This window comes from Ciconia boyciana, chromosome 1 (assembly GCF_034638445.1).
Source record: "Ciconia boyciana chromosome 1, ASM3463844v1, whole genome shotgun sequence".
NCBI classification, from domain to species: Eukaryota; Metazoa; Chordata; class Aves; order Ciconiiformes; family Ciconiidae; genus Ciconia; species Ciconia boyciana.
The window spans coordinates 114,352,131-114,640,488 of record NC_132934.1 but is presented as its reverse complement, the minus strand read 5'-3'; the positions used below and the strand labels follow the sequence as shown (position 1 = coordinate 114,640,488).

General features: G+C 41.1%; 1 protein-coding gene and 1 long non-coding RNA gene across 5 annotated transcripts; one reads left to right on the top strand and one right to left on the bottom strand.

Moving 5' to 3' along the window:
• Positions 1 to 53,746: 53,746 nt before the first annotated feature.
• LOC140643222 (uncharacterized) lies at positions 53,747 to 57,259 on the bottom strand. The gene is made up of 3 exons (XR_012039540.1): positions 57,027 to 57,259; positions 55,784 to 56,037; positions 53,747 to 54,072 (listed from the first exon to the last, which is right to left on the bottom strand). It is a non-coding gene; the product is annotated as an uncharacterized lncRNA (long non-coding RNA).
• Positions 56,633 to 286,071, top strand: APP (amyloid beta precursor protein). 4 transcript variants are annotated; one of them, XM_072844699.1, is made up of 17 exons: positions 56,635 to 56,854; positions 103,765 to 103,932; positions 133,957 to 134,086; positions 168,005 to 168,117; positions 169,699 to 169,892; positions 188,354 to 188,556; positions 198,882 to 199,049; positions 213,480 to 213,613; positions 222,338 to 222,412; positions 223,525 to 223,683; positions 233,902 to 234,030; positions 236,178 to 236,277; positions 255,980 to 256,201; positions 263,103 to 263,156; positions 274,058 to 274,158; positions 277,151 to 277,297; positions 284,808 to 286,071. In XM_072844699.1, exons 1-17 carry the CDS (start codon positions 56,798 to 56,800, stop codon positions 284,907 to 284,909), a joined length of 2,256 nt encoding a protein of 751 aa, XP_072700800.1. In that variant the 5' UTR covers positions 56,635 to 56,797; the 3' UTR covers positions 284,910 to 286,071. The 4 variants fall into 4 exon arrangements, with proteins under 4 accessions (XP_072700823.1, XP_072700816.1, XP_072700807.1 ...); XM_072844715.1 differs by lacking the exon at positions 198,882 to 199,049 and having other exon boundaries at positions 56,634 to 56,854; XM_072844706.1 differs by lacking the exon at positions 263,103 to 263,156 and having other exon boundaries at positions 56,634 to 56,854.
• The last annotated feature ends 2,287 nt before the right edge of the window (positions 286,072 to 288,358 follow it).

Below are 288,358 nucleotides of genomic sequence, written 5' to 3'. Positions count from 1 at the left end.
CCTTCTCGTTCCCATACATCCCACACTCCCAGCAGCACTAAATGAAATATGAAAACTTGCCCCAGATGCCATTTAGTTATGCGCCAGGGGACACTCTCAAGCAGTCAAAATGGAGAGCAATTGCCTGATTACGCAGTAAAATCAGTTGATGATAAATCTTTCTTTCCTGCGGTTCCTTTCTTTCTATTAATGTCTCCTTCTCTCATTATTTTACCCTCATTTTCCTTTCCAAATATGTAACTGTTAATAGGATAGTTGAATGAATAGGAGACTCACCTAGGATGTACTTTCCTTTTGCTCATAACTCTGCTGCAGCTGTGATTTTCAACATCTAATCTTTGCTGTGCTTCAGTTCCCTGTCTGTAAGGTAGGGATGGCATTTCTCTGTATCAGAGGGGCACTGTAAAACAGAACCACTTAAAGTTGGCAAGTGGTTCAGGTATGGTTTTGGTGAGGCCATTAAAGAACTTCAATAGATTAAAGGAGTGGTGTGCCCCTGTCTGCTAGCCAAAAAGCTTTTAGGAGACTGCTGCTCACATCATCTATACTACCTGTAACAAGCAGGGAAATGGGGCTGTGGAGGTTTGTATGTGTGTGTGTGTGTATTCATGAAAGACAGACCATGCAGAGGTCTTTGCAAAGTAGAAAAGAGCTGTGTCTTTACCCACAACGCTGGATAGCCCTCTGTAGAAATCTGCCTGTGGGTACAGATGAAGACAGAATGATTCTGACAATTTTTAAAAATTGCTTTTGACAAAAAAATAATTGTGAATTCCCCAGCCCTGGCTTATGGATGGTGGGGGAGTTTTGCAGAGGAGATAACGTTCCCCAGCAGAACTGAACAGCACTCTGCAAGCTCCCTAGAAGCCCCCTTGAAGCCCCATCTTGCCTCAGGGTGCTCCCTCTAGGATGGACATTTCTTGCCCAAAGGCCAGGAGGGCCTGGGTCTAAAAAGGCTTGCCGAGGCTGCCCATGTAGAGAGTAAAATGAAAGACTTGAGTATCAGTGTTGGAAGAAATAACTGAGACTCCGCCCAGTGCAAAACTGAGTTGAACTGGTAGCCTAAGGAAACCCATCACCAGCAAGGCTGATTCACAGATCAGCTCCCAGGGCCAGGTAAGTCCCTGTGTGGTGAGTTGTCCCCTGCTTCACTTGAGATCAATGCGGTCCTGTGCCTCCTCAAAATGCCCTTCTCTGCTCCACACTTCTGACACACTGAACTGCACACACAAGCAGTTGTCCTTCTACGTTTGCAGTATGTTCTGCCTAAGCATCGTAGTGGCAACACCAGGGGGTTAATACTTCAGCCAATCCAGGAATAAATTACTGTTCAGGACTATAAAAAGGACAAACATAGGTGGTTTAACAAAAGATGGTACAGCTCTGTGGGCCTTTTGGGAGAACCACTTGGAGGGTAACCAGAGAGATCCTAGTTTTGTTTGACCTTAAGAGTCCTACTGGGGCAAATAGTTTCCTCCTTTCTTTAGTTCTATGTCATTGTTTTAATTTTCTTATTGTCCCTAATTTTCCTTCAGAACCAAAGCATTCTGCATAAATGATGCCAGGGCAAATAATAATAAAACTGTATTTTGTAGGGCACGCACCATAACGAGCTGGGGATTGCTCTGTAACTGTGTATTAGCACTGTAAAATGGTTTGCCACATGACTGTGTTGGCTTGAATCACTCAAAGAGTCTGAGGAAACAGGCAGGAAGGAGGAAAAAAGGCCCCTAGATTCAGGTTCAGTCTCCCTTTGAACCTGCAGGAACTCATTCCTTGATGGTCCAGAGAACAGAAGCAGGGAAGAATATGAGGGCTCTGACAGATGCTAAAAATTCATCTTCCCTCAAGGAAGGTGATCAGCTAAGGGACCAGACTGGTACATCACTTGATGATAAGCTTCTAAACGTAAGAGAGCGATTCATGTGGACGGTTTGTTCTCAAATCTTTTTGTGTATCAAAATCACAAAGTAGGGTTGATCCTACTTTTCAAAACAAGTCTTTGAGTTATACCACGACGTACATGGATTCTTGTAGGGAAGACCAGGATATGCCTGAACTCGCACAGATCCGCTGGATCAGCACAGTGAATACACACCACACTCGTGTCAAGAGCACGGTCAAAGTGGTAACAAGTGTGTGGTTGCTCCAGGAGCAGATCTCAGCAGTTTGGTGGAGAGGAGAGATCAGAGTGAGGTAACGCAGAGGAGGTGGAGTTCCATACACCCACAGCCATGCCACGTGGGTCACTTGGCTATGCAGGTTGGCATGACTCCTACAGGACCTCATTTTCAAGATGAATGTTCTCGACAAGAAATGTGAAATTTGTGGAAGGGAGGCAGAGCCGGTGTAACCAGCTGAAGTCTTAGAAAATATGAATGAATATTCATGCAAAAATGTTTTCATTGTTCGACTTGGCCAAAAACCTTGCTCTGACTTTGTTGTTCTCCTTGTTGAGAAAAATGGGTTTCAGTAAGCACAGCTTTTCAGACTACAGTTTCCTACATTTGTGTCATTCTTCGGACTCGTAATTACATATTGAAGAGACAAAGGAGACTTGGCAGACAGTCATACTCACAGCAGTCTAATGTCATACAGTTTCTCTGAAAGAAAAATGTTCTGAAACAGATGAGATAATGTACTTAACTTTGAAAAAAAAGCCACTAAGCACTCACTGGACAAATACTCTCGTAACATTTTATCATCAGTGCAAGAAAATCAACACTTCTAAAACATCTGACTGTGGCAATGGCAGCTGAAGGTCCGTGTTAACATTAGACCAGATATTTGCAGTGCAATGTTGAGTTTTCAAGGGCCACTATTTTTCTGTTTGTCTCCAACCAAATTAGGCTCAAAGCGGTGGGAGGCCAGCTTGCAGACGTCTCTTGAACAGTGTATTCCTTTTATGCAGTGATAAGTAAGAGGTTTTTTTCAGGTTCTCCTAGCTTTTGGTGAAAGGCCATCTTTTCTTCTCCCTCCTATTATGATTTTCAAAAGAATCTCCAATAAAACTGTACAGACAGAACTGCAATAATTATATCTGTCTTGGTAAAAATAAAGGGTTGCTGTCAGCCTTTCCCAGAAGAAGGGATAAACTCAGTGCTTTCATAGAAACTTTTGATTATTACGCATCTGTGTATCCCTGACCTCCCATTTGCCTTCAACTGAAGATTGTTGAGACTGAAAGAATGAATAAATAAACACAAAGTTTTAAAAAGTTTGCAACTACTTGAAAAGCTCCTGCCACAAGCATCCCCCAGCTAAAAACACTGCAACAGAAAAATTCTCTCTTATGGTCTATTCCATTTAATTGGCCTAATTCTGCACACAACTTAATCAAGGAGTGAATATCTCCAGAAGCTTAACTCTAAGTAAAACACAACTTACATTTGCATAGAACTTTCTTCCCTGGGATTCAACAAGTTTTCGTTCCTGCTAGTTTTATGGTTTTTCTCAGAACTGGTTTCCTTCAAAAGAAAAAACTGTGCTTCCTCATTCCTGACTGCAGGAACCAGAGTCAGACCTGCACAACCACGCACCGCTCAGCTGACGTCCATACAGCCAAATGCCTTCCCAGTACAGATCTGCCCTATCCTTTCCATGCTAAAGGCTACCTTCCAGGTAACACTAGGGAAGAAGCCAACTTCTTCCTCCTCTTTTAGATCCTCACTAACCTGAACATCATTTAATGGCTTATTTATATGTTTACTATATGCTGCATGAAAGTTAAACCACTAAAAACTCAGCTGAACAGGACATTGCTTACACTGAAGCTACTTTTGCAACTTTTTAATGACTATAAGATCAATTTCTTGTATTGGCAACATTAATTAATACCACTGCTGCCAATGGAAGTGGCTACAGTTAACAGTGTTCCCCCTGTTTTTTCTGATTATCAAACCTGAAAGTCTTTTATTTTTCTTTACATTACAGAAATTTCATGTCTGGACTTTCCGAAATTGCATCAAGCTGACCCCCGCACTATAACTTGCCAGTCTTTTCATGAAGAGAAGGTTGCTTCTTTGGGGAAACAGGGACAGCCATGGCTCTTGACCTCTCTACGGAAAGAAAGGCAGACAACAAGAGCCTAGTTCACACTAAACCAGAGACAAAAGCCAGGTCTCAGATTTATCTCTGTGGGTCCAGAGGACACAGACCTTGTCAGAACAACTCAGCAACCTTGACTCTGACAGTCTTCAATCTCTGTATGATGCCTCTGGTAGAGTTGACATACTGTCTGAGTTATTTTCTCATAAACCAAATCTAAATTTGAGCTTCTTATACCCTATCACTTAAACCGTCATCTGAAGAGAAGACAGCATTTGTGTGACTTCTATTCTGTGCCATAAATTAAAACAAGACAAAACTCAGTTTCCCATAGACAAAATGGCACACAGTATTTGTAGTACTCAGCAGTAAGGAAAACTTATTTCATCATTTTCTCCCGTCTTCTCTGATTCAGTAAATTCCATTTTGGAAGCTAATCATATTAAGTAGCTTAACTTATTATAGGCATGGTGGCGGGCAAGCACACATAAGTCCAATATCCAAATTATTCTCAGGGAGCCAATCCATTGTGTCAGCTACAGATCAAAGTGTCCATTTATATTCACAATGCTATATACAAAATGATTTCGTTTCAACATCTAATATTTTTTTAGCCATAAATGATTATGTGATAAACAAATCATTTGGAACCTAAAGGAGTGGTATCACTGTAAATATCTCTCCATGTCTCAACTTAATAAGAGATGTCAAAAATCTGAGAAGCTATGACCCAAAATGGTTCCCTCAGCTGCTCGAGAAAGAAAGAGGATACAGGATATCTTTACTACATTTTCAAAGGCACACATAAAGAGGGAACACTATTAGAAGTGATCCTGCTGTTCTCTGTCCTTCCTGAGAATTTGTACTCCAAACATAGGTATTTTTATATTCTTGTTTTATACTGTAAACCTTGTTTTAAATAAGCAGCCCAAGGAACCAAGAGCTCTTCTCGTGAGCCTTTGCTTTGTATTGTTTCTCTAAAATAAATAACTGGGCCTCTTTTCTGAATATTTCACATTTGTAGCAAAAGAAGGGCATCCTCTTCATGGGACACTGTGGAATTTACTGATGTTTTGGAAGTAAAGAAGGCAGAGATTCTGTGAAATCTAGGATAAAGTATTGTAAAATAACAGTGGCTCTTTCTTAGCCGTTTCTTGGTTAAATAAAACGTCAGCTGTGCTAAACACTTGCAGCACTTCTTTAGTCTAATAGTCAGCATTTGCCCCCAAATCCCAGTCTCAATGAGAAAAAGGTCAATCAGTAGGGCTCACCCATATGAAAATATTTTGTGGGCTTTGGTTAGTATCCTCGCGTTCACATATAGCAAGAGTTGAACATCCTTGGGATTACTAATGTTAAATAGGAGAAGCAGCTGTAGAAAGACTCATGGAAAGGCTTAAAACAACTCAAGGTGTTCTTGAGGTAGTAGCACTTCTAGAAAATATTGAAGAGAAACACGTGGGTCTTTCTTCAACCCAGTCACAGATTTCATTCAGAACTTCATTTACTTTATCTCATTTGTCATCTCTGAGCACAGGCAGTATCTGTGGTATTTTGCTGACTCCCCTTCAGTTATAGCCAATGCTGAATGTCTGAATACTGATGCAGATTTTGGGTAGCACCCGGCTGAGTCTCAGGGTGTGAAGAACCTCCTATTTCCCCAGCATACAGCTCTCTACCACTTGCACAATTGGATCCTCATCTTCCTCAGGAAAATCTCACTGCTCTGTTTCCAGATGCTCCTGCAATGGCTTCCTTGCTCCTGCTTCAGATGCCTGGCTCTCGTGGGGAGCAGCTCTGCCAGCACCAGGGCTCAACACCAGCAGTTTGGGTCCTCTTCACCTGCGCAGCCTTCCCTTCAATGTGGTGGCCCGAGGGGCACTGAGCTTCACGCCAGCCCCAGTGAACAGTGTGTCTGGTTGGAGGTTGTGTCCCTGAGGCTGCTATTAAAGCCACTCTGAAAAGGGAGGGCTGGCACCAGTGCTGCAGTCAGGAAGGATGCATCTACACAACTGGTTTAAAGGCTCCTGGACACTGGGACATGATCCCATACTGATTTTTTTGAACAGTTTTGGCGCAGGAGAACTAGTACATTGCCAAACAATTCCTGGGTACGACTACGGGAGTTAGTGTGGACCAGGGAGCCCATCGACAGCCTGCCCGCAGCCAGGCTATGCGAGGGAGCCAGGGGTCAGGGTGCTCCATGGGCTCAGGGTCCTCCGTAGCTCCTGCCCCAGAGCCAGGGGACAATCATGGATAGGTTTGATTTACTAGTATGCCTCCAAGCTATATACGTTGGTTTTGATTTCAAAAATTGCCATAGATTTTGGGTCTGTGGCAGATCCTTTCTCTGGTGTGTATATATATGCACTGAGCAAACAGGGATTTCTGTTTCTTTTCTTTCTTTGAAATTCTCCACAAAATTTGAGGTTTACATACACAGGGATGTATGATAACAAAAATATAATTTGATACTTGGTAGCAGAATAGTTGGTTCCTGCCTTTTTTTCAGGCCACTGTCAATTTGGCACCTTGTTTTTTTTTTTAAAAGGCCAATGAAATGGCCTTCATGCAGGCAGCAAGTCACTCTGATGCCATTAAAGTAAACAAGAAAACAAATAGTTTAGTCATGTTGCCTAAACTGTATTGACAAGAAGGGAAACCAGACCATAGAAGTGATTATGTGTATCAGATATGTGGCAGCCTATGCTGTCATTATTCTCTGACTTAAGTACTTTGCTAGAAAGAGGACAATACTGCCTATGGAAAAGAAGATTATCTGAAAAGGAAGTATGCCCTGCTTTTTGAGAGTCTGGGCTTTTTTCACTTAGGCTTTTTTCTTTTTTTTTTTTCTTGCTACTATCTTTAAGGTAGATAAATATGAAATTTACTGACCTTCATAGCAATGGCAAGTATTGGCACATCTGTTTTAAAATATGACTTGTTTAGGCTATCTGAGACTCTGAGCTCCTGAAGAAAGAACTACCCATTCCAGGATAGCTGTTAAGTTAGGTGAATCACCTGCTGAAGACACCTTGTTCTCTCTATTGCCTGCAGATGGATCCTAGATAAAATGTGTCTAAACACCTGGGGTGGGATTCAGTTGCTTAAATATCAGTCCTCATGTTATTTCAACTTCTTCAGGTTCCTTGAAAGGGTAGTGTGAGGCTGGTAGAGATGACCTAGGACTGGTGGATCCATACAGCTTCTGAAGTAGTAGGTAGGTTAGGCTGAGGGTACCCAAATGATACTGGATGTTTGTGGCTTTGTTACTGAATTACACCCAGAATGCCACAATTAGCAGAGGGGAGCATTCCCCTGGTTTCTCCCTGCATGCTATTGGGGAATATGCCTTGATAAGAGATCTGCAGCTTTTGAAATTTCAAGGGAAAGACAAGAAAAGCAATGTAAATCTCTCTTGGCTGTTTCAATGCAGAGAAAAGGCTTTCATTAACTATGTGACAAAAAATAAGCTTTAAGCCACAAAGAATTACGGCAACTTCAGGAATCATTCTTGGCATGCCCTGTAGCTCTGGGTAGCATCCATGGAGCTCTGCTACTGTGACAGCAAGGAAATCAGCTGGGGGTGGGGAGGCGGCAGCAGCGTCTGTATCTATAAATTGTGGTGGTTCTCTGGCACCACTGTAACTACAAGAACTCCAGACTGGTGAAGTTCTTGAGTTCCCGGTTCCTGTTTCAAGAAAGCAATAAATCATTTTTAAATCTCACCCTTTGCTGGAGTAGTGACACCAGTAGTATCCTGCTGATCAACACTTTTGTTTCTGGAATTCCTCCGCCATATACACTTTGACTGTGGTATCCATTAATATTTCTTATTTACACATTAGTATAGCAAGTCATTCATTTAGCTTTAGACCTGTAATTGCTTGCCAGGTTTTGTTTTCTGATACGTAACAGAATCTTTTTCCTGTCATGCCACAGAAACAAGACCTGCTTTGTGTGCGAGCATGTATTTACACACACATACGTGCATGTGAGCAAGCACGCACCTTTGTGTATGAGTGTGTAAAAATCCTATAGGGAGAATGGGGGGAAGGAGGAGAAGAAATGATTTCCTCATCACAGCAGCACATTAATTCAAGTGGACAGGAAAATCCCTACAGCTGGGAGGTGAGTCACTTGCAAGCACACTCCTCAGCCTGTAAGACCCAGAAGGTGATATGAAGTCTGCTCCCTCCCCAGCGTGCATGGGGAAGAAAAACTTCAAGGAATAGGAAAATTAAAGTTTTTTGTTGTCAGTGACATTTCCCATAACTTCTTTTTCATGCCTCTGCGTTTCTGATGTACACAATGCTAGTGATAAAAAGAGAGCAAACAAAATCGGAGGGAGGGATAACTGGAACAAATCCAGAAGCATGTCACAAAACAAGAGGCAGGAAGAGGTATGCTGGGAAAAGTCTTCCTCCCCCTCCTGCCTTAATTCTTCAGCTGCCTAGCATTGCCCCCAGATACCCTTAATACACTCACAGCTCGTTTTTCGTAAGTAAATGTCTACCATGCGGCAAAACTCTGAGCTTCAGTGCTGTGCCCGGTTTCAGACGGCCTCAGGGGCTGCGGCAGGGAGCTGTGTGCCTGAACAGGGATGAGTCCGCAGCCATTGCCAGCTTCTGCCTTATGGATCTCTGAAGTGCTGGGTAATTCGGCTCCCTCTCTGATAACCACATTTTGTTTGATATAACTTCTTAATTGTACCGTGAATATGTGAGGAAACTGCTCATCTGTTCAGAGTGTGGAGATTAAAACTGTCTCCGTTTTCTCTGCTGTTGTGTGGGTGTCGGTTCAACAACTAATATGAAGCAGCCAACTATCAACTGAGATGTCAAAAAAGGCAGTCATTACGGCGGCTGGAAAGGCTGCTATTGACTTTATTGCTGAAGGAAGTGTTTGCTTAGTCTGTGTCTGCAGGTAACAATGAATCTATTAAAATAAATTCTGGATTCATTTCCTGGCACTTCACATTTCTTGAATACCTAATCTCTCCCTACTAAATAGAATTGTTGTTCAGGTTTCAAGGATGAAACATGAATGGGTCTCCAAAGATAGATATTTTTAAATACTATGTTTATTAACAGTAGCAATGAGGGAACCCTTGCATCTTCCACTTATTCTTCTGATCAGCCAGGAGCTGGTGTAAAGACTTCAGACCTGCCGTGTTCCAGGAAGCCAGTTATTGCATGATGACTGCCGTTTTGGTGTTTCTGGTATGTATTAGATTAAGAGGAACAACCACTTCTTGGGTTTAATCCTTCAACCTCATCATTCTGGAGGCAATAGCATGTTAATTCCAGTAGAAAATGTGTGGATTATAATTTTATTCACCTGCTCAGTGGAGGAAAACCGGCTGTTCCACAGTGAGGCTTACCCATGAATAACAAAGAAAAGGGCAATACAATAACCGTCAGTGTATTTTGGGGCATTGCCTGGAAGGCAAATAGGACAAATTCTTGTGTCAGCTGGCATTCAGCGGCACCAATTTCATTAATGCTTACTGGTTAGTGTTTTGCATTTTATTTCATGTAAGAATGAGATCTAATACGATCAGTTAGGAGAAATACTAAGTATTTCATTAGAGATGCCAGATGTTCTCAGTATAAGTTATGTTATAACTAGCCAAACCTCTTACTGCTAAAACACCTCAAAAGTACCAGGCTGTGCTTGCTACAGTGCACTTTAAGACTGTATCTTTCCTCTCATTCTTGACAGACAGCTGTTTGTCCAGAGAGTTCTTCTAAGTGGCTACCGGAATACGTGAGTTTGGGATATAGCCTGTATTAATAGAAGGTAAATCTTTCAGAGACATGAAGTTCATACTGATTGAGTTTTCTGTACTGGTCGGGAATGAGTGGCTATTCCGGAAGAATGTGTGAGCAGCCAAGAGTATCCATCTTATTACTTTCAAAGCGTTGCCAGCGCCCTGAAGTGCAGAGGTGCAGGGCCACGGTCCTGCAGACTGCGGAGGAGGAGGCGGCCGCAGCAGTCTGGACAGAAGCACCCGACCCACTGGAGCCCTGCTACGAGCCATCCCTGCTGCTTGCTGGAGAAGCAGAAAGAAGTCTGACACGGGTCCTGCAGGGTTTTTCCTTTGGCTGCCTCCTCTGCCTCTCTGTCAGGGCTGCCGCTGGCCTCTGGCAGCAGCCCCGGCTGCCTGCTGCTCCCCTGCAGGTGGGGATTGCAGGAGACTGGCAAAATGGATGATCACTTACCTGGCTGTCTTGAACTGCTGGGGGATGCCCTCTGAGGTGCCTCTGCTGCTTTCTGGTGATCGTTTGGGGATGCTTTGTGGTTAAAGGTGGCCTTTTACTTCAGTTCCTTCTATGTTTACCATTTCACTGTGTTTCAGCCCTTGATAATGACTTGCCTGGGTACTAAACTGGCAGCAGAAGACTGCATTAGTCCAAATGTATTTCTTTCTAATCAGAAATCATCTTGAAGTGGGATCTGGTGCACAGACCATTAACCAGCTTTAATCACGAGGCCCAGTGCAGCCCCTTACTTGCTGTGGGTTGTTTCTTGTAGATAAAACACATAAGTCAGAGACTTCACTTTGAACGTGTCGTGGTTTAGCCCCAGCCGGGAACTGAGCCCCACATGGCCGCTCGCTCACTCTCCCCCAGTGGGATGGGGGAGAGAACCAGAAGAGTAAAAGTGAAAAAACTCGTGGGCTGAGATAAAGACAGTTTAATAAGTAAAGCAAAAGCCGTGCACGCAAGCAAAGCAAAGCAAGGAATTCATTCACTGCTTCCCATGGGCAGGCAGGTGTTCAGCCATCTCCAGGAAAGCAGGGCTCCATCATGTGTTAACGGTGACTTGGGACGACAAACGCCATCACTCCGAACGTTCCCCCCTTCCTTCTTCTTCCCCAGCTTTATATGCTGAGCATGACGGCACATGGTATGGAATAGCCCTTTGGTCAGTTTGGATCAACTGTCCTGGCCGTGTCCCCTCCCAGCTTCTTCTGCACCTGGCAGAGCATGGGAAGCTGAGAAGTCCTTGACTAGTGCAGCAACAACTAAAACATCTCTGTGTTATCAACACTGTTTTCAGTGCAAATCCAAAATACAGCTCCGTACCAGCCACTATAAAGAAAATTAACTCTGTCTCAGCTGAAACCGGGACAGAACAGTTACAATTAACAACTGTACATCTAAATATTATGTGGCTCAATGGAAGAGGCAAAGAAACTAGTGCAATGCAAATAACCATGGAGTACTTCAATAAATTGGAATAAAGTCTTTAAATACTGCCTACACACAGTGCTGATAATCATGGCTAGGTTTAAAAAGATGTGTATTGTGAGTCTCAATTCTATCCTAGAATAAAAACTAAGGATTTTTCTGCATAGCTGGAGGAAAAATCTGTTCTCTAAAAACAAATTTCCAACTTTACATCTTTGTGTTGAATAAGGGTATGGGATCACGAGGTTTTTTTTATTAGTAGTATTTTGTGAGTGTGTGGGTGGTTCTTTTCCTAGGCACTGGCTAAAGAAGTCTTGTCACATGGCTTTAGTTCTCACAGTGCATGCAAAGGGTGGTTTCAGGAAGACTTTCTAAATGTAAAGCTGGTACGATGTATTGATCAAACGTACTTCCTGACTTCTTGTCTTGGAAGTGAAAGAGAAGTAGCCAGTATGCTGGTTTGAGAGACTTAACTAGGAAATATTGTGAGCCATTATCTGTATACAGAGAAACAGGCCTTAATGAGACTTAAGCATCTACTCAAAGATGTTGGATGTTGACCTGCACTGTGGAAGGTTTCCCTAATTTTTTTCCCTCCAACCATCAAGACTTGAATCTGAACTTGAAGTTTGCACACTCACTCCAAATGAGGCTTTGGAAAAAGGAAATATTGGATTAAGCTGAAAGCACCATTAAATATGGAGGAAAACTTGGAATTGTAAGTGCCTGGAGGAAAGACCAACCCTTTCGTAGGATAGTCATTAAAGAAAATTACACGTTACATCCAAGATAAGAAATTACTCAAAATAATCTTAGAGGCTGGATCTTCTAGAAGCAGATTAAAAGCAGGAGTTTAATTTAGACAATGAGTCCATCTTGGAGGACATACATTTCTAGAGATAAATGTTTGCATTTGAATACTCCTGAGATCAAGCTTTGGCAACATTGTGATTGTCTCCCTTAACCGTGGCATAACTCTTCACTCAGGAATGAATGCTACTGGTTTATTTGCTGCCAAGCTTCCAGTTGCTGGAAAAGAGGTGGTGAGGTTTGCTATTGTAACGTCTGGATTCTGAGTTAAAGCATTCAGCAAACAGGGCAGAAATTGAGCATGGCATATGGGATGTTTATTTGACATACTATTGAGCTGTTACCCCAGGCTTTGACTGATGCTAGATGCTGTCTTCAGGAATGATAAAAGATGGCTAATTAATGGCTGATTTGCCTTCTCTTCCATTATGTGTACCACAGTGCTACATTAAATGTACTTCTATTTCATGTTAATTTGCATACAATAAGAATATCCACTTGGGATATTCTTATTGTATGCAAAAATTGGCTTCTGTCTCTCTACCACTATGACCTTTTCTTATTTTATTTTGACTTTCAACCTGTTTTGTGGGAGTTGATAGTAGTAGGAGCTTCTGTGACTTTGTGTTAATATATTTTTAACTAGAGGCAGATTAAAACTATGTTGATATGGTGGTACAGCTGTGCTCTGCAGTTCACCCTCAAGCCTTACTCCCCAAGCAAAATGGGGGGCTGGGGAGTTGGGGCAAGGTGAGGAAGCACAGAGGGGTGGTTCTTGTCCTCATGAACACACTAGACTCTTCTCAATGATCTACACTGAAGTCTAACACACGTGATGAACATGGGATGCAGGTGGGGTGTGCATCCAAACCTAGAGTTCAGCAGATGCTCCTGGTCCCTCCAACTTGGACGTAGTTCCAGCCGGCAGGGCCTGTAGATTGGTGGGTTCAGGGGGGTTCATGTGCATTTAAGTGTATTTAATACTGTTTTGAGACATTCTTCTCTTGAGATGCAGAATTATTTCCTCCCCACTGTCAGGTCAGCGTTACATGGTGTTCCACATGGACTGTGTGGGTGATGTTAAAAGGCACAAAAGACAGATAACGCACTTGGCGTTCTGTGAAAGTCGGAAACACCAAATAGCCAAACGTGGCCTGGAAGAAGACTGAGTGACAATTTCAAGCTAGAATAACTTGTTCATAATTGTCATTTTGACTTTATAAAGTGAATTGGTCAATCCTTGCTTCTTACCGTAGGTGTTTTTGGGCCCTCTACAAGCTCAGAGAAATTATTACATCTGTTTATATTATTCCATTTTAAGTTTACTTCACACCATATAGACAAGAAATTTAACTTAAAACGAAAGCCAGCTTGTACACTACAGTGTTTTCCTTTGGCAAGAAGCAAAATGGATTTGGTGGTAAATTTTACAAACGTGAAGTCGCATCATAACAAGAACAGAATATAGCATCACCCCAGACTTGGCAACAGCAGTGTCTTCTTGGAGAATGAAAAAGATACGATAGGTAGAACTGGGAAGATAAAAGCAGTTATAACTATGTTTGGGGTTTTATTTTACAGGCAGAGGAAGAGGCAGAGCTGCTGGTTTTAATTCATCCCTAAAAGACAAAATGTAGTAAATGTGAAATGGGGGTGGCTAGCAACTGTAAGGAGAATAATGCTTAACTATTGAAATACAGCAAGTATTGGGGGAAACCAGACTGAATCTTAGGAATAAATCCAGGACACCAATTTATTTTTATGATCTTCCAGAGGATCCTAAGCCAGTCCAGCTCTTAGTGATTTTTGCCCCACATCCAAATGAATTCCTCTGTGTGCGTCCAAGTCCTGCCAAGTGGAAATGCAGGATTGCTGGTAACAGCCTGTAAAGCTCCCCATCGCCTCCCTTTCATGGGCCACTTGAAATGTTGTGCTACATGTTTGCTGCTGTCCCTCTGGCTAATGCCATGAGGAGCAGCTCTAGTGAAATAGGCATAAACAACTACAAGTTGACTTTCAAGTGGCTGTCAGACACCTGGAGACCCACAGCTTCTGTTTAATGGAAGCGCAAAGCCAACTCTGCGACACCCTAAAGGCAGCCGGAGTTACAAATGTGACTGATGTAGCTATTCCATCGAGATACAAAACCACTGTATTCAGAGCCAGGCTTGCCCTCAAACTCACAGCAGAGCTCAGTGTTTCCGAGTTATAATTCAGAGGATTTAATCCTTCTGAAGGAATATTTGTATGATTGCAGAGAAGGGAACCTCTTACCTTCATTATAAGACGTTATAAATAGCTCCCCAGAAAAACGAACCTTTGCTACACCCGTGAAATCTAATAAATGTAATATTTTAGTCTTTTTGACACAGCACAACTTCAGCCACTGATTAGATCTGTGTCCTGCATATGCACGCGTAGAATGCAGTGACAGAGAGGGATATGCTGTCTCAGTTGAAATAATACCAAGTTTTCCTAACACAAAATTCTTTATTTTAAGCATAAGGTGCAATAAGCTTTTATTTGGCTTATCTTAATTGTTAAACCAAACAGATACAAAATGTGTGCCAATATGTTGCCTTATTCCTTTTTTATAAAAAGTCTCTTGGAACATTAATCTTCCCACTGACCATGTCGGCAGCTTTCCTCCTGAGCTCAGCAGGAAGGCGAGATGCCTGCTGAAGGCCTTGCAGGAACCCAAACTGCATGTTTTGAAAATGTCAGTTTTACTGAGGGCTTCCTCTCATGAATTCTCGTGAATAAAATGATCCTGGGGGAAAGGGGAAACACGGAGGGGCTGGAAAATAACAAAATCATAATGCAGCTTTTCCAGCAGTGCTCATAAAACTGAAGAGAGGAGGAAGCCTGTAAAACAACACCTAAAAGAAGTACTTAATTACTGTGTTAACCCTTCCTACACATTTTTTATATTAATCTATTGGATTTTTTCCCAAATACCATAATGTAAAAAGGCTCAGAATGCTAAACAGGCTTGCACAAGCTGATGTGATTTTTATATACCGCTTTATACCTGACATGTTGCACAGAAAACCTACTTTATAAATTCAAGGAAATGTTTTGCATTTAGTGTTTCTGATTTCTTGATACCTCTTTGCTGAGGAGCAAAGACTTTTCAAGCCATTATGTTGTTTAAAAAAAATCCACTTTAATTCAGAATGAGGGTGAATATACAGTCTTTTCACTAGTCTAGCTGGACTGGTTTCAAATCCTACTTTAATGTGATCCATGGCAATTTGCTCTCATAGCCTCAGATATCAGCTATTTCTAGAAGTGATCAGGCAAGAATGTTTTATTCCGGAAAGCATTGTACTTAATGGTCCAAAAATTGTTCCTTCAAATATGTATACTCAGCCTCTTAAAAGAGTATGTTAAAGGATGTAATGTAGCCATAATAGTGTTATTCTTTCTTGGTGTTTGTTTCTCTTGGCTTAATTATTAACTCTTGACAAGCTGCAACAAAGAAAAATCTGATCTGCATGGAATTAAGGTTGACACAAGCTGAGTACTGTTGCTGGGTACTTTTGAGGGAGGAAAAAGTCACGCTACCCATTTTCAACTTGCACAAAGTAACTTGCCACGCATGCATACCCTCTGTCCCATGACCAGGGCGTGCCTGAAAATACCAGTTTAGTTTCTCAGTGCGCTTGTGAGGTGGGGATTCTTGACAGCTTGTATTGAGGAAAGCTGAAGAACCAAGAGGATCTGTGACTTGATGTTCCTGGGAATCTGTACTAGTCAGCCATCAAAAGGAAGATACCCAGACTTGTAATCCTGTACCTTAAGAGAAACCTGACTGAACTTTTGTGAGTGTTACTTCAGTGACTGTGTGGCACTTCAGTAAAATATTTTTATCTTTCTGGCCAGTTCTGCAGGATGTTCTTATTTGTGTGAGGTTTTCATAGGACAGCCCTGTATTAATATGAGTATGGAGTTAAGCTGGCTCTGATGCTTTCCTAGTCTATACTAATGGGTGTACAAAGTGGGGGGAAACCCTGAGTGTCCCAAAAAACCCTCCTGCTCCATCCCAAAACTTTCACTGACTTTGCTGAAGTCAGATGTTTCACACAAAAATACTCTAGTTCCCCTACAGCTAGAGTAACAGCGTATCGTGCAAGGGTCATAAGGCTTCCAAACTCCATAGGCGTTCTAAGTAGCAATAATGATTAGATAATCTTGATTTACTATATTGTAAATCAGTATAGAATCCACAATATTGTGTGATATATCTGTGATATATAAATGCTTGGCCTATGTAGTTTTTCTGTTGCCATTATAACCAAGGAAACATTGCTCACATCTCTCTCTAATTCTGTAATTTCTCCCGTGCCTAAGAAACAGTAGTCATTGAATACTTGACTACAAATCATGCTATAATTTTGCAAGAAAACTTGACGGAGTAGCAGACTCACTCAAATTTTGAGAGATAGAGCTGTCTCTTGCAACAGTGAGCTCTTTGGAGCTGTTGGAAGGTTTACCTAAATGAAACCCAAGGTAAAACAGATTATTGAGGAATGCTACTTTCCGCTGGCAAGCAAAGCCGCTTCAGCATCTGGCCTGACAGAAGTAAGAAATGAGGAGAGAACCCTGAAAGCTTCAGAAAAGGAATTTCTGGTTGGGCTTTGGGGTGGGGGCTGGGGAGGAGAGCCCAAAGCACATCGTAGAGCTGACCTAGAACAGAAGTGTACTGTAGCAGTATGTAATCTCCACTCTGCTGATATACTGTCTTCTCTTACCTATAAATTATATCACTTGTCCTGAAAGACAAGGATGTGAACAGTGTCCCTGAAGTGCTGTCAGGGACAGCTAGAGGAAGCTCTAGCTTTCCCTTGCCCCTGCAGAGCCTTGGCTTCCTCTGACACCCAGATATCTGGAGACTGAATAACTTTGGCCAGTCTCCAGCTAGAATACCAAAATCCTTCACAGCTCTCACCTGCTGCTCAGAGCGACCTGCTGCACGGTCCATCAGTGTGTCTATAAGAGATTTTATGGCATTTTATGCACCATTTATTTCCTGACTAGATGTGCTCAGAGCTTCACTGTAACTCCCAAAGATGTTGCCACACAGCCAAATATAATATGAGGCCAGAAGAATGCTGATAGCTTGTCAAAAACAAGGGAGGACAGACTCCGTGAATTGCCGGAGGGAGAGCTCCTGGCTGCTGAGATGCATCTTCCTGAGGGGAACTTTGTCACAAGCTTCATCTGTGCTTCCTGGGAAATGCTCAGGTTGCACTTGCCCTGGGATATTGCTCCAGGATGTTGCTGGCTGTTGATGCCTGGTCTGCCACTGCCCTGCAGCAACCATGGTTAATCCATTGCTTGAAACTGGGGAGGAAAAGTCACTGGAGCCCACAAATACGGAGAACCCGCACGATCAGCCCCTCTGTTGGCTTTGGGAGCCTGGGTTTTTTATCTGCTGAGATAGTAGCTGATCTTTGACAGATGTACACTGGAAATGGAAGTATGATTAAGGAGACAGGATGTAGCCAGAGATGATAAAGGGCTTTATTTACTTCTCATCAGGTTTTATTTCATTAAGATTTTAATCTTCTCTTAAAAAAGATATATAAAAAAGGAGAACACCAGCCTATCCACAGCCTACAATTTTAAAAGGACTGTAAGGACTAACATTTTTTTTTCAGTGCTTTCCGTTGCTACCCTTCTGGTCTACTGCTCACCTTTTTCATGCTGAAATCTAGAGCAAAATTTCTAGGCAAAGTTGGTGATCATGTTTCCTTAAGTGTCCTTTGCTAATCAAAGGTAATTGGAAAGTTAGAAGGTTTCACTGATAATCAGTTAAATGCTTTTGCAGTCAGTTGGCATTTTGCAGACTCATTCTCATGAGGCTGAGGAACGCTCACTAAAAATGGAAATACCAGACGTTTTGCAAAGCTTATTTGTTCTTTTTTCTAAAAACAATTTATACTAATCCCAAGCAGAAAACCTAACTCTTATGCAGAAGGAAGGTAATTTATGTTGAACCTTTGATGTTCAGTAATCAGATTGTTGATATTTGATGATGGGATTATGTACCAAGGGTATTTCCAAGTTAGAGCAAGAAAATTTCAAGTGGTGAATTTCCTTTTCTTCCTTCAGCTAACACTTTTGTCATAGAAATTACTTCCAGTATATCTGGCTGCACAAAGGAACTACGACTGTTCCACAACTATTTTAGCCAATTATTTAAACCATGTAAGAAGCTTTTAATCAGAGTTTGCTAAAATAAACCAAAGAATTGCAAGGTTATGATGGCTGTACGTATTCTTGGCTTAACATACGTAGCTTTGAGAGATTTGTTTGGAGTTTGCCAATTTTTATTAAAACCACTGCTTTAATCATTTTGAAATTTAAAAAAATGGTAGCACTAGAAAAAAATTGAAAGATTAAAAGAGTGTTTTCTTACTGCATAAAGACCTAGCACGTGTTTTCAACTTGTAGAAAATAATTAGGGGGGGAAAAAAATCAAAAAACCTTTGCAACTTGCCTTTAAAACACCAAGCTGCTAAGATTCTCATTGGGATCAATGTTTCTGGGACAGCAAAACAGTGACACTGGCCTAAGGGAATATTTGACATCAGAGCCCACCTATGAAGAGGTAGTACACTTGGCTTCAGGATGTGAAAATCACCCTTACTTCATAGGTGAAACTGCTTGCTTGAATGAATTCAAGAAGTGAACTATTTTTCATTTTTTAATTCTATTCAGTGCTTGCAGACCTCAGGCTGCAGGGGATTGTTATTTGGTGCTTTAAACTTGAGCTGTGGAGGTTAGCTGCGACTGATCTCAAAACTTTCCCTTGTTTCCTGACTGACCAGACAATGCCATTTTGTTTCTTTTGCCAGCTGCTTGATAGTAATTCCTGTAATCACGACGAGGGTGCTGCTGCTGTGTTCCTGTTGGGGAGAGTGTTAGGAGTTAGGAATTATTTTAAAATTGCAAAATCACTTCCTTTGAACTCCCCCAGGTCTTGTTTCTGTGCAGGTTAGGTTGCTTTAAGACTTTTTGGTTCGGGTGCAAGTTTAAAATGTAAGCAGGGGTCTGATCACATTCAGATAAAGATCTTGGTATGTGTGCATGGGTGCCTGGAGAAATCCCCAGCTGTTCCAGGGAGCTGCTGTGGGGTTCTGGCAGGAGGCCTGGGCTGAGTGTCCCCCGCAGCCATGGTCCTCCCCTGCTGAGAAACCCCTGCTGCTCGAGTCTGGCTTTGAATTTTTGCAAGCATAACAGGCAATTTATTCATAACAAAACTGACTATTTTGCACTGTTTAGAGGAGATAAGTTAGGAGGAGAGAAACAGCAAAAAGTCACCCCTACGCACACTCTCAGACTTACCTAGTTTCTCAGGAGTTAAAGTCCGCCAGGAAAAGCTGGCAAACCTTTTCTGACACACCTCAGCAAAAATACTCTTCAGCAGAGTTTATGCTGGAAAGTGCCCGCAACTATTCCTGATACCGGGATTGCATTGACCAGATGAAATGCACCCCCAATCACCCGCTCTTACACGATGCAGTGAGGTGAAGACAGAGTGTCAAGCACAGGAGTTTACTCTTACAGCACAGTCATGAGTCTAACTCCAGAAACTCCCAGACGTGAATGTGATCCTCCATCATCTCAGGAACCAAGGATACCGAGCACTGAAGTCACAATAGTGTAACACGGACTATAAAAGCGCAACTTTCGGTGCCAAGTTTGTACTCTGAAACTTAGTAACTTGTTTCTGTCTTCTAAAAACAGGCTTTTGTTCTTCAAAAACTTTGATGTAAATAGTGGAAAATTGACACTATGCTCTTCTAACAGGTAAAGCACAAAGCACAATATATTGTATCTGTCAGCAAGCTTTGAGTATTTCTGTTTTACCACACAAAACAGTTGTCTCAACTTTTGTTGATCTTGGTGACCTTTGGTAGTATTTCTGCAAGTTGATATGTTTGGGAAACCATTTTGTGGGGCATGATATAGCTTAACACTACGAAGATTTTCTGCAAGTATATTTCACATTGACGTGGTTTTTAAGTCTTTATTGTGAAGTTGTTACTGGTTTACTGTTTTGGGCTGCTTTCAATAGCCCTGTGTTCTTTTAGAGTGAGCTCTCAATGGAATTGAAGAGCAAATAAAAATAAGTATCACACATCAGGCATTCTCATAAAACCACCCCAAACTTGTTCTGCCTGCTAACCAAACCAACCAAGGAGTGTCTCAATTACTTCCTCTTAATGCAGCAGATTTTCTTGTGAGCTTTGCCTACCTTATTCTCCCCTCACACAGTCATGGATTACCTAGATTTATTCCAAGCTGTATTGATTTGCGAAGTAAAGCAGTGGCCCGTCCACATTTGAACTGTCACCCCTTGAAAAACTGCTGTACCTGATAGAATGGCATCAGCGCTATGCGGGGGTGAGAAATTTAAAGAGGAAGGAAACAGCTATGAGAACAAAGCCTTACAAACTTGTTATATATAGTTACAGCTTCCAGTTTCATTAATATTGTTAGACATTGCTGACCTCCTCTATAGTCACCAGCTATTCAGCTGAGGAAGCTGGGCGTGCACAACAGCACAGCTGAGGTCAAATTGCAGGCTTATATTGGTGCAACCTCACTGACTTAACTGGATATGACTGAGAACAGCATGTGGCCCGCTAGATGCCTCAGAAGATAGGCCAGGCCCATTCTTTCAATGGATAATTGTAGACCTCTCCCTTCAGAAGCTGGTTGCAGGTTATAAACAGAGGAGAGAGAGAAACCTCTCTGTAGTAACAGTTCAGGGATGTGAAATCCGGAGGGGGACAGGACTCAGGCACACCCAGTGTTTCTGTTCTGATCTTTGCACCACCTTTGAAGGCTCTGAACTGCGAACAGGGCAACTTATATTGGGGCAGCAGGTGATGCATCTACCCTCACTGCATGGAGGCTGCGCTGGCCTGAAGCAGTTCCTGGGAAGGTTTTGTCTATATTTGTCAGGTTTTGTCATTTGAAGGTTTTGTCATCATGTTGCTATCTGCAGTCAAGAAAGCTCAGAGGCTTCATGAGCAACTGGTCCTTCCCTGTAGGAAGAAAAAGTGGAAACCTATAAGAGAAGGGTGTTGTCAGCAGTGGGGAGCACCCACGTCACCCACCATTGCAACATGAGATAGTCCCTACTTGCAAGGTAGGGCTGCCTTCTACTGTTCGTAGGTCTGGTGCTTAGCTCTGGATCCTACTCTGGAGAGTAAGTCCCTAAAATCTGTGGGTATGGACATAGATGCTGGGTTTAATCAACGATAGATGATTTAAAACAACAACAAAAAAGGCAATATAACCCAGTAGTCTGTTAGAGATTTCTCCTGCTATAGCTGAGATAATGGAATCGCTTGTGAAATAATGGAGTTATGACCTGAGTATTACAGTGCAGTGAAACTGGTGTTGGGTTAGAGTAAAAACCCAAGAATGTTGAAAAGCAGATATTTTTATACAGAAGTGTACAGGTACACAATGGAATATACAAAAGCTGTATGTGTGAATTTGTTTGCAGCACTGGACTGTTCATACACCTGCTTGGGTTCTCAGTTTAAGCTTTCCAACTTAAAGATACCACAGTGATTGTAAAAGACATGCTGTGTTTTGTATCATCATTTATGGTTGTGGATTTCCTTCCATCTCTAAACTGCAATCAAATGTTCCTATCATCCTGCAAATTAGCCTTTCTCTTTTAAACATCACATTTGCAACTCTATGTTCATATAATCCTGTAATTATGTAACTATTTTCATTTCAGCACTGATTCAGCAATGTACTTAAGCATATGAATAATCTCTCTGAACCCAATGGGACTCCTCACATGCTTAAAATTAGACATGGTTTAATTACTTTGCTAAATCAGCAGCTATACTGGTATACAGAAATGGGGATAAAAGAGGTGGCTTGCATCTACTGTAAACACCTTTATTGAACTGGACATTTCTAAACTCTAATTTTACCTTCCTACTTTAAATGTTTTCAGCTGAATCATAGTATTGGAAACACTATATGTGAGGTATTCAGATTGAATCACACCTTTTAAAACTACTTTTTTTTCCAGAGGCGAAGCAGTTTTGAGACTTAAGCTCTCCCTTGCTCTGTGTGCTGTCTTGAAGTTGACTGCCCTTTCAGGCTTGCCATTGCAACTGGTTGCAGACCAGCACCACAGAGGGCTTTTTTTTCCATAAAAAGTGGATTGCTGTGCTTATCAGGATTACCACATGATCTCATATTGCATAGGGATAGCTGAGATGGTGATAAACCATGATGCATGAACAGGAACTGGTAGTGGAGATGGGAAGACTTGGGGCCACCTCAGTCCGCTACACGACTGAAGAAAATATATGTATATATCTACATCTTGAGAAATCTCTACTGTGATCTTCTATCCTAAAATTGCACATCGTCTAGGACCTATAATGTTAACAGTTTTAACCAAAGCATATCCATGAGGTCTCTAACTTTTACTTTATGCTATATGAAGTAGGAAACTTGAAGCATAGCCACTGAGTTGGAATTATAGCTCTTCTATGTTCAGAAGAAATTGGACAGCAAGAAGTACTCTTGAAGAAAGTGAGAACATAAAAGAATGAAATGAAACATTGCAGACTGCCTTTTGTAGCAGAACATGAAAGTCTGTACCAAGTATCTCCAATTTTTATATTAGGAAACAGAGGCAAACAGACTAAGTTCTTCAGAGTTAAGTGCAAATGAATGACTTCGATGCGGCCCAATGTTGTGATAATTTTAAATTCTTCTTCTTACTGTCATAATGTCTTGTCCTACCATACAAGAGCTTTCAGAGAGCAATAGTATTACCCTGAGTCAAAACAGGACTGATAAGTTTGATATCTTTGGTACTTTCACAGTTATTATTTTACAAAAATATCAACACACAATCAAAATTTTCTGCAACAGGGCAGGCAAGAACAGCATTCTGTCCCAAAGTCAGAATTTAATCTTAGCACACAAAGAGTACCAAAAAAGTGTGAAAATGTGCTTAAAGGCTATTTTAGAGACACAGAATCCATACAACAGTTGTTAAAGTTCCTGTTTGTGGCTTAATATCCACTAATGGAGATGGACTTACCCGAAGCTGTGAATAATGAGAGGCTGCCCAGACAAACGTTTATGGAACAAGGTGGCAGCCTGCAGGGAGCCTGGCTCTCAATTAAAAGGCAGCGCACAGCCCCATAAAAAAGAAGACAAAAAGAGTAGAGGAGGGATATTTGTATTCCTTGGCTAGGAGATCTATTTGGAGATGTTCATGGAATGAATGGGAATGGACCCCTTATGAGGAAAAGAGGCTTTAGAAAGGATCAAACAAGAGGGGATTTGATCTATTTGTTTCACAGATTAGGTTCTGAAAAATAGATCAGTCTGTCAAGGAAAGGCCTGATTATTGGTTTCTAGTTGAAATTCTGTTTCATGCAGGTTTTAATGGTAGTGGCCTGGTGGTGGTAACACTGCTGCTAGCAAAATGATTAATGCCCTGGAAGGCATTACTGGAATAATTTGCCATCTTGCAGAGCTCAGTCCATAATTTTACCAAATGTTTTTTGCATCAAACCCTTACCTTCTGCCTGAACATATCTTCTAAGCATTTTATGTTGATTTACAGATTTGCTTGGAGAGAGAATAAATACCCTTCATCTAGTGAGATGCGCTTTTTTGCCTGAATTTCTGTAGTTCCAGCTATCGGACATCATATGAGTCAGTTAAATAGGTCTTTTTATATCTCATTCCACCGAACAGATCACTGAGGTACTATATATTATACAGAAAAACTGCTTTACCTTCTGATGTTCTCACAGCAGTCACCTCTGGCTCCAGAGCCAGGCTACTGTAGTACAGGGAATCCAATTAAACAGCCTCTGTATAAGAAAAACATAGTGATGATTAGCACTTCAGAATGTAATTTAGCTACCTAAAAGCAACCTAAAATTAACTACCTATTAGCACATAGCTATCTATGCAACCTAAAACTGGGATTATAAAGCTCCTGTTCCTATTTACCTATGCAGACTAGAAATGAATGCTGTTTTGCATCAAAAACTGAGTTTTGCAAGTGAGAGGAAGTAACACAGCTTTTTTAATTTTAATTTGGTCTTTGTTTTGTTGTCAAGCACTGAGACTGCAATGTCCCCACAACTTAGATACTGCCACAGTGAATTTCTAGGCATGTGGCCTCAGTAAAGTAGTGGTATATGCTGGCTTCTCACATGCTGCAATAGGAAGAGCTGGCTACCACAGGAAGGATCCAAAAACTATACAGCTCCTCAGTCTGTATTCTGTCTAAATGTAGTATTAAAGAAAATAATAAGGAAATTTGCAAATTCTGCCTCCCTTTAGGTCTGTGGAGTTTACTTGTGGCTCCATGTCTTTCTCCAGTTAGGACCGCAAGTCCAATACCTGTGTTTAATAGTAGTTTTCTTTGTTTCCTTGCAAGAGTAGATCAAAGGTTGTTTTCTCTTTAAAACCTTTTTTTTTTAGAAAATAACTGTTTTTGTGTATCTTGTTGCAAGTTTTAACTGGCGAGTGTGAAAAGTCTTTGGTAATGCACATTGAATGAACATGGGTCCTCCTCATGTTCTGTGAGATGACTATTTTGGACATATAGTTATTCATACTACTTGCTTTCTCAGATCTTTCATGGTTCCAGTAAAAGGGATAGGGATTATGGCTCCTTGTTCCTATGCTTCCTTCTTCATGGAATCCCTTGGGTGGAGAGGGCCTTCAGGAGGTCTCTGGTTCAACCTCTTGCCCAAAGCAGGACCAGCTCTCTGATCAGGCCAGGCTGCTCTCCACGCAGGTCTTGAAAATCCCCATGGAAGGAGGTTCCTTTTCCTTTCTTCTCCCATGGATGACAGCCGTTAATCTGGTGATCAGACCATTCTCTTGAAGTAAACAGGCTGAATGGGCCCTAACAGAATTGGAGGTTTGATATTCTATATAACCAAGGGTGGTAGCAGCATTACCTTTTCTACCAAGCCTGCAGCCACTACTACAGTCTCTTAACACATCCAGATCTGCCAGTTGTTGTCAGGTGCCTTCTGAGAGTGTCTACTGGAGTATGGGTTGCAGGAGGTGCAAGTAAGGATTGACTTTATGGTTGATTTAATGGCAGTAGATAAAATAACTTCTATTGATATTTAACTGTGTGTTTTTATTTACAAACATAGGGACGCATCTTCTCTGTAATGTACTCTTCCCTTCTTGTCAATGGTCTTCTCCTGTTTCAGCTCCTTGACGTTCTCAAAACATCCTTCAAAAATTGTACTCAAGTTACATTGTGGGCAAAACTCTTTATAGAAATTAAAGGACAAAAAGTTCATTAATATTGATGAATAATGAATCAGGATGTTGCCCTTAGATAAACCAGCTATAAACATTAATACAAGTGACCATTTAATGTAAACACAAGTATGATGTTCTAATTTATTTTCTGTTTCCTTCTGTTTGCTAATTCATTGATTTATTAAATTGCTTAACTGGAAAAAAGACTTTGCAAATAACAATTTCATTTGTTACACAAATGTTTAATATTAATAGTTTAGGAATTGAAGAGTGGAGGTCTGTTGGAATGATGCTACCACCTGTGCAACGTGATTTTCCCAGCTTGCCCTTATCTTCCATTGCTCAAGATTTGGATCAGCACAGGGCTCATGATAATCTCTGACTTGTGTGTACTCTGTCTGGGCAGGACAGGGATGAAACAGCTCAGAAGAGCCTCCTACCTACTGTGTGCCCTACCATCTATGTGAGTAACCAGTGTACTGAAGGAAGAAGAAAAAATACCTCAGGCCCCATCTTGCACTAGCAGACGGGTTGAGACATAATAGATTTGAGGACTGTATACATCAGAATCTTTGTTCCACTGAATTGTATAGTGCACAAGGTACAGAAATTTTATGCTTGGTGCAGCTGTTGGATTCTTACTAGTATTGCTCTGATTTCTCACTGCTTATTAAGAAATTATTCACACTTCTGATAAGCATCATACAATGATGAGTCATACAATAGCTTTTTTATGCTAGATCTTTCCAACATTCACAAAGCTGTTTGTTTTTGCTTTAAGAAAGGAAAGTGAGTCCGAGTAGGTGCTCAGCTCCTGCCTCTTCCTCTTTTACTTTTACTTAATTTTCTTACGACTTAAGTCTTCAGATGTTGGGCATAGAATTATTATGATGTAACTCATGACCAGTAACTCATGATCACATTACCGAAATGATTCATTATGGATTATAAACTTTGACAATAGGAGGGTGGCTTCTAGCTGAGTAGCTGCAGTGCAGCTAGACTCCAAGCAGCCACCTCTGTTTTGCTTTGCTCATGGAATACACTGGAGTGGAGAAGCTGCCTAATGAGAGCTCATCAAGGGTCCCATGGACGCAGGGTTTGTGAAGCGTAAGCAAGCAGGTTGTACCATGACCAGCTCCCAGAATTAATCTGTTTTCCTATTCATTCAATAAAAAAAGGAAAAAAGCTTTGCCCCACTCTTAACTTCTTCATTCTGTTCATTCTTTACTTAGGACAGTCTGCTTTTTCCTTCTGTGGAAAAAAAGAGACACCCCTAATATTTCTTCATAATTTCTGTTCAATTAACCACTCCATTCATGATATGACTCAACTGATCGCCATAAAGTTATATCATAATGCATTTGATCCAGTGAGTTTTAAAGCAGTAGACTGTTTTCTTATTTTTTCCTACATGCACTTGTTTGTTTATTTTTTTTCCATACAACTGGTGGTAACATTCCTATTTTATATTATAAATACATGAGTATTTGTCTTCATGGGCTTGAGGATGGTTTGTTTACCACATCCTAATAAAAAACCTGATTACCACGAGGCCCTGATTATAATCCACAGGCAGTACATTATCTTCAGTCTTCTGAATAAGAATTTTCTTAAATTTCACAATACTATTCAGGAAAAAAAGTAAATGTTACTTTCTTTTGTGTTTTGTCTTGTTAGCAGCCATTGTCCCTGCTCTGTGGCCAGTATAGTTTGCCTCTAGGGATTTATATGACATGGTTAAATCTGTTTTAACCGTTAGAGCCAAAAACTGCCTTAAAATCTTTTGTGAAAATAGTTTCCGGGGCCCAAATAAGTGTTTGGATTTGACAGTCCCCACACTGATATTCTCAGGGAAAGCTGACGAGTGCTTGCAACAGAAGCACCTGTGTGATGAGATGCCCCAAGTATTTATGTCATAAATGCTACAAAAAACCCTGGCGTTTTTCCAGAGGTAGTTTGGTAAAGATTTAATATCCTCAGTTTTGTTTTTATAAAACTTAGAAATCTACTTAAAAGGCACAATGGAGGATTCAGGAAGAAGCTTGTAAGCAAAATAGCCCTGAAACTTTTCTTGTTCTTATTTTGCTGTGGACACTTGTTCAGCACCATGTGAGATGATAAATGGAAAAGTGATGTTCTTGGGCTGTAGTCATAACAGGGAGGAGCTGAAAAAAGCTGCATAAAAAGAAGCATGGACAGCAGGTTGAGGGAGGTGACTCTCCCTCTCTGCTCTGCTCTTGTAAGACTCCCACCTGCAGTACTGCAGCTCTGGAGCCCCCAACATAAGAAGGACATGGACCTGTTGGAGCAGGTCCAGAGGAGGGCCATGAAGATGATCAGAAGGCTGGAACTTCCTATGAAGACAGGCTGAGGGGGTTGGGGTTGTTCAGCCTGGAGAAGAGAAGGCTCCGGGGACACCTTATTGTGTCCTGTCATAAAGGGGACTTGAAAGAAAGATGGAGAGAGACTTTCTACCAGGGCCTGTAGTGGTTACTTTTAAAGTAAACTAAAAGTTTTAAAATAAAAAAAGATAGTTTCAGATTAGATATAAGAAAGAAATTCTTTACTATGAGGGTGGTGAGACACTGGAACAGGTTGTCCCGAGTTGTGGATGCCCCATCCCTGGAAGTGTTCAAGGCCAGGTTGGATGGGGCTTTGAGGAGCATGCTCTAGTGGAAGGTGTCCCTGCCCATGGCAGGGGGATTGGACTAAATACCTTTAAAGGTCCTTTCCAACCCAAACCATTATAAGATTCTGTGGAAAGAGTAAATTATTGAATTTCATACTGCCTACAAGAGGAAGGAATGACTCATACAAATTCACTGGGATAAGAAATTAAGGAAAATGTGACTGTTGACTTTTGTTCTTATGTACTTTTTAATTCTTAACGTAAGAAAAACTTTTGCAAAATTCTATGCTAGTTAGCAGCTGCAAAATTTACCTTCCTACTTAAAATTTTGTTTTAATGAATTGAAGCCTGCCGTTACAACATTGTGGCTGCTGCCCAGGCCTTGTAAGTAACTTCCTATTTACTGTCAGCACTCCACCGAAGTTCAAAACTGCTGCCTTGTAGCATAGCTACAGGGGTTTGGGCTTTCAGACTAGGTATGCCATACATTTTCCATGAAAAATAATGGAAGATTAGTGTCTTTTGCCTAGAAAACTTCAGCCAGGACATTTATTTCATAGATGTACTCAGCAAAGCATTCTAGGCATGTAATCGTCTGAGATGTCTCATAGACAAGAGATAAGTGCTGTTACACGCAGGTGTGGTGCTAATATTGATGGGCAGATGCTAATTGCTTTGTGATTACTGGTAGCGTGATGTATACTTAGATACGCACCCAAAGAGCGGAAAGTGGGGAATGATGAATTTAGAAAGAAGTTTTGATAACATCTTTGCTGTTCTATTAAATTATTAAGGGCTGCCTGGGCTTGAGCACTCTGGGTGTCTATCACACAGCCTCCAGGAAGCACCAGCTGCACCCTGGCAAAGTGGTCTCAGGCCACCAGCCCTGCCCCAAAGCCCCCACAGTTACCTCCAGGCAGGCTCCCCCTGCCCGGAGCTACTGCTCTTGGGTTTTCATCTCCCTGCCAGCCTTGCTTCCCCGCCTGACTGTACCCCACTGCCCACCCACTGCAAACCTTTCCTCCCCTCCCTCCTCGCTTCTGAGCGGTGTGGGGGGGGTAGTGGTGCCCAGGACCACCGTGCTGTGGTATGTCCCCTGTGCGGGTGGCCACCTGTCATAAGTGGCTAGGATCCCCACAAAAAAGCAGATACTCAGTCCTTCAAAGCTGAGACACTCTGGCCTCTAAGCAGAGACCCAGGGCCTGGGGAGAGCCTTTGCCCAGGCTGTGGTCCCCAGGTGCTGGCTCATGGACCACTTAAAGCCTCATATCCCACTGGGATGGGTGTCAGAAACGATAAGAGGCAGGACCAGGAAAACCTCTCCTGAGGCTACCCCTGCAGTAAGTGCGGTCCCCCCTCCAGCGTGGGACAGCCCTGGGGTCGCTGGGACACACTGCCAGTGAGAGCGTTGAGGTCCCATATCTCCACCCAAGCAGGATGGCCACCTCTGCCGGTGCCGTGCTGTGGGATGGAGAGGAGACCCAGGCTGCCCGAGAGAAGCCTCGAGCTGCCACATATGTCCTCCACTGGCCCCAGATGGCAAGTCGGAACCAGGCGGTGCAGGCAGGAGTGCCCCAGAGAGGGATGCCCCAGAGAGGGATGTGCCCCAGAGAGGGATGTTCGGGAACAGGGCTGATGGAGCCACCCACCAGCCCTGCAGGCAGCGATCCTGTTCCCTATGCAGACTGTCTCCAGAAAGCCTTGCTGAGCTCCCCGGGGAAACTCCTGTCTGAATGGGAGTCCTGCAGCGAAAATGTCGTGAACCTCCTTAAAAAGTACGGTTCGTGTGAGAGACAACGAGTTTTGCTACATGAGCCCTTACTCCCCCCGCCCCTGGCAGGGGATCGCCATTCTTCCCACCTGCATACATTTGTGCTTTCTTTCCCCCGGCGCGAGTCTCGGCCTGGACAAGTCGGCCCCTTTGCACCGGCTGGCAGGCTGGCTGCCACACGGCCGCCACGCTCGCTATTTTTTTAACCAGTATTGGGAACACAAACTGAGGCATATGCTGCATGTGGTGTCTCCTGATCCTTAAGCTGATCTGTAGCCATAAAATCAGGGCATTTAGTATTTTTACTTCTGTATCGGAGCAAACCATGCTGAGTCCGCCAGTGAGGCCCCTCTTGGCACACTGCTTTTCAGGAGATGCTGGATATTTTCCAGTGAAGAATAAATCTGGTGAAATACCTGGGTTTTGTTAGCCCAAATGAGCTGTGTGTTATGGCCACATCAAAATAGTTTGCTCGGGGCAGGCAGGAGGAGGGAGGTGTACAAATGGAAAACGAAGGAACTAAATTCACAGACCTGAGGGGAATAGTGGTGTTGCCTTTCCCTCCGGTGCCTCAAATTTCCCTCTGAATGCTCTAACCCTGTGCTTCTGGGTAATACAGAGTCAGTGGTACCATCCCCAGCCGTCTGGGGATTCAAACAGAGTCAAGCGGCATGTTTTGAATGAAATTAAATGTACTGTGGAAGATTTTCATTCCTGTAAAGCAAAGATCTAAAGCTCTTACATTTTATCTGAATTATATGTGCATGCAACTTTTTGCTTCTCTCACCGTTGAACTGAAAATAAACCTAGCTTTTGCACATCTCTGTTACAGACCAAATAGAAGAGAGAGATGTTGCTAGAAAGGCCTTGGATCCTCAGACTTCTTTAGTATATGGTTTTATAATACCAGACTCATGGTCTGCCTCATCATGCAAATGTTTATGAAGTGCCTAATGTATATCTAAAACGGATAGCAGAGAGATGCAGTTGTTTGAGTATGACCTCATTAGGGCTTCTATAAATGTTTGACTCTGAGGAAATCTTGTTGAAAAGGGTTGCCTTTAAGCAGCATCCTAGTTGCCCTTCTGCATGTAAGAGAAATGAGGAAGAAGTTAATAGAAAAAAAGCCAAAAAAATTCTGGTACAAACACAGAGCTGTTGCGATCAGGATAAAAGCACTAAGAAGGCATTTTTGTGCTGAATTTTGTGAACTTTGTGCTAGAGCTTTCAGAAAATATAGTCCCTCTCTTGCTGATTAAGTTCTGTCCAAAAGGAAAGAGGATTTAGTCTGTTCTTTGTGAGATAAACTCAAAACGTTAGCCAGGTGTCCCATCAGTAAGGCTGGACGCAGACTGTGTACACTGGGCACCACACAGATGAGAGCAAATTTGCCCCTACTCTAGAAGCACGAAGATTTGGAGAAGATTTCAGTGTTAGCCTTCCCTGCTTCCATGAAAACAAGTGTAAGTGTATGTCTTTAATTTTCAAACTGCAGTTATAAAAATAAACAACCAAATTGTGGTAAAAGTGAATAACTTTAGAATATTATTGACATTCACACAAAAGCCTAAGCCAAATTTAGGAGCAAAAATTCTGCCATCCCATTTAAACACAGCATAAAATGTTCCTTTCCACTTAAATAAATGGTTATGATCATTGCAGGTGCTACCTGTTCCTAGGTATTGTGCCTTTCCTGAAATGCACCTCTCTAACCTAAACCTGAAGCTCTGGAGAGCAGGCAGCAGCAGGAGACCAAATGTTGAGTTTATTTATAAATACACACAAATGTGCTAGGACTGAACTGGCTGAAAATGTTGTTTCTCCATGTGAAACATCAAGGGAGAAAAGGTTGCTTTTCAAATTGATTTCTTTTCTCCTTTGGGATCATTCTAGCAAATTGTTTTCGGTTCGGGTGGAAAAATCCATCTGCCCATCATTCCAGTTGGTTTTAATTCCCCCATCACCTGCCGCTCGGAAAGCGGCAGATAGGGCAGGACTGGTGAGGAACGGGAAGTAGAGGGCAAGGAAAACACTGATTTTCTCCAATAGTACAATTGTTTCCCTAACTCTGTGCGTGTGTGTGGATGGTTGGTTTGGAAGGCACACCAGAGGGAAGATAAATCAATAAAAGCTGTTCTCACAAGTTTGAAATTAAACATTTATAAAGCACTGATAGAAAGCAGATTTTGTCTTTATATTTTTTCACTAACAAAAATTCAGTAGAAATTTTCATGAGAATTTTTGATGCTTACAACAAAAGTTTTTTGGTTTTTTTTTTTTTAATTTCTTTATGGTTCTAGATATTACTTTCAAAATTGACCAATTATTTTGATTGGGGAAAGATTTTGATGTGCCTTCAGAGTAACAGTTAAGAAATGATGAATTGCCATATGGTAAAGATCCAGATTTTTATTGCTGTCACAAGGCAGATAATTTGATGACTGATCTTTGTATAGGATAGAAAAACTAATGCAGTCAATATAGACTTTGAATGCATTTCCTTTAACATCTGTCAAATGCCAATTAAAATGTTTTCATTAATGCAGTAATAACTCTATTATGTAAACTGTATTAAGTCTACTTCTAATTAACTTAATTAAATATGTTCATTAACTAGAACTCTGAGGGGCTGTAGATGAGAAAAATACTGTTTGATAAGCTGTCCTTTGAGTCAATCAGCATTATTCCATTGGCAAAAGGTGTTGTAAACCAGCAAGAAACAAATGAATGTCTGAAAGCCAAAGGAATGGATGATGTTGTAATTACAGTTAATAAATCTGGACAAAAGGCCAGTTCCACAAGTGCCTGAGATCTCTACTATGGCTCACCCCTGCGAGGCATAACTTTAGGCAACCCTGCCACATGTCAGAATAACTTCCCTAAACCAGATCAAATTAAGAAGGCAGGGATGTGAGGATGACCCCACCTCTCAGGGTATGAGCTCCAAGCAGTGCAGGAGAGGATTTGTACCATGCATGTGTTTGGCCAGCAATAACTATTCTGAAGGGAGCATAAAGACCTGATGCTGAGCTTTCCTCTGGGCACTAAGGCCCCTGGTGTTACGCTGGTGCTCCGTAATGATGTGTGAGGTGGAGTCACAGAATCAGAGAATCACAGAATCATATAGGTTGGAAAAGACCTTTAAGATCATCAAGTCCAACCGTAAACCTAACACTACCAAGACCACCACTACACCATGTCCCTAAGCACCTCATCCAAACGTCTTTTAAATACCTCCAGGGATAGCGACTCAACCACTTCCCCAGGCAGCCTGTTCCAATGCTTGACAACCCTTTCAGTGAAGTAAAATTTCCTAATATCCAGTCTAGAACTCCCCGGAGCAACTTGAGGCCATTTCCTCTTGTCCTATCACTTGTTACCTGGGAGAAGAGACCAACCCCCACCTCTCTACAGCCTCCTTTCAGGGAGTTGTAGAGAGCAATAAGGTCTCCCTTCAGCCACCTTTTCTCCAGGCTAAACAACCCCAGTTCCCTCAGCCGCTCCTCACAAGGTTTGTGCTCTAGACCCTTCACCAGCTTCTTTGCCCTTCTCTGGACACGCTCCAGCACTTCCATGTCTCTCTTGTAGTGAGGGGCCCAAAACTGAACACAGTATTTGAGGTGCGGCCTCACCAGTGCCGAGTACAGGGGGACAATCACTTCCCTGGTCCTGCTGGCCACACTATTTCTGATACAAGCCAGGATGCTGTTGGCTTTCTTGGCCACCTGGGCACACTGCTGGCTCATATTCAGCCAGTTGTCAACCAACACCCTCAGGTCCTTTTCTGCTGGGCAGCTTTCCAGCCACTCTTCCCCAAGCCTGTAGCGTTGCATGGGGTTGTTGTGGCCCAAGTGCAGGACCTTGCACTTGGCCTTGTTGAACCCCATACAATTGGCCCCAGCCCATTGATCCAGCCTGTCCAGGTCCCTCTGCAGAGCCTTCCTACCCTCAAGCAGATCAACCCTCCCGCACAACTTGGTGTCATCTGCAAACTTACTGAGGGTGCACTCCATCCCCTCGTCCAGATCATTGATAAAGATATTAAACAGGACTGGCCCCAACACAGAGCCCTGGGGAACACCACTTGTGACCGGCCGCCAACTGGAGTAAACTCCATTCACCACCACTCTTTGGGCCCGACCATCCAGCCAGTTCTTTGCCCAGAGAAGAGTACACCCATCTGAGCCGTGAGCAGCCAGTTTTTCCAGGAGAATGCTGTGGCAAACACTGTCAAAGGCTTTACTGAAGTCTAGGTAGACTCAGGCTAGAATCACCTGACCTGGTGCTGAGCAAGAAAGCTGCAGGAGGGGGAGGATTAGTACCCCAAGCCCCGGAGAGGCAGGGCACCATGTTGTCCAACTTGCCCTTGCTCTCATCTCCCCAAGCCTGGTGTTTCTGTACTGTGCCACCTGAGCTTTGTTTCTGTTGCTCTTGGCACAGGAGCGTGCTAGTTAAGCACCTGTAGCTCTTACCTGATATCTGCATGCTGAGGGTTTCTGCAAACCAGCTATGCATGAGGGAGGAAGCGCTGATAAGAGAAGCGAAGGAAGAAAGGTGTGCTTCAGGGATGCTGCCTACTGAATATGCTAAGGAAGCATCCTAAATCAGACAGATGGATGTACAGCATAAATTGCTCTTGTCATCCAACGTGCTACTTACTGCCTCAAGGAGCAAGTTGCTTTTGTTTTGTTCCTGTTTTACAAAAAACATGGTGTTCAGTATGCCCAACTGAATTTGGGAGAATTTGGGCTAACTGTTGTTTTCTCAAAAAACCCTCCAATATTATTTATCGAAGTTGAAATATCACTCTTACTTTTGAGGAGAAATGGCTGAAGAATGTGCACCTGAATAGGGGATATTCTAAGGCTGCCTTAGCGAATATAAACAATGTCTTGAAGAAAGGAAGCCTATGCTGCTTGTTTTCAGGAAAGGTACTTTAAATGTATGGTAGATGGGTAATAGTACAGATACTTCGTGTAAGGAGATCTTGGACGGCTCATCAGTCGATTTAATTCAAAACAACTGTAGCATTTTCATTTTCTTCTGTTTATCCCAGCTGAAGACGAGGTCTCTTGACCTTGCTAAGTGGATACAAATATATGTTTGCACAGCAGCAATGCTTTAGATTTTATTTTGACAACAGAAGCTATAAGTCATATCAGCATCAGGATGAAACGTACCCTACTCAGGCTTGTTGATTTAAAAAACCCACTTCATTGGATACCAAAGTAAAAGATGAATCCTTGAGGCATCTGGTTACATATAAGAAAATAATGTCCTGTGGCTCAATTCCTTTAACTTTCAAATATGCACCCAGGTAAAAAGCATACCCAAATTTACTTACATCAGCTCTGCTGCTCTTGATGTTCTGACTGTAACACTGTATATGCGTTCTTTTAAATATTGTATCATCTCCCCTATTTAAAATTCAGCCTTGGGTTTGGATGCATATAGGTTGAAATTCACTTACATTTATGATACAGAAAACAGCTGTGGTAATGGATCTATTATAGTGTCTAAAGATAAACTGTACAGACAAGTGAGGAAGAGCATAGAAGATGAAGGGTTAAGTGATGATGTGAGCAGAAACCGAGCTCGAAATTGGAGCTGTTATAAATTGAGAAAACAACATAGCTCCAAGGTGTTTTATGACTTGAAAAGCTATTAATTCTTTACATAACATTACCATTAGTTACCTATGTAGGTTGTATTAAAATAAAGCCGAGAGTTAACTGAACCTTACATTTTATAGGTGCACTTTTAATTAAATTGTATGTTTTATCTGTAGTAATAAAATACAAGACTCATCTGAGTTAACACACAGTTTTACAATTTTAAGGTCTGAAACATCTCCAGCATCTCCATTCAGGGCTGTTTGGTATATGAGCCATAACATCCATTGGGGGAAAGTGCTAATCTCCGAACCTTTTCATTTGCAGATAGAAAGCTATCCTGCTCATCATGCTGATGCTGTATTAAGCAAGTAAATAAAACAGCTTCCTGTTCTGGAATGAAGTGAACCTACAAACTCAAAAGAAAATCCTCCTAATCATCATAGAGCACTCAGCTTTGCGTATGATTTAAATCTAAAAGCACCAACACAGGATAGTACTATAAAAATGTATTCAAGCCATGCTGAAGGACACGCAACTGCTTCCTGTGGATATTGGAGGATAGAGGAGGACACTTTTACATGAGGCAGTGTTATAGGAGAAACCCGTATTTAACCATCTGCAGTGTTCTTGCAATGTTTTGTTTCTAGCCTTTGTTGACTGAATAATCTTTCATATTCCCCACTATTACAACAGGCTTATAAGCACTTTATTTCAGGTATAACCCAGGAAAAGGCCTGAGTCAGTATGTCCTGCTACTTCAGTTTTGTCTACAGAAGAACTGAACTTGCTTGATGCATACTTCTAGACTATGATTTTGCAAACTGAATTTCCAGAACTTTAGGAGGAAAACCGATGGCCCCATCTGTCACTGCTCCCTTATCGTAGCGCAGTCACTTGTCCCTTACTCTTCTGGAAAACTAAAAAGGCTTCAATCCAGCTCCCACTCAAACCAGCGCAGAGCCACTCTCCAGGGGGTTGCTAATGAGGTTGTCTCCCTTTGGCAAAGCTCCGCGTTCAGCTCTGCAAGCAGTCTAGCGGCTTCACCGTGTTTAAAAGGAGGAGGCTGGGAAGCTGTGTGCAATGTCACTGCTATGTTCATCCCGCAAGCTGGAGGAGCCTGAGCTCAGCTGACACCTGCCAGGCCCTGTCTGCCATTCCTCTGGCTGCAGCTCAGACACAATGCCTGCTCCCATCTCCAAGAAAGGTTTAAAACTAGAACATCTGCTGGTGGGCAGTTATATTATGTGTAGGCCAGTGCTATGCCTCGTCTGTCCAGGCTGCACGACACAGACCTGGGATGCACCAAGCATAATGAAAGTCTCAGTTTTAAGAACGCGCTGGAGTTTGGCCTATTTTTGCTTGTGCATAAATGAGTCAGGACTTATGAATGGATTCAGATCACTGTCAGTCCATCCTGGCAGAAAACTCTATGTGATTAATCTCTTGAGCTCTGACAACAGAAACTGTATAAAACCCTTGAGGTAGAATCAGATACGGTTGAAAGTTATTTACCTTTGACTTAGCCAAACTTGTGTGAATAAAGAATGATCTGGACAAAACAGACCAAGAAACATTTCTGCTGAAATTGGGCACGAAATTTCTTTGCAGTACTTTAGTGTCCATGAAAACTTGGAGATTTTCATGTCCACTTCTGCTGTTGAGGTCCAAGATGATTTATAGGGACAAGTCATCCTAAACCAATTTATCTCATTTTCTCCACTGTATTTTGCTGTATTTTGGATGTTCTCTGAGCTGGGAGAGAAAGAAGGAAATAACTTTTTTTGGTTTTATTGCTATCTTACAATGAATTTTCCAGCTAGGATGGGTGTGCAGTGGATTCTCAGCACTCATATAGCTGCTGAGTTCCCCAGAAGCCAATGGAGCCAACAAAAACCTCTGCAGAAAGGAATCACTACCTGTACCCTGGAGATCATCCTTGACTAGTAATGGTAATGATTTGTGTTCATCAGAGGGCAGAACACATCTATCATACAGATAAACAATCTGTTCTTCTCTAAAACACTGCTTGTAGGTGTGAACAAGATTGTTGAAGATTCTGTGTTTTGGAAAGCTTGGGCAAGCATCTTGAGCTGAAGAATAAGCCTTAGTCCCTCAAATACAAGTTTCTGTTGCCTAAAAATGTTTACTGCATCGGTATGCAAAAATGTATAACACTGATTGATTGTAATATACAGTGGAAATGTAGCTTTTGATAATTCTTTCTAAGGTTATTAGCTTTGTGAATTCTTAGATAAACAAAACGGTAAGCTGACTCTTAAACAACTACCTTTTATTACCAAGCAATACTTTGCACAATCACTCCCAAGAGAAATAGTATTACACTGGTAACAGGAAACCATGCGTCATTTATGTTAAGGTTTGGTTCTTGACTATAAATTCTCTTTGAGCAAAGATAGTATTCTTTCATCTCTCTGTAATACCACCCTGGGTTTGAATTTGAGACTTTGGGTATTACAGTAATCTATGCCTGTAATAATGCATCGCATGCACATTTACTGGGCAAATTCACATCTGGGATTTGCACGTTGTTCTGTTTAGTTTACAGCCCAGAAGAAGAGAGGAAGCAAAGATTATTTGAAGAAGAAATATTTTGTTATCATGCCTGACCAGCCTGCCTACTCTCTGTGACGAGATCACTGGCTGCGTGATGAAAGGGAGAGCAGTGGGTGTTGTATACCTTGATTTTAGCGAGGCCTTTGACACCATTTCCTGCAGTATTCTTGCTGCCAAATTGGTGAGATCTGGATTGAATAAGTGGACAATAAGGTGGGTGGAAATTTGGCCGGACCGCTGGGCTCAAAGAGTGGTGATCAGCAGTACAAAGTCCAGCTGGCAGCTGATTACTAGTGGCATGCCTCAGGGATCAATACCACGGCCAAGACTGTTAATGGCCTTATTTACGGTGTCGACAATTCGACTGAGTGCGTGCTCAACGTGTCCCTTCCAGCGTAAATTATTCTATGGTTATTTTCATTCGGGGATTCACAAAATAGGTAGGGTTGAACATGAGCAGACGTAAGACACAGTGAATGTGCTAGCTCTCCTTGCTTGTAAGGAGCACTTATTTCAGAATAGCGCTTGACGGAGTGTAAATGTGGGTTCAGTAACATGCTGACTTCATCTGTACCATAGCATGAAGGAAGTGGTGTGAGAGCAGGCTCGAAAATTCTGTCATGAGTTGGTATTACTCCTGCCGGCTGAGTTACTACTCCTGGGACTGCCTCTTATGTGTAAAGAGAACCAGTAAATAATGGTATTTTCTCTTTAATCTGAAATGGTAAGAGCCGACAAGGTGGATAGCCTTAGTGTCGCTTCAGATGCCATTTTCCTGTGGTTCAACATCACCCCCAGAGCTCTGCATACTCTTTCACTGGCCAATGCATATTTCTCTAGGACCTGCCCCAAAACCTAGATCTGCCATTCTTTCTCAGGACAAAAGTGGTATAAATACCACTGTTGTGGGCACTTGCATGAGAAAAAAAAATTGCCCCATGGTAGGCAAGCAGTTTAGTATTTGCCTGGAGAAGAAAAACTTTCAATGTACAGGAGAGAAGAGGCAGCTGGTTTATGTTTTTAATGGTTTGAGGTTTGGAACATTTTATTGGTGGTTTTTGTGGACCTCTGTACCAAAATAGCTGTATTTTATCCTTGAAGCAACATGGGGGGGGGGGGGGGGGGGCAATATATGTTGGAGGGGGGGGAATTCCCTTGGCATTTTATCCATTGGCTAGTTATTTCTAGACACTTATTCCCACCTGCTGTTTTATAAACCTCAGATTTAAAGCACTTCAAATAGACCACAAGACACTCATGTTCCTATTTTGCTGTTCGTATCTTCTGTTTTCAGTGCGCCTGATTTATGTGATATGAGTCACCCCTGTCACTTTTACACTTCCTGACTACCAGCAGTTTGGGATGAGACCTTTTTTTTTTTCCTCTCAGCTGACATTTTCTTTGGGAGTAAGGGGCAGGGAAATATTTTAAAGTAAATTTAGTGTTTAAAAAGGTTGCCAAAATAGCATGGCAACTTCTCTCCTCAGTGAAATCTGAAAAGGCACTAATTTCATCCATTTCCTACTGGGGTTCTTCTATCCTGACCTGAAAGGAGTAAGAGGGATTTTCATTTTCCATACCATCTGGCTTTCTCCAGCCCACCTTTTCCTTGTCTTCTCCCTTCCAGGTTTTATTCCTGCTGTTTCTATTTTTCTATTTCTTACTCATTTCTTCCTCCCACCTATTCTGCCTCCCCCGTGTACCTTTCCCCCATCTGCATTCCATGCTCCATCTCAATTTCTCAACTTCCTTCTGCTTTCAACCTTCTACCTGCTCCTAATTCTTTTCTATCTTTCTTGGGAACAAGGATCTAAATTATATGCCAAGAGAAAGCTCATCTCATCATATTGTAGAACCATATTGTCCTTGATTGCTACAAGCAAAGAAACCCAATACTCAAGTGCTCTTCTCTTTCAGTTGGAATATTTTTTCCCCTAAATATCTTCTATATTTTTGGTTACATTTTTGGATGGAGGTAAGAAAATATATAATCAAGCAAATATAATCAACAATATAAAAAAATGTTACCACTACTATAAAAATGCTACTGCCCCAAATATACAAATCCACAGGGTCAAAACCTTGACTTCTTGTTCAGTTTTTCATGATCATTTTCAAGTAAAGCTGCTACTGAGATGAGCCTGGAACGCAAAACCCACAGCAAAGAACAGACACAATTCATCTTAAAACAGTGCAAGGCTGCCATATTTGTAAATCCTTATGACAGACAGTAAAATATACATTTTATCACTCCATATTTAGTCAGCCATTTTGTTTCATTTACAAAGACACAGTCCACAGCAAAGATGATTTTCCCTTGTGTGATGTCACAGAGCGAGCGCATTAAGCACAAACACTTAGCATCCACCTAAAGAAAATTACATCATAAGAAGTGTTGGTTTGCCACATCTGATAATGTCCAAGTCTTCTACAAGCTAGTTAAGTAATACATAGTGTTATCTCAGAGCAACACTTCTTTCTGTAAAAAGTAGTTGCATTATTATTTCCTTCCCCATTCCTATTTTAACATATATACATTTTTTAAAAGAGCAAGATTGGGGATTTCTTTTTTTCCTTAAGCCATGTTTTATATTCTCAGGTTGGCGTTGGTTTTTTTTTGAGTCATTTCTTCTTGTGCAGGCAGAAAATCAATAATCACCTTCAAAAAGAATGCATGTCAGAACCTGATAGAGTAAAATGTATCCCTGCCATGCATACGCCTTAGATAGACTCCACAACTCTACTACTGTCCCTTGTAACCTTAACAAAAAAAAAAAAAAAGAGAAAAAGAAGAGAAAGATTGAAATCCAGAGATTCTCACTCTGAATATTGGACTTCTAATGTACTTTGAAGTCAGCAATTCATTAAGTGTGCCATTCTGGTACTGGAACAACCTATAAAACATTTACATTCTCTAGAAGCATTTATCATGTACTGACAGGAACAATGAAATATGCCCATTTTTAGAATGCCCTAAAAGATCAGTTTCCACTTCAACACTCAACCACAGCAAAGTTTTACGGTACAGGTGGTGCTGCCTCAAGTAAGGACTTGCCAAATAGACAAAGATCTATGACTGGACTGGATAAAGGACCTTCCACGCACAACTTCCATTTGCCAGGATAGGAACTTCAGGTTTTCAGCTGGACTTCGCAATTGATGCTAAAGACTCTGCAGGATCATTTCAGTCATGTTGATGGTCTAAATAAATCCAATAACTAGATAAGCTATGCAACTTAAAACGTTTTTATCAGGAGAGAGTTCTTTATAAAAATTTCAAAAATGTTGTATCTGTTTTATTAACTGCAGGAGCTTAGGGGGACTTTTACTAAAACAGTTGTACTTTTACAAGCCTGGGGAAGGGAAGGGGCATTTAACTGCCTCTCCTCCAACATGCAGTCTTACTGAGCCCAGCAAAGCTCATTGTTTCATTGCTCAGAGATAGGTACCTACTTGTGAGCAGATGCTGTTCTTTTCAGGGGGTTTATTCAAATGCTTGGAGTTGTGCACTTCCTTAAATGCTTTCCTGAATCAAAACTCTGAGATGACATTCTTTTGGTTGACTCTGTCATTTCCTATTTAGCTGCACTCCTCCTCACAAAAATGATCAGATTTGCTCTCCAATGTCTCAGCAAGAAGTCAGAAATACCTCCACAAATCTTTGCATGCCAATACAAATGCCAAAAGTGGCAAAACAAAGGTACTCTGTAGCACTTTAGATTGGCATTTTCACTTTTATTGACAAAACCTCATTCTTTTCATCAACTGCATTTGTCCATTTTGATTTATTTTTATATGCACAGCTTTTAGCATCACAGCAAAATATTATTTACAAAGTCAGATCCAACTAACTGTAGATGAGAATATCTAGAAAGCAGGAGCACTGTTCAAAGCACTGATTTTAAAAGATTCATTAGTTGTGAAATATATGCATTCTTCTTGGGTTGTTTCTGTTTTTCTGTTCACTTCTGTTATTTAGCTCAACACAGCACTCACTTCACTGTGAACTCAGTCTGCCCTAAAGAAAAAAAACTCTGATTGCTCTAAATCATAATATCTCAGTAACAGTAAGAGATAATTTCTTCAGTTTGTTATGCCTGCAAAAATGTCTGGGCCAACAGGACTGCCAAGGCTCATAAAACTCTTGCGTCACTACCAATTTATTGGCATGAATCTATCATATCTTCCTTTGATGTTTACTGGCTCATGCCAACATTAACTTCCTTTGATTTTAACTCTCTGTGTGTGCTTGGGCATCTTTTGGTAGTGGATATTTTTGGTTTGTTATGTTTATGTCTTTTTTTTAAAGGAAATTAATGTACAAGATTGTCTTCAAATTTGGTGTCCTGAAAAAGGGAGGGTCTGCTCATGTTGATAAGCTCTTTTCTTTTTGAATGTTGAGATTAATGTGGACTTGAGCCTAAAAAGATACGCTCCAATATTTTCTTACTTGACAAATAAATTTTAAATGTCATTACTTCAGATAGTTCGGTTTTTTTCTTAAAAGGCGTCGAATCTCCTGCTATGATGAGACCCAGGTCTTTATAGTACAAAATGTAATCAGACACTTTCCATTATTATATTGTATGATAGCATGACTTCATTCCTAACACAATTTACTTAAATTGAACATTTTGGCAGATGTGTGCATGAGACTGGAGGAGCAGAACTTGTATTAAATCACATCCTGAAACAATAACAGATTGTGTTGTAGATCCAGCCATGCAGAAGTTTCCAGCTCTGCTCATAACTTTACCACACGTTATAGGAGACATTCGGAAAGTACACTCAGCAAAAGACTGAAAACCACTCTACAATATGGCCAGAAATGACACGCATAGATAAACAATTTGATTTGTCATGAAGAGGTTTACATAGCACTGCTACCTAGTCAACAGAGGTCAGTAAACCCATCTGCTTGTAGTGATTCCAGGGACACTGATGAGAGGAAACGAGTAATTCTTTAGTGAAAGACTCCTTTTTCTTCTACTCTGCTGGGCTCATATACTCTTTTCCTTAGGATAAGTGACAAACACAAAATGTGCTTCTTTCTGCAGGCTGCAAACTGTGCAGGCACTGTGGGGGTTTCAGGAATGATTTGTGTGTGTGAATGTGTTACTGGTTGCTACATAGTAATGAAGACAGGTCAAAGGAATTCTCCTAGCACTTGGAATAAAGTCTTATGAGTGACTGAGGAATCTCCATTAACAAATTCAGAGCAGCCTCTGAGATCTGTGTCTCCTGCCTAAACACAGGGGTACTCACATGGCAGAACGCTGCTGAGGATGAAGCAGGATTGTCAACCACAGACTTCAGTTCCAACCCCAAGGAGCACTGGGGTAACTTTTAAGATATGTTGGGTTGAGGGACAAATTCTAGAACTTGAGAAAATATTCTGTGGACAGTCAGAGTGACTAAAACCTGCATCAGTATTCACATTTCACCCTTGCACTTTCTTTTGCTTCTTCTAATTGGGCTTGTCTGTTCTAGGTCTAGCAGCTTTGACTAGACTAATTTCAACTTGAAGTAACTTTAGACTGATCATAGGGCAGAAATATTCCATGTGAAGCATTAGATGTGAGGCTTTCTGTACTTTGGTGGTAGAGATAAATTATTAGCACTAATCTGAAAGCATTATTGGTTCTCTACAGTATCTAAAAAATAAAGCAAAAAAACCCATGGCAAAACTAATTCCATTCTGCAGACCTTGATTTTGGAATAAGCTTCATTGATTTTCTCAGACCACAAATACAACCCAGTATGCTCAAAACATGGGATCATCAAGCTCTGAGTGCCATGGGAAGATGAGCTTATCTCGTATTCAGTACTATTTCTTGACTTCCTGATTTCTTTTCAAAGACCTGTTCAAAGAAAAGAAGAAAAAAAAAACAAAACGTAACACTGACGGTGCCACCTGGGTCAGCAAATCAATAAAGGATGTACTTAAATTCTATTGACTTAAATCTGAATTGGGTAATATCACAAAGTACACCAAAGATTTCAAACCTGTGACCAGAAAAAACTCTTAAAACATGCCAGACTTTAATGACTTTGAATAATCTTGTGTTTAAATGTGTGTTTGAATACTCATGAAGTCAGAGATTACACAGGGCAAAAAACAACCCCAAGTAAAATCAGAAAATGTCTTACCAAAATTGGAACAGGAATTTGCATTCCAAATATAAACAGAGAAAATATGACTTTTCTAAGTACGTAATTGTTGACCTGCAACATGTAACAAAATAGCTGCAAAAGCAATGGGCAATAACAACTACCATCCTGCTTTGGGTAGAACAGAAACCCAGTTTGACCTCCCACGTGTTGAATGTCACTGAGTAGCTTTGATTTTTTTCTTCTACCATTGAGCTCCAATGAAAACTTAAGGATAGACTCTTAGTCTCTGGGCTTCTCTCTCATTTGCAAAAGACAAACTTAAACAGGTACTTCTTGTTGGGAAAAAAAAAACAAAACCCAACAAAAAAACCCTGAAGCAATACTTAAATGTAAAGTTATGACTGAAAAAAAGTAAAGGATGAAGAAAATAAATAGAAAAGGTGTTATTCCCTCTATTGCCTGGTGTATTTTAAGCTTAAGGACCAGAAATCAGGAGACTGTGACTGTACTTGGCTTTTGTAATTCAGGTGTTACTGAGAATATTTCCTAGGGCCATCTTGCACTGACTTTGGAGTCTTTGGCATGGAGTCTACAGCTTTGCCTACTCGGAATTTGAAAGCAAGAGAAATCAGTATTGGTTGCAGAGCTGCAGCAACCAGCCCCGTTCCCTAGACAAGAGGGAGAAAAAGATTCATCTCCCTCAGACACAGCTTCTTCTTACTGCTTCCCGAGAGCAACCTTGCCTAGGAACTCCTTCCCGCACCACACCGCTGTTCAGAACTGAGCCTTCAAGACTTCAAGAGCTAAATTTGCAGCTGGTAAGGCTCCTGCCAATATACATCAGCTTGTCCTCTAGCCCACTAGATCTCTTGTCTGTAGTGGTACACAACAGAGCAAGAACCCAAGATGACCTTACAATCAGTAAAGCCCTCTGGAAGCGCAGTGAGGTCACAAAGACCTAAGGGGACCAAATCTTAGAGAACTTAAAATGCCAAAAAGTGGTATTACCACATCTGACCGTGACCTTTGCTAGCTTCTGCAGTAGTCAGGCCTTGAGCCAACAAAGTGCTCATATAGCTGTTTAACTTCAAGCATACAAGCAGCCACAGCGCAGTCAGTAGGATTATTTTTATGTTAAATATTGACTACAGTAACTGTTTTCCTGGCTCAGAGCCAACAGACGTTTGTTTGTCACAAAGGGCTATTCCTTTAAGGAAAGCAACTCCATTTATCAGCAAAAGAAAAAGGTCACTTTGGGAAGAAGGTCACTTTGGGAAAATGGGAAAATTTCTACCTGAATGTAGAAAAGGGTGGTTTTGACTACCTTGCCTGATACAATAATTTCTTTTAGGATGGGTTGGCTACCAGGAACTAACTTATAGATGGCTCTGTTAGAGTCCTCATCTGCCCACTGGAAGTGTGAAATGCCATTACTAAAGAGCCAGTGGTGTCTAATGACTTCAGGAATCCTGAGGCTGTGTCACCTGGGGCAGTGGAGCTGTTTTCGATCCATTCCTGCCATAAATTGAGGGCAAAAAGTGTTAAAGTTTGTCTGGGTATTTCTTGTGTTCTAGTTTTCTAGTGTAGTAACCTATATTTAACTTTAACTTTTAAAATTGAAAGCCTGATCTTTTCAGTTCCTATTTCTACTAACAGTCCCTATTCATTTAAATAAATATACAGATGGAAAGCTATTTTCAGAAGTGCTCAGCATTGGCTTATATTCTGTGGAAGTCAGCAGTAAAACTCCTACTGATTTTTACTTGGGAGTAGAACTATGTCAACTCTGAACAGTTTTGAAAAGCACAACTTAAGCATCATTTTCACTAAATTCTGCCCAGGTATAACCATGAAGAAATTAAATCCAAACATTTAATTAAATATGTCACCGTATTTCCAGTCCACATTTTCTCCTTAATACGGGTGCCTTGCCTTCACAGGCAGACATACCACAGAATAAGTCAAATACTTCCTATGGATACTGCTGCTTAATTCAAGCTGCTGTTATGACATGTTATGTAGCTCACAAAGTTTACCTGAAACATGTTTGAAATATACCAGACATTTGCATCCTTGCAGCTACACATAATTCCTTTCCTTTTTCTTTTTTGAATGCAGACATCTGAAGGAATCTAGGTAATTTATATTTAAGCTGAGCAATATACCATTAACATCCGACTAAAGACAGTAGATGATGCAGTTTTGCAAGAACAGAAAAAAGCATCCTTAATCATTGCAATTCCCATTTATACCTTTATATCTATATTCATAGGTATAGCTATGCACATGGACATATGTATTTTGAGAATTTCAGCACACTGATTTTTAATGCCTCTTTTCCACTAGATTCAGGATGTTTCCTGAAGAATGAGGCTGTGGTTCCATGATAATTAAAGCCTACATAGGTTGTAGGCTGCATGACTGCACAAACAAATCTTACCAAAAAATGTGTGCTTCAGCCAAATCAGTTCCGACTGGACTCATTACCTACGTACTGGTGCTGGAGTAAGACAGAAGGTGGAAAAGCCTGGCTGAAGGCAGGGGCATGGGTGACCCTCACACAGGTTGGTTTAAATGGCTGTGGAATGGCACCAGACCATCTTCAGTATTTCTTGAGGTGAACTGGAGACTGTAGGATTGTTCCCTTCAAATTCTGTCTGGTGTCTGCTAGTTAATAGAAAGGCTTTTGTTGATCACAATGAGACCTGGATCAGCCCGCAAGCATGTAATAAGAACAGTAAATGTCCTGCTTTCTTCAGCATTTTTCATAAGATTGAGTGATCAGTGATGGTTCAGCCAGTTTTGAATGTTACCAGTGCTGCTGCAATGCTAATGCGTTGCTTCCACCAGCATCTGCTTCCACCAGATGTTTTCCTCATCTAGATGTATAGTTACATCAATAACTACCTTAACAGATATAGAGTTATAAAATACACCATAGAGAGTCTATCATATTGTATATATATTTATATAAGTGTATAGGATATATATTTTTTAATATAGTTATATATATATAAATAATTTCTGGGTATAGATGTTTAAGTGCCAGGAGGAGGGGGAAGGAATAGTTACTTCCACAGTGTGACAGTAAGAGCTGTACTACATTTGGTGTAAAAAGCATAAGAAGCCAAATGGAACGGCTTAGAAATCAGACCCACTAATGTGGATTTATCTGCTTAATTTCCTGCAAAATTTTTCTTCCTTTGAGACTTTAGAGGCTGAACATCAGTATTTATATCTATTTATTATTTTCAATATATTTAGGTTTATAGCCATGGTTTAGTAGATATACTGTATGGCTATTATGATAGAAATATCTGCCCATTATGTTTTGAGACACTGCTAATTCCAGTAGAACTTTTCATGAACTTTCTCTGCTGTAAGAATTTCTCCTTCTGTCTCTGACAACTGAATTTGTATGAGGTTGCCCGAACGTATTATGTTCAAAATTCAGAGCAAATGACAGATATATTTGCCACCTCAGCTGTGCTGTACAACCCCCTGCCACCTCTTCAAAAATGTGGGTTTGTTTTTTTAATTTGAAAAACAATCGAGGTTCCATTTGGGGCAATGAATCCATAAGTAAAATATGTCTGGGGACGTATCTGAAATAACGTCAGTGATTTCAGAGTCATTTCTCACATTTTCAAAAGTAACTTTAAATGAAATTAAGTCAACTTCAAACAAATCGCTTTTGAAAATAGGACTTAGTGCGCTTTAACTGGATATTAGCTTTTACAGCTTGATCTGATTCCCTCTATGATTATGTAGTGCGGTAGTTCACTGTACACTGAACCGAGAGTTAGTTCCCGGGGAGCTCGCTCTTTTGTGTACAAAGATAGGCTTTCGTATGCAGGTGTCGGAATCTGTTCTCTCCACTGCACTGTGTTGATATTTTGAAAAAAACAGCTGGCTCTTCAAATGTCTAACATGACACTGATCCTCTTTAACTCCACGTATTTCCACGCTAATATAAAAGCAGCCACATCACTTTCAACGCTTCACTAGTAGCTCATTAAAAAAATGCAAAGAATAATGTCAGCATCTCTGTTACGATGAATATTTTGACGTTCACACCTCTGCCGAAGGGTGCCTGAACGAACACGCTGCGTGAGCCGCGCAGGTGCTGGGTGCCTGGGACCCAGCCCCAGCCCGAAGGCAGGGCAGGGGCAGCCCTGCAGCCCTCCGGCCCCGTCGGGTGCTGAGGCGGAAGGCACAGTGAGCACAAGCCCTCCGCGCCCGGCGTGAGCGGGTTACGACGCAGGATCTATGTGTTAACAGCTGATGAGAGGAGCCTTGCTTTAGCTTGCTGGTAGGCAAAGTCTAGTTTTATAGCCTGTTTCAATGGAACCAGCATTGTCTGTACCAGTGGGCGCCCTGCACAAATCCTGCTATGGGGGAAGGAAATTTCACCTCCTCTCCTACTCTCAATATGTTTTTGTGTCTCTGCTATAAGTCAGGGAAATATATGTCCATTTTTTTGTGTGTGTAAAGGAATAAGGCAGATGTATGCCAAATTGACTTGAACAAATATTTTTAAATCCTTTTGCTGAAAGAAATTGCAAGGTGATTACAAAGCACAGAGGATCTAAGGATGGCATTATTCTTGTATATAGAACAGTCTGCGGTTCTTCATTGCAATCCCCCCCCACCTTCTGCAACACAAAACCATCCATTACAAAACTCCTGCAGTCACTGATTTATGTGCTTGTGATCAAACTTTCCTGCTTCTAATACTGTGAGCATTTTATAAAAGATGGTTGCAATTCCTAGATGGACTGAGCTTGTCTGTTCCTGTGCTGTTGTGCAGCTGCTTTATTATGCTCCTGGCCTCTCATCAGTGATTTCAGTCTTACTATGAGACTCTACAGAAATTAATCTCTTGGAAGAGTTAATTTATATTTTGATGATCACCTAATCTGCATAGCTGCACTGTCACTATGCTTTGTGATAATAGTCCGTGATACCAAAATCCTGATAGCTACCCTACAGCCATTTTTGAGGCCACCTGAGATGATACCGGTCCGTGTCCCCAAACAATATCAACAGTCTTACCAAGCAATCTGATCTGTACTTTCTCATGTGTGCATATTAGCCTAAACTTATTATTTTGAGCCCCAGCTAATATATGAGAAGATGCTTCACGTTCCACAGTTGCATGTGAAATTCTGAGGAGGGCACCAAGTCAGCTCGCCTGGCAAATGTGAATTACAGCTGCGGGGAGGGTCCATAACAGGACTCAGTAAAGGATGTAATATTTTGAAGCTTCCTCCTCTTCCCCCTTGTTACATTTTATTCTGCAAAACAAATTTACTTCTGGATGATAAGCATAGGAGGCATTAGCAATCTCTGCACACATTAAAAAATAGGAAGCCAACAAGAAGCAGTACTTTTAATTTAAAACAAATATGTGTCCGTTATTTTCAGGTCTACCACTTGGCTTGAACTGCAGATCTTGAGGAAAGGACTACCAGAGTTTGGTAACAGGAATGAAGGGAGATTTCTTTTTTTTTCCCACTTTTTTTCCACTTTAATAACAATCTTGCATATATAGGCGCTGCACAGGCTACTCCATGACGCTCTTTCACAGTCTCCTGATATGAATTTACAAATGGTGAGCTAAGAGAGTTACAGAGGCACACTTTAGCCTCTGCCTCCCACTCCTCCCACCACAGATGCTGCTGCAGTGTGGCACTGGGAATGCAAACGTACCGGCGCTGTGGAGGGTGACTGCAATTGTCAGAGCGAAAGCCCCAGTCGCTTACAGAGTGAGTGTCTGGGGCTACAGCAGCGTCACCGTTGTTTATAGCTCCCATTTCCATCCCTATAACTGGAGCCACAGCCTTTCAGGTAATGCTTTTAGTCTTTCAAATGACTGTATAGGGAGTGAAGAGACAGAAACCTGTGGCACCTACACACCCGGCTGCTGCTGACGCCATTGCACCTGTGTAACGGTTTCGTGGACTGGGTGCTTTTTGTCCACATTTGAAGTGCAGGCTTATGGCTCGAGAGACTTCCTTGTCGCCTGCTGAATATTGCTGGAGTTGTGTTCCAGCTGAATTTGTCATTTTATAACGTGAAGGCCTCAGACTTCACTTCCTCTGAACAGTCTCTCTTGACTGCTTCAGATTTTCACAGCCTTCAGAAAAGCTACTATATGTTTTCTCCAGGGACAGTTAAGAAAAGGCTAAATTATGTGGTGAGTTAAGCCTCCTATAAGCAAGTTGCGGAATGGGGGTGCTTTTGTTAAAGTTTCCTGACAAATAGCTGTTAAGTATTAAGTGGCGTCTGCTACTGTTCTTAAATTTATTGGTTTTCATTTCACTATTGCAAACTAGCTGGGAGTTTCAAAATCGAGTCGAGCATTGTATTTCTAGCAACAGGTGGCAGGATGGGTCTTTGAGCATCCCAACCTGCTGTGTTAGCAATTAAGCAGGCATTTCAGGATCTGAGACACTATGCTGAAAGAATCAAAATAACAATGTATTTTCTCATTCTGTACAAATGTCTTCAGTTAACTGAACTCAGAATCTAAGATATATTTTATGTATATATATACATACATATACCATCTGCTAAATTTCCTGTTTCTATTTTTTATTTCCGCTCCAAGACAGTGTTGAAACAAAGCACCATGTCTAACTTTGTACAGACAGCTCCTTTTGCCCAGCTAACGACCTCTTTCTTATCTTGGGGTCCATTCAGACATCCATGGAAGGCTTGTGTGGCCTGGAAAAAAGTGGAAGCCGATTCAAAAATACCAAGATTTTTGTTTAATAACTTCACTACCTCCAAGTACAGTTGGTTGATTTATCAGCAGCACCCTTCTCTCATGTACAAAGTCTGTAAGGGAAATAAGGTGTGTATTAATATGTTCAATCTCATACTATGGAAGAGGAGGTGAGAGCAACAACCAACAACCAACACCCTCTCAAAGGCTGAGAGGAGTGTTTGGGGATTCCTGGTCTTTGGGGAGGGCTGGACAGATGTCAGACAGCAGGACAGCTCTAGGCAAAGCTACAGAAGAGCTAAATCCCATGGAGGGGAACCTGATGTGGACAAAGCTCGAGAGCTGTGTCTGTAGAGAGAGGGGCAAAGCATCGGGGAAACACAGGACGGCATAAAAATAAAAAAGTAAACCCTTGAGAGAAAAAAAAATTACTTAATGACTTTTGAATAGTGCTAAAAAAGCTTACTAGTGCACTCAGAGACTGAGAGACATCAAAGACATCCTGTTAGTTGCCTCTGTTCTTGTTACATATTAATGATTTGGGATATTCACACCACAAACTGCAATGTTGTTTTATCTGGGAGGACAATCATAGCAGACCAAGCTGCTGAAAAGAGGCCAAGAGGACCTTAACCATCTCATCTGGTGGCCTTCATAACATGCAAAAAGCACATCATAACTTTCAGTTACAGGGGTGCAAATAGCGAAATGTCATTTGCATAGTTGCTCTGGAGTTCCTGTGGAGTTAGATGCTCTCAAGGGTTTACTTTAATCATTCGGAAATGCTGATTGTTCTCTGAGCAACGGCCAAACATGACTTGCCTGAAAAGAAATTGGCCTGTTGTACTGTAGGGTGACATTTTTATTTGTTGGGAGAAGCGTGTCAGTATTGAGATGTTTGCATATAGGATGGTGAGGAAAAACAACACCAGAAAGTCTGCACCTGCAATACTTTACTACTAAATTGACCACATGAGGCATGAGGCCAAAAATATCTAGGAAGATTCAGCGCACGCAGTAGAAAAAAAAAAAGAATAAATGTTAAACCCTGATTCTGCTAGGAATATTTGCATTACGAGGTAATTGGGTAAACAGAATCAGGGATACAGAATCAAATTAAGAAACAGCCATCCTGAAGATCTCCTCTCTACTGACACCACCAGAAAGCAACAACAGCTTCTGTCAGCAAAGGGAGAAGCCATAATAACACCGTATTTGTTTGGTACAGAGTGATGTCCATGTATGTTCACACCCTAATCACTGGAGCAATTACTGTTGTTCGCATCTCCATTTCATTTCCTTGGCTGACTGCTCCTGGGATTTTGGACTGTGATTTCGTTATTTGCTTGGCTCTGCCATTTGTGTTGTGTACCTGCTCCAGTAAGTATCATCAACTCTTAATACTCCTGTGCTATGCAGAACAAATCATTTGCATTTGAGTAGGTCGCTATGGCTACTGGCTACCTAACTGTGTACTGCATCTGTAAAAAGCCAAAAATTGAAGGTGCTTTGCAGAATTCAGACAAGGATCAACTGTTCACTATTTGAAATCATATCTGCACCCATTGTTGTTGCTACCAGCACGTACTTGTGTAGAGTTGATTAGGTACAATCTCTCTCTTCCTATTTTGGATTAATATTTAGAAAGTCTCTTTCTCAGGGCTGCAGGCTGACTCCAAAGGAAAAAAAAAATGTCTCTAGAGGACACTTGCATGACAGTGAGCAGATTAATTATACCTGCAGTGGTTCAAGGTGTAGCATAAAACCTAAAGGTTTTCCATTAAAATTAATTCTGTGCTATTTGAAAATACAAATTCCTGCTGGAGTTGTCTGAAATAAATCTGGTAATTTATGCTGTAGTAGTTTTCAAAGTACAGAAAAACTCCTTAACTGGGACTAACACAGAAGGTGCCAGCTCAGTAGGATCCAGGTCTTTAGCTTGCAGAGGTTCATTCAGAAATACTAACCTTAGTGATTCTGTTCCCTACATGAATCACAAAGGCAGGGAAACAGCATTATCCCCAGTAAAGAAAATGGTGAACGCTGAAACGAAAAGACTCCAGAAGGAGACAGTGAGTCAGCATCAAAGTCTGGACCAAAACTCAAGTTTGCCAACTTGGAGCCCTCTCCTCAGAGTTGAGAACAAATGGAGAAATCGTCTCCGTGAAAGCACTGGCTGTAGCATTGTACTGAAAGAATCTGCCTGAGGAATCATCCCTAATATGAATAAAATACAATTGACAATTGCACTAATAACAATAATTTTGTTGGTGTCAATGAAATAAGCTTCCACGATCAGAAATTCAGTGAACATCGGTAAATTGCATGTGTTCTGTAAAACCACTTGCACATATTCGGAGACACCTGGCAACACCGTAATTGCGTCCATGCCACAGGCTGCCTGTTCCCCCTTCAGAAACGATGTACGAGTCCTCCTGTTACAAGTCTCTGCTGAGAGATCCATGGGACCATCAAAGGGAAGTTTATTGCTTAAAATTAATCAAAGAATGTTCCAAGGGTTGCTATACTGCCTTTGTTTCCCCCAGCAAACACCTTAAATTAGCTATTAATCTGGGATAGGGACTGGAGAATTTCAAAATTTCCCTCTCTCCTCTTCATCAAAAGAACAGACTGTTTTCCAGGAAAAAACATACATCTGACCCGACCATGTGCCACTTTGGTAAGCATGGCGGCAAAACATAGGTGGGGTGAAATAGCCCACCTATTAGCCCACCTAAATAGTTATTTACCACTGAATTTCATTATGTTATGAAGCAGGCTGAGGTGTTTTATTGCCTGTTGTAGAATAATACCAGCATTTGTGGATAAGGTCCACTTGCTTCATGAGTGTTCAATGAGAAATTGTATGGCTGAACAATGTTTCCATGTATGCAATATATTAAAACAAAAAGGCTGTAAAATAATATTAGACATTGTTTGCACACAAAGATACACAGGTAGAGCACAGAAGTGGCCAAAAAATGAAACCTGACATGCATGCTTGATCAGCACTTTGAAAGTTATCACATTAAGACTGAATAACAAAGCTCAGCAATTAAAGGGAAAATCATATCTGAACATAGTTTGTGATTATTTGCTCAAAGCATTTTATTAGATTCGAATGTAAGCCCTATCATTTTGTGATCCAACCTGCGCTGCTTTCTTCTTCAGGAAGACGATTTCCATTGTTCGCTCTGTTGTGAGGTGGTAGTGGTCTTCGTCATACTCCAGGTATGACAGCTTCCAAGGTCTGCTAAGACTGAATTTCTATACTAAGACGACAGGTAGAGAAAGCAGGGAAAAAAGTATATCAGACCTTCTATACAGATCCTGAAAGAAGTCAGAGAGTGGAAAATAGGACACAATCCCTGGGTTTTTTTCCTATCAGCAGGTCATCTCCAAATTTTGTAGACCTCCCAAACAGCTTTCAAAAGAATCTTTAGTTATGACCTTTCGGCGTGGCTAACTTCATGAAATCTTAGCAAATATTGTCACTGTTTTTTGGATATTGTCACTGTTTTTTACTGGCTGTGAATGAAAACACCTATCCCATAGAGGTCTTCCTATACCTTTGACTTTTCCCCACCTTTTCACTTGAGCCTTCCCTGCTCTCCCCCCAAGGTGCACAATCCCACAGGTCTGCCCCACTCCTAGCCACAGGCAAAAGGGACCTCCGACCTGCCTGCCTGCCCACAGTGAGGAAGGAAGTGTGCTTGGCTCATCCAGAGAAGCAGCAGTTGAAATACTGTTTGATTTTAGCACTAGGAAGAAGTGATTACAAAGAACGACCAAGCCAACTTATAATAAAAGGGCTACATGAATCTATTCTGGTCTTCCATCCATCCCATCTGGAAGCCTAATTTTTTTTTTTTTTTTTCAGAACTTGCAAAGAGCTTCCTTCTGATTGCCTCCATTGTTTCTGCAAAGAATTGTTTTTGAATGACCTCCATCAGCTTTAGCAGGATGTTGCTTATTTGCAACCACGGTGCTGCCTTTCCAATGGCTGAGTTTAGAAGCCAACTGGTTACAAACATTTGCACAGCAAATCCTTCCCTAACCCCTGAAAGCCATGTGATCATTATCCTAACAAGCAGATAAAAGTATTAAATTATTATAGCTAAGCCTGCCATTGTTGCTGTTTAACTCATTTTAATTCACAGGTTGTGTTCTGTCATGGGTGTGTGTTTCTTAAAAGCACCTACTAACTGCACTTGTTGGATATACTTCACATCTGTATGTTCGGGGTGGGGGGGAGGAGGCAGGGGCCTCATCTGTTATCAGCCTGACAGAGATCTCTCAAATTCAGTAAGTGTGACTCAAGCAATTCCCCAAAGCCTTCACACATCACCAGTTCATTCATTTGTGTAAGAAGATTCATGTTTGCATGAGACCGGTCTTCTAACTCTAGGGCCTGGCCGTGGGGATGTAACGCGCCAAGGTCTAAGGCACTAAGGTCTCTCACTGCGCATTACTGCAGCCCAGTTTGCTCTCGCCCGGCAAGCATCCCTCTGCACGCTTTGGCCAGGAGTCTCAGTGGATTTCAGTTCTGAGTTCAACAGAAGATGAGGGTGAGAGCAGCAGTGAGGACAATGCAGCTCAGGCGCTCGTTACCCAGCTGTACGCTGGGGAGACATCCACCACCTGCCCCTTACGTGGCCTGGCTGCAGGTCCCGTTACAGGGTGGCTCTGGTAGCTGCCGTCTTGGGAGCCTTGGTGGGAGTGTAGACGCTGCCACGGAGTCCACAGGTCAGAGGCAGAATGGGTCAGGCTGTGTCGCGCTGAATTTCAGCTACGGTAGCAGCTGTTTCAACACAAAACTCTGCTAATAGTCATTTTTAGCTCTCCTTACAGGTTTACTATACCAATTATTACAATGCTACTGAGAAGACGAGAAAGTAAGTTTGCTTTGTCCTCCTGATTACAAGCTATTTGACAAAGCCCTACATTTTAATTTGGTTTCTTCCTTGTTCAACTGTCACAAACCTCAGCTCTGCCGATGTTCCTGCGTGCCTTCATTATCAACAGCACTCCCACAAATTTCGCATTGATCTTGCAATTAGCAGTGGGCAAAGGAGCACTGTGGAGGCCACAGCTGTCTCCCCAGGCTGATCAGCAGCAGGCTTAGGCTTCGCCAGTGTGCACTGGCGTGTCAGGTACAGCCCTGGGCGTAACGGCAGCTGTGCTTACTCATCGTCTCCACCGGGACAGTAACTGAAGGTCTCAGGTTGGTGTGCAACCTAGCCAGAAAAGGCAGAATTTGTTAAATAGCCTCTAAATCACATACATGTTTGGGTTTGGGGTATTTTTGTGAACACCCTGCGGCGATGGGGGTTGCATTTCCATACACAACTCTTCAGAGGGGCGATGGCGCGTCGAGGCCTCGGGGCTCCTGCAGCGGCGGGGCAGGCAGGCAGGGCGCTGTGGTGGCTTTGGAAGCCGTGGAAACGGTTATCGATGGTGCCCAAGCGGCCGAGGAGACGGCTGCTGCAGCTGCGAACCACCCGTACGAGGGCAACCCCCTCACCGGTTTAAGGCTCGCCTGGGACCCGGCCCGAGGCCGCGCCGGGCCCGGGCCTGAGGAGCCGCCTCGCAGCTCGGGCCTAACCCCGCGGCGGCCGGGCCCGGCGGGGTGCGGTGCGGTGGGCAGCGAGGAGAAGGGGCGGTCCGGGCCGCCACGACCGCGGCAGGCGGCGAGCCGCGCCCGGGCCGCCGGCGCTGAGGGCCGCCCGCCGGCGCTGCACCGCCCGGACGCCGCCGCTAGGGGTCTCCGTGGGGCGGGGAGGGCCGGGCCGGGCCGGGCCGCACCGCCCGCTCGGGGGCGGGCCGGGCCATCAGCTGACCGGCCCCGCCGCGGCGCTCGGCTGGTGCCGCCGCAGCTCAGTCGCTCTTCCCGGCAGCGGCGCGGCCCCGCGGATTTACAGCCGGACCCCGCCGCGTCTCGCCGGCCTCCCTCCTTCCCTTCCTTCCTTCCTCCCTCCCCCCCTCCCGGCCGCCGCGATGCTGCCCCACTTAGCCCTCTTGCTGCTGGCCTCCGGCGCCGCTCGGGCTCTCGAGGTAAGCGGGGCAGGGGGCGGCCGGGCGGGGGCTTCCCCGCCGCCCTCCTCCGCTTCCCCGAGGCTTTGTCTGCCCGCAGCCGCCCCTGCGGCCTGGGCTAGCCCCCGGCGGGGCGGGGCGGGCGGGGGTCGCCGGCGCCCGTCACGCAGCCGGGCGGCGGGGGGCTCCTTACCCGGCTGCCGTCGCCCTCCTGCCGCCGAACAATAGGGCCGCTCCCGCCGAGCGGGGCGGCGAGCCGGGGGGTGGCGGAAGCGGCGGGGAGGAAGAGGGGCTGGGAGCCGCCGGGGCGGGCGCCCCCCGCCCCCGCCACGCGTGTCCGCGGCGGGCGGCTGGGGTCGTCCCTGCCGCCGGGGCCGGCTGCCTTCGCTGATCCGGCTGCCGCCGCCGGGGCGCTTCCCCGTTAACTTCGGCCGCCGCCCGCGGAGCTGTCTGGCGCGGGGGGGCGGCGGCGGGGGTCCGCGGGGAGGGGCGGCGGCGCCGCCAGCCGGCGAGCAGGGCAGGGCGGGGGAGGGCCGAGCGCGTCCCGCGGAGGCGCCGGCTCCGCCGCGGGGGTTTCTCCGCCGGGGGCCGAGGAAGGGAAACTTTCCCTGCGCGGGGGCGCGCTGCGGGCGGGCAGCGGGGGGCCCGGCGGCAGCCCCCCGCGGGGGGGGGGCTGGGGGCGCGGGGCCGGGCTGCGGGTACCGCCGCCCCCGGCGGGGGTGCAGCCGGGGGAGGGCAGGGCAGCGCAGCGCCTCCCCCATCGCGCACCCACACGCAGGTGTGTGGGGCGGCGGTGGGGAGCTCCCCGCGGGCTGGCGCAGCGGCCCTGCGGGGGCGGGAAGGCGGCGCCCGCGGGGGTGCGTGGGGAGGGGGCAGTGGCCAGGGCCGTGCCGTGTGTCCCCCCCCGCGGGCGGGCCGGTGCCGAGCGGCGCGGAGGCGCGAGAAGATGGCGCCTCTGCAGTGCAGCAGAGAGGCGCCGCCGTGCGCGCTGCGGCCGCCAGCAGCCCGCGCCCCTCCGCGGCCGCCCCTGCCCTCCCCTCCCCTCCCCTCCCCGGGGCGGCTCCGCCCGCCCCGGCCTGGCCGCACCCTCCGCCGGGCCCCCCGGGTGGGGCTGGGGCTGGGGGTGTGAGCGGTCCCCCGCACCCTCCTCCGGACGGGGGTGGGAGCGCACCGCGGCTCCTGCCGGGATCGGGGGGGAGCCGGCAGGACCCCGGCGGGGCTTCGCAAGCCCGGACCTCAAAGGAGGAGCCGACAAGGCAGGGTGTTAGTGCTCCCCCCCCCCAGAAAAAAGGTGTGGGAGGGGAGCGTTATCTTCTGGTCTCCTTTGGTCCTTGGTTGCCAGACCTCGGCCTTGAGACCTCAGTTTCTGTTCTTCTCTAGTATTACCCCCTCCCCCCCTTCTGCCAGTGGGGGCTCACGGGTGGGTGGGTGTGAGGTGAATGCCAACATTTAGCCTAAAAGCAGAGCCTGAGCTTGGCGCTCCCCCTTGGGCAGGGGGAAGCAGACCTGCGGCTCAGGTGCCCTTCCCAGGAGGGACCCGGTACCAGGCGGCTGAGAGGAGACGAGAGGAGGTAGTTCTCCATCCCTGACGCCGAGGCTGCTAGCCACAGGCTCTCGCTTCCAGGCGTGATGCTGCCAGTGTTGAGCAGGGTATATCAAGCCAAGCAGTGGTAGAGATGCTCAGAGGTTTAAAGCTTCCAGTTACAAAACTCGTTTGGGTTTTATCAGCTTGATGTGACCATTTACTGTCTGAATGCAATAGACAGAAATCCATGCCTTGGGTGCATAGCTGAAATAAATATGAGGTTTTACGATTGAGATGGTGCTTCAGTATAGACCACAGAGGGATGGGTATTTCTGTTGGGTCCCGGTAGCCCTGGCCTTACAGATGAGTGTGTAGGTATTGCCACTGTAAAGGTGCTTGCAAGAAAGGGGGCTTGGATTTTGCACCAAAACCATTCGGGGGACAGTCTGTATTTGGAGACCTCTGCAGTGGTGTCTGCCTTAGTGATATCCAGAATTTTCAGAGACATCCTTTGCCTCGAAACGTTTGCTTAAATGGGCACTGATGTTTCTGCAGAAGCTTTCAATCTCGTTCTGTCGTTCGATATGAACACTTGAGGCTTTGCATTTATCCTTTTTTTAAATGTTTGATAGTGGGGTAGTTTTTAACGTGATCAGGCATTTGTCAGTCTTGATACTCTCAGGTTGATGTTTTGAACAAGTGACTGCTTTTATAATACTAAAATATTTCATAATAGGAGTTGCATGTGTGCATTTACCACACTTGAACTATGTTCATATGCTAAAGTGTGAAATTCTGATGTTTAAATTAGATTCTCTTTAGATCTCTTTCCTGAAATGAAACATTTTTCCTGCCATTTTAACAAATTCTTTCTGGAAAGCAGCAAAGAACCTGTACTTTGCTTTCACAGGGAATAGTAAAAGGAAGAAGGAAAGCAGGAACAAAAATTCTTTCTATATTACACATGAAGAATTTCTTTCTAAAATTACAGGTAGATTAATATTATGTAGCTTTAAAGGAAATATTCCTTAATGATGCTCCGGTCGTGTCGTGGTTGCTTAGCATGTTGGTTATGCCATTCATGTGAATCATACTTACTGGGATTAGGAAATCCGTTGGCTAAGAGCTCTCATAATTTGCGAAACTCTCATATTCTTCAGTAGCTATTTTTCCATTTAATCCCTTTCCATTAATTGTCTGATTTCAGTAGATAAATGCAACAGACAGTAGCTATCCTTGTGAATTTGCGTGACTGTTCCCAGTTTATAAATCAAGATTTCTTCTAAGTAGCGTGCTGAGGTTCTCGGGATTTCTGCCGTGCCTGTTCTGCTTGCTGCTCTAGCTCCATGTGTATGAGTGAGAGACTTATACCAGCCAACTGAAATCAAGTTGTTAAGACATTGATAGCATACAAGCTGACCCTCAGAAAGTTAGATGACAAAAAGTATATTGCCTGACAGCTTTTTGTAAAACTAGGTAATGTAGTGCTTTATAGGTTATTATTTTTGTTCTTTTTTTTTAAATCAAGACCCAAAATATTTGTTTGTTCATTGCGTAGTTTTCAAGCAGACCTTTAGAAATGACTTTGCGATGTGGGAATGGGAAGGAAGCCTTTCCTTGGCTTTCATTACAGACTTTTGGTTCCCCTTCCCGTCGGTTCTGTTCCCAAATCTCCCTGACAAAGGTCTGGCGTTTGTTGAAGCAACTCTTTTGCACTTCCTATTTAAAATGCTTCTGTGTTGGGGGTGGGCAGCTGCGTGGGTGAGCGGGGCAGGGCAGGCGCTGTGGGTTCTGGTGTGCCACCAGGATCCTTGGCAGTCAGGTGGACAAGTTAGAAGAGTAAAAAAGGAGCTTCTCCCTTGCTCCCTCATTTGTCTTTTGTTTGATTAATGAGCAACAGACAATTGTGAGACTCACATTCTCTTCAGACGCGTTTCCTGGGAAAAATTGTGATCAGCTGGTGTGCTTCTTCACAAAACGTGTATGAAAACATGAGGGAACTGACAAGATTCTGATGTTTGTTAATTTTTTTTTCCATGAGCACTTTGTGTGACAGATCAAGTGATCTTTCATAAGCAGTTTTAGTTGATCAGTGTTGAATTGTATGGCAAACCTACAAGAAGTATAGATCATCTTTGGCTTTTCATGATTTCTCTTTGCATGTGTGTGTTAAACTATAAAAGATAATAAACAGTTCGGTTTGTAAGTTGTATGAAGAAAAGGTATGATGATTTCTTTTAATTGGCAGTCCTTTTCCAATACAAAGCTTAGCAAAATAGCTTAAGAGCATGGTAACTTCATGTAACTGCTTGATGAATTGGCAGCTGTTTTTCTGGGCAGAATAATTTTTTTTTGGTGACTCAGTAAAATAATTATAATTAACACAAGCTGCTGGGTGTGGAGACTTGGTCAAGAAATTAGTAGACAGGATCCCTCAGGAGGTCTCTGGTCTACCCCCCTGCCCAAAGCAGGGCCAGCTCTGGGATCAGACCAGGCTGCTCAGGGCTTTCTGCAGTTGGGTCTTGAAAATGGAGCTCCAAGGACAGAGCTTGTGCAACCTCACTGGGCGGCCTGCTCCATCTACAGTTTGGTTGGTTCACCTCTGGCTTGAAACACGTCTCCAAGCTGTTACTTGTTTATTTTTAAGGTAGTATCTCTAGGCTCGATTTACATCCTTAATCCTGAATACTCTGAATGAGTGTCGTTTTGACATCTGTCACATCTTCAAAAAAATGTGTATATTAATCAGGAGTTGAAAAAATGGTATTTGGGTTTAATAAAAAAATATTAATGTCTGTCAAATGTCCATGTATATGTATACACATGTATGCGTACACATAATGCATTAAAATCACTTAATGTGTCAATACAATGTATGCAAATATATATTGAAATCTCCAATATATTTGCATATTTTGTGTATGACATTAAAATCGCCATATGCGTACATCTGTGTATATATATTATATTAGTGTTTAGGCTGTATTAAACCAGTAGTCACTTACATACCTCCTGATATCGAGGCAATGAAGAGATGGAGTTCTAGACTGCTGCTTATAAAAATACAATTGGTTTTTTATATGGTAATAAGTTCATTGAAGTTGTTAGGTGAGCTGTCTGGTGTGGTTTTAACACGTAAGTCTAGAGCTGTGTGTTATTGGATTTAAATTCGGGGGATTATGAAAAAATCCCGTGGTGTAAGAAGATTAAAAGTAAAGCAAATTGAAAAAATACCGAACGACTTTCTGTAAGCTTGGTTAACTGTTAGAGCATGCTCTTGTGATGAGAGTTTACAACAGTTGCTGCGAGGCTGAGGATTGCCAAGAGCAATGTTGATAACAAGCTTGAGCCTGGAATAATTCAGAGACAAAGGACTCCTCTTAAGAGAAGTCAAAACGTTTGCTCTGACCTTTTTTTTTTCCTTTTTGTTTAAAACTGAATGCAGTTGGTCTGATGAGCCCTTGTTCTCACAACTTGATCTGGAGTCTGCCTTCCTTCCCTGACTCTACGTCAGATATACCTGCAGTTGGGGTATTGAAAACACCCCATCTATACTTTTGGTGACACTAAACCAGCTGAGAATATCAGCCAGTAATGGCTGGTGTGTGGTTTTGCATCGTCAGCCCTAAATAAGTCACTTTTCTGCCCTTGATTGTAATGTGAGATTGGTTCTGAAGCCTGGGTATTTGTCTCCTTTTTTTTTCATTTTGATAAAAAAACCTTTGGAGAGCTACCTGATTATTAAATCTTCTTGTGCTCTGCTGTAGATTCCAGAAGCTCTGGAGATGCCTCCAGTTACCAAAAATACCTATCTTTCCTTGTGAGAATTTGGTCATATAACAAAAAATAAATGGGGATAATGGCCTCTGCTCAAGGGGATCAATTTGAATGACAGCCAATTAGTATGTGTGTATACATATGAGTGTTTATTAAAAAAACCAACACCACACCTGAAGCTCCTTGCTATATGGAGGATATAGGGTTGTTTTGGTGTTGCACTTTGTGGCAGAATGAATACTTGGCAATGATTCAATTAATTACAAATCAAAATTTCACATGATGGAAGTACAGGTAAGGGGCAATACACTCTACAGTGTGTAATTAATGCCAGTATCTTGCAGTGGTTCATAAAATGGGCTTTCCAGATGACAAACACATCTTGGTGTGTGAATGTAAAGATATTAAAATAAGTGATGCTTTTTCAAAGGTTGGAAAGCCTTAAACTAGCTACTGACGGTAAGGACACTGCTATTACACAATTGTGTGTTGCAGGTTTCTTGCCCTGCATTGATTAATAGAAACAGGAGAGTGTGATAGATATGGGTATTGCTGGCTTCTTTACTTTAGCTTCCACTGTAATAGCTTTATAAACACTATGACTTCCTCAGCTGAGAAGCAGGACTTCTGGCTTGCCGTGTTTTCTTGATGGTCCAGCAAGTTCAGGAGAACTTGATCTTCTCTTAAGGACTTGATATTAAAGGATAAGAGTAGATTGCAGCGATTTATAAGGCTTTCCAAAAGAAGCAAACCTTCTGGTCAACTGATGGCATTCCATGGACTGTGGGACAGCCAAGCTTTAAACAGAGGAGTGTGTGAGCCAGTGTGCTTTGTGGTTTTAGAATCCGGCTGCTCTTTTCAGGCGGTAGTTAAACACTGCTGTTTGGCTGGCAACCAACCTAGCTCAGGAGCTGGCTGCTGAAAGCTGCTCTTCCTGCTTCCACCAGTGGCCACTACCACTCTGTAAGCTCAGCCTTTTCAGCTCTCTTTGACCCCTTTCTAGGCTGCTTTTACGATACTGTGCTGTATTGAAAGAAATGAGCTGTGCCTTTTTTGATGGGTGTCATCTTCTGGCAGATGCTTCAGAGACGTGTGTCAGAAAGTAGCCACAAGCAGTCGAACTGGCCCAGCTAAAAGAGCAGGCAGCTTCCTTGGGGAAGAGCACCAACCTCTGAAACCACATTTGCTGAAGTTGATGTAATAGCATTTAATTAAGGTGTTAGTCCCTTTGCCTCCCTCTGGTGACCTGCAGCAGAGCATGAACAGTCTTTTCACACCTGACCCCTCTTTGCTTCCCGATTGTTAAAAGTTAATGTCAAGTCACTGTGAAAGGCAAAAATCCCCAAGGAGCTGCATTCAGGGGTGGATAACTCCATTTAGTTCCCACTGACCCATTTAGAGTTAATCCAGATAAGAATTCCCTGTTCACCCTTTCCTTAGAGCAGAGCTTGCCTATTCAACCACAGCAGACAACGTATGACAGGAATGGGGCAAAACTGGTTGTACCTGTTAGTAAAAGCATTTAAAAAATTGCTCCTTTTCAGAGCAGGCTACCAATGTGATCCAGTTTGGCAGTTTGTATGACTTATGTAATTTCTGTTCAGAATTGCAATTAGTAAAACAAAGCGCATGCCTAATAGGAGTTCAAGGTGGGGGCAGGGGGGAGGGTGAGCAAAACCCTGTCTTGTTTGGGAACTGTATTAATTTTGGACTTTGAGTTTTTGAAACTATGAAACAGGAGTTTACACATACACAGCTCAGATTTAGGTAATACAGTTATTTGGTGCTAATAGATTAGAAATAATACCATTAATTATTATTTTTTTATGGTGAAGGTAAGAATCGCCTCCTCATCCGCCTCCAAAATTTAGAAATAGTATCCAATGGACACACATAGAAAAAAATAGAGATGGGGCAGGATTTTGGAGTTATTTCCAATTTCCTTGTCATGCTATTGTGTCGCCTTCGTGCCTGCAGCAGACCTTCTCTTATGTTATCAGCACATTTTTAAAGTAGAGATTGCTCATTCTGAAGCTCTGACCCTGTAAAATCAATTTGTCTCTAAATTATGGGCTCTGCAAAGGGCTGATTTTCACCTGCTTTGTCAGATACCATGATACAGTTTTGAGACAAACAGCTAACTTGAGTTCTTCTTTCTGTGCTTAGTTATGTAAATTTATTTGTAACTGGAGTTTTGGATTTGAAATATGGAGTACTGAGCTGATACAGTAGTTTTATTGCATTCTGCTTTCTCATCATTTGAGAGGTAACTTGAAAAACTGCATTTGTTCCCTGTGTCTCACCTGAAAACATAGGGAGATAGATTTTGTTGTTGTGTTATTGTTAAAGGTTTGATTCTGTTGTAGTTAATTTTTGAAGATCCTCATAAACTGAGTCATGGCTTCTAGGTGTTTCTTTTTTTTTTTGCTTGGGAAAAAAGCTCTTTTTAATACACATCCCATATAATGCCTGTGCATTTGTTTATGTAAACAGTGAAAAACAGTATTATCTAGGAGAAAGTAAACTGAGGAAGAGAAGAAAATTGTTAATGCAGCAAAAAGGCAGTGGCTTTACAATGCCATTAGTTATTTTGGGTATTTTTCTTTTTTTCTTTATAGGTGTTATAAATTTAAATGTACTAAATGTTGATTGATCGTAGTTTAATTGTTGAGTACTTAGACTTACACATAAATTAGGGGGCTTTGTACATGCATAGCATTAGTAAGCATCTAGACCTGTAACAGGTGTTAAGCTGTTGGGTTGTTTTGAAGCTTGTTTGATATGCTTCTACAGCTCTGCTACGTGTGCCTCATCTGTCCTCTGCCCAGTTCTCTTAAGTATGAAGTGGAATAAAATTGCTGTTAATGATGCATCTTTCAGCATCCTGATTTTGTCGCTGTTCCCTTTTGCCAGTTCTGTCTTAGATTCCATTAAGTCTTAGAAGGATAATATTGATCTTAAGTTGTTTAACAACAAACTTTTTAAACTGAGAATTTTGGAACTCCAACTTCTCCTTCTCTGTGTTGCTTAGCTCCTAAACTTCATTGCAAACAACTTGATTGTGGGAGCTTGTCTGTAATCCTACTGTCCAGAAGAATATGACTTATCATGATAATGTCAGCTTTACATTATTAAAAAAAAAAGGGGGCAAAACAAAAAAACCCCACAAACTTAGAATTTATTATTTAAATGTTATGCAAGAGAGTAAGAAGGGGAATTGAAAAGACTAAAAAGTCAAAGAGCAAATAAGGGACCTGTAATACATGTGAGTGTTTGAGAGAGTTTTGAGGACTTCTGGAGGTCCCCAAAGGGACCTGGACACTGGCAGTCTCTTTCACTTTTGTTTAGAATCCTAGAATAGTTTGGGTTGGAAGGGACTATTAAAGGTCATCTAGTCCAACCCCCCTGCAATGAGCAGGGACATCTTCAACTACATCAGGTTGCTCAGACCCCCATGCAGCCTGACCTTGAATGTGTCCAGGGACATCTACCACCTCTCTGGGCAACCTGTTCCAGTGTTTCACCACTCTCATTGTAAAAAATGTCTTCCTTATATCTAGTCTGAATCTACCCTCTTTTAGTTTAAAACCATTACCCCTCGTCCTATCACAACAGGCCCTGCTAAAAAGTTTGTCCCCATCTTTCTTATAAGACCCCTTGAAGTACTGAAAGGCTGCAATAAGGTCTCCCCAGAGCCTTCTCTTCTCCAGACTGAACAACCCCAACTCTCTCAACCTTTCTCTGTAGGAGAGGTGTTCCATCCCTCTAATCATTTTAGTGGCCCTCCTCTGGATCCACTCCAACAGGTCCATGTCTTTCCTGTGCCGAGGGCTCCAGAGCTGGATGGGGTACTGCAGGTGAGGTCTCACCAGAGTGGAGCAGAGGGGCAGAATCACCTCCCTTGACCTGCTGGCCACGCTTCTTTTGATGTAGCCCAGGATACCGTTGGCCCTCTGGGCTGTGAGCACACATTGCCTGCTCACGTCCAGCTTTTCATCCAACAGTACCCCCAAGTCCTTCTCCTCAGGGCTGCTCTCAATCCCTTCATCTCCCAGCCTATTGATACTGTGGGCTACCCCAAGCCAGGTGCAGGACCTTGCACTTGGCTTTGTTGAACTTCATGAGGTTCACATGGGCCCACTTCCAAGCTTGTCCAGGTCCCTCTGAATGGCATCCTGTCCCTCAGGCGTGTCAACTGCACCACTCAGCTTAGTGTTGCCTGCAAACTTGCTGAGGGTGCACTTGATCCCACTGTCTATGTCATTGATGAAGATATTAAACAGTACTGGTCCCGGTATGGATGCCTGAGGGACACCACATGTCACCAATCTCCATCTGGACATTGAGCTGTTGACCACTACCCTCTGGATGCGACCATCCAACCAATTCCTCATCCACCGAACAGTCCACCCATCAAGTCTGTATCTGTCCAATTTAGAGAGAAGGACGTTGTGGGGGACTGTGTCAAAGGCCTTACAGAAGTCCAGATAGATGACATCCGTAGTTCTTCCCTTGTCCACTGATGTAGTCCCTCCATCATAGAAGGCCACTAGGTTGGTCAGGCAGGACTTGCCCTTGGTGAAGGCATGCTGGCTGTCTTGAATCACCTCCCTGTCCTCCATGTGCCTTAGCATAGCTTCTAGGAGGGTCTGTTCCATGATCTTCCCAGGCACAGAGGTGAAGCTGACAGGTTGGCAGTTCCAAGGGTCCTCCTTTCTACCCTTTTTCAAAATGGGTGCAATGTTTCCCTTTTTCCAGTCACTTGGGACTTCGCCTGACTGCCATGGCTTTTCAAATATCATAAAGAGTGGCTTGGCAGCTACATCAGCCAGTTCCCTCAGGACTCTGGGATGCATCTCATCAGGTCCCATAGACTTATATATGTTCAGGTTCCTCAGGTGCTCACGAACCTGATCTGCTCTTACAGTGGGAGGGACTTGCCTCCCCCAGTCCCCATCTTGCAGTCCATCCACTCGAGAGGTGTGGGAAGAGAGATTGCCAGTGAAGACTGAGGCAAAAAAGTTGTTGAGTACCTCAGCCTTCTCCTCATCCATTGTTACCAGTTTGCCAGTCTTGCTCATAAGAGGGGTATACTTTCTTTGACCTTCCTTTTCTGGCTGATGTACGTGTAGAAGCCCTTCTTGTTATTCTTTGCATCCCTTGCCAAGTTCAGCTCCAGCTGTGCCTTGGCCTTCCTGACCCCATCCCTACACAACTGGGCAGCGTCCCTATAATCTTCCCAGGTTACCTGTCCCTGCTTCCACTGCCTGTGCACTTCCTTCTTGCCCTTCAGTTTGACCAGCAGGTCTCAACTCATCCATGCCAGTCTCTGGCCTTCCTTGCCTGATTTCTTACACCTGGGGACTGAGAGCTCTTGCGCTCTATGGAAAGTGTCCTTGAAGATCTGCCAGCTCTGTTATGCTCCCTTGTCCCTGAGGGCAGTTTCCCAGGGGGTCCTGCTGACTGACTCCTGGAAGTTTGCTTTCCTAAAATTCAGAGTTAGATTTGTTTCTACTTTGACATTGTCCTTTGGGTTCTCATAGTGGTATAATACAGTTGTGGGGAATTTTTTTCTTTTTCCTGCTAGCCTTAACACCTGAAAAGCCAGTTTCTCCTTTTCCATGTGCAGAGTGTTCTTCATAATCGTGATGCCATCTCTGAGCTGTTGATGGGAAGTGTTTCACCTTTCACTGCTAGGCTGTCAGGCCTGTTTGAATCCAGGCTGAGGCGACGTCTCTGATAAAAATCCGCACGTGCCTTGTTCGGCAAGGTGAATGCCTTGGTGAACAGCCAAGGTGAGATGGGTTGACAGGAGAGGGGTAGTTGCCCGCGATGGGCAGTTCTTGTTGCGCAGTCGTGGAGGGCAGGTTATGGTATCGATCTGTGGTGGCACTGTGCACAGAGCTGCTGGCTCGCCATGGCCAACAGGCTTCGTGAAGTCCCTGCTCTGATTATGGGGAGGCTTTCCTTTGGGCAGAGGTTCTAACACCTTTCTAAGGGTGTTTGCAAGAAAATCCTCTGAACAGCTGAGCTTGGAGAGAAAATATAATCTTTGATAAACAGTAGGGTAAAATTAAATCAAAGCATTTTACTTTGAAATTGCAGTCTAAACTATTTCTGAAAATGTAGTTAAATGAGACTTAGGATTTGTCAAAGAGCTTTAGATTAATTTATAGCTACCATACAAATTCTAAACTACTAAGTTCCTGTTTAAATGTAACAGAACTTGTGCGGGCAATGGGCAAAAATGCTGAAGGTCAAGACCCAGGCTCTCAAAATTGAGGCTGAGGAATGTTGCTTGGCTCATCTGAACCGTCCCCTTTCATTTGAGTGGGGCTGCACATGCTTGCATATAAGTGTTTGTAATGTGTTTTAAGGAAATTGTATCTCTTAACTGATAAGAGGAAGAAAGCTTTAATTAATCTGTCACTTAAAAGAAAACTTCTGAGTAAGGAAAGGCTGTTATATACTCCTTTAGAAGCAGAAAGACAAAATGTGACTTACACAGTGCTGTTGACTTGTGAGACTTGACAGTAGCAGGTAGGAGGCTGAGTTTTCTGTTTTTGCTGTAAAACTGGTGTTTGACACTGAGGCTGGTAATTAAGTGGGCTCCTCATTTTAAAGAGGGATGTTGAAGCCTGGAGCCCCTATGGAGAATGGGCTATGGGAAGGATTAGTGTTGGGTGAAGCCAGGGGTGCCCACCTTGTGCTCCACAGGGCTCCCCCCTGCCCCAGGCTCCTCCTCTGCCAGAGCTCCTGCCCCCTCGCCACCCCGCGACTGAACAGAGGGGCTTTGCTGCACGGCGAGTTTAGGTAAACTCTGCGTGGATTTGAGGTTACCTTGTTGTGTGCTAGGTGTGGTTTTGAGGAACTGAGCCCATCTGCTCTGAGAATGGCTCAGGGAAGAGAGGGTCGGGACAGGAATTAGTGTCTCTGATAGATAGAGATAATTTAAAAAAAAAAAAAGTTTTTTAATTCCAGCTCTGGAGGTAAAACCAGATGAGAAAAGCAATCTGTATTTTATCAAAAGGAAGACTGAACAGCCTAGAAGGAAGGCTGTTCAGCCTAGTCAGGAAGACTGAACAACTTAGTTGCCTCCACAAAGAGGAAATACCAGGCAAGGAAAGGCAAGCCAAGTACTGCTGTCTGGAAGGCATTCAGATAGGAAACTGGGGACATGTTTTTGTGACAGTATGGGCTCAGGGCAAACTGAGAAGAGAAAATACTTTTTGCCTTCTGATGTGAAGACTGTGCTACTAATTTTCCAAAGAGGTAAATACAAGATGTTGGGCTCCATCATGGTAAACACAAGAAATGTAGTAGCCTGTGATGTGCAGGAGGTCAGATCAGATGTTCTCTGTTCAAATCGTGGGATTTAAATTCTGTACCCATGGGGAACTCCCCGTGCCTTTAAACACACACCCTGAGGGGAATACAGTGGTGTCTGGTCATACAAGATTTTGTAGACAATAACACTACAAATACACTGTAAGTTACTTCCTTGTTGATTTTAGGACATGAGTTTTGGTGTTATCAAAACATAATTAAGCCTTAAACTTCATTTATTTATTTTTTTGAAACCTGTTGTGAGTTAGCATTTTCTGTGACAAACTGCTTAGTATGGTTTGGGATTTCACAGATAAAAATGCATTAATATTTGCAGAACTATTCAAGGCAACAGTTGGAAAGTGTCTGTTCCCAGTGTTAAATTGCAATAAAAAAGGAGTGATAAGTTTTCTGAACCCTTTAAAAGGTTTAGTTTTTTTATCAGTCTTGCTGACACAAAAGACTCTGGAGCTGGACACCAGCAGGCTGGGCTGGTTGAGCGTATTTCCCGTCCTGCTGGGTAGTGCCAAACAAGTTGGGGTTGTATCTGCTTACAGTTGTCTTTGCTCCATGCATTCAACCCAGCCCCGTGGCTCTCCAAAACAGAAATTTTAAAGAAAGAAAGAAGCAGTTTTTAAGGAGTTGGCTCGAGTCGTAAATGGCCTTAACAGATAAGGAGTACTTATGCATTTTCAAGTGTTCTCATTTTTTAAATGGCTGAGGCTGCAAAAGAAAAATCCTTGGGAGGATGATCACTAAATAATGTCTCTTAGGAGTGATAGCTCCCTAGCGTTTCTGTAACAGCTGAGGCTGGTTTAAAAGGCCACGTGAGCCTTTGGGGAATGCTGCATTTAAGCTGGAGTGCAGACTTTGTTTATGTCCATTACTTACTGCTTTTTAATTACAGGGAATAATTTGGGTAAGGAAAATATTTGAAATTTGAGGAACTGGGCACATCAGAATTCTCCAAGTTAAATTTCAGTATGGTACCCTTGCCTCAGCTGCCAGCAGCTCTCCCTGGAATTAGGCTTCTGGCAAGGTATGAGCTTGTCCAGGGAGGTGAACGAAAACTGAATTAATTGTGAGTCTCTTTGCTTATCTCACTGCTCCAACAGGGTATAATTTGTTTTGTCTGTAATGTGCTTGTCTGAAGTCTTAAGATTTTCTTTGATTTCTTGCCTTTACATTGCCCTTTGCAAAAGTGTGGGTGGGGAGACCTCTTGGGTTCTCCCTCCCCTTGCCAAGCACTTTGGTTCTGGTGCTGTTCCTCTGCAGCTTTCCTGCCGGCCAGCCGATGCGTGGTGTCGGGAGCCGTCCCTCCGGGGCTTGAGGAGCTTTTGGGTGTCTTCCACACAAATGAAAGTTCCTGTTCTTATTTACTGTGCAGTCAATAAACTCTTTTGTAATTCTTGTTAGATTTGTCTTCGGGTCAGTGCTGTCTCTGTCAGGTCTTTTATGGTATTCAGCTGCTTTTGTCTTGCTCTAACAGTTTCAATTCTTGTTTCAGGAGAATCAATGCAGTATAAGGTTCACCTAAAAAAAAAACAAAAACAAAAAACAAACAAACAAAAAAAAACAAACCAAAAAAAGGCAAAACCACCCCAAAGAAACACCGTCACCCCCCAATTCTCACTGTAGCTGTCTTTGAGAAGCATGTGGTGTCACTGGCTTCCTAATTCAAAGACTGCTTTTAATCATGTCAGCAGCCAAATTGCTGGTCTGCCTGAAGGTGATCTGCAAGGGCAGAAAACCAAGACGACCTTTTATGCTGCTCTGTGGTGTATGTTGTAAAAACCAGACTGAATGATTTTCTCGAGTTGATGGGAAGAGGCAATAAACAACTTAATGAGTGTTTTTGGAAAACCAGTGAATCTCTCGCAAGAATCAAGTGGAAGACTAGGGAGAAAGCCTTACAATTACTAATTAATCTTTGGGTGGTTTAGCACTTCCTAATTAAAATGCCTATAGATTTTGGGTAACGCATGCCTTGAAGATTCAACCTTCTACTGCTTTGTTTGAATTAACAGTATGTGTCGTAAGATACCAACTCGTCTTGCTAAACCAGGTGGTATAGAAATCGAGAACTGAGGGGTTTGGTTTTTTTGAGTCAAAGTGTTCAGAAAAGAAAGGAGGAGTATTTTCAGCCAACCGTTCCCCTGACTTCAATTATGTGTCATAAAAAAGCACATAAAAATTCCTTTGGGAAGTGTCTCTGTGTTTTCAGTCCTATTTAGTCAAATCACTTATGGCATCTAAATTGGTACAATGTCGAGAACATTGAAGATTTTCAGTTGTGTGCGCCATGTCCCTCTTGTCGTTCTGCTTGTGCTTTGAAAGGAGAAAACATATCTGGGGCGAGAACAGCATGCAGGTTGTGGGTAGCCTGCCTGCCCTGTTGGGATGTGGCTCTTTAAGAGATGCTTTGCTATGTATGATTTTTACCTTTTCCTTTAGGAAACTGTGGAGGGCACAGCTTTCTGAAGAACTTCCTTCAAAATAATGTTTATTGTTTCTAGAAATGTTACTTGGGAGACTTTGTTTAAATTGGAGGTGGGGAAGGGGTGGGTGTCACTAGTTGCAAGTTTAGGATTCTGGCTACAACGTTATGTCTTTCAGAGAGGGTTTATCTCTGTAGTCAGTAAAGCTGAGTATCAAGAACAGAAGATACCAAGAATGTAGAAGTGAAATAGGGGTTGAGCACCTACAGAGTTAAACTGGAACTTTGTATGTCTTTTTAAACATATTTGTACAAATCTGTGCTAGTGGTTTGTTTTAGTCCGCTTAGAAACTCCCCCCCCATCTGTTTCTCTCAGACCTGAAACGATACTTTCAGGTAAAAGTATCATTTCTTAATTAAGAAACGTAATTTCTTAATTCACATAAAAGTTTCTTAATTAAGAAAAACAACCACCACAACCAAACCAAATCATGAATTTTTGGTTTGGTCGGGTTCTTTTTGGGTGAGGTTTTTTTGTTGGTTGTTTGCTTGTTTTGGTTGTTTTTTATTGTGTTGGGGTGTGTGTGTGTGTGTTGTTTTGTTTTTTTTTATTTTTGGTTGGGTTTTTTTTTGGTTACCCAACCCTTAGTAGCTCCCTCTCTGATGTACTTTAAAAATATTCTTGAAACTTCCCAGACTGATTCTCCCATCTTTGTCGGATCACGTGTATTGTATTAAAAAGTGTTTCCAGTGCCCAGGATAGTAAATGTTGTTGGTCGTCTTGTTTTCGGTCTTAGCCAGGTTTATGTGCAGTACGTGGTGTTAGTTATGTGCAATGCCTAGATTTCGTTTAAGTTTGCAAGCTAGATTCCCCTGTAAGTAACAATAATGGGCAAGTAGCTTGTAAACCAACAGTTGACAACTTAATTGTGTGAGTTTCAATATACCTTTTTTTTAAAAAACAACAAACCAAGAAATGAAAAGGATATAATGGCTTTGTTTTCAAAAGCAGCACTCTGGTTATGAATTTGTGTTTGCAGAACAGAGAAAATAATGCAGTTCTACAGGTTGCATTGTTTTGATTCAGTGTTCAGAAATGCTTATCATAATTGCTGGATCGTTGGCACTTGCAACAGGCAGCTGGGATTTTTTGAGAAATTGCTCGCTTACAGCATACCACAGGAGTGTTGGAAAAAACAAATTTTGTTTAGACATAGCTAAAAATGCAATATTAACAAAGGAGAGCTTGTCATTTGGAATAAGAATGCTTCATCTCAGTGAGGCTCTACTGTTCCCTCAATCTTCAGTAAATTTTTAATTTGTAGTTGATTTCCATCCTAATGCAAGGGGTGTTACAACTTGTGTGAGGAAATAGGCTGGTTTAATTTTGTAGGCATGGGTATAGATACTGCATTTTTTTATACGCACAGGTTTATTTCTTTTTATTAAAAACATATGCTTTTATGTAATGGTGGTTGTTACTGGTTTGGTAGGGTGTTGGTGTTTGTTTGGTTTTTTTTTTCCCCAGGTGGGTTGTTAGATCCATGTACATAAATTCTTAACACCTTCCCCCCACTGACATGTTTAGTAGCTGGAGTTATCTTCAGAACAAATTCTGAGTTAGAGAATGGGTTTGGTTGCCTGAAACTGTTTGAAATATGTAGCCCAGTTGTACTTGAAGGTACACATACAACAAATATTTTGTTAATGCTGGGTTAGCGGACACACCCATGCCTCAGCGTGGATTTCTCTCTCTTCCCAGTTAATGATGGGAGGAGATGGGAAAAATGTATTAAAATTACATGCTTTGCTCGCAATAATTATTGCTAGGAAAGGTGATGCTCAGTTAAGTGCCTACGTTGGCTTTGGTGCTGGAAAGTCTTACTAACGTGTGTTCGGTCTGCTTGGCGTGTCCTCCGCACTGTCACTGCTACGCCTGCCACCTCTGCTTCTTGGTCCCTGCCTCCCTTCTTCAGTCATCATCCTTGAAGCTGCGGTGTGAGCCATGGGTTTCTGCTATGTGCCACGACTGTCTTCCAGAAGTGCCTCTCTTGAGCCCTCTGCAGGGATGGCATTTCTGCCATCCTGCTTTAATTTTTGGTTTGTGATAGCGTGTGGGTGTACTTGACTTGGATTGCTGTTTTCTCTTCTCTGTGTGCGAGCACACACAGTTCCCACACAGATAATTTTTCTGAGGTGTCAGAAGGAAACAATTTTCTCTCAATGAAGCTTAGCTCTTAAGATGATGTTCTTCTGAAGTGGGGGGGAGCGAGTGTCTACTGATTCCCTTCTCCCGGGGAAGTGATGCCGGACCAAAGAGTAGGCTCTGGCTCTGGGAGCTACAGTTCCCCTACTAGCCGCATCCTTTTGTCAGCTTTGCCCTTTAGGAAGCGGGGCACTCCCGATAGTTGTGAACAGTTATGGTTTTGAGGGAGACTCCTCCCACCCCCCCAACAGACAGTAGTTCTGAATGAGTTTGTACTACAAGACAGTGGTTGTCAGTTTCCCAGCAGGTCTGATAGGTCTGTGGACTATTTCTAATAACTTTGCAAAAGTAAGTGAAGAAAAAAGACCAGCTTCCATAAGCCTAGCTCTTTTGGATTAGGATGTGCATTTTGTGCACCTATTTTTAGAGCCTCTTGGGAGGTGGAAGCAATCGTGCTGAGCCTTGTCTGGCTACATGGCACATGGTACTATCAGTTGATAAACCCCATTGAAAAGGCATGTTAAGCTTTGAAGAGGAAAATATCAGTGAGCCTAAAGGATGGAGTAGGTTTGTGTTGTGGGGTGGGTTGGTGCAGCGCTTTGGTTTCAAGAAACTTAGCGAGTCTGATGATTTTGGTCTTCCCTTTTGATTAAAGTTGGTGGCTGTATCCTGTGCCTATATTAGCATTTATGTTCAAATCACAAGCGTGTGCGAGAAGGTGCTGAAGGGCTGACTTGCTGGGCTCAGCGCTGTGCTGCAGTGTGGCCTTGGGGTGCACAAGGCTGGCTTCTTCCATGGTGGAACCCAACCAGAAGATGTTCTCCAGGAACACACCTGAAACGTGCTGGCCCCTCGCGCACACCCATGCCACATAACTGGACTAGGTGTGATTGGAAGTGAAATGCACTGAGGACTGGTGGAAACATGGCCGTTCTGCTCTGCAGATCCTCTCTGCATCTAATCTAGTTGTAGCCGCAGAGGCGGCAGGAGGGACAGTGTCTTCCAGCCGTGACAACTTGTAGGGACACTCAGTTTGTCTAAGGTAGCATAGTCACTGAACCATAGTCAGAAATGTAACAGTGCATGCTAAAAGAAAAATGTGAGTATCAAACTACTTTGGAAACGTCTTTGTGACTGGTTGGTGTAATGCAAGGAGTTGCTGCCTCTCCTGTCTCCCAGTGTCACCTGCCTAATAAAGGCACTGGGGCCACCGTGTCTGTGGCCAGAAGCTGTGGTTACACACCACTGTCCTTCTGTTAAGGCTCCAAATGAAGGGGATGGGGGATGTGGTCTTAAATAGTGTTTGCAAAGTTCAGCTTGAAGATAATGGTTTTTTTGCACCTCTCCCCTTTTTCTAGGGGCAAAAAATGGTATGTGGCCATTTGGGAAAGACTGATTAAAGCAATCCGTATCTCTTACAAAGCACTTGGTGACTCCTTCCTGTAATCTGCAAGCACATTCCTCTGAGGGCACGGTCACATCCGCTGTTGGGAATGGATCGGCACTGCGGAAATGTGCTGAGTGGGCATGCGGCTGGGACCCAGGCTCCTCAAGCATCCCTCTCTAACCTCAAGGGGTTTGTTGTTGTGTTTGTCGTTTAAAGGAGCAGTGCAAGAGCAAGAAGCAGTTTCCTGCTTCTTTTGGAGTAGCTGTTTCTTTCTCTTTTGGCCGCAAAGTGGATGTTTTAAGAATATTTTGATGTGGTTTGTATGTTGTGTTTGGATGTAGGCTAAACTTGGTGCCTAACCTGTACACATGCATGTGTTTTTGTTTGTTTTTTTCCTAAGTGCTGACTATTCGGAATCTCTAATGAAATTCAGAGAAATTATTACGCACTCAAAATATAGAGGCTAGCTTCAGGTTTTCTTGGTTTGTGTTGTTTTTTTTTTTTTTTCCTTCTTCTTTTTAAATCCTTGCCAAGTTATCTCCTGTGCTATCTATTTGGTGAAGATGTTAACAGCTTCATAGATGTGAAAATAAGACGACACTTGCTAAAAGAGGTAATGACGGTAGGGTGGAAATATAAAGCCTATTGTAGGTGAAATCCAAACAGTGTGAAATGGCACTGCGGCTGTTGGGGTTGCAAACAGGGTTTGTGCTTGTGTGTTGATGTGTATGCATACTTAAGATAACTAATGCTAATTATGGCTAGCTGTAGAGTGCCTATCTGAGGAGAGAGTCAGATGGACAGGGCCCATTAGTATTTCTGAATTTGTATTTGCTCGCTTGAGTGGAAAATGTAAGCTTGGGGTTATCTTACCTGCCCGCCCCCCTTAACAAATAGTGCATTGAATTAATGCTGCTAATATTATCCTAAAGTTTACCTCTGGAGTAATAAAATCAAAGGTAGAGTGTAGCAGCTCAGATAATACTGAGATGTGACTTTTTTTGCTCTGATAATTTGTGTCTGCACAAGGAAATGTAATGTCAGCTCCATGGCATCAGGCAAAATCATAAGAAGAGTGGCTATGCATCTGTAGGGTTGAACGCTCCAGCTCTCAGTGGGAAACCCAACAAGCAAAAGTATCTCTAGAAAACGAAAATGTAACCCAATTAGAAAAATAAATAAAACCCACCCTGACCTTTTTTTTTATAGGTCTGTAAAGGTTTCCAAGAGTGCATCTGTATTTTCGTGCTCTTTTGCTGAAAGTTGTGATGCTGTTAAATTACGTTACTATCCAATACTATGTCGTCTTCACTGAGCACCTGAATTAATTTTCAGCTTTCATCTTTTACTTCTTCCTAAGAACAGCACAGTTGGGTTTAGCAGCACAGCTCAGATGTTACGTTTGAGTTGAGGTACCTCTTAATTCTTTTTATTAAAATTATGATTAAATTAATTTATGTTCAGATACTCACGTGGCTTGCAGAAAAGTTGGTGATGCTCTAGCATAATGTATTTTTCAGAATTTTTAGCAAACTAATTAAAATGCTACTTATCTGTTCTTGTGGTAAGTTTCCAGCTGTCATTTAATTTTTTTTTTTTTAGATTTGCTTAATACATAAAACTAAGAAGGAATGTAGCTATCATAGTTTCTGTAATTTCAAAAACTTCTAATGAGCAACTTGCTCGTGTCCCTTTATGGAAGTATTTTGTAGCGTTGCATACAAATTTTACAGTCAAAGGTCTTAAAAGGAGAGGCTTAGACAGAACTGCAGTGTCCTCCTTCAGCAACTGTTGTAGGTATTTCCCAACATGATGCTTGGAAGCACAAAAATGATCAAGGTACTCAATACAAGAAGAGTAGTCAGTTATTGTCATCCAGGTGATAGTGTCAGTTTGATGTTTCACTGGTAAATATGCTAATTTTTTCTTAATCACCTAGAGAGCTTCACTTTTTAGTCTGCTAGGAATAAGGTATAAATATGCATTATGTGGGATCTGTTCTCTTGATGCAGAATATTTCTCTGCTAATTATGTATCAGGTGTACCAATGGTAGATACTTAAAACAGTGAAGTTAAACAAGTGCCAATTGCAAATCTAGTCTTGCAGATGGAATAAGCGACCAAGTATAATTACAGAATATACTGCGCTGACTATGCGTTGCATATCTTGAAGCTGAATGTACTGTGAATGTGTATGGCATGCACATGTCTCTAGCCACGGTAGCACTGATTTCCAGTGTGTCTTCCTCGGTCATTGTTATTGCTGGAAGAGATGTTCTGTCTTACCTGTAACTGCAAATAAATTGGGCTGACAGAGATGCCGCTAGGCTGGGCTCTGCTGTGTGTCAGGGCCTTAGAAACAAGAAAAGATTGGAGCTGTAAGAGTATGAAGAGGAACAGCTGTATATGGCAGCTCGCATCTGAGTGGCAGGCTTTTCTTTTGCAGAAAGCAAGCAGTGTTTTCAGAAGTGTAATAAACCTTAATGGATACAGTAATATTCTCATCAAAGCATTACTTTTACTCATGGTTTTTAGATGTTTGCTGGAGTTGGGGTTGCAGTGTGTTAGGTTGGCAGCGGAGGGGAAATGCGTGGAGGTGGCTGACAAAAAGCAAATGTTGAGTTGCCATTCTTGAATACGGATGAGATGAAAAGTCAAATGTTCTGCTTGTCTTGGAGGGAGATGTCTTAACGCTTTAACACTGAAAACTAGGCTGCTGGCTTTGGTCAGAAATTGGTTCTCTAGAGGGTGATCTTTGGTCTCTGCAAATTCGGGGAAGCAGAAATTTTGCAAACCAAGTTCATGTAATTGCTGTTATATGAATAGCGTGAAGTTATTAAGGTTTGATATTGATAGGCAGTGGTGCATTATAGAATCATAGAATTGTTTAGGTTGGAAAAGACCTTTAAGATCAAGTCCAGCTGTTAACCTAGCACTGCCGAGTCCACCACTAAACCACGTCCCTAAGCACCTCATCCAAACGTCTTTTAAATACCTCCAGGGAAGGCGACTCAACCACTTCCCCAGGCAGCCTGTTCCAATGCTTGACAACCCTTTCAGTGAAGTAAAACTTCCTTATATCCAGTCTAAACCTCCCCTGGTGCAACTTGAGGCCATTTCCTCTTGTTGTGTGGCTGTTACCTGGGAGAAGAGACCAACTCCCACCTCGCTACAGCCTCCTTTCAGGTAGTTGTAGAGAGCGATAAGGTCTCCCCTCAGCCTCCTTTTCTCCAGGCTAAACAACCCCAGTTCCCTCAGCCGCTCTTCACAAGGTTTGTGCTCTAGACCCTTCACCAGCTTCCTTGCCCTTCTCTGGACACGCTCCAGCACCTCCATGTCTCTCTTGTAGTGAGGGGCCCAAAACTGAACACAGTATTTGAGGTGCGGCCTCACCAGTGCCGAGTACAGGGGCATGATCACTTCCCTAGTCCTGCTGGCCACGCTATTTCTGATGCAAGCCAGGATGCCATTGGCCTTCTTGGCTACCTGGGCACAGTGCTGGCTCATATTCAGGTGGCTATCGACCAACACCCCCAGGTCCTTTTCTGCTGGGCAGCTTTCCAGCCACTCTTCCCCAAGCCCATAGCATTGCATGGGGTTGTTGTGGCCCAAGTGCAGGACCTTGCACTTGGCCTTGTTGAACCGCATACAATTTGGCCCCAGCCCACTGATCCAGCCTGTCCAAGTCCCTCTGCACAGCCTTCCTACCCTCAAGCAGATCAATACTCCCACACAACTTGGTGTTGTCTGCAAACTTGCTGAGGGTGCACGTGATCCCCTTGTCCAGATCATTGATAAAGATATTAAACAGAACTGGGAATTGCAGGAATTATTGCAGGGATGAAGAGACTGAGACAAGGGCTTTATGCAGTGGTCATGATCAGTTTATATGTAAGTTTCTGCCACTGTCCATCTTCCCCAATTAGATTTGAATAGCTTAGTGAAACCTAGGTGGAGGTTGTTTGTGATTCAGGATACAGAAAAACCAGATCTGAAATTTGATGATGTAGAGGAAATGTTTGACTTGATAGCTGGACTCCTACATCTAAATATACTGAAATCTCAGCACTCTGTCTAACATGAAAATGCTTCCTATTTATATTTCATTTTGAGCTTTAATGCGTCACACGACTATTTGCTTGCAACTTAAGCACTTGTGATTTATTGAGGGTATTGCTCCGTATTTTACGATGACGTCAAGTGAGGCAAAGAGCATCAGTCACGCGCTCCGATGGATACAGGCCTGGTGGCAGAGCAGAGTGCGTGGGTCTGAGGCAGTTCCAGCCTGTCTGGTGTGCACATGCCGCTTCGGAGCGCTCTCCTGCTCGAGGAGTGAAGAGCATCATATGCAAGCATCATATACTACCCCATCAGGGATAGTAGAGACCACAGATGGCTAGTTTTGGTGGTGTGGGATAAATAAGCATGTCAGCTTTGAAGGCAAGGGTGAGTCCTGCCAGCCTGGGAGTCATCCTTCTTTCCTGCATTTCTACTGTGCCAAGTTCATCCTGAAACAGGAGGAAACTGCCCTGAAGATAAACGTAGCATTGTTGCATGTAAGGTTATATGCTGTGCTTAAGCTTGGGAGTTTTGGGGTCCTGTGGGATGTAGTAATTGTGCAAGAAATACTCAAGGTAGTTTAAGTCTTGAGGTTTTAACTAGCCAACGCTTGTACAGCAGGCATTAATAGTAGTTTTTATTCCTTTTCCATCACTGAAGCTAAAATGGGTATAAATGAGAAGTACTAGGAGCTGCTTGAAGTTTTCTATCTACTGGGTACTCAAAATGATTCTGTTCCTAGAGGTGTATGCTGTTTTGTATGGCTGCTTGGCACTTATGGATCGTCCTTCTCGGAAGAACATTATTATTGCTGCTGTACCCTTAAGTTTTCTGTTGCTTTGTGATAAAAATAAAATGTTGGAATCGTGTTTATAGTCAGGAGTAGTAATAAAAAGAGCAGCCAAAATCAGGCTTTTTTCTGTCACTGACTTCACTTTCAATGCTGTAGCTATAAAAAAAACCCCAAAGTAGTTGTTTCCAGTTGTCATTTTTAGGGCAGTAGTTAGTGTTGCATCTGGACAAGAGGCTGAAGAGGTTTCTTGTTTACTGTACTGTGAATTTCCATGTGTGCCTGCTAATGGTTCCCACAGAAGTGCCTGCTAATGTCACCATTATACATTCCCCTGTACTCTAGGAAGGAAAACTGGAAAAATGTTCCGGTGAGAAGTGAGCCTTAAGTCAATGTGAAAGACTGAGTGGCTTTAGTCTCTGTTTCCTTGCTGTAAGAGGATCCTTTTTTATAAGCACTTACAGTTTATACCAGTGTGTTAAGTGATGATACCACAGCCAGTTATTTGTATCCCTGTCCTAAAGCCTGTCCTTAGATTAATTCAGTGGATTTAGTTGGTTTCCCACACATTCCCTTTTCTATAGCAGTGTAAGTGTAGAGTCTGCATGCTAATCAACGCTGTGTAAAACACCCAGTTTTTTGAATGCCTTGTGTGTTTGCTGAAACACATTGAAACCTCAGGTGGTACTACACAGGATTACTGCCAAAAAAATTTCTGGTGCAAATGGAAATCTCAGGACAGGAAACTTCATTATGATGGCTGCTTGGAGATGGACTCAGGCTCCTTTTGGTCCGGTTGCGGGGTGGCCAGGTAAGCCCGAGTTTGCTGCCAGGGTGCCGCCAGTGCAGTTAGCAGCTGATGCAGCCTGGAGCTTGCACAGCACTATGCTTGCGGTGCGGCAACCCTGGGACGAGCCCCTGGCCAGATCCTGGGGCGCCAGGCAGGGTGGTATGGTGTAATAAAGGGACACAGGTTTGCTTGCTTCGTTGCCTCAGGTTTGGCTTCAGTTTTCAGATTCCTAATTATTTCAAGGTTGTGTTTTCACTGTGTGAGGCATACTTGTTTTTTCTTCTGCGTATTGTCCTCGCTGCAAGTTGGTGTTAATTAGGCCATCGCTATATGTTGTTTTTGCTGACAGGTGGGTTTTGCACAGACTCTTGCAGCATGTTGCGGTGCTTTGGCTGCTCCGACTCATGTACTGCCAGGTTGGGCTCGGGTGCTTGTGGATGCCTCTTAATCAATTTGGCCTCGGTGTGACCGGATCAAATGTTGCTCTGTGTGATCTTGTTACGTTTGCATCCTGTAGCTTACGCCGAGTGTTTTGATGCCTGCCTGACAGCAGACAAGTTTATTTTCTGCTTTTTGTAATTTGTTTGTGATAAACTGAATGGAAAATTAGAAAATGGAATAACATTTCTGTAAAAAAAAAAAAAAAAAATTAAAAAGATCTGTGTGATCTGTGTGTACGTGTATTGTACGGTAGCTCAAAATCGGTTGTCTCAGCCCTTCACCCTGCTGATGGAAGAAGAGCAGGCTTCTGCTGGAGTGGTGGCCGAGTTCAGCACCATCCTGATTTTAAGAAGCTAGCAGTCCCTAGGATTGTCTAATAGTCAGCATTGTTCTTCAAAACAAGAAGTCAACAGAAAGTCCGACTGGAGTCGGTCTGCCTTGAGATGAGCGTTTTGGTTTTTAAGCGGTTTCTGTAGCTTCAGTGGGAGCTGGTTTTGTGGGGAAGCACTGTGCCGCTCTGGGGAAGCAAGGGATGCTCCTCACTAGTGTGTTCATCTGGGCCGGCAAGGAGCGTTTCACACTTCACCTGTGGGTTTGTGTGGGACACTATATCCTGACTTTACTGTTTTGTTGGTGGGAAAATAATTCCGCCTTTTACTCTCTAACTCGCATCCTTGGCAAAATGGCTAGAGGTCTGTATTCCCCAGTGGATTTAGCTGGTGTATGAGATGGAGCTGTCATTGCTGTACAATATAGCAGTCTTGTTTGTGCAGGAAAAATAAAAGGTTTTATTTTTTCTTCCTTTTCGTCTACTTCTTCTCTCTTCCTCCCCTCTTCCCTGCCCAAAGCTGAGAGATGGCTATTCTGGACAGCCTGTGTACTGATTCTAGTATTGCCTTTGATTCTTCAAGTTTGTTATTATTAAAAGTAACTAACTTTCTTAGATCAGCTAAGTGGGATGTGGAGGGAGACTATAGATCCAAGAAAACAAATAAGTATTTTGAATAAAATATTTTGTGTGGGTGTTTTGTAGAGCTGTTTTATGTGTGATGTGTTTTTTCTTACAACTGTAAAGCAAGGATTTAATTGCTGGCAATTTCAAACTGGGTTTGGTTTCATGGCCTCAATGAGTTTGTGAAAATGAGATGCTCAGTTTGGGAAGGAAATTATTTTGGTTAATTGTATTAAGGTCAGCTTTGATAGTTGAATTAATGGAGAAACATGTCAGTATTGATGAAAATGTGATGTTCCTTTCTGATCTCTTCATTGTGAAGGTTTATTTGGAAAAAAAAAAAAATTGAATGGAAGATAAATGAACCATTTTTGCTATGGAGTCCAATTATAGTTCCTGAAACTGGCTCTTGACAGCTGACTTCATTCTGGGTCTTGCATTTATTTTTTTATTCCTCAAAGCTTGGTAGACATTTAAATTGATACTGTCTTTGTGTTTGCTCTGCCTCAGTATGCTTGTCCATAACAAATGGTTTCCAAAACTGAATGCAGTATTTTGGATTGACTAGTAGCCAATGCTTTCTGTGGGGCTTTAATCTTGTTTCCACCTTTCAAGAGTCAACAGAACTGCCTGGGTAAGGCTTGAAGATGGAGTGGGCTAAAAGGGGAAAAAAGTGGTAGTCCTTTCCCTTCCCCTTCCCTTCTCTTCCTCTGGTGTCCCCTCAGTGTCATCCCCCTCTTCCAGGTTTGCTCTCTGAGAAGAGCCTAAATTGGTTTATTCTGAAGGGACCTGTTGTTGTAGGGAGTATTTTTGTTACAGCCAGTCCCATTTTACTAATGGCAAGAAAAGAAATGTCCTGTTGTGGTAGAATGCTCTGCCTTCTGTCCATTGTAAACTGTCCTGCGCAAAGAGCGAGGAAGAACTTCTTACCTTTCCTTCGCACACATGCATTTTTTTGTATGATAATGTAGTAAACAAATTGCATGTGCAGGTTCAGAATGAAAACATCAGCCATGTAACACTGATCCCTTCCAAGAGTAAATGCTTGGGTTTATTTGTATTGTGCTGGAGACCTGGGATTCGTGAAAGACTGAATGGCAGCTGGGACAATGCAGGTTTTGTAGCCATGTACTGTTTTCAGTAGAATAAAGAATGAGGGAAGGGGTGCTCGAATGGTGGTCTAAAGAAGCTATTTGGTAAACAAAATTGATTTGGGGTGTTTGCTTTTATAATAGTTTGCTGTTAACTCTCAAGTGTGCTTCACATCAAATTTTAGAAGTAGTAAATTGCATCATAACTTTGATTTAATGTACTTGCTGTACTGTGAAATAACGCTTGAGAATTAATGCAGTCTGTCTGTGTAGCTGCATCCCCAAGGCATGCCCCTCCTTGGGAGGGAGGGTGGGGTGAGCTCTGCACGGCCATGCTCCCTGCGGGCTGCGGACAGTGTGTCCTCATGGTGCCGGCCTCTGCAATGGCCCTGACACTTTGTGCTATCTGGAGTTTTAAAAACGACTACTTAATTTTTCTAGTAAAATATAATGTTGTTTTGGGGGAGTGGGAAGGACATCCTTTTGGGGATTCTTACCGTAGGAACACTGCTAGGTCTGTCCACCTTCCAGCTCTGACCCGGATTTTCAGCATACTTTGGTAAAACACAAGCACAGAAAGTATGATCTAAACTCCTGTAGGTCTTTAATTCAGTCTTCTCTTCAATGGCAGTGGTGGCTTTTCAATGGTTCAGAAGGTTGTTTGAACATCTCTTACTAAAGCTTCTTCCGTTTCCCTTGATGCAGAAGTACTTTGCCAGTGACCTGAATGGTCCTGAACCTAGAAGAGAAACTCAGTGGTGGTTTTGTCCCTCCCTTACAGTCTGAAAACATCTTCATGTTGCTGTTCCTGTACCTTGTTATTTCACACAAGCCCTAGTGCAGGAGATCAAACAGTTTTTTAGTGCTTCAAATGTTGCTGTATGTATAATGATACTCATACATTGTAAGATCGTTGCAATGGATTTATGGTGTCTGTTTATTCAGGCTAATTGCTTTTGACAGACTTTAATGAAAAGTTTTGACTCAAGAGTGGGTAGATGTGTGTTTGGACAGCTTGTATCTTAGAAATGAGAAAATTGCCTGAGCTAGAGACAGAATGTAGTATCTGTCTGAAGAAGGGAGTTTTTCAAGTCCTGTGAAAACAGGCCAGAAAGGCCTGGTGACACGACCACCCTTGCAAACATCAGAAAAAAGGGTATAAAATCCCGTACTTGTTTGAAAAGGCTAAGAACTGGTGGCTTGACATTTAAAACAAATCTGCATTTAATTTATTCTGCTATACAGTGTGGGAAGAAATGTGTGTTGTGGATTCTAAACTTGTCAGGCAAACACATTCTGAAGATTTACCAAGATGGTGAAAGGCATGAATATGGAATCCAATTCACTATGAATGTGTAAGGACACACCTGGTGAAAACAATAACTCTGTTTTTTCTATTAAAAACTGAGAAATTGTTGTAGAAGGACTAAAATTCTCACAGTAGTTCACATTTGGAAATCAATAAGGTGAACAGATGTTTGCCAAGGTTAAGAGATGGTGAGGGGAGGAAAAATCCCTATGTGATAATTTACCAATACTTAATGCTCTTTGGAGCTTGGGATGAGCTCATTGCTGTACTTTACTTCTGAAATGCAATAAATGTGTTTTATTGTGATTTGACACAACTGAGTTCACTTTTCAAAAATTTTTGATTATGTTGATGTGAATTAAAGCACTTGAGTAATGTCTGTATCATGTGATGAATTACTTTACTTTGTATGCTTTTCACGTTTGAAAAGAATAGGATGTTTTATGTAAAAGTATATATTTTTTTAGGGGAAGTAAGTAAGGCTCTGCAGGTGCCTGCAGTAGGCACTGAGCCTTCCCTAAGGAAGAGGTCAGAACATGAGACCAAGTGACTGTCTGCTTGAGGCAGTGTGGTCCGCAGTGAGTGCCTCTAGAGCAAAGGAAATGATCATTCTTACAGCTTGTCTGAAATATTGGTAGCCCTTGGCTGTTATCGTTATCACTCTTAACCTTATTTTGTTAATTTAGATTTGATGCTTATTTTCTGCCTTTATGCAACAAAAGAAAATAAAAGTATATCTGAAACTAAGTATGTGTTCTTCTGATACTCTTGGTTATCTTGAAACAGCTTCAGCTCTGCTCATGGTTGTACCAATGCAAGTAAAAAACAATGCTGATGTTAACCGATTATATTCTCTATTATGTTAGCAGAGGGAAGAACCACATCATGTACACGGCTGACCCCAGAGGGTGAGGATGAAAAATAACGTGACCGTGTCAGGAAAAGGGAAAACTGTGCTGTTGGTTGGAATGAGTTGAGGGACTCTTAAAAATGATTGAATTTTCAAAGTAATGTGGTTGTGGGTGACTTGCCAGTATAGAGCTATACCATCAATAAAGGCCCATTGGTATGCATGTACATACTGGGAATGTAATACTAGGAATTGGTTTATTTTCAATAAACCCTCAGTTTTGGGTCCTGCATTGTGCGTGGTACCTCATCACTGCGGACTAAATGTGATGAAGAACGCTTAGCTTGGCTAAGCCTAGGCTGGGTGCAAGTAAGGGAGCTGCTGTGTCCCCTCCTGAGTGTTGCCAGAGCTTCTGGAGGCAGACACGGTGCTGCTGCTGCACTGTTTTGAGCTGAACCCTCCTGACTTCTCAGCAAGTGCTGGGAAGCCGTGCTTGCCTTCCTGAGCTCATGGGCAGGAAGGGGACATCTGGGGGAAGGCTGCTTGCTTATAGCTCACTGTCAAGCTTGTCTCTTGCTGGAAGGTGGTAATTACCACCTGGAAGGAGAAGGACCCTAAGCTCCAGTGCAAGTCTCTGACCTTTTCAGCTAGCTTGGGTTGAAAGCACTAAGCAATTCTTGGTGACTTTCTGTATGAAGGTAGTGCTTGAGGTGGTTCCAAGACTGACATTAAACTGGAGACTTACTTGCTTGGACATTTCAGCTCTGTGATGCACTTTCAGGTCATCTTTCCCCTTGGCATTTTCAAGGAATTCTGCCTAAGTTGTTGCGGCTGGTATTCAGAGCTGCTGCTTTCAGCAACTGAACATGGCTGGAAATGGGAAGGAGAACATGAAGGGAGTCTTCTGAAGGTGGGAAAATAAGAAGGCAGTTGTAGGCTGCTCTAGAATATCTTAGCTTGTACACGGAATAAGAGCAGGATTTTAAGGTAATACCTGATGTCAGCTGTATTTTGTGCTGTATTTTTAGTGGTACAGTTTCTTTCAACCTCTCAGCATAACAAGTAAAGTGAAACCTAGTTGTATAAGACACATCAGATTCAAAGGTTTCTTGCCCTGGGATTGAGAGTGTGAAAATGAATGTGTACAACTTTCTGAGAGCACATTCTTCAGAAGGGAAAAATCATGCAGAGAAAAGGCTGTGTTGCAGCTTGGGGCAGCTGTTTTGTCAATGTAGGTCATAAGCAATTTTTAATCTCTGCAAATAAATCTGTGAGGAGAACTGGAGGAGAAATAATCTGTTATTTGTTGCTGCTCTGTAGTGTTTGGATCATGGATAGCTTGTGTAGAGCTTGTGCTCTACATCCACTACTCTGGTCAAATTCCCAATGAGGGGTCAGCATCCCTGCGTAGAGTCCATAGGCATTGCATCTAATTAAATAAAATAAACGTTATTTCTGCTTTCACTGCACATTGTAACCTAGCTAGTCTTAAATAAGAGTTGACAGCCGTCGTGCTTGTTTCTCTATTAGTGAGAAGAAACAAGGTTTCCTGTACTTCCCTTACGAGGCATCATTAGTGTTCAGTGGGACTTTCTGTAGTAGAGCTCCAGGCTCTGGAGTAACCAAGTACAGATTCCCCCCCCCCCACCCCCGAGGTTGCAGAATGTGTGACATCTTTCACAGTATAACTGGTTTTTATTACAACTCGATAAAACAACAAGCGGGAGGTGGGAAGGTATTGTTTCTTTGTGATGATAGTTATCAGGATGCTACAGCTGACGAGTTTTGAAAAGCAAGATGTTGTACTAATCTTCCAGATTACTCATTTAAAAGACAAAGAAAAAATCTCCACAAGTAAGCCACTGTTTGAAGGATTTATGTGTTCAAAATAGAAATAATATAATGGAGGTATTGAAAAATGAGTGTTTTTTGTCTTGAAGTATGTGGTTCCAACATGATTAAAGAAACTGGAGATTTTTTTTTTTCCCCCCCTTGAGAGGGCTGATGCTTTGTTTTTTTTCTACTTAATGATCTGTGGTGATTTTAGTCTACTTACTGGTAAGGAAACAGCACTTCATCTTTATTATGTCTTCTCATTTGGATCAGTTCTGTCATATCTGATAACAATAGTTACCAATGAATAATCTCATTTATCTGTGTCATTTGAAGATCTGAAAGTGCCTCAAAGTTAATCTTAACCTCTTTCATAAAAGTCTGTTAAATTCAATTAGTGTGAATTTGAAATAGTCTTTAAGGATGCTCCTTTTGAACACAATACTACTCATGAGCCTTCAAATCAAATGCATGTGAGCATCTCTCTGCTGTTCCCACTGTTGTCAAGACTGAGAGCAGCTGCTGTTAGTGAGTGGACCTAGCAGAGGACTCTTGGAGTCCTTAGTATAGTTAAAAAACCAGAAACCCCCACTCTGCATTTTGGCTTCTAGTTCACCTCTTCAATCAGTTACTTTCTCTATCCTTGTCTGAATGTGAGATGTTTGTGCAAGCTTCTGTTAACAATAACAGCATGTCTTCTCATAGAAGAGCAAGAGCTGTCTGGCACAATTTTTCTCGTGTTTCAAAGACATTTTGCATAACTAAACTTGAAGGAAATAACTACTACTGCATTATTAGAAAGTTATAAGAATATGACACTGGAAGAAAGCCCTTGGATTTACAGGGTCTAGGCCCGCCCAAACCTAAGCAACAGTCTAGGTACTGTTGTAGGTCATGGTACTCCACAGTGCTCGGTAAGATCAGAAATCCAGAACCCACAGTGGTAATAGGCAATGTGAATAGGAAAGAGTGAGAACAGCAGCGGGGTACTGTGCTGTCTTTTTTATGTTAACATTAAAAATATTGAAATCAGGTTTTTTGTAAAGACCATCTGTGGAAGAATTCAGATGAAGGCTGTGTCTTTAAACATACATATTTTTTTTTAGCACAAAGAACAGTTGCCATAAGATATCACAGGTAGGGTTTGAAAATTTAAATGCACGAATCGGAAAAATCTAATGTACTTCTGTAGCATTGGCCTTCATGTATTGGGCAGTGTGGCTTGGTGGGTTTTTTGTCTTGTCCCATATTGCTTCCTGCATATTAATTGCCTTTTTTGGTCTTCTTGAATTGCATAATGGGTTTTGGAAGGTTGTAGGCTTATCATAATTATCTTTCTCTCTGGTTCTTGTATCATTGGAAATTTATTTGAATTGCTGCTGACAGAATTACTGTAAATCCAATTTTGGGTGGTTTTGCTTAGTTTTTTTAAGCTGAGGAGTTGCCTTCTGTAGAATAACTGGCTTGCACAGTCAAGCCAGTAACTCCTTCTGTTTATTATTTCCAAAAAGATTAAGACTCCTGGCTTATACTATTTTCTCTTGTAAGTCTATCACAATTGCGCAGAGGGTGTGTATAAATCTGTTGAGGGATCCCTGCTAAAGGGAGAATTTGTGCTGTGACCCATCATGTATTACTGTTGCCCAGCCTGCTGAGCAAAGCTGTTGTGTTGTTTCTGTGAGGGCTTCCCTCTGTCTTCATCTGCTTTTCTTTTCCCCTCCTCCTGTTTCATGCTTGCAAGTTCTGGGAAGGAAGAGGTTCTTGGTTTTGAGTGTTAGCACAATGACATGAAGTTCATGTCTGTGGCACGCATAGTACAGTAGCATTTAATGAGTAAAAGAACACGCAGAGTGCAAATTGTAGAGGGGAAACCTGAAGTGTGCTCAGTTGAGAGAATGATGGAATATTGTAATTCTTCCCCAAACCGTAGAATCCTTTGCCTTTCTCTGTTAAGTGCTTCTGAAGGTCTGTTTCTTTATTACTTAGGTTTTTATCATTAATATTTTATGTATGCAATAATGTTTTTGGTGTGGTAGATGAAATTAAATAAGCTGTCTCTGTTTACTAGAGCCAAAAAGAGAGAGACAGGGAAATGGCTTAATCCTGGAGACCATGAGAGTTGGGCATAGCATCAGAGGTTGAAGGCCAGACTTTCTTTCTAAAGTGCAACATGATTATTATGAAAAAAATGATGATACTTAAAATTTTTATTATGAAAACCTGTACTGAGCATGGAGTAGCTGCTCAAAAAGAGCAGCTGGGTGCACAGTGATGTAAAAGAAAGCTTGTATCTAGTGGGACAGTAGGGTTTGGGTGGGTTTTTTCCTTATCTTTTTTAGTAGCAGATGACTCAAGTACCCTAAAAACGGACCCAGGGCAGGATCTGTTTCAACATGGGATGTCTTAGTAATGCTGTATTAATTCCCTTCTCATCACAGTATTGATGTTATGGAGGAGTAGAATTTCATACATTTTTATGGGGGAAGGATTGAAGGAGTGGGCCTTCAACTCAAAATGAATCAAAATTTGTCAACCATCTATTTGACTCTGTCATGTGGTAACTATTACGAGGCTTCTGTACATGCCTTGAAAGTAGTCCAGGTAACTTGCTATGTTGTTTAATCCTAGTGTTGACAGATTAGTTCCTTCTGGCTTGCTCATATTGGTGTTTTTGTGAGCTAAAAAAAGGTTTGTATAATTAGAGACATGTTGGCATCTTGGGTAGCATAAATAATATCTCAGGAAGGATCTTATGGACATGCTCTTCCTTGTAGCAGTCAACGAGTACTCACCTTGCCAAACGCTAATGGTTAAAGTCAGCAAATGCCAGAAATATCTTGTTAATTCATCTTCACATTGTTTGTGGAATGAAATTGGGAAATCATTATTTTTATTAATAATAATAATTTTAGTAAGCCAACCAGTCAGTCAACTTGCAGAGAAGACTGAGAGTCACAGGCTCGCTGCCTGGGCAGAGAAGTCCTGCATCAAATGAAGATGAGGAGGACCTTTGGCATATGTATGAAGTGCTGTGACAGTGCAAAATAGCTGAAGCACTTCATGTTAAAACTAGTGAGTTACATCAGACTTCTCACATGGCTCTGTTCAGATGTTTGTGGTTCAGCCAAACGGCGGCAGAGAAGGATACCATTCTGCATAGTTTGAAGAATAACATAAGCAACGTGGTCCATGGGGCAGTTACTTTAGCAGTGTAGGTTGTGCCTGTGTTCAGGGTGGATAATTAACTGTATGCAAAATAAATAATAATGAGAATAAAATATCAACCTCAGAGCTTCCTTTGAAATTCAGTTGATGCACGGCGGAGGTGCTGTTTCACAAGCAAAATTTCAGCTCTTCTGGCTGTAGTGAATTTCTGCTCAGGTAAAGGTTTGTTCAGTCAGGCTGTAACACAAGAAAAATCTGCTGAGCAGATGGGTTGCAGCTTCTGTTCCTTCTTGGAGGAGCTTACAAAATGCACTGTATATTTCCTCCACTGCAGTAATAATTCTGTAGGTTTAGAGTGACTAGTTCAGTAGTTTAGTGTTGTCTTTCTACGATAGGTAAATGATGTAAGTCTACAGGATTTTCCAAATCTGGAAAATCTGGTATCTCTTTTTCAAGGAAGTTTGTTTCAGGAAAACTCAGGTGCCTTATATTCTTTAACTCATTATGTCTAATTGCTGTTTTGTCAAAAATATAGGATGTTAGCACTGTGTAATAAATCAGTCATACAAGAGTCATGCTTGGAAATGCAACTTGAGTATTGTGGCTTTCATACTGTTTGTTTTTTTTTTAAGTTGTTATTATTTATTTAGAAAGTTACAAGTCCAAACATTGAAACAGAGGTGTTTGAAATGACAGTCATCTGTCTGGGACTGTACTGTAAACAAAGTCTGCTGATTTGCCCATATGGGCATCCCATATTAGGATCTAAAAAGAATAAAAACAGTGCTGAAGAGGTAATTTAAATAACTTATTTCCTTTCTTCCTTTCTTCAGAATGCTTCTAAATTAAAGATACAATTCTGTGAGAGGTTGAGTACTAATAAATTTTATGGAATGGAGTTAAGATGTAAGCATCCCTCAAATGGAATAGCATCTTCTTACAAACTATCCTGTTACAGTCCAGTTTTAGCAGGAAAAGTTGAAAAAATAAATAGCATAAAAAAGGAGGGAAGATATTATACAGAAGAATTCTTCTTCCATGAGTTGCTTAAGTGCATGAGGTGCTGGAAATGTGATGAATGAGATGTGAAGGCTATCTTAAAGTCAACAGCTACTTCAAATGAATTCCTGAAAACTGAAGACTGCTATTCTGTTTAAAAATAAGTTAATAAATTACAGAGCACTGACATCTGAGCGCTATAGTTCATTTGAGAAACTGACATTGCTCAAATGTTAACTTGTTTATCAAATTTGTTGAACTAGGATTGTTCCTCAATTTTTGACCTGACAAGTATAATTTAAATTTGTTTCATGGTATGGAGTCTGGCTCTGCATATAGTAACTTTCCTTTTCACATCCTTCCCAGTTACACATGCATCGAAATAGGTTTAAAATATAACTTACACTAACTTAGGGTACCCTTTTCCAAGAAAAAGTTGCTTTAATATAAATGAAAAGTATATCTTATTTAGGGCTTTTTTGTATACTTGTTCTCACCTTGTAGTTTCAGTTTTACAGGAGTGAGTTTCCTGGGTATAATAGGAACCCAAAAGTTATTACTGAGCTTGCAGTAGTTCTGTAGTCTGTTGTGTTGCTGTGAAATATACTCTTCTTTTTCTTCTACTTCATGTATTTATTTCAGATAAAATAAGTGATGGTGGCTCTGAGTGTTGAATAGAAAATACAATGCTGGAATTGGATGGTTTACAATGAATGTATTTCAGTCCAAAACCTTAATTTGGCTCTGTAAAACAGTTACGTTTCTTTTGGGGCAATGATAGGCTTTCAGGTGATGAGATTTAAATGCTGTATCAGAGGATTTCTGCATGTGTAGACATACCAAAAGAAATCAGAACGCTTTTCATATTTATTGGTATCATTAAACACTTATTTTGTCAAACGTGCACACCTGCTGGATTGCATCTTTTTTCTTCTTTTTTTTTTTCCCCCCAAACGAGGTAGAGGATATTTAATTCTGACAGGAATTGGGGTTTTTTTGTTCCTTGTTTACCCTGCTGCTATTAGTCAACACATATAGCCATGTAAATGACCAAAGACTGTTTCAAAACATAAATGAACAGCTTGGGAGCAAGACTGGTTTTTAAAATTTTTTTATTTTTAACTTCCACCTTCTTAATGCACTTTTTATTCAGCTTGTAAAATCTTGAACACCCCCCCCCCCCCCCCGGCGTGTTTAAGTGTTAGTTGGTGCTGCACTAGATTTAATGCTTCCTGAAAGTCATTCCAGTCTTGGATAATTTTGGTCAATCCACTTGTTATCATTTTTCTTCCTGCCAAAACGGCAGTTTTTATTATAAAATGTGACTGAACCATGTTGAGGTACCTGCAGGCTGGGGAGACCTGGTAGGCATGAGGGTTTTCAGTTACTGTGACATTGATGGCTGTCTGCAAAATGCATAAATTTGACTATGGACTCTTAAGATAACTCCAAAAGAGACCTGGTTGGGTCTGTCTGTGTTGTGCCTGTTCCCTCCGTTGTCCCCCCCCGCCTTTGGTGATGCGTGTCACCATGCATATCAAACCGCTTCTGCTGCTGGTCTGGTTGTGACCGAAGTTTCACAGAGGTTAGAATGGAATAGTCTATTTCAGTTGGAAGGGCCCTACAATGATCGTCTAATCCAACTGCCTGACCACTTCAGGGCGGACCAAAAGTTAAAGCATGTTGTTAAGGGCATTGTCCAAATGAGTCTTAAACACTGACAGGCTTGGGGCATCAACCACCTTTCTGGAAAGCCTGTTCCAGTGTTTGAGCACCCTCTCGGTAAAGAAATGCTTCCTAATGTCCAGTCTAAACCTCCCCTGGTGCAGCTTTGAACCATTCCCATGCATCCTGCCACAGGATACCAGGAGAAGAGATCAGCACCTCCCTCTCCACTTCCCCTCCTCAGGAAGCTGTAGGGAGCAGTGAGGTCGCCCCTCGGCCTCCTTTTCTCCAAATGAGACAAGCCCAAAGTCCTGAGCTGCTCCTCACAGGACATTCCTTCCAGCCCTTTCACCAGCTTTGTTGCCCTCCTCTGGATGCATTCAAGGACCTTAACAGCTTCTTAAATTAAGGTACTCAACTTGAAGGTTGAGGGAGTTTGGGTTTTAGGGTTTGTTTTTTTTTTTTTTGAAACAGCCATGTTGCTGGTAGGGGCCTCCATAGTGTTGGCAGTGGGTAAGAAACCCTTGACACTGCACTTAGTTGTAGACAAATGTCTTTTATTATGTTCGTGTAGCTGACACATCTGACTTGCTAGGAATACTGCCCCCCCCATACTTTCCTGACATTTACGACCACATTCAGATGCTGATTTTTGTAGCTAAATTTTAATTTTTAGTCTGTCTCACAGGAGCATGGAAATGCTTGCATAGTAAAGCTGGACAGGCTCTGCGCATGAGCTAGGCTTTCGCTGCTCTTGTGGTCCTCTTCATTGCTTGCTAGTGTTTCCAGGGGCCCTAGCTGGGGAAATCTCTCCTCTCTTGGGTGTGTGTTCGCACATGCATATGCAGGTCTGTTCTTCATTACAGATACGATAGCAAAATTTCTGCTGACGTCTTGCAAATATCTCTTGTAAGCACTTGGTTGCTGGGTTGCTCAGCTCTTTGGGAAGGGGAGCACTTACCTCCCAGTTGCTCCATGAGATTGCCTTGTAAACTCAGTGCTTAGTCCTAGAATATTTTTGGTTTGTTTTTGTTACTTACTTTGATTTCAGGGTAGACAGATGCCTGGGCCAGGGTTCAGGTAGCATCCTGCTGGTACTTGGAACATGACCTGGCGGAAGTGTTAAAACTAAGATGTATGGAGTAAATACAACATATGCCTCAGGACCTTGTGAAGGGTATGGGTGAGGAGAATGGTTGGCTGCCAGAAGATAGTTTGGAGAAAACTTTTGCTTTCTCTGCAGCCTTGGAGACAGACTCGCTTTTAATGTATTTGTGGAGTAGGCTTGAGCTGCTGTGGAGAAGTGGGCAGCGTACTGTTGTGATGCCTTTTTGGCATTGCTATTTATGAAGCAGGCCAGGAGGACTGCACCCAAGTATTTACACTTGGGTTAAATAGGTTACAGTCAGGGCAAATAAACATGTCTGATTTTCCAGGAGCTTTTCAATGGAGTCTGTTTCTCAACCAAATTTCAGGTGCCTTTTAGTTCAGAGTGCTTGATCTTCTCCAAAGCTGATGGCTTTTTGTAAAGGAGATGTGGGTCTTCCCAGGGTTTTCTGTAGTTTAGGGACATGGCCCTTTGCGTTACTGTTTGCCAGAAACATTTGTCTTCCAGGAGGGAGCAACTATGTTGAGCAATTTTACTGAGCAATCAGTAAAATGTTTTTTGGTCTATTTCTGTAGACTGTTGACAACAATAATTGCTGCTGCTGTTTCTATATTAACATACAATAAAACACTGTTTCTAAATTATTCATGTTGATTTTGACAACCTCTTACTCTTGCGACACTGTTAGTCTCTAAGGAGAAGTTAGGAGATGGAAAATTTTCCTTGGTTTTGACAGACAGCCATCTTAAAGTTGTGGAGAGACAATAATTTGATACTTCCTCCTTTTCTAATCTGGGTGCTTTATTTTTATTTTGTTGTCATGATTGCATTTATAAGAAAGGAAGAGATTTTTTCATTACTTACCTACATGAGCAGATTTTTAAATATAAACAGTCTTTAAAGCATTTGTGTTCTCCTCCTAGTTTTATGAGGTATTCTATGCAGAACTAGTATTTTATGGCTTAAATAGGAAGTCTGGCAGTCTGTATTCTGTTACACTCTGCTGTAAAGTTGATGGTCAAGTTGATAACCAACAGACAAGAAGCCATGGATTTATGTCTGGTGACATGAGCCTATTTTAGCATGGCATTTGCCTGGTTTGAACTGTAGACTTCTGGAATTGAGCAGTGATCCTCACTTGTAGAGTGCAGCAGACCAGACATAGCCCAGTAGAAGAAACTCAATCTTTCCACAGGGGTAACAAGGTTATCTCATGTTTTGCGCTGTAAATGTGTAAGGCTAAGCAGAAAGTCCTTTTACACTCATTTCATTTTTACCTCTGTTCTTTTAGGAAAAAATAGCTATGAGCAGCCCCACTTCAAAAATAGAATTTCTTTTATTTTGTTAATAGTCATAGAGGAAGCAAACTGCTTTGCATGCAAATTGGTGCTGCTTTAGTTAATGAAAACCTCAAATTTCAACCTAAATGTGGTATAAAAGTTTGGAGGAAGTGCAGGCGTGGGTTGGAAGAGTGGTGTGTTACTTGGGTACACTTAATTCTTCACAATATTTGAACCCCCTTCTGATTTTTATTGTCAGCAGAAGTTGTTAAACCTTAAAACTGTAGTCATTGACTTTTTGGTTGAAGGGCTGGAACTGGTGTTAGCATTAAAAATGGAAAGCAGGGAGGGATTATTTTAATCATCCTAAAATAAGGAGGGCATTTGTTGTTCTTGAGTAAGTTGTAGATATGGAGGCTGTTACTGAATGTCCTTTCCTTGAAAGTAATTGCAAATGAAGCAATTAATACAAATTAAATACACTTTGAAGGCTTATGAAAGTGGCTTCAGGTTAGTGTTTGCAGAATAAAACAACCTAAATCATAGAAGCCGTCTTGGGGACCTCTGGGGAATGTGTTTTGATGTTTCGATGTTTAATAATAGCACATACAAGGTCTGATGCTTATTTTCATATTATGTGGTAGTCCTTAATTATAAGTTAATAGCGGAGCTATCTGGAGTGAAGTTGTGTTACTTTGGTCCCTTGATGGAAAACCTCTTGAGGGTAAAACCTTGCAGCCTTTGTTTTCAGAGTATAACCTTAGTTGTGAACAAAGCCAACACTTGTTGTTGAAATAGGGATTATGAAGAACTATTGGCAAATACACTAATTAATTTTGTAACTGCAGAAAGCAATGACAGAGGGCATGAATGAGGAGAGGGCTATGCTTTCTGTCTTAAATTACGTTGTTTGATAGGAAAAGGCCTTTTGATGTTGAGATGAAATGGTAATGAGCCAAAAAACTCCAAACACCTTTTTCTTGTTTAGGTAATGCATTCCTTTTTAAATTTTGTAATTAGATAAACTTATTTCAATTCTCTGTACTCTGCTACCAAAATCCTTTTTGAGTGTCTCGGAAATCGTATAAATGGCATCCAGCATGCTGTGTGGGTGTGGAGTGCACGGATGTGCTAAAGACCCTTTGCACCTCTCCTCAAATAGATTTATTAAATTACCAGGGCTGGAAGAGGGGAAAGCAGAGGCATCTCTGTACTACATCTTAACATGGGAAGGAAACGAATTCCCTACATCTTAGTCTTTTAATGCTTGTGTGATGTCTTACTTTTTTCTGTATTGTATTTAAGTTGACATTTTGACATCAAATACTTGGAATTACTGTTTTCCCTTTCAAACAGAAAAATACCGTGAAACACCCATTTTCAAAGACAGGCTCCAGTAATTAAACAACGTAATTCAGGTGGCTTTGCCAGGACTTAGCTTGTTTTGTCTTAATTTGACCAGGTTTGTGAATATTTCTTTGACACAATCTGATGGGGAAAACAGCTGGATTGTATCCCTCTTCTTTCCTTATCCAAAGCAGTTATAACTGATAAGCAGTTATATACCCAGTGAGCTTTCTCTTACAGAGTTGTCTTCTGATCCCAGTCTTCAGTGTTGATTGGATTTTCTTTTTTTTTAATATGCCCACCTGAAGAATGAGTTCTTACTGTGCTTTCTCTTTGAGAATATGCAAAATACTGACAGCCTATACTTGAAAGGTATTTTAAATGTCTTTGCTGTTAATATTTTAAGCACTTCAGCATTTAGCTGCTTATAAGAAGGAAACGTAGCAGAGGAGCACACAGGAAGATGCACACAACTCAAGGTGAAATGAGTCTTGCAGCTGGAAGACAGGCCTCTGAAACTCTTTAAGGGAGAACCTGCTGCTAGTGTTGAGCATTACCATGGCCATGCTTCCTTTCTTTCAGAATGTGTGCCCTTACTACTACCCTTTTGAAAGTCAATAATTAAAAAATTTATAGCAGTTTAATAATTTTGTTTTCTATATCAAAAATGTCAGGCTGTGGTGGTTGAACATTTTGTGACATATTAGACTAATGTATTTACAGAGAGCTCTAAATAGTTGTATGATTGATTGAGGTAATTTTTTTTCAGAATCCTGTAGTTGCCATTTTTCAAATTTAGGTAGCACCCCTTCTAGAAATTGATCTTCGATCCATATGTCTTGTAAAAGTGATGACTAGTGTTTTATTTGGTCTTTGAAAACTGGACATACTGTGGAAACCCGAGCATAACTTTTGGAGTCAGCTTGAGATGGCGTGGTAATTGGTCTAACTGTTATTTAATGATTTCCCAAGAGGCAGGAAAAAAAGCACATGCTGCTACTTTGAGGTCATATGCAAAGTAGCCAAAATAGTATGTGATTACAGTTTCATTAATATGCTTGGAGTTTTTACTTTTGCAGAATACTAATAAAGCAAATAGTTGCTGTTAATGTAATTTGTGTCGCATGAGTTATTCTTTGGGAGACTAATCTGCCCGAGAGCTTTAGGATTAGTCAAGGAGAGATTTTCCACTACAGGCATTATTGTAACAAACTGGACTGTAGCTTTATGTTATTCAGCATTACTGTATAGAAGCTGCTTATCTGCATAGATCGGTGCTCTGGGTTCTTTAATAGCATTGTAATGCAGATAATTTTTCTTGGCAGGGAATGAATGTAAATGAATTAAACCATTGGCTATGAAGAAAACTTGAACGATACATACAATTCTTCACCAACTCACTTATTTTAGCTGGATATACCTTTGATGTGACCAGTGATTCATGAATTCATGTTTTAAATGTTACAACAGCATGTATGGGACAAATCACTTATCACTGCATCTAGTTTTACTCTCATTTCACTCTCCTGCCTTTTTTTGAGCTGTTTTTCATCTTTCTAAGTGTATGTGTTTTAAAAGACGTGCTACTTCCCCCCCCCCCCCCCACACACACTGCTCAGTCCCCTTTGTGATGGAACTGCTGTTGGATGTCTCTGTTAAAAATCAATAGTAGTTCATTAGGTTTTACGTTGTCAGTAACTTGCGCAGACTAGAGACCTCTCTTGAAACTAGTTGTTATCTCAGCTAAGTTTAATCTTTTATTTTTGGCTTTGCTGTGATAGTGAAGCATCATCACGATGCAGTCCCTGGGGAGAAAACCAAACTGTATTTCTTCCCAAAGCGCTGTGATGCTTGAGGTCTTCAAGACAAACTTGATGGGAAGGGAGAGGGCTGAAGAAAAAGCTGTTTCTTTCTCTTGGTGTGATATGTAATATATAAGTGACATTTTTAGTCTCTTACCTGGAGGTCTCAGGATAGACTCACCAGCAGTTTCTAGCACACCTTTCATTCCCTGGAAAGCTTTTCTAGCACCATCCTAGTGAAAATATAGTTGTGGCATTGGGTAAAGCTTAGTCTTCAAATGGCAGCGTAGCCTAGATGTACATTAGATACATCAGCTGGAAGAGTTATGCATGTTTAGTCTTCTGAGCTGTTAAGTTGGGGGAGAGGCAAAAATCCATGGCAGAGGCTGCTGTAAGAGCTGAAGGTGGAAGATCTGTGTAAAGCCATGAGACATGCAGGTGAGCACGTTGGAGGCGAACACTTCTGGATGTTTGCATGAGAGACGAAATGGTATGCAGTAATTTTGTTAGACTATGCCTTGTTTACTGTTGTTTGTGCTTTTTCCTACCAATAGATGCCACACTGAACACGTGAGCAAAATTACAATGCAAGGTTGGAAATTGGCATGCAGGCCTTTATCAGCTCAGGATTACTTGTTATAATGAAGTTTTTAAAACATATGGAGCTACTGAGGTGTTTATAAAACTGGGGTTTATGTAGGTGGGAGAGAACCCCAGGTTAGAGAGGAGGCACAGGCAGTAAGTGTTGGAGACCCCCACCAGTGCCAGCCAGCCCAGACCAAAGGAGCTTGAGAGGCTTCATGTGTGTCTGTTTTTCTCCTCTCATATCCATCAGCCCTCCAAAACAAAATGACAACAATGCTTTATTGAATTAATTGCTTTAACTTATTGTTCTTAATTTAGGAATGTGTCCTGGATTAAAATAGATCCCAAAAATATCAAGGCTACGAGGGCTGATCTCTTCCAGACACCCTTTTCAGCAGGTGCCTTGGGCATGGTCTTGTGTTCAGTGGCAGGGCACTGGGAAGAGGGGCAGTGTGGTGCATCTTGCTAACAAGTTTTCATTTGCTACTTCACTCTGTTTGGTAAAATTAACAAAAGGTTGCGTGTTATGTAGGCTTGCTGTGGAGGGCTGGATAGAGAAATGGGAAGAAACCAGAAAATGTGGCATCAGGAATATCCTCCTTAAGTCTCTGTTATTTAGCGTAATTAGTTATTTTGGACCAAGAATGGATTTTTCGCTTCATGGATTTCAGCTTTTTCCTGTGAATTTTGTTGTAGTCTGATTGCAGGGGAAAACAATATGTAGAAGAGTAATATGTAGAGTGCAATATATAGCTTAATGCAGTAGTTGCAGGGTTTTGGCCAGTGATCTGAAAAATTTATGTGTGTTTTCTTTTTTTTAATGTTAGAATCACTGTCAGTCACTGTGTTTGTGACATGTTCACTCTTGGGGAAAATAGAAGTAACAATGCTGTGAAGCATATGCTTGCAAAATGGAGTGAAAGGAAATCTTTTAGTCATACACTCTTAATAGGAGTATCTTGCTGAGGTGTCGTCAAAAGACCCAGCAGAAGCTCTAAATCTAGGATTGGTAAGGCCAAGGCCAGATCTGGTAATGCACTCCTACTTTGCCCTTGCATCAAAAAATGCTCCTAGGCTTGACTGTTGTGTTTCGACCGTCATCTCTGCAGAAAAGCCTCCATCGTTGTCGGCTGTTTCTGTGGATTTTGCAGCAAGAGTCATTTCTTGAGAAGCAGGAAGCTGCCAGGTTTCAATCAGAAAAAGTGCCATAGCAGATCAACTTCTTATTTTCTTCAGAAATGAAATATCTGGTGGCAAAAATCTTGGATTAGAGGCATGTTTTATCGAAAGAGCAGGGAGATAGTGCAAAGGCTGTCTCAACAATGAGTCTGTTCTCCTGTTAAAACTTTGCAATGTCACTGCAAGTTTCACAGATGCCATGCTGCAAATATATAAATGTATAAAATTGCTGCTTATTACTAAAGGTGAGAAGCTTTTAGTTTAAACACCAGGGCTACACAGTGATAGCAAGCATTTACCTTCAGATATTAAATAGTTTAATGTGTGTCTTTTTTTCCTGATCTGAAATGTTTAAAAAGGTGTTATTTCCACTCCGGGTGTTTACAAAAAGTTAATTTGAGAGCTGAGTGTTGCATCTTAGCCGGAGATGTCCGTTAAGACAAATCCATTAACCTACTATCCTTGCTTTAAGGACGCTCTAACAGAGTTCAGCTTGGGAAGTCAAGTGTCTGAATTTTTCATGATCATAATCTAAATGCCTTAGTTCTGTTTACAGTGTCTGTTAATTGCTCCGGTATTTCTTTATGACTAGAAACATTTAACTGTCCTAATCAATAAGATGAAGTGCTATGCTGAGCAGTTCATTAGTATGTCCCTGTCAGCTCAAAATATAGAAAGCTAAATGTGATCATGACTTGCTCTGGTAATTTCATTAAGCTGGGAGATGTCATGTCTTTTCTGAAGGGAATGAGATTTTAAGTAGACAGTCATAGGTTGTCATGTTGTTAGAGTTAAATTGATAGCACTCCGAGTAAACAGCCACATTTTTTTTCCTAAGTTCAGCTGTCTTCCTAGCTAAGGCAAAAAAATATTTAAAAGCTCCCTGTTATAAAGCCACAAGGCAAGATCTCCATAAATTTACAGCTTACAGTTTTGAGTGAAAAAAAATTAAAATTGCAACAGTATGACTGCTGTGTGCTTTATTAATTTAATAGAGATCTCAGTTGGAGGAGCTGTGAATAGAGTTCACATTCACACATGTCACCTGTGGAATGACTCACTTCTATTTTTATTGAAATTTTGATAAGGTTGTGTTGCATCTATAAAGAAAAAAAATCATTAATTTGGAGGATTTCTTGCAAGTATTTGTTACAGATGTGTCACGTTTGAGATGCTCTCTGGAGTTTCTGAAGATGTTAGGAAGAGTAAGCATGTGATAGTTGTACTGATCAAGGCAAGCCAGACAAGGTGTCATCCCAGTTATTGGAAAACTCCCTAATTACCCAGTGGAAGGACAGTGATGGTTGACTGTTAAATTATACTGAGCTTACTAGTTCCACAGAAGGAGAGAAATTGAGATAGTAAAGGGAAATCTGCCAGTAGAAGTGTTCCTGCCTTTTTTTTTTTAAGCTGTGGTAAGCTTTTTAAGCTTTTTTTTTTTAAATTGTGGTAACATGTTAAACATCTTAAAGAAGGCAGGAAAATAATTGTTCTCTCCTTTTCTAAAAAAAAGGAAATACTTGTTTTAATTGTGGCATTTTAACTTACACTGCTAAGCTATTGTGTTAGGGTAGTTAGATGTTAACTCTTGCAATGTTTCTTGGTGTGATTTTTTTTTTTAATTACTGTGGGCATATAAAATTCATGAAGTTTTTTTGTGTTTGTTTAAACAAAGAGTGGGGGAACTAAGATACGGGGTTTGCATACCTCTTGTAAGACTAATTATGTTTCTTCAGTTTTTCATGAATCTTTAAAATGTTTTTAATTTTTCCCTTGAGAAGCCTTCTAACCAAAAGGTTAAAAGCTAAAAATAGATATTTAAACCTAATCGCATACTCTGCTGTACCTCAAATGCAACGGGCTTGCCTTTGGAGCGTGAGGGACAGTGGAGAGCCATTGACTTCTCTCTCGAGGAACCTAACCCGAAGAGGAGATTTATCTTTGCGTTGTGTTTCTCAGATGGTAAAACCGAAGCGAGTACTTTCAGCTTATACCTTCCGAGGTTTGCTATGCCGGAGGGCAGGGGGCTGGGAGAAAGAGCTCTTGATTTGCCTTAACACTGTGGTCCCATGGGAGGGATTTAAACCAACGTTGAGGTTTGTGGGGGAGGAGGGCTAAGTTGGTTTATAAATGCAGGTAGGAAGCTCACAGATGTTCCAGAGTTGCATTTAGTTGGGGAAATTGCTGAGGGCAGCTCTGATGTTCGGCTCCGTACCCCAGCAGCGCTGGGGCGTTTCGAGGAGGGCGGCAGGCGGGTGGTGCTGGGCCGGTCGGGGCGTCGCGGGCAGCGTGCCGGAGGGCGGCAAGGAGCAGGGCTTCGGGTAGCCTGTGTTAAGCCTGGGTATTTTAATGCTTCTTTGAGTAGATGGTGTTCTGTAAGACCTTGCTGTGAGCACTCCCATTTTGATAGCGCCCTAGCCACTGGATTTTAAGGTTCAGTCAAAACAAAGCTTAGGTGGAAGCTGCTGCTTTTAACCCACCGTCTTTATAAGGCATGATAAAATACAGCCTGTGTGCTCAACATCTGAATGAACTAGAGACGGTCTTGAAAAAAGATACGTTGTGAGGTTGTGTTTGGTTTTTTGTTTGTTTGTTTTTTGTTGTTGTTGGGGGTATTTTTTAGGAAACTCTTGAGGGAAAACTTGTTACTTTTTTGCTAAGTGTTAGTGATCCCCCCCATGCAGCACCAGTGTACCAAGTATGTTCAGAAAACCAAACTTCTGTTACCACGCTTCAGCTATGCATGTTGTTCTGTGTTTAGCCCAAGTTGATAAGGTGATCATTTTGGGCCCCAGAAGAGTTTGTTTACAGCTTTAAACTCTGTGTTACATTATTGTGTTCTGGATTTCTGTGAAGACCTTATTTATGTTTCTCAACCCTGCCCGAATCAAACAATTTCAGCTTTTGCTACCATGGGTGGGTAAGCTTAGAGTTTGGTTCAGGCTTGCTTGAGCTGTTCCTGCTTTGGATGGACTGAACTGTCAAATGTGAGATTAAAATTCCTTTTTTTTTTTTCTTTTCCCCCCAGGTGCCTGCTGATGGAAACGCTGGGTTGTTGGCAGAGCCTCAAATTGCCATGTTCTGTGGGAAACTCAACATGCACATGAACGTGCAGAACGGAAAGTGGGAATCGGACCCCTCCGGCACCAAGACCTGCATCGGGACAAAGGAAGGGATTCTCCAGTACTGCCAGGAAGTAAGTACTGTCCTCGGGAATGACTGCGGTGGTTTTTCTTCTGAAGCACCAAAGTGCTGGAGAGCTGAGTCTTTAGGGACCTTCCTTTTCTTTTTTTTTTCTCTTCTGCTCCATTGCCCTTTTGTCCTTTTTAAAGAGGTTCTCCCCAAAGCATGTTAAAACAGCTTCAGAACCTGGTTGCTGGGGGTCACTGAGGCTGTTAGTCAATTTTGTCCCCCTGTCTTCCGCCCTTGGGGGATAATTTTGTATAGTATATGCACAATGAGCTTCTTGCTTATAAAGTATTTTGAATAAAGCTGAGGTGACAAGTTTATTATTTAAAATTTCCTTACTCTTTCTGGGTTGATCTTGAAAGAGTCAGCTGTAACACATCTTTTGTCATCCTACCATGATACTGAAATACAGAGGGTCAGTATGGAGTTATTGGTCTCTGCTGCACACTGAACCATTCAGAGCATAATAGAAAAAGCTCGCCCTAGAGATGAAGTCACAATGACTGATTTTGTATTTGAGAGCAGAAAATTATTACCCACTCACTTATGTCCTAAGAACAGATTGTGGATCTAATTTTGTTTTGTCTCCATGCTGTGATAGCGTGATAACCTCGTACCAGTGTATGACAATTTGAAAAGAAAATGTGGATTTCACGCCATGAAACAAAAGGGCAAGGCCTGAGTCGCTTTAGTCCTTATGTCTTTCTATACCATCTCTGCCTTTTTTTTAAGCAGGGGCTATTGCTTATTGCCATAGCAGTAGCTGTCTTGCTTCCTAAATGTCAAACCAATTCCTGTGAAAATGTCTCTTTAGAAAGCAAGATAATTCACTCTTCAGATCTCTGCTCTCTTAGCGTCTTCATTCCTGTCCTTTCACTCATTGATTGTTCCTTCTGTTTCTTGCAGTGTTTTGTTCAATTTTTTCTGAGTTTGGGCTGTATGGTCTAGAATATTAATTTTAAGGAAGAACTTGTAATGACTATTAAAATCAATTCTTCACCAGTGGCTTTGTCTTTTTACTAAAAGTATTAGTTTGTGAAATTCATAATATTTTTTGTTTACCACTAACAAAAATACCAAACCTAACCTACTAGTAAGGTTTCAGAGGTTTCTTCTGGTTTTCCATTGTCTCCTTTGAATTATCTAAATAAAGTTGATTTATGCATAGTGAAATTATTGAGGGTGAGGGAAGGAATAAGGAGATGGAAGTAGACAGTCAGTGAATAAAAGTCCACAAGGTAGTAGATCTTTCTAAACTTACAGAAAGGAATATGTGAATTTACAGGAAGTAGAAAGTTTGGATGGTTTTAAGGCATGAATAGCTCAGTAAGTTGGCAGTTCAGTTACAATTGCTGCAGGTAGGGAAGGATTCCAGAACAAGGGCTGGGAGTTGCAAATCTCAGCTGAATGTCAGGTGACTTTGAAATTTTGTGTGGCATTTAAAAAAAAAACAAAACCAAAACAAACCACCAAAAAAACCACCCACCTCTTAAAAATAAAGTGAAGAGGAAAGCAAAAGCAGTCAGAAGGTAGTAGCTATATACTGTTAGATGACAAAGGGAATAATAAGGAAAGCTGTGACGGCACATAAGGAAAAAATTCTTTGCCATGAGAGCGGCCATGCGGTGGCACAGGCACCCAGGCAGGCTGTGGAGTCTCCATCCTCAGAGGATGGGAGAGCTGAGCCGGTCAGGGGCCCAAGCAATGTGATGTGGCTCAGATGTAAGCCCTGCTTGGAGCAGAGGAAGGTCTAGATGCCCTTGTAGCTCCCTTTTAACCTGAATTTTTTTGAGAGTTTGAAATTTTCTCCTGACTGGAGAAACAGAGAGACCTTCTGTTACTTGTGTTTTTAAAGGTAAATATTTAAACTCCAGTGTGATGGTAGCCTTGATTTGAGTGCTGTCAGTTGATTAGCTTAATATTAGAAGATCGCGTCATGATATTGGAGTGTCTGTTTAGCTATGGTTAAAAGAATAGCATAGGTGGTTCTGCCTTGTCGTGGGGCAAGGTGCTGGTGGGTCTATTGCCTAAAAATGGGGCGGGCATCTTACCAGTTTTAGTCGATCTATGTTGTTATGGGTGTATGATTAAGCAGTGTGCTCTCATTAACTTCAAGGGAGCAATTTTGCTGTGGAGATCTGGCTAAAAACCCTTTCCTCGCTGTGCTCACCAGTAGGCTATTTGTGGGAAACTGCTGATGTCCTGGCTGTCCTGCCCTATCCTTACTCCCCACACGCACCTGAGCTGCACAGTACAACTGGCTGTAGGACACTGGTGGAGAAGGAGCAACCTGGTCTGGGGTGACAGAGCACATGGCAGCACTGGGGCGCTCTGTCAGGAGCTGGTTTGGGGGTGGGGAGGAATCATGTGAGCCCCTATTTTTTAATACTGGTAATAAATTCAGAAACAGATAGCAAATATTAGGAAGGTCGGATCTGCTGACAGCAAGTTAAAATGAACTTGCTGGGTGGAAAGAAGCTCCCAGTTCAGTACGACTCTTCTCCGTAGTCTTCCCTGCACCCCTCTGACCAGGTCTGGAGGGAAGACTATGGAGAAGAGTCATGCTCTTCTGGGAGCTACCATGGTCTGCTACCATGGTGGGCTTTGACTTTGGCTAGGAAAGGGCACTACTGTTTTGCTTCTGTTTAACTTTCCCATGACCTGGCAAGAGAAACAGAAGAGTCAGATAAAAGCACCCACTTCTACCAAAGAAATGAATTTGTAGAGAGGTGCTAGTAAATGCAATTCAAAATGGCTTCCCAGCTGGGGAGCCCCTTGTTGCTTGATGCTCCAAATATGCTTAGTATCCCTGGGGTAACAAGTGAGGTGGTTTTACTCTTGCCTTCTGCTGTTTACATTGGCTGCGAGACAGCGCTTACTATCAGGCCCAGGGAACAGGGTAAATTTGCATTTTCCCATTAGCAGGAAACAATAGGCATCAAGGCTGAGATGTGGTACCTCTTGCATTGGAATAGTATGCAGGTAAAAATCTCCTTTTTGATGACTTTTGCCAGATATGACCTTTTCCTTCCTTCCTTCTTCTTCTCCTGTTTGTGCTGCTTTTTTCCCCAAAAGGAGGACTGCTACTTCTTGGGGTGCATTTTTTCTCAGTATAGGCAGAGGCTGAGCGTGTATGCTCTGCTGATCAAGCAGACAGGTGCTCTGCCTGAATCTATGTTCTTCATGCTCCCTGGCACCATGCAGCTTCCTTGGGTCTTCATTCTTGCTGTAGCAGCAGCTGTTAGTATCACTCTGCTGAGGTACTGTTTTTTTTCCCCAGCTCTGAGCAGAGCCCTGAAATGACAGGGAGCAGGGGAAGGTAAGATTTCTCCCTGCATCTCCAATGAGAAATCTGTCCATCCTGGTTTTTGTTGCAGATACCTCATGTGGCTCTGCAACAGGCACTGTGATTATGGCTGTAGTGCAAGAGATGATGCTCTACTGCGGTAGGTCCTGTAGAGTTAGCTTATGCACCCAGTTCCTCCTACACCAGGGACATATCAAAAGGAGCCAACTGAGCAGAAATTCACTGAGCAAGTACAGTGGAGATGTTGCTCTGTAGCTCCTTGGCTCTAAAATAATACAGGTTAGTAACTTTTATCAGGAAACTCCGGTTAATCTAAAATGATACTCTGTGTAGCCACTGGCTTTGTTTTTTTCCATGGAAGGTATCTTACAAAAAATAAAATCTCCCCTTTGAGCAGAACTTACAAGTAGATGTGTTCCTCTGCCTGTTATAAGCTGTTTTAAAATAGCTTTTCCTGATGACGCCAGGTCAGAGGCCTAGGTGGTGGGCAGAGCACTGGGCTGGAAGGTGCATGAAGTACAGAAGGGCTTACATTTGCTGGGAGCCTTATATCTTTTCCTTGAGATCATTGCCTCTCCTCGTCCACTGCCAGTGTAGGTGGGTTTTGAAGTCTTGATGCAGGAAGTAACAGTAGAGGAGCATTGCAGGGGCAGAAAGGGAGGAACGGGGAATAAGCAGAACCGCCTACATGTTTTAAAGATCTATGTCACTTGTTGCTTCACTTCTTTTGAGTGGGAGCTCAGTTCAGCACAGGAACTGTCTGGATTTATATTTGGACAACACATCACAGTTTAAAGATGACAAAGCTCAGACTGTACATTACTTATTTGAAAGGAAATGGAAGATACTTGAGTGCTGCCTTCTAACTTCCTTGAGTGCAGTTATACTCTGCTACTGAGGTCACAAGAAGTGGTTCTGGAAGCAGGTCACATCTGTCTCCTGCCTTCAAATCTGCACATTCTCCCTTGTTCAGCCGAAGATGGTGGCTTTTGGGGTTTGTTTTTAAATATAGCAAAATCAAGCTTTCTTGGGTGGAATGAGATGCTGGTTAGAGAAGTACAATTTACTAGTGGTATCTTTTAATCTCAAACTAGCTAGCATGCTGCTGTATTAATTGTACCTACTATTGAAAAGTAAAATGGCATGGGCCCAATCTGCAAGCAGCTGTCAAATGCAAGTGCTGCAGGTGCTAGAGCAATGTTGCGTTAACGTAAACAAGGTGGTTACACCTGTGTATGTGCCAAAATCCTTAACCTGTTGTCAGTGTACTAGCTGACACTTCAAATCAAGCCATTGGTCAATCTAGTCCTGCCGCTGACACTGCAGTACCAGCTGTTTCGGAGGGATGTTGGAAAAACCCTGCCATACACAAGTACTGGGTAAATAGCCCCCTGGGAAAAGTTTCTTCCTAACAGCCCCTGATGGGTGGTTAGCTGATATACTGAAACAGGCGGGCACCGCCGCTCCTGGATGTTGCTTTTTGTTGTTTTGTGGAAGAAACCGGGTACCCCCACCCACACATGTTCAAGCGCTGGGGTGGCACGGTACTGTTGAAGGAAGGTGTGTTTTGGAGCCAGCTGTGCTCGCACTGGAGGCCAGTCAGCGCCTTGTCTTACTAAACAGTTTTCATAAAACCAATCTGGAGCCTGCTCTTTGGCAAAGTATGTGTTTTCAGAGTCACATGAATATGCAGAGTAAGAAGTTAACTTAGGTGTGCTCAGTTCCTTGTTTAAAGGGAATGAGTGTTCAGATGGAAGATCCTGGTATATGTTGTATTATATTAGCAATTTTGAACAGCTACTATGTGCTGAATTTTATGTCTGGTAATTGGGATACATTAGTGAGTTCCTTGAAGGACTGAAATTATTTTGCTGCCTGTGATGAACTTGGTGTCCAAAATGAATTGTAAAAACAACACTCACAGCTGGCAAAAAATTCATTTTGTCTAATGCATGGATTTTTTTCCCACTTAGTTTAATTTGGAGGTGCTTATTTCCCTTTTAAGTATGCATGGAGTTGAACAGAATGGAAAGGAATGGTTCTGAAAATTGTTTTGTTTTTCCAAGACCAAACCAAAACTATAATAAAATTAGTTTGAGTCTGAGTATCACGTGCATGGTTGAGCGGATGGAGTGTAAACCTGGGAGCCTGGAGATCTAGCTGTGCCTTGTAATCAGCAGGTGGCTTGCTGTGAGAACTTTGGCTAGGTGCTTAGAATAACTTTCAGATGTAGAGTATATATTGGCTTTGGCAAGTGTTATACCTGGCATCTCTGGAACCACATCATGACTGCTTGGTTTCTTTTGTAAAATCATGACATGTGTCCACGTTCTTTCTAAACATCATTGAGATCCATGACTATCTGGTACTGAATGTGTGTTTCTTACAAAAGTCCTCCCCAGAAGTAAAAAAAATTAATTATAAATGCACACTACTATGCTCTTAACTATATCTTTGTGTTACCTGGAGCAGAAAATAGTAAATTCAGATAACAGATAATTTATTATAACTGTTGACAGAACAGTGTTGACATTTCTAATGTCTAATGATAATACTTCCAGAAAGTATCTTCTTGTCATTTGCTCAGATCTTCTCTGTTTATGCCACGTGTTTAGGTGAGTTGCTGGTGAAACCCAAAGCCACTTCTTAGCCAGATCCAGTACAAGCTGGAATGTGACCATAATAAGGCTTTGACATTAATTCACCCCACAACCTCTGGCTTCAAAGTAGTCCTCAAGTCCCTTGTGTTGTAGATGGGCCAAAAGGGCCATCAAACGACTGCCCCATCTTAATTTTTATTTACTTGCTTGGCTCCTTACTGCCATCATCTCGGATAATCCTTCTGCACTTGTTGCCCTGGGCCCACGCCAGGCAGAATCAGGCAGGCAGGACTCTCTAGTCTTTGTCCTTGTCGAGAGCTTCTAGAGATTTGTTAAAGGGTTCGTTGAACTGGCAGGGATGGTGAAGATTTTAAAAAGAAAAAAATAGTTTGTCCTTTTCCTCTGAGAAGAGAATTTGAGATGCAATGCAAATAGTCTTGCTGCTTTGATAATGGTTTCTCTCCATGTTACCTTGTCATTTTCATCCTAATACGAATTGTTGTTTTTATCTAGGCTGCATAATGTTCTCTTTCTAGTTTCTCAAACCAAATAGCCACTGTATTGAAGAAGAAAATGAATTTTAAACCTGTGCTACTCCAAATTCAGCAGCTTAAAAAGCCATACATTTTGCTCTGAGGAAAATGATCTATTTAATGAAACATCATGGAAAACATACAGATTTTTGGCAGCACAGACTGTCCTTAAAAACAAATGACATTTTCAAGGCAAATGTGTGTTGGTATATTCAGAGATGTGCACAGTCATGCTTAAAAGCTTAGGTGAATGGTATCTTAGCACTCTTTGCATTGATTATTGAGGTCTTTTGTTTTACTTAGCTTTTGGTCCACAGCAAAATTTGAATTAGTTCACTCTGTCTGCCAGTGCTTAAATCTCATTTGCTTCAGTGAAGGCTTAGATTTTGGAAATGCTGGGTCTACTACTGATGGTATATTTATCCTGCAGTTAAACCTTAGTTTGCTCATCATATAACCTTCTTGAGAAAGAAGGCTGGGCTTTTTAGCCCAGACTGTAGTCTACCACTTAAATATATTTCAAATCAAGTGACTGATAAAACTTGGAGCATACGTTGCAAGATAATGCCTGCCTTTCTTCTGTTGATAATAAAAAGGTCCCCTCTCATTTTTTTCCCTACACAGACCTTTTTTGCATGTCTTGAAAAGAAAATAAATGGAAAACATGAGGATCTCACTATGTTGTTGCTTTTATGATAAATTTTCCAACTCCTTTTGAAGTAACATGTTTTCCTTGTGGAAGGAGGATGCTTCTGCTTTGAGGCTGAGGGAGGAAAAAGGGTGAAAATGGAAGATGATTGTCTGCATAGATATATATTTAGGTAAATGTGTACTGCAGTGTTTAATGGAGCTGCGATGCTGCATTTTCCCCTAGATTAATTTTGAATTTCACAGATATGATGGACTAGATGAATGGCTCAACTTAATCGGCGGGTTCCACCAGTGTAGTGTTTGTGCCAGGAATACGATTGTTTCTTCTGTCCTCTAAAATGTATGAATGCAGTGGCTGTATGCAGGGTAGTCCTACTGCCTTTTTTGGTTGATAGTTGAACTAGCAGACAACCATTTAGCATGTGATCAGGATGTCAAAAGATGTCTGCTAAATTGGAGATATAAAAGACAAGAAGAAAATGTTTCACATTATTGTCAGCCTGCTGTGCTTGTGGTTTGCTCCTGAAGGTTACAAAAGGACCGGCTAACCACACTTGCACAAGTCTCTGTACGGAAGGGAGTGAAGCTCAGCTAGCCCAACTCTTGGCCTTACTGAAGCCCGAAACTTCCAAGACAGCTGTGTAAGCATTGCATGTGGTCTGTAGAGATGTTACCTCTCCTGCACCTCTGATGTTGCATGGAAGGTGTCCTGGTGGGGACAACACAGCGGACCTCTAATGCTGCGTTTCACCATTCTTTTTTCCTTCTTACATACAGCGTTATTGTAGTAAGCTGTCTGCTATTTTCTTTACAGGTACGTCTCCCAAACATCCTACACTATGGACTGGTAGCAGCTGTTCCTTTAATAAATAATATTATAAGCCCAAGAGATACTAGGCGTAAAGTGTGATGATTACCTTAAGTAAAGAAAAATCTATTATAAATATACAACTGTTACATTTCAGACCATGCTTGCATAGACACTTCTGCCTGGCACAGCTCGTTGCACTTTTGCTAAAGTCATCCTGGGTCCTCTCTAACTCCTGGCAGTTTCCACTCTGATGCAGTTTTTATTCTTGGGGAGGGATGTTTTCAGCAGTAGGTCACTTCCTTGATCCGGCTTCTGTGTTAGCGCTGGCTCGTGGAGAGGTGTTAGAAGTACATGGACAAGGGATGGAATAAGGCAGGAATCATGCCCTGGCAACGTCAGACTTGTGTCCAATTGAAGGCACTGAAACCGCAGCCCTAGCATCTGCGAGTGTACCTCTGCAGATGGGTGGGTGCAAGTGTGACTCCTTGGGACTGGTGCTCCTGAATGCTGAGAGGCTACTAGCAGGATTTGGGTGTTTGGGTGGGTTTGAGTGTTTAGGGGCTTCAGGTCTTTTTGGTCTTCATTATGTCTCTGTGCGTGACTGGGTGTATATGTGAATAGGTTATGCCTCGTGGCATCCCATATTTTTTGGGTCGTCTGCATCCCTTATGGATGGCTCTAGAGCTTCCTATGCTATATCTTATTGCCTTTTCTCGTGGTGGTAGTGTTACTCTCTTCTGGGGGTTTTCTTTCTTTTTCTTTTTTTGGGGAGTAGGGTTTTTTCTTTCTCTCGTGTCCCCCCCCTTCCCCCCCATTTCACCCTTGTCCGTTCTACTTTGAAATATAAGGAAATCAGAAACATTGACTACAGATGTGTTTATTTCACTATAACAGTGCATATGAAGCTCATTAGTAGCAGACAGTGGGCTGATCTGTCTAGATTGGTAGCACAGAATAGGTTCATGTTCAGAAGTCTGTCTTTGCAAGTAAAAGGGCATTATGCTCATATTTTCAGTTGTCAGTTCTGCAGGCAAAAATAAAAAGGGGAAAGACAGTTTCTCTTGCTCCGTAGCTTTGAAGCTGTCAGGGAGGTGGCACTTGCTTGAATTCATAGCAGGGCAATGCCCCAAGGTTGAATGGTGGAAATATTTCTTAATTTCTGGGACATTGCATTTTTTCCCAAGCAGTTTATTACCACTGCTCTCTAATTCATACAGCGGCATTATCATCCAGTTAGCCTTTATCCAGTTAAAATTATTATTTAATACTGTACTGAGTGCCTGCTTTAATCTTCCAAATACTGTATACCTCTGGCTAATAAAAAATCTTACTGATAACCTATTTTTATAGATGTGTGCTCCTTACAGAATATCTTTCTAGATGGTTGTGGATTAATTATCATTTATAATCATGGAGAGATTTCTGAATATCTGGCCAATTATTGATGCCTTTATCCACCTTTTTCCTTTATATACATATAGCATGTTTTTTTAATAGTTTAAACAGAATTTTAGCTGTTAATTTTCTTCCCTTTTTTTTTAACTGGAGTGGGGTGAGAATTTCACTCAAGGGGTGTTACTGCAAATTGCTAATGAAAAAGTTGGAAAGGTGAGGATTTTAGATTTTTAGATTTGTTTCAGAGCTCTTGAGGCATCACTGAAAACAGAGCATTGGATTTAAGGTCCTTAAGACTATTCCAAATTGTTGAGGCCTTAGGGTGAATCCTTGCTAGGGAAAGGGCAAGTGTCCTTCTTTTTAGCTACAGCAGGAGTTTCTAGTAGAAAGATAGTGTGTAGGGGTTAGAAGATGCATCACAATATCTGTTAAAACATCAGCTTTGTATTTGTGGGTGCCAATAGCTGTTGCATATATCAACACAACAAAAAGGAAAATTACTTGTGCAGTAATGACAATACCATGTTTAAATTTTTTCTTCTGTCTGGGTATGAGCATTGAAACATGAATACTGTTAATCTGGATATGAGGAAATATGATCTGATACAAAATTTTTTCTTCCAACATAGTTTCTCTTTCTATAAATATCATTGTAGGTCAGAAAAGCACTGACCCCATGGAAATTTAATGATATGCAAGATGTCCAATTCCAGCTGTCTGGAGAAACCGCACAATGTTTCTATTAGAACGTAAACCAATGCAGTTTAATTGGTTCTTATCCTAAGTCATATGACTTCTTGAAGAACAGTGATAATTAAGCATTTATAAAACACCTAATTTCCTCCATTCATTACTCACTTCTTCCACTTGGCCTGGGAAGACAGCTCTGCCAAAGAGTTGTGGTCAATAAATGGCTTCTTTGTAAACTCAACTTCTGATTTGCACATGGGAAACTATTGTTTTTTGAGACAGTATCAAGATCCATTAGTATTTTTTGCCTTTCCTTCTTTGAGCCAATTACAGACTTTGAGAAGAAAAAAAGGTAAATTTGATTTTGATGAGTATTCCTTTAAACATCTGTGAAGTGCTGCAGCTAACATTGCTTGTCCAAATTCCCACACAGCTTGGCAAGCCTGTACACTACAAGAGGAAAAAAAAAATCAGAAGGGATCATCCAAGAAGCAGGAATTACATTTATGCTTCTAAACAAGCAACCTAAGGGGATTTGATAAGACTGATCTTATTAAAGCTAAACTTGTAATACCATGCAAGTTAATACGTGTATTTAGTATTTTAGAGGAGATTGTCATAGAAGCTCTCACTTTGACCTATTGCGGAGAACACATCGGTGGATATGCTAATAGGCAATTACTTGCTGAAGTCTGGAAGATGGCTTTTACGGCTTTGGTGCCAGTACGGATCAGAGCCCCTCTGTTGAGCAGTGGTGTGATGTTTTCCTATCACCGTTTCATTTCTCTACCCCAGGCATTTTATACAAGAGCACCGCTCTGGTTTGGAGTTTGGAGCAACATGGCGGACCAAGAAGTCTCCCATATTGAGCCAGGTGCGAAGTTCCTGATTGTCCCCACTTTTGCATACTTCTAATTTTGGCATCTTGAGCTGTTGTAGCTTAAGATCTGTAGCAAGAACAAACAGTCTCTCCTATGAGACTGTCAGATTCTGTGAGCTAATTTTACAGTTTCTTACCAAACTAACAGGAGTGTCGCTACAGAGCGGTTTAGAGGAAATGTTGAGCTTAAGTGGTACATGCTGTTCCAGAAAGAGCCAGTTTTCTTCCCCTCCTCCTCCTCATTTCTGCTCTGCCAGATTTTAGCGTATGTCTGATCTTGCGATGAGGAAATTTAGGGAGCTGGACTGGCACAAAGCTAACCCCTGCAAACAAACAGAAAAAAGGATGAGTTTCTCTCTCTGCCCTGGCTTGCTGAGGGTCAGATGAGCCAGAGTGCTAACGTGGGAGAGGTGGAAGGGGAGGGCAGGACTTTCCCTTCTTATGGCAGCTGACCAGAGGATGGCTTTGCTATGGTGTTGGAACAGCCTGTGAAGGAGAAGCTTTTTAGATATTTCTGAAGGCGCTACGTCTTTCTGCCTCTTGGTCCTATGTGTTTTCAGAAGAACATACACAGTTAATACCTGAATTTCCCCAGCAAGTTTTCTCTGGCAATAGACAACACGAAAAATTTAAATGGGAAAAAAATGGATGCTATTAGGTCTAGAAGACAGATGCCAAATCAACCCTATAATGAAGATCAGGCCACATATTAGTCAGAGATGCAAATGTGGCTCCATGATTTAATTTTGGGCAGCAGTAGGAACATAAGTAGAGAGCAAATAGATTCAAAATACCAGAATCTGTGCAGAAAAGGAGAGGAAAGAAGGCAGGTGAAAATAATGAAATGTGAACAAGGCTGGTATTTTTAGGGAGGATAATGACAGCAGGAAGGACAGAGGAGAATTGACAGATGAATCAAAGACTGAGAAATTTGATGTAATGCGGTATCCCTGTAGTGGTTATCTGATCTGAAATTTAGTTTTCTTGGGTCATTTGCTAAACTCTTCTTCCACAGGCCTGCCATAAGTATTTTGAGAAAAGGATATGGACCCTCCATCTCCAATGTAGAGTCCCAACTGCTTGCTAGTGGTTTTGCTGTTGCTTCTGCCAGGGTTTTGCAGCTGGAGGTGGAGGAGGAGTGGTTGCGCTCAGGAGCATCAGTTTCACGTGCTGTTTTCTGAGATTAAGGTTCTTTGTTGCTGTTGTTTGGCAAACTAAAATCCTGTTTTAAGCATAATGCAGAAGTAGATTCGATATTTGCAAATTAATGGGATGTATTAATTTATCACACTGTGTAGCCATGTCATAGAATTTCTTGTGGGAGAAGCGCTGGGCTGTGTTATGGGTTGTCAGAGGGTCAGCCTGACGGTTGTCACGGGGCACCAACAGATCAGTGCAAAACCGCTCGCACTGCGCTAGGAGTTTGATACAGAGTTATTTGAAGTCTGTGCAAGTCCAAGTGACTTTGCTGCTTAGATTAGTCTTTCTCCAAAGATCTTCGATCTAGTCTAACGTCTTGCTTTCATGAGTACTAAAGAAATTAAAGCTTACCTCTGAAACAGTTACCCTGCTAAACAACAGAAACTGCTAAGCTACAGAGCGCAGTAAGAAAGTAGATAGCATCATAACACAATCCTGAAGATAAGAGCGTTCAAAGCTTTGATCTGCTTTTTTCATTCCTGAAAGTTTCAACAGAAGTGTAGGTGTGGTGCAGTGAGGCGAGAAGTACTCTCTCTCGCAAGGTGAGCCAAGGCAGTATGGAGTGTTAAGGATTTTTTGTTTCTTCTTTCTTCATCAGTTTGAAAATCCTTTCTATCAAGAAGTACTTGATTGCAATGATCAAACTTGATTTATTTATTTTTACTTCAGTCCAATTCAGTGAACTTAGTTCCTGTTGGAGAAAGGGTGCCAAAGATCGTTTTAAAATAAATGTATTTAAAGGCTGTTTGCCAGTCTTACTGTGAAACAAAAGTAAAAGAGACATATGATAAATTATCATACTTTAATATTAAAGTTCTTTCTGGTTTTTAAGGAATTGGCAAATTGGACGATCATGCAAGAACAAAAATGATTTGGTCGTGTTACTGCCACCTGAGTTGCAATTACTGTAATGACTCCAAATGTACCTGTTTGTGTGGCAATTAATACAAAAAATAAGTTTTTCTGCTTAGCTACTATTGATGATACCAATCCGTTAAATACTGTTGTAGTAAACATTTTTGATGATGAAGGGCAAGTCAGTTTGATGCCAATGGTTGAGTTCGATAGTACTTGTAAAATAGTACTTGAAGCCCCTTTCTTGTTATTCTTTCCTTGACGCCTTTGCTGGGCTTTCCTACACAGAATGTCCTGTTCTTGAGGTGCTTTGAGCTTGTGTAGTTGGATGCAGCCGTAACAATTGCATGTTAATTAGTTGCCCCAAGCAACTGGTTAATTGGGGAATTGTTACGCAGTGAACAAGGAGAAATGCTAGTAGACTCTGGTAGACTCCATGAACATCTTCTGTCAGTCGGTCTACTCAGCATGTGGTGTCATCTTCTGGGCATTCGTAGCTTCTGCTTTCTTAGCTTCAGAATTGGAAATGTTAATCTGCGTCATGCAAAAACTTCCTTCTTTCCCCCCCTACCAGCAGTAAGAGTAAAGTAACTGAGGGTTTTCATATACTGTTTCCTCTGTGAAAGGTATTTGTGTATCTGCCTGGTAGGGCTCTGTTAGAGGAACTTGCTCTTCATCTGTGCAAAGGGCACTGATGTCCAGCATGGGAATAACTGAATACTCAGGCAGGAAGAGGATTGATGCTTTTTTAGAGTATTCAACCAAGGTCACACTTTCTTTCCCGATTTTTAATGTTACCATACCATTAGCCCAGCGTATCTTAAAAGTAACAATCAGCAAGACAGGCAACCAGCTTGAGAGTGCCAGCAGTCAGGAATGGCTGAATCTGCAGTCTGAAGCCTAAGTCTTGTTAAGACAGTAGAGCATTTTCTGTGGCCATGTCTTTGTATTTCTTTGGAGATTATGCCTTGGTGAGAAGGGGGCGCAAGCTTCAACAGAAATGAAATCCTATTGCAACCCTCATTGTTTTCCTCTTCAAGAGCAAAATATACTACAGGCTTGAGTTGTGTGAAGTTCAGAAATGTCTGTGGAGTGGAGTTGGTTCTAAGCTCTCAAAAATGATAGAAGTATTTACCTGTTTCCCCCCCACGTACTTGGAGATGGTAGAAACAGGTTTTGTATCATGTTTTGGGACCACCTTACTGAGCTAGCGTGGTTCAGATTTCACGTAACAGAGCAGTTCGTCCAGGGTAGGAGTCAGAGCTTGGCAAGTAGTTGTGTCATGCTGTCAGCAACCTGTTACTGCTGTTACTCATGTTAAGTAGACATAATTATTTTTCTTTTCATGTTGAAAGCCTGATTCATACAGTATGTGGACTGAGAATGCATAGTGATATTTGCCTTTTCGACCCTGTGACAGTATCTGGCTGCGATGGGTGCTCTTTGCTCTTGGACTGAGTGTTTGCCTGTTGTGCGAGCGGATTGGGAGATCTGCTGGAGATGCATGGTGCAGAGGGGCATGGGCATGTTCCAGTTGCACAGTGTTTTGGATTGGAAAGCAGATGCAGGATTACAGTCCTTCCTACTCTGCCCTTTAAAATTCAGGATCGACATGCCTCAGAAGATTCATAATCAACTTGAACTTTTAAAGTTTATTCTAATGCTCCCTTTGCTCAGCATGCTTTTGAGCACTTGGAAATGCACATCCTGTTTCTGCTTGAGAATAAGGTCTTACATATATTGGTGTGAAAGTTTTGTTGGATATGATTGGACTTAATGTTATGCCACAACAGTGTTGATCTCTAGGGATTAACATCACTGTGGTCAATTGAGTCATTGGGAGCAATTTGAAGTGCTTCTGGTTTCTCCATTTGGCAACCATCCTAATCCTTTTGAGATTGTTCTTTTGTAGGAGAAGAAGAAAAAAAAGCTTTTTATTTTTCTGTCTTTGAGTTGGTGGATTCAATCTTTCTGTTAAAGAAGTTGGTGTCAGGATTCCCATTGACTTCAGTGGAGCATGCAGTACAAGGCCTCAAAAAATGTTTTGCCATCTGTGTGGGAACAGACTGCAGGAGGAAGAAGGCTGGCAAGAAAATGTTTAGCTTCTTTTTCGGTGGGGGATGGAGCGCTAAGACAGTTTGTTCTTTGGTTTGCATGCTTCTGAGCTGCTTCTCTTAAATGTACGGATGCCTATAGACAGCCCAGTGACTGGGAACTTCATGCACATCTAGATTTGGTGCTTATATACCAATTTATGAGCAGCTTCTGTCAGAAGCTTTCTCCTCTTCATGTCTACAAGGTTTAATAGCCAGCTCTGCAGCAATGTTCATTAGCTGTAAGTGAAAAAATTATTCAAAAGCTTTGGTCCCTAACCTCTCCTGTGCTGTGTGAACAACTTGGCACCTGTGACTAGCGGGGCTTGCTGCAAATGTGCAACAGTGGAGCGTGGGTCTGAGAGGCTGAGAGCTCCACCTCATGTATTCTCACTGCTGGAAAATAAACCAAGCCAGGTGGGTCTGCTGCGGTAACACAGCAACAGAGGGGGATTTTCTGCTACATGGGTTTTAATTCTGAAAAAAAATTACTAAAAAAAAGAGTGCAAAGTGAGTGTTACGCAGCTGAATTGCTGTGGGAGACACTGCATGTGTACTTCTGTTTCAGACCTACAGCTAACTCAGTCTGCCACTACAGGTGTTGTGCATGCATGTTTGTGCAGTCCGGCAGACTTGGAAGTCTGTTGCAGAAACAGGGTGGTAGGGCTTTGCTTTATGGTAAAGCACAGATGATGATGCCCGCTTCATTTCTTGCTTTGTTTTCAAACTGGCAGTCGCCTGTGGACTCCAGGGCACAGCTTTACCTGAAGGATCATTTGCTGAAAGCCCTTGTTTTCAAAAGAGGAGATGGCTGGGAGGTCCTCCTGCTAAATACCCATATGGACATCATTCACAAGCTCAGGATGATGGCTTGTTTCTTTAGCAGTTACAGTATTTAGCAGAAAATAGGGATTAGTTGGGTTTTCAGTCCAATTCAGCAACTGGAAATGAAAGCGCCAACCAGTTTACTAAAATAAGCTAGAATTTTTACATCTTTCTTGGACTAATTTCCAAGCTTTGTTGCAAAGACATTCACAGGGGACGGTTGTTCCAGACCTCTCCATACCCTTCTCCTCTTTTCCTGTCACCCTGGGGATTTGAAATGTCATGAAGCAGAGTTAGAGAAACAATAAGTGCAGTTTATGAATAAAAGTTAATTCTAAGTGATCTGGGGAGCCATAATACTTTTAATGGTTAATGACGATTTCTTAATGTCCTGTTGGACATTAGCTTTCAGGAATGCTTTGTGAGTGTTATCAAAGACATGAGCAGTAGGTCCTGTTCCATATAAAGCAGAATTTGCACCACGTTGTGCACGAGCTTCTTCCTCATCAGATTTCCTTCTCTGTGTGACCTGCGGAGGCCTCCGTTGCCTGGCACTCACCCTTTACTGACTTTTTTGTCCCCCCTTTTTTCCCAACATGAAAATGGGAAGCAATTTTCTGTGGAAGTCTCAGCAACGTTTATAACACATCATTTTATTCTTCTCAATGGAGAACTTTACAAAGTTCTCCATTGCTTTGGAGAAGCATTGTGAAAACATACTCAACTTTTTAATATAGTTTCTTGTTTTAGAAACTGAGCATTTTCTTGGGTTATTGATTTGGTTTTGTTTTTCTGTTTTCCCTGACTCAAAAGAAGCTGTGGGAGTTCAAAAAAGATAGCAGTAATTAAAAGGGGGGGTGGGAGGAGGAAAGAAGAAGGGAAAAAAAGCTGGAAAAAAACCCAGTTCTTTGAAAATATCCTTACTTCAAAGCTGAATACATGAAGCAAGTGAAAGTGTTATGGAAGTTTTCTGGTCTCCTAAAGTGTAGTGTCCAAATTTCTGAAATGTTTCCAATAGTTTGTTTCTCAGTGAATTTTTTTTAAGGGGTGCAGGGGGCATATATTTGTACAAATATTTGTATCATAAGGGTTTTTCTGCATTTGAAAATTATTTCAGATTAAAGTATAATGCAAGTTTAAAGTGAAATCCTGAGTAAGTCCGCGTGGGTCTACTCAGGCTAGTACATTTGTAAATAAAGTACATTTGTTCAGTTTATTCAACTTTCAGACTGCAGTACTGGAGTTTGTGTTTTGGAGCATTGTTGTTTTAGACAGTCCCCTATTTGAAACACAGACACATGTGAAAGAAATGTAAAAGACTAAATGAACTTCTGTCTTGGTAGCAGCTCCAAACTGCAGTTCCCTTGAGTAGATAGGGTGTCAGAAAATGCTTAGTGACAGTTTCTATAGATGAGCTTTGACAGTGAACTTAATTTAATCTGAGATATAGTTAATATTGGTAATGGAAGTAAGAAATGCTTGATTCATCTTCTGTCATGTATTCTCCATGTTACTGTCCTAAGAGAGCAGTTTGCAGGCAGAATAAATGTATCTGTGCGAGACAGTGGTAAGGCAGTTCTGATTACTCTGGACCAAATGTTATGAGAAAGACTTAACAACTTGGAGAAAACCACAAATTTTAAAATATTTGTGAAGAAAGATGTGATTGCTTTAGGAAGGAAATTTTTATACTATTTTATACTGATACTAAATATTCCGTGTTCATAGTACAAAGCTATGGTCTTTATAATGTGGATCTCATGCAAAAGAACAAAAATTATTAAAAAACGTTGCTGCTTGATTTAAAAGAAAAAAAAATCCAGTGTCATCTTAGAGCTACTGAGGTAATTACTGTAGGTATCCTGTTTCAAAGGACCAATCCAAGACATGGAAATATAAAACACTGAATGTACATTCCTGTGTGGTTCACAAACAAGAAACGTTACTGATCTGAATGTTTTCTGCAGGTGGGCTCCCTATAGCTTCGTTCCTCATGTTCAACTTTATTTTTTTTTAAAGGTCAAGTTGTGTTTTAGAACATCAGGTAGTCTGTTTCTAACTTAGACATTTCCCAAACTTTTTCTGTATTCCTTTCACTACAGGACTAAACCATATATGGTTTTCTTGTGTCTGGATGATGATGGAGCACAGCCAGTGTTTCAGAATATGACCTTATATTACCACTCCACAGCCTGAAGTTGATTTCATGAAAAGGGAAATCACAGCCACGTTTGTGTCTCGGGGCATGTGTAAAACTGAATCTAGGCTCTTAGATTAATAAATTACCCTTTGGCTAGTTCTGCAGTAAACTCAAGAATGCATAAATTAATTAGATTATTAAAAATGAGTTCCCAGGCCTGTTACTTTGTGACAGTTCTTGCGTGGCCCTGAGGACAACTTCAACATAAAGTAGGTCATTGTTTAAGCAGTGGAACTTGGAAATAGTTGAACAGAGAACAGTTATATTTTTTCAAGTATATTTTCATGGATTTTATGCTACTGCTTAGGTATATTTTATACTGTGATCTACTCAACGAATATAACTCAGTTATAGTCACATATGTTCCCATTTGACAGAAGGGTGAGAGGTTTCTTTAGGTGAAGCTTGTGAAACTAGTTCAGGTAGGTAATTTGATGATTTAAAATGTGTATTATAGCCCATTTATATTGATGATCTCTTTCAAAACCTGGGGAAAAGGAAATTGTAACTTTCCACATGTAGTGATTTTCACAAAGCTATTAAATTGCTTAATTTCATGCCTTCAGAACAGTACCCCATCTTTGGGCAGAAATTGCCGGCACAAGATCTGATTCTTTCCCTGGCGGCCCTTTTTGAAACGTATCATGCTTGAGATGAAATACAGTGTTTCATCTTCATCATGATAATACAACAAAAAGAAAGGTCAGACTTTATTGTTTGGTTGGTTGGTTTTTGGGTTTTGGGTTTTTTGGGGGGTTTGGTTTTCTTTTTTTTAATGTTTGCTTTTTTAAAAGAATAGTCCTACTGAGGACTGCTCCTGAAGATCCAGGTCAGGTAACTGAGCCTTTATTGCAGTCCGTTGGATGCTGATACTGTAGCTAACACAGTTTCCTTTAAACACCCTCCTTGTATATTAGTTGTCTTATACAGATCATCGACATTTTGTATATTGATGTGATCAAGAAAGGAGCCGCTGCCAGGAGAGCACTATGCCTTGTCTTGCCTTCCTCCCACTGATGCGTGCTGTGGGACGGATGGCAGCCTGCAGGAGAATCCAGAAAACCAGACCCAGGCTCTCTAGCTGTTTACACTGTCCCACCTTCCTTGATATGGTGGGAATGGGATGCATGAAATCTTGTATAATGCCTAAAGGAGGAGGGTTGGGTCTTGTTTTGTTTTTTTAACTACTTCTGTCTGCCTGTTTTTTCCCTCTTGGGAGCACGACAGTCCTTATCCTTTGTATTTGATATGTTCTTGGAGATAAAAATACCTTTTTAACTTGATTAGGTATTATTCTGTCTCTTGCTCTAATACTTAACCTTATTCCTGTGGAAATTTAATTGCAAGAAACAACAGCAAAGCCAAAAAGCCTGTGTCCTGTCCCGTCCATCCGTCGTCCCCCCTCCTCCCCAACAAAACTGTTAATTGCTTCTAGCAGTGCTGTAGAGTAACAGGCAGATGTAGTCTCATCCTCTATGTTTGTACTCGAGCAGAGTAAAAGTGTGAACAGGCTTATGGTGGCACGACAAAGTGGACTTTGCTGTCTCTCTGTGGATAAAAATTTCTGCCTACAGAGAAATAGAAGTGCTTGTTGCATTTAAAGCAGTAAGTGCTTAAGCTGGACAGGGAAGCAGCTTAGAAGAGACTGTAACTCCAGCCCTGTTTACTCTGAGGTTTTACAGTATGAGCAGCTGGATATCTTCTGTAATTAGACAAGAGAGACTTTAGTGACCTGATGTGGTAAGCAGAATTTGCCTGGCAGGGCTAAGATTTTTGGTTTGGTTTTCTTGTTGCATGCAAACATATTTGTGCTATAAAATCAAGGACTTGAAAGGCAGTGAAGAGAATGCGGTTGACCATGCAGCCTTATTTCTGCTTACATAGGTTTCTCCCTTCTCCATGTGCAGAGGAAAGCACTCAGAGAAAGCCAGCGTGCAAGTGTTCAATTAAGTCTGTGTTAATGCACGGAGCCCTGTTCGTGAATTAGGGTTGAGCAGGCTACCTCATGTCTGGCACTTTTTCTGATTGCTTTAATTGCAAGGTAAGTGGCAGTCTTCCGTGAAACTCCAGATAAGAAGCATGTTAGGGATTTTTAAGAGAAGAGATCACATGCATATGAAACTTCTTGTGGGCGAACCAACCCAACTGGCCACTGTACTAAAACCAGCTCGTGTTTCTACCACTCTCAATACCAAAAGCACTGGGGATACTATACCAGGATTTTGTATATACCCTGCTCACAGAGAAAAGTGGTGAGTGCATGTTCTCATGACCAGGACTGAAACCACAGCAACATCTTGATCTCTTCTCCCTCTCTGCCCCCACCTCCTCCCCCCATCTGTGGATAATGCCTAGAAGGTTGTTCATCTTCTCGCACACACGCCTGTTTTTTTGTTGTTGGGTTTTTTGGGGGTTTTTTGTGTGTGTTTGTTTTTTTTTCCATAGGACAGGATCAGTAAGGAAGGAAACTAGTTTGTTGAAATGTACGCTGGCTTTTCATGCTTGGAGGAAAAAATGAAGAGGTTTAAAAGATGCTTAGGAGAAGACGACAGAGCATTTGCCTCTTAGCATGGGACTTAAGAGTCACAGGGTAGGCAGACTGTTTGGAAACGGGAACTAACAAGATGCCAGGATGGGTGGACTGGAGAGGCAAGAGTTGGGGTGAAAGGAGTGGGAATAGTGGGTGAGTTTCATGGCAGGAAACTCTTGAACAGCAGCTCTGTGTGTAGTATTGAAGCAGCTGAGATGTTGGAAGGGAGGAGGAGGATTTGTCAGATGGAGCCTAAGAAATCGTTTTAAGAGCAATATGTGAAACTCCTAGATGAGGCTGAGGGTTGACCCAGATAGCTAGTGAGGCTACAGCCATTAAAAACTGAAGGATGTTATAGATGGATGCTAGGTGATGTGGCTGAAGATAAGAAGTATTATGTCTTTGGAAACTTGTCCTTAGGGTTGAATTAAAAGAAATAATTCTCTGGCTAGTTTGGAAGACACTCAGGCTGGGATTATTTATTTACTGTAAGTAATAGTGTGTGGTTTTGCTTCTAAGGATTGATTACTTCTCTTTTCTTTTAAACTGCAGGGTTAAAAGGGTTCTCTCTTCCCAAGCGGCAGCTGGAAATTAGTGCAAATACCTGAGATGTTATGCTGATTAAGTTGCAGAAGCAGATACCTGGGACTTGTGGTACAGGGCAGAGCTGTTCCTTCTTGGTCACGTTGCTCTTTCTCAGGTTGGCCCATGACAGCGAATTTGGGAACTGCTCCAATGCAGCTGGTGCTGGGTTTGACTTTCTGTTCATAATTCTCTTTGAGCAAGTGAAGGAGTTGCTTGGGCTACAGAGAATGGTAGGAAAAGTTGGGATGTCAACTAGCCCTGTGGCTTTGCTTCTGTGTGTAGAAGTGCCTGCGTGGTTGAGAAAACCAGGGGCAAGTGGCTGAGCCTGGTCAGGCATGATAAGGCATAGCTGAAGCAGCAGAGATGTGGCAGAGAAGGAAAGGTGTTTCTGTTGACCAGGGGAGTGTCTGGACTGGACTGGAGGGGTGATGGTTCCCAGCCAGAGGGCTGCCACGGGGAGAGCTGCGGGCTTGCGTTAGGCAGCACTGACTGTGTAAATACACAAGTACCTTGATATTTGCAGTGCTAGGTGAAGTGCAACTGTGTCTTGCCTTTACTTGGTAATGAGGAGAGCCCAGTTCATAATTTCATAACTTTCTCTGAGGATAGGTTAGCCAGAAGAACAGCACTATTCCTGCATAATAACTCTGAGGGAAAGTAGAAGAGACTAGGATGTGGTGGTTGGGAGATGAGCCAGCGTGGCAATATACGGTTCATCTCTTGTGAAACACAACTACTGCTGTCTGCAGATTTTGGACCTCAGGGGCTCTCTGGAGTAGTCAGCTTGACCACATATAGCATAGTTTTTGCGTTGGTGTATTAAAATCTTTCTAAAGCTTGCACGGCTTCTGTTCTCCACCTCGCTTGTTGATTCGGCACAGGGGTTATGCCCATGCCTCTAACAACTCTGTGTCCATGTGAGAGGACTGCAGAGCTGATGTACCAGAGATTTACTGTGCTTTATGGTTACAGTGAGTGTTGTTTCACCTGATAAGCCTACATGTCTAATCAAGAGTTAGGGCTAGAGCAGATGCACACAAAGAAAGGGTTAAAAATCGTAACTTGGGCCAGCAGTTGCTGAAGAAACAGGCAAAAAATTAGGACAGATAGTTGAAGTGAGTGGGAGTGTAAAGGTAATAAGCATCCGTAGTTGCATGTGTTAAGCGTGTGCAATGTAATGCCTTTTTTTTTTTCCTTTATTTGTAAATAAGAGAGGTCAAGGGACAGTCTTTCCACAAGAGTTTGAGGCTCACGGTTTGGCACTTTTTTTGTGGAGGTTTTTAGTTTGACATCATTTTTAGCCTTTAAGTTACATGACTTTGTAGCAGAAAGTAAAAGAAGTAACCTGACTCGCAAAAATTCATGCTTCTCAAGTCCCAATTCTGAGTTTAGATATTAATCAATGAAGATTCAAAGTTACCTTGTACTAAGATCCTCTATAGTAATGTAGAACAGTAGTTGTAAAAACCAGTAGTAAACTAGAATATTTTGACATGAGATGTATAATAAATCGAATCTGTGTATAGCTGCCTGTTTTGTAGATACAGATTGCAAGATTGAGAAGAGGGTATTTCATTCAGGGCTGGCTGTGCTTGTGTCATTGCTGCTCATGTGATGCCACTACTGCTGCAGCTGATCTGGAGCAGCTGGGACTCTGCAGCATCGCTGCTTCCAAAGTCATAGACTGGAAAGCTTGCAGGGATACTGTGCACGGTCACACAGAAATGATTATTGTATACCTCCTCTGCGTGGACATACCAAACTCTTGAAAAATAAGTGCAGCGTGTTTGCTTGTTGCTGCTTTTCAGTAACATATCTATGCAAAATACTGGGAAGCAGCTGATCTTTTGTTTCTTTCTGTGGTTTTAACATGTAGGTTGCTTTCTGCCCTCTGACAGGAAAATCCTCAAAAGGACTTTATTTATTTAAAGATGTACTCTAGAAAGGAATGGAAATAGTTTTGATCCAACTATAATTTGTTAATCTGGAACCGAAGGCTTTTTTTTCATAGCTGAAGCATTGTTTAGCTATCCTTCAGATGTGCTTGCTGTCAAAGGACGTTTTCCACAAGCAATTTTAAGACTACAGTCTTCCTAAACACTTGTTATTAAATGTGTGTATTCTTTTGTGCTTGCAGTAGCTCTTTGCAGACTAATTCACTAAAGTGATAAAAAAATTTCTTTGTCTGTTTAAAGCACAATAGTTACCTGTGTCACATCCATGATTTTTGTTTACAATTTTAAAAAGCAAATTGTCTGATAATTTCTATGAACACTTCTCAGTGTTAAAGTAACATTGATATTGTAAGTATAGAATATTCAAAGTACAAAGTTGCATGGTCCAGTTGGAAGGAAACTTGTCCACAGACCAACTTGTTTGGTTGGTTTTTTCCTTTTTTGGGGGGGAAGGTGGGGGAGAAGAGCAGGCAGGGAGAGTCTGGATGTAATCAAACTGTATCCTAGTTTGAGTTATCTTCCCCTTTCTTTAAGTAAATGAAAGTACTCAAATGATTCAAGTTGCTAAAGATACAACTGCTGAAACAACCCTAATATTTGTTCTATTTACAGCAATAATTTCTTCCTTTCTTTTATCTCTATGAATATTCCTTTCTAGCATTTCTGTGGTCAGTCTCTCATTTCATTTTTAATATAGATACTGCCTGAGACAGATTTCAAGCAGAATGCCAGCTCATAAATACCTGTCAGATCCGGGGTGTGTTAGCACCAGTTCTTCATTGTCACGTTGCAGAGAGACTGGGCAATGTGCTTTTGGAGAGACTGAGCAGCCTTTTCTCATTGTGAGAGTAGAGAGTTGAGCATTACATTTGAATTCAGGCTGGCTTCAAAGTCTTGCTGTGCCAGGTGCTGAAGCTTAGGGTAAAAGGAAGATCTAGAAACCAAATGTGTGATCTAATTTAAGCCAAGATATCATGAGTAGGTACAGCAAACAACTGAAGGTTTAAGGAAAAAGAATAGAAGGAAATGATAATAAGAAAATGTGTCCACTTCAGACTGATAGAGCGTTTGGTGGCAGTTAAACTAATACACATCTCTGGTTTGGAACAGTCAGAATTCAAACTGATGTGGGATGCACTTTGGAGAAAAATACAAAGGTGTTTAAATAAAAAATGGCAATTGATTACATGTTAATTTTGCACCTTAATTTGAAACAATTTTTTTTTGCTCTTGCCCAGGTTCTCTCCCATTCCAAATTGCTGGTGAAGATGGACACCAATTCCTGATTATTCTTTACATTCTTTAGTCCAAGATACTGTTTCTTTTTTTAATTCATGTTTAAGTGTAACACCACCCTGTATTTTACAAGGGGTGCATGTACATGTGTGTATGTGCAAGTGTGTGCGTTCCATTTAACAGTTTCCATGGATGGAACATACTCCCATTAGTAACTCAGACCATGTGTTGCTCTGAAACTGAATCTTGTAAACTTCCCTGTGATGATTCTGCTTTTGGAATATACAGAAAAAGATCCTTAAGTTCAAGCAGAAGTAAGAATAAATCTGTACCACTAATTCCAATCATATACATTATGATCGTACTTCAAGATTTATATATACTTATTTCCATTGTTATTATTTTAATTGTGTAATAAAAAATGCAGAAGAAAATTGAAATAGCTTCACAAACCTCCTAATTGTCAGCTAACCTTGTAAACCTTTCAAAAATTTATTTGAAAATGTGATAAAAGAAGCAGTATTCTGAATGGTGAGAGCTACCCTAGAAGATGAGGGGCATAATGAATAATATCAAGAGGTGAAATACTATGCTTTTGAATCTAAATGTCTTTTAGTATCAGAGATGACTGTCTTGTATGATTATGCTCAAGTATTCAAGTTTGCACTGAGATGTACAGGGTTCGTTTGCTTCTGCTGGGCATGAATGACTGGGTGGAGGAACCTATTTATATAATCATATATCGGGGATTGATTAAAAAAAAAAAATCTCTCTTAAAGATTTCAGTTGCATTTAATGCTGATATTTGAGTGCTGGCAGAGGTTACCCAGAGAGGCTGTGGAGTCTCCATCCTTGAGATATTCAGAAGCCATCTGGACACAGTCCTTGGCAGCCAGCTCTGGGTGGCCCTGCTTGAGCAGGGGAGTGGGGCCAGATGACCTCCAGAGGTGCCTTCCAGCCTCAACCAGTCTGTGATTCTGTATGGATCAGGGCAATTATCAAAGATGGCTAGCATCATTCATAAGACATGTTTCCAAGTATCGTTGCAGTGGCTGAGTAGGAGTATCCTTGTTAGGTAGGCATTTCCCGTTTGAACAGAGGAACCTCTAGTAGTGCGCAGACTGCTTGGAGAAGCACCCTCGGGGTCACAGTTGTTCAGTCTCAACGCTCAGCAACTCACTCTTGTTAGCTATTTATGTGATAAATTAAGACGTTCGCAAATTTTAAATTTCTGAAGGTGGTTGTAAACTGCAGCCAGGCTTGGCTGTACTAAATGGACTATTCCTGGAGTCGAGCACTTCCTCTGCACAGGATATGTGATCCCGTCATTGCTCTTTGACTCTTCTTTGAACTCCTTCCAATTTATCCAAGTCCTCCTGAACCTCTGCTCCCACCGCTGGGCCTGGTATTCCTGGAAGGGCCTCGCCTCCCCCTGTGCGTGGGAGCCATGCCTCCCTCTCACCCGCAGCGTACTGCGAGGAGCTTGCTTTGGCCGGTGGCTGTCATCCGCGGCCCCTGCCGGCCCTTCCTGAGGTGGTCTCCCTGTCTCGCGTGAGCGGCCAGTGCTCCCTGCGCGCGAGGGGCCTGGGGACCCACCCGCCTGCGCCAGCCATGCCGAAAGGCCTCTCGGCTGCTCTCCTTCCTTCTCGTGGGCGGCTGCGGTGGTGGTGGCCCGTCTGCTTCATTGCTTTAGTCGTTTTCTCTGCCTCCCAACTCCGTATCTCTTTGTTTTTCCCAGATTTGTTTCAAAATAATCCCAAATGTCCTGTTAGGTAACACATATTTGATGAGGTTGTCATAACACTGTCACCATTGTATCATCAACACCTTTGTACGTAGACAGATCAAAACGCCCTTTCTTTCATTAAGCACATCTACAATTTAGGCCTAAATCCATGTGTCATCAGACTTGGTAGCGGTGAACACGAATGTAAACAAGATCACATTAAGTTCTGAGTAGCCTGAGTGTAGAGGCTTTTTAGATTTCTGTTTCTGAAGTCGGTATATAGGGAAACTTAGTAATGCAAATGGAAGTAAATGAAGTTCTAGCAGTAACTTTTGATTGCCAGTTAAAACTTTTAGATTACGTTAACCTCTGTTTATTCCGCCACTTCTTTTAAAATGTCTTAAAGGAATTACCCTGCAGCAAGTTACGATAACGTTGAAAGTTTGGATCTCCTGTAACTTTCTAGAGCTGCTCGCTCTGGCTCTCTAGAAGGAGCAGTGGCTCATTAGGGACACTATAAATAAATGAGGCTCGTTTTTCTGTGCTGCTAAGTAGGTCCCACTTCAATTCAGAGCAAATACCTTATGTAAGTCTAGTGAGGGGAACTTTCCTCAGCGCATACACGTTGCTGGCATTAACCTATTGATAATGAAATTCAAAGCCTGTTTTCTCTTGTGAAGGGCGGACGGAGCTTTGTGTGAGCTGTCAAAGGAAATTAGGAGTTTAGTAACTGATGTAGAAACAGAAGAGGAGGCTTCTTTGTCCTTCTGTGCTTTTGACAAATACTGTTAACTACTTAGAATTTGGTCCACTGTACTAACCAGAAGTTAAAATGGTGGTTTTGGGAAATAGCAAAAATAAAAATAATATATTAAATTTTTTTCCCTCTAATCTTATTGTTTCAATAAGATACTGCAGTAATAGTTCACTCTTACTCATTAGAAATTCACCTCAGGAAAGCAACTAAGTGTGTATTTGTTCTCATGGATCAGAATCCTATTTTCTATCATTTTAAAGCTATATACGTGTTCCTGTGGATGCATAAATTGCTTTGAGGTTTTTTTCTTAATTTCCTTCTTTAACAATCCAGTCCAACCATTGTGAAATTTTTCTTAGTTGTCTTCATTTAAGGCATTTACTTCCTCTGTATGTGACAAGTGACACTTAACACTGAGGAATGTTAAAATGTCCCCAATGAGAACGTGTCGGTGACACTGTGATATATCAAGCGCGTGGTTTGTGACGGCATCTGGTATTACGTAACCGTGGGCTGTAATTATTCAGATGCAATGTCAGCAGACGTATGAACTTGGGAGTGCAGCGTGATGATGCTAAAGGCAGTGCCCAAAGAAAATAAAATCTTCCTCTTGCATCTTGCTTGTTAGCTCTTGAGGCAGCTATGGTGCCTTGCAGTGTAATATTTACACAGCAGTTGAGGTGTGAAATTTCCCGCTGTGGTGACATCCTAATCCATTTTGGCAGTGCTATGCCAAGAGTCAAGAGCGTGAGCATGTGCAGACCTGTTTGGTGGAACTGAGGGGACCCAAAGGAAAAGGTGAAGAGATTGCAGAGGAAAGGGGAGCTTTCCTTGAACTTGCAATCTTGCTGTTTCAGTTCAGAGTTCAGTATTTGAAGCACTGATGGAGCAGGGGGAGCAGCAAGTTCCTCTGGAGCCGCTTTCTGCGACTAGTGTAAAAATGGTGGTATATTTGTACTGTGGACTGTGACCATCAGCCCTGGTCACCTGCTGACAAAAAGAACAAAGCAAAGCTACAGTCTTCTGAGTGCAGGAAACTTTCAATCTTAAGTTTTCAGTTCTACCCTGTGGGCTTTCTTGAAGTGAACTGTTTCTCGTGTGCTGGGTGAACATAGAAGGTTGCATCTGAAGCCCCTGCGCACACTTTAACCATGCGTTGTAGTGAGCCGAGGGTGCTGTCGAAGCCGGCAAAAATGTAAGATGGCTTCTGTGAAGTGCTTACGCAAAGTAGGAGGTATCTGATTAAAAAATGCTGTTTTGTAATAAAAGGCAAGGTTAATGTTCAATCTCTTTAGCATAAAGTGCATTGTTTAAGTAGTGTTTCTTTCTGTAGTCATTTCCTTGGCATTGTTATTGTACCTGGCCTTGCTTTGTGCATTAAGCTGTTACTATAGTTCAATTTTACAATTATACTAGCCCCTTCCTGTCTCTTAAAGTAAGAAGTTCTTCCCAAGTATTTCCAATCATGCATTGGTTACTTTCTGTTGTTACCATGCCTGTGGACCAGGTACGTTCATTCAAAGACTACTGATCTTAAATCTGAGAAGGCTGTACTGTTGTTTAGTAGTTTCTTTTAAAGTTTGAAACCTTTGCTTGAGCTGCAGTTAAATAGCCTGCATGTTTCATTTTTGCCACAGTTAACATTTTAAACCTTTGGTCAGGGGAGAGCCAGGAGGCACTGGCCCACTGGGGTGTTGTGAGCTTGGGGGAGATCCGTGATTGAGACAGATCCTTTTTCCTCGGGGCAGGGCTGTCAAGGTTCTTACAGCGGTTTTCCAAGCATCGGTTTTGGAGTCCCAGAATTCATCCAGTCTCGACCCAGCTCTCTGTAGTTGGGGTTATGTTCCTTTTCTGCAGGGTGTTTTTGGACCACCTCCAATTACTTTTTTCCTCAGGCTTGTTCCTATTTCTGTTTTTCTTATCCGCTGGTAGGTATGAGTAGACTGTAGTTTTCAGTCCACCTAAATCCGCAGATCTGACATACTTGGAAATTGGTAAGGATTGCTTGAGGAAAGGCAAAGGAAAACTAGTGCTGTCTGAGTTTGATGTTAGGGCTGATAGATTGCCGACTTGACAAATCTAAAGCGAGAGCTGTAGGCTGTGCTAGCGACTGGTGTGGTGCGATGAGAATTGGGAGTGTGGAGTAAAGCAGCAGGGGCTGAGCATCCATGCTGGGCGTGCTTTGCAGGCTTTGCTTTGGTTAGCTCTAGCCTGGTGGTGTGGACTAACCATCCATTAGGTGTGCTCCAGGAGCACGTCTTCCCATTCAGTTTTATCCATGAGGAATCCAGTTTGCATGCTCTGAAACCCCTCCACAGCGTGAACTGCACTGGAGTGTGAGGTAATGTGCTCCCCATGAACCAAAACGCGCATGTAGATGCACTCGTAGAAGGTTACTGGCAGGTGGGTCTGCACAAAAGGTCAGTGCTAAGACCCGTCCTTGGCAAAAGAGACCAGATAAGCCATTTCTGACAGTAAAATTTAAAAAGTTAGGTGGGATAAAGGGACTGAGGGAGATAAAAAGCCAAATACATAACTTGATCGAAGTTGTGGCTTGCCAATAAATTAGTCATCCAGTTTGCTGGTGGCATGGTTGTGGGTGTAGAAGTGTATTGCAGTGTTAAGAGCAGATAGGATTTTGATCTCAGCAATTTAGGGAGGTCGGAAATAGGTTTATATGGGTGATGTAAACCTAAATATGAATAACTGATTCAGCAGACTTAATACTGTGCAGTCTACAGTGGGAAACAATTATGGTGTTTGTCAAAATGATTGAGATAAACATAAAGGCATGCTATTAATTTTAGATGTATGGAGATAAGGCTCAATATATGCAGTTTTGTAAGGAGAGCGATAGCCTAGACATGGAGGAGAGGGTATTTTACTCAACCATGAAATACCTGTTTAGCTGATCTGTAGCTTAAGCAAGTGTAACTGGCCAAGTTACATTTTGACAGCCAGCTGTTAGCACCATCGTATTCTGAGCTGGCAGCCATGCATTTTTACTGATGAACAAACACACCAGCTTTTCAGGTAAGTGCAGATACTCATACCCTGCAGTAAATACACAGCAGAAGAGGGAAAAGATAGGAAAATGAGTATTGTATTGTGATATCCATGTTGCAAACACGTGTAACAATACTGCATGACCCAGAGTGCATACTTGTGATAACATTTGTCTTTTTTATACTTTTAATGCTAGGTCTACCCTGAATTACAAATCACCAATGTTGTCGAAGCCAACCAGCCAGTTACGATCCAGAACTGGTGCAAGAGGGGATGGAAGCAGTGCAACGGTCACCCACATATTGTGGTTCCCTACAGGTGTTTGGGTGAGTGACTTGTGTTTCAGTCTGTTTTTTCCTGCTCTTTGGTGTTTCTGTCCCTTCATGAAAAAAATAGAGAATATACACAAATATCTCTTACATCTCTGTATTATCTCCTCTGAGATTAATTTTGTCCAATTGTTCAGTCCTTTGGAATGGCATTAACTAGAGAGAAAATACTCCTGCTCTTCCAGGTACTATTGTCATGAGTGACTGCAAACCAGGCTTCTGCTTACTCCCCTGATTTTTGTCATTATCTGTCCTCTCCCATCTTTTCCTCCCATATAGACATGCATATGTGAGCCCAGTTTACAGTTTTTTGCTTATAAGCTATCTATCTTTTCCCAAAATAAATACTTTTTTTTTCCCCATTATTTTTTTAATATTTAGTACTTGGTCTCTTACTGTGAAAGACAATAGGAATCTCTTTTAATTGAAAGCAAGTAAAAGCTAGATTATAAAGTCCTCTGTTTCTTTCTGCAACTTTATTTTTGTAGCAGTTGCTTGGTATTCTCTTCTGTGTCCTTGGTGCTTTGAATCGATTCACCAATTTAAAAGGGAGGTTCAGTCCATTTTTTTCTTTTTGTTAACCTTTACTTCTCTGTTAGCTTTCTGTCAGCATTCAAAAACAGAATCATATTTATTTGTTGTTTTTATTAACATTCTAGGCACAACGTTTTCTTGAGATTATTCCATAAGCTATTTAAATATGTTGCTTTGCCAGTGCCATTTGAATTGTGATAAAATGGCTACCTAGTTCCATTTTTAAATGCTGGAATTCAAAGTTGGAACTTTTTCTACTAAGCCAGGGCAGCTAAAAATGTTGCGTGGAAAGCAACTCAGGCCAGTTATTCCAGGAAATAAATAGTGAAAGAAATCCAGAAAATGTGCAGTCTTTCTAGAATTTTTGTTCGTTTGTGTAGAATAGGTAAAGCACATGGCACGCTTTGCCTGATGCCCAGGCAGTGAGTGTGCCAACTTAGGAAAAAGAGGACTGCAGAGTAACTAACAAGCATGCTACCACTATGGTCAAAGGTGCCAAAACAGCAGATGGGCAAAATCTATACTAAGAAGTATCAGGGAAATTTTATTGTCCAGTAAAGTTTCTAGATCTGATGTTTGTTTACATGGATATGAAATAGGTGTTTCTAGACCTGCAGTATATAGTTGCTGATGCTAATGCAGGTAAGAATGACTAGTTTATTCTGAGCAAAAGTGTTCAAGGAGAACCCAAATTCAAGACTTGGGGAGGGGGGTGGGGGGAAGAACCTGCCTCTAGTAATATGAATCCTGACTGTGGGAAGGAAACTACTGCTTTTTGTGTGTTTCCCAGACTTCTATGTGAGTTGAGTTGGTCACTTCCACCAAAAGTTTGAAAGCTAAAAGGGACATGCTCTTCTACCTATTTGTTGCTGTGTGTTTTCTCTAGTTTTCCACAGTCAAGATAAAAACATCAGCTTGTAGTGTCAATATGCTTGTAGAGCCAGATATGCAACTTGTTAGAGGTGGGGCAGAACTGCAGTCTCACCTAGCTTCATCATGATATATTTGATCAGATTCCATGTGAGTGCGCTTGCGCTAATTAGAGATGTGACAGAAGAATATCAGACTAGTGGAAATATAAAACCTGATTTTTATTATTTATTGTGTTGTCATCATAAGCAAAGCTCTGAATTATGATCAGGGAACTGTTTTGCTCAAGACTCTCTCTACTTAAGTGGATTTGGTCGGTGCCCTGGAGAACTTACAACCTAATTTAAGATAAAAGACAATGTCATCACGAGAGCAAATGAATATAAATTGGCCATGAATAAATTTAATCTGGAAATTATAAGGAGGTTTCTGCAAGAGTAAGGAGCTCCAACAGTCTTCTGGTAAAAGGAATAAGAAGTCTAGTAATTTAGAAGGAAGCTCATAAATTTATGAACAGGATTATATGCAGTTCCCTGCAGGAGTGAGAAACTGGACTTGGACTTTTAAGGTGTGTTTCCCGAGTTGCGGTTTTGAACGAAAAATTATCAGAAGTTGAATGTCTGCTATCTTAGGTAGCAAGGTGGGCTTTGCTTGCTGGAGGCAAAAATTTTAAAGACATTTAAGCACCTCATGCCCATTTATGCTTTGCCCTTAGCTCCTATTTTATATTTTTAAATCCCCCCATATGCTATTTTTTATCTGATTTCCTTGTAATTGAGGCTTATGCAGTTGTGTCCGCCTGCATGCCTGCGTTTGTGTTTGTCATCCTTCTCCTATGCTACCATTCATCTTTTGACCCTGACTGGAATAAAACTAATAGAAACAAAAGCCTTAGATACTGATGTTCCCAAGAGTTTACTGTGAGGAGAGTGACCATATAATTATTTCCACTGGCGGAAAAATGGTGAATGTGGCCATTATCTGTCATTTCTCCATCAACCAGCCCTTTGCGTGTTGTGTGTGGTTGAAGTTGGACTTTATTGCATATGGTGAAAGTGCATCAGAGGAGGAGGCTGGAGGAGTGGGTCATTTTCCCACATGGGAGGCTGGGAGTACAGCCCATCATGGGAAGTCAGGCTTGCTTAGTACCCAGCAGCTTGGTGTTCATCTATTGCTAGCAGCCCACGTCCTCTCCTGTTGGCTCGCTGCCTTCATAGTGGTGAAGCTGGTCAAAAGATGAACAGATCCTCTGAAATGAGGGGAAGTCTTGAAGGGAAAAAAAAAAAGTGTAGTTCAGCATTTTTAATAAAGACTGTTCATTTACTTTTCCTGTTGGACAGTTACCCTTTTAATTTATCACTTTGATTTTTCTGTAGTCTAAAAGTTGTGGTCAAATACTTTGAATACTCTTGCTGCCTTGTACATCAAGGGGGTAGACTGGAGGCAGAGAGTTGATTGAATTCAGTCTGTCAATGTCTTATGGCTTTGACAGATTATCTTTTTTAATAATTTTATGCAATATCATAGGTTGGGGTTTTTTTTTTGGTAACTGATCTTGTAGCTTGCACAAACTGCTCAGTGTGGGGATACTGATTTTATTAATTATCACCATAAGCAGTACTATGTCTGTCTTGGAATACTTTTTCCTAAATCTTATTTGTTACAGAGTTAAGGACTCCTGAGAGCTTTTTTTTTCTTTATCTCCTGCTAACACTTCTTCAATGTTAAAAGATTTTTTTTTTTTTTTAAAGTTGGATCTTGCCTGTCAGCTCTGTGTGTGCCTCCCCTGTCCTTGGTGTGGTAGCTGCTAGTGGGCAATTTCTGAAGTCGGGCACTGGTAGTGCCCATTCCTCAGTAATTTTAGTGCAGGTAGACCCTTGATGTAGACCACCATTAAATCCATTGACTCTGATAAGAATTAAGATGCCAAAAGAAAGTTTGGCAGTGGGCAGCTGATTGCGGGGTTGAGTCTTGCAGATTTTACTTTGCTGTGAGAATCACTTTCAGTATCTTGAGTCAGCTTATAGTTTCTCCCATCTTGACATTTGTTTTCCACAGAGGTGAGAAACAGTGAGTGACAGAAATGTGTCTACTTTCAGGCCAGAGCATCTTCACAGTCCTTTGGCGTCCCAGTCTTCAGCCGAGGCTTTCCGAGATGTGTAGAGAGCATATTGCTACAGCACTTGGCTGCTCCATTACTTTTTTCTGAGACTCGTGCATGGTGGTAGTTACTGCAGCTATTTGTAGCAGTATACTTTAGTAATATTGATCAGATTTATTAGATTACACAGCTTGATATTTTCTTTTCTTAAGCGGATGCAACTAAACCATAAAAACAATAATTTAAATAAGGCAAAATGAAAGCCCCTTATTTGAGTCAGCCATGTGTCTTTGCAGTGACCACATAAATATGCCCCCTAAAAATGTTCTAATTGAACCTACAGAAGAAAAGCATTTACTGGTTTAATTTAATTTTAAGATATTGTGTCTGTGTACAGGGCTTTGCGATGTTCTCATAACTGCAAGCTTTGAGAAAATGTTCTCGTGTAATAAATCTGATTTAGTGATGTATTCCTTGCATGCTTCCAGGGACAGAGGGGATTACTGTACAGTTTCAGTTCATTGAAGAAGACAAACTTATTGTGAAAAGAAAATTGTTGAGTAAATTTTACTTACCTCTCTGAACACACTGAATGCATTTGCCTTAAAACTATCTTTATTTTTATCTTCCTGCTTTTAGAAAATGACATCTTCCAGGGTATGCTTATTATGGCTTGAAGCTCTGTTAGCCACCTTATGACAGAAATAGGAATCTAGGTGGATATTTAAGTGTCTTGAATGATGGTGTCAGACTGCTGTCTTCAAGATGAAAAAAAATCTGGGATTTGAAGGGGGTTTTTTTAGTAATACAAAGATTAAAGGGTTAAATTATGCTATTTGAATGAGGAGTGTGCTGCTTGACATAAAGCCACAAATGCGTTTTCAGTGCTCAGGCAAAGATGATGAGCCATGAGATGTGCTGGCGGAGGAGTAAAGATCTGCAGCGCTTCCTTGGCACGGTGTCGGGTGTGCGTGCTGCTGCCATCTTCACACCTGCAGCATGCAAAAAGCAGGTGCTTTTAAGACCGAGCCCTCCAAAATGGTGACAGTGAGCTTGCTGTGGGGCATGGGCTGCAGGGTTTCATCAGGCAGTGCCAAGAAGCCCATGATTTCCACTTCACTTTATGGAAACCGTTCTTGAAAAGTACCCCGTCTGCAAACCTGGCCTTGTTAATGTTGGATGGAGATCTGCCACTGGCTGCAGCAGGAGGGCAGGATTTCTGCCTGTGTTGGGGCAGCGTGGGCAATAAGCAGTTCTGGTTTGCTCTCTCCTCTCTTTGCTTCTCGCCTGAGGAAAAACAGCTGGCAAATCTGTGCGGTGTAGGCTGTGAAATGAGGTAATTCACTCTGTGTTCCTGGCTGGCAGCGGGAGCAGGCATCCTTGTCCCAGTGCCATGATCCTTTGAATACCTTGGATAAATGTATGCCTATACTTTTCTGAATAGATGACATTTCATTTACTGTTGGTGAAATACACCCCAGCCTAGCTGCTCATTGTGCACCGTAGCCCTGGAGGGAGGGGAGAAGCTAAACTATGCAGATGTTCGTGGATCGATCTGTGGGCATGGCAGACACATAACTGCGAGGTGGGGTAAAGGGGAATTCCCAGGGGATTGATTAACTGCGCTGCATAAAGTGCTTGCTGGCATACTCACACGTGACTCCGTTTTGTTATCCCATTAAGGTATACTGCTAAGCACTATATTCAGGTAGTGTTTGAAGGATCCAGATGTATTGGAATATCATTATGTATGTAGCCTCCATCAATCAAAACGTGATTACTTGCAATCGTTTGTTCATAAACAAGTGGATTAGGTTATATGACAAATATATTTTGCTGTTTGGTTGTGTAGTGAAAAGCTGGGTTCCGTTTCTGGTTTTAACAAAAACATCTTTGAAAATATTTATTAACTTGTCATGCTTTATTACTCTAACAGCTTGTAAAGTTAACCACTTGCTGATGTCAGAAGAAAAGGTGTACTCAAGTTTTTGATACACCTGCCTAGCCAATTATACCAAAGAAAACACCAAGGTTATGCCTGGAATGAATCATTTAAATAGAGATATATGTAATTGACAGTTCTTTTGGTTCATCTGGTAGTTTACTTGCAATTTTAACTGTGGGATTTTTTCACACAAGCATGTGAAATGCCTGTTTATTTCTGCTACATGGCAGTACTTGCTTTTTTTTTTTTTCCTCTTGGCTCACTGTCTAGTGCACCTATTTCTGACTGCAATGGCAAAGCTTCTCTTCTGGATAGTTTGGAAGCGCTTTCCACTGGCTTTTCCATGCAGTGCCTGATTAGCAGAATGACATTAAATAATTGTCTTGGAGTTTTCCTGTCCCTGCTAGTTTAGCTATCTGCCTCCAGCTTGCCTCAGTCTCCACTCAGCCATGAGTGATGCAGACAAGCCTCACACCACACTCTTTTCCTAAAATAAAAAAATGTACTTAGTTTCAGCCTACACAACTACATCATGTCTAGTTTTTCTGACAGCAGTAGCTGACAGGAAGGAGAGGATCTCCAAAAAGACTGACAATCTGCATTGCTTAGTGGAGAGACCACGGGTAGAGAAATCCTAGGCACAGAGAAAGGTGCAACTCTTCATTGGGAGAACTATTTCATCTCTCTTCTTTGCTCCCTCATAGACAATATTTCTGCCTACTAGTGGTATTTTTGGTATAGTGCTGGCAGGTGGATGAGAAAGCCCTGCCTGCACAGGCTAGGCACGTTTTTTTGTGAAACTGCAAGCACTGCAGGGATAACGAGGTGTCCTAATGCACTGGCTTCCTTCCACCTGCAGCAAAGCCTTGACAGGTGCTCCCTAGCCAGGTCCCTGCCCAGGTCCAAAACTGTGCTTGGCTGCACACTGGCAGCCTCTTCGGCGTTGTGCCTGCGGTCAGAGTTTTCTCCTATTTCTGCATCCTTGCGGCTGAGCTAATTGCAGGAAGCTTGTAAGGGCTCAGTTCATCAAGTGTGTTCTTAAATGTGCTTCTGTGCAGCGATGTAATTAAGAGTATGCCTTGACATGCTTCATTGAATAAAAATGATTTTCTGTATATACCTGAACTCTGTGGGCCCGGGTTTTATGGTCAGCTTCCGTAATAGAGAAGAAAGTGGCTGCTAAGCATCAGTTGGGTTACTGATCATTTGTGCAAACAATAACAAGTTTATCTTTTTGTTATAACTCTAAGCAGCTGTATTGCCTCATGGTTTATAACTGTGTCTTTCTAAGTATTTTCTTCGCAGAGTAGGAGTGTATAAACTGTTAAAGTGTCCTTTGGTGTGTTTCAGGGGACAAAACATCATCAGCTGGAGGAAGAGGTGGGGAGTGGGCAGAGAAATCCTGAATGAGATCGCCCACCAGTAGCACGAAAACTTCCTCAGGCAGTCACGGATCTGTTTCTGGAGGCTTCCACCTCCGCACTTGAGCCAAACATTGGTTCAGCTGTTGGTTTAGCCAAATCCTAGCTGAAGGTGTGGAAACCTTGAAGTGAAGAGATAAAGCAAAATTAGCACTATGGTGGTGACCAGAATGTGCCTTTAGATATGACTAAGAGTAAATATAAAGCATCTTATTTTTGTATAATAAGCCCAGAAGAAATAGGTCTGAACTTGTGTGTTTCTGTGCATTTTTAGGGTGTACATATATTTTACTTGTATGGTGACTGCAGTAAGGTTTTAATTTGAAAAGGATTTGTGGAACAGGTCAAAACACAAAAACTTTTTGAAATCTTGAACATAACAGCTCTGCAGATCTACTCCTAAAGCAGTAAAATAATTCCTTATAGGTAAACACTGAAAATGAGGGGCTTATTTGTCTCCTTACAATGGACAAAGGAAACCAGAACGGATGGTGTATACACTTCCGGAACAGCTCACAGGAAGCAGTCACTGACATGTGAAAGTCTTCTTCATAGCTATCTATTAAAGACAGCATTACAAATTGCAGTAAATACTGTTTCTATTTTTTTTTTTTAAATGTTTAGGAGCTCAAAAAGATAAATCAGTTGTCTGCTTGAATAACCAATGCTAGCTGGACTAAGTTTTCTGTCTCTTGTAACTCTGTCCAGGCTATCTGAGTGTGTCAGGGATTAAAAGCAGCATGTTCCTGCTCTTTTTGCAGTGCTTCATATAAAATGAGTTAACCACAAAAAGTAGTGCTGGAAGAGTATTAGTAAGGTTAAAAAGAGCTCAAAAATTAGGAAAGGGGGAAGCTAAGGTGGGTTCCTGACCGTAGTTCGACCCTTCCTGTGCAAAAGGGGTACCAGGGAGGCTGCAACTGTGGGGCAGCCCCCTCTGCCTGCCCTGCCCCGCTGTGTACACCTGAATGAGCTATTCGGTGTGTTCTTCTGACCTCCTGGCTCGGCCTCTCCCACAGCCTTAGTTACTCCTTGCTGCTCAAATCCTGCCTGAAGACAAAACTAATTTTCTTCTCATAAGTTTCTCTAACCTTACCCAAGCACTTTGGAGACACAAGTTTAGTTTCGTAAAGGTCATGAGGTGAGGAGTGTCATCCCTAGTTTGTAGTTGGAAGGCTGGAGAAAAGCTGGGGAGAAGTGTCGAAACTAAAAGTATCTGTTGATAGTTGGGCTCCAAATGGTAGAGTGCTTGAAACAGCATGTATGTGTATGTGTGCATATATATGCGTGCGCACAAGGATTCTTTATGAAGCATATAGGTATATTGAGTTTTGATACATGTGTGCATTCACACACGCACACAACCTGTGAGTAATCCATGAAGCCACTGCATAAGTTTCATAGCTTGTTCACTGTACACATCCAGCTTTTGGAACAGACAAACCAGGAACTTTTCATCCGAGCGTCTTTGTAGTGCCACAGAGCCGATTCACCCTTTTTTTTTGGTGTTTCCTTTGACTTACAGTATTTAATTTTGCAATGGGAGAATTCTGCTAATGTGTGTTGTTCGCTTAGCCTTTTAGGAAGGAGAGATGGGGAGAGGGAGAGAAAGGAAATGTAAGTCTTGCCACATGTCATTAAATTGATTTGCATATGAGCATCTTCCTACAGATTTCTGTTACCTAGCTGAAAGCAGTGGTAAGATTTCAACCTAAATACATTCTGCTCTCAGAGGAGGATTGAATGTTGCCAACAGATTTGATGCAGTTGTTAACTGCAAAGGAAGAGTCAGTGATGGGAATCACTGGATATTTCTAACAGGTGCTACGGAAAATCCTGGAAATGCATTTCAGTAAGCCTGTTTTGGGGTGGTGGTGGTGCTTTTTTGAAGTGCTGAACACCTAGGAATATTGGACTTGTCAGTGAGTACAACATTGAGGAAGAGGCTATTTCAGGTTTTTTAAAAGGAGTAGGTAGGCAAATGGATAGTGTGTCTACTTTGATTTTTCAAAAGAAATTTAACAAGGTCCATTACCAGAAGCTATTAAAGAAATTAATCTACCATGGAATAGAAGAGAAAACTCTTATGTGGCTAAATAAGAAGAAAGATAAAAAAGGCAGGAATTAATGGTCCATCCTCAAGGTGGAGAAAGGTCACCAGTAGAATCTCAAGGGATCAGTTCTTGTGCCTGTGACATTCAAAATATTTGTGATTTGGAAAAGAGGGTAAATCGTGAGGTGACCCATTTGATGATGAAACTAAGTTATTCAGGGTAGAATTAATAAAAGCAAACTATGAAGAATTTCAGATGGTTCTTTGATATTGATTGACTGGAGGTAAAATGGCAGGCAAAAACTGATGTAGTAAAGGCAGTGTACATGGGAGAAGCACAAAATAAATTAATCTTACCTTAGTGTATATGATGATACTGTGAGTAGCCTCTAACTTCTCCGGACAGGGACCTTGGGTATTAATAGCTATGTGAAAACACAAGTTCCTTAGTGCCAAAAAAGCAGTGTTAAGGATTACTAAGAAAGGAATGGGGAACAAGATGTAGAATGTTACTGTTCCACTGTGTGAAGTATGGACTTACCTGTATTTGTGAACACTGTGTGCAGTTCTGGTCTTTGTCCTAAGAAGTATATAGTAGAAATTGAAGAGTTTAAAGAGTAATGGTGAGTGCTTGACGTATGACGTGGCTCCCGTAGAAGAAATGACACAGTAGATTAGAACTTTCCAGCACAGAAAGGAAGATGCCTGGAGGCTCTGACAGTGCTCTGCAAAGTCATTGAGTAGCTTGAAGAGGATGGATGAGGAATGGTCATTCACCCTATCTGAGATGAGACTTCATCATGATGAGACTTCAGGTTATCAAATGAGACTAGCAGGCTTCAGGCTCCAAGCAAACAGAAGTCATTGTATAGTTGTATATTTTGTTGCACAGTGTGTATGTGAGCTCCTCATCCCTCTGCCACAGAGTCTTGTGGATGCTGAGAGCCTGCAAAGGTTCAAAGCCCCACAGGACAGTTCACTACAGGATAACTCATCAGGTGTTAGGGACCTTAGTCTTGTGTCTGTGGAGGTGGTGGTGAAACATTGTCTTGGGGAAACACCGCTGTATGCTCTTCTATGCTTTACACCCTTTTTTGATGTTGTATTGTAGGTACCTGCTGTTGACCACTTGAGCTAAAAGGTTTTTTTGGACTGAGATAGGCGTTCTCATGCTTACATGGGTTCATTTCCCATATCAAATAATGCTTCTCATCAGACTTCTTAGCCCCGTCCCCTCTAACATGCTGCTCTCCTGCTTTTCTGTATCTCTGCGGGCTGCTGCCCCTGTCCTACTCTTCTTACTGAGTCTTTCTCTCACTCCAGGTTTTCCAGCCTCGCTCCCTTCTTTGGCTCACCAGATGCTACTGTCTTGTCCATCACCATTCCACTCAAGTCTCCTTGTCCTCAGGCACTGATGTTTCTTCACCTCTCCTTTCCTTCTGAGTAATCTTCTTCTTAGCTTGGCATCCATCTCCTCCTCTCAGCATGTCCTCTTCTGCTTCCTCTCAGCATCTGCTATCCAAGCCGGTCTTACTTGTGTCTGCTTCCCAGCTCTTCATCAGCTCTGCCATGCGCCTCCTATCATCTCATTTCACATCTCACTTGATGCTACCTGAGCCAGGCAGATAGAGACCCTGTGATCCTTCCTAGGAACAATGAGATCAGTCTGTTCTAGTACAAAGGCAAGGTAGCACTTAAGAGGAAAAAAAAATACCCTTCCGTCACAGCAAAAACATGCTCTGGGTTCCGAGCGGTAAGGTGTTTGTGCACACCTGTCAGTGCTTCATCAGATGTAAAGAAAGGTATAATTGCCTCAACTTGGCTTCTATTTTATATTTTATTTTTCAACAAATTGCAATAAAATTTGCTTCATTAAAGCGTTCTCGATTATGACTGTTATAGATGCAGACTGAGGGTTGTTTCTGATGTTGCTTCATTTGTGTTGAAGGAAGATCCTGTTGCTCTGTTTGCCAGGTGACCTAACTGCTGTGAGATATTCTACTTAAAGCTTAGCTAAACTAAGATGACTTTGTGTTGTGTAACAAAAATGGTCATTGGTTTCCCCTTTGGTGGTGTCTGATGAACGTTTCAAATGGTCTTTAATTTCCCTTTTTCAGTGAAGAAATGCAGATCTGTGATTCCATGTTTCCTTGCAGCTGCATTTAATTCTTCTGTGTTGCCTTGTTAATTCCTTAAATACCCGTTTCTTGACTGAGGCTGCACTGTCCTTTGTCCCGTGTGCACAGGAAATAGCAAGCAAGGTAGTGATTCCACTTGACAGTTACTTTGCAGAAGCAAATGGGTGGATTCTTTGGGAACGCTGGGGATGGTACCTTGGTTTTTGTCATTGAATATGTCTGTTACTGCTTCTAGAGTCCCCTTGGGTCTGGGAACAGCTGAACTACCTCTCATTGCATGAAACATAAATTAGCAATGCTCCCAGGGTATAAGCAGCCTCTGGACAAAAGCTGTTACTGCACTCCTTGAGTTTTATGTTGTGTCCATGTTGGTTTTTTTCATTACTTTCAATGGTATTATTGTGCCCATGTAATTTAGAGGTGGCCTTGTGTTTAAGCTCTATCGCTTTGAATTTAGGTTCTAAAGTGGTTTCTAGATTTGGGTTTTTTTTTTAATGTCACAATACTTCCACCAAGACATCAGAATTACTTTTCATTAAAAATGTGTTTGTTTTCTAAATAGCACGGTAAAATGGTTTTTAATTTGTTAACTATAGCAACAAAATAGAAAAATATATATGTACTATAACCAACAGTATATGTATTTGTGTTTTGTTGTCAGAGTGCTGGTATGAATTAATGTCCATATTTGCCTTTTTAATTCAGGCAGGCAAAAAACCCTATATTTAATGACTTAAGTGGTTTTCTGTGAAAGGTATTTTGTCCTTCATTAAGAGACTTTAGACATTTGTTCATAAATATGCCCTTACATTCTCATCCTTAGTGGATAGCCTGGCTTTTGGGGAAAGTTTATTTCAAAGAGCTCATCTGTGACCTTGGAAAAGTGTTTGCAAAATGACTTTCAGTAAGAGTAGGGAAGAACTTGGTTAATTTTCAGTAAAGTATTTCTCATTTAGGGCACATTGCCCTTCAGGCAAAGAGGACTGATAAAGCTAGTACTTGCGATGTGACAGCGCAGTGCCTCAGCTTTTATCTGCCCTCAAAGGATAAATTGTCCATAACTGGCAAGGGGAGGCATGGCAGCATTACAGGGCTGTGCTTGAAGTGCTGGAAGTCGCTCAGGTCTAGCACACGTTCATTCATCAGACCTTGTTGCTGACAGCCTCGGGACGAAGGAGAGGTACGGCGTTGAGTCAGCTGGGCTCATACCCAGCAGCGTTCCCATGAAATGGCAAGCTGGGATTCAAGGGCTGCAGGGCAGCATCCGTGGAGCTGTGCTGGGATGACACCAGCCGTCTTCCTGGTGGATAGATCACTGCGCTCGGAGCGTGTCCCTAGGGAAAGCGTTACAGCACTTCATGCTTGTGTAAACATCCGAAATCTCTGCAAGATGAACATGCTGACATTTGAAGGTCAAACATGCTTCAACACTTCCAGTCCCTTACCCACAAGTGCAGGCATCTTTATCATGCAACCAGAAATTCCCTTTGGGTGCCTTCCTCTTTCACATGAAAGCTTATACTCGTGGTCCTGTGTAACAGGAGACATTTTGTGTTCAAATGCGGGGGTTTATTTTCTTGTGGAAAACTGCTGCAATGGAAAATATAAGTTGGGAATGGTTATATGCGATTCATAAGAATGAAGCATCCATTAACCGTCTAGGAATTCAGGTTTTGATGAATCCATGTAGATACTGGATGCTCTTTGAAATTTGGAAAAGCAAGCTGTTTTCAGTATGCTTGTCATGGGATCAGTGGCAACAGAAACCCAAGAACTTTCTCATGCAGTTGCATTTGATGTGGTTTTTGGTGTGGTGTGGGTGTTGTTTTTTGGTTTTGTGTGGGTTTTTTGTTCGGGGGGTGGGGGGGGCGGGGTGGTGTTTTGTTTGTTTGGTTTGGTTTTTTGTTTTTTACTAGAACTGTCCCAAATTCTCTCAATTCTTACTTCTGATGACTGATTTTTGGGGTTTAAAAAAAATTTGCTTCTCTCGAAGCTCTTCAGATTTGGGCACATGGTTTGTCAACAGCCCTGAACCCTGAAAACTGAGGGACAAGTAGACTACAACTAGCAGCCTTCCATCCGACCCCTCTTCCAAAAGAGGTGGAACAGCAGTATATTTTTTTTAAGGAACCATTTTGACTGTGTGTGAGATTTTTGTGCTCGGAAAGCTGTGTGGAGGCCAAGCGGGGGAGGGTAAGTGGTCAGGATGGGGGTAGATGGTCTGAGGAGCCAGCAGCTTGGCCCCAGGAAGCTGGGGTGCCACTGATGGGGAGGCATTTTGTCCCCTCCAGAGTGAGCTGTAACTTACCTCCTACCGTCATCTGCCTGCCTGCCAGTCTTGTCTGGCCTGTTAGCGTAGTGGGTATCATGAGTTTGTGGTTTACTCATCCTTGTTGTTATAGGGAGCCAAAGGAAGAACAACTATGGTACCCAGGGGTAGGAATGCATTGGCACTCACTTACCAAAGCAAGCGTCTGATGGGATTGTCTGGGTCTGGGTGTTTTGGTTTTTTTTTTAATCCTATGCTTGCACTTATTTATTGTCCATGAAAAGACTTGCATTAGTTTTATTTGAAAGGGTCTGTACTCTACTCTTTCCCACTTGTGCCTTCATTGGATTAAAAATAAAGAAACATGCCAGCGTAGGGGGGTTACAAAGTGATGGAAGTGAAAAATCTGGTTCTGCAGAGCAGTTGTGCATGGCTAGTTTGGTTTTAACCTTCCTAGACTTGATCTATTTATGCATAGATCATACCAGTGTAATACTTAATAATACCCACAGCCTGCTCGTTAACAAAAATAAAGCTAATAGCTTTAATACTTCATTAGCTTGAAGAATTGCTGCTGATTTACTGATTACAGTATAGTCTTTCCTCATGAATGGCTTCATCTGTATTAGTGAACATATGAGCAGTCCTGCATTTTGCTTTCGCTGTGGATTTAAACTTTATTCAGATGTTTTGAACTTTCTTACTGACCTCCAGGTTGAGAAATAATAGTAGGGTTTTTTAGTATGTTCAGAATCACGTGGAAACTTTTTCTAATGATCGCTACGGACCTTAAAGGGGAATTTGTTCCAGTTAAATATGTGAACCTCAAGCCTAATACAAAGTACTTTAGTTTTAGTAGAACATATGAGTATGCTTCCAAAAAAAATATTATAGTCGTAACCTTTCTTCTTAACCTGCTGAATTTTTGTTGTTGTTTTCCACCCAGGAACTTTTTTTGTGTGTACCTAAAAATGCAGAATTTAATAGGTAAGAGTTGTATCTTAGTTCTGTACTCAAGCTGATGTAGTTAACCTGGCCATTAAAAATGCTTCCTAATTGTTCAGTTTGAAATGCTGAAAGATCGCAAAAACCTGCGGTAGGGATAATAAATGAGGATCATGATTATTGGAAATTATTTACTTTCTGTGTTAATATGTTTGATCTTTAACTCCCAGTGGCTTTGTCAGTAAGTTCTTGATATGTAAAATATTTAAATTACCCTATTTTTTTCTATTAGATCATTGCAACTAGGTCAACAGAAAATTGAATCATAACAACTTGATATCAAAGTTAATTTTGGTAACACAAATTAATTTTGGCTCTGTAGTAATACCAGCTTCTTTTTCCAGAAGGTACTCGGGTAAATACGTAAGCAGTGTCTGCTTGTAAGGAAGTCTAATCCTCCATGCTTTGAAGGAGATTGGTTTTTATTTTAGTTTTTCCCTTAGCTGTTCTTCATTGAGCTGATCTTACATATGATGTGTTTTCTTACCCTTTTATTATAGTTTAACCTAGGACGCAATTTCTGAATATCTGTGATTTTGTCAAGTCATTCTCTTCCCCTCGTGACTGTTCTTAATCTGCTACAAGTTTATTGATTATTTACGATCAGTTCCCTGTGACTACAGCTGTTTGGAACCAGTCCACCCAAGAGAGATTACAAACCCTTTGGGAAAAGGACTATCTTAGTGTTTTTATGATACTTAACACAGGAGCATCCTGCCTTATGACTGAAAAGCCCATATTTCACCTTACAGTACAAATGAGAAAAGATCAACAGCATGCACATGAGTCTACGTCTGGAGCTGTTTCCTTTTACCTGTTTTCTGGGATTTGTTTATTCAGTCTGTACTATATATGTGATAGGCAAACTCCTTCCTTTTGTTGTACCGTGGACTTTTTTTGTGTGTGTGTAGTTTTCTTTTTGGAGAACAACCTTCAGGAATATTTCCTTCTTACAGTGAAATCCCTTGTAAGTTCTGTAGTCAACCTCAAATTCGTCTCTCTGTGTACCAGCCATTTTTTGTTACATCTGTTTCATAACCTGGCGAAGCTTGAATTGAATTATGTAATTTTTCTTTAGTCTGCAAAGAAACAAGGTCTTTTGGCACCATCTGATGGTGCCTGCACTGCCATAGGAAGGCCAATAGCCATCTCTGAACGCTTTGCTGGAGCAGAGTTGGAGGAAGCATTCAGAGGTTGATGGATCTCCGTTTGTCTTTCTGCTGCCTGTTCTCCAGCCTTCCTCTTGCAGCTCATCTCAGTTCAGCAAAGATCAGTTGGCAAACAGTTTTGGTGAAATGTGAGCCAAGCTGACTAAATAAATAATCCTAAAACTGCCTTTCAGTAAGGGGTGTCTCAAAACCCAGGTCTCTGGTCTTGCTGATGGCATGCTCTCAGGTGTGGTAATGCTGGCAGGAGACCAGGCTGGGGGGTGCAGCTGTGGAAGAGGGAAAGCATGGAGCCACCCTTTTTTGAGGGAAACATTGACGTGGATTGGCCTAAGCCAATCTAAAACGTTTACGGTATTCACAATGTTTTGAAAATGCAAGCTCCCGTGCTCATCAATGGCCCATGAAACACTGGCTACCCAGAGTGTTTTTTGCTAGTTGTCTTGCGTTTTATACTCTTAAATACTGGATTGACTTTGAAAAGAAAACATAGCATGTGTAAATCACAGTCAGTGTTGTATTGCTGTTGTAGAGCACTGAAGTGATAAATCTTTCATGTTTCTTTTCCTGTTTCAGATTTTTTTTGGGGGGAGTGGGTGGAGGGGAAGTCAAACTTCAGTCCAGTTACAGCGTGAACTTCCCATCCACATGCCCTTCTGCTCTGTTCTGTAAATCATAAATATTTTGATATGTCACTTTGTTCTCAGTTAGTGTGGGAAACAAGGTTTTTAGATTAAAACTTGATTGAATCTTAATCTAACATTTTTTTTCTGTAGCCTACCCAGAACCTTTTTAGTACTTCATTTGTTCTCCTTTATGAACTAACAATGATCCCCCAAGTTAATTTGGCATATCATAAAGGAGTAATACTGAAGTCTCATATACCTTTCCTTTTTGTGAAACTCTAAAATGATAGGCAGCTGTAAAGTTTTATTTCAATTTTCAGTTATGTAACTGCCCTCATAATTTACAAAATGTCTCCTATGTCAAGGTGTTTCAAGAGTAACTTTTAAATTCTAATAAAAATTGAAGGTGTAATTTCAAGTTAAACTCTAATGCCATTTTTAGTATGTATGAGCAATTGGCTGTGTACAATTACTGTTATCTGGGCTGTTACAACAGAATCAATTTACAGCAGGTTTTTGTACATTATCAGACGTAAAAGCTCTTAAGAAAAATGTGCTCTAAAATAGCATGTGCTCTGCTGAGGCCAGCTAGATTAGTTAAGGGCATTGGAGAAGTGGGAGGATGCCTTTCCCAGCCTCCCGAGTGCTTCGAGGTGCCACCTCTCTCCCTTTGTCCCCCTCCCCTCTGCCAGTGATGTGGCGTGCAAAGTGTCTCTGAGGTTGCCCATTGCACAAACTCCTGTTGTTGTCAGCTGCATGCCCGCAGGAAGAAGTGTGAACCCTGTCTTCACTGTGTTTCGGCCTGTGTGCCACACCAGGAGATGTGGGCTACCTCATGCCCAAGCATTCCTCTTTGAAGTTGGTTATTGTTAAACGATACCTTCTTGGGACACTGATGCCTAGAACTACCCTTTCTTTTTTCTCTCTTCCCCCTTCCCCTTTTAGTAGAATTTCCCATTATTCTCTCAAGATTTTGTTTATCACATGATGACTGTAGCTGGGATAAATAGCACCTTTAAATAGCTGTAAGTGGGGTAAAATAGCACCTTTGGGGGAAAACCTGCTGAAGAACTCACTGATGTTGCCTCTCATTTGGCGAAACTTATTTTCTGAAGTGCTGCTTAAAGCAAAGTGCCTATTTTGCTGAACTGGGATGTCAGTTCACTTGACCCTTTTCTCTGAGGTGGCAGGTTGAGATTTCTGAGCGAGAACGGCCATGCTGCAAGAAGTTCTTCAGCACCTTCCCTGCTCCAGCAGACCCCTCTGAGAGGGGCCCACTTTTGAACCTCTTTCACATATGAGGCAGCTGTGGTCTGAAGCCTTGGTTAGACTATGGAGTCCAAGCAGTATATCTCAGGAAAAGAGGTTTTAACCATGACAGTCTATATAAAATTCTTATCTGAATAATTAAATCCTATTTAGGTAAAATCTTTCTTGTTAGCGATTTGACTTCGAAAACAAGCAAGCAAGCAAAGAGGCACTTGCTATCCTGTTTGGTCAGTCCTGGCCTGAGTATGTTATGAGTTTATTGACAAGGTGTCTCCTCTGCTGGACTTTAAGAGGAGCGTTGAGAGACAGGATCGGCTTCCTGGGCAGTTAGAGCAGAGGTACTTGTGTGGGAAGAGGAAGCACCACCAGCAGTTCTGTGTATATTCTCCATATTTAGTTACCAACACAGCTAGTGAGCTATCTGGAATGCTGCCTTACTGCCGACATCAGAGAAACTGTACAGAATACCATCAATTTTCATCTGCTGCTTTGAAAATTTTTGTTCCTGACCAGTTACTAACCTGTTCTTTAAAGCTGTCTCCTTCCTGGTGTCGTGTGTAACTCCGTCCTAATGGAATTTGGGTTTTCCTGAGCATCGCCCATGAAACAATTTGGCCAGCTTACCATTCTCTCTGTGTGGGAACTCATAAGATGCGTTTCAGCTCATATATTTATATACGTGTCAAACATGTGTAAAAACTTATAATGTACTGACTTTGATTTCTTTAATATCATTCTTGTGTTGTCTTACACACTTGGGACAGATGCTTTGCCCTTAAATTTTTTGCAGTGATGGTTCAGCTAGACACTTTTGACTAGGGGCAAAAATCTGCAAAGGATTTAATTTTAAATTTTAAATTTAATTTTAGAACTTTCAGATGCATTACAAAATGTTCCATTCCAGTGGTTGGTCTTGACTTATTCAGTCTAATTTGGTCATCCTTGCTGTAGGCCTACAATATGATATATTTACTGTTCTTGTTGAGTTTAATGTCTTCCTTATTGTTGCTTATCATACTCTAAAATACATTTACTCTTTCAATTTTTTTAATCTGTTGATGTGATACAAGGTATTTGAATAAAAAAAGTCTTCATTCTGATACTGTGGATTAGAATTAGACATTAGGTAGTGTTTATGAGCATAAAGTCTGTACAAATAGCAAATATTTTATTATATTGCCCTCAGTATTTGCATGTAACATACTGTTTATATTAATCCTTAAGGACAGGATTCAGTTCTCAATAGAACATGATCTTGCATGTTAATCCTGATGTGGTTTCTGTCCACAGTGACTCATATGTACGAGGAAGAGAAAATAAAACGGGTTGGAATTAAAATATGACCATCTTCTACCAGCTCTTGGTAACTACTGCTGTGTTCATTGAGTTTAATTCTTGGATTGAGAACTGGAGAGGAATGGTTTTGTCATAAAGTAAGGTGGTTTTGTAGATAAAAACTACACTGATTTCTGGGTTATTGTGTGCTCTCATGGGAGGGTTAGTGACAATAGAGCTCTTGCCTTTTAGTTAATCAGAGCAACTCAGCCTCATCATTAGTAGCAGTCATTACTTTCACATCCTATCCTTCAAATGGCACGTGGAGAGTTGGATCTTGGTGGACAGGATCCTGTACCCTTTCCCTTGTCAGTGTGTTTAATGTTAGAAGCCAGAAATTGCATTTGTGGTGTTCTAATGTCTGGAGCGGGTCCAAAAAATTTGTATACCTTGTAAGGCAGGTGAATTGCCTAATCTAATGTACTGTCTTCCTCATTAGCCAGCAGAAGGTGGTGTGAGAAACGTACTCTGTGAACAAGGAGACTTCAGTGTGTGATGTTGAGAGTGTGCCTTTCGTTTTGTCTGTCCATGAAGTTGGCTCAGCTATCACCCTTGCTTGGGATAGATAACAGTTAATCTTCTGTGACCATAGAGAGTATGTGAAGGTGCCTGTGAACTAGGCAAGGCACCACTTTCTTCATGATACTATAGTTTGCAAGAACTTAAAAAACCCAAACAGTAGGTCACATGAAGGGTACAGAATAATGATGTTTTGAAGGCCAGGGTGACTGAAATGAAGTCAAGGATTGTTGCAACTTTGTTTTTGTTTGCTAGCATATCCAGAGGTGGAGAAGACTTAAGGGATGGATAGAATCGTGGGGTCACTCATGTTGGAAGGGACCTCTTGGAGTTCCTGAGTCCAGTTTGCTGTTTGAGGCAGGGCTGATGCTGAGTTTTGATCAGCTACTTGGGCCTTTGTCTGGTGTGGTCTTGAAAACCTACAAGGACAAGACATTCTACAACCTCTCTTGGCAGCTTTTTCCCTATGCTAGCTATCCTTGTGATCTCCCCCCCGCCCCCATATCTGGTAGGAACCTCTCCTGTTTCACACTATGGCCACTCTCTCTCCTTGCAGTGCAGCACTGTGAAGCAGCTCACTCTTGTCTTGATGATGTCTCCATAGGTATGAGCAGGCAGGTATTAGCTCCCTTGAAGCCATTTATTATCCAGGCTGAACAAGCCCTAGTCCCTCAGTCTCTCCTCATAGGCCAAGTTCTCCAGCCCCCTTGACCATGCTCTGCTGAACTCATTCCAGTTCATCAATATCTATCTTCTACTGGGATGCCTAAAACTGTACACAGTATTCTAGATGCAATCTAATGAGTGCTAAGTAAAAAGGGTTAATCACTTCCCTCAATCTACTGTATGTGCTTCTGTTTGTATGGCCCAGGACACTGTTGGCCACCTTTGCTGTCAGGACACACTGCTGGCGTGTGTTCACCTTGCTGTTGGCCCCGGCTGAGCCTTTTTTGCAGAGCTGCTCTGCAGTTTGCCTGTCCCCAGCCTGTGTCATTCCCAGGGCTTATTCCTTCCCAGGGGTAGGACTTGGCATTTGTCCCTGTTGAATTTTATGAGGTTCCTGTCAGCTCACTCCTCCAGCCTGTCTAGGTCCCTCTGAATGGCACCTCTGCCTGCAAGTGCGTCAACTGCTCCCCCCAGTTTGGGGTCATCTACAGGCTTTTTGAGGGTATGTTCTGTCTTCTCTTCCATATCATTCATAGATAGATTAAACAAAACAAGTGCCAAAACGAAGCCCTGAGGTATTCTACTTGTTACTTCCTTCAGGTGGAGTACAACCATGAGCCAGTACCCATTGAGCTTGGCAGCGCAGTCAGTTTTTCACCCAACTAGTAGTCCATCCATCCAAACCGTAACATCCCAACTTGGATACAAAGATGATGTGAGAGGGAGATGGTGTTTAATTGCTTGCTAAAACTAAGGTAGATGGTGTCTGTTGCTTTGTTCTTATTCACTGATTTTGCCATTTCATCCTAGAAGGCAAGTCAGGTTGATCAAGCATGATTTACCTTTGTTAAATTTGTTTCGGCTATTGCCAGTCATCATCATCTCCATGTGCTCAGAAATGGCTTTCAATAGGACTTGATCCATGATTTTCCCAGAAACTGAAGTGAGGCAGACTGGCCTGTAATTCCCCAAAGCATCTTTCTTGCCACGTGCTTGCAGCTTCTGTCTCTCTCCAGACATCAGGAACCTCCCTCAGAGTCCGTGATCTCTCAAAGATATGTAAATCAGTAAGGTTTTGATTTGAACCTTGTATCGGAATCTGGTTTATAAATCAAACAACTTGAAGCTTCTGACCATGAAGACTTTATTTGGAGAACCAGTATATGATAGCAGTAAACAAGTTTCAGGGAGTTCTCTATTGCCCTAATACTTTAAAACATGGCTTACTAGCCATTCAGAACTGTCCTTGCATGAAGAAATGACAGTGTTTATCAGTTGTCCATTGCTTCTAATTAGTGTTTTATTTCTAAAAAGTGGTGCTTGCTGAATGCAGAATGTAACGTTGCATTTAGTCTACCTGACTGCTTACCTTTTAGCTTCCTTGAATTACCATGCCCAAGTCGGCTCTTCTCTTTCTCCCAAGTGGTCCTATCCCAGCTGCCGTATCACACTGCTATCCTTCCTGCAAGAAGAGTAAAGGCTTTGTTCTGTATAGAGCAAAACCACTTTTTGTCAGGTAGTTGTTAATCTGGTTACCTGTAAACTTTGCAAAGCCTGAAAGTGGTTTCTTATTTTCTCATGTCGCCGATAATACAGCAAAGTCCTTCGCCCGCAGGCAGTAACAATTTGAGTGGAAGTTTCGTCTCTGCAAATAGAATATTCAGGGCTCAGTGGTGTTATGGCAAGTGATTGCTTAGGTTGTTAATAATCAGCAAGGTGTTTCTGCTAAGTTGATCTTCAACTGCTGCTTATGGAGTTATTTATTCACTCATCAGAGCCTTTGCACAAGATGATATTGCAGAAACAATTACTACCTGAACTTGATTCCATAGTGATTTCTGTTCTTTGCCAGAAGAGAGAGCGAGCCACAACTGAATTAAATTCAACCCAAGTAAAAAGAATCCACATTTGTATAAGGAAACACGCAGTATGAAGGTGTTTAGGAAGGGAAGAAACCCCACAAAACTGGAATCTTACTGAAGTAAACGTTTCCTTGTTTAAAATGTGGTATATTCCTCATTGGAATCCTAGCGTTTGAAATGGCTTTTGATGGACAAACCTTAAAGGTGTCTGTAGCATTTTCATTCTTTCCGCCTATCTATAGGCTCATGGTCGTTACTCCCTCTAGATATCAGTGACTAGCGGGGCCTTCTCTAGCCTTACTTCTAATACCCCATGCTTTACCCCAGTTACTAAGAATTGCCCATGAGAAACACCTCATTGTATAATAACGCAATGCGCAGTGGGATTACTGGTCCCAGTTGTGCTGTATTGTTTCCAAACATCCTATCTTTGTGTCACCTCACCATTTGATTGGTGTCTTTAGGAAGTTGCTAGTATGAATACATAGTGTATTAATTAATTAATTAATCCAATTACTTCTTACTGTGTATTCTTTCCATTTCAGAGACCATTTTCCAAGTACATCTTACGTAATGAAGTGCATTAAGCGTCACTTCAGCCAGAAGGGAGGCACGAAATTTTAAACTGCTTGGAGATTTGCACTTTTGCAGATCTTGCTGCAAAACACGTCTGCTACCTGCTGTGAGACAGGGAGCAGAAACAGTAACAACTGATGGGCAACTTGTTGTGCATGTTGGCAGCAGCAGAATGTGATGTTAATAGCTGGAGTGTTAAAATTCCTGCATTTGGTAGCATTTATGAAGCATAATCTGTTTTGAAATTCAGCCATATTATAGCTTGTAAAAACCTGAAGGCAGCTGGGGGAAAAACGAGGTTCACAAAGATACAATTCCTTAAGATTTGGAATGTATCTGCTTTTGAGAAATCTCATTAAGTTATATTTGGTATTTATATTTAAATATAAGGAAGAGCATTAAAGTGGGTCCTGCAGCATCAGTCATCTTTATTTAGCAAATCATGGTATGCAATTCTGTTAATAATTTCTGAAAAGGTTCTTAGAAATGGTTGTGTTTTTTTTTTTTTTAAAACTGCTAGATTTTGTTCTCTTTCAACATTTTTTGAAAACCAACTTCAACTACTTACTGAGTACAGAGAAGAGTGAATTCTGCCTTGAATAAGCCTGGGAATGGTTAATGACTTTCCTACTTTAGATAAACTATGTAACATACAGATTGAAAACAGTTAGAACTGGGTGAGGGGGATTTCTCTTTATTTGTTGTCTAACTAGTGCTGACTGGTATTTGTTGATGGGGAAACTCCATTACGGTGCAAGAGAGAGCCCTCAAGAGGTCCAGCACTCACACCTGAAACTAAAAAGCTCCTGTAAATTAAGCAGTACTTTGTCTGGGGAAGGGTATGTGATCCTGTATCATAAAATGAGATCACACCTCCTCAACTTTTCCTTACCGTTCTTCTTTCCGTGATGCGATTGCCAAACACACACGCTGGCACACATGTCTTCAGCTCTCCTCATGAATTTAGAGCATGAGAGAGGCAGGCAGTTCCCCCGCCAGTGGCAGGGGCAGGAGTTGGAGGACCAGTTGATGGTAAATGTGACCGAGTGGTATCCAGTGCAGCTCTGCTGGTTTCTGTCAGCTGGCATGGGAACCAAGGGCACTTGACAAGGGTCTGCGAGCGACCTGTGCTGACTTTCCACAAGCAACTTCTCCCTCGACAGCCTTTTTTGCTATTTGTTTGGTGCTTGACTCATACCACGTTCTACTATTGAATGTCCCACCTGGCAGTGATGTGAGCAGAACTGTAAAGGAGCTCATCAGTCATGAAGGAGAGGCATAGTTGGGAGAGGACTTAGGTACATGAGTACAAGGAATGAAGGGAATCTCAGAAAAGTCAGAAGACTACAAGGCAGGAGGCAATTATTATTTTGAGATGCACACAAAAAAATCAAAACATACTTTATATTTAAAAAAAAGAGGCTGAAAATGGTGAAAATAATGTATTTCAGCAAAATAATTCTCCCCACCTGAGGCTTTTTCTTAGTATCCCTCATATTTTGCATTGGTCAACGCTGGACCAATGATTCTAGTGTAAAGACTGTTTTGACTGTGTACCAGCGACCTTTTTCTGTCCTGAATGAAATAAGGTGAGGTGATAGGTGGTCCTTTACCAAGAATACATGCAGCACCTGTATGTATGACGAGGCCAGGGTAGCATTCCTGTTCCCTCCTCTTGATAGGGTTGTTTCTTTGACCTCTGGTAAAGGAGTTCTTGAAAAAGTGCCTCTTTAAGAAGAAAACCTTTGTTTCAGCCAGTTCCTCAAATACCTTTTGGTGTCCATGGTGGTATACTTCATGTTTTACCCGATTTACTCAGCAGCTAATGATTTCAAGGTCCTGGGACATGCTCAGCGGTGGCTTTTATGAGCTAAGCACTGTGGAAAGAAGTGGATGTGGGGAACAAAAGGCCTTCATACATGGATTTGACCAGTGGGTGATGGAGAATTACTCTGTATACAGCACTGTTACAAAATAGGGGCTGGGAGCAGGGGAATCTTATGTGGGTAGAAGAAGCATTCCCAAATACCTGGAGTGTTTTCTGCTATACCATTCTGGTCATGGGAGGTCCTCAGCATATGAGGTGGGGTTCAGAAGTCTTTTTATTTTCTTTCCCTTCTGTTTCTCTTTCCTTGCACCCCTACACCCTACACATTGTATTTCACTCTGAGTACTTGACAGGGATGTGTACACTTCAGTGTGGAAGAAAAAGAATTCAACTGTTTTGAAGGAGAAGAAATATTTATAAAGAAAACATTTCAGGTTTTATGGTTTTGTTTTCCATGACAACTTTTGGGGGCACAGGAGGTCAAGATACTCTTGTACCTTGCACTTTTTCTGGACTGAAGTGGTCAGTGCTTTGAGGAGCAACATTTCTGTGTTTCTTTTACTGAAGCTTGCTGTAGTAAAAAGCTACACAGGGACAAGATGCTTTTTGAGTGCACATACTTTTTTTTGTGGAGTAAAAGTGCTGTTGTCTTTTGAAGGTACCACTGTCCTCTTTCCCTCCTGATTTTTCTACTAACTTGTTTGTGGCTCAGGATACTTCAAATAATTTTCACAGTCCTAGGATTCTGCTTGGGCAATCTTGACAAAAATCTTACTAAATCTTCACAAAATGGTCTCATTAAGCCTTTCACATTTCAAATCTGTTCCTTAGAGTTTTCTAGTACTGTTTTTTTCAGGATTTTTCCTTTCTGTGAATTTTACCAGCTGTTTTCTGTAGATCAAGCAATTTCCAATAAATTCTTGGGTTATTCTGTTTTCCCATTTGAGGAACCCAGTAGTTCCCTCTGGTATGCTGCATGCAGAATCAAGCAGTCTTTTCTAACTTGCCTTGGCTTCCAGCACCTTCCAGCTTTTCATTCCCTGCTCTTTTTATAGCACTGCAGAAGATCTGTTTTAGCTAGACATTTTGCTGTCAATGTTTAGGATGGGACCTGGAATCCCCCCAAAACACCCCCCCACACACACTCCAAAAACCACCAAAAAACCCCCGCCAAATTACCCTGCGGCAAGCACCCACACGTGGCATCCTTCCCTTTATAATCTTTTTTATACTGTAAGCAGCTAGGCTTCAGTCCCCAATGCGTTCACCTGCCCTCCAGAGCAGTTGACCATGTCCTGTTACAGATTTATCAAACAGGACTACTGTGATGATGGAGTGAAAAGTAGAAGGTGGATCTGAAGAGTCTGCTGGGGCTGCAGAGAAGAGAAGGGAAGGAAGCAATAAGCAATTAAGCACGACGTAGGAGGAGGGGAAGAGATTTTTGCTTGGGCAGCATCACGTAGGAGCTCTATGACTGAGGCAGGACAGAGTCAAGCTATCCAGAGTGACATCTCTAGACTTGATTATTCCTGCTGTTTCCTAACTCACTATTGCCAAGAAATTAGGCAGGGTTATATAATGGGGAGGGAGGGAGCTCTGTCTGCAACAAATACTCTCTCATTTGTGGCAGAAGCTTTGCAGATGTAATCAGTGCACTGAGGAACTGGAAGGGAGAACAACTCAGTCCTGAGATTTCTCAACTTCCTGAGATGGACTTTGCAGGCAGGTTTTGAACCTGTTTCTCAGTAAATCATGTTTGAGACGCAGCATTTTGATTTGTGCTGCAGGGCAAGAAATTTGCTAGTCTGAGTGGTTGGTGCCTAGCGAAAGCAAACTGAAGGGGAAACCCATCAGATCGCCTTTTTGGGGTGACCTGTGCTGCTGGTCACACTGATAAGTTCTGGGAGGGTTTTTTTTTTTACTTCGTGGTCCTTTTAGGAAGATAGGGCAGGAGGAGGAATCCCAACATGTGATATAACCCATGGTGCTGGGGTAATGGGCGTTAGCACAGTTCTGTTATATTGCATTAATGAGCAAGAAAGGGACAGAAAAAGCATCTTACTGTACTTCTAGCAAGATTTTTCCTTGAAGATGGGGGAGACAAGTGGAAAAAAAGGAGAGAACTAAGTGAACTTAATGCTTCAACGAACTGTTGAGGTGCTGTGGACTTTTAAGGAATGTTTACATCCTTTGTCTATAAAGATGCCAGAGTGTGTGATGATGTGTATTTGAATCTTCTTGCATGTAAACAGATGTATCCATTACTGGTGTAATGCATCAAATCTGAATGATGCTTGCGTTCTGTCTGGAAAGTAAGACAATTTTATCAGAAAATGCAGTCAGGAAAAAAGTAGCAGAAATTTCATTTATGTCTATGATCAAAGAGCTACAGAGGAAGGAGGAAGAAGGTTTGAGAATAACCCTTTTTTATGTATGGTGCCTTGTGAAAATGAAGTAATAGTAAACACCATTAATTACTTACAGGTATATTTCTTGGTATATAATTCATTATTTTCATCCGGACAAATGTGCTTTGATGGATTTTACCCAAAGGATTTTAGCCCTTTGACTCCAGAATTTTGTGTGAGGTATTTGGACATTCCAAAAATCACAGTAGAACACATCAAGACTGGAACTCCTTGTTATGGTGCATGGTGGATATTTAGATGTCAGTGAGTTCATTACAGTGGGTTTTCTTTTACCTTGAACTTTTGTCCGAAGTATGGTCGTATGTTGTGTGCCATCGCAGTGTTTGTGAAAAGTACCTTAATTGTTGTGATTTTTCAAAATTGTTGTAAGAGCATCAAGACGCTTAAGCATAGTATGGCTAGAATTACCAGTCAGTTTTTAATCTAATAGAAGAGCTTTCCTTATCCCAAATTGTTGCCTTTTGTAGTCTAATTAAATGGATAAATGCTGTGAATAGTGAAGGCGGTTTACTTGAGAGTTGTTGCATCAGGGTGTATTTGTTGCTATGTATGCAAAATAACAGAACAATAAAACAACTTTTAGTGGATGTACTGTCTTTGCTTTCAACCAGACTTGAAAAGGTAGGAATACAGAAGCATTCAAGGACTTCACTGAAGCAGAAAAAAATACTAAAGAAATAGACACTTGCTTTGATGCTGTGAAAATCTCTGTTGGAGAACCACTGGCCTTACTTTTAGATGCTTAAAACATGGTGGATGGCTTTGCTCAAAAAATAACAAAAAACCCCAGCTGTAGCTATGCAAAATAACTTATTTGAACTTTATGAGGATGAAAGGATCAATACAGAGACGTGTTAATGGGATCAGTGTTGGTTTTGGCCAAACCTCTGGAAGACTGAAGAGCTGCAGCTGTTCCCACCTCATGCCCTGAGGTGGCTGCACAGGTCGTGCTGTCACTTCTGCTCCTGCCCTTCAAATTTGGGTCTGCATTGATGTCCATCTGCCGTGCCGTGGGTCTCTTACTGAAATTTATGCCACAAGTTAGTGACAAAATGCTGGAATGGGGACAGGTTTCTTACAGAGCTGTTTTGGGGGCAGTTTTATGGGCAGGAGTTAAGCCTGTTACTCATCAGAAGAATACAGATGGTCCAAGCTGCTGGGACACAGATGCCATGTTTTATCAGCACCACCTTGCCTTTCTGTTGGCTGATGAATGTGTTTTAGGGAGAGGCCTCTCACTTTGGCATTTGGGATGGGGTCGAGGGAGGTGGTTTCGAGGTTTTAAGGCTGGCGGGGTTTTGGTGCAGCACCACGATCTTTCCTGCTGCAGCCCTTGCGTGCAAGCTCCGTCGCAGCCTGCCCTTCACTAGAAACTGCCTGGGGGGTTCAACATTGTTCGATGCTGCTCTCAGTGCTTACAACTTACTGACGGAGATACAGTAGGGTGGTATTTGATATCCAGCTGGCTACTGGTGTTAATATTGGTGGTCCTTCATAGGTAACGGTGTAGGTAGAAATTAATTTTTACATGGCCTTTTACACACTTCCTAAACAATCCCTCCCCAGGGGCTGGGCACGGCAGCAAACCCCCCTTCAAACCAGGTTTGGCAGGCACAGCCCCACCTTCTTCATCTGTAGATACCGAGTCTAAAAATCTTCAAGTACTCCGTGACTGGTTCAGTGTGTTGCTAGATAATTGTGCTTACTAACACATTTTTGCTGAAAAATGAAATGTATTTTTAAAGTATATAGCTGCTCTGCATCTTCTCTGCTTTTCTGGACTTAAGAAGAAAAGAAAAGGCATTTTCAATAAAGCGTTGTTTCTCTGCACATCAATTGATGCCAGTGCATTTGGCTTGCACTCTGATGCAGATTGCAGCTAACCTTTAATTAGCAACCTATAAATAAGAGAAGGCATCATGCATGAAGACAGACATAAACATCACCCTTAATAAAAGCACCTAAAGTTACATGGCTGCTTAAATAAATGTAATAATGTCTGTTTAATGGAATATGTAATAAATAAATGTGCCTGCGTAGGCAGAAGAGCTAACAGAGGTGTTGCGGGGAGCTGAGCTGTTGTGCCTGGCGAGCAGGGCAAAGCAAAGCCCTGCGGCAGCAGGGCGGGGAAAGGCGCAGGGTTGCTCTGCTCCTTGCCGTGTTGTGCTGAGGGTGCTCGGGATAATCTATGCGAAGTCACGGAGAAGAGACATGTTTCTCTGAAAGTTCTCAAATACATATGGCACAAGCACTTGAGCTTGTAAATTCATTTTAGCAAGGCCTTGTTCTCATCAGTGACATGGAAAATGAAGCCTTGAGTCGTAGAGCCTCAGTATGTGTGCTGCCTCCTCATGCAAAATTTAGCACAGGCTTTGTTTGAAAGTACTCCTCTGAACATAATTTGAACATGCTTATTTTTTTGGTCGGCATCCTAACCATCTGCAACCATGTGCTAGCAGGTGTTTGGTTTTGTCACGGATTTTGTTTTATTACCTTTGTCATCTTATCTTTCCTCTCTTCTTGTGCAATGTTGGATGGATCCTCACATCCCATCTGTTTTATGCAGTGGATGGAAAATCTGCTGATCAGGACTGTGTCTCACAGGGTATAGTATTTTTATTTTGAATTACTTTGCCCTGATGTATATGCCATTTAAACAGATAGGGCAGTCATCATCTTACAACTGTGCCCACTTGCTGAGCCTTTTTCTTCCTAGAGAAGACTTAAATGAGTGTGTGATCAGATGCCTTTGCTACAATCCTAATTCTTTTATTAGAGGATGAGTCTTAATGGTTGTCTTAGTCTTTTCTGGGTTGAAAACTGAAGTTTCTGAACCAGAACTTGTGGTGTTACAGCACAAAATCTTTTGTTGTTTCAGAGAATAGGATGCGCTTGAGTGAAGTAAGATTATTTAATAGTGAAATGTGGTGTCATAATCTCGGGCAAAACTGTCTTTGAAAAATGTGAACCGCTACCCTGTTGTGATACACCAGGATGGGGCAGTATGAGGAAGTCTGCTACAAATGTAATGGAGAACTGGGCATCAGGAAAGGGATTACTGACATTAGGGAAAAAACAAGATTTGTAAAATGAAATTAAACTGTGACTTACTACGTTGACACAATCCATGTTCAAGTGATGTGCAGACAGTGAGTACAGCAACTTAAATGTTGCTGTTAAAAAGACGCAGGTTTGAGTTATGAACAAGTAACTTATTTTCAGAAGGGCGAGCAGCAGATAGTTGGCCTTCAGCTAAGTGAATCACAGGCACAGGGTGGGTTTTTCTAACATGGTAATGTGATCTTTGCCCAGAATTCCCCTTCAGGGCTGTTTTCTCCAGACTTACCAGAAACCCACAGCCAGAGGGATCTGGTTTTGTCCAGCCCTTCCCTGCAAGAGTGGGTAAGCAGCTACTGGGAAATAAGTAGCTGTTATACTTGTGTGTTGGATCACTTGAGGGAATTCAGTGATTTATGAGCTCACCAAAAGACAAATTGTGCCATTGTGGTTCATTACTAGAATATCTCAGCAGGGCACAGACGTACAGCTGTAATCAAAATACGAGAGACGCAGAAGGCAGAGAAATACAGGAAAAAAGTGATAAATGTAAGCCTGACAGAGGTAGTGCCAGTCGTGGTAATAATACCAACCTCTCGTTGGTTCAGACTCGATACCGATTTTGCAAACCCTTCTGTCCATGGTGTGGTGGTAGTTTAGCCATTGCTTGCCCCCAGCGGAGAAGGTGGTGCGGGAGGTGAGTAAGGTGCTGGTAGGGATGGCGCAGGGCCAAGGAGGCTTTTAAGGCCATGCTGCTGCCTGGGGAAATGCTCATCCAACTTGAGCCTCGCAGGCAGGGTGTCAAGGACAGCCCGGTGCAGTGCAAGTTGGTATGTTGCTGTATTGGAAGGAAAAATAATTTTGGAGTTGAATTTATGTGTTGTGATCCCAGCACTTGGCAGTGGGAATTACAACCAGTGCTGGGCTGGGATGCTCCATCAGTCCAAAAAATGTGCTGATCCACAACCACCCTAGTCGTGGCTTGTACTGGCAAACAGAAGTAGTATTACATTTTTTCCTTATTTTTAGAGCCCATACACATTGGCCCTCTCTCTTAGGAGGCACAGGATTGCTGTCCCTTCACAAGTGCTTGCTTTCCCTATGTATGTACTCTGTGGGTTACTTGTTCTAAAAAGCAAAGTTTTATGATTCAGCAGCATTGAAGGTTAAACATATACTGGAGTGATACAGGTAGAAGCTTGTCTGCAAATCAAGTGTGTTTGAAGTGCTTCTTTGTGATGGATTTGTCTTTCTGTTAGACTAGCCCAGGCAAAATAAATGTTGCGGTTGCCATCTGAGCTCAATTTAGTTCATCAAACTGCCACTTGAACACTAATTTCTTTAAAAAAAAAAAAAAAAAAAAAACACACAACCACAAAAAAACCCAAAACAACAAAAAAAATGAAAACAAAAATAGAAAAAAGTTCAAAGCTTTAGCATCTAAACTTCAGTAATAACTATAATAAAATGAATGAAAAACATTTCTAGGGGGTGAGTTCTATGCATGTAAATAAGGGCAGAATTAAATCTTATTTGTAATAAAAATGTGAATTGAAGGCAATATGAATCACATGCGAAGTCATGAATGATTGCTACTGCTCAGATTTTCACAACTCTAAATAATTTATTGTAATTCTGTATACTGAAGGAGTGTTACATTAAACAACCACCCTTCTCCCTATCTCCTCCTTTCTGTCTGAAAACCAGAGGGGGCTTGTTCCAATGAATTGTTCATTTCTGTGAAATTCAGAAATTGGTTGCAAAATGGAGCCTCACTTGAAATGAGAATTTGGTTTACCCTGAGGATGCTGTTACCTTATTTTGAGGGAATCTAATTTTATAAAGCAGATGCACATTATGTGTGTAAAAGTCAAATCTAATACCATGCTTTCCATTATACCAAAATGTCTAACATTTCTTTAGTATTTTGATATATGTTGGTTGATATAATCAGACACTCAATTTTTTTGGTTGTTTTTTTGTTTTGTTTTGTTTAATTACATACTGTTAATGACACACAGCCCTGGCTGCGTTGCCCAGAACTTTTGATTTATAACTTTCCATTTTATATTTGGTGGCTGTAACTCAGTGATACATCAGTATTTGTTACTTTTGCTGAAATGATGTAAGCCTATTTTTTTGAGCAATGAGGTATAATACCATTAATTGCCTTCTAACTTCGCACACACAATATTCTGACATTACAGGGTGTGTTAGGCTGAATGGAATAGCTTCACACAGGCATTTTCCGAAGTCAGATAGATGACATGGGGTTGTACGCATGATTGTGTGCATAGCTTCTGAAATCTGATCTGGTTTGCTGGAGTGCAATGCACTCCAGGATTTTTGTTTGGTTGGTTTGGGTTTTTTTGTTTGTTTGTTTTATAGAAATGTTTGTCATAAAGACTGCTCTGAATGTTTTGCATGCTTGAACAGCCAGCAAGGTATAACTGCAGTTCTGTATGAAGTCGTACATCCTAGGAGAACGAAGTCAACATACTCTATGAGTCTTCAGCAAAACACCCATGTGCTTGCTTAGTGCTCAGGTACTTGGCTAAATTGAAGCATTAGCAATTACTTATGTATTGAGTGACTTTGGGTATGTGGCAGGACAGTCCCCTCAAAGGCAAGTACAGCTAAAAACAAGGTGCAAATTTATTCAAATTTCAGTGCAGGATCTGGGTGTGATACCACTGGGAGTAGAGACTTTGTTAACAGAAGCTGCAGATTTTGTATTTTGGGTTACCAGAAAGTGTTTTAACTCATTACTTTTGCAGGTTTATTTTGGACACCTCTAGAAGGCATTTCTGTTAATAATTTGCAGGCTTTAGAGTATGTCACTGAAGGATAAAGATAACAAAATCCTTTTTTTCCTAGTAAACTACCTGACTGGCTTTTAAAGGCTTCAGGTCAAAAGCACTGAAATATAGCAAGGAATTTAATACGAAATACATGACTTGGGGATTAGCAAAGATATATACATCTGTTTGCTGAACTCTGTTTTTTTTTCTCAATGCATTGGGTGTTGATTATTTTTAAAGCTGACTTTTTAATTGTAAGCCTCAAGGACCACTTCATCAGCTCCCTGAGATGACCCTCTAGTGAACAGGCAACTTGTAGTTATCTCATTTTGATTAATTAACCTGTTATTACATCTATGCAGCCATTGGGCCACTGTGGTTTGTTCATTTAACACACATGGGCTGTAATTTTTTGGAGGTTACAGACAAATGTGCTTCAGGGAGCTGATGCTTTATGCCAGCTGAGTCATGTGCTTTCACAGTCCAGTGTCTGTTCAGTATATTGACTTCTCGAAAGTACTCTGTAATTCTTCCTTTAAAACATATCTTTGAGGGAGTCTGGGGTTATTTAATTGCAATGCCAGAATTGTACAGAACTACAGTGATTTCAGTCTAATAAATCATGTTACTTACCAGCTCAGTTTCTTCTTATTCATTAGTACTGAAGCTGTGAGCATTGTTTATTTCATTAGCGTGTAAACTTTAGTCTTACTGCTGAAGACAGCACAATCTCTTTGGTCAGTTATGTCCTTGGTAAAGAGCCTTTTTTTCCCCACTTCAGTCTGAGCAGATACCCAGGTGATCCATGGATCGGCTTGTTCCCTGGCTGCTGAGCTCCACCTGCTCATCAACCCTCTGGGCTAACCTGAATTTGTCTGGCTGATGAAATGGGGTTGCAATAAAGAGGCTGCATCGACAAAAATAACTAAGTGGACTGTGTTGCTGTTAGTACTGTAATTGAGTAGAAATACTCTTGAATTGTTTGAAACAATGTGTTGGTGTCAGATTTGTTTTATGTGGAAAAAATAAGCATTTCAAAACACTTCAAACCTGATGCCTACCACTACTCAGATGTAAAATGTAGTTGTCCCTCCCCATCCCTGCACTCCCCTTCCAGGAACTGGATCCACCAACTCCCAACTTCATGTTGCGCCTCAGATGTCTTCGATGGGTCCTGCAAGTTTCACACTGGGTATATGGAAGATAGCATATTACACTAAAGTTTTCATAAGCTAATACATCTCTGAGATCAAAGGCAGGAGCTACTTTCAAATGGAAAGTTTGAAGATCGTAATGGAAGCACCGTTTAGAAACTGTTCCATGCTCTGAAAACAGACCCTGCTACTCATTCCCTAAAGCTGCCTTATGCCTAGCTAAAGGGTTAAAAGGATGAGGTACTAGAAACAAAATTAACAGTTTTGTTTGTTTTGTTTTGTTTTTTCTTTCAGTGGGTGAGTTTGTGAGTGATGCCCTTCTGGTACCAGACAAGTGCAAGTTCCTTCACCAGGAAAGGATGGATGTGTGTGAAACTCACCTGCACTGGCATACTGTTGCTAAAGAGGTATATTCATCTGTCTTAAAATTTCCTGCTGTCCTCCTTTAGAGCTGTATCACTTTTCTGAGGATGAGTTTAAAGATAGCAGTGATATGGAAAACAACAAGCAGTACTTATGAATGTTTGAGTGAGTGGCTTTTTGTTCTGCTTTATAAGGTAGGAGTCACTCCGCTGAGCCCATCATAGTCCACTGTTGGATACTTAACGTTGACCTTTGAACATTGACCCTGTTTCATAGCACTGTTTTGTTTTTTTTTTTTCCCACATCCACTTATGCACCCACCACATTTTCTGCCTCCTCCAGCTTCCTGTGTTAGCGCTGCTCTGGAACTAACGATTGATCCACTAATGCCTAGGCTTTGCCTTTATCATTGTCCTCAATGTGGACATTGGTATGCCAGGTGCTTAACAGAGATCAAAGAGGCCTCAAAGAATGCAGTATGTGAAATTCAGCATAAAAGGCTAGGAGAGTTGATAAGACATAGGACTAGCCAAAGACATTTTGCAGTCAAGCACAGAGTTTTTATAATTTACCAGTGCTTTACTGAAAACAGAAATAAACGATAAGACATAGGACTAGCCAAAGACATTTTGCAGTCAAGCACAGAGTTTTTATAATTTACCAGTGCTTTACTGAAAACAGAAATAAACCTAATGTTATAATTGCTAATGTGTTGTGGACTTTTTTGTCCTTATGTAGTAAGGTTGTAGGAATAAAAACTGAGATGAGCTTCAAGAAGATTTCTGGCTGCTATTTTTGTTTGGAACCTCTTTGTATATTATCCCACTTTCTGGAGATCAAAATTGAAACGTGCTTAGCAGCTTTTCAGATTTTCAGTTCTTGCTTGAATCATACTGTTGCCCCTCAAATGAAGCATTTAAAGCACCAACCTCCATGCAGACAAATTCTAGTGCATTTTAAGTACTTGCAAACTTGGGATGGCATAGCCTAGGAGAACATCATCACTGTGCACCATTGAACTATTTTCCTTTTTTCACATGTCCTACATAATCTTTCTGTCCTACATCACTATATCCTTAAGGTATAATTATGCACGACTGACTGTTTTCCAAACAAGGCTAGAAGGTACTGTACTGGCAGAGGTGTCAGACCAGATACAGTGTGTTTCCAGTATATCAGATATTTTAAATGTTAATCTATCTTGCAGTGAAGTCTTTAATTGCATTAATACATCAGGACCAGGATTAATAAATTGATTTATCGTTCTGCCTTCAATTTTTCCGTTTATGAGACAGAGCCTGTGAGGATTTTAGGCAAGAGGATATGGAGTCACCAGCTATATGGGAGGAGACAAGTCTTTCTATACTGGCAAGACTAAAGGGTAGGGGAAGGGGGAGAGCTTGTTGCTTACAGTGGTCATGCAGACACAGGTAAGGGAGCTACCTACAGTGCAGGTAGCGAATGCACATGTGACCACTAAATCATTTCAAAATTTAGAGATCGTGCAGTTCACCAGCTTCAACCTCCTAAGGCAGTAGGCCCCTCATGTTTTCTCAAGGTCTGTGACATTTCTTCTGGCTTCCTCCATGACAATATTGTTGCTATTTTCTTTCTATTTTCTGTAGTCCTGTAGTGAGAAGAGTATGAATCTGCACGACTATGGCATGCTGCTGCCCTGTGGAATCGACAAGTTTCGTGGTGTGGAGTTTGTTTGCTGCCCGTTAGCGGAGGAGAGCGACAATCTTGATTCAGCTGATGCCGAAGATGATGATTCAGATGTCTGGTGGGGAGGCGCAGATGCAGACTATGCAGATGGAAGGTAAGAGTGACTTTCTACCCTTCAACTTGTTATTATCATCTTATTAAAGATGCCAAAAATCTGTCTAAAAGATCTCAGTGTGGAAGAGTCACTGCTCCTTATAAGTGAATTTGCAACTACAGTGGTTGAAAACATCAGTGTTCTACTGATTTATTTTTAACTTTCTACAGAAAAGCTTGTTCTTAATATAGTTATTTTGCTTTTGATGCCTTCATCTTTTCTTCAATGAGAAGTATTGCCATATTTATAACAAAAATGCTTAAATACATACTTTTTGATAACTAAATGATAAATACTGTACTCTTAAGATGCTTCATGTGCAGTCTGGGGTACTGCAGCAGATACTCAGCTAACATAACCATTGGTGGTTTTGAAATGTCTTCATTCATAATAGGCATTAGCTGTGTGCCATTATTACCGTAAGAATATTTTTCTGCTGACAATTACTTTCTAAATATGATCTAAAAATCTGTTTTAATATCTGGCCTGTGACAGATTCATTAATACTCTACTGTGAGAGCTTAATACTAACAGTTTAAACCTCCATACTGTTGGAGTATGGAGGTTTCCTTTGCCAGGACAGCAGTGGAGGGAAAATACCATGCTTGTCTTTACCCTTTAACATCCCCTGTGCATGTAGGCTGATTTTGAGCCAAATATGGGTTATGACTGTGTTGTAACTGAGTGGTCTGGTGCTGTCAAAGCCTTTTCAGATCACTCTCTTGAGCATGTTAGACAGCAGTTGTGAGAAGAGAGTAGAATGTTATGTCCTTGCAAGTGAATTCAAACAACACTGTAAGATGGCTTTCTTCATAAAACTAAGTTCTGCATTCAAATTCTGTTTGTGCTTCCTATACTTCCATCACTTCGTACTGTGCTAATGCAGTGTTTCTACTTCTTAGGTGATAATACTGCATCTTTTACAAATAATGTACAAAATCAAAAACTTGGGGTAGATTACAAGTGATTTCAAGGAGAACACTGAAAATAAATGGGAACTGAATGAAGTGAATAATGTGGAAAGTTAATAGTTATGAATTGCTTTAAGTTTGGGTGTTTTAATAATCCGTATGGAAACAAGTTCAGGAACAGAGTAGAGATGAAAGACAGAGATTGAATTGCTGTAATTTGGTGCAAGGAGATGGCATTAAGACAATGAAAAATTAGAAACCATGTCATGGTGGGCATCTAAATCTTTCCTGACAAAGCATTAGTAAGTGTTGCAGGGAAGAGTTCTTTGTGAATAATGGAATAAGTTTAATTAAAATAAATATTTCCCCGTTGTATTTTCCAGTTTTCTCATAAACTGGACTGAGTAGTCAGGGCTGTTAGATGGAAGAAGCCTGCGTCAAGCAACATTGCATCTTCAACCTTGACACCTTCAGGCTTTTTTCTGACTTGTACTTCCAGCAGCTGTCAAAGTATCATAGTTTGTAACCCTTTCTGTGGGATTTGTAAAACAGCCTTTGGACTGTTGCTGTGTCACTTCTATATATTTCATTTATGATTCCTTAGAATAAGACATGAATACAGACCTTTTTCTAATTGAGACAAATTTGCTTTTTTTCATCATGTATATACACACACATGAGAGATACATAGGTCTTATATACCTATTACCTGTCTTACCGATATATTTATTATATATCCCTATATATAAAATAATAGATATAAAACTTTTCTTTCATATATCTGATCAAAGATTCCTAAAATATTTTAAATAAAAGAGCTCACAGGGGTGCATATAGAGTAGTTTTGTTTGCAAGACAGATATCCCTTTTATTTCTGTCTTTTTCATGTTGGTCACTGAACATTTAACTTACTATTCTAGTCCGTTTTGTTCCTCATAAAGCAGTTTAATATCGGAAGAGATGAGTTCAAGAATAACTTCATAAATTTTGTATCCTTTTAGGAATAGGAGCTGTAATTGCATTTGAATCAATTTCTGAAGTTCCAAGCAAATACTGGGGTTTTTGTCGTCGTCCCCCACCCCTCCCCTAGAAGTGCACACAAAAGGAAATCGAAGGGATCCTTTTATGGGGCACTTGTACTTCAACCGCAGATGAAGAGCCAAGCAATTTGTAGTTCTTTTACTGTGACTCACTCCTACTTCTTGCTGCCTCTTCAGCTTCCTAACTGCATTTAAACTGTGTGTACTGGAGCCAGAAATACTCTTGAAATTTAGTCATACAAAAAAAAAATCACTCATTTCTCATGCAGCAGTAGGTGGTAGTTCAAATTTTGCATGTGTATGTATATTCATACATATATGAGCATATGTTGTGTGTATATAAATATATATATGCCTTAGTCCTAAGCTGATTGTGAAGGAGGAAAAAGGAAGTGTAAAGTAGGGGGACACTTTCCTAATGCTAAATTCCCAATATTCTCTGCTATTAAAGCACCTCTGTTTGAAGTGCTTTCTTAGGTCTATGTTTTCTCATCTTACATGGGTGTTCTCACACTGACAATGTTTGCTTCATCTTGAAGCCTTCCAAAGAGTTTAAAATCCCTTTGTGTGTAAGTACATCCTCGGTGTGACACTGCATGAAGGGCAGAGAAGGGGCTGGTAGCTCGTGCATGGGCTAACACCGACCCCACTGCTCAGCAAAGCACTCTGTCAGAGGAGGTTTGGGTTCTTCATGGAACCCCTCTCTGGGCAGGGAGGGGGTACGCTATTAGCAAATCAGTTGGGCAAAGTATCCATTGAAGTACTTTCCTCACTCGGGAATTGTGGTAGCTTTTGCTTGGGTCAGATCAACTGAGTGGAAGTTGTTGGTGTCTTCCAGCTGATGGCTTTTAACGAACACAGGGTGCACTCCAAATCATGAGACACTTGCTGTGCCTTTCAAGGGCAGGCACTCAGTCATTCTGGGGAATTGTTGTGTTTGCTTTGCCGGTCATTTTTGTGGCAGCTGCTACAAGTACTTTGTTCATGCAAAGATATGAAAATTAGAAGATAGGAGCTGGTACTTTAGGAGAAGGATTTCGTACTGTTACTCTGCCACGAGTTTGTGGTGGGAATTCCACAGCATTCCTCTTGCAGCAGTTACTGGTTTGACTTTTTTTACTCATTTCTACCCAGAAGTCATGATTTCTGGCTAAAATTGTTGCCAATACCACATGAGTACTTCAGTAATTGCTCCTTCTTCTATTTTTTTGTTTCATTAAGATCTGGGTTTGGTTCTGTTGTACAAATAGGGCCTTTTAGATGCTCTTGTCATGCATATCTCAATATATTCAGTATTTAGAATTGCCAGGTGGTCCAGCTAGAACATAACCCACTCCTCGCACCGAAGCAGAAACCAGTCTGCTGTAAATTACCCCAGCTGCAGGATTTTATATTCCTTGTTTCTCATGTCTGACTGTGGAGCCTTCTGCTTGATAGCTGTGGGTTTGTCTCGCCCTGCCTGTGCCTGGTACCTCTCCTGGGGAGCGAAACCTCCAGGCTAGCTGCTTCACACTCCCATCTCTGTAAAACAGTACTGGAAAATGTTGGGCACAAACCCCCGTCAGTGGGTGGTGGCACAGTGACTGGTGCGTGCCTCGGTGTGGGGACCTTCGGAAGGGCTGTGGCTGCTTTATGATGCCCAAGTCAAAGTGACGGTGACATGTTTGAGGTAGAGGTGCCAGCCTGAAAAGCAAATGGTGATATCCTCGTTTCTCAAAACTCCTGTTGTGACAAAGCAGAATCCAACAAATGTGGGTGATGTATTTTGAAGTAACTCTATATCTCAAACTATTCAGATGTAAATTTTAAAATATTTGCACTTACGATTCTGAATATTTAGAGGAAACCACGTGGCAGCCGTTCATTTTGTAAACGTCTTTTTTGAGACTGTCTTGTGTTTTCACCCCCAACAGTTGTCTCTGGAGCACTGCATTTGCTTTTTTGTTTTGCCATGGGTGTTTTATTCTGCACAAGAGGAAGCAAAGCTCAGCAGCACGTTGTCTCCGCACCATCGGAGGGCACGTGGAGGCAGCTTGGGCTGCGGTGCCATCACAGGCGGACATTCTTCCTACCTGGCATCTGACTACCACCTGGGTCTGGGCGTAAAAAGATGTGGCTTGCCTTGTGGTGTGGCTTGTTGGCAGTGCTTGGGGAAAGGAGGGAGGGTGTATTTTTGTGAGGGGTGTGACATACCCCCTTTTTGTTCATGAGGCCAAGAGGCAGGATCCACCCATGCTTTTGAAATTGCGTCATGTCATGCTCATCCTGAAATAGCATATAACTCTGAGAGGTCAGGAGCACATTTCAGCAGTGGCATTCCTTGCTGTTATCCACACCTTTAATTAAAACTTACCTTGAAGACTGCCTGAGGGACAGCCAGATGCAGGTCCTGGCTTTCAGTATAGCTGCAGAGCTCTCCCTGCATAGCTACAACTTAGTCAAGTGACCTGCAAGTTCTGGCTGCCCTTGAGGCTCGGCACAGCCTTGTGGACCTCCTGCCTGTACCTGGGCGCTTGCTAGAAGCTTTGGCGTCCTTGGTGTCCAAGGTTGAACATCTTTAGGAGTTATAGCCTAGCTGGAAACTTCCAGGTTTTCTCTGTCTACATCTGTGTCGTATGTGCCTCTCCATCTTTCTGTCACTGTGCATGAGACCTCCCAGGCTTTCCTTCCCACTGGGGAAACAGGCTGCTGTCATTTTCCTTCTTTCACAGCGGGGAAACTGAGGCACAATTAAGTCTCACTGTTGAGGGTTCTATGGAGAGCTTTTATTTAAGTCCCGTGGCTCAGGAGCAGAAGATAGTGCCTTAACTTCAGCCAAGTCTCATTTTTCTAGACAATCTAAATATATTTTCAAGGTCCAAAATAGGAGATTCACTTTCTCATTGTTTTTCCTTCAGCAGGTTAGGCCAAATTAGTTTTGTCTGTTCGGTGTATAAAATGTATGTTCAGGCTGATGTAATGATTGGATAGCATTGTAAATGTCACATTGTAGGGAGTAGTGTATTTTATAAGGGTTTGTTTTACAGTTTCTCATAAACTTCTGTCAAGCAAAGTTTTATGGTTTGTTCATACTTGCCATTAGGATAGTTAATACAGTAGGTTTTTTACTACAATAAATGATCCAAAAGGGCACAGTCCACTTTGTGCTGATAATTAGGCATCTGTGAAGTAAAACTAAAATAAATTTGTGCTATATAGCATGGTAATCATGTTTTTGTCTGATTTTGTAACCCTGTACCAGACTGAGCTTAAGGATGAATGCTTATCTCCCAGGTGCTGCAAAAAAGTAGTTAAAGTGCTGTATCCTTTTTGACTCCATAAAGAGCTTTTTTTTTTTTTGTCAATGGTATCTGGAAAAATTTACTTTTTTCTTAATTGCCTCCTGCAACTCTAATCCAAGAAATCCTGAAAGGCTTTTAAAACTTGTCAATTTTTTCTAATGGTAAAAACAGCATTGTATATGTGCCTGTTATGCTGAATTGTTTCCAGGTGAGACCCTATGCTTCTAATTATCAGTCTTGTTCTAGCATTTGGGGAAGAGGAGTCACAGGGACCTGACAGAATATCTTTGCTGAGTAATTTGTTAGAGATCCTCACTTGACATGGAGGAAGTGTACATTTAATTTCTTTCACTTTCTAGCTCTTTTTATGTCTTTATCTATGACTTAAGTGGTACAGAAATGTCAACACACATTTTATCTAGTGTCTTCCCTTCAGAAATGTCTGCGAGTTAACCTCAGCATCAAATCAGTTACAATCAAAATTCCCCAGAGTGCTGTCATGAAATCAGGCTGTCACAAGGTGTGTTTAAATTGGCCACGGTCATATAGTGCCCTGACCTGATATAACAACACACAGAGTCCTCGTGGTATGTCACCCTACTGCCTTGACACAAAGTAGGCAGACAGGCAATTAGGATGTCTGCCTGTGGCACATGTTTTTGAAAAATGCCTAAGTTTAAATAGTGACACATAAGCAAGTAAATTTAGTACTATACAAGGGTTAAGTATAAGAATTTTAAAAGTCAAATTTAATGGGGTTTAGTCATTTCTATACTTGGTAAATTCTCTTTCCTTTTGCAAGTGTAGCTTTGACTAGCTAGCGCTTAATTCCCTTTGTTTGGGTCTCTGCATGCCAGAGCTGTGGGAGATTTAATGCAGGCAAGAGTCATGAAGCTGTTGATGTTTTAATTGCGAACGCAGGTGAAAGCAGGTAAATGCTACAAGTGGCGTGGCCATTCCTTAGTGTTTTATACGCTTGCGGTGTTCATCAACATGGACTATCCAAAACATGAAATCCTCTTGCCCCGTTTCTCCCCATTACATCTCCCTGTGTCCCTCTCACCCTTCTTTTTCCCCCTGCTCATCTCTTCATCCACCCCTAGAAAATGTATTTGGAAATACAGCATGAAAGAGCAGCCTTTAGGGGATTGTTTGACCTGGGCATATGTCTGGCCATTGCATATTAACTGGTCAGGAAGATTAAGAAAAAGTAACCAAAATGCTCTAATCTTCCTTATCTATTGCTCTGGTGGGTACTTTATTCTCTTTGGCATTTGAACTACAGCTGGAAGAAACAAACATGGCTTGAACATGAAGAAAAAAATTGGCAAAGCTAGGAGGATTAAGGTGGTGGTGTTGATATGCATTGCCTCCTCCCATTTCAAAGAGAGGTTTCTGTGTTGCGTCCCCAGAGAGCCTTAATGGACAGACTTTCAACCCTACCTGTTGTGTTGGCCGCCAGCAGCTGGGTGTCCTTCATTTAAGTCCCCCTGCAGGGAGGCTGTCTTCTGACACCTGGAGTAAACCCCTGCTGTGGCCATGTGGACCCTGGGGTGTCAGAGTCACCATGCGGTGGGGAACTGCCACATGCCTGAGGAAGAGTCAGGCCCTGAACAGTGTCTGGATATAGAGCGTTGTTGATGCAGAAACTGGCGGGGCGCAGATCTTTCCGAGATTCTTACTACTTCTTAAATCCTTAGATTTCTACCTGTTTCTTCATACTTTTATCTAGTATGTAGTGACATTGTGTTTCTTGACCATTCTTCCCTCCTCCTTCTCTCCCACTGTTCTTACTGTTAATCGTGTCTTGCAGCATTGAGTCAAAGATTTGAGGCTTAATTGGAAGTCCAGCTCTGAGCCCAAAAGATTTGTCTGAAGAACATAGAAATGGGATATCTGGAGTCCTTTTGAGGTTTATGCTATTCTAAAGCTAAAAACGTGTTATTGATCAAGAAAAAGGAAGGTGCCGAGGCTAAATTCTTCATTGGAAACACGCTCACTGGAGGAAAAAGAAAATTAACTTTTTGTCTCTGAGTGTTCATCTGTTTTCAAGCCATCTTGTCACTCATGTTAAAACAAACAACAAGTTCTCCTTGATGTAAGCTTTTTCATTAGATTGGAAAGTCAGTTTCTAAAATTTCAGGGAGAAGTGCTCCAGTGGGAATCTCCTAAATGATTCTTTAAAAAACCAAAACATTAAAAAAAAAAATCCACCCCCTACTCCCCAAGCACTTGAGCCAGCAAAGCTGAACCAGGCATGAAGCTGGATGAAGGGTATGTACTGCCGATTCTGACTTAGAAACAGGAAATTACTTGCATTTGGATGGATAAAGAGATTTCCCTTTTTCCACACTGTGCAGACTGAGCTGTAGGCTGTTCATATCCCTGAAATTTAAGGAAAACTGAACCTTGTGCCAGCAGTGGTATGCCTATTGCAGTGGTTCGGTCTGCTTGGTGGGGAGCTCAGTCGTCCGTGAGATAAGAGCAGGGAGGGATGCAGCCAGAGGCAGCGTTCTCATCAGCTGTCCTGATACAAATTGTTCCAAATTGGGTGTAAGTGCCCTAAAATGAACACTAGGAATTACGAACTTGCTTAGTTTTTCTTGCTTTTTTCCCCTCCTCTGAAGTTTGCCGTCAGTATAGGTTAATGCCAGTTATTGAAATAGGTGAATTTTGCACTACATGAATTGTCCATCACTAAATCAGTATTTTAGAGAAACTGAATTAATTTGGGGAGGTAGTGTGGAAGGTGTTCTGATTTTTGCAAGATAATATTTCAACTAATTGGTCAGAAGTTCATATCTTTTTGATTTTTTGTAGCAGAACTGTTAGCAGCTGAAATAGAAAAATAAGCTTTTTACCTCTTCTAAAACTTTGTTAATGGTACAGCTTATCTAAGAACTTCTGTGTTTTTATAAGTATTTTAATGATAAAACCTAATTGCTTTTCTTTATAAATTAAACTAAGGCATCACAAAATTGTAGGCATAATGTTACTGCTTATGTTGAATAACTCTAAGTATTTTGTCCTATTTGCATATTTTATATGCTATTAGCATATTCTGTGTCTCCCGTTCTTACATTAACTGGGTTTGTCTCTCATGTTGGCTGTTAATATTTGGGTAGTTCATGATACATTTTTAGTAACATTTTTTTTCCTTTTTAACGTGGAGGTTGTTAAAATAAAATTCAAAAAGCATAGAAACACCAGAGCATTAAGGACTCTAGAAAGACTGGTAAGTGTTGGATTTCTTCTTAGGACAAGTACAGTTAGAATGGAATTGATGAAACAGTGCATTGCTTTGAGAGGTAATTACAGTGATGCTGAGCTAGCAAATCCAATCACCATTTGAGTGTAAAGCATTAAGTGAAGTGATGGATGAGGCTATGGGTGGAGAGAATTAATCTAATTGAGGAAGTGATGAGTAGAAGATAGCCAGGCTTTCATGACCCCTGATGAAAGCAGTTTGCTAGCTGTGCAGGCTACCTATATGACTTAAGTGAATGTTGAGCTTGTTTCAGGAGGCTAATGGCATCAAACTTGCACATTTAGTAGAACGTTGACTTGCAGAGGATTACGATTTTTTGACCTCACAAAACAGAGCCATCAGCTGCTGTGTTTTCCTGAAGTAATGGCAAAAATTTAATAAGCAAAAATTTCAAGTTGTCACTTGTAATGACTTGTGATGACTGAAATGTGGGTGAGAAAGGTGCCCTATATATGTTCATGTAGTAATCAACTCAAGAAATCCTTCTGATATGTCTGTGAGATGTTCTGAGAAGTTCTTGGGACATTGTGATATATACCACCCCATTTCAAGCGCTGTACTATTTATAATGCATGAAAAAAATAGGAAGTGAGAAATTTACAGCTGGGTTTTTCAACACGTAGTGTCGCACCAGCATGACTGTGTGCTGGTAAATGCATAGCTGGATATCCTTCCATAAAGTTGTCCAGCAGTTCCTGCTCTATTTTACCTTTCAGTGATATTTGTGGTCTGTACTAGAAATAAGAGCTCAGCGTTGGGGTGTTTGTGGAAATTTAAGAATTCCACCTCTTGTGAGGCTGTGCTATTAACAGCACAGTGTAGTAAAGTATTTTCTGTAGTAAGTACTTTTTTTTCCTTTGCCTTGTAACAAAGGCTACACACTTTGGATGAAATACATGGATGAAACAGCAAAAACATATAAGGGGTGTTTTTTCCTGACAGAAAAGGTTTCTGATCTTGAATGCAAATGTTTTGGCTTTCGTTACATGATGACAACCCATTTCTTCACATGGGCTCTCTATTTTGATCACTGCTGAGGAAAAAATAACACTCAAATTGTGACCTGAGCGAAGAAGAGGAGGTTAAAACAGTAAAATGTTGACCTGAAGAACTGGATCTGTGCTTGCTTCTGCCATGAAAGTCTTCTACTAGGCTTGGCATGCCGTGGCCACCATAAAAAGCTTGGTACAAAAGGTGCCGCTTTTTCTTCTGGCTGCATGGGTGGAGATAATCTGCTCTGGAGAAGTCCTTGCCTCTTGCAGCTGCTGGTGGTGGCAGCTGTATTTAAAAAGTTTAAGATGGCACATTCTCTGAAAAATGTTATTCAGTGTCTTAAATTGAACATCCAGAGTTATTAAATGCTTCTGGTATTTTTCGTTTGCTTTCCCAATTGTAAAACAAAGTTATTCTTCCAGTTTTACCATGTCGTCATTGTGTGAGTGTACCAAGATGATGAATTCCACAAACAGGGCAAGTATTTGGTTACAGAGTTCACAGTGTCTGCCTCAGATAAGCTGTAGGATAGCAGTTGGACAAAGAGACACTGAATAGTCCATTCTGAGTACGGCAGAAGTTTTGTGGAAACAAACGTGTTGTAACAGATCCAGATTTTTCTGCTGATTCTCGGGCTGGCTGAAATAAGGCTCCGCAGGTGACCTTCACTCTGCCCTCTTCCAGCACATTCAGTTTTAATGCATTTTTGATGTCAGGGTTTTGAATTTAATATTTATTCAGTGTCATCAGGCTCACAGAGCCTGATTTTGTGTGTTTGCAGATGTGTTTACTTTTCTAGTTTTTAAGTTTCTCTTTAGCAAAAACAAAGTGAGAAAGAATATGGGTTAAATATATTATTACTGTGTCCTTCTCTAAAAATGGCATAATTCTTGCTGAATCCTCCATCTTCCAAAGGAAACTGTCAGAACAGTAACACCAGCAAAGGTTTTGTTTCAGAGCGAAAACTAGGTGAGTTTTGAAAACGTATTCTTGCATATCAGTCAACAGGTACCTTCTGCAAATGCACAAGATCAAATGTTACGTGCTACCTTGTACACCCATCTTTTTAAGCAGGTCAGCTGTGGAAAGAAATTTCTAACAGTATCAAGTATACCGTCTTGTTTAATTATGGGGAAAAAGATAAATGTATCTGTCAGAGGCAGTAGCGCAAGGAATGTGTGTTTTATTTTTTATAAATGTTCTATTTAAAAATTAGATTAAAAGATTTGTAGTGCAACTCTTCTTGTTTTCTATCAAACTTAATGAAACCAGGCACATTTTTGGTATCGTCTTTGTATAAAATGTTTAAAAAAATACAGTAAAAGGAGAGAGACAGTCTGAAGCACATAATTCAGTTGTTTGATAAGGTCTAAGAACTCAAAAGCAGCCTATATGTCACCTCTTGAAATAGCTTATTTCTTTTTTTTTTCTATTAGGAAATGTGAAAATAAACATAATTGCAACCTCTTCAGTAAAGGAAAACAAAAAGGAAAATAATTAGAAGTGACAAAATGAATGTCTGAAAAATGGTAGGCAATATGAATTGCTCACCCTGACTTGCTGTGCAGTGGAAAGTGCCCATCTGAGTTGTTAAAAGTTATAACTGTCTCTTCATAGGTGTTTATATGTGTCCAAATATCACATTGGTGGTTCTTGTTGTGAGATACCCGATTTACTAACCTAGTATAATTCAACCCTAATGAAAATAACCAAGGCCGTTTTTAAGCAGTTTGGGCTTTTGTGGTCACTTAACAGACAGACCAGAAACATTATTGCTGAGGTACCTTGTGGGTCAGACTTTCAGTTCTGTAAATCACTGTCATTTTCTGGACTTTGATGCCAATCAGCCATTTAAAAGATCAGTTACATAGACTGGAAGTCTGGCATAACCCTTTTCTTTCCTGGCTCTGTATCACAGACTGCAGTGCAGTCTCACAGCTGCAGTGCAGTTTAATTCTTGCCCTGCTGTCTGTTCCCACCTCCACCATACTTCAGGAAAATAGACCTTTTTGGTATAACTCCTTACTCCTAGACTTTAAAGGTGAGTGCTGAAATCTTCGTTTCACACTTGGCTTTGACTTCCTTTGTTCTTCCCCATGTAAAATTACTTTGGTAGTTCTTGTTGAAATTTACTACCTAGATACTGAGTTTCACAGAGTTAGTATACTCAACTTAGCTTTGAAGTCAGCTAGTGTACCAAAGCTAAAGTTAAATAACAGAAGGTACAGTGAAGTGAGTGCTCATGTGCCAAAGTGCACTGTTGGCTTAATTTTTAGCTTTAAGTAGTTCCTGTGCTGACTCATATGTTTAATTAGCAACACCATTCAGAGGAGTGCAGTGGTGGGATCCAGCCTGGTTCCTGAGAAATCTCGTCCATCGGTCAGAAGAACTTCTTCTAGCATGCAAGATTTGGAAAAATGTTAGGTGGAAAATACCCAGGCTTCTGATGTGCAAGTTTGTTGAGGGAGAATTTGGTTCCTTGCCTGTTAGCTTTCTGATTTGCATTTAACCAAAAGCGTGGTAATTAGGCCATCTCAAATGCACTCATCTTCTTGTTTGGGCTCCAAGCATGTGTCCTACTTTTGTAATTTGCTTTGTGTTTCTGTTTTGCCTTTTCTTTTAAGGCATTAACTCTTAAGGCATGTAGAGGTTCACAGCTGGGTCTGTCCATTTCCACTCCCACACTTAAAGGACTTTGTGCTCTGGAGCTTTCCTGTACACGGGGATAAATATGTATCTGTGCTCATTGTTAATCTTCTGCTGGAAGCAAGGCTAGACCCAGTCTGAATACTTGACATTCCAGTCCCATCACATGTTTCCTGGAGTTCATCTGGGGGAGCTGTAGAGGCTATAGAGGGGTTGGGGTTTTCATGCTTTTGGGAACCTGAAGCACAAGATGCTGGAAACTGGGATGATGGCACCTGCAGTACTAAAGGTTATGGATGCATAAATTACCATCAGCTTGGCCTGTTAGGCTGAAAGAGTACAGACTGCAGGTTACATGCAGCAATTGCTTCTCCTATGTTAATTCCCACAGCTGTCTAGAGCCAACATATATGGCCTTGCTTTCTGTAGGCAGACGGCGGCTTGCTGCTGCTGCTGATTTGGTTCCTCTCCTGGAATTAGCTTTCCCCCAGCTATTTGCTCAGGCTTGGTGGCTGGTAAAAAACATAGTCCAGATGGAATCTATTTGCAATAAAATATAGTTGCAAAGGGTAGTGAATGCTAATCTTTCCAGATATCAAAACATCTGTCTTGAACACCTTTTCATTCTTTTTCACTCACTGACGGAGTATGTGTTTTTGTTCAAGTTACTTGGCAAAATCATGGTTTAAATACATGCAAACGGATGAGCGTTTATTGCAGACAAACATGAGCCACTTCCCAAAACTAGTGATTAGTCCGTAGTTATTTGTTACCCTAAATTGAAGGCTTTGCCATGTTTTTGTTTGAAGTTAATAGTTGCAGACAGAAACCTCTTCTTAAAACATAGCTTATGCTGCAGCTCCATGAGTTCTGAAACACTGTTAGAAAGAAAACTCACCGTTCTTGTCATCTGTGTTCTGCCTCTGTCCATGTTGCAGGTTACTGGAATACGGAAGTAAAACTTTTATTTACTAATGTTTTCTTATTTCTTGAACAGCAAGAGGTAGCATAGTTCACTTTCCTTCACTTTCCTTTGCCTTTCCTTTAGTTTTATCTTCACAAAGTAACAGGACGGTGCATGCTTCTGACTGAAGTGAATAAATAATACATTGGTGCCGGCTCTTACTGCAGTGATGGCCTGAGAAGAGGAAGTTATTAGATACACATTACAGATCCATGGTTTAAACATTGTCTGTAATGATGTGCTTGGGTGCATACTAGCAGGAGCTGTACAGTGGCATGTGTTTTAAAACCAGAAATATGTCCATTGGAGTCATCCATATGTTTCTAGTGGACTCAGTGGAACGGATTACCTCTTAAGGCTGCCTGAAACCCCAGTGTGTCTGCGGCATCGGAAATAGAGCTGAAACCACCAAACTTCAAATACCCCATTTCACCACATACAGGAGTGTGGATGATTTGTATTAATGACCCAGTGTGCTACTTGGATGCTCAAGAAAAGCATAATTTCCATGATAGGGAGAATGGATTTTAATACCCCATATGTGAGGAGGTTGAAGTGGAAGGTTCAAAGCCGTGATGACCTCTGTGTCTACCTTGAAAGAAAAGTGCCGGCCCTCCTTGCCAAAAGTTTCCACTGACAGGAGATTGAGATATACTAATGTTGGGGGGGTTGCAAGTATTTTCGTGGCTGCATTCAAGCCTAACAGTTTACCTCCGTTGTTTACTGCTGAACTGTTAAATTCCGATGATGATAATGTGGCTTTACAAATATGTGAACTTACCAGTGTATCAAGTAATTTTTTTTGAGCAGCCTTTGAAAAATCCTGTCACCAGCACCACTAAGCTAAGGTAAAATATCAACAATTTCTTGTAAACGACACACTGCAGTCTGTGGTGCTAATAAAACCCTGGCTGGGACGGTATCAAGGGAATATAGAGAAAAAGCTGTCAAGGTATTGTGGTTCCAGGAGAAACAAGACTGAGTCATACTTGTTTACCAAAGAAGGTAAAATGTAATAATAATACCAGGAAGTAAGCACACCTGGTATTATTACTAAATGAAACTCCAAGACTTCTGAGAACAATACCAGTATCCACATTAATTTGGTAGTAAACCTTTGCTTGAAAATGGTGGATTTAAAGTGATTACTGTGATGAAAGGTGTGCAAAGACATGCTGTCTGGGAAACAGCACCGTGGTGGTGCTAACTGAGAAATGTGAATGGTACCAGAGCATTTAGCATGACAGGGAGAAACGGCTCTACACGCTGTGCAGGAGGGAGGGTTTTGTCTCTGCCTGAAAAGTTGATGCTTTATTCCAAATGTTGAAGTATAAGTTCATTCCCTTCTCTGTTGTTCTGTATTGTCCTTCTCGCATGCATGCTCTTTGAAGAAAAGCCAGGATAGTAACAGTGGTTAAATCCAAGGAAACAAAACCAAGCATAGTTTTTCATGTTTCTTACAAGGTGTAGTACCTTTTCTAATACTAAGACCGTGTGAAGTCCACCCACTGTCTTTGTTTGCAACAGAAGCACATCAAGATATAGCATTGTTTATATTAAATGTGTATCTTCAAGCAGGAGGCTTTAAGTCTGATTGCTGAAAAATACTGGGGGATCTCCTTCCCCTGGCTCCTGCGGAATGCTGCTGAGGGGCTGCACAGTATTGTTGCTTTTCTCACATCTTTCATAACCGGGGCCTCCGAGAAGGTGTGATCATCTTCTGTTTGCACTGCCGAGCGTGGTTACTGTGTTTGACTCTTAAGAGTGTGTGACTTAGTGGGTAGCCTTGATATCTAATGTGAAACTGTTGCTGCTGTTACTGTTAGGCCTTGCTAGGGTACGTCCCTGCCTGTTGGGGATTCGTGCTGTTTGGTCTGTGATACTGTGCAGTATGAGCATGACTAAACCACCAGAATAATGCCAGTCCAGTTAGTTTCTAGTATTTGCACTTCATTCAAGAAGAAACTTGTTAAGAGAGTATAAAGCACTTCATCTCCCCAATCCTCTTCTCTTTGGAAGACAGTACTAATAGGGGAGTAGACTAACTCATCTTTGTATAAATAAAAATAAAATAAAGTAGACAGCTGGGAAAATAATTACTTTTAGAGAAAGCCTGGAGTGCTTCTTTAGAACCTGAGTGTAGCTTCACACTTCCGTAAAATGAGAGTTTTTAAAACCTGATAAGTAGGGAAATGACCTTCTAAAGCTCAATTTCAGGCATCTTAATTCTGTAAGTATATAGCAAGGTTCTCACTTCCATTTAGGTATCTAAATCTAAGGCAAAACCACGTCTATTTTCATTGTTCCTTTTTCTTGAAACTTACAATAAAATATAATCCTGTGAAATACTACTCTTGTGATTGAGTCTTGCAGAAGATGTTGCAAGCAGAAATAGGATTTTTCTAGGAGTGATCAAAATAGTAGAAGGAATATTCCAGTACATTTTTGTGCAAGCTTTTTAGAATATTTTCAGGAGCCTGGCCCCATAAACTGTTGTAGTCTTCCATCACTTCTGGCTTTTTTTTACCTTCTCGGATGTCTGGTTTTTCAGCAGGCCATAAAGGGGATGCAGGTAGCGGCTACCCTTAAGCATTTACTTCTGGTAGGTTACTGGAGAGGAAACAAGGGTGCACTGTAATCATGGGCATAGCCAACCAATACACACAGAGAATTGTCTTCTTTCATCCTGCCTCCTTCACCATCACACCCCCTAAAAAAGAAAACAAAAAAGAAAGGGGGGGGGGAGAAGCTTGGCCTTGATGCTGAGAATTTCCCAGCAAAATGCTGTGGACTGACATAGCTGAGTTGATTGCTTTTGTGTAGCTAAAAACAGATGGATATTGGGTGCACGCATACAAATTATTTTTGAAATGGCTTTCCATGTGACTAATTGACTTTCCTTAGTTTGTTTCATTAGGTTGTTTTTGTTGTCCTTTTTTAACTTTATGAGCTTGCCAATATCTGAGAGTGATCATTCATGTGAAAGGAAGAGGAAAAGTAATTGCACTTTTTTTTAAAGCATGCTGTGTTTGTAGCTTAGGTGAGAGAAAGACAGAGAGCAGCTGTCTTTAATGTTGAAAGGCATATGGTGTCTGATGCTCTTGATCAAAATCTGCATGTCTTATACTCATCATGCCTAGTTTAAATGTCTGTAGCTAGCCAAGACGAGAAGCCCCTTAACCTGGAGATCAGAAACAGATACTGTAGTTATAAAACCACCTCAGTCTTGCAGTTGAAAGGTAATGGTGTACTTATAGCATTTATTTCATGCTCATAAAAAGGTGAAATGCTTGGTAAGAAAAATAAAAACAAGAAATCTATTGTTCAGAAAGGATTTACTAGAAACAAAGTAGAAAATTTTGGACATACTGAAATTAGAAGGGCAGGGGAAAAACCACACAGTGGAGATGATGACATTTCTAAGTCAGTTCTTTGAAATTAAGACAAGAACCCAGTGGTTTTGTGCCCCTTTTTCAGTCTTTCTCCCTTATTCAGGAGCCTGAATAAGGGAAACAGGTCATCCCTTATTCAGACTCCTCTGCAAGTTAGCTGTTACCACATCCATTTGTATAACCTACCTGGACTTGAAAGTTTCATTATTACTTTGTCTCCCTTGTGTTTCTGGAGGCCAAATATTCTGGGGAGAAAAGAGCAGGAGATTCATTCTTGTTTGTATAGAGACTTAACTTTCTCCTAGTAGAGTCAGGCTTGTGGCATACAAGATTTTTATCAATAAATTTTTTAACTTCTTAACACCCTATGAAGAAAGATCATACTGTCCTCCTTTTTGCTCTGAGTTCACTTTCAAAATTGTAGTAGGCATCCTATTATAAAATGAAATATTGCAGACTTGGTGTCTGAAATGAGGTGAAGGAGAGAAGCTGCTAACTTCACATAAAAGGCTGTTCAAGCACGTGCGAAGCCATGAAAAAGGTGCAAAACCACTTGTGTATGAAGGTGACAAAAAGTCACTGCATGTTTGAATATTTAAAGATCATTTACTCATTAGTAGTGAATTTCAAGTAGAAGATCAGATTAACAAACCTGAGACCTTGCCACAGCTGGGCACTGACTTAGGAAGCCTTTCAAAAGCAACAGCAGCAGTAGCTGAGTGTACATTTTTTTGGCCTATTGCCTGTGTATCATTCAGAATTAAGAGTGATCCCAGAAAATTCTTGACATATTAAGCCACCAAATGCATTTGATAATCAACTGCAGTATTCCCTCCTATTGTCTAAGACTGATTAAATCCTGAGGATTTTAGGCAGCTATATGAATTTAAAGCACTATGATGGATAACAATGTTTAGCCCAATAGTTTGTGGTTTCTTTGTGAGCATAGGGGTGCTTGTATTGCCATCCCAATACACATCGGTACCATGGGTCTTATGGAGGCCTTACAGATCAGCTGTACAGCGGTGTTGGTAGTGCAGAGCATCTGAGCTGAACTTGCTGTGCTGAATGGCTGCACCCGTTGGCCGAGATGGCAGTCTCATCAGCAAAACCATGTGGCTTTCACCTCTCCGTCAGTGTGCTGTCACACAGAAGACCAAAACTGGGTCCTCCCCTTCTCTGGGTGTTAGATCCTGAAAGGCAATGTCATGGCCACTGTCTGCTTTAAGGTGCCAAAAGGAGATAAAACCTCAAAGATGAAAACTATCAACAGTCGGCTAAACATGAGTTGCAGCATCATGTGTCAACTGTCTGTATCCTGTCCTTTGTGAAAACAGACAGCTCTGTGCACAGTTCCTGTAGAAGTGGCTTTTCTGTTCATGACACTACTTTAACAACAGAACAAAAAACTCAGCAGTCAGTGTAGACAATTCCAGGTCATTTCAATACTTTGTAGTCCTCTGAACGGCATGCAAGTTAGTCTACAGCGAGCCTCTGAGTAAGGTGTCTCCTGGGTGAGAAAGTCTCGAGGAACTCACTCGTTTCCATGTCCATATGAACTGAATGCACTTTGAGCTAATTTGAGCTTCTTTCAAAATAAAAATTGATTTGTTGATGGCAGTGTGGAGCAAGCATGTTTGGAGTGTTATTTAGCTGTCAAAATATGGTATTGCTGATGGTGATTCTTTTTCCATTCCTGTGCAAAAGGAGGACCTCCAGTCTGGCATCTTGCTAGTTTTCTCACTGCATTGCTAATGTTGACTTTTTTGGTTTTTTAGCATTTCTGATTTCTTACTCATTGGGACGTTCCAGAGTCCCTGGTTCTTCCTTTTTTATTTAAAGGGGGGGAGGGAGATGGAGAAACAGGTAACTTCTTGTCCTTGTAGTGTTTCTGAATAAAATGTTGTCTCTTGTTATCTTGAAATCATTTTGTTGCTGACACATAATTATAATTTTCTTCATTTAGCGATGATAAGGTAGTAGAAGAACAACCAGAGGAAGATGAGGAGCTAACCGTTGTGGAAGATGAAGATGCTGATGACGATGATGATGATGGTGATGAAGTTGAAGAAGAGACAGAGGAAGAGTACGAGGAGGCAACTGAAAGAACTACCAGTATTGCAACCACTACCACCACAACTACAGAGTCTGTGGAAGAGGTGGTCAGAGGTAAATCCATGGGCATTTAGCTTGGGGCTGGACAATGATCCTGCTGCTTTGCATATTTGCCCTTTACGACAAAAAATGTTCCAAACAGCAAAATATCCTAAGTTGCAGCATTGTTATGCTTTGGCTTCTGTAATTTGCACGTTGAATCCCCTCCACTTTCCCTTTCCCATGGCAAATATTCTTTGGAGGTGTCTGTCTATGAAGTGTGGTTGTTGTGTACAATGTGGATGGAAGCAGAAAGGTTGGTTTTATTTTAAAGTAACATTAAATAAAATTTGACTGCCATATGTAGCAAATAACACAGGAAAAGTATGTGTGTGGGTTATCAGGTGCATGTGTTGCAGAAGGATAGGGAGTGTCAATTCAAAGCAGGAGGTAGCACTAGCTGGTTTGGTCTCTTATATTAACAGCAGTGATTAGTAATTTTGTGTGATTTCTGTTGGATACCTGTTTCCAATATTTCTCCATGAACTAGTAATTCACTAAAATTAGGTGAATTTAGAAATAACTATGCAGAAAAGTGAACCTAACTAATGAGTTGTATTTGGGGGGGGAGGGAATAGGAATGCATTGCCTAAAAAAGAAAACATGGAGTGAGAAAGAACTCTTCATTTCTAAAATCTGTTTTTCATGATATTTTCTAGTTAGTAACATAACTGCGTTTTAAACATTGAATTTTACCCTAGTCCATGGACAACATAGCAACATAATATTTTTAAATACCACATTTCTCCTACGATACATATTTGAATGAATTATCCTTATATTTCTGTTTTAATAAGTACAGTTCCATATGGTGTAAATCTTGGTAAGATAGATGCCGATTTTTCTACAGTGCTTACATCTTTACCAATAAGTGCTGGAGATGATGGCAGAAAATGAGATTAAAAGCTACAGCTGAAAAGAAAGGAGTTGGGACGTGCAGGAGGCAGAGGAAAAATGGCAGCAATTGGGGCGGTCTTGAAACAAGGCAAAAAACATCTGGCCTGGCTCCTTTCCTCTCCCCTTGCTTTCCCACCCCCTGCCTCTGGGGATGCTTGGGACTGAAGTGCCAGTGGAGTCCCCCATTTTGCATGTGGCAGCATCGTTTTCTCTTGAACTGTGGTGCTGATGTTTGGAAGAGCAGGTACGGAGCAGAGGGCTGCCGGCTACGATTCATCACACACGCCAGAGACAGAAGGGTGCCCAGGGGGTGCTTTGAAAAAAACAGAGTTAGTTCATTTAGGTTTTTCTGTTTGGTCTACGTGCAGATAAGCTCGCTAATCAAAAGTGCTAATGCTTCGCTAAAATCACTTGCAAATGTTTCTTTCTAAGGCTGGCAATGCAGTCTTGTGCGTTTCTGTCTTGTATAACTGCATTGAGTGTTTTGCTCAGTTATTGGAGACCCATTTCAGTGAGGAGGGGGTGGGAGGAGATTATGTTTAAATCTTTAAACCAATTAAATATATTTCCATATGTGAGCTTTCACCACCTGGGGATAAAACGCCCTGTTCTCGCTGGTAAATGAATATTGAGAGAGAGAAAAAAAAAGAACACTTGACTTTAATGGGATTTTGGATGAGTGGAAATGAGGACAAATTAGGTAGAGCGTGTTTCTTTACTGAGGCTGACATTTCAAAGAGGTTAAGATGTTTAGCCTTCAGGAAAATAGTGTGTAATAATACGAATGTAAAATACAAAAGAAATGAGGCAAACTATTGAAGCCACCTTTTAAAAATCCTTTAGAAATGTATACACTTGCTAGCTGACAATGAAACACTATTGTCCTGTTTTTCCCAAATCTAAAATTTCCCACCTTGGGTGACTATGAGTAAAATATGTGTTGCTGCAAGTGAGGTGAGTGCAATCTGTTACCAATACAAGTTTTCAGTGTAGTTCTGGCTCAGCCCTTCAGGCTTTCTGACCTCCAGCCATCCTGGGGCACAGAGGGTACAGAGACTGTTCCTGAGTGTGTGTAACTGATATCTGACAGAGCTGCGCTATGCAAAATGCTCGCTTCTTTGTACATGTAGAAGCATCCAAATAACTTAAAGCTTTGGCCCTTGCTTTTAATTCTCTTGCTGCACTTGAGAGAAAGCTTCCTACAGGGCCCCTCTCCTCCTGATGTGGCCAGCAGATCCAGCATAGGAACTTCTGTGGTGAGCATCTCCTGTTGTCTTGCTGTTGCAAACAGAAAAGTTTGCTGCTGACAGTGCAAATGAAAGAGGCCAAGGTACCTTGTAGACAATATACATATTAAGAAGTGGTCTATCCTATGGAGATACCTTGAAAGCCTTTCCAGATGAGGTTAAGTGTCGGAGCTTCGTTCTCATGGACATGAGCTCTGCTCAGGCTACTTTTCCCAAGCATTACTAAGTGCAGTTCATAAAACATGTCCTAGGATGCTTTTCACAGGCACTTTACAGCCAGTTTTATGTATGCTTTATGAAGCTGTAGCTAATATTATGTCATTAGTATTAAAGAGCACAGAGAGTGGGTTTGTCCAATTTGAGAGTTGCTTTTTGTATGTGAAATCAACAAAGAGCAACTGTTCTAAACCCATAAATTAGGATCTAATTGTGGGCTGGTACTGAGCCCTTTCTCCCCCAAATCAATGGAATGATTGCCGTCAACCATAAATAATTGAAAAGCATAAACGTAATGTTATACTTTAAAGACACTTGAGCTGTTGTAGAATCAATTTGTCAGGCAACTTTACTTCTATGCCTGTTTTAATGAATCGTGATCAAAATAGCAGTAGCAGAACTACTTGCAAACTTATTTCCAGTGAAAAGGAAGTTAGTCTTGCCTAGAGAATGGGAGAGGTCGTTGGCAGGAGGACAGTCTTTTCATTCAGTTTCTGCGGCAGCCACATTTTTATAAGCTATACCTTTTATTCAGAAATGTGAATGAATTTTTCCTAGCGCGGTACTTGCCAGTATTCACTTTCCTGCCTTTTGTGAAGGACCATCTCTACTTTCAGTTCATATGGAGTAGCGCAGCAAACCCAGTTTAAACTTTCAGATACGCTCTTGCTGGAGTTCAGATGTTAAATCCAGCCAATTGTGGGTCTGAGGTTGCAGGGATCCAAAGTGAGATTAATGTCAGGTTGACGTTTTTCACCTTTGGTCAATGGGAGATGTTATCACCGAATTTGTGCTGAAGAAAGTGGGGCTTGTTTAGGAAGCCCTGCAGGAAAACTTTGGCTCTTGACTTTTGTCTCTATATGGAGCAAGGCAGGTGACTGTGCTGGCCAGGATTTAAGCAAGGGAGCGGTTTGATTTCTGCTGTCATCGTCACAGCATCTCAGGTGTTGCAGAGCTGCTCCGAAGGCATCCAGGCTCCAGGTGATTCTTCCAGCGTGTGACTGAAGCAAGCGGGAGTGCTGCTCCCCTGTCACGTGCAATTGTTTGTGATTTCGTTTCTGCTCTTCTTCAGCACAGTAGGTGACAAGAAAAATCAGTGTCTCTTGGCGTACAACAAAGAATAAGCAATTTCAGCTTAGTGCTTCCTGTCAACGTAGCAGTCAGTCAGGTCTCATTTAAAGGAGAGCAGCAGGGTCAGCGCAGCAGCCTGGCAGAAAACACTTGGCAGCTTCTTCGCATACCTATCAGCAGATGCGGGGCATTAAGCAGCATAAGCTTGACCTGCCTCCTCTAGTGTATAATGTTGCCCTTTAGCAATTGGTTTTGCTTTCTCTAATTCAGCGGGATTTCTTTAAACAGTTAGGAAAGAATTTAAGCAGTGCTGCTTGATGTGACATTTTAACTGTGTTTACAAATCTGGAGTTGCAAGCGAGAGACTGTATGCTGGTTTCCTAGCAAGAGAAAAGTAGCCTGATATTTCTGTGGTAGGTCTTAGCTTTATTGATCTAGCATTGGGGTTTTTTTCTGAAGATTTTTATGTCTAAAAGACTTTAAATCCATTCAGTGACAGCTACCATCTATTCTAAGGCAAGGGAGGTTAACCCTGATTGCTAGACCTATCAGCTGTAAATTTTGAGATAATATTAGTAGCGTATGCTAGATTAATTGGGCTTTTTTTCACCCTCCATAGCTTTGCCCTACTTTCTTCTTTGAATGGTTATTATCTTTCTTTTAAAGTAATAGTTCCTTCTTCTTCATTTGCTTCAAGACTATGCAGTATGCTTTAGTTGGAAAGAGATAGTGTGTGGTTGTATTCCATATTAAGGAAACATCAATAGGTTGCTGTACGAATAGTACACATTATGATAACTCTACTGGGTTTTTTTGTTAGGAGATCTTAATTAAGAATGATAATCTAACCTATGAACAAGAGCTGATAAAATTAACCTGATGGATTTGCATTAAAATAACTGATAGCTTTTAATTAGCCATTATAATTAAACACAGCTATTCCACCATAATTTAATACTTCAAGATATGTTGCAATTGGAAGAAATCTTTTTTATGATCTAGTAATCTTGTTGACAGAAGCAATATATTATTACTATTTTGGGTCAAGGGCAAAAGTACTGAAATACTAAACACAGTAATAGTGTTGTTTTACGTAAGGTTGGAGGGTGGAGAGTGGTTTCATTTGGAATATATCCTGCCAGAAGAAATCCCCCAAGAATCTGTTTTGCTAGAGAAAATGCCATTTTACTATATTGAAGGAATAATTAATTGAATATTTTGTTTTGCTGTGTAAAAAGACTGGTATGCACTTTTGGACTAATCCTCATATTCACTGTTTTGCCATGTTAGTATAATCATGATGTTATGTGGAAATGATACCTTTTCTAAAATACACGTAAATTCATGACATTTTTATTGACCTACATTTAAAATCAGGCTGGGCTTTTTGCTGGGGTTCTGGCCATCAATAGTAACTATATGGCACCGTAGTTCAAAATGTAGTTGTGTTGTGCACAAGTAAATAGAAGATGTATTTTCATGTATTTGTTCCACTTCAGAATTGTAAGGCTTTGTATTCTAGCCAAGTATACAATTAAATTTTTTTTTTTATTCCAAATATCCCCCTCCAGTAGCTTAAGAATAAACATTAGAGAGAGGAATTCAATCTTAATTGCACAGGATGGAAATTACAGTTTTAGGGTATTTAACAGTTTTAGAAGAGCTGTTCTTCAGTATTGCATTTAGAAGTAATCATTTTGCTTTTTTCTTTTAACTTTCTCTGTAGAAAGTATTTTAGCAATTGTGTAGCTTGTGCACCAACTTTATTCCTAGTGTATGTGCCAGCTTCACAGCTGTCTTCTCCTAATTCCAGAAACCTCTTCTGAAATTAGCTTTTGTCTTTGAATACTTAAAGTAAAATTTGGCTGCCTCTTCTAACCGTATATTCAGAATGAGGAAGTTTTGTTTCAGTGAAATTATCTTTAAATATTCCCTTTTGATTAATTCATTGAGCAAAACAGTATTGTGCCTTTTTGGAACATGAACGGTATAAATAAAAGAAAAACAGAGTGTGTTTGCTCTTGTCTAATTTTTCTCAGCTAGTTAAAAAATGGAGACTAATATAGATACATGTGTATTAATATCCTCAAACTATAGCTCTCAGTTCCTGAAGACACAGAAGCCAAACTTACTCCAGTTGTAATATTATATATACTAGTGCATGCTAAAGTAGAGCATATGTCTCATGATACGTATTTGAGAGGTTTATTCCTTTGGCCTCTCTTGCATTAATCGATTACTCTGTTCTTTACAGAAATATAAATGGTAAAATATAATCTTGTGATCCCATATACTTAAGCAGCTAAGTGTTTTAGGTCCTTGTTTAAGACTTGTTCAGGTCCCGTGTGGTTATGATACAGAGTTTGAACTGACAGCAACACAGACAAAGCAAACACATAGCAGTGCTAGTGAGTTGGTTCATACCACCAGTATGATTTATTTGTATGCACTTGACAATATCCACATCAAACTTGAAGGGCTGGTAGTGTAGAAAGAGTCATCAATACAGTATTTTTTCCATTACTGTGGCTAAATTAAAGAACTTGTAATATTTACAAGTTCTGCTGTAGCATTAAGGTAAACTGTTTTTGCAGAGATGTAAACTAAACATAGGACCCAGCTTCCAAGACAGGTTGGAGCTGATAGTCTAACTCCTCCTGTTTCTCCTTTTTTTCTTAAATCTCTTCAAATTTAATTTGTGGTTTAATGCTTGGGACTGAGTGTGCCAGCATTTAAATGAGCTTAGTTCTCATCATCATGTAAATAAATTCAAATCTTGAAGAAAATACTGAGTAACCTTGATGTTTACAGCAATAGAAGTATGTAAATATAGCTTTAATATTTTTTTTTCCTCCATTAGAAGTTAAAATTTTATTTCAGATTCCTCAATTGAAAATGTTGGTGTTCACAGAGTAAGTGTTAGTCCCATGTGGAAAAAAAAGCATGCAGTTGAGGTTTTGAAATAAAGCAATTATAATTTCACTTTGATTTGAAATTGGTTTTCTTCAAGGAACAGAAAAAAACAATTTATATGGTAATGAAAAATTTTAAAATGCCATTCAGAACCATATTTTATATTTCCCTCTGTAAAAACTGATCATCAAAAGTATCTAAAATGTTTGCACATAAATTCTAATTAGCTCTACTTACACCATTTTGGTAAATGAGTGTTTATGGAAGTACTTTGTGTAAAGCCACTATAAATCAATGTCCACATACTTGAAGACTGTGTATTTCCTAGGGTGCTGAAGTCCGTGCTTTTCCAACAAACAATAACACAGTGCTGATGTTTAGTCTAACTGATTAGTTTTCAGTATATCACTTTAACTATTAATTTAAAAGCAAATCAGAAAGTTTTGCCGCAGTACTGTCCTTCAGGGAAGGATCTTCCTGCTTTGTTAAAAACAACTCTTTTTTTCATTGAGAGGCTGGAATAAGTGTAACAAGCTTGGAATGAGGAAAATTGAATTATAATTTCCTGATTATCTCAAATAATTTGCCGTATCTGAGGTTTCAGAGAAGGAAGGTACTACTGGCAACTTTAATCTTTGGTTTAGGGCACAGAGGAGATGTGAGAAATTTTACTATTGAAGAAGGATGGTTTGAAAACTGTAAGCAACTGAAAACAGAATTTAGACCGCTTACGAACTTGGGTTGTGGCAAAGGCTTGTCCTCTTTAATTTTATTCATTTTCATGAAGCCAAAGGCAAAAATGCATCTTTGGAGGGGGAAGAGTGAGCAAGTTCTTTAAACAAAGCAAAGCTCACTGTTAATGCTGTACTAGGTACAAATTATTTGTGGTATCAAGTAAAATTGAATTACACAGTGGCAAAAAGTAACTCATCTTTTAATCAGTTTTCAGCAACAAGATTAATATATGAAGCAAAGACAGCTTTTAATTTTTTGATGAATCATTTAGTAGCATATGCTGCCTGCCTGCTGCTAATGTCTGTGAAAATACCGTAGCTCATACATCATAGGCATTAATTGCTACACTCGGTAGCAGTGGAAGGGGAAATGGTATTTGGATTAATAGCCCAAGAAAACCTGTTGAATTTCCCATTTCTGCACTTCATTTCTCCATCTTCTCAGACGAGATGGTCCAGCTGAGGATCAAATGTGGTGGCTTTTTTCTGTAAGGACAAGTGATGGGGATATGGAGAGGCACGAGGAGGAGCAACTTGGCCCACCAACAGGAGTGATGGGAGCCAGGCATTGAAGCTGGTTTAAAAATGTACCTTCGCGCCAAAGCAGGGGTGAAGGAATGTTACTCTGAGCCCTCCACAAAGAGCAGGTGGTGGTGGACGGTGGTGGTGACACTGGGAAAGGGATGACAGCAGCGAGAGAAGTTTCCTAGACTGGACCAGCAACGCACTTCCCTCAAACAGAGCGGTCATGAAACAGTAACCCAGAGCATTTTTCCCCTCTTGTTTAATCTTCATTTAAGTCGTAAACTGTTTGCACAATAGACCACTTCTCTCTGTGATGAAATAATTACCATTTAGGTCCCACCAGTAGCAGTACAGTCGGCTGTACAGGCTGGAGGGAAGGATGTCCCTCCATTGCCCTGCACTGTCACCACCAGCCTCGTGGGAGATGACAGGTCAGGCAGGAGGCAGGTCCCTGGCCACAACACTGGGCTGCAGTGCTTCATGCTTGCTCTTTTTAATATGTTACCCTGTGGCTTCCTGAACACTTGCTCAAGTGCATCTTCATGTGTATAAATTACTTGAGTTTCCAAAGAGCCAATTCCTTATTATCACTGGCATCAGTTATTTGATGGCCAATTACCTTTGCTTTTGCACATGCAAAAAAAATCTCTGCTGCTATTTCTGTGAGAGAGGTACCTATAGGAAATTTCAGATTAAATCTGTGAACCATTCCCATCCTGATAACACTTAACAGTGCAAAATGAAATAAATCAGACTTTATAGCAGAACTAGTATTTTGAGGGAAACCTAGGAGGCGCTTACTGTGTGGGTAGAGGTCAGCCCACAGTCAACATTAACTAAGAAAGACTGAGTTGTTGAGACCTTTGTGTTTCTTGAAATGACATTTCCCGTCAGCAAAAATTCTCTTGATTATACCTGTCTCTTTAATGTCAAGAGTCACTATTCATTTTTAATTGACATGTGGCAGCTCTTCCAAGGCTGTGCAAAGTTAGCTTTGTGTGAAGATTTGACTGTATAATTGGATGGCGGGGCTGGATTTGATTTTAAAATAAATCAGAAGAAGCACTTGTATACTAAATGTGGTCTATAATTAATCCATACAGTAGTATACAATTAATTGTAATTAATGTGTTGTACAATTAAATATACTTATTTTGTTTTTTCTTAAAGTAAAAAAAGTAGTATTCCTTCACTCCCTGCTATTCCTTTCCCCCTAATTGCTTGGGATAGAATTGTGACGTTCTGTAGCACATCCTTGATGGTTGTAGATGCTTGGATCTGTTTCTCTTAGACCAAACGTATGCTCCCTAAAATTGGTTCTTGATATTATTTATAGATATGATATGTATAAATATGTTAAACACATGTAAAACTATACCTATATTATATATTTAAGCAAATGTAGGTATATACTGACTGCTGATGACAATTGGACATAAAATCTATTTTTAAATAGTGGTGCTCCTGGGGAAAGTGAAGTGATGGATCAGGACAGACTCTGAAAAGCGGGATTCTTTGTAGCCAACATCTGAGAGGTGATGAGCACGTGGGGGATTTTCAGTGCTAATGCACTGGTATTTCTTCATACCTTTCAACCCTTAGGGATCTACCTTCCACAAAATTCAAATACATGCAGAGAATTTAGAAGCCTCTAGTTGAATGTACCAGTTTGTCTGCCGATGCAGCGCGTGGGATGAAAGCAAATGAGGGACGTATTGGTGTTTAATGTTATGTAGGTTTGAAACAACTTACACAGCACGTTGAAAGATAAAAGTGGTTTTGTCTGTTTGGAACATTATTGGTAAAGGGCTATACGATTACATGTGTAATTGGCTGAATTCCAAATTGCAGGGAGAATTTACTTTGTTTTCCTTTGATTTGTGTGGTTTGGTTCTTCCATCAGGTTTTCATGTGTTGCAGGATGCAGCAGAGACTGTGGCAGCTCACAGTGAACACAAACAAAAACCATTTTAATTTTTTTGTGGTATCTGTATCTGTTCCCTGGGGATGAGGTTTCCTCCCCTGGATGGGTTAAAGCTGTGGCAGTAATTTTATATATGTGAGCCCTCAAACTATGAATCAAAAACCCTGTGCCGGGTGGCCTGCAAGAGGGAGTTTCTTCGGCAGTGACTATATATAAATAGGTGTCTGAAGATAATTTGTTTTCCTCTATAACTCATAAATATTTTGGTTTTGTTTTTTCTTTTGTATAAGCTAGGAAACCTTCTCAGTTTGGGCAGGGAGGGGGGTATATAGCTAAAAAAACAACAAGAAAAAACGTGGCTCCTTCTGCTTTCAGCTGTTCCCCTTCCTGACAGGTGCCGAGTGGGCTGCTTGGGCAGCAGTCTGCCTGGGGCCATCGGCAAACCTCGCGGAGAGCCGGTGGTTGTACCCCTCTGGCCTGGAAACAGACAAAACTTCACGCTTGTACCATTGCCACCATGCTGGAGCTCCTTTCAGGGCAGCACCCCTCAGTGTGTGCAGATAAAGTAGCTAAAAACCTAAAAGTATAGGCAGGCTAAGGAGACTTAGTGGCATGTATCTGAGTCAGTTCAAAATTTATCTTTGTTGGCTCTGGGATGGTTTTCCAGGGGAGGGTTTCCCGTTCCCTGAAACACCTCCTTGGTGCATCTCCTTCCTCGCTCGCATGCGTGGACATTGAGAGGCACCTAATTAAGAAACCAAGACAATACCATTTTCACACTAAACGTGGTTCCTCCGGGTCTCCTGTGACTAGAGGTGTGCTCTGAGCAAGCCGAGACGGGTCCCTGCCGCGCGATGATCTCCCGCTGGTACTTTGACGTGGCCGAAGGAAAGTGCGCGCCCTTCTTTTACGGCGGCTGTGGTGGGAACCGGAACAACTTTGACTCGGAGGAGTACTGCATGGCGGTCTGTGGCAGCGTCAGTAAGTGCCCCTCCACGCCTCTTCCCGCCACTCGGGAGCGGGCCTGGGCTCTCACTAACCCCCGGCCGCGGTCTGTCCAACGCCTCCGCTCACCGCTAGATCCTCATCAGCCTCTCGCTAACCCAGCATGGTAGTGGGCGACTTCTTGGTGCTGTAGACGGGGTCTGCAAGTAGGTAGCTAAAAGCCTAACACTTCCTTAGGCGAGGCCTTCGCACTCACCTTCTCTTAATTTTCTGTCAAAGCGTACTGACGTTTTGTGTGTCTCTGTGTGTGCTTGTACAATGCATGTGCAGGAAAAACCACAAACTGTAGGGAAGCCTCAGGTAAGTTTAAAAATAGCTCATAGGTTTTACAGTGGATTTTCATGTATTATTTCTGATCTTTTTTCATCAAAGCAACGTAAGCTCATTAAAATAACAATGTTCATTTCCAGATTTTTTTTTGTTTGTTTGGTTTTAGTTTGATTCAATACTTTGTGTGTGTTTGCAATGAAAGGGGAGAAATGACATTTGATTTTTTTAGGTTTCCCTGAGGGCTGCGATGCACGTGGATGTGAGTCACCTCCCACTTACTTTGTTTAACACATGATATATTTTAATGATCATTTTCCCTGAAGAAAGAGAGTTTGCACTGTGATTTTTGTTTTGAGAAGGTTGGCTTTCTTCATCACAGGGTATTGAAGCTGATGAATCAGAGACTGGATTTATCAGCTGGGTTTTGGTTCAGGAGCCTCTGGTATGCTCCCCTCCCATCTACCTTGCCAGCACATACTCTTGGGAGAGTATTGGCTGCCATTTACACCTGACACATTAAAGAGTGAGTACATATCTCACTGCCCTGCCTGATCACAGGGCATGGAGGAGCAGAACAGAAGCAGCACGTTAGGGCTCCTTTTAGTAAAATATTTTCCAAGCTGTGCCTAGGAATGTTTGCAGTAAGTAAGAGGCTTAAAAACGCACACAAACACATGCAGAGCCCTAGCAAGGTGTGCTCTGTGTGTTGTGGAGCAGAGGAGCTGACCTGTATTTTTTTGGAGCAGGAGCAAGAGCAGACAGGGAGGCAGGATTGCTGCTCTGGTGCTCTCGCTGCATTTCATCTCGGCATCTTTTAGAGCTGTTCATGGCAAAGCTTCATGGAGGGATGCGGAGAAAGTCTACCACAAGGCAAGTGAGGAGGATACCTCACAGACAGTGATCAGCTTCTGCAACAAGACAGAAGATAGAGTGAAGAGAGAGAAGAACTATGCAGTAGAGTGGAGTGAGGTCTACAAAACACTTGCTAAAAGAATGAAATTTTGAACCATTAAGTTCCTGTGTTAGGTAAGACATTTCCAGAGATGCAAAACATGGTTTGTCTCTGATTGCGTGCCCTATGACAGGCAAGAAAAACTGGGACTTTGTAATGAGTTAAATTAGGACAGTAGTAGGAAAAAAAAGAGAATTTTAAAGAAGAAATATTTATGCAATGAAAAATGCAGGGTATGCGATACTGACAAGTAGTTGATATTGTAGACATGGAAGGAGGAAAGAAAAGTAAACTGAAGATAGCTGGCTCATGCAGATTAGAGGCATAGAAAAAACACTGCAGTGAGATGTTGAACAATAAGCCTAGAAAAGCCACTTGAGCTCTTGTACATTTAGTTTCAGGTAGCCAAGATGAGGCTGTATTTATTCTTTACTGTGATGCCCAACAGAGAATTTGTAAAGGACGATTACCTTTTTCAGTCACACATGGGTGAGTATCATGTGTAAGTGGTGATTGGATCCCAGACAGGATGATGGCCACCAAAACTAATAATGGAAAACAGCTGAGAAGCTGAACCTTTTGCTACTTTGCATCTGGAAATAGTCTCAGTTAGCAAGGCAAGAATGACAGGACTGAACATGATTTACCTGCACAGAGCTTCGGATACTTGAGGCGTTTGCCTTGGTCTGTGTGAGACAAATGAGTCACTTACCTCTGATAGTACACCTCTTGTGACAGTACCTGTTGTTTTCCCCAGAAACTAAAAAAAAAAAAAAAAAAGGCGGGAGGGGCTTCATCCTTATGTTTAATGTCCAACAAGGTAGGATTAAATGAATAGCTATGGCCTTTTGTGCTGAGCATTTTACTTTTATGGTCACTATAAGAATTTCTAGGAGCTGCATATGCTGGTTCTTGTTAGAAAAAGTCAGCCTTTTCACATACCTGGTAGGAATTAAGAATTATTACTGCCTTTGTCAGCGTTACTAAAAAAATCTGTAATATTTTTATGAAGGCTGGACAACAGCATAAATAAGAATGTGTAGTAAATCTTGACTCTTGCAAGATTGCAGTTTTGTTAAACATCCAGTTTTTACAGCTTGCTTTTGGCTCCTGCCCTTCAAGCTGAGCCTTATGAGTGCATTTCTTTGTCCAAATTCTGCAGTGGGTCTATGTGCAGACTCAAAGATCTCCGAAGATCGTGCATCTTGCATACAGAGCTGTAGTTACCCAGCACTTCAAATCTGAGACTTTCATTTCTGGTTTTCATAGTGCTGCAAAATTATTACACAGAGGGAAGGGTGTTGCTGACTAAAAGAGCACTCACATCACAAAACAGACTTCATGAGAATTATTCTTACACAGTAAAACCTGGAGGGATGAGATTCTGATTTGTCACTTCGAAAATGCACTGGTGTTGCCTTTCATACACAGGTTGTAGGTAAAATCATAGCACCAACTGCTTCTAATAGCAAGCCAGCAGAGTTTACTGTATTATACTTCCAGTCAACCTAATGATCTTTTTGCAGGAAATCTTCTGCTACAAGGGGTGACCTCAGCCATGATCTTAAAAAGGATATTATGGATTGAATGAAACTTGGAAATTAGGTTGTCTTCCTTCTTCAAACTTGTCTCTTGGCAGCAGCAGTTGTTCAGCTCATGCTGTTTGGGAGGATAAATGATCTTCTCTTCCAAGATTGGCAATTCTCTCACAGCATGTGGAATCAGAAATAAAATAAGAAACAGCTTCTAAATTTGCTATATAATGTATTCATTAGGATATTCAGATAAGCCCAGGAGATTCCTCTCTATCTCATGGAAGTTGGTTTTGGTTTTTGTTTGGTTTTGGTTTGTTCTCCTTAGATTCAGTTCAATAAAACAATGCCAAGAGTGTTACCATTTGTACTCTTTCCATAGTTAACTTGGTTTACTTTGGGATTCCCAATTTTTGGTCTGAATCATTTTCTCTTTAAGGAAAATGGAGTTAGGTTGAGTATTTGAGCTGCTTGGCTTCCCTTGCACAACTGGCGGTGAGGAAAAATAGAGCTGGTCTTGTCTTTTAAAACAGATCTCCCAGAGGGCTTTTTCCTGGTGGTGGTTTGTTTTTTTTCTCTTCAGTGGTTTCTCAAACAACATTTTAGTCTATAGGGTATGCTTTCCAAGCTACTTTAGTTATATTTTTGTTCCTATATTTTCATGTTATTTCAGTGTGTTCTATACATCTGTTATTTCTGTTCCTAAATAATTTTGTTTTCCTCTGGTTTCATCTACTGTTTCGGTATCACCATGCTATTTCTCCTTATTCTTCATCATTTAGCTGAATAGAAATGGTAATGAAAATAATTAGAAGTGCTGAATGTGATATGTTTCAGCACTTAAGTGAGACCTTATCTTTGGTACCGATCTAGTGTTGCTGAAAGTTTTTTTTACCTGGCTGTAGTGCAGACACCACCTTCACCCCAGTTCCACAGAAGAAAAACAGTTTGATCTTTGTGCCTCTCCCCTGCCCCTTTCACGCTTATTTATTTACTCCATTCTTTATTTCTTTTCTCTGCAATGTTCACATTATTGTTGCTCCCTTGTGTCCTATAAAAAACGGTGAGCCTCTCTTAGGCAGGAGACAAGATGGATGCTAAAAGCACATCTTTCCTTTGTCTAGCTGTAGTTTGCTTTGCAGGATAAACTAGTTAGATTTTAGAGAGAGTAATATGAAATAGTGGATAGTGGTTGGGTTTCTCTTGAATAGTGGGCAAAGGATGAAAGAGTGGTATGTAAGTTTATTTTTCTTGTAATGCATTGAAATTGGACTGAACCAAAACCTGAGGATGTTCTGTTGTCACAAATACTCATATAATATGAATACTGAAAGTATAAATACTGAACACTAATATCCTGAACACATTGTCTACAGGGGGAAAAACAAAAATCATGTTTTATTCTGCTTCCTTGCTGGTCTCTTTGCCTTGATCTGAAAAGGTGGGTCTGTCCTGTCATGCAAAGCCTTAGACTCACTCCACTATCAACGAATTTGACCGATGCTCTTGTCACGGCAACACTCTGAGGTCTGAAAAAATTATTTGTCTGTTGGGTAGGAGCTACTACTGTCAAATTTTTTCCTTCATCACCCAGCTACATGGGAATTGATATATAATTGCCCTAGAAGTAGAAGGCTTTAAGGATCTTGTTACCAATTCCTTTAGCCTGCCAGCCCACATGCTCGCTCTCTACTGATTTTTAATAAGGATGTTCAATACTGTCTACAGTTTATATTCAATATAAGGACTCAAACTTGTACTGTGTGACTGGCCATAATGGCTCCTTTGAAGTCATTAGGCTCTATCAGGCAGCTAATTCAGATTTAATGACCTCAGAATGGGTATGTATTGACAAGAATAAGCAGATGATGATGAATTGCTGTTATTGAAGGAATGATTTCTGTCTTATTGTCATACTAAAAAGTAATCTACTGTACGATTTTTTTCACTTGTCTCTTAATTGTTGCTTGTTAAACATCCCTAAAGCTATAGGAAAGATACTTTTTTGATAAGTACTGTTTTGAAATTATGTTAATGTTCAAGTCTTAACTTGGGGACACAAGGAGCTTCAAAGTTGGGAGAATTCGTTCTCTTAAATGTGCTTCATGTGTCAGCTGTTGCATAGGAGACAGCTCTCCCAGCAGCTCCTGCAGCCGCGGCGTGGTGCGTTCAGAGCGGAGTGGAATTCGTGCCACCGTGTTTTTATTTGTTCCGCATCTAAAGTGGGAGTGAACTGTACTCTGGTGGCACAGTCAGTTTTAAAAAACTTTGACATACCATTAAAATGACCTTTTATAAAATAGGGGGTTTTGTCATTGTACTGAATTCCTACAACTAACAACAGAGGGAACCAACAGGGTTCAGTGTTGTCAGTTGCCTCCTTCCTTGCGTGAACCCTGAAACCTAGTAGTAAGTTTAAATGTTAACAGGCATTGTTTTATTTTTGATCATTTTAAAGCAAGATCACAGATGTTTTGGGTGAAATTAGGTAGAGTAGTATTTCTTTAGACTAAATGTTGTAAACTTACAAACTTGCTAAATCTCTTGGTGACTTCTAAGTGACAGATACTTTATTTCAGTTTCAAATGGAAGATATGAAAAGAAACACACTAAAAGCTACAATTTCATAATATAGATGGAATTTCACACCCTCTTAAATACAGATTAAAATGTTGTGCACAAGACTAAGACTAATATGGGGGTTCCACTCCTACTGCTTTTCATATAGGGTAACTTCAGCTTGCCTACAGATTATTATCGGTCTGTCCATGGTAATTGGTGAGATCAGTCTTAATGTGTTTCCAGTTCATGCTCTTAAGTGAGGGGAAAATTCATGACCTCTAGCGTTTTGCAGTGTCCAGTTTAGTTTCTCTTCAGAGATACTGCAAATAACCATTTGTACCTTTTAACAGCAGTGGCTTGTAAGATGATACTCCTGTTGTCAGTAATTTCCTTTATCCATTTGTTACTTGTTTGGGATCTTGACATCTCCCTAGTTAGCAGGAAGTAAAATGTTTTGGCAGCTCAACTTGCACACCAACTTCCAGAGCATGTCTAAGGCATTAAAGAACTTGTCATGGTTTAGCCCCAGTTGTAAAGCAAGCACCACACAGCTGCTCACTCCCCCTCCCCCCCCACCCCCACCCCTGCCCTGGTAGAATGGGGGAGAGAATCAGAAAAAAAGTAAAACCTGTGCGTTGAGGTAAAGACAGTTTAATAGGACAGCAGAGGAAGAGAAAATAATAATAATGATAAAAGAATGTACGAAACAAGTGATTCACAATGCAATTGCTGAGCGATGCCCAGCCTGTCCCCAGGCAGTGATCGCTACCCCCCGGCCAGCTCTCCCAGTTTCTATACTGAGCATGACGCCATATGGTCTGGAATAGCCCTTTGGCCAGTGTGGGTCAGCTGTCCTGGCTGTGCCCCCTCCCAGCTTCTTGTGCACCTGGCAGAGCATGGGAAGCTGAAAAGTCCTTGACTAGTGTAAGCACTACTTAGCAACAACTAAAACATCAGTGTGTTATCAACATTATTCTCATCCTAAATCCAAAACACAGCACTATACCAGCTATGAGGAAGAAAACTAACTCTATCCCAGACGAAACCAGGATAGAACTGCAGGGCATTCCTGTAAGCAGAATGGTGAAGTATACCCAATTTTTAGTTAGGTAGCACATTTTAATCCTTTGTCTGATTTACTGGGTGATTGCCTATTTTATCTGTGCAACTACAGAGACTGCTTGAGCTTGAGGTCTGGTAGGAGGCTCAAAGACAGAAAGCAGGCCACATCTAGAGCATGTTCATCTGGACTGGGTGATACTGCCCTTTCACTGCTCATGAGCTTAATGGGGGAGTTGGCAGGCCTCTGTCTATAAAAGCAGCAGAGCTTGCAAGTTGCTTCATGCTAGGAATGTGGGGTTTTTGACAGTGCATTTAGTGCTGAGAAATATTCATGGCAGTAACTAGCTACAGTACTAATTTGTCACGGCACTACAGGAGAGATAAATTTAAAATACCGAAGTCTAGCACTAACATTTCAAATCCTAAAAATCTGCCTTTGTAAGTAGTGATATTGCAAGGAAGCATTTCACATAATAAGTATGAAGTCTTTTATTTGTTTCTTTGAATAAAAAAACCCAAGTTATCACAAATTCACTAAGCCAGTCATATCAGGACAACCTGTTGCTGCATCGCAAAGGCTCTTTATATTCAGTTTCTTACTGCTTCCCAAATGAGCAGTAAAGGGGACATTACCTCTCAAGACGTTACTTAAATGTGTCCCTCTCCCACCATCTCCAGCATGAATTGCCTGTATCTGCTGGGTTTTATTTTCTCTGGCATAAAAACTCAGCCAAATCATGCATCTTGGTGAAGTTGAGGCCAATTTCGAATAGTGTAGATGGAATCTTAAGAAAAACTTATCTTTGACTATTTTTAACATATTCATTATGAGTGCTTGACACTTATCATTCAGTGCCTAGGAGCTGTAATGGGATGAATTCTAATATAATTATTTAAATTGTTAATTTGACTACTACCTTTAGTGGATGCAAGTGACTAATTTCTGTTTCCACAGTTTCTTCATCTATATAAATTCGCACTTATATTTCACCATTGAACCACATGTGGGACCGGTGTTGGACTGGGCCTTTTTAAAAAGCAATTGGGTAAAGTTTAGGATGCAAATGTTTTCATATACAAGAGTTAGACTACTGATTACTTCAAGCATTAGGAATTTTATTATGTAATGTATTGTTGTAGACACTGTTTTTGCTGTAACTTGTTTTGTTGGGTCTAACCACAGTTTGTTTTTTTTTTACTCTGTGGAACTTGATGACTCGTGTTTACAACCTTGGCAGAAGGCATGTTCAGCAGAATATCTGTGTCTTGTATTTGTTCACAGCAATCTCATTTGATGTAACAGGTGAAGAATTTAATGGGTTTTTTCCCTCATAAATATTTAAATTTATGGTAACAAATAAAAAGAGAATGACCTTGAAGCAGAGTATTGCAAAGATGCTTCAGGAAAGTTTGCTTTGGGGACCTCCTCCCAAGCACAAAATGAATCAAAGAAGTCAGGAGGGTGATCCGAGCAATTAATGGCCGAGGTGAGTGTCAAATGGATATGAGCAAGGCAAAATTGCATTTGTCAGGGCTGGTGAAAAGGAAGTTGCAGTCATGGTTGCCAAGTTCTAGCTGTGCATGGATAGAAAATGTATCTTGAAGTTCTTACACAGAAGGATTCTTATATGAGAAAATATAACTTAAACCTAGTTTAGGTAGCAAGTATCAGCTTTAGTTAAGGCAATAGATAAGGAATAATATGAGTATGGTGTTTTATTTTTCTCTCAAAGAAGTCTCCGTGAAGGACTTCACTAAACTGTCTTTCAAGCTGCCTATTCTTTTGGTGCCATGCCAACTATTTAAATTATAACATATCAAAGGAAGATAGGATCAGTCTTTGCAAAGTAAAGTTCAAAAGGGAATGTAACTCTTAAATGTGTGATTTCTCCATCTCAATACACTTAATTATGTTTTCAGGCCAAGGTTGCTACATTGACCTGCAATTATTCTTTGAATACTAATGGAAGGTATGAAATATTACAGAAACTATACACAGTCTGTCATGACAAAGTAGTTTAGCCTTGATGGTTAATAAAAATAATGAGATAACCTAACTGTTAAGAAAGAAAAGAGCATCCCTCTGGAACACTGGATTCTCTTTCATGTGTTAACTCTCTTCATGTCACCTCTGCTTGGAATCTCCTTCAATTAAACTAGTAGACTTTTTTTTAAAATGTGGTTTCTAATCCGCTTTAGGAACATTCATCTAATTTAACAAAATTTTGGAAGCTAAGAGCCAGCTTGAAATTGAAGGTGGAGAAGTCAAGTCTCAGGACTGGTGATTCTTTTTACTGCTTCAGATGTCATCCCTGAGCATACAACCACTACTTTTATAGCGTGCTTTTTTTCTTAATTCAGTACCAACATGCATATATTTTTTTTTCTGACAGAGGAATATATTTGTTTTTATGCAGTCTGTTAGTCCATGTTTTGTGCTTTCCGAGTCCCCTACCACTGTAGTCAGAATTCCTCAGTTTTTATGAAGAACACTGTACTTCTAAGACACCCAAAAAGTCTTTGAATGTAACTGTCAAAACATGAGGATAAAGCAAATGTGCAAGATAACTAAAACCTAGCTGAATGGTTATGTGATCAGGCTGACTGATAAATATGTAGTTTAAATGAATGAGCCTTAACATCAATGAATAACTTAATGGGAGTTTGCATTATTGAGCATCTTTGCTGCAAATTTAAAAAGTGGGCAGCTGGAGTTGAGCAGCCTGAAGGGCAGGAGTACCAGGCTCTGATCGTGATCAGCACAGTTCACTGCTTCGCAGTTTGCTTCCAGGCAAGGAGATGTGCTCATGAGCCACCAGGCGAAAGATCTGGCGCTCATAACTCCTGCCAGTCCAGGGTTGATGCCAGCCCTTGGAGCACAGCAGTGCTATTTGCCCCCCAAAACCCTGAAAAGAAACCAGCAGCAGCAGCAACCTGCTGCTTACAGGTAAAATACTAAAACTGGGGATGTGTCTGGTTTTCGTTCCCACAATGTCCCCCTTGTGCTGTTGACTGTGCAAGGAACTCTGCCCTCCCCTTTATTCTTTAGTTTTAGACAGGGTTCAGAAAGTGGTCTTGGTGAAAGTGTTTATGAACAGAAAGTAATTAAAAGTGAAAAGGAATGGCACTTCGCCTGCTGGTCCTCCAGCTTACAGTGCTAAGAATGAGAATAGTTGTCTCTCTAATGCGGTAGATTATAATTTATATATAGTATGTAAATACACTTACTGTTCTGTGCCTCAGTATTGATGTCTACTAGAAAGCATACCAGTTCGGCACACACTTTTCTCCAAGTAATTAAATTATGTTAAACTTAACAATTTCTTATGTAAAAACTCATCCTGGTACATCCTTTTCCCTACGTTTAAAATAATGGTAATTTGCTATAATCTTAGGTAAACCTTTCCCAGCCTTCATTTGTCTTGTATCATTCAGATGATAATTTGTCTGGTTTGTAATAGAAAGGTAATCGTTATTTTCCTTCCCTGTTGTTTAGATTCTGTCCATTGGTTTTGCCACCCTGCTGTAAGCGGAGTAGCTTATTCACAAAAGAATGGGGATACGATCTTGTAAAAACAGCTCATTTCACAAGGTAGCAGTAGCAATAATAGAAACCTTTATTGCTAAAGATACTCCATACGCACTTGTGGTTGTCAGAAGTGCTATAATTAGTTGTGATCTTAGTCAACAACTGAAAGCTTTGATCTTAATCCTTCATTAATGAGGCAGTTGCATATGTGGAATTCAGAGGCAATGAATGCATCCACTGAATACTCCATTGTAGTTGAGTAATGCTCTCATTGCAAATCGTTTCCCATCTTATATGCAACAGCCGATGTCATTCAGAAAAGGGGCATCTACTAATCCTTTCGCTTCATATGAGGTTGGTGAGTGACTGTTTCTTCTTTCACTGGAGAGGCTGCTATGGATTATTTATTCTTATGTGAAATAGTAAAACAGGATCTGGGGGCATATTGTTGCATTTTTCTTCCTTTTTTTTCCCTGGCCTTCTGATAAGTTAGAATTGTTGTTAAATAGCAAAATGTGTAGAGCATAATTTGGCTGTATTATTGAACCTGTGTCTCCAGGAAGGTTAAGATTTTAAAGTCTAATAAAAATTTAAACTGTTTGGGAATTGACAGGTAAAATGAGTGCGAGTGTGAAGAAAATGTCATCTGATACCACATTTCTTCCACACCTGTCAACACACACTTTTTGATCAGTCTTCATGCAGTAGTAGAATGAGTTACCTTGTTAAACAAGCAGTGCATAGAAAATGAAACCTCCTTCTAAAAGCAGATGTGGTCATAAAAGGAGATCAGGCTGTAGATTTTTAAGGAATCCTTACATGTAACTGATGTCTGACCAAACATTCCCAATTTACTCTGAAAACATGCAATACATATCTAGAAACAAAGTCCCCAGATGTATTGAAGTGCAAAGGATAGGATTTGTGCCAGCAGCCATGAAGAAACTTTAAAATGTTTCTGCTTTACGCCAAAGAAGGGAGGCTCAGTATTTTTGTATCTCTATCTTTTTTTTTCTTGGGGGAGGAGGGTTAGCTCTTGGTTTATCCCTATATTGGAATCACAAGGGGTTTTTAACATACTATTGATAATTATGATTTTTTTAATACTGGATGGAGAAGCTGTCACATAATCATTTGCAGGCTTTGTAAATACAGGGAGCAAAATCTTGCATGATTCTTTGTTTTTAAGCAGACTAGTTATTTTTTGTCAAGAGAAACATTCCTGATTTCAAATTATGTGAGCAGCTAACCACTCATAAAAAGACTGCTTCTGAATCGCAGTTATAACAGAAAACAAAAACGTATATGATCATTTCATCTCACCTTTTAGTATTTTCCTAAACATACACACTGAACTTCTTTTTAGTGAAAATTATCCCTGTTTTTTAAGAGTTTAAGCAGTGTCTCTGTTTGCAGAGTGAGATGTGGTCAGTTGGTAGGTAGGTTGGTCTCTGCAGCCACCAGCAGATGAATAAACGTTCCAGGAGCGGTAGGCAGGCTGAGTCCTTACGGCTGGCTTTGCACAAGCTCAGCCTGCTCTGATGTGCGCTGGGCACGGACTGGTGCCAGCAGCAAGCAGGGAAGGAGAAAACACCCGTTTTACCCCTTGCTTTCACACCTGTTCGCTGGCCGGCTTTCAGAAGGAGATGCTGAAGCAGGATGTTTTCAAGCATGCTTTTGGGCGAATCAGCATACCTTTGCATAAGTTGTTCTAATACTTAATTGCACTTACTACTGAAAGTGGGTGGCTTATTTCTGGTCTGGATTTCCAGCCTTATTTCTGCCTAGCTTTGTTTTCCACTAAGCTGTTGTCAGAATTCTTTTCTCAGTAGAGATTTTCTAAATCAAGTTAGTAGTCCGCTCTCCGGTGGATGAGTGTAACTGATTGAGCTTCTTACCATGAGACAGGTCCCCCAAGCTCCCATTAGCCCACATGCCTATTTCCGAGCCCTCTTTCTTTTTGGGAGCACGTAGTGGAGTGCCCCGTGTGGCATTACACCAGCCTTTTGCACAAAGTCAGGGGTAGTAGCTTTCTCCTCCTATGCAGTATTGCTCTTCGTTAGCATTACCCTCTTCAGCGTTTGCTTGAAAGAGCAGGCTGCGGTCAGATACCAGTGTACTGCCCGCATCCCTTCCCATGCTCCTGGGCACAGCTTGGCTGTCTTGGGCATCCAGGTCTGTGGTGTTTAATGCCTAGTCTTTGATTTGGTTTTGCACAGCTTTTGGAGGGGGCTGGGTGCTCTGACATCTTAGCACCAGGCACTGAAATCAGGTTTTCCAGTTCTCAGCACCTGCTGCTCTCACCTGTTCAGAAACACACCAGCAAGCATCCTGGTGGGAAGTAAGCATATCATCTGAAAATCTGGACTGTAAAGGCCGCGCGTGTGAGACAGGAGCTTTTGAAAATCAGACCTTGAATGTACAGCTGGCTTAACTGATCTCAGTGCAAATGCTGGTGACCTTTTTTCCTGTTCAATAAATTAAAGGTTAAATTTGCATAATTTATTGGACAGTTGTTTAGATCATCACTTCTTTTCACTCACATTTGTACAGACTTAAGTTCAGTTAAAAAAAATAATACGAAAGATGGAGAAAAACGGCAAATGCAGTAGAGCTCTCCCCCATTCGATCTTCCTGTGCTAAACCCTGCTGTGTCCTGCAGAGGTGGCCAAAAAGAAGGAAAATTTTTATGCTTTTATAATAGTATCAGAGACTTTAAATTGTCTGAAGGTATGAGAGTAACCACTGAAGATACTGAGTTGCATTCTGGTTTTGTAATTTTTGTGGCTTGTCAAGAAGCTTGTTTGTTCCTGTTTGATTGTTACAGTACTTCAGTAAAAAAGTTTACAATTTTACAAAATGTAAACTTGTAATTAAATATTTATTAAACAAATCTAAAAATGGTGGGAGGAGTGATAATTTGCACTGCCTATGACTTCTCAATTGGATTTTTTTTTTGCTTTCTTGTAGATTTTGGTTTTTTGTTTTGAGACAAGCAAGGCCTTTCATTTGATCCAGTGGGTAACTTACAAAATCCATTATGCAAGTTATACCAACAGCAGCCAAAACCATTCATGCCTATTGCAGAGAACATGTAGAGATATCTCAAATGTAGCCAAATCCACAGGCTTTCTGTTCATTTGGGGGGGAGTTGTTTGTTTTGCTTTTGGGGTTATACATGTAAGGTAAAATTGGAGGAAAAGTTTGTATTTTGGTTTAAATTTTTCCTAAAATTTGAAATTTCTTAAAATGTCTTAAAATGGGGACTAACACATACTTCTAACTGATGGGGGTTTTATTTTTTTTAATAATTTAACATAAATGTGTTTATATTTCAACTTGTTTCAGGGAAGGTAGTCATAAGTAAATATTGGTTGTTATGACTCAGTTTGATCTTCAGATTAAAGTTTGCTTTTGTTGAAGCCATTGAGAAATGTTTGGGGTGTGAGAGGTCCTGGGTTTTTCCCTACCTGTATTAGTCTGTCTACTAAAATGTATTACCTCTGTAAGTGAAGTTAACTATAGTACATGTACTCAAACGCATTTTAAAAAAAATCCTGCGCAACTATGTGTACAGACTTTCTTTGTTTGTCAGAATTTTTAAACTAACTTTGCAATTGTTGAACTAAATGTGACCAGGGCAATGAAATTAATTATATAATAAATTATTTAGGTACAATGTAGTTGAAATGAAACAGTTGATCATCATTGGAGAGTTTTTTAAATTGCTGTTATGGCCCTAGTACAGCAGTGTTAATCTATTTAACGTAGGGGTTGTTGGATCTCACTGCATAGTGAAGAAACTGTTGCTCACTTTGCTTGGATTGCCCCAAATGCAAATCTTTCTACTACCAGTGTGATAGGTATCGCCTAGTTATCCAACAGGAATGGCTAGAAATTAGTGCAAGCTTGCTGATTATTTCCAGCATCCACGAGGGGTTTTCTTAATCAAAGTTGTTACAAATAAAGTAAGTATCTGTGAGGCCCAACTGTCACTAGGGGAAGGATTTGAGGTATTTCATTAGGGTACTGTGGGGTCCATAGGTGCTTTAAAACATATTCGCATTGGCACTCATGCATTACAATTTACCTTTTAAAAGTAAACTAATATACAAAGCATGTAACTCTGCAGAGGGCTTTCTGCTGGCTTATGCACTTTAGTCATGGCCAGGCTTTTTTTTCCTTGGAATTTTTCCTTTGGCAGCAGTTTCTAACCTGTTTGAATAACATTGCTTTGTTCACTCTGAAGAGTTTCTCCTGGTTTATAAAATGAGACGGGGGAAAATCCTTGTATACTTCTATATCTTTGCTGCGTGTAACATATCCACCTAAACCACATATTTATATCTTCCTCTGCGGTTAAATGAATGGCTTTATTCCGATGGAAGTTAGAACGGATGTTTCTTGCTTGGTCTGACTAAATTTTACCTGTACTAAAGTAGAAATTCTGCTTTTCTTCCCCCTCCCTTCCGTCTCCCTACCTCAAAATTTTACCTCAGTCCCTACCACTGCCGCTAGCACTCCTGATGCTGTTGACAAATACTTGGAGACACCTGGAGATGAGAATGAACATGCCCATTTCCAGAAAGCCAAGGAGAGACTTGAAGCTAAGCATCGTGAAAGGATGTCTCAGGTAAGGGGAGATTTCTTTATTCCTAAATGTGGGAGTTTTGTCTGTCAAGTCCTAAGATGCTCGGGATCCTTCATACTTCTTATTTCCCAAGGCTTCAGCCAGCTGCCCTGCCTATTTGCAATGCTGTCAATACACCATTTACTGCCTTCCTGACTCTAAGAATTCAGCTGGCTGGGACACACATCTGTGGTTGGGTCGCAGCTGCGATTGTAAGTCGCTACAGTTACTTCTGCGTGTAAAAAGGCAAAAAAAAGTCTGTTGAAAATTGCTCTCATCTTTGTGGAAGAATGTTTGGTTTGTGTGATTATTCTTATTTCTAAGTAAAGAACTTGACCGCTGTATTAGTCATCCTTCCTTTGTAGCAGCTGAGGGAGATTGTTTGTGATTAGCTGCTTCTCCCCGTGTATGCATACATGGCCGTGCCCTGGGGTACTGTAAGCTTGCATATGTTCATCTAACAGTCTTGAGCCTCAAGGTAACATGAAATGCATCTAAAGCTGAAGAAAAGAGGAAAAATTAGCGCTTTTGAACTGAACCAAAATCCAACTGAATCAACCTGTTTTTTCCTTTAACAGAAAAGATTTGTGTAGCCTGAAACTGTACACTGTTTTTAATCCTATTGAACACTAAGAGGTGAGCTATCCACTCTCTCAGAAATAGGGTTTATAATACCAATGCCAATAAAAAATTGTCACAGTTCTGCTCTGATAACAACAAAGAAAAAACATAAGAGGTTTAAAGGAAAGCCTGGGGTGCATATTTTTTTAGGATGGAACAACCACAAAAATGAGTGTAGTATAACTCAGATGCACTGCATGTATCTGTGTGGCTATTTTACTATAACTTTTAATTGTAACTTTGTTCCCCTGTTGCATTTTCAGTGTTTCTGTGTATTACTGACACATTAACCTTTAGCTCTGTGCTAAAATGTTTGAGTAGGCCTGAAATAAGCTCTTAGAACAAAGTCCCCATCTACTGGCACTGTAGCTATGCCTGGCACTTTTCTAGTAGATAGGGCAGGGCATCTTACCTGAAGCAGTCACCCGATGGGTGCAAACCACATGCCACGAATATGATACTTAATTAGATAGGAAGATGTGTGCTCCTCATCTGCCTCCGCCTGGGAAGCGTTGTAGCACAAACAAGCTGTCGCCTCCTTAAATGGAGAAAATTGTGCCAATTTAGTGTTTGTTAAAGTGTTACAATTTCCTTTCCTCTGGAAGATTAACAATTTCATTAAAACAACCAGTGGCCAAGGTGCGAGTGTTGCTGAGTGTGGGTGCCTGCAGCGCCCGGCTCGGAGCCGGCCTGAAGCCGTGGGGTGAGTTGGGAGGGAGGTGAGCACCGGCTCGCGAGGCACCTGTGTGCTGTGCTCCCGCCAAGGGGGCGGCTCATCCCAGTCCTCTTCGTAGTAAACTTCTGCGTGCCTGCAGTAGTCAGTTTGGGAAGGACGGGCTGGGAATCGGGAGGATAACAAAGGGTGTGCAGGCAGCCTGCCCGGCGGCGGAGAGAGATGCTGCCCCGGCTAGGCATGCGGAGGGTTGGTGGGTACTGCAGTCGTCACCCCGTTGCTGCCTCCCCTTGAAACAGCCTCTCTTTGAAAAACACTGTAGGGGCGGGGGTCCTGAAAGCGAAGGGCAGTCAGTGCAAAAGGCAGGTTTCCCTGGAACAGTCCTCAGATTCTCACTGCGGTTTCAGGTTTGTCTCCAAAATCCCAGTAGGTAAAGGTTAAGCTGAGTAATTAAGGGCAGCACTGAGGTGAACTGTGTATTTTCTATTGTCTACAAAGCTGACGGTTTGTGGAAAAGAGCTAATTGAATGCACAGGCACGCAGAAAACGTCATACAGAGAGACCCTACAACGTCAGTGCTTGAGGCCAACAAAATTAACTGGGAAAAGCACTGAACCGAAGCATCAGGAAAGTTCTGGGTAAACACGCCGCACATTTTACCGTGCGCATTTGGGGCGACCTCATCAATGAAGGCTGTGGTTCAAGGGTTTGACTGAAGATCATGCTGGGGCTGCCGTGCTCTGCCCTCATTAGCATGTTCCCAGCCATCCTTCCTGTCAGTGCTAATGAGCGTACAGCTGTGGGGTGAGGCGGGTCAGCTCCCTCATCTCACTGCAATGTCGCTCTTCCAAAAAAAAGTAACATAACTAACTCTGGCCAGTTCAGCAAGCTAATTCAGACTTGGGAAACAGCAGCACGATAGGTACATCAAGAAAGAAAGAAAGATCTTTGATCTTCAATTTGTTTAAGCTGCTTATGAAATCACAGCTTAAAGTATGTATGTCTTGAAGTACGCAGAACCCCTGCAGAGCTTTGAAGAAGAGAGTTAACTTAAGTTTTTAAAAATTAGTTTTCCCTTCTATGAGTAATTAGCCTCTCCCAGTTAACATTTCAAATGTTTAAAAAATATAATGTCTTAGGGAGAAGTAGATAAGCCAGCTAGTGTACCATTCTGTGTTTCCTCATGTGAACTCTGGTATGTGTGTGTCCCATACCACTGGTCTCCTTTTCTGGCAATTTATTTAAAAATTGCTTTTTACATTTCCTTTAAAATCAGGTATGTTCTTAATACATAATTAACTAAAAATTAATTTGAAGCTGTTACTTGTTATGTTAAAAACAATGCTGAATAAATTAACTCAGTAAGCTTTTGCTGTCAATGTTTTTCTCTAAAAAAAAAAAAGTTAACAAGTGAGAGTCACTAGCTAAGTCCTCTAGCTGCACCGAACATATTTATGCCTTTTTTTTTTAACTCAAAGTCCAGTTCTTTCAAAGCTGAGAAATGGGGGCTTATAAAGCAGCAGAAATACTCGTTTTTCTTCTATTAGAGAGAAAATGATCAGTGGTTTTAGGAAAACGATCGAGTCATTCTTTAATCTTGATAAATGTCATAATCTGAAGTAAATTGGTTTGTTCACAAAATACAGATATTTCTTTTAATTAATAAAGCAGCTAGTTTTAAAACGGTATATGATGTGATGCACACTTTACTTTGCAACAGCCAATTAACTAATAAAAAAAATCAGATGCACTCTAGTTCACATATAAAAAGTAATCATCTAAGGAGTAGGGAAGTTAATCATTAAAAAATTAAATTGAAAATAAATATTTTAATCAAAACGTCATCAGGGCAAATGCAGATATTCTGTATATCCTCTTTCTGAGATTTCCCTTTGTTTACCATGAAATTTTGACAATTCATGTTTCTTTTTCTTCTTACATAAAGATATTCACACAGGCAGAGATCCAGCTTCTGTCGGTGGTGGTGTTGGTTCATGGTTCGCAGCTCCTAAAAGACTCTCTTACTAGGGGAGTCTGTGCTCTTTTTGTACAATGACCTGATGCACCTCTGTTTCAGACTGTTTTAATCCCTTCTGCTCTTAAGTGTGCATCCTTTTAGACTATAGACCATGAAAGTTTTTCTGCCTTTACATCTGAACTGAACTTGGAGCAACAAGGCTTATGAACTTTCATAGGCAGTACTGTAAAGAGAATTACATTAGCGTACTATTTTAAGCTTTTCCCAAGAACTATTAATGCAGCTCCAAATAACAGCAAAGCTACATTCCTATGCAAACAGGATAGCAATTCAGCGATGCATGTGTAACCTTTAAATGCTTGCTGTTCTCTGACATATAACAGGGAGAGATTATGCTAACCGATTGCAGGATGCTGGGGTTCTTGTTTCCTGTTACGGTACAATTCCCCTTTTCCTCTTTCTCTTTTCAGTTTAACTCCTGTACAGCTCCCTCACTTAAATAGTTGCTGCTAAATAGCCTGGTGAAACCAGATAGTGAGCCTTACCCAAGGGAGCAGTATATTTATACATTTCTCTCCCCAAACATCTTATGACATCCTTGTGTCTTAAATTTACTCTTCGTCTGGCTGTTTACAATATTTTAGGAATCATAGCGCGTAGAGTACTTATGATAGGAACTTAATGATACCTTGTGTCCTAGAATAGTCTTGCTTCTTGGAAGTTCATTTCCAAAGCAAGCATCTGAAAATACTGCAGTCCTCAACCAGCCTGAACAGGGCTGATGTTACGTTCAAGCTTTTTTTTGGATCGTTGCATGCCACTAGTTCCAAATTCCTGGAGAGGTCTTCAGCTGATTTTTAGTGCCAGTGGCACCATAGTATCATAGAATGGTTTGGGTTGGAAGGGATCATCTAGTTCCAACCCCCCTACCATGGGCAGGAACATCTTTTCACTAGGTCAGGTTTCTCAAAGCCCTGTCCAACCTGGCCTTGAACACTTGCAGGGAGGGGGAATCCACAACTTCTATGGGCAACCTGTTCCAATGTCTCACCACCCTCACAGTAAAGAATTTCTTCCTAATATCTAATCTAAACCTACCCTTTTTCAGTTTAAAACCGTTACCCCTCATCCTATCACTCCCTGATAGAGTCTCTCCCCATCTTTCCTGTAGGCCCCCTTTAAGTACTAGAAGGCTGCTATAAGGTCTTTCCGGAGCCTTCTCTTCTCCAGGCCAAACAACCCCAACTGTCTCTGCCTGTCCTCATAGGGGAGGTGCTCCAGCCCTCGAATCATCTTTGTGGCCCTCCTCTGGACCTGCTCGAGTAGGTCCATGTCTGTCTTATGCTGGGAGCCCCAGAGCTGAACACAGTACTCCAGGTGGGATCTCACAAGGGCCAGGTAGAGCGGGAGAATCACCTCCGTCGACCTGCTGGCCACAGTTCTTTAGATGCAGCCCAGGATACCTTTGGCTTTCTGGGCTGTGAGTGCACGTTGCTGGGTCATGTCCAGCTTTTCGTCCACCAGCACCACCAAGTCCTTCTCTACAGGGCTGCTCTCAATCTACTCATTGCCCGGCCTGTATCAATGTTTGAGATTGCCCCGACCCACATGCAGGACCTTGCACTTGGCCTTGTTGAACTTAGTGAGGTTCACACAGGCCTACCTCTCAAGCCTGTCAAGGTCCCTCTGGATGGCATCCCTTCCCTCTAGAGTATCAGCCACATCACTCAGCTTGGTGTCATCCACAAAGTTGCTGGGTGTGCACTCAATCCCACTGTCCATGTCCCCCACAAAGATGTTAAATAATACTGGTCCCTATATTCCCTAGATCCCACCGTCTCTATTATTGTGTGTGAGAGGGCTCTTTCCTTCCTTAAAACTGACTGTCAGGTTAGTGTGAGTACCCCTCTCAGTTACAGTCAAGGTTCTTTGGAGAGGTTTAATGATGTTATTACCAGAAAAAGGGTCAAGAGTTAAGAGTGGAACAAAAGCCCTTGACAAAGGTAGGCATCTTATTGGCATGACTTTGACCTTCTAACTAAGCGAACCTCCAGGCAAGCACCTCTGCTGGTCTGATTGCTGTAACTCAAACATCTGTCATAAATTCTTCTCTTGCAGATATGCTTCTGTGCCCCAGTGTAAAAAATGGGAGGAAATTCTGCTGTTTTCAATATAATGAGATTTTTGTACTTAGCATCTCTCTTAATAATGAATGACATTTTCTGTACTTCCTTCTTCCCTCTTGCTTTCCCCTACAACCCAATTTCAAAAGGAGTCTGCCAGGCACTAAGTCCTGAGTTCTGAAGAAGTTTGACTTTGAAATGGCTTGCTTCTTAAATCTCAACCAGAAGTAGTCATTTTCCCTGCACAAAGCCACCAAGCCTTGAAGAGCCATAAATCTGTGTGGCTTTGATAGGTCTGTGCTTTCAATAAGGGAGAATAGGTTTATAAGTGCATAGTGGCAAAGTTCAGCCTTTTTCTGCATGTGCGTATCTGAGGAATTTTTTTTTCCCTTCTTGCTCTTTGGGTTTCCTACAGAGTGCTACAGCATATTTCTTAGTTATTCCTAATTCTCTAAAGCAATGACCTTTGGTAAGAGCCAAAGTTTTCTCTGGGTGGTAGCCTGGCTGCCCACAGATAGCTGTAGGGCAGCTGTATCTTCAGTTAGTTAGCATACACACAGAGATGCTTTCCACCGTTGAAGTCTTCTCAGTTGCAAAAATCAGCAAAGCACAGCTTCTGCAGTCTTTACATTGAATATTGTTTCTGCAAACAGCCATGTCCTTCTGTTTTTTTCACAAGCCGTTCACTGTCATTGCACCAGAGCTGAACTGTGAAGCCCGTAATTTACATCCCTCCCAAGTAGCTGTGTAGGCTGTCAGTTTATCATCCTGCCTTCCACGCCTTAAAAGGTTTAGAGAAGTAAAACAGGCAGAGACCTGGTCTAGCCAAAGGTCTCCTTATCACATTACCCACAATACTTGTTTTAATCATAATGGATTAGCACAGGGTTAGTTTGGGGGATAAAGATGGCAAGGAACCTGTTGTTCTGAAAACCCATCAACTGCTCATTCAGAGTGAAAAAGTGTATTAGGCAGATGTCGGAGATGTGATTTGAAGACATAAAAAGAGAGGAGGGAGAAGAAAATCATAAAGTTGCTAAGCTAGGCCAATGCTCAAGCTTGAAAACATCATTGTAGTTTATGACTTGAATTAATGCCATAATTTCTGGGTCTTCCATAACATTCATATCCTGGCAGCAGTGACATTTCAGGTCTCTAGAAAGGTGCTGCCTGGAGACATGAATTAAGTTTTCTCGGCCACCACAGTCATATGGCCTAAGCGTACAATTAAGAGATGAATACCTAATGTACACTTAATACACAGCAGCACTCTGAGCATTAATAATTTTTTTCCAGAACACATCACGGTGCTCTAAATTGTGGTGTCAGTTCATGTCCTCTAGTCCTGCTTTGTCAGAGAAGCGGTAAAATCTCCTGTGCCAAAGTACTGGGAAAGTAACTCGTGGTGGGGTGACCTGCAACTTCAGTGCACTGTGCTTCATGTTCTCTGTCATCAGCTGCTTACTACAACCCCTTGCAAATGAATTTTCATGTCTCCTTGTAAATTTTGGTTTCCTACATCCTTAGAGCTTGGCTGCGATTTGCACATCAATGTGTATTTGTCTGATGAGAGGATAATGTAAACTGAAGAGGTACTTTAAGGCTGCCAGTTTATGTAGGTTGTAGTACAGTTCTTGGGACTTAAGTTTCAGCATACAGTTCCCAGTAAAAGAGCAGAGTGAGGTTAAGACGGTGATTTCTAAGTACTTAACTTCAGGTCTTTGTGCTTATAACTGCTGTCTAACCATGCCCCTGCTGAAGCCCAGAAGCAGACAAAATAATTTCCCACTCTAAAGTTTTCAGCATCCCATTAGCTTCCCAAAATACATGTTTCCACTCTCTTGGGCTGTTACTGAGGCCAGAATCTCTTACAGATAAATAATTTCACTGATAGTGAGTTCATCTATTTTTTCTGTAATGGATTTATTGCTGTCTTGAAGTAACATTTCCAAGCTTTGGGTCAAAAGGAAGATGAAAATCCTGTATTTTGGGTCAGTCTTGAGTGCAAGTGTCTGCATGCTGGTTAATCGTTAGGGTCTACAACCCTATATAGGGCTGAGAGCGAATTACATTTCAAGGACTGGGACTTGTAAAAGTCTCCTTTGAGCCCAGGTTTGTTGGTTTGTTTTTTGGTTTTTTTTAAAGGCACAGGCTCAACCAGGTACCCTGAGGCACTACCAGTGCTCTCCAGTCTGTCCATTGAGGAGCCTGAGTAGCAAGTCCAGCATGTGGGAAAACTGGGGAGCCTGAGACAGGAGCTGAGTGGTAGAGGCTCAGCTTGCAGACATGAGACACAGCAGGTTTAATTTGTCCTGCCTTTGGTACTGGTCTTGGTAAAATTTCAGTCGTGCATGTGGACTCTGAGCTTTTCTAAAATCCTCTTTAGAAAGGGTATGTTTGACTATTTCTATTCAATGGTATGAAAGTGTGGGTTTTGGTGAAAAAGGAAGGAAAGGAAATACACATTTTGAGTAATTGCTTCTAGGTTTCTTCTGTCTTCTTCTGACATGCTAATCCTGCAAATAAACAAGTCATTTATTTGTGTGCCCTGCATTCGGTGAGAGCAATTGTTTCTGCATAAAATGTGTTATCTGAGGAGATTGCTGTCTAGGTGTGAAATGAGTAAAGTCCCTCAGTAAGACCATGAGAAGGTTTCAGATGTTATGGACAGCAAGTTAAGGGTAACTCATTCCCTGACTATTGAAATACTGCCCTGTGTTACAGGAGGAGGTGGCCTCTCATGTTGCTGAAAGGAATGGTACTGAAAGTTCTCCTACGTCATTTTCCTGTCAGTGTTGTACTTGAGATATAAATATATTCAGTTCTTGAAGTGTTGGACACCTATTTCTGGACAGACTAGCACAAATTGCATGTAATTCTTGATCTGTGCTACTCAAAGGCCAGCAATGTAGTCTGAATAAATCTAAAAATTTTTGTGGTACCAAAAAAGTGTCAATTAGAACAAGTTGAAATTCACTCATTTTGACCAAGGACGTGCAATAAATGGAAGTGTTTTTCTTTCTGTCTGAGATGAAAAGGGGTTGGTGTGTTCACCCGTAGAGACCTCCACTTCCCTCACTTGAGGGCTGGTTAACGGCTGTGTTGCTTCACAGCAGAGTTGTGCACAATGTTCAGGCACAGAAGTACCGTCTTTGTTTAATTTAATAACAGGATCCTACCTTCGTTAAATGTTGTAACCGCTTTTTCTATAGAGATAAAAGGAGGAGAGGAATATAAAAAGATGGCTGCCAGAGCTGCAGTGTTTGGCTGTTGCTAAGCCCTGAGGCAGGAGAGGAAAATACGAAAGTCACACTCCTTGTTTTGTTCGTTAGGTCATGAGAGAGTGGGAAGAGGCAGAACGCCAAGCAAAGAACTTGCCAAAGGCCGACAAGAAAGCTGTTATCCAGGTAAAGGAAAACACAACCACAACCTTACCAACTGGGGCCACAGCTAAAATACAAGGGGTGCTGGGTGTGATACAATTTTAAAACCTACTTCTATGGGGATTTAATGTTATTCTCTGCTCTTGCTGTTGCTATTTTTGTTTCCAGCTGTTAGTGGCTGCTGGGGGTGTCTGTACTTTGCAGCCAGTCCCTGGAACAGCAGTGCGGCACGTTGCCCATGACTGCGTGAAGGAGTAGACTTTTGCTTGAATTTAGATTTGCCTTCAGTGAGAACTAAAAACTCCATTCCCACGGGCCCCTTTGAAAATTTAGGTCGTGATAAACTAATATAAGCTGCAGGACATAAGCTGAAAGCAGAGATGGAAGATGTGATTTAAGGAACGAATTGCCATCAGTTTTATCTGAAATAAACCCTCAGCCAAAAATTATTTTATCCAAAATTATACTATAATTCAAAAATTCTGACAAGCCAGACACTCCTTGAATCCCACTGTGGCGATGTCAGGTATTATTCAGTACTGCTAGAATGATTTCAATGCGAAACTATAAAAAGGTAACATTCAGAACCAGATTGCATTGCACATTAGATCCCACAGCTTTGCTCTCTGTGCGTTTTACCCAGTCAATCTTTTCCTTTATTGGAAAAAGTTTGGGCTCAATTTTTCTTCCTGGTGGCCAGTTTATAAGAAATTATAGTGACTCTGTTCAGCTTGGAATTTCCTCCCTCCCCACCCCAATGTAGATTTGCTCATGTTGATACATGGAAAGCCCTTGTGATGGCAGAGAGCATATGCTTGCCAAAATCCACCCTCCTCTAGGCACAATTCTCTAGTGCTGAACCGCTGTCTCAGGGCAGATGAAGGATTCGCTGGTGGTTGTGCTGAGCATGTCAGGAATATTTGATTAGATTAATAAAATATGGGTAGGTGTTCAGGAATACAGGACATCAGCAGTTCCCACTGAAATCAGTAAAAGGTGCATTGAGTGCAGAGTTCCTGGGAGTCAAGCCAGGCTGACATGGGAAAACATTTTGGTGATTTGCAGCAAAGGTGTTCATATCTGCTGGTCTATGCTGATGTCTTCACTGTTCCTGTTGTGATGGGTGTTTTTTTCAGCACTTCCAGGAGAAAGTGGAATCACTGGAACAAGAGGCAGCTAATGAAAGACAACAGCTGGTGGAGACTCATATGGCACGGGTGGAAGCCATGCTGAATGACCGTCGTCGCATTGCTCTGGAGAACTATATCACAGCTCTTCAGACTGTCCCACCCAGGGTAAGCGCAATACCACAAGCTCTGTCAGCTGTGTCAAAATTTGTCGTCCTGGGCAAAAAGAAGGTGTGCCTAGGTACAGTACCACTAAGGGGCAATGAGTGTGTTCCCCGTGCAAGAGCTACTACAGCACTCAGCCAGTTTGAAAGTTAAAACGTTTAGACGTTGTGTGTACGTAAATGTAGTCACAAGGACACACCCCCCGTATATACCTATAGGTACATGCATACATAGAGATACTTAGGCAAATAATGTGGAAGTGACTTGGTTGTCAGAAATTGTAGCCATTCACAGATCCTGCAGAACGATGATGATAGAGTCCCTCCAAGTGATGCACAGTAGGATACTTCATCATGTCAAGATGGAACTTAAGGATGAGGGTGGCTGTGATTTTTCTGTTTTGTTTGTTGAACCGTTGAAATATTTGGTGAAGGATCTTGTTAGGATTGTTGGATGGTGTGAAGATAAGACGCTGGCAATTCAAAATTGTCTGTGTTGGATGTGATGGCTATTGGTAGGTGTAAACATTAAGTTCAGAATGTGGATTGGATGGAATTTTCAGTGACTCCATATCTGTGATGTTTGTGTTCAATACCAAAATAACTGGTCTGTGACCTCCAGAAGAAGAGAATCTGCATGAACACTGGGTAAACAGTCAAAAGTTTTATATACTTCTCACCTCTTGAATACTTCCTAGTTGGAAAAAACATTATGTTACTAAAAGACTTTTGGGTCAGCAGTGTAATATGTAACTGTTAGATCCTGAATTTGGCCTCACAAGGAATTACATCAATATGGCTAACCTGGTAGAATTTTATGTTGTAAGTGAATTTCCTTCTATGTAGAGAAACCTGCATGTTCAGTGAGCATGGAAAAGTGATCGTCATCTTAGTTCTTTATCATTATCAAACTTTTTTCTCCACCCCATGGTGCAAAACTCTCTTGTTTTTACTGTGTGCCAAGTAAAAGAAAAATCTTTTACTTAGGTAAAAGTGTCATGGGGAGACTTCAGAGTAGTTGCATGAAGAGTTAATCTGTATTTTGCAGCATAGTAATTTGTGGAAAATGAAGCTAGTCTGTATCAAATTGGTAGAGGATGTTGTTTGGTCCCAGTGTGAGATGCATATTGTAACCTCTGACTGTTGTGAGGGTAACAAAGGGCTTGGGCTCAAGTGTCTCATTAGCAGACACATTAGCAAGTTACAGGCTGGGATGCAGCTTCCTTTAGGAAACTGGAGTCTGCGACTCAGAACTGCAAATGAGATTAGGTGAGCACATAGACTGGCTGCAGGTTGTGTTTGCTCTCTTGCGGTGTGGTTTTAGGTAGTTCACCTAAGATACGGTTTCATGTTTGGCTTTAGTCAGTCAGCTGTTGCTGTGAAGTTGAGCCTTGTGCAAATGTAATCATGTCTAAAAAGTATCTCCAAAAAAATTACTTGATTTCAAGTTGTGCATGGATCAGGCTGACAACTTGGTTCTGCAGGTACCTGAGGTTGTGGAAAGTGAGGATGGGGACCACACATAACAGCAGAATGGTCTCTGCTGCTGCCAAAATGTGCAATTCACTCCTAGCACATGGGAACTTGACCTTTCATGTTTGTGGAACGCAGATGACATCTCCACTGGAAAAAAAAAAGTGAACTTCAGCTGCGGAACACTAAGAAGCAAAAATGTTAACTCTGACTTTGGGACCAGAAAAACCTGCATTTTATGCTTGGATTGCTTGTAGTCAGCTCCCAGGACATTTAAATTAATAATACATTTACTGCTGTAGTGGGAGAGCATCAGGCCTGAAAGACTGTGTCAATGAACACTGTTTGATACATGACTCCAGTAGAAGTAAGTTTTGAAGGTACTGTTAAAAGACTGAGGTGCATCCTATATCATGTCCCTACAAAAGCTGATCATTCTGAAAGGAGAAGGCAGCAAACACAGAGGTAAGATCAGCTCAACATGCAACCAAATGGGGACTCATCTCAAAACTAATGGGCGTGAACAGTTTAAAAACTAAGGTGTTTAAACAGTTCCTTTGCCGGTCTTGTTGATGGTACTGTCCCTGCCTCAGCATTTTTTGGTTGCATGCTCTGTAGTTAATGACAGTTCAGGTATGTACTTCTGAACTGCTGGTCAGATATGTGCCAAAGCACGTGGAAAAAACTGACCTTGAATTCAGCAGGATGATTTGTCTGGTTTTATTGTGGGGCAGGGGGTGAAACCTGAGGAGTGATTGATGACAGCTGAATAGCCTAATGAATGAATCCAGTCCGCTAACTGCTTTGCAGGATATGGAGCCAGAAATCTGAATACACTGTGAATCCAAACTTTGGCTGCCTAGCCAAAGGTAAAATGGAATTAATGGAAAATTCAACTCTGATACCTTAGCTATATTTCTCTCTGGCTGTTCCCTAGTAAACTAAAAGTACAGCTGATGCAATTGTGTTGTCTTTGGGAGAGTAAGGCATAAGCTTACTGGTGATTTGTTAAGTAATCTTACAAAAGGGAGGTTTTTCTGGAGTTCTGCAAAAATATTTTTAAGAATCCCCTTCTACAGCCTGCTTCAAATTTTGGTTTGCTTTTAGTATGTTTGCTACAGAAGTAGATTCTGAATATTTAAAGTGATGGAGTCTCTTTCTCTAAAGTTATAAGGACAGAATTTGGGTTTAAATTGAAAAATAAGTTACGCTTTTTTATTGAAGTGCATGTCTTCTGCACACAGCTAGGAGGGTTACTGTAAGTCTGATGTGCGTGTATATATATATATATAGATGTGTGTGTGTGCAAAAAGTATTTTCCATGTACTGTTTACTCACTTGGGCATATTGCCTTATACTTGAATTTGAACGTTTCCCAAGATTTTTTGGACTTCTGGCAGACCACTTGAAGCAGCAGGATTTCATTTTACTCTTGGATGTCTAGAAATCCATGACCAGTCTTTGCCTGCAGATCAGTTATCATAGGAGTACAGTGAGTCTGGCACTCCTGGTGTCATCAGACTGATCATGGATGTGGTGCATGGTTCTCTGTGAGTGACGAAATCCTGATCCACTGGGAACTCCTGTTTTCTATATGTATACAGGTTATGTGGTGCTTGTGTTCAAGGGGTAGCCTCTTCAGGGGAGCTGAAGAGAAACTTCCTCTGGCTTGGAAAGTCCTTGAACTGTGGACAGGGGGAAGCTGGAAGACTATGTGAAGAGAAGTATCATTTACTTGCTCCTTTGGAGGAGGCTTTCCTTGTAGGATTGCAAGATATGGGACTAGGGGAACCTTTGGTCTGGGCCAGTAGTGTAGTCATTACGTTCTTATACATGCCTAGAAAGTCAGTGGTTTTCAGTGCCATTCTACCTAAAACTACAAAATTCTGGGAATCCTTTATGAATAGCTTCTGTACAAGACCAAAAACTTTAACTGCAGGTTTTTTCAGGTGTTATGCAGATGATTGCCCAATGCCAATGTCAGAGGAGTGCTTCAGGGTACCACTCTGGGCAGCAAGGAAGCCAGGGAGTGTATAGAGATGGAATTGTATAGCTTCAAGGTCTACTAGAAAACAAATTTGAGCAAAACCAAATATTTGTACTGTTGTTCTGTTCTCAGAAACGCTGTCATGCAAGCTGCCCAGAAACTTAAAATTTGATCCTCATCCCTGATTCCTGATGCAGCTTAGTTGTGCTTTGTTGCCTTTGAAAATGGGGTGCAGCTGTTCAGTATGCAGTGTCAAAATACTGTATTGTTTCATCCTCCTTGATGGCCTTAATACAGAAAAGGAGGATTAGTGGCAGCTGGAACCAACATGCCTCTAGTTTTTAAAACAGTTGGAAATTTTCCCCTTCATTTTGCAAGTTAAATAAGAGGAATTAAATCCATCATTCTCTGTGAGCAGGTTGATTCTATAATTTGTTGATATTCCCTCTTTCACGTGCATGTCAAATTTTGCTGGATTTATGTCTCCCTGTTTAATCTTTGTTGGTAAGAGATGCACATTCTCTGTGGGAAGCCAGTGGCGGGGGGCAAAGAGAAGCAGAAGAGAAATCCAGCTCCTAGTGGTGAAATAAAGGGTTTCAGAGCAACAAAACATACAGGAAAACTTTGAAAGGTAATTAATTAACCTGCTTACTTTGCGCGTAAAGTGAGCATATAATGATTAAAATAAGTTTAAAATGCTTCTCTTCTAATTTGGCACTATTTTACTGAAATGTAAATTATTGCTAAACAGAGCAGGATCATTAGGATCAATCCTAGCATGTACCTTAATCTATTTGAATTTTTTTGCCATGCATTTTCCTTGTTGCCCTCAGAATTTGCTCTGGTGCCTTTTGTGCTATGGGAGCAGTGTCTGTTCATATGGAGAGAGCACAGTGTGGGCTGAAACCAGTCGAGTTTGGCTATTTGGATGTGGAAGAGGGATCTGCAGAGGGGCCCTTGCGCAGTGCCTCCGCGTTCGGGAAGCTCGAAGCCTTTCCTGAGTCCAACGAGGTTGCTGTGGAAATATGCAGTTGGAGGCAGGCCAAAGCGTCACTGCTGATCTAGTGATAAAAATCCTCCTGTGCAGTGGGAAAGGGCAGTCCAGCTCTAATACTCCACCCTTTAGCTCTGCTCCTCTAAACCCATAAACTTAACAGCTGTGGAATTTCTCACATACACTTAATTTGGTAGGATTTTGTGAAATAGACGGCATGGATTTCAGCTCTGCTTTTAAACCAGGTCAGACTTCGAGAATGTGGTCATCTAACTCTGTTTCCCAGCAGTTTCTGAGGCTTTTATGTGAATAAAACCAGACTGTCTTGTTTTTTCCCCAGTCTGTGGGCTTGAGCATATGGTATAGTCATATACCTAGGCTTGCTGGTAGGTTTTTTGTATGAGCGAACTAAAGACAGAAGAGGCAATCCCAGATGGGTATTAAGTTCTGCAAAACCATAGCAGGTTCATTATATCTAAAATGAAAAGTTCTAAAAGAGTGAGCAGAAACAAAATTTGTCTTAATTTGTCAAAGTTGAGTAAGTTCAAATCCTGAAAAGCAAATAATGAGATTGAATCAAATACTGTTTTCATTTTATTCTGCCCCAGGAAAAGTCCTTGGGAGGGTAGGCCAAGGGAAGTTTTGAGTACCATTATAGCCATGTATTTGTGATGTGTGGGGTAACATGTTTTCTTACAAATCAGCAGAAATTATGAGAAGGCATCTTTAACTCCATGTGAAGGTAGCTGGATGGGGTTTAGTTGTGTCTCACCCATGAGTGAAAAGTCTTGCATTCATCCTAGCCAGCCTTTCTTGAGTGTTCCTAAAATGAACGCCTGTGTCAAACATGACCTGCAAGTTAATAATATAGCAGGTAAAATACATATCTAATATGGTATAGAAGGTATTCCTACTAAGTGAATGAAAAGGAGCAACTGTTGCACATTTCAAGAGCAGTAATCAGAAAGGACCCGTGATTGATTTTTCTCTAAAGGCAAGATTAAATAGCACAATACAACATTGTGAAACTTTCCTCTCTGATTTAGAGAGAATTTTGATCAAAATGACAAGCCAGGTCAGAATTTCCCATGGAAGTTTCACGTCACAGAGCTGGGAAGTTGTATTTTAAATCCACAGAAGTGCTTTAATATGATTTTTGTGTTGTTTCTCTGTAGTAAGTATTTTGGATTTCCATGGGGAGAGTGTAAGTTATATTTGTAGCAATCCAAACTACATTTGATGTTTCCATTTTCTAAGCTCAATGAAACTACACTGCTTCATCACTCCCTTAAAATCTGAAATAGCAGACTAGGATCAATGTAGAGTTCATGGGGGAGGCATCTGCATGCGTATATGTTCATATTTATATTTATGTGTGTATATTTCATTTACTAGAACCTGGTTTTTAGGCATTTTAGATCTGGTGTATGATTCCTTTATGGGAATGACCTTGTCTCAGTGCTGATGCCACCTGAAATAAAGGCACTGGATTACAGAGTCAGTGGCGCTGGAACTCACCACCATGTAGCCAAGGAGCCATCAGCAGTTTCTACTTCATTTGTGCTTGTGTCTTGTACAGTTGGACACCTGTTAACCAGCTGTCAGGACTACCAAGTTAAACTTTCAAACCAGGGTGTTGCAGTACAGGTCCTTAACTCTGCCCTGGTACATATGTATATTCACAGAAAGAACTGTCTTCCAAATAAGAGAGCGGGCATATTCCCTACAGTTTGGGTAGAAAGCCTAGATAGTCTATGTAGACCGCATACTTAGTCTGTGAACCTGTCTACTGTGTACCAGATGAATACATGCAAGTCCCAACATACTCACAAAAACTATGTATAAAATAATACTTGACAACATTCTCCAGCATAAACAGGATTTTAAACTAACAACTAAAATACCCACAGACATGAGTATGTCTGTTGGCCTGTCATTATAGCTTGTGAATGGGCTACGACTGATCTGTGCTTAGTTTTAGATAAAAAGTAGGTGTTTGAATCTGCTGAAAAGGGGGAGCTTTGGAGTGACTTTCATGGGAGTGAAAGTGTGTGTTTGAAATAGTCGGAAGCAGTGTGTAACAGCAGCATTCACACTGCTTCACCCTGCATTGCCTGCCGTGCTCCTTGTTAGATGCATTCTGTCTTTTTTTCTGCATTTGCCTGAATAGTGAGTGTGTGCCATGAGACTGAGGACTCATGAAATAATATGCATTCTGAATTTGGTGCTGGATCCTGCCGCTTAGGAAGTCACTGGCCATTCTTGTCACTGGATAAATGACAATTGCCAGCAGCATCAGCCAGGGTGACTAAAAACATGGGAATAATGGAAGTCATGTTGGGAGTATCCTGGACGCTTTCAGAGGAAGGCCAAAAAAACCAAGCCAACAAAACACGTAGAGACACCTGAAAATAGTGGAATTACTTCATAAGGCTTAGGTAGCCCCTGGTGGCTGATACAAGTTAGTTATTCTGCGAGATGTTTTTTATTAGGTGACTACAGATGTGAATACATTGAGTTTTCCCTGGCAAAACACACAGCAAAATTTCAAGTGCTAAACCCAGAATTTTTTAATGAAGTTTGGTGGTTGGTACATTATTTATGAAGAGCGAGAGGTGCCAAGTTGGCCCTGGCATGTCAGGCATTTGTTCTTCTGCTGTAGACAGTGTCAGAGCTCAGGCCTCAGGAACTTAATTTAGCTGATAATAACACCACTTTCATTTATAATTTAATCTGAAGGTTCCTGCCTAGGGTCGAAGTAATAGACAACCGTGGATACAATAGCTTCAGACACAGGGTCTGACTGCGTCTCCTCAGCTTGTGGAGCCTTCCCTCACCTCTGCGCTTGACCGTTCATTGTGGCCCCTCCACTCTACCATCACAAGAGTTCATATCACTGCTCGATATACTAGATTTGGAGGCATATCCTGCTGAAAGTATCCCTGCAAAAAGTGCTTGTATGGGTGGGATTTTTAAGCAGAATCATTTCACTCCATAATGACATTTAAAGGAAAAGGTGTCTGTAATACATTACAGAGGTGGGACTTGCAGTGAGAGGTACTTTTGCTGATATGGAAATTTGTTAAAACTGTGCAAGCAGTAGGTCTACAGTTCTAGGCATTGAGGAGAAAATGAGCTATTAAATATATATTTATTTTTTTTTTTTTTTACTATTAAAGTTACATTCAGCTATAAAACTTGGTCCTCATGTCCTCATTTATGGTAACTGCCACACTCAGGTATGCAAAGCCCAGTGGGGAACTGTCATTGCCTGTCACCAGCTTTGGCAGTCGAAGCCATGGCCCTGAAGCTGTGAGGCAGTACCATTACAAAGTTGTTGGGAAGGTTGGAGGTCTGACCTGATCCAGTGAGACTGGAACTTTGGGCAGTTACGTCTACCTACATACAGTGCATTTCTAGTGGGTTTTTTCCACTTGAGAAAAAGCAAAGCTGTTGCCCCTGTAAGGAAACACCTTGCATTCAAAATTGTTTCTGCATTGTTCTATTCTTGAATTATGGTTTTCTGCTGCCATCTCAGGAAGATTTCTTGGCAAGACATGCTAGAGGCATGTGTATCCATTTCTCCTTTATAGTGATAAGTTTGGGGCATTTCGCAATGTTACAAAAGGCACTAAAGGTGGGTCAGTTTACCCAAATGACTACTACTGTTAGTGGTATTTGACAGGTATTTTCGAGATCGTTATCCTATTAACAAATCTGTTTGTGACTCTTCATGTAGAATTTTCATTGACATACTGCAGTGAATACAAACATACTGAGGGAAAAAAAAATATATACCCTTCTGGTCTTAGACATGACACTTAAATTGGAATATCTCTTGCAGAAATAGTAATTAATCCTTTTCTCTCTAATCTGCCTGAACCTGCTATCCTGAGGTATCTTGGGGGCAAGAAAAGCTGAAGTGTCAGGAAAAGTAACAACATTTTCTGTCTTCAAAATTTTCTTGTTGTTAAGCTTTTTGGTCTTCTAGCCTTTGTTCCGACAAAGCTTGACAGTTGGCATTTCAGTTTGGTTTGCGATTACCATAATGTTGTGAGGATTACTTACTTTCCAACATTTGTCCACAGTTTCTTGCAGCTTGATCCCAGGGTGCTTGGCTTTTGGGACTTGGGGTTATTTTTCTCATGAATGAATTTTCAGTCACGGAGCCACTGAGTTTAATCCTTTGGCAAGGAATGGCTTCACATCTCTCTATTTCTGTCCAACAAATCTTCTTCAAATAACCTTTGTTTTACTGTCTGAGGACATTTTTAAATCTGTTGCTTCTCTTAAGCTGAAGAGATTCTTAAATCTTTGAGCTCCGTATCTTAGTATTCATCTCTTGTGTAAATGTTAAATTAGTTTAGGCACTATATTTGTCCATGAATCTAAGTTTTCTTAAAGCTTCAGCTTCGCCCACGGTTCTTCCTGCTTCGGAAAGCTGTGCATGGAGCCTCTGATGCTTATTTTGTCACTTCCCCACCCTCTTCCCTGTATCCCTGCCAGGGCCCAGACCAGCTGTTCACCACTTCTGCTCGTTCTTTAATCTACTGCATGGTAAGGTCACCTTTCCCTTTCTTCTCACCTGCCTCAGCTTCGTGCTTTTCACTGCTTGGCAGCTTCAGGTAGGATGCACAAGCACAACAGCACAAGCAGAGTTGACGGGGGGTAGATTTCCAGAATCCATCATAAACACTGAGCTAAAAATGAATGTCTTAGCTGAATGCTAGAGAATGCTTCCCTGATTTGGCACTGTATTATTGTACAGAGTAGGAAAGTACATAAAAATATGCATTTCTTCACTGCTCTACCATCAGTCTGTGTATATTTTCATGTTCCCTTCAGCTACGGACCTTTCTTTTGTTCGTATTCAGTATATGCCTTAAAAACTATTAAATATATGCCTTACTAATCAAAATGACCTGCAATCTATACATAGGCTAAGATTTTTACAAAATCTGGCACCTAAGCAGAGTACCTTCAGAAGAACCAAGTAGGTCGCCCTTTAAGTTTTGCAGTCGAGTCTGATGATTATTCCTTGGCTTAGGTGCTTTCACATTGTCTTCTGTGCAGCTGTTGGGCAGGTTACCTTCTGATTTGAATCTGAATATGTGCATTCAGTTTACTGTTGATAAGACTTACCAGTTGTAATCTTTTTTTGTTGCTAAAGTTTAACTGTAGTTGACAGACGTTGATACTGGTTGAGTATTCAGCAGAGTAGAGTGTATATGGGGAATCTTTGAAATGCTTCCAATGGAGTCCATGTTTTGGGGGATCTTCTGGGAGGGATTTGCCTGGTGGTAATGAAGGTTGCAAAACTGGGAGCTTGGATCATGGGGGCTCCCTGAGTTGAGGGAGAGGAGAAGTAGAGTCTGATGGAGAGAATGGAAGCAAAGCCCGAAGGAAATTGATGTTGGGTATCCATTAACTAGCATGCTAAGGTGACACTTGCTGTCTTGTTGAGGCAACAGTATAGTAGTTAGACAAGGAAATGCAACAGCCAAACTTCCCCTTATGGTTGGGGAGGAAATCTGGATGCCCTCCCTAGGGACCGCATCTACTACCTGCAACTACTATTCAACGGTGCATCCTGCCGAATGGGTTGAGCAAGTGGATGTTCCTTATAGTAGTCAGACCTGCCTTCAGAAGATAGCTGCAGGCACCGGCTGGCCCAGTGCTTTTGGTTTGGGATACATCTCCAGTGCAAGGAACTAAAACATGTAGTGTTCTAAGCTAAACTGATTTTTTTCCCTATTTCTTCCCTGTAGCCTCGTCACGTATTCAACATGCTGAAGAAGTACGTGCGTGCTGAGCAGAAGGACAGACAGCATACTCTCAAACACTTCGAACATGTCCGCATGGTAGACCCAAAGAAAGCTGCCCAAATCAGATCTCAGGTAATCTCCACTGAGGGTTAATGGGGTTGTGTATGTTCATAACCATTGTAAAGTTTCTGTCAACCTATTTTTTAAAAAATACCTGCCTCCTTTCTGTGGACAGCTTTACATGCAATAAAAAATAATCTGCTTTCTGGCAGAAGATTAAGGCAAAGTGATGTAGGAGTAGGGTGGGTATATTTTGTCTTCTGAGAAGAACAGAAAAGCAGGTTTTCTGTCTACCCAGTCAGAGTCAGTCATGGGCATTTCCTGAGGAGTCCTCCAGAGCATTAATGCCCAGAGCCCTTACTAGTGCTTTGGTAAATTATACCTCTGGGGAAATGTTAGTAATAGATTTAGCAACCACACATGGTTATGCTTCCCTTAGCTGAAGTGGCAGAACCAGAAGTGGTGTAGCCATCTGACTGCAACCAACCTTTCTGTAGTCACTGCAGAGGTACTTGTAGTGTCTATAAAAGTGATTACTGCAATGCACTCAAGTTTAACACATTCTTTTAAAATAGGCACAATTTAAAAATATTTTAAAATAAATGCATAGTTCATGGCATTTTTAAGTGCTGAATGTTACCACAGTCCTCAACATGTATGTTTTGGAACAGCTTTTATGTTGCCTTCATAAATCATGGAGGGTGAGAAAAAGAAGGAAAAAAAAAAAAAAACCAGACTGAAGATGTAGCTGGCTTTCAAAACAGCCATTATAATTGTAGGCCCAATGGATAAGCTGTAAAAAAAATGTGCAGTAATCTGCAGAATCAGCCGCTGTTCCCTCTGCAGGATGCAATGGGAAGCGCTGTTCCAGCCACAGTTTTTGAACTGACTGGCATTGCTAAAAGCCAAATCAAAACTATATACCTCCCTGAATGGCACACTTGCATATTAGACTTCTGAAACATCTGTTCCAGCCAGACTTGTACATTGAGGTCATGCTGTCTTGAAATTGTCGGAGTTAGAAATGCACACTTCTAACAGTCTTCTGCAGTGACAGTTGTCTTTCCCTTGTCTTAAACATTAAAACATGTCCTTTTGCATCTTACATGAGTTTTTAGTTTCTAAAACACTAGATTATGTAATAACAAAAAAACAGTGAAATCTTGCAGACTACAGATTGTGTGGCAGCACAGGTGAAGAATGGAAACTGACATTTAGATACAAGAAGTGCAGTGTATTGCTTAGTGTATCATCACAGGAATTAGTATTTCTACAGTATCTTTGCTTCTTGAATTGGTCAGAAGGTTGGGGGAATGTAGGCTGGAGGATCTGATGGGGAATTTTTTTCAGTGGAAAATGGAAAACAAATTATTTTGTTCAAAAGCATAAATACTATATTTCAATTTGAAGAAATCATAAGCCTTTTTTTTTTCCATTGAAATAGCTCTCTGCAAGCCATTTTCCTCTTTAGGCCTAATTGCCCTGTCAGTCTTCTAAGATGCACCTCAATTTCCCTTTCTACTGAAGAGAGGTGATACTTGCGGAGCGTACCCTGGGAGAGCATATATCATGGGATGTCATGACTCAACCCATTGCAGTGTGCAGGAACCTGAGGCAATAGAGTTGTCATCACATGAGGCAATGCAGTAATGCTTCTGGGTGGAAATATTGTTTTCAGCTGAAAATGTTTGCAAATGTTTTTATCAGGAAAATTGGGCCTTTTTTCAGAGAGCGCTGTTTCTTTTTGCAATATTAGGATAAAGGAGAGAAAAAAAAAAACAAACCAAAACCAAACAGCTGAGACATTTTGATGTAGCAATCGTTGCGCCTCACTTGGTTTGTGTGTTATGTGGAAACTTACGGGTATGGGCAAATGTAAATGTTATTGAAGGGTAAATGAGGCTGTGGATTTCTGCCACAATAGCTGCTTGTGTGCATGCTCTGCCCCACAGCAAATATAAACCCCTACTTTAAATAACTGCATTCCCATGGGATTTCAGGTAGTTGCTATGGAAGAGCATCTAGAACACTATTTTTGTAGCAGCTGTAGGAGAGAGGTGAATTTTGCAATGGATTTGACAGTTTCAGTATGTAGAGCATACTGCAATCTTATACCTAGCACAAGTGAAAACTGTCTTGTTCTCCAGAACCTATAAAATTTGTAATAACGTCAAATAAGCAGTAGTATTCCCCTCCTTAAAATACTTTTATTTCCATAGGTTATGACACATCTACGTGTGATATATGAACGCATGAACCAGTCTCTCTCCTTCCTCTACAATGTGCCTGCTGTGGCAGAGGAGATCCAGGATGAAGTTGGTATGCAAACTATTAATGTAGAAAAAGGGAAATATTTCTGTGATGAGAAATTGCTGCCAAAAGCTAAAATACAGCATCTTACTTCTCCTATTGATACACTGTCCCAGCTGAAAAATAGGAGGATAAACTTGCCGGTGTTCTTTTCATTATAAATTAAATTATAATGAATACTTGGAAGACAAATCCTGTATAACCCGTGCAGTGGCATCATCATATTGTTGTAAATGTTTTCGCTGAAGTATGTTAATTTACATTTGGAGCCTCCATGCTATATGGAAGCAGCTATTGACAATGAGATTTAGCAAATCCTTCCTGGGTTTGGGTATTTAATTTACGTGGTAAGTATTTACATTACCTGATGTAGACATTTTGGAAATCCCCCAGCTAAAAAAATTAGTTGCAGACCCAAGCATCTGAGAAGAGTGCAAGTATCAACTGGAAGTTGCTAAGTGCAACTTGGCAGTATCTTACTGGTCGTGCATTTAGTTCTTGGTTGGTTGGTCAAATGGATATCTCCTCTCCTCCTGTTTTTTCCGGCACACAGGCTGGGCTGTGGACCAGTCAGGTAGCAACAGTCTCATGTTTGCATCTTCCTTGAGTGCTGTGACAGCAGATAGCTGTGAGGGAGAATGGTATTTCCTCCTGTTCAGGTTCCTGCTCTTGGCTGTGGCATTGCTGTAACAGAGACATCTCCATCACAGGACTTGGGCTCTTCTGTGTGCTGCTGTTGCAGGAAGGCAACTTCACTTAGTCTACATTAATTTCAGATATAGCCACAGCTCTGGACATCATGTTGCTAATGTGCTTCCTAAGAAAAATAATACATGGATGAATGCGAAGGTTAGAGGTGGGACAGTCATTGTCTTTGGAACGGCTTTTTTCACAAGATGTGATACTCTGCCAAGCGGCAGTTAATGGATTAGTTTCACAAATAACCAGCTTCAGCTGACTAAATAAATTATTGATTTCTTTAAAACACAAGGGAGGGAGGTGTGCCATTGCGGTAAGGATTAGGATGCATTTAGGACACAGGGAAGGGATGGACAGAGTAGTGGTGGATTTATTTGCCCAAAGCACAGGTTAGGAAGGAGATGTGCTTTGACTTGTGAGGTAGCTTGTGAGGGCTGGGGATGAGATCAGGAAATTGGGGAAGAGGTTGGGAGGAAACAAAAAGATGGCTGAATTAGTAATTATCCTTCACCATGTGTTTCTATGCTCCACAATTATTAGGCACAAGCAACAGTCTCAGTCTGTAGTTGTAGAGAGCCATTCGGGAAAAGAAAAAACAAAACACCTTATTGATCATTTGAAAGCATGTCATTTCTGTAGCAAAGGAGATGCCGATACTGTTAGGTCTTCAAGATGCTTAGTTTGTTTTCTTTCTGCGCCACTATCATTCCCTTGGGTGTTCTGCTTGAAGTTTCAATTTCTTCTATTATTGGTACTGTTAATGCTTGTTGGTGAGGACATTCTTCTAAACTTTCTTCTCCTTCCTAAATACTGAAACAGAATGGGAATTTCAGAAGCTTTGAAGTGACATGGGAGTAAAAGTCTATTAACTGCTAAGTGGTTTACAAAAATCTGACTCCTAATCTCAAATGTAATACTAATTTTTAGGGGAAAAAAGAACCTAAAATTAGTGGGATATTATTTCTTAATAAGATGAGAGAAGCTAAGCTTTCTCAAAGAAAAAGTCTATCACAGTTTCTTGAGTACTTTTTCCCTACCTTGATTTTTTGGTGGTTTTGGGTATACTAAAAATTCTTCAAAGCATTGCAAAGTTTAAAGCAATGAAAAACAAGTTCTCATACTGGGAGTATCAGGCATCAAAAATTAAAGAAAGCACTATCAGTTCTGGGCTGTACTAGATAAAATAGTTTTCAGTAATGAGAAGAAAGCTTATTCTCTTTCACTATCAACATTCTTCTTGTTGGTAACGTTGGCTGTATACTTGGTTTTACATATTGGTTTTAATGCAAGTTTGTTGAGGTCAGTCCCATCCGTTAAAGGAGACAGTATCCTTCTAGTTTTGAGCACTGATCAGTCTGTTTCAAATTCTGTTCTGAAATTACTGAATTTCTTACTCTCTGTACTCTTCCTAAAGCCATGGAAAAGGAAATCTATTACAGCTGCAGAATCTGTGAAGAAGTAAAATACTAATAAAATTGCACTTCGTAACATTCCCAAGAAATATTACAAGTCTCATTAAAAGGACAAATGTTTCATTAAATACTTTTTGTTAGAACCATTGACTTAAAAAGTCTGAGTCAGTGGAAAAGTTGAAAAATAACCCAGTTAAGAACATCTCACACACACACAGTTTCTGAATAGTAAATTTCATGTAAGGAAGCATAGTTGAAAATAGTTATTCTCTTAGGCTGGGATGCAAGTTAGATGGCTAACGTTTTAGTTCATGTTTTTTGTTCATTATACTTTCTGTTTCTATTTCCATGTTTTACTCAGAGTTCTTCATGAACAGTTTTCACCCTGAGGAATGAATAATCTTTGCTTTAGAAGGCACAGCTCTGCCAAAGGTAGTTTTTCCCTAAATTGCACAAGTAGTTTTGTGAGCAGCAAAATAAATGAGATCTAGTTTCCTGTGAATTTGTACCGTGGGTTTATTTCCTCTGATCTAATAAGGTGCGGGTTTTTACTAGATTTTTCTCATTGCTAGAAATATTATGGCCTATTTTGCAGTTTCTCCATTATTAGCTGTTGACAAATATGAATCTCAGGTCTTGGGATTTAATTATTTTTTTAGAAATGAAACTAGAAATACATTAAAATTTCCCTTATGTCTTCCTGACAGTCCACTACCAAAGGTTCATCTGTGAGAAACAGGTGGTGTTCTGTCATTGGAAAGTATATGTGCCTGACGATAAGGTGCATACTTGTAATTTCTGTCTGTTATTTTTGAAGTCTTTATGCTGAGGAATGAATTTGAGTTATATGAAGTAGAATCTAGAGTTATTCCTGGGGCATAGCAACTGCGTAGAGAATGTTTTCTTCAGCAATCAGAAGATTTTTTAATTAATGCTTGATGCTCAGATGAGTCACAATCCAGCAGTTGGACATTTGAAGTTCCTTTAAAATACAGGATATGTTTGAAATTCCTACCTCAAAAGGCAGGATTACAGCCATAGTTTTAAGGTGCAGAATCCAAAATAAAAAATCCGGCTTCTATGCTAAAAGCAGCCTTTTAAAAATTCTGGTTATTTTCAGAACCCCAGCAGAGATGGTAGCAGGAAGTTAGGGTAAAATTTAAAGAGCTGTAGTCCTTATCTGCAGGTGTTCATCACCAGTTGATGTCTGTTGGCTTAAACAGAAGATGTCTTGATTTGAGTATATGCATACGTAGGAAGACCCACACCACTCTGAAGGGTAGAAAGCAGCACTTACATGAAGTGAGGATTTTTTTACTAAGCATTTGACCAGTGTGTAATGTGCAAATGCCCCATTTAGGGTGACAGGCATGTATTATAGCAGCAAATTCCAGATGTGTAAGGAAGAACACTTCTGGCTGTCTTTCATTCCTGTTGAGGCAGGGGAAAAAGGATCAGTGTAAGAGTTGCAGAAAGAGGTCTGTCTGACCGTGACTGTTATGACAAAGCTTGGAAAGCATAAGCAGGTCATTGGTGTAGGAGACCATTTGGCATTCTGGCTGCAAATGATTTCTCAAGGGGCAGTGATGCAAATGTGCTACAAACCAGGTCACTCTCCGCATCTGATGCAGCTCTTGGTGTTAAGTGGCATTTCTCATGGGCAGGAGTAAGCCCCATGAATAGGAGAGTGGCACAAAAAATCTGAGAAGAGGTATTTATTTGCACACTGTAGGTGAGCAGATTATTTTGTTACCTTGGTATTTGTACTCACCTTTTCCCTCTGATAAATCTCATATACTATTTATATGTACAAAAGCTCAGAAAGAGCAATGGCAGGCTTTAAGAGAAATCATCAGTTCCTTTGAGCACGTCCTGCTTTAAATCCTTATTTGATTAGACTGCTTATCCATGTATGTAAAAGGCAATTTATTGCTGGGAGTGGCACAGCAGGCACAGCTTCTGAATCAGAAGCTACGTCAGAGCTTTGTGCATCAGTCAAATGGGCAGGCAGTGAGCTGAATTTTTAATTCTGTCTTTGCTGCTCTGTTTCCAAACTGATGTCCTCAGTTCCATGTTTTCTAGCCCACCACTGATGAAATACTCAGCACCGCCTACCACAGCAGTATTGTAACTAAGCTCTGAAACATTCAGTTATGAGCAATAAATAAGAGAATATGATTTCGTCTGTCCCTTGACAAATAAAATCAAGCTATTGTTATTTTATTATTCTGTTCCACTGTGCCTATCCTGTTCTTCTGCAGCATGTTCTGGATGCCATACTCCCGTTCTATAGCTGGGAGAGAGGACAAACACAAGCAGACCCCAGATCGCTGCTTGCATTCAAAGACATACAGTGTGCTGTGGGTCATATGCTATTTCAAGTATCAGTGTGCTGCTGCTTAGCATGACAAAATTTGAGCCAGAGAGTTTTGCCTCACAACTTCCTGTGAAGATTTTTTAAGTACTTTTAGAAAAAGCTTGACAGCTGTAAATATAGGACAAGCTATAGACTAAAGATGCCTGAAGACTTGCTTTCTTTTAACCCTTTAGCCATTAGGTCCCTATACCTGTCAGTCTGCATCTGTGCATGTTGTCTGGACTACCTGTGGAGGGCAAAGTTAGTGCTGCCTCAGCTGGTTCTGGTCTTTCAGTATTTGTACGATTAATTGTTGATTTCTTGTTTCTAGCTGCTAATTTTGGCCTGTAGTCAATCCATAGCCTTGCTGCATTTCTTGCCCTGAGTAGAATTAGGGTGCTGTTCTCTGTTCATTCTGTGGTGTCCTTCTTAAGAAGTTTTGAGGGCATTAGCTGGCAGTCCAAAATGACAACCATTGTGGTTTGGGGATTTATATTGCAAAACCAAAACACACCCTTGGGGGCTTTGCAAAAGCAAATTCTGTGTCTGTCCTGTTTGGTGCCATTTCTTTTGTGATTGTTTTCTTCATCCTCTCCCTTCAAATGTTATGTTTTGGATTTGTAATTAGGAATGCCTTTCAGACTGCAATGTGACTTCTCAGTGTCTCGTTTTTCTGTAACTCTTCCTTGTACTTTCTGTCTTAAGATTTAGCTGAAGGGAAGAACTCTACCTTCAAAAAATATTTAAAATCAAGTGCTTAGGATTTCTGTACCTTAATTTGAAGTTGGGTTGACATACCGAGGTATCAGAATAATAAAGGGAAGTTGACATACGTTAATTGTGTCAACAGCTTGTTAAAAGGATATTGTAAGGTTACCAAGGGTATTGGAATGGGGTCGTACAGAACAGTATAGTTCATATCAGGTAAGAACAGTAATTACCTTATGACTCAATTTCAGTACATTACACTAGAAAACTCTTGAAATTGCTTGTTGGTCATGGAGGTGGCAGTTCCAGTCTGCTTCATGGGAAGCAGTTCTAGTCTTCCTCTTAGACTAGAGGGAAAAGTACTGGTAGCAGTTGCTTGATGCAATTAATGTCACATATCAGAGTGGTTATAATGCCTTTTTTTTTTTTCTGGTGAAGGAGAACAGGGATTTTGAAGCATGGGTAAATGAACAAGCACACTGGGACAGACCAAGTTCAGTGAACTGGCATAGAGAAAGATGAGGAATTGTCGTCAGTGGTGCTCATCCTTAGAACAGTTGGGTTTTGCACCAGTTGACAACCCTGCCTAATCCAGTCAATGTAAATCCCCCTGGGTCTGTCTACAGTAGCATTTTAGCTCACAGAGGAGTACATTTTGGTAACAAATATCTCAGTCATCCCTATTTACTGTGTTGTTCCACTTCACGACTTGCTAGTGTAAGCATGGGCTCTGACTGTCCTTGAGAACAGGCACTTTCTAGTAGTAGATGGAGGTGCAGAGAAGCATGCTGAGGACTGGGAAACTAGAGATGTTCTTTCTGAAGAAAAGCAGTTCCTCTCTGGTTTTGGTTTTCCATACTTTCCAGTTAGTATTTCTTTCTCTCTTTTTAAAGGAGTCAAATGGAGTTGAACTTTTTACCCAGGGTAAAATAAACAGCCACAAATCCAGTGTGCAGCTGCAGTAGTTATTAAAATCTGTTGCTGAGGAAGGTTGGACAATTCCTGTTAAGTTTTATACTTTCTGCCATTCTGGAGGTCAATGGAATTGTCGTTTCTAAATTGCCCCAGGCAGTTGGCTAGTGCTTGAGAGGGAGCATCTTCAATCTTGGACACAAGGGAATGTTGTCTTTGCCAAACTGTAAGTGTTGAATTTCCACCCTTGTCTCTTTAAAACCAGCACATTTTTCCATGGCAGCAATTCTTCCATTCAGAGTCGATGGGTATATCTACACCATACAGAAATTTCTCAGTAAACTAAACAGACTTTCTGGAATTAGTACAATTATGTGCAGGTCTTACCCTAAGGTACTGTAAAACCTACCTTCTAGTTTTCAAGAGACTGTTTGGTGTGTCTGTGCTGTACTATACAGGCTTACTGTTCCTCCCATTCTGCTCTGCCTTTTTTGTCCAGAAGGATAATGCAACTGGAACAAGCAGTCAAAAGCAGCCTTCAGAGATTGTGTGTTTGTACAGGTACCCTGGAGTGACTTCCAGCACTAACTGTGCCTGTGCTTTCTCCCCATAATTGACTTGACATATTTGTGCATATCCAGTAACCTTAGCTTTCCAAAGAAAAATTTGAATTTTCTGTGAAGTGGTTATTTACCTTTAATCTTCTCCCTTGAAGCCTTATAGCATTCAGTTGAATAGATGATTTGTTAGAACTCTAGCAAAAAATATATTGCTGGGTCAGTGGTTAAAAATAGCAGAGAGTTCTCCCACAAAAGCAAATGAATTCTGTGTTAAGCTTTACACAGCAGCATTTAGATAGATTTTGTATGCTTAAATACTGACATGATGTCGCCCAGGTGGACTGCCTGATAAGCAATTAAGACCTCTTCCACCCAAGGACATTGGTTTTTAAAGCATTTGGCAAGTTTATATATATATAGATATATATACACACACACACACACTTCAGCTTTTTTTTTCAGGTGTTTTTTTGTGTGTTGTTTTTTTTATCATCACAAGCTTATGGTCTTTACTAAGCCACCAGTTTTGCCACTTTGTTACCTCTATAAAGTGTTTGTATACTGATTTAAATGCCATAAATGGCTCAGTAAAATACCGTTGAGCTATTTGTTGGAGCAAGGTGATGTATTCCGTTTATGTGGGGAATCAACCAATGTCACAGAATCACAGAACGACTGAGGTTGGAAGGGACCTCTGGAGGTATCTGGTCCAAGCCCCCTGCTCAAGTGGTGCCACCCAGAGCCAGTTGCCCAGGACCGTGTCCAGACAGCTTTTGAATATGTCTGAGGATGGAGACTCCACAAGCTCTGTGGGCAACCTGTGCCAGTGTTCAATCACCCTCACAGTAAAAGAGAGTTTCCTGAGGTTCAGATGAAACCTCCTGTGTTTCAGTTTGTGCCCATTGTCTCTGGTCCTGCCACTGGGCACTGCTGAAAAGAGCCTGGCTCTCTCCTCTTTTCACCCTCCCTTTAGGTATTTATAGACATTGATGAGATCCCCCCCCGGCCTTCTCTTCTCCAGGCTGAACAGTCCCAGCTTCCTCAGCCTTTCCTCACAGGAGAGATGTTCCAGTCCCTTCATCATCTTTGTGGCCCTTTGTTGGACTCTCCAGTGTGTCCATGTCTTTCTTGTACTGGGGAGCCCGGAACTGGATGCAGCACTCTGGGTGTGGCCTCACCAGCACTGAGTAGAGAGGAAGGATCACCTCCCTTGGCCTGCTGGCAATACTTTGTCTAATGCAGCCCAGGATACCATTTGCCTTCTTTGCAGCAAGGGCACATTTATGGCACATGTTCAACTTGGTGCCCACTAGGACCCCCAGGTTCTTTTCTGCCGAGCTGCTTTCCAGCTGGTCAGCCCCTAGCATATGTTGGTGCATGGGGTTGTTCTTCTCCAGGTGCAGGACTTTGCACTTCTTGTTGAACTAACTGTCCTCCCTTAGTGTGTTGTATTTTAATAGGCAAAGGTAGTTGTCAGCTGGAATGACAGTTTTGTGTTGCTGAGGCTTTGTAAATTCTGCACGCCATTCGGGAGCTTGGAAGAGCTGAATAACCTCAGTTACTTCTCCAGGTTGAAGACTCAGCTCTGCTAGTAACATATGTCCTTTGCCGCAGCTTAGGAGAGAAGGAAAAAAATCCTGGAAATAGATCCAACATTTTCCTCTTCTAAGCATCTCTTATTTTCTGTCCAGATTATTTAACTGTCATCGAAAATTAGGCAGAGAGTAGTAGATGATTAAAAAAGATATAAATGCACTTCACTGACATCGATGTTCTCAAATGCTTTCATTAGTAGCATACTGTATCCTCCACATCTTTTGTAGCTAAATGGTCTATTGTGTCTTGTCATGGGCACTAATGTTCTTTAGGAAAGATATGAATCCTGATTTTTGTGTGCACAAGCCCTCTTTTAATCTCATAAATATTGTGAACATGACTTTAGTCAGTAAAAGAGCCAGCTTCCTCCAGATCTTGCAGATATTGTGAAAAGGATAAATGGCTTCACATGACTTTGGATTGGGGTGGCTTTTTCATCAGGGAAAGACATGGGACATCGTTTTCCATCTGCTTTTCAGAAATTTGATCAGAATAAAAAGGTCTTATGAAGTTTATTAAGAGAATATTTTTCCTCTGGTTTGAAAAACACTGTTCAGTTTTACTTGCACCTTCAAGGAAATCTGGTCTCGTGATCCAAGTGTTAGAACTGAAAACCAGGAACTTCTGATAATAATTATGGACTTGTAGATTATAAACAAAGTAATTTTTTAATTGTCTGGGCATCTGCTATTTCAGTGGGTATTTAAATCTTTAATTCTAAATCATTCATCCTTTAGCAGGGGAGGTTTAAAGGTGTTGCCTTGATTTTCTTCAGGAGCTGATGGCTAGAGCTCTCTGTCCTGCATTGGTAGATCCTTCTTGAAGTCTCTAGTCTGTATCCTTTCTATTACTCTAGCCTGAAGTATTTTTTCATAGATACTTCTCTTTAAATAACAAGTTATCATCCCTACCACAGGTCCCATGGGAAGTTTATGACCAAGAGACCACTCTGGGCTCACAGTAGCAGCAGGTTGAGGCTGGTACCGTGGCCATTTCACAGCTTTTTTTTTAATATCACTCTGGAGGAGTCTACAGGTGACCTTGTGCACAATGGATTTTCATCCTAGAATTAAGAAAAAATGCACTAAACTTTGAATAATTGCCCAATGGTTGGTTGTATTCTCTCCTGTTTTTTCTTGTTTGATTGGATACATGGAAATGTGTGGATTTGATGAGGATTTTCTTCTAACTCTCCAGTCATTTCACATGTCATTTTCTGGTGTTGTGGAGGACAATAGGCTGAGAAATTCTGTCTTGGAGAGCATTGTTTCTGCTGGTAGAGGTGCTACAGTTGTACAAAAATGTTGAGTATACAGGAGTGTGTGTATTATTTTAAATCAGTATACTGGATATGTTTGATTTTAAAAAGCATCGTAGGTCAGGATTACCTCATAGTTACAGATATGTTCATAAACATCTATTTGAGTTGATTTCCTGCTCTATTGTGTCTTCAGTGTAAGTGAAAAGAAAAGCTGGAGCACTTGGTTTTTAGACGATACAGATAAAGCATGTGGTGGTAGTAAAATTTTTTTAAGTCTGATTTTACTTTTTTTATGAAGCACGATGGCGTTTCTTGGCCTTTCTTTTTTGTATTGCATGGTAATTGCTTTTGCCATTATACTTTAAGGAATTAATAAGTTAGCTTATCATGTGCCAAATTTTAAGATGTCGTTCTTTTATTGGATGGATAACAAAAGTCTGAAAAAATCTGCACTTGTCTGGCTTGCAAATATGATCCGAGAGCAGGTTAGCTCAGGAGAGTCTGACTTTCTGAATGCATAGTTTCCATTCAGATGGGGAGGCACTGGCTCGGTGAAACATTGCCCACTTAGAAATGTCATTACGCTTAGTTATTGAAAATTTTATTGATGCACTGAATATACGTGTAATTTAATTCATAAATATGTCATCTTCCCGTCATCTTAAATCAAGTTGTTGATGCCAGTGTCTATGAGTACTTAAGCAACCAAAATCGTGGGAGCACAGACACTCCAACCACAGTTTCTACTTCATACTGGCTGTTGAATGATGTATTTTCTTTGCTTTTCCCAATTACTTGTTTTGGAAACATAGTTGTGTCATTCTGTGTGATTCACTCCAAGATCAGATTCCTAATAGGGAGTGTTAGATTGTGAAAGAAGCAAATTATTAATCTTAATTCTTACATGCCAGCAAATTGCAAATGTCCAGTGAGAACCAGTTACAGGCTGTCTGCACAAGCTATATATTATAGCTTTATATATTTTATATTACACAGCTAGCGCATTGGTCGTTGTTCCCAGAGCAGTCTCTGGAATAGTTATGCAGGGGAACTCAAAACTGAAGTCTGAAATACATCACTATGGGCAGATGTCCTGAGGGAGAGGGTTAAATATGCCTCTAAAGCCAACGATGTACTAAGTTTTGCTTTACTCAAGCATAACTTTCTCTTCAGATGTGCAGAGTGAAAATTCACAGGTGCCTATTATGGCCAAGAGTATCTGACCTATTCTTGCTAGGCAAGCTCTTACTATTGGGATAAAAAGGGAAAAGAATTACTGAGGATATGTGATTTTGCAGAACGGCTGGATTGATGGAAATGTTTTAGTAATCTCCTAACAGTCAGTTCCCATGCACATGGGATTACAAATGAAGCAATCTGTCATCAGCGCAGCTTTCTCCTGCTGTGTCATTCTCATATGCCCAATTTAATTGAAAAATGCATTTTCCTTAATAGTGCTACCTAGGCGGGGTTCCAGTCCTTTCACTGTTCTCCTTCCTGGTATTAGATAATGCGTATGAAAGACGGCGTAAAAGCCATCAGAATAGGTCATATCCCACTTAATGGATATATTTGTTAAATTTAATAAATGCATCTCTTTAGAATACTCAGACAACCTAGGATATATTTGGCCTATCGAGTGCTAAAACTGCACTTAGTAAATAGGCAAAATATATTTTATCTGGAGCAGATGCTGCACAATTCAGTTTTGGTGAGTTCTGATTTAAACTATTATAAGTGAGTCAAATCAAATACTCTCTTTTGACCAAAGGAATCAGGTGCAACAAATTCATGTTCAGATTTATATATTTTTATGGATTATTTAGTGATTCCCAAGCTGCCTCCAAGTTCAGTACACATCAAAAATTGTTGTGGAATTTGTACTCTGACCTTTAGAAGTGTTTATAGAAAATGATGGGTAACTGACTTTTTTTGAGGTGTTAGAAACTGGTGGGGGTTTAGGTTCTACTGCAGATTGGAGTTTTAGTGTGTATTATAAGGTCAGCAAATAAATCTGATCATTTTTATCAGTAAATAAGACCAATAAATAATTTATAAATAAATAAAGTAAGTAAATAATTATTTTCAGAAAATAAGACAATAAAATTCCATAGCAGTTTTTCATATAAATGCTTTTTTGCAGGGCAGTTTCACTTATGAGCCTTATAACCTATTTATTTAGGATGAAAATGTACTTGGCTTTTTCTAGTTCACACAAGACTGAGGGAGAATAATGAATGCTGATTCATTCATCTGGCAGAAATGTCAGTGACAACTGGGGGGGCTGTTTATTTGTTTTAATTTAGACTCTTCAGTCTATTTTGAAGCACTTAATGATATGTTAATTTGGAATTAAATATGGAGTTAAATTTAAACCTGGGGAATTTGTCACAGTGCCTTATGTGGATCAGGATGATGACATACACTATATGTTCTTGATAACAGTATAGAGTTCAATTCAATTTTTTCCCCGAGCATTTTTTAGTATTTCCTTGTCTACTTTGATGTTAGGTTGCCATCGTCTTACCCGGAGAGGACTTTTCCACATGCTAGTAGAAAAAACTATGTTTCATTCAGAATTTTTACCCAAAAGAGTGCCATAACATGGAAGTAGGACTTTTCTATATTTTAATCCAGAGCTTTTGAGGCTATGAATGATGAATTATTTTTCTGAGACAATATTATTAATTTAACCAAACTGAATGAGGAGGGGATGAGAGGAAGGGAAGGAGACCACAGAAATGGACAAAAAAGCTTGAAGTTGTGAAAGGGAAGAGCAGGGTCTTTAATTTCTATTTAATAACTCTTTTTCAGAGATCACACAGGCTTCTGGTTTTGGACTTACTTTATCCCACAAACTTCCTTTACTACTCTCTGCTTTGAACTGAAGGGGAAATGCAGTCATTAATCAGATGACTGGCTCTTAAATATTAAAAAAAAATTATAAATGTGCACACATCTATAGCCATATATTGATATTTAATTTTAGTTGATAACTAATTTCTGTAGCTGTCAGGTAGCTAAGGGTCTGTAGTAATTATAATATTATTTCGCTGAAGGTAAGGAGTGTCATAGCAGCCTTCTTTCAAAATTAGACAAAATTTCAAGACCTTGAGTTTCATAGCAGGCTGTAAAAATGGGAGAGGATGATTCTGGTTCTTTCTTGATGAAGTGGTGTGGAAATTGTCATGAACCTTTGCTCAAAGGTCTCTGCAATTGCATAGCCATGTACAAAACTAAATTTGCATTAAAGTCCATCCCTAATGGAAAAGACACCTGGGTCATATTGAAATTAATCATTACGTGATAATAAATGTTTTCCTCAATTGGATCTTCCAAGCTTTCTCATGCTTTGAACACTCTTCACTACCAGAAAAACTGTTATAACGTGATCTACCTGCAAAAGGACAATTGCTCTATATCTAAGTTAAACATCTTTGGGTTTTTTAATAACTTAAGTCAAGTAGTCTGCAAGGCAAATCTAACCGAAACATTATTAGATGTACCTGCTTACAGGAGGAGACTCACTTGGGTTGTTTTTATGATGTGATTTGGGAAACATTGAAATCCACATATGCTGAAAGAGCAGAAGCAGCAAGAAATGGGAAAGAAATGAAAGTGATAAAGTTGTGACTTTTTTAAAAAATATATTAGGAGCATGTTCTTTTTAGTATGGTTCTAAACATTACAGCTATTCTTAAGTTCAGAGGTGTATTTCTTCTAAAGTGTGGTTCTTAGGCAACAGGGTATTGTCTAAGGCTACAGGGTGGTTATTCTTTTACTAACTTCTAGGAAGAATTTCATAGGCCAGCTATTTCATAATACCTTAAACGTTCATTTTCTGAGAACTTGAAAAAGGAAAAGTTGTTTCACTGTATTGAACAAGATTTTCATACACATAAGAAATTTCTGAAATCTACAAAACTACTGCTGCTACTTACTCTTGCCCTAGTGGTGATGTCTCTAAAGGACAGAAAGTAAGAGCTATGAAATACTGTTTTCCATGGTCCTTGCTCTTTCAGTCTCAGTTTAACCTTGAGAGAGAGACATATTGCACTGTAAAAGCTTCCAGATGAGAAGACCTGTGGTGTAATTTCACAGGCTAATCAGGAGAAGAGAAGAAGCTTAAATCTGACAGGGTGGTCATGTTTCTCTGTCAATATGGATCTGAGCATTGCAGGTTGGGCTCATTTCCAGTATTTCATAGTAATGATCTAACATATCGCTCTTTTATCATCTTCTTCAAAGCATGCAGGCAACAAAGCCACTCTCACACCTTCCAGTAGGCAAGTCACTTCCAATAAAGTTCTCATCAGAGTTGCTCTCTAAATTATATTTGACTTGTACTATACAAATGAATTAGTTCAACACTGAATACCACATAATTGTGTTTTGCAGCTTGATGATATTATCATTATGACACCTAGTAGTATGTAACATTATAATTTTATAATGCTTGATTCAGCAAAACACCTTAGAATAACAATATGCTTGAAATTCAGTGGAGCTTAACTCTTTGTGCTTAGGCACAGACTTAAGTGTGATTAAAATTAAGCACGTGCTTGAAATTTCCTCTGACTTGTGCAGAGGCTGGAGGAAATACCCATGGTATTTTCTGGTATATTCCGTCCTTTGACCTCAGAGGAGGAACTCCTACTTGATGCAGTAAGTTACGTATATGAAACCCACAGGATATTCAAGTGACTTAACTACCTTTCTGACTCTGTAGAATTTGCATTCATTGCAGGTACTTTGAACCCTAAGTGTTACCTCTCAAAAACACTTACTTGTGCTAATAATGCTTTGTATTTGGGAGTTCCCCGCATAAACCCTTATTTACAACACATCTCAGTAGAAATGACTTGTGGGGAACTATATGGGCTTTCTGAATGTGAAATACGTCTGTTCATTTGCATGCATAACTGCGGGTTACAAGTATGCTGTCAGTTTATGTAGGAGCTCTAATACAAATGCAGATAAACAGGGAAATAATGTTTTGGGTTTGTTTTGTTTTGAAGTATTTACCAAGGCAAAGCCTTTAAGGAGGCCTTGTTTTCATATTTACCAGTTTGGGGGAGTTTTGATTCATACAGCTGACAAGATGCAGACGTTCAAATTTAGTTAAAACCTGACTGCATTACATTAGTGCAACTCCTTTGGGCACATGATCGTGTTGAAGGTTATGAACTATGACATATTGAATTATCCCATAAAGTAGGCATACAACTGAAAGCTGCATCTAAACATGTTACCTCTTACCACGGGCACTGTAATAAATGATTGTGTAGTGAATCCTCATTGTGACATACAGCATTTGCATGATTTAAACTGTCTTCAAACTGGTATAATATGCATGCATGTGCAAATGAAGCAATTGCTGTGACTCAAGCACTCTGTAATTCCTGCCATTAAGAAGAATAAGGAGGTTGCTGACACTTTTTAATTTTGTCGTTTTGAAAGCACATACTCAAAAGCAACCATAACTTTGGGAAAAACATATGGTTCAGTTCAGACTGAATGGTGACTGATAAGGCGATGAGTATGAAGCAATAGGACTCTGCATTTGTACCAATTTATTTGAGCTGGTTCCCAAACCTATATTTGTTGAATCAATTCTATCACATAGATGTCGTTTTACAAAGGAAGTTTGGTGTTGGGTCAAAACTGTGGCATGTAATTTGATGGTGCCTTAATTAGTGTTTAGAAGAGGTGTTTTGGGTGCACTTTGTTTCTAATCTGGTTTAAGACCTTAAATGACTTTATAGAACTTTCAAAATTACAATTGCCAATTTTAAAGCTGCTTTTCAAGTAAATTCAAAAGTCTTGCATGTGACAGTGATAGCAGAGCTTTTCATCTGGTAGGTAGGCTCCTTGAAAAGAAAACACAACAATCAAATATTATGATTACTTGTGGAAATTTTAAATAATGAACTATGAACTAAACAAAAAAGATGGTTTGAAAAATAACTACTGGATTGCTGGTGTTCTGGGGCAGCAAGTGGAGGTGTTCCACATGAAATTTCTGTCATTATAGCTGTACCAGTTAAGGGCTGGGGTAAGTATGCCCCGAGTCCAACATTGAAAACAATTTGTATGCCAATAAAAAGTAGATAAAGTTACAAAATAGCATTATTTTTGCCACTTTAAGACTCCATCACCTCTATTGGGATGTGTCATGGTATCTTTGCTAGTACAGTGCTCTTTGCAAAGCCTTACAAGTAGAAGTGTGGTCTAGGGGCATTGTGGACGAATGGCTTCTAACAATCCAGCATCCACCAGAAGATTTTTAATAGATTTTATTTCTTTTCCTCTGCTCCTTCTTTGCTTGTGGCTCTGTGTGTCTCTTTGTGGGATAAGAGAATAGTCTTGAGAGGAGGTTGTAGTGTTATTACCCTTCTATCTAGTTCCCCAAACATATTTCGCTTCAGTTTTTCTAGATGCTGTTGCTGGGTAGTAATGACCTGTGGAGAAATGCCTGCAGTGAGCCCAAGAATAAGTGAAACTTCCTTAGAGATGATAAGTCTGAGAAGCATTTTATTGAAGTACCAGAAGTGAGCCTGTGTCTCATCCTGAGAAGGAAAGGGTTTGAGGGCCTGAAGGAGAACCTTGGGTGCCTGAAGGAGAACCAGCAATTGTGCGCTCTCACACCAAATCCAGAGCTGCTGGGAGGTTTGAGGTCCCAACTGAGTGTGGGTTTTTCCCGAGGTCATGGTGGCTTTTGAGTACATGTTCTCAGAGCAACAAAAAGTTTCAGCATCCTTCTTGTTCTTCTCGATGGCAGGACTTAGCAGAACGCTACAAGGAGATAATGAGCCAAGCAATAACAGCAACAAACAGTCTGTTATAGGAAGATTGTCATGGGGTTTTTGTCCTGTTGGCTTGATGGGAGGTGAAATTTTGAAGAGCAGCCTAGAATCTCTCTATTTTCAGCACCTAATAATGAAGATATTCACCACACAAAGAAAACCCCTGAAACAGTCTTGAATGCACATCCTAGCCTCCAGCTGTGTCTGTACTCCCTGCTTATTTAGGGGAATTGTCTTCTGCAGGGTGGGGGAATTGAGCTGGCAGCTGTGGTAAGGGGAGGGAGTACTCTACCGATGGGTAACAGCGAGGCTGTATGGCTTTCCATTAGCGTAACTGATGATTCAACTAGCCATCAATACTCTGAACAAAATCAACACTGAAGAATTGATCTTGGACTTCACCAGCTAGTGTCGATAACTGGAAATCCTAGGGCAAACTTTTTTAGCAGTTTAGAGATTGAAACAATTGTTTGCAAATCATTTACTCAATGCAGACGCAGCTGCCTCAGTCTGATGGACTCCAGCACAGTTTCTAAGCCAGGAACTTCCAATTTGTAGCTATCGTTCAGTGGCTGATTCATCATGTCAGATGGGCTTGATTCATTTTGGCCATTGTTTCCTTGCTTGTGAAATGGATGCGATCATAATCTGCTGGTTGTAATATCTGTCCGCCTCACTTGAGCTATTGTGCGGGTCAGTTAATGTCCGTGCTGTGCGCCACAGCTGAATGGGAAACAATGGAGCCTGCAAGCGCCGGCGACGACGTGCTCCCAGTTGGGTAGCATTGAGAGAGAGACTTTGTCTACACATCCCTTCCAGCCTCTAGGGATTTTGATATAATCATGATATCGTGATGGGAGTCGGGTGCTCCTCGCTGTCAGCCTGGTGGGCCCAGCCGTGCCTGCACTGTGGCCTCCCCTGAGCACAGTGCCAGCCCTGGTGCCGCTCCTCTGACGCCGGAGGCCAGGTCATTCTCTCTCTGCTCCTTCCTCTCCATGCACCGTTTGTCCCTTTCCAAGGGCCGGAGCTGTCTGCAGGTAACACAGAGTGCATTGGCGGTGGAGAAGACAGGAGTCGTGGAAGGTCGGCACCACCCAGAGAAAAGGGGCGATCAGGGCACAGCACCCCCAGCGCCGCTCCCTGCCGCTGCATGGGTACAGCTCTCTGCAGCTGCCCCACACGATCCCCTGGGGACAGGGAGGACAGTGGGAACAAGGGCAGCTACACCCCAAAACCCTTCTGGTTCCTGGGTCTGAAAGGCATGCAGGCACTAAGATGCTCAGCAGTGCTGTAATACTCACTTCCCCGTGATTCGTGATGACTTGGTACTATAACGTGCTCAGCTGGTATCACCCATGGCTCCCTGCAAGGCACTTGGACACCAGACTCCTCGCTCAGGCCACTAACATCCAGCTCATTTTTTCTGAAGTCGCTTCATCCCTAGCTAATGAAAATTAGCATCTGTCATGTGATACAGTGTCTGCTCAGAATATCGAGGTACTTTGCCTGTCTCTCCTCTAATACAAGGAGACACTTTAATTTGATAAAGGATTAGTGTAAGTGCAGTGAAGAGACAAAAATTGGACTTGCCTTCGATGCTGAAGATTTAGTAGGTATCTTATAAAATAATACTGTTTTCAATAAAATGAACATGAAGGGAAAAACAATTCAGTCTAACGTAGGCTTTCTATACTGTCCTAGTAAGTCATTCTAATGAACAAATTAAATCACAGAACTAAATTTTTTATATACATTAGGCTTACTGACTACTAAAGCAATTGCTGTTTAAACAGGAAAATTTGTTTTAAAACATAATTTTTCAAGATTCAAGACCCATGTTCACCCCAGGGCTGGTGTTACAACTTTTTCTTTAATTTTGATGTTCTGAATCTGGTGTAGTAATGGGGTGGCAGAGAGTTGCATCAACTGTCTCACTAAGAGGTGGTCTTTAAGAGCCATATTGCAGAGCAGAGCCCTACTACATCATCGTTGATAAAGGCACTTGAAGCAGCGCCAGCTCTAATGCTCGTGACTTGCTGGGGATCCTTAATGAGGGCTGCTGCATGGGTGCAGTGTACTTCTGTGGTGGTATGGTGCGGTGTAAGGTTGGGAGGGAAATAACATTCAAAAGATTTTACTGAGGGCCATAAAGCTCTGGTGTGTATAGAAATGTAGATGCACTTTCTCACTGACGATACTAGGAAATAAGTGAGCCCCTATGGAGTGACATAAAGGGTCTATCAAGTAGAGTGGTGATTCCTGTCCCTGAATTGCTACAGGTTTCAGATGTGAATGTGAAGCAGTGACAGTCAGGGGGTCCTTAACAAAGTGAAAAGAGAAGCCAGTCTTAATAAAAGGTTTTTAATCAACAGCTGTCATGTGTGTGCAAGCACTTGTGTAACCTTTGCAGTCTTTGATTCTGAACTATTTAGCTCTGTAACGCCAGCGTACTAATTACATTGATGTATTATTAGCAGTTAGTTATCTTCTTCATTGCAATTGCTTGCTTACTTTAATGTGCTCTTGTGCGCCAAGTTCCCTCAAAGTACTTGCAAGTAGTGTGTTGTTCCTACAAAAAAAAATGGCGGTGAAGGGAAACATCAAGAGTAGATTAACTTTGGTGTGAGAAGGGAGTTGGAATAATGAAGCACACACAACCTCTAAGCTTGCTTTTAACACTGAGTTGGACAGTCTGTCCTGTACACCTGATGGAGCTGAAAAGTACTTTGATTGCTCTCACCTTGCTTGAGTCCAGAAAAAAAACAACCTAGGTAATATCACACAGGTTTAGGTTCTGGTTGCTTGTAAAATAATTTGCCTACAGACACGTATTACTACTTGAGATTTTTAGCAAAGAACTACTTCAGTATTTTGGCAAAGTTATATATGTTAAAAGAACAAATGTTTGTTCAGATTCAGTGTGTTATAGTAAGCCTAATTTAATACAGTAACTATTGTGGTGATGTGGGATTTAAGAGCCATGATGAGCTTTGATAGTGAGCATTTAAGAGGAAGGGGAAATAAAAAAGACATTCCTTCCTGTGGACCTCTTGTGTGTTGACTTATGGCAACATGTTGAGTTGAAGGGAATTGATCTGTGCTTTTTTTTAAAAGTGGCAGGGAAGGGTCCAGGGACTTGTAAAGCACAGACCTGTGATCTGTTATGCGGTGGAAAAGTGGGTAGGAAATGGTATTGAACGATTCTGCTCGATGTTGCAAAAAAATGCCTTATTTAGCAGCAGTGCTTATCACAGAGTTTTGACTATTCCGAGCCTTTATGTTTTTCTTTATCATAAGAGAACAATCTCATAACAGTAAATTATTACTTCAATAGCATTGGAAATAGGTCCTCAGAAATGCCGGCTCCTTCAGATAGTTTCTGTGTTGAAATTTCCTTGCAGATGAATTACTTCAGAAAGAGCAAAACTATTCTGATGATGTTTTGGCCAATATGATCAGCGAACCCAGAATCAGCTATGGAAATGATGCTCTCATGCCTTCATTGACGGAAACTAAGACCACAGTTGAACTTCTTCCAGTGGATGGAGAGTTCAGCCTAGATGACCTTCAGCCATGGCATCCCTTTGGTGTTGATTCTGTTCCAGCCAATACTGAAAATGAAGGTATGTACAATAGGGGGAGAAACCACAGAATATTCTGAGTTGAGCTTTGTGATCTCTCTTCACGTTGTTTCCTGAAAACCGACGTCCTTCTGATGTAAGCAAGATACAGGTTCTCAAATCTAAGTTTACAACTGGTCTGCTGTGTCAGCTGCATCTCTTTGATGGAGCAAAAAATCCTGACTAAAACTTGGAATTTAGACACATATTGAAATTTCAATGTTCCCGCAAATTACGAGTGACAATTTTAAAAAATACATGGCAATGAGCTAAGGGAAACAGATAAGTTGTTAGATTTGTGCCATGATGAAATGAGTGTTTTAATTAAGGATGAGCTTTTTATTTGCTGGCATGAACATGGTTACAGATCCAGCACAATCCTAGCATGAGAGTTGATTTTATTTCCCCCAGCACTGGTTTTCTGGAACATACTGCAGAAATGTTTCTGCATACTCAGCAATGTAACTGGCTAGTGAAAACTTTCTTCCTGAGGAGTATTTTATGTTGCTCATGGACTAATTTATTGCAGTGACTGCATAATACTTTAATAATTTATGTATAATAATTTATGTATAATCTCAAATTGGTAGCTTACTTAGGTGCCAGAGCCAATTAATCAGAAACCTGAGGGACTTCGATCATGTCATTCAAGTTCCTCCTATTGTGTTTGTTTTCCTTTATCAGTTCAACTCAGTGCTAAGTTAATCACAGTAGTGAAAGTTTGTTACTGCAAAGCAGCAGTAGATTCACAGAGGCTGGAGCTACAGAAGTCTTTTTTCAGGCAAATTTGTGTTTTATGGATCTGTGATTTGTAGTTGAACTGCATAGACTTTAACATCCTCCAGAAGTCTTTTGAAACCACTGTCTTAGGCTATACTTGCTCTCAGAATGAGTTTTGAGACCCACCTTACGCAGTTAGTCTCACTCCAGCATGATGCGTGAGTGACTGTGGGCAGCTGGTGCCTGGGAGATGAAACATGGGACGTAGACATGGACTTGCCAGGTCTAGTGTTGGTGCCAGGTGAAATCAATGGAGTCAGAACCAGTTTTGTGATCGAAGTGGGTCGTCCCCAGGAGATAGAGAAGCCTAAGATCAAGCAAAAGAAAAGACATGGCTAGGATCTGAGTGAAGGTTAACAAATCCATGAGGCAGAACTATACCAGATTTGAGGGGAAGAGGAGAAGGCTGGTCAGGAGTGGGGCTAAAAGCAGACCGCCAGGGAGTCAGCACTACAGGTAGGGACCAAAAAAAAGAGCAGAGAGAGCTGGAGCAAACTCAACAGCCTGGCCAGCAGCAAGAGCCAGAAGACAGGAGATGGTGACAAGGACTCCAGACATGTCTGGAGGGCACTTGCAGCCAAGTGACGTGCTGAGTGGCTGAGAGCAGCTGGCTGGATTGCGTCAGGTGCTGGCGAGTAGTACAAATGGCTGACCAGGCTGGCAGGCTAAACTTCCGTTTCCTGGGGAGTCAGCTGCAGCTCACTATAGCACACATGTCAAGGCTGTCTGCCAGGAGCAGGCCACAGTCTGGCTAGTGCTGTCTGTCCTGCAGGAATTTTGCAATACAGCTCTTGCTGCAGTTTTTCCCATAGCTGAGGCATACAGGGCATCAATTTCTATACCCGCTGCCTGCTTTCATGAAACTTGGGGGGGGTGGGGTGGATTAATTACTTTTGAAGTCTGTCCTGCCAGCTTTCAAAATGTACTGATTTCAGTCACCAAGTTCAGAAGTTACTAGGTAGACAGGTGCACCCAGTCATACCCACAGTTTAATCACACAAGCCTTTTTTTCCTTCAGAAACCTGGCTAAGCCCAGAATTTAATAACGAAAGGTACATACTTCAATGTGACACTGAATTCCCATAGGCAAGTATGTTGAGCGTGGTTCTCCTTCTAAAATGTATGACAGCAAATAAGAAACAAAAACTCTCTTTCCTTGAATAACATACTGTTTAATTATGAATCCTGTGTATTTTAATGCACTACATAGTTTGTTGCAGCACTTCTTAATGTTTACTGTGGGAACATCTTTTAACTTTCATGCCTTTAAGCTGTTGGGGGTTAGGGGTTTTTTTGTATATCAGGATTGTATTTGTCATGAAATTACTGCAGCAAACAATTTTGTTAGGCCAACCATTATTAGCATTAAGTCTACACAGTCAGAAATAGAAATTATTTGATGACTTAAACCTCTTCAATTCCTTCTTGTTTCTCATTATACTTCTGTCATCTACCCGAACCGCAATGTTGTTAATGTGATGATGCCTACAATACCTTCTTTCTTTAAATACCCTCTCTATACCTTTACCCATAGTATCAAAGGGGAATTTCACAGCATCGTCTTTTCCCTTTGTGTTTGTCTCCCACATCTTTGTTCCAGAAACCCAGGACTAACTGTGCCATTTGTCCTCACTTCCCGTGCCTGTTTTCTTCTGTGGCCATGGTCTAATCCCAGGCTTTGTCTAAATTGCTTCCAAAGATGTGTGTCTGTCTTGTTATAATATGTTTTGAAAGTAGCAAGAAGTAAATAACAATTGACACAATTTTCTCCTTCTCTTTTTTCCTCTCCCTCTCCACTGAAGGTCTTTTTGCATATTCTGTTTTTCACACAATAAGTTCCCCTTATTCAGGGAGGTTTTTGTATTTTATGCAGCACCGAGCAAATCATCGCTGTTTCTTAACAAAGAACAGTTGATCAAAAAAGGCTTAAGTTCAAAAATCGTGTGCTAGAGAAACCTCAGATAGAGTGACTAACCATTGCAGTATTAGTGATGGTCAGCGTCTCTTGCTGCTGAGGGATGCTGAGCATGCCAGGAAAGGTCAGAGAACTGAGCATCTCAGCTCCCATTTACTTGGGTGAGGGCTGAGGGTGCTCAGCACTGTCAGGAAAAGCACAGTATATTCCATGTGAATGGCCTGGTATCTGGGAAATCTGCTGAGCGGTTAGTCCAGCAGATTTCACAGAGACTATCAGAGGAGTTTCAGATGGCAAGCAAGTTACAAGTTCAGTTGTTGTTACTGTTTTGGTCTAGTTTGAAAGCTGAAGTCAACTTTTTTAAAACTGCTGAACACAAATCCAGAGTGCTAACAGCTCTGCATATGCAGGTGGGTTTCTAGGTAGAATGAGAGTCTCGACTTCCTCGCTGCAAAGAGCGGATGCACTGTATTAAGCAATAGTTTTCTTCAGTCCTGAGCAGGCACACCAGGTAAATCATTGACCTCATTGCAAATTTGCATTACTGTCAAAACAAATTTCTAATGGGACCATTGACGTCTGAGAGGCAACTACACAGATCCTAGAGCTGGCTGGGTTAGGACCTGGGATCCCACCCCCTCCAGCACAGTCACAGCCCCAGGACTTGTTTTTAACGAACCATTCGGAGAATCCTTAAACCAAAATGGGATTGTGGAAAAAGTGGAAGGAAATGCAGCCATTAAGTCTTAGTTTCAAAGTACCCAGTATTATGCGTACAAGTGATGAAGTTAAAATACTAGAAAAAATACCTTTAAACTTGTCAGTAGTTCCCATGCCTGTTTCCTTCCATGGCCATGATCTAGCCCCAGGTTTCACCCAGAGATATTAATAACGGATTGAATTGGTATGTTGCCATATAATCTCAAGGTTTCATAGCTCCATTTGAAATTTTCCCAATCTAAACTGCATATTTAGGTAAAAGGATATGTTTTATGCAAAGTTTCTTTTACTAAAATTGCTTTTTCTAATGAATGAGTGAAAAATAGTCTAAAAATAAAAAGACCTTGAAAGTCTAGCATAGCTCAGTATTTTCTGAAAGTATTTCCTTCCTTCTTGTTTCCCTGAGGTAGTTTCCCAGTAAATGTCCACAGAAATGAATCCCAAGCACCAGGTAATACACTGCACAACTTGAATGGCTGAACGTATGTCTATCATATTGCAATAAAAATTAGGTTAACGAAAAATGCTCTCTGAGGAGACTGCAGAAGGCACCACCAAACTGTCAGGAAATTGTATTTTAACAATGAAAGATGCACCTTCAGAGGTGGGGGCAAAACCCCAACAGATGTGAAGCTCTGACACTGCCAAGGTCCCTGGGCATTTTGCCAATGACTAACTGGGTTTGGTGTTTTACCATGCAGTTACACTTAGCCTTAGTGACAAAGTATTTATCTAATCTAAAGTGAGATTTTTGTGAATGTGCTATGTTATCCTTATGACTTGGCCAGTTACTCCCTTCAACGCTGTTCTTGTTAGGTGAGCATCATATACCTCTCCTCGCCTGCTGGTTTGTACCAACTTTTGAGCTTTTTGATTCAGCTTTCTTTTATTTTTGAAAAGAGAAGCAACCACATTCTCTCTTGCTCTTCTGAGATGTCTTAGCATTAGATATAAGGTGGGATGTGTACCCTGTATGAAGCCTGTGTAGTCAGCGTAAGCAGATATCTACCAATTTAGTTCCGTGAGGCTATTTGGAAAATAAATTTTCAGTCTTAATTCTGTGTACATGGAAGTGTTTTCAAGAGAAATATGATTCTGGAGCATCAAAGGGAATGCAGTTTTTATAATAATACACAGTACATCTTAGAGTTTTGATTATTGATAAATACTGTAACAGGTTTAAACTTCTTCCCTCTATAGCAACTGTTGTGAGGCAGTGTGGTCCAGTGGGGCAGGCAATGAGGAAGCCCACGGATGAGATTTTTCAGAGTTAACTGCTGTTTGTGTGTACATCAATACTGGGGCAAGAGCAAGCAGGTTTTAAAATACAACTGAAATTCAAAAGGTGGCAGCTCATGGGTCTCCAGAAACCAGCCTTTCTTTGTATCGAGCTGCCCAGGGCATGCTGCACTTAGGTGCCTGGAATCACGATCTGCTTTGGACGACCCTTGTCTCTGAGCTTTTGCCTCCAGTTTTTGCCCTGCAACTGGTTTGTGACCTTGAGCAGGTCGTTTAACTTTTGTGTCAGTTATGAAATGTGCCAGTAATGTTTGCCTTTTCCCCTGTAAAGTGCTTCCAAAACTATAGATGACAAGAAGAATTATCAATACTTTTCACCTAATACCACAAATACTGCATTACCCTAAGGTCAGGTCCATGCTACTGTACAACAGAAACATCCTCCATCCTTTTCTCCCTTCACCTACTCCCATTTTTATTGCTACCCACAACCTGGTCTCTCAGTTCGCCATAGCTATGTGGGGTTACAGAGTGCTGAGCGAGAGGGAGATAAAACCCCTCAGCCTTCAAGGGAGGAGGCGGGTGCCAGGGCAACAGAGAAGGGTGCTGCAGGAGCAATTTGGGTAATATTGGTCCTTGGTTGTTTCTTCCCTTCCATCCTTTCCACTGAAAATGACTGCTGACCTACCTGAGGGTTGGTGCTGACAATATTGGAAAACCTAGCAGAAGACTTAAATAGGAAAATACTCAAAATTGTAGTTTTTAGTTAAGGATGGAAATTGGGCTTTGTATAGCGCTATGTAAGGAAAGCAATTACATGGTCTGCTAGTGCCACTCTGAACTGCTGTGAAGGAGAGTAGTTTGATGGCTTGTCTCTGCAGCACCAGACCAGCAAGCAGTATGAAAATTTTGCCCTTCTGGAAACACGAGCAGTTCAGATGTGCAGATGCATTTTTAGTTTGTGGCTACTATAAAGCTGACTTACTGCTTTTTTCCAGAGGCAGGAGCTATTGCAGTCATCTCCTGTGTGCAAAGGGCGTGGGTGCCACATAGGCTGTCACTTACAAGCATGGTAGATTGTTTGCCAAACCCATAGGAACACTAAGCAAGTGACACAGACTTCCTAAGAAGATGGGCAATCCCCTTGCTTAAGTCAGCAGTATTGTCAGGTTAGCTTGATTTTCTGATGCCAAATACAGTGAGCAGTTCATGATTGAAAACTGTGCTTTTGTCAGGTTTCCTGTGTTATTGTGGCTCCCTTACTGCCGATTAGAAGGTTCATACTTGAATCCTGAAATTAAAATGAATGAGAGTACCTTATTTTAAAAATTCTGAATTCCAAGTTATGACATAAAATTTTATGTCTAAATTTAATTTCCTTCTGACACTGACACTTGGTTAGAAAAGGAAGGCAACAGTACTGGAGCAAAAAAAGAAACAACAAAAACAAAGGGGAAAAAATCTGAATGTTTTGATGAACTTCTCCAATATGTTCAGTTTGGACTTAACTGAGGCAGTAGGTAATGACTCAAACAGCTCCAAAAGTTTTGCACATCCTATTTTCTATTAATGTCAGTGAGCTCCATCAACCTTAGGTTTCAGCTGGTAAAGCCTTAGTACAGTAATACAAGAGTTTTAAAACTGTGTATGACACACAATTGGGTAGAATGTGGTGTTTCTTCTTTGCTTCCCTTTCAAAAAATCAGAAGGCAAATTTACCGTCTACAAATCGGAGCATATCAGAATGAAGTATTGATTGTATTTTCAAAATGTGCTTTACTTTTTTCAATGTGTAAAGAATCCCTATTGAAAGGAAAAAGGAGTCAGGATTCAGTGGGTTTATGAGTCAGCATTGATCAAGACTGGCTGCAAGAACTCACTCATCATGTCCGTTCTTGCTGCCAATTCTGATCAGACAACTGGAAAAAGTTTGCACGTAACGAATATAGTTTCACTCTATAGACAGAAATTCTTTGATTTTGATGGTGTCTCACTTTAATCAGTAACCAGAATATGATGTAAAATTGACACATCAGCTGTGAAGCTTTCCTTTTGAAATTGTGCCCATCCCTTCCTTTTATTTCCAGGATTAACTGAAGGCAGATCTTTTCTAGCTGTTGCTTTGGTAATTTTGTTTACGCAGTATGTCTTTCCTGCACTGTCCCAATGGAAGAGCAGTTGACTCTATCATTTTGGGGGATTTCGTTTATTTTTTGTTTGCTTTTTTGTTTCTTTTCTGCACATGCCCAGTTGAGCCAGTTGATGCCCGTCCAGCTGCAGACAGAGGACTCACCACACGACCAGGTATATAACTCGCATGGCTTCTACCTAACCTGTGTTTTCCCAGCATGCATGTGGTCTGCTTGAGCTGAAATGATCACCTTTTCTTTGGTGTACCCTCTCTTAAAATGTAATGCTATGCCATGAACCAGGGAAGCGTTCCCACACAAGGCCCCATCAGCCTGTGTGAGTGCTGTCTGTGTCAAGGGTGTTCGGAATGGGTACTTGCAGAGGGAGTGGGACCCAGAGACCCAGAACTGATAGTCAGATCAAGTTGTCATCCCTTCTAGCAATAATGCTTTGGCAGGTGCAGGAGGCAGTAGACACGGAAGCCCATACTGCAGAGAGTACTTTTAATTAGGGAACGTATGGTAGAAATGTCGAATCCTCTATGTAGAGTATACAGTTTCTTGTAAGTTGGGGCTAATAAAGAATTCATGCGTACAATTTTAGAATTGCAGGGGATGTCAAGATTTTTTTTGCTGCGATACTTATCTTTGCTAACTCCAGATATCTAAAAATTGATATATATATATTCTCCCTCTGGATTCACTGAGGACACCTCTATATGGGTATTCATTCCATTCTAGTATAGAGAACGGTGGTTATTTGCTCTCTGTAGGTACCTGTGTCTTTCTATTGATTTCAGAGTAATAGCAGATGACTAGCTTGAGTCAGGCTACAAACGTTTGGAAAAGTTAAATGGGGCAAATCCAATTTTCAAAAGTAAAAAATTGCTTTTCATACTAACTTTTTTTGCTTTTTAGGTTGTTTTCCCCTTGTTTTGTTTAGGATTATCTAGAAATGGCTGATTCCATTGGGAGCAAACAGCCTTTTCTTTCAGAAGAAGTTACTCTCCAACACATAGTGAGATTAGATTGGTATATTTTAGGGTCAGAATTATTTCAGTGTCACATCGTCATTGTGGTTTTTTCTTCAGATCAGATCAAACTGATCAATCTGTCTTCTTTTTCCCTTCATCTTTTCCTCCAAACATCCATTAGATATCATTATGGACAACACCCTCCTAGTGTGTTTAAATCTTTCTGATAACTCGCCAGTGTTTACTGACTACAGAAATTGCTACAGTGGGAAGCAAAATGAGTTCATATGTTACAGCAATTGGAATACATGTCAAAGCTGGCCAGGTGACATGCTCCTAGCACTGTTTTAGGAGTCTGACATCTTTACTTGTTTCTAGAGTCTTAATTCATTCCATGAAGAGAGCCTGGAAACAGATACAGAGCTAGATGTACAACAGTGCCAAAAATCATGGGATCAGGGAACATCCCCCCCAGTACTGGGTTATCTCTGCCTTCTGGATTAGATTTTTTTCCCCAGGAGAAGTAGAAATATCATCACAAATGAAACATGGATATGTTTAATCCAAATTTTGTAACGTTAGTCAAGCTAGCGATTTTCTCGTCGTACTAAAGTTTGTGATTGTTAACTATTTTAATTTCAGTCATCTTGAAAAGTCTCCTGTTATGAGGCCCATATTTATTACTAAAGATTATTCCTTCCTCCCTTCTATTCCCCCACACGTGCACACATGTGACAGAAACCTTTGGCGTCCCTTCTCTAGAGAAAGGATTTTCTCATGCTGCCGCACTCTAGTTTCAGAGTGAAACGATGTGTTTTAGTCCACTCTGATAGAGTGCTTTGTTGGTTGGGGTGATACAAATAGTACTAAAAGTATGGCTAGCATAGGTCATGACTGATCTTTGTGAATGTGTACAATAGACTACTAAGGAGAGGTAAAAATTATTCCATTATGACTTGAAATTTCCAGCAGATACAGTAACTTTTGCACTGTGAAAATCACATGGGATATTTCCTCAATTTTCTGCTCAAGTGCAGAAGTAGTACTGTCCAGGGGCCTGTGCTGCCTTCATCACTTTTAGCGCAGAATTTAAGTGCTGCAAAGGCCCATGCTCTGCTTTTGGCACAGAGAGTGAACTCCTCCAGCCTGGCAAGGATGCACACTGCATTGCTCTGTGCAGAGGGACGGTTGCTTCCCTGGAGAGATTGAAATCTCTCACTGTTGTACCTGCATTCTGAATTTCACCGCATAAACTGTCTTACATGTGCATGTGAAATAGGGATTTTGTCCCTTTGCAGTAGTGCTAAATGTATATAACGGTAAGCAAAATGTGTTCTCTTCACCTTTCCTGGTAGACCTTAAGTTCCTTATACCTTTAATCACCAGGTCCAGACTTCCGCAGGTTTGTACTTACTAATACAAATTCTGGCCATAAATGTCCACCTGTTTTTTTATCATCCTTTAAAAACAATTTATCTGTGTTAAAATTTCAGTTTAACAAAAAACTGAAACTAGGAATCGAGGAAAGTAAATGGATGCTTAATTAAACTGTGGAATACAAAAGGGATTCTGACAGTTTAAAAATGTGTGCTTTAAAATTGTTTTACTTCCTAATTATAAATAAAATTTCTATGTTAGAGGTTAAAAAAGGAAAAGAGATACTTTTTTTGCAGTCACTATCCTTTTGGGATAGTCAGTTTACACAGTTTGGGTCTATTCTTTATGGAAAAAAAAATCTGAAAAATGAGGATATTATTCTAGAATGAAAAAGTATTAACAAGAGACCTGGAGGCAGATTAATACATGTAGCTACTTGTAACATTTTGTTTTATTTTAATTGCCCAGATTCTTGCTGATTTCCTGAAAGGTTTGCCCTTTTCAGAGTCCTGACTTTCCAGTTTGTGCTTCTACTTGTTTTGCTCAAGTGAACAAGGCGGTGACCTGCTTCTTCAGGGTGAAAATACAGGTGCCATGTCAATCTGCAATAGTCCAGTCCTGGGAATAAGAACAAGTTAATGTTTTGTAGGTGTTCAAAATCCTTGAAGAAAATCAGCTCTGAAAGGACTAAGACAAACATACAAACATGTGCCCTTTTTTCTCTTTTCTATTTTCTTTTTGCCACTTTTCACCCACCCAGCATTCTTACACCAATCACTGTGTTTTTCTTAAAAGTAGATCAAAATCATGCAGATTATCTTTGTCCCTTTCCCACAAGAGAGATAGTTTGGTCACAGTACAGAAAAGAAGAGCAAGTACTTAGCTGTTAGTAGTATTTGTGTAACAGGAATCTTGTTACTTCACCACATCATTCTCTCTCTTTCAAAAAATAAATAAAGTCTATGAGTGAAGTCAGGAAATGTGAAGAGTTGTCCAATCCATAGAGCAGAAAAGCTTTTGAGTAAGGACCAAGTTTAAAGCATTTGCTAAAATTTAAGTCAGTTGTCCAAATCCCTACCTCTGTTGCACTCCACCTTGGCTGTCAGCAGTTGAAGCTTGAATTTGAATCTCATTTACATCAGTCCCAGGAGGAGAGTAATGTTGGGGGAACCCACATTTCCTAGTATAGATACAACATCTGTGTGATTCATACTGGTATTTGAAAAGGAGCCTAGTGCTTCCACATACTGTCCTTCCCCTTTCTAATTCACAAATGGGGGAACAAAAATAAGAGTTATGCCTAAATCTCTTTCTTGTCATCTCTTTCCTGAAAAGGAAGTAAACAGAGATAATAAAAGGTCAAAGGGAAGGAAAATATCTAGATGCGCTAAGCAGTCATCAGTGAGCTATTTTTTAATACAGCACAAAATGATAAGAGATTATGACATGTTTCTTGCTATTTATGAATTGCTTCATACAAGGAGACGTTAGAAGGCTTCAATCCAACCTGAGAACTTCCATAGGAAGAATACCTCTTTACTTGATAGCCTCACTGTAACAGCTTTTTCAACAGTGTTTCCTTCTCGCCTGTGCCTCAAAGGTCACTTTTTCATGATGAACATTTAATTTCTTGCAGCTGAATTTTGAGTATGTGTTTATTAGTAACTTTTTTCTCTCTGTGTGTGTGTATAGAGAGAGAGACATATACACTCATAAAGATATGTATAAAAACATCTTTAGATACACATAAGCACGCTCCTTTTTACTCATATTAATTCAGCAGGTCTGGTCTGTGGAAATTGACTGAAGATTAGAAAACCTGCCATCAGAATGGATGTTGCTTAGTATCAGCAGATTTTCTGAAATTCAAGGTGATAAAATAATCAGTGCTCTGTCCAGGGTAAATCATATTCTCATCTGTTGCACAGTTGCAACTGTAAGTATACCACTAACAGCTGTAATTATATCACTCACAGGATTCCCGTAATTCACAATGTAAGGATTTTATGATATTAACTGTGTTACTTTCTTCCATGTAGTATAGTTTGGGGCTTTTTTTGCATTCTCCCAACTCTTCGTCAGTTGATTGTGCAAACAGTCAATAATTTTGAGGAGACATTGCACAGAAAGCTGCTTCTTTGTCTCTGGCCCTTCTGCTGGTAAATCATGACATGTCCGTCTTTATTACATTATGTAGAAAGCTGAGGGATTTTTTTTTTATACATGGTTGCAGAAGCTCTGTAAACCTAATGGCTGTTCTGCAGAATCATTAGCACATATGCTGCAATCTGTATGAGGTGTGGGCATAGAGCAGCTTAGTGAATTATTTATGATTTTCTTGCCAGAAATTGCAGGACTTTTTTTCCTGTCTTAGTGATGTTAGTTCAATTGTCTTAAACCAACTGTCTGCAGCTGCCAAATAAAAATCATTAACGGATTTTTTTTACCATTAGATTGTTTTGTTTTGTTTTATAAATCGGATAGTTATTAACTGTGAATGCAATTACATGTGCTTATGCACAGCATCTGCATTGACATGCCAGAAAGATTACCAAATTTTACTTGTTTTGATTATTCATTTTTACACACATGTAAAATAATCTCTGGTATTCTAAGAAAGAATTATTTCATACTAAGTTCCAATGAGATTCTTTTTTTAAAAAGATAACATTCTTTTTTGCACTTTTTTCCTGCTTTCTCCAATTTGAGAGCCCTGTAGCCATCCATGAAGTAAAAGCGAACCACCATTTTACTAACTTCCAAGGAGAGACCAGAAAGTTTTCGTTCCATGCAGTCTTAAAAGTACTTACTTCTCAAAGTTGAGTTGTCCTTACAAAACTGCGTATATAATCTCCATTTTAATCTTTATAAGTGAGTATGCAATCTTCATTCTTCTTCTTCCATTTCAAAATGAAATGACCTGCACAAAGTCATAGAATCATATGGAAGTAATAGTTGAACTTCTAGTAAGAACATGCAGCTGTCTACCCAAGTAATTGTTCAAACACTGCATTCCTTTCCACCTGTCCTTTTTATTTTAGGTGGAGCTTTATCCAGATAAAGCTGTTTACTACACTTGTAACAGGCCTTGGTTCCACAAATCTCTTCCTGTTCTTGCCATTACTCAAGTACAGTTCATGGACATGGAGTTAAATGTTTTCCGGAATGCAGTCATTACATCTGTTGCTTAAACATGCTACATTTGGTTTTCGCTATGTAGAGACCACCCAGGTCTGGTAGTTTCAACTGTGCTTCGCCTGGAGATTTAATTTTTAACTCAAAAAGTAACTGGAAGACCACAGGCACAGCTAATACTGTTTCAGATCCTTGCAAAACAAAATCACAAAATCTTGCTAGGCTGTTATTTAACCGGTAGGTGAAGCAATTACAAACACTGTCGTAGATAATGTACACCTAATTGCATCCTTGGTGGAATTCATTGTATCCTCTTTTTCTTACCCTTCTTAAAGCCTAAATATATATTTACACAGATGGAAAAGCTCATCTGTGTAAGAATAAAGTGCTCCCCAAAGCAGCTACTTGGTTTTTATTTCATATGAGTAGTTTTTAACTCCATATGAATTTTTTTTTTTTTTCCCCTTTAAGGTCAAGGAACAATAAGGTTTGCATACGGTGCTATTTTTGATGTTTGGATATGTGTGTGCACGCACATGCGTACACATGTATGTATAAAAGCAGTTAACGTTGCTAATTAACAGCAATAGAATTAAAAGTCCATCATAGCTCATTTTGTTGGATTTTACTATTTGCTTTTAAGCTCATGTTTTTCATGGCTAAATAGTTTTGTCAGTTTTTCTGACGAGTTGCAAGTTAATATATTTACCAGCTGAATTGTAGCATTTTTAAATTGAAATAATTAGGAATGCAACTCCCTAAAGATAGTGCTTTGTCTTTTGAATTACATACTAATAATTATCATGATTTGTGAATTTGCAGTGAGGCTGTTGCTCTCACTTTTCTTCTTTTACATTGGCTTTTGTGTTTGGGTTGTGTATTTTAGACTTGGTAGTGAAAAAACATCACTTTGTGTCAGAATTAAAGTTCTTGTCATATAGTTGACTTCTCTTTGTATGCTTGTCTTCAGTGCAAGAGTGGAGTGGTATTAGGCAGCCCTTAGCTGTTTGCATCTTACCTGGTTCATGCACCTCTGATAAAAGTTTTGGAAAGACCCTTAAGTTTTTCCTTCTTGAGTTACTACCTTTGAAAAATAAATCTTTGATTTTAGCATGTAGGTCTAAATATGTAGTCACCAGGACAGGAAAGTGAATGAACTGGAAATAAAGAGAAGTCTGTTAAGTAGAAAGTCTAAATTCTATAATAAAACATGGTGGAAAGGCCATAACATATATATAACCAAGGCCAATACATATATAACACCATATGTATTTTTGTCTCATATCAGATATTTAATTGATTCCAGTGCAGAGTCATACTTCTCTTACTGTATAATCAATTGTTTGCAGAAGACCACCAGTTTAGCCTAGTTGTACTTTTAAAAGTCTTTTTCCTCCGTTCCAAGGCAGATAGGAGGAAGGAAAAAAATGCTATCAGGTTTGTTAGTGCAACAGAAGATATTCCTGTTTCTGACCTTTTTCCTATGCTAGCTGGCAAAGACAAGTTTTAGTAAGTCTAACATCATTAACTTCCTAATATCACGTCCTACTTTGTGTTCAGATCCTATGGCATTTTTGTGGATCAGTAAGGCCAAGTTGACCACCAGACCTTGGTCATATGGCCCAAAGCAAAATATTTCTGCCTGATCTCAAGGCAAAAGATTGTTTAACCTGCTACATGCTGAACGTATGGGTCCTGTGCTACTGTTTGATGGGAATGGGAGGAGGGGAGGGAAGGGAACCCTCAAAGAAATGTGGCTTTAGGGAAGCCTGAGCCTGTGTTTTTCAGCAGCTGAGACTGCTGATGAACTTATCACTGTCTTTCGGTCATTGATGTGAAGGCTCCTGACCTCTTCTGCCCCCTGAAATGCTGCTATAACTCCTGTCTGTGTCATTTGGCTCTGTTTAACTGAAGCTAACAAAGACCCACAGTCTAAGCTATCATAGCTTGCTTTCACTGAAAGTGGTCAGAACCCAAGAGCAGAAGTACCCAAGCCCATTATCCTGCCTCTAGCAGTGATGCACACAGGATACTTACAGGCTTCACTTCTGCCTTATACTCCTGGCACATCCACTGAGCTTTTGGCAGCCAACATTTGATAGACTTCCAGGACTGGAAATTGTAGTTTCACCGTTGTGTTTAGTAACCCTGAATGAACCTTTCTTCTTTGCATTTGTTCATTTGTTCATTGAACATCCTCATGATTTGTGCCAATGACTTCCACAGTCCAATTTTGCCTTCTGCCAAATTATATATGTATACACTTCCTTTTGTTAGTTTTTAATCTGCTGTGTCATAGCCATGTTGGTGTCCTGTACTTTCTTAGGAGAAATAATGAATAACCATTTCCTGTAGACTTTCTCCTTGTCATTCACAGTTGTATAAACCTCTGTAGTGTTCCCCCTTGGCTTTCCTCTTCCAGTCTGAAGACTGCTGATTTGTCTAGTCCTTCTTGTATGGAAACCATTCCTACCAGTGATCATCTGTCTCTCCCTGCTTTGTATCTGTTCTAGTTCTTCTGCCTTCATTTGAGGTGGGATGATCAGAATGGATAGCCAGATTTAAAATGAGGATGCATCATTTATACAGTCATGTAACAATGTTTTCTGTTTTCTCTGTTCCTTCATAATTACTCCTAGCTTTCTCTTTGCCTTTTTGACTGCTACTGAGCCACCTGCCCACAGAGTTATCCGCAGTGACTGCAAGGTCTCTGTCCTGGGTGGAACAGAGCTAATTTAGAGCCTATTGTTGTGTATGTACAGTTAGGGCTGTGTATCCCCGTGAGCATCACCGTACATTATATCAACATTGAATACCATTTCCCTTCTATTGTGCACTCAGAATTTGTAATATCCTTCTGCAGTTCTTTGCAGCTGGTTTTACTTTAACTATCATCTTTTTTTTATTTTTTGTCAATAAACTTTGTCACGTCGCTATTCACTCCCTTATCCAGATCACTTTACAAACAGCATAGCACAGATCCTTGTGGGACCCTGCTGGTAACCTTCCTCCATTGTAAAAAATGGCTGTGTATTTACACGTCATTTCCTGTCTTTTAATCAATTACGGAAAGTCATGTAGGACTTCCCTCTTAATCCTTGCCATCTTAGCTTCTGCCATGGCTTTTATCGGGGACCTTCTCAAAGGCTTTTTGGAAATCCAGATTCACTCCAAGCCGAATCACTGTTTCCCATGTGCTTCCTAACTGTTCCAGTGGCTTCTAAGAGGTTTGGGAGGCAGGACTTCCCTCAACAAAAGACAAGCTGATTCTTCACAGATGTATCTCATACATATATGGATATGTTCTAATCAATATTTATAGCTTCAGTGAATGTGCCAGCTGTAGCGGTAGAGTTGTGCAATTCCCCAGGCCCTTGGCTTGGGGGAGTTTCCACATGGTGCTTTTGCCAGCGTGTCTAAGGGGCAGCAAGTGTGGCCGTGGACAGTGGTAGGCAGCTGGCAGCCGGCTGCCTCTTCAGCCGCTACATCTGTGGGCAGTGAACCAAGTGCTGGGAAAGCCCTTTCCCCTCAGCTGTTTAATCTATGTGAAGCACTGCTATTCCACTGTTGGTTTTCTCCCCTCCCCTTTTGATCGTAAAAAACAAAAAGGGGGGGGTGGGGGGTTGAAGAGGCAAGCCTCTGTGCAGCCAGATACATGTTCTCATTTTCTTCACTTCCCGTTGATGCAGGTGTAGGGGCTATTTTGAGATGAATACGCAAAGGAGAGTAAATTGTATTCTTATTTTAGTTTGGAAAACTAACCATAGCTGCTTCAAGGATAGAAAGTTAAACCTCTTTTCAGGTACCATGTGGGTTTTATTTCCTTCATCTTCATTTCCTTCCACATTGCATTGACAGAACATCATGGTTTGTTTTCAAACTGCAATTCCTCAAGTACGTTACGGTTCTTGCATTTAGAAATGGTCTCTCGTATATAAATGTCATAATATACTTCTCAGTACTGTAATGTGGCATCAAGAATCAGGTGCTTAATAAAGAAATTTGAGATCTTTAAGTACTTTATTCCTTAAAAAAAAGACACTTACTAAGGTAGAATTTATGGGGCAGTCAGACTGTTGAGGAAAATAACCGTGAATACTTTACTGCATGAAGACAATTCTTGTTCTCTCCTTTGCATGGTTTACTGTGAAAAGAAAGATCAGAACTTTAGAATGGGATTGTTTGTACAGTCCAGAGAAGTTCTTGGGAAAGTCTGTTCTTGCTGACTCATAATACAAAAATAAATCAGCATTTAATGAAAAAATAAATTGCACATTCAAAGGCAATAAAAGGACAATAATTTTTGCATTGAGTGCTACTTTAGACTGTGGAGCTCATTGTCACGTGGAAGTGTTCAAGAATTTATTGATAGTCCAGAGAGATGGTGGAGCACAAGAGCAGTCAGTAGTGTCGAGAATTTTAGAAGAGGTTCTTCTGCTGCATCAGAGCTTAAGGTCAACCCAAAATACTAAGAATCAAAATGAAGACTTGGAGAGAGGAGTTGGAGTGATAAAATGCTAAAATAAATATAGACAAGGAGTATGAGCCAACTTGTTCTTATCACATTAGATAAGGTGAGGAATTAACTTCTCGTAAACACCATGCTTCTGCAGTGTTTGTACCTCCAAGAAGTATAAATGTCAGTTGGTACTGAGAAGGAAAATAACCAGCTATATTAATACCCATATGTTCTCTATAAGCCAGAGCCGGCTTCTCAGGACAAAACATTCATAGATACATATATAGGATGCAATGCTCAGCTGTTGTAAGTCTGACTCATTCTCCTAAGGCTATTTTCCAGGAAGAAATCCTAGCCTTCTTTCCAGTTAGACAAGCGCAGCATCTCCCCTTTACACCTATAAAGGGAGAACAGGACTGCAAACTATCTACAATTAAAATTGCTGCAAGCTTTGCTTACTTGCTTTACTGTATGTTTCTAATCAAGAGGGACAGTTATCATCTCTCAGGCAGAAGTCAAGACTTGAATCGTATTAATTCTGAGCAGTCTGAAATATGAAAACAAGTAAGAACTGTGTAAACTTCTCAAACATTTTAATTACTCTTATTTGCGCATGTTTGTGCAAAAGGTACAGACTCACAGGAAGCAAGAAAATATAATATCTGAGGTTCCCCACCTCACACCATGAGTATGTGTTTTTTCCTCACAGCAGCCTGAGCTTAGGGAGAAGGAAGATTTCGGCCTAAACACCAAATTTTCTTGACATTGCTAAAGAGGCTGTCAGAGCAGATCTGTCTACATCCTGTGGGCCAATTCAGGAGACCACTGTTGGTCCCTTGCAGCTTAGGTCTTGCAGTGTTTCATGCTGAAAGCCTTTGATGCTTGTACCAGCATAGCTGCAGTGGATTAAGGAATGTTTAACAGAGGAGAAATTTTACCAGCTCATTCTGTGTCACCTCAGTGGCACTGAAACATCACATGTACCTCACTTTCCTCCCAGTTCCCTTTCACGTTACATCACACCACCTCCGCGTGAATGATGCCATTGCCTTCTGCTCTTGTAATGGTGGAGGTAAGCAGAGTGTAATTGAGTTGATGACTTTAATGAATTGTCATTGCGGTGCAATGCAGGTTCTGGGTTGACCAATGTTAAAACAGAAGAGATATCTGAAGTGAAGATGGATGCGGAGTTCCGGCATGACTCAGGATATGAAGTTCATCATCAAAAGCTGGTGAGTGAACAAACCAGTGTTTTCCACGTGTGCGTTTTGAGTTGCTGATTCAATCTTGAACTAGTGGGTCAGTTATGGCCATGTTTCCCCTGAGTGATGTGGATGCTGAAAGTATCAACAAAAAGTTTTCATGTGAACAGATTATGATTTTTCTAGTTCTCTCTTAAATGAGAGTAAACCTGGAATAATTTCAGCAGAGAGGATGGAAAGCCATTAAGTGAGGAAGGAAAATGCTAAGTAAGTTTAAAAAAGAAAAAAAAAAAGTTTGATGGAGACACACAGCATGGTGCAGCAAGAAATAGAGCGACACCGTTTCAGGAATAGATTCCTTTTCTGTCAAAACAGATGGTGGTGGTACATGAAGGAGGCTGAACTCCGTGGAGCATAACCTCTCGCAAGACTACCTGCTTGGGATAAGAGGAGATTCTCCACTGGCCTTAATTTTAATTTGTACTTGGCTGTATCTGTGTGTTTTGTCCCTTAAGGTATATTAAATTATTAACAGGTGAAGGGCAGGTAGGAGCAAAATATTGTTCCCCGTTTGAACTGTGCTTCTTATGAACACAAAAATAACAACCAAAAGCAATGTAAGTAAGAACAAGCATCTTCTAAAAGCTTTTTTCAGTCCCTTAATAAGTAATGAAGAACCCATACAGCAGTGTTGACTATAAACCTTTTCTGCTTCCTCTTTTGTAAAGTTATATTATATGGTGAGGTTTCAGTTCTGTGACTTTCAATATCCTGATATTAAACTTGAAAGCTTTTTTTCTTAATATATTCTTAAAGCTAAGTAGTGCTGAAAATTAAAATTAACATGGGACTCAAATTTGCATTTGAACTAGGCAATCGCTGTGTGAAAAGATATTCTGCCATCTCTTTGATGCCGAGAACTGAGAATTCCCAGTTTGACGAGCTAATCCAAAATGCATTAGCACTAATTTGGGAAATTCTGATGTGCTTAGCTCAGATGGGTTAAACATCCTGATGGAGTAAACCCATGCAGTTTACTGAAGGGAAGGAACTTGCAGCAATGTGTTTTAGAAACAGCAGTTATTGATCCTGTGTCACATGCACTTCCCAGCAGCAACCTTTAAGTGGTTTGATCCCACCCCGAGCAGTTTGGTGCTGGAAACTACCCTTACCGTGGTGCCTGATAGGGAATACGTTGCAATCCCTGCACTTGGGTAATCTGTGTGATGCTTAAAATGGGACCTTTCCAGCTCTTTAAAGCGTTTTATGCTGTACTTATTGATAGATACAGTCATTATTTAAAAATCAGTAAGCTGTCCTCTAGGTTATCTTTTCAATTGAGACTGAGCAAGGAGTCCGGTATGGCTGAGAAAGGACTGGACTGATGCCTTACAGGCATTGCTTGTTTACTGCATGCCATATCCTAGCTGATGCCCTTCCCCATTAGCTTTAATTCAAAACTAGTAAGCAGAATATACTTTCACCTGTGTTTTCCTTCTCCTGTGCTCTGGTAGCATTTACTGAAACAGTCTCCTTAGGATATTGCTTTGAATTCAGCTCTGCATTGTATTTTACACACAAACTTCTGAATTGAGGTGAAATTGCAGTTACTTTCTTCTTTATGAGTATTCACGTTTTAACTGTACATTAAGTTGATTTTCATGGCTCAGAGTGCTTAAGGCCTTCCTCTGCTGCACATGTATATTAGCTGGGGCATTTCACAGTGCTCCGAAATAGCATGGTAACAAAATTTCAGTCCTGGGCAGGTAAAATTGACAGAAGAAATTATTACTTCACATCAGCTTATGCCAACACTGTCCATTGTGTGTACTTTCTAGTGAATTCTTAACTTTGTTTAAACACATTTCTTGCTTAGGACTAGGAACAATATAAATATTTATACTGCATGCTTTAATACCTCTCTTAGGAAGATTGTGTTTCTTAAAGAGTGCAAATGTTATACAGCTCATTATAATTCTCAGCTGGTTTCCTGCTTCCCTCTGCATTTTTGTTGAATACTTGTCAAAGTATTTAGTCTTTCAGAGTGAGGTAGTCTTACAATTCTGTGAATGTACCTTATTCTCTAATCCTTTTTGCCCATTTTGGTTAAAAATAATAATAATAAAAGCCCGCTATTGACAAGCGGACAAAAGGTTTGTTAAAATGCGCATAGGTGTAGAATAATCCAGCATATTCCTTGAATACAAAACAGGACAGTGAAAACAACCACCCACTTTTCGTAGCTGCTCCTGTTGCTAAAAGCCAATCTTATTAAATGCATAGTGAAGCATCTTGCTGTCCACTGTTTTGCCTTATCAGTACATATAATTCAAGTGGATCTTCTCTGTTTTTCACACAGTTGGTACCTTGTCTAGGTCTCACATGAGTATTGTCATCAGCCAGGTATAGCTCATTCTCCCTTTACCCTGCAAAATCTTGAAGTATCCCTTGGTGGTCACTTAAATCAGCATGCTTGTCTTTGTTGGACTCTTGTCTCTTTGGTGTGAGAATTTTCTCCCAATTGGTTGTGCGAAAGTTTCACTGTTGTCCTACAGGTCTTCACTACTCTTTTATCGAAGAAACATATCATAGTCCAAACAAGCCACACAGATATAGATTTATGAGCACTTTCATGATTAGCATTCTAAAAATTAAGAAATATGTATGCTCCCTGGTTACTCCTCTACAAGCTTATCAGTCATTTTGCAATTAGCTTGACTTGCTTACCCAAGAAAAAAAAGCAGCTACTATCTAAGACCCATGTGAAGCAGAAACGTGGAGATGAGTCTTCCGCTTAGCCACAGCACTGCTACACCCCAGGCAGTACAGATTTTCCAAATTGCTCTTTTCCAATTATGAGAGCTTTGTGGTACAGCGATCCAGTTTTGAATAATTAGGGTGACATGCAATACTGTTTAATTACTTGATACTTCAATATGCTTTCTATTGCTGTGGCAGCTGGACAGGTTAGCCTGTCCAGTGAGCTCTTTATTAGCCACTTTCCTTTATTTTTCTTTTGTAGGTGTTCTTTGCTGAAGATGTGGGTTCAAATAAAGGTGCCATCATTGGACTAATGGTGGGCGGTGTTGTCATAGCAACAGTGATTGTCATTACTTTGGTGATGCTGAAGAAGAAGCAGTACACATCTATTCATCATGGGGTTGTGGAGGTAAGAAAAGACTACCAAACACAACTGGTGTCACATGTACAACATAGTCAACACACTGCTCTATAAATATATTTACAAATGAAGAAACCATGGGTTTGGCTAGCCTAATGTTCAGAGTTAGAGTGGTTGCATCTAGCAGAGTGGAATCAAAATGCTGTATTTTGTAAATGCAGACACAATATAAACCATGTGAAGTTGGGTGTAAAACCACAAAAATCTCTTCTGGAACTATCCCAGACCAATCACCTCATAATGTGAAAGTTCATTTTATAGGAAATTTAACAGTAGCCAATGAGCGGATACTGCACAAGAGGAAAAATCTGGTTTTAGTGTTGTTGGGAATTCACACACACAGATTTCTTTATTCAGCTTGCAAATAAACATTTGAGGCAGGTCTTCTGTGGATTGTGGTGTACACTACAAGGATTTTCCCTATATGGATACTTTATTACTTTTTGTTCTCTAAACAAGATTTTCTTTTGCCACCAACAGCTTCTGATTTATGGCTAATCTGAAACTCATAGATTTGAGAAACAAATAATATATAAGACTCTCATATGGGATTTTCAAGATGAAAACCCTTATCTCTTCCCAATCTACCAAGTAAATTTGTGATCAATTTATAGTAACTTAAAATACCTCATCTGTTGCTTGGACTTAAGAAGATCTCTGTAAGTAGAAAAACTTAATTATGAGAACTGGAAAGGAGGTTCATGTAACTTTTTTTCCACTTATGTATTGATATCTAGTTTGCTGTGTGAGTGTCTGGTTTGCAGATAGTACTTGTATTAGCAAGCACTTGAGACACATGTTTTTGCCTTCCAAAACTGGTATTGTACATTTTTGATTGAAACTAAATCTTTTTCAAGTCCACAGTTTATGTTGGTTTTACCTTGAGTCAAATGAGCCTTGCTTTGGTCTTGCTGGAGACATACATGCTTCCTGATGCATGTATTCCACTGTCTGGGGCAGTGAAGTGTCTTAAAAATATTTGAGTGAGCCTTTGTCTTCAGCCTCTGCTTGTGCGTCCCTGTGTCCATGCTGTGGTTGCCCGTGTGGTTTGAAACCTTCCAAAGAGACGTGGTCAGAAGAGCACCAACTGTTTGGGGTGAGATTTGAGCAGACAGCAAGCTGTGCAGAATTTTGGACCAAGAGGCAGAAAATAGCAAGCAAGAGTCTCAGCTTTAACTTTCCATATGAAAGCTTCCAGCCCATTTTGTAGAAAATTGAAACAGGTTTTAGTTTTAAACCACCAAGTTGATAGCTGCTGCCAACAGTTGTGCAACCTGAGAGCCTCCTTTGGCTGAATTTAGTGACAACAGAATAGGTCAGGAGGCTTGCTAGGCCAAAGCCCCAAATCAGACATTGAATGTGGACATACCATTATTGCAGGACAACCTTAAAATTTCAGATGGGCTTCATCTGATGGAATGCTGTGGCAAAGGTAATCCTGGATTCCTATGAGCTTTCTTCAGTGAGAGCGAACTTGGAAATGTTGGACTAGAAATAACATGCACAAGCTGAACAAGTAATTCATGTCAAAATGACAGTATCACTTAGGGAATAAAAAATTTTACAGATAAAACCATAAAGCTATAGCATGTGGATCTACCAAGAATATTAGTCGATTTATAGTACCACAGTGTAGATGGTATCGCCTTGTAGATTTGCTGCATTGTGTCTGGCATTGGCAGGCAGGATTCCTTATTCTGCCAGACTTGCTCTGTGGTCTTGGCAGACTGCATAGCCTCACTATCTGAGCTTCTTGCCTGCAATAAAGGCATAATGTCTATTTTTGTCCTAGGTTGGTGAAAATTTTGTAGCACTTACTTTGGGGAAAAAAAACCCACCCAAAGATCCATACACAATTGATGCTTAATATTAAAATGTCTTCAAAATTAAGCTGTTGCATTCTAAAGAGGATTAATTTATCTAGCAACAGTGTACCTTTAATGTGCTGTGCACAAAAAGCATGAAAGAGCAAAATCACTTGATGTAAAAATAACTGTACATCAGCTCTAGGTTGGCTGAGTATATTTTAATAAATCTTGCAACCTGTTTATTGCATGTCAGAAGTTACTGTGAGAATTTAACTCTGTGATCATGGATGCAAGATTACAAAACAGGTTCTGTTCCACCTGTATTCTTATCTTCCAAAAAGTCAACTCTGACTGTAGTACTTTTTCTCGTTTCACTATTTCTTTAACAAAAGACATTATTAAAAATCCTCTTAGCCTTTTTTTGAAGCTCTGAGAAGGAATATACTTTTTCTGTTTAGAGAAAGTGTCATCATAATTTTCGTCCAATCTGAGAATATAAATGTTTCAAAGTGGTTCAGCCTCTCCAGGAGGAGCAGGACTGCCACAGTTAAGTAAGTAAATGACCAAGTGATTGAAAATTACTTATTATATGTGCACATAGGAGCTCCAGCAAACATTTTGAAGGTGTTTTTTGCTGGTGCACGCATCCCAGCTGTCTGCAGGAGGTTACTTCCTCCATGAAAGCAGGTGGCAAAAGAGATGTTATCACCTCTCCTGTGCTCCAGACTACAGCTGACTTTCTCAACTCCTCCTCTTTCAGGATCTCCCCTTTGAAGCTTATTTTCTTTCTGTTACGGAGGCAGCACCTCCATCAGAAGCATGTGGGGAGAGTTGGCAATGGGAGGGCCTACAGCAGTAGCCAAGAAGCCATTAAAATTGCTGTAGAACTCTCCAAAGTCCTATCTGCAGGTGTATATTAGGCAGCATGCATTTACCATAGTTTAAACAACCATGCTGCGTTCAGTGCATCTCTGAGGGCTGCCAGCACCTCCCGTCTGGGCTTTTGATCTGCCCCATGTGTGTAGAGGCAGCACGTGAATTATTCTGCAGCATTACCATCTTCCTGAGTCCACCTTAGGATTTTCTGTGTGAAAGATCCATAGACTGGAGCAGAAGGGGATAGATGGACAGACAGTCTCAAAAGAGGTTATCTACCTGCCTGAGCTGTTTTCTCAAGAGACATTGTGTCATAGAAAAGAGAAGTATCTAGGCTGCTTCTCAGCAGCGCCAGAGTACCCACACCTCTTACATGCTGTGTTCAACTTCTGCCACCTCCATAACGGGTGCAAAAAGCTGCTTAAAATGGTAAAGGGCTTTAGGGATTTACTGACAAGGAGATAATCGGGTTCAAGGCATGTCGTTTGTCAGAGCAATACCTAGGACAGAGGTTGTAAGAAACAAGAGGAACAGTTTGGCCAAGCCAAAATGGGTAAAAGTGAGTAGAAGAGAAGACATTCAGGATGAGCGATAGTGCACGTATGTTGGCGGTGAGACCCTGCAGCAGACAGCTACAGGAAAGAGCTAGTGCACCAGCACTAGTCATTTTAAAGGCTGGAAGGGGAAATTAAAAAAAAAAAAAAAAATTGACTAAGACTGCAAGTAGGATCCTCAGTAAATCCCTTTCATCTATAAATGCCTTATTTCAGAGGTTATTGGACTTTCGCTGTAAACTAGTTTTATCAAAGTGGGGCTTTTTAATATGGAATATTAAAGGGTGTTAAAAATTTAGTCTGATTATTTTTTTCATAATGTCTTCTCCCTGATTTTTTCCAAGTTTCTCTAGTTTCTCTTCAATTCTTTAGTCTCTTCTGCCTTGCACTTTCTTCGATTCTTTTTTATTTATGTTGTTGTCTTACCCTGTTTCTTTCCTGTAAGCAGGTTATGCTGTGTGCTTAACACATCTTCTAGTCCTGAATAAGAAGTGCTGAGTGGGAGGCTTAAGCTAAAACAGGTGACAGAGTTCAATACAGTGTTGTTTGGAGCTTAAATATGAGGAAGTACAGCACAGGTTCTGGCATACCCCTCCTTTGCATCCCAGCCTAGTGCAGGAAGCCTCCTAGAAAGGAAGATGCTCTCAGGCATGTATTGGTACACAGAGACCCCGATCCCTCAACCCCAGAGCTTTATATTGTGCTTTAATTTCATGCTAGAAGAGAATCTTCTCAAGCTGTCAGTGGGTTTAGTTGTGAATTGTGAGGCTTTCACTTCTTAATTTGAAGAAACACCACATACTCCTGTACCGTGGTGTTACTGTGCACCAGAACCAGGGCTGACTTGATGCTACAGCAGCCCATTCAGGAGTGAAAGGAAGGGTGGCTTTTCCTCTGCACTTGCTTTTTATTCTTATTTTCTGTAAGTTCTGAAAAGGCTACAGGGACATTTGCAGTTTTCCCTGTTTTGTTCTTCTTTTCCCTTTGCAGCCATGTTAGTGATAACTTTAGCAGCAGCAGATGGCATGTGGCGACATTGTCACAACAAAAATAGTTCACACTGTTAAATTTGCCTGGTTCTCAGAGCAGGGACTTGGCCTTTTACCTGTTTGTACAAAACCTATATGGAATGGATTTGTTAGGCCCTACTGCTGTTATACTGATGACATACATCGAAAACAAGTGCTCTGCTGAACAGCAATAGCATCAAGGAATTGCCAGAAGTTGATTCACTGTATATGGATATAGGTGGTGTATCCTTGTGGAGGGAGAAGTTTCTCCAGCAACCCTGGGAGAAAGGACAGGTAAAGCAGCAGGAAGCAACCCAGCCCCTGGAGATAGCTGCAGAGATGGGTGCTGTGAGTTGTGGCAGCTCTCTCACTGCCTCTCACCCAGCCCCACCACTGCCCTCTCTGCTGGGCGTAGGTGAGACTTGGGCAGCAGGCATGGACGAGTCTTTCAAATGCAAGTGGGTGGTTGTACACTGGCTGCTGAGCATGTTGTTGTACAGAAATGTCTCGGGGATTTGGGTGTAGAGGTTGAAGAGGAGACAGGCTGTGAAATTCCCAGGGGTTCTCCTGTCCTTGATGGATCAAAATGATTGTTGACAGCCAAGGTGAGCTGAGCACTCACTGCTCGCGTGGGCTGGCCAGGGGAGGCTTGCATCCTTCAGTAGAAAAGAAGAAAGTTTCTTTTGTCACTTCTGGAGAGGGAGAGGGGCAGGGAAAGAAAAACACAACATTTTCCCCCCCTAATTTCTAAAGCAAGGGAAATCTGGAAAGAGCAGCTTAAAGCAAGAACAACCTCTCTAAACAGGATCTCACTGCCTGAGAGCATGTCACAGGAGGTGAAGAAATAGATGTATTTTGGGTTTGTTGCATAAGAGAATTATTCCATGCAAATCCAACTTTAAAAAAAAGAGCCAGCCTTTGAATGGCAGTATTTTAACAGCAAAAAAGGCCAAGTTATATTGCAGAATCAGAAACACAGGGAGCACTGTGCCAGCTCAGCCCAGTGATCCTTTCTGCCTGGCGCCTGGCATCCTGTTCCCTGCCGGCTGGAGCCAGGGGCTTGCTGGAATGCTTGGGACTCCCAGCTATGGAGAGTTTCACAATAGCTTGTGAGCAAAAGCAGTATGTGACCCTTAAAGCTGGGTATTTCACAAAAATGTGCAATTATTGCATAAGGAAAAAAGACTTGATGGAAGATACAGTGTTGATTGAAAATGCAATTTGAGAGTTGGAACATGGACGAGGAGATTTAGAAGCTGCACAGATATGAAAACGGATCAGATTTGGGGTCAGCAGTTCATCTGAGCAATCCAATACATGTGCCACACACAGAACCATTTCTTCTCTTAAGTAACAAATAAAAGAAGATTGCTCTGAGAGGAGCCATTCTGGTGGTACTGTGGGAAGGGTGGTCTTGTGGTATAACCTACCGCAATAAAAGAACAGCTGCAAAAATAAGCTGAGCAGCCTGCATTTGTCCCAAGCATGGAAGAATATAGCTTCAGTCTTTCTCCAGGGTATCAGGTAACAACTTACCGAAGGTCATAGTCTGTCCTCACTTAAGCTGAGTTATTTCCAGTGTTGTAGAGTAGATGTAAAATGAGTATTAGACATAAGTACTTCTCCTTTGCTTTTTTATTAAAAGGTTAGAGTAAGTTAGCCTGCTATATAAGGTTTCTTGAGAGAATGCACTTTCCATTATCCAAAAGGCTGTTTTTCCTGAAGGTCACTACTTACAGGAATCCACAGGAAAACGTTCATACCTAATACTTCAGTGTAGACTCTTAGGCACCTTCCTGATTTTAAATTTTTGACAATGTAAAATTCAATTTTTACCTTCTCTTTTAAAAGCTGTCAAACAATGGAGATAACAGATAGCAATGAAATAGCTGACAAGCAGGCTTTCTTAGCTCTGTTTTCATAGGTGGTTAGCAAGATAGCCAGGACACAGTAGGTTTTGAACACACAACAGCTATTGAGCTCATACAGCAGAGGTAAAATACCTAATTAACATTTAGAGACTGTTGTCGCCCACTCTGATTTGATGGAGTTTTATATTACTGTAATGTTCAGTGAAGGAAGAAAATAATTTGTGGAGCAGCAGGTATTCAATGGAGAAGTCTTGACTGAGCTGTCTTTGTGCCTGTCTTCCAAGTAATCAAGAAAGGTCAATTTTTGTTAAGTAGAAATACTTAAACCAGTGCAGACATGTCAAGCCTTTTGTCACTGACCTGAACCAAGCTCGACCTTGGAGCCAGAGAAGTTCTGTTTCCGTGAGTGCAATGGGATTTTTTGCTCACCTTGTGCCTGGTTACTCTGGCATTTCCTTGCTACCCTCATTTTATTTTTTCCAATTAATTTTTCTTGGTCTTGAGACCACAGCATCTGCAACAGATCTCAGAGCACAATATAGACAGAAGGCAGCCTCAAGGTATTTCCTTCAGCTTTTTAGTGAGCTTTTTCTTTTCTTTTGAGATCCAGTTGATCCCAAGTACAGATACCGATATATATCCTAGGGGCAAAAAACCTAATAATGAGGGATTAGTGGGGAAATGCAAAATATATCCCCTTTTTTTGTTTGTGGAGTTGCATGCTTCCGGATCCAGACAACAAAAACCAAAGCTGGTACTGCTGAGTTTGGTCAGCTGGTTTTGAAGTCCTGCAGCAAAAAAATAAGTTGCAGAATTGTTCCTGTTGCCTTATCTTCTCCTGCATATTATTCTGTCCAAAAAGTGAACTATCACTATCCAAGCTGTAAGGGACATCTCTTGCAAGTTGCGCTTTAAAGTTGTTTGCTGGCTTCTCGTTTCTTGCTGGATGCAGTGCTGTCTATTGATGTTGTTTGCAAGGCCACTCACAGTGCTGCGTGACTTGGAGAGAAGAGTTTTCAGAGACAGTTGTCTCTTCAGACAAAGTGAGAGCCTCCAGGTCCTAGGTTTAATACTCTGTTTAGTGGAGAGGTATCCCTATCAATTCCCAGCCACCTTTCTTTTAGACTTTTTCATTAGATTCGGACTGAGCTCGGGACCTAACTTATTTTCCACCCTGCATGTTAAAAAAAACAAAAGAACCTGGGGGGGAACAAACCTGTCCTCAGCTTTAAACCCTGTCTTGTGTTTCAGAGGATGCTTTCTGCCTGAATGCAGAATGGGAGGGTACCAAGTATGTTGGATGGCCATAAAGTGGGGAAACGAGGGGTATTCTGAGAATGAAGCGAGAGTCTGACCCTGGCTGTTTCTTCTCATGACAGGTGGATGCTGCAGTGACACCAGAGGAGCGCCACCTTTCCAAGATGCAGCAAAATGGCTATGAAAATCCCACCTACAAGTTCTTTGAACAGATGCAGAACTAGGACACCACAGCAGCCTCATGAGTTGGACAGCAGAATGATTGCTTCACTGCCCATCGGTGTTCAGTTATAGAATAATGTGGAAAGAAAGAAAAACACTCTGTTTTATTATTTACTCATTCTCGCCTTTTGACAGCTGTGCTGTAACACAAGTAGATGCCTGAACTTGAATTAATAAAATCAGTAATGTATTTTCTCTCTCTTTCTCTTTACATTTCAGTCTTTACACTACATTATTAATGAATGTTTTTTGTGTACTGTAAAGAGGTTAGCTGTATTTAACTAGTGCATGGATAGATTCTCTTTCCCAATTATTTATCATGTAGCTCCTTAGCCAGTTGTATATTATTCTTGTGATTTGTGACAAAAATTAAGTCCTAATTGAAATATGCTTTAAGAATTGATGGGGGATGCTTTCTGTGTTTGTGGGGTTTAGCTGCTTCTCTTTGCTGAACATTTTTTTCTGATCACTATGCATTTTAAAGTAAAACAACATTTTTTAAAAAGTATTCCAGATGAGTTATTGAAATTCTTTTCCTCTGCAGCTGCATTTTATTGTACAGATTGTTGCTCCTGCTGTATTAGTGACGTAGAAATCATGGGAATACACATTCGTTTTTTTGTGCCTGTTTTATGTGCACACTTTAGGCATTGAAAGGTAAACTTTATTTTCTTTTCCATGTATCTTTTTGATCTTAAAAAAAAAAATATTAAAAAGAATCCCTGTTAATTGTGAGCACTTCTGGGGGGGAAAAGTGCCTGCTGGTCAAAAATTAACGGGGATCCTCTGCAGGATGATTGTACAGAACCATTGCTTATGAATTGATAGCTTTCTACACTGTGTTACATAAATAAATTAAGAAAAAAACATTTGGGCAAGAGTTTTCTTTGGAGGCAGAAAACAAAGATTCTGAAAGCCACTTAAATGGAAAACATGGATGTTCACACTGAGAGAGGGTTGGGAAGGGATTTTCCTACAAGGATCACGGCACTCACAGTCAGACCAGAGCAGAAGGAAAGCAGCAGTGAGACGGGGTGGGAGCGAGGGGCGCTGACCTTGGCCCACCTGCCCCTCTAAGACATCGTCTGTTTTGTTTTTTTTTTTTCTTTTCCTTTCTTTCAGTTTGTATAATAGTGTTTTAATGTAAATAAATACATTCCTGGAGCCCCGTTGTAGTGGTGTGTTTCTGTGCCGACCAGCCGCCCTCACGCGTGCAGAGGAGCACGGCGTCAATGACTAACCTCCCACCTCCCCGCCCATTCCCAGGAGCGACTTGCCCGCAGGTCTTCTCTCACCACCGCCGCTGCCAGGGCTCGGCACGTTGCACTGCCGGCTTCCCGGCGAGATCGGTGCCCTGCAACGTGCCTCATCGGTGAACGCAAGGAGGAGCCTCCCAGGCTGCAAGACCATCCTGGTCTGCGGCACTGCGGCATGACAGCGGGTGCCCAGGAAGGGTAAAACAGCCCCACCAGTAATTCTTTCCCAGAAGCTGCAGGTGAGCCTTTGGTGAGCTGTGGTACATAAACCCCAGCCCAGCACCTTCTGCCCGTTGCTGGGGGAAAGCCCAGCTGAGAGCTTCCTTCAGCCCCTGGCCCTCCAGGGGCATGCCTGCAGCACAGGGGGAGCGCAGTAACCCACGCCACAGGGCTCACCTGCCGAGACTGTGGCCAGTGAGCACACCCCGTGATCTTCAAGGTGGCCTCTGTACCCAGCTCATAGCAAGGGCTCCTCGGGTTCAGCCTGGACATCAGTTGACGGAGCTAAAAATTGGGTTAGGAAGTAAAACTGGAGGTGCATGTTGCATGAAAATGAAAGCTAATTACTGTTTCTCTGTAGCAAACATTAAATAAAGCAGGACTGAGGAAGGAGAGCTAGGAGCAGAGTAAAGACAGCAAGATATATATCCAGGAAAATCTTCTCGTTAACTCATTTTATCTGCAAGCCATGGCAGCCTCTTCTCCAGCATTGCCTGCGGCGTTTGTCTCCACAGCAAGACGAAGCTTGCTGCACAGCTCAGGGGAGTGCGGGAGTCGCTCCAGACCTCAACTGAGACAAGACTACAGTTTCCAGCCCCGTTGCACTGACTCGTCCCTCCTCCACCTTCCACAAAACCTCACCTGTTCGGCCGATTTGCCTGCTGGCCTGGGACACAGCCGTGCTGGCCGGCTGACCAGGAGGTATGTTCATTCAACAAGGGGACAGCTGGGGCAGGTAGTCTCACGAGGCACCTGCCAGATGCAGTATGATGAAGAGACGCCTGCTACTCTGAACCAGTAGCAGGAAAACCTGTGGAGCTGCCCGTTGCCTGTCGCCAAGCAGGTGTTTATTCCCTTTTGCTCTTCCACTCTCGCTGTATCAAGGGAATTCAGCCCAAGGGATCAGAGCCCCAGAGGTGGTTGGCGTTATCTGCAGACCCTGGAGTACCGGTGTTTTATAAGGAATTTGCAGAACGTCCCCAGAGGATTTGCCATCTCTGGTTTTAAAGCTTGACTGTTCAGGCCAGAATGATGGTTGGTGGTGAGCAGAGGCCTTCAGGCCCAAAATTGCTCCACAAGAACCAAAAATGGTTTGTTTCACAAATATTTAGGGTTAGGCTTGTGTCTGTTGGTGTATGTCTTGTTATATAGGTCACGCATGCTCCCTAGAAAGGAATACATAAGACTCTCTTCTGTGTGCATGTCCAGTATCACAGAAAAAGATCCCACTTCAGGGGGAAGGCAGGATGTAATTCAATTTAGCGCAGTCTCATTAAAGGAGCATTATCAAAATTCCTTTTAGGAGAAGCTGGAGTAATCCATAAAATATAGAGGGCCACCGGCCTTTAGAGCAAATCCCATTTATAATACCATAATCCCATGCAATCCCAGTTATAGAAAAATGCAATTACTTTGAACAGTAATTCCCAGATGGTCAAACTTCATGGTGTGGGGTTATTTGTCCGGTGAGACACTGGTGCTGCTCTTGCTACTCGTGGACCAACTGTTAATTAATCACTCAGTTTTATGCACTGATTAAGTGATTAGTTTTTATGATTCCCTCTACATAGGCACACCCCTGAAAGAAAGGCAGCAACTGCACACCGTGACATGCATGTAAAGCACGGGGGGTCAACAAAGTTACTGAAACTTCAGGACGAACGCTCCCACGGCTGCTGCAACCCCGAAAACTGCCTAGCAATTTGTCACAGTTCCCAGGTAATAGCGGCAGCCTCCAGCCCGTCTCTAGCCATGCAAGCTCCTTATTGTGGAAAGATTACATTAGGAGTGAATAAAAACATTTTGACAGGCTCATAAAATAGAAAAGCTGACAGAGGACGGTAGCTAAGCACCTCACTTCCAAGTGTGGGATTGACTGGGCATCATCCACTTCAGCAGTAAACCGAGCAGGGTGGTTGCGTGCAGCTATGGGCTGGAAATAAAATTCCCTTCCCCAGCCTTGAGGAAATTACTGG

What these genes read in the sequence shown, in the direction of transcription:
- APP (XM_072844699.1), top strand. Translation starts at nt 56,798, where the DNA reads ATGCTGCCCCACTTAGCCCTCTTGCTGCTGGCCTCCGGCGCCGCTCGG. An exon ending in GCGCCGCTCGGGCTCTCGAG is followed by an intron (nt 56,855 to 103,764) that starts GTAAGCGGGGCA and finishes TTTTCCCCCCAG; the next exon opens with GTGCCTGCTGATGGAAACGC. An exon ending in ATCGTGAAAGGATGTCTCAG is followed by an intron (nt 213,614 to 222,337) that starts GTAAGGGGAGAT and finishes TTTGTTCGTTAG; the next exon opens with GTCATGAGAGAGTGGGAAGA.